A 276256-nucleotide genomic window follows, 5' to 3' on the forward strand; every position below is an offset into this window, starting at 1 on the left:
ATACACCTGTCTATATAAGGTCCCACAGTTGACAGTGCATGTCAGAGCAAAAATAAAGCCATGAAGTCGAAGGAATTGTCTGCAGAGCTCCGAGACAGGATTGTGTCGAGGCAAAGATCTGGGGAAGGGTACCAAAAGGGCCTTGGTCAGGGAGGTGACCAAGAACCCGATGGTCACTCTGACAGAGCTCTAGAGTTCCTCTGTGGAGATGGGAGAACCTTCCAGAAGGACAACCATCTCTGCAGCACTCCACCAATCAGGCCTTTATGGTAGAGTGGCCAGACGGAAGCCACTCCTCAGTAAAAGGCACATGACAGCCTGCTTGGAATTTCCAAAAGGCACCTAAAGACTCACAGACCAAGAAAAACAAGATTCTCTGGTCTGATGAAACCAAGATTGAACTCTTTTGCCTGAATGCCAAGCGTCACGTCTGGAGGAAACCTGGCACCATCCCTGCGGTGAAGCATAGTGGTGGCAGCATCATGCTGTGGATATGTTTTCAGCGGCGGGGACTGGGAGAGTACTCAGGATCGAGGCAAAGATGAACAGAGCAAAGTACAGAGAGATCCTTGATGAAAACCTGCTTGAGAGTGCTCAGCACCTCAGACTGGGACGAAGGTTCACCTTCCAACAGGACAACGACCCTAAGCACACAGCCAAGACATCGCAGGAGTAGCTTCGGTACAAGTCTCTGAATGTCCTTGAGTGGCCCAGCCAGAGCCTGGACTTGAACCCGATCTAACATCTCTGGAGAGACCTGAAAATATCTGTGCAGCAACGTTCCCCATCCAAGCTGTCAGGGCTTGAAAGGATCTGTAGAGAAGAATGGGAGAAACTCCCCAAATAAAGGTGTGCTAAGCTTGTAGCGTCATACCCAAGAAGACTCGAGGCTGTAATCGCTGCCAAAGGTGCTTCAACAAAGTACTGAGTAAAAGGTCTGGATACTTCTAAAAACCTGTTTTTGCTTTGTCATTATGGGGTATTGTGTGTAGATTCATGAGAGAAAAAAACAATTTAAGACATTTTAGAATAAGGCAGTAACTTACCAAAATGTGCAACAATTCAAGGGGTCTGAATACAATCTGAATGCACTGTACATGAGGGTGGTTGGGTGGTGGTTGGTGAATTTGGCATTTTTCAAACACCTGAAACAGCCTTTTCCTGCAATCTAGAACCATAATCATTATGCTTTATTAAATGTCAAAAGATATGTATTTTTTCTGCATCTCTAAGCATACCTCTTGATCTGTCTGTATCCTCCTGACTGGTGGTTCTTATTATAAAGAAACTAAATATGTTTCTCTGCATCCCTGCTAAAATCTGGGTAAAAGATGGAAAGGAATGTGATTCTTATTCAGCACATTTAGTAATTGCTTGCTTTTCTAAAGTCTACCAACCTTGCCAGAAAGCATGCCATCTAAGATAGCTAGACAAGCTAGCTACTCTAACTTGATTGCTAGGTGATTGACTGCTAGGTGGCTAGTAGTATTACAAAGAAACAACATCAAATAAAAATGAAACAGGACACATCTGAGGGCGCCCATGTGCTCCCTATGATCTTGACGCCTCTGTGCGCAGTCAATGCTGCGCTCATTGAGCATGAGGAGGCATCGTTCTGGGGTAGGTTAAGTCGTTTTAACCAGCTGCTAAACAAATCTCATATCACTGAGAGGGCTGTGCAGTTCAGCACGTACGGTCAAATGGCTAAACTCTTTTTAATCCTCCTCTGCAGAGGTGTGTTTTGAAGACGATCAACCAGCAGCTTTACCTTCTTTTTGACTTTCTCCCCCAGTGTTCTTGCTCAGGCGTCGTGTGCGCTCTCCATGGTGCTGAAAGGCATCAACGTAATCCGCTCAAACAAACGGCCTTGGCTACATTTCACAAGTAATGCAAATCAAGTTTAGGCACATGCAGAGCACAAACAATGCAACCATGATAGGACATATATCATTTGTATAGTATACACTATAATTATCACGCAGTTTGCAACTCTGCATACAGTCAGTGTATAACATCACCGTCGGTTTTGTTCGTCAAAAAGCAAGACAAGTACGCAGGGGATTTCACCGGCAAGAAATATTCTAAGAAATTCTGCATTGTGCACCGCCCCCCTCTAACTATCCCGCTCTCTCTCTCTCTCTCTCTGTCTCTCACATACACGCTCTCCTCCCTCGCCACTTTCTCCAGCCAGCTTTGCCTCCCCAGCTTTACTCTACAAGCATGTCCTCAGACGTGCAGCCGTGTGATGAAGCGGAGCGACTAACTTCCAGAGAGCACCGGACGAAGGAAACCCGCTGCACGAGTAGCAGAAAAGCTTGAGAGCAGGTAATTAACTCAACAACATAGGTCACGCAAATCTTAAGAATGTTTGGTTAGAGAATGGAGAGAATTGGGCACGATAAAAATTCGCTCAGTCAGTGTACAGGCGCATAACATCCGTGTGTAATGTAATCGTGCAATCTTTATAGTAGCTTATACATTTGATTGTTTTATATCAATTTACTTGGGATACGTGTATAATGTAACAACATCAGACGTGGCAGGATACTGACAGAACTTTGTGCGCAACAAGCAAGGTTCGACATGACCTATGGTATATGAATGTCTTTCTTGGGCATTCACTACATTATACTGAATCAACCGATGCTATACAATAGAACATATCGTATAGGAGTCATATTTCCTATCGGAGGATGTCATAAACATGTTTATCAGTGACATGGGAGTGGAGATGGTTTGCGCTTTAGACATAGATATCTGTATATTGTGCCATGCCATGATACGGAATTGAATTGTGACATTGCGCAATGAAATTCAGCTTAGCAAATAAATAAATTATCATAGTGCTATGGAGATTGCTATCTATGACCTGCTGTTGTCGTCAATATTGGAATGATTTTATTTTATTTTGGAAAAGTAAAAAGTATTTAATTCTCATATGATCCATATCTTCTTTTCAGTGGATTGTTTCTGCATCCAACATAAATGAAACGATATATACAAGGCACTAGCGGTTCTGGTGGTGGGGGGGGGGGGGTGCCCCTGTGACAACAATTTTGGACCCCCTTGTGGCCCCCCTAAATGTGGAGTATGAAATACTTTTTACATAACTAATTGTTGCTATCATTCTTTTTTTACATCCGTTATTAGACAGTGGCAACGTGGAATACTAATTTAACCCACACATTTTCGAGAGGGACGGCTTTAGGCGGAACACAACAGTATCGTACCACATGCAAAACGATATGACAACAATAACGTCTAACGTAACTGGCCCCTCTAACAGTACAACTGGCCACAGCTTGGCACCCCCAGTTGAAATGGTCTAGAACCGCCACTGATTCAAGGGTGGTATACAATGTTACGATAATATTCTTTAATTCGTTGTCTTAATAATTACAATGATCATAAAGGGAATATTACATTTCCCACCATTTGCATGTCTGTTGCCGATCCATCCATGGAACGGTTCCTTTCTCTATAGGAATGGTATTGCGCATCCCCGTGCCAAGCACCTCTCCAGCATAACAGAAAGCATTTCGTGAGAGTTGGCTAATTGTTTTTCAAAGTAAGTTCAACAGAACCGAATTTTCCGCTTGGGCTATGGGCTACTACAACTGTATTGCGTTAAGATGTTATTCTATTGTGCGACACAAAGAGGGTATACCATTTAAATATGCCATTGATTTGTGTTTTGTATATGTTAATGTTTTTAAATATTTAAAATAAAAATATAGCATAATCGTAGTCATTTTGCTGTGAAGTATGAAGCATCCGGAAGTTGACGCATGATTTGGACTCGATGTCCTTGATTTGGAGACCTTCATACCTCGTGCAAACACGACTCTGTCCATCCAGTGGGGACAGAATGCTATTGCTGTGTCCCCTACCCCACAAAGGAAGACAGGGAATGGTTTGTCGATTTCGTCGTCAGCCTCCATTAATGTATGCACCCCACCATCATAACGATAAATGGACAGCACGCTGCATGAACATACGTGCTGGAATATGTTAAAGAGAGGAACTTCAATTATTTCACCCAATGCGCAATGAGTTTACTCGTGGTTGTTTTGCAGTGGTGGTGAGAGAAGGGGATCGATTTAGTGACAAACAGGGTTTGTTCGACTGTGATGAAGCTGCATGTCTCACTGAATGTGCGCGTAAAAGCGCGCTTGGCACTGCGCGAGCAACCCCGAAGGATGAGTTTGGATATGGCTGGCGCATGTTGACACAGATTAGCAGATTGTATGATTGTATAACGGACAGCATTAACAAGATTGTGAGCGATTCCAGATTTCTCAACAGATCAAATAAGAGGGCTTGCCTCATTATCTAGGTTGCATGACGTGTTTCAGAAATTGCGTCAAAATCACGTTTTGAAATGACCCACTGCTTTTGTGTTTTGAGGTCGCTGGAAGCTGGTGCAATTCCTCACGAAAACGTCACAGTCGTGTCAAGCCTCTTGAGGTTGGAAAAGAAAAATGTGCTTTGCATCGATTACCATCCCCATGTGATGTATGGGTCTCTGTGATCTCCAATATAAAACACTGGTCACACTGCAGGAGAATAAATGTGCCTGGCTTTTCATAAATAGCCCCATAGACTCACATAAGGATAAGGATATGCATTTATCAGACCGGGATAAAGACACACTGTCTCGACTGTCCCATCTGTAAACTGTTAAATATGATTGTTTTTGATCGAGTTGATAGGTGATGAAAAAAAAAACAATGATTATTTTATAGATGAAGAATCTGTGCTCCCAAGTCTAAATGACGTTGGCCATTTAACAGATTGGAGAGGGGGCGAATCCTTTGAAGACGGATGCAAATGTACCTCTTGCTAATGTGTCTGGTGTGTTTGACTAATTAGTGCACTTGATGCATTTGAGGTCCAGGTGCAGGTTGAAAAACGTGGTCATCATTTATAACAAAAAGGCACGGACTCTGCACTCTCTCTTTTACGTGCGTAAGTGCACTGGTAATTATTAGGAACAATGTGACCCTGAATTCATTGTTGAAATGAATTGGTTTTGTGAGATAAAGACTGGGCAGACTCAACACTAGACCAATTGAATACTGAATAATTGTTGGTAGTGGTTTGGTTCTTGCAAAGTGTATTTGGTACTGGTACAGCTTGGCTGACAGGGTGCATTCTGGTGCTCACAACTAAGAGCCTTTAACAGAATGGTTATTGGTATTGCCTTTGCGATATCTTCGCAAAATAACATGCACGGGTAACCTAGTTCCATTTCCAGAGGAAAATATAATTGTTTTTTGTACAGCACTGTCATGTACAGTACAGACCCGGAATACATTTGGTGTATTTCGTTTTTCCATATTACGTGCTTGCCATCAGCTATGGTGCAGATCAGACACACACCATTGCATCAGATTATTTGTATCCTACATTATTATGTGAGCGAGCTTTTGAGAGGGTATTTTGTACCTCATATTCCCTGTCACAAACATCACATTTCTGAAAATATACAAAGGCCCTTATATAATTGCTGAAAAGCTTACTCGACTGATTTTTCCTGATTCCCTCCTCCACGGTAGGTGGGGTGAGCAGCAGTACACTTGTATAATATTTGGCCGTTTAAGATGTATTAAGCTGCATGGTCAAGGGGTCACGCAGCACAGTCCTAGCAATTTTGGTGAAAAAGTTGCACAATTCTTTAAGCTGTCAGTAAAATCCATACAATGCGTTGTCGACTTATCCACAGGTCTAGCTATTTCCGTATTGGTTATCATACTTTATGCAAGCTGTACCGAGCGAGGTTGTTTTGGAAAGGACCCGTTTATTTACCACTTATGGTAGCATTTGCTGGTATTTGCATGTACTTCTTCAGTAAAGATTTACTGAGGTTACACATCGAGGACACAGTCAATACATTACTGTCAATATATTATCGATATCACATTAGAGTCGCAACCACTAAAGAGTAAGCATCATTTCCCTGTGCCGTTGTGGTTTATGACCATGATTATCTCATACTGTACTGTACAGGCATATACTAAACCTTAGTGTAACATGCTGTATAGGGCTCATAACCTATATTCTATAAACGTGGAGATCTGTATCAATGTGAATATGTTACGCTGCATATTGCCTGCTGTGCATGACATGCTGGCTTACTAACAATGTGAGTAAAGAGGAAGAATGGGATTTGTGTTTGTGTGTAGGGAGAAGCTATGGATTTATTCATTTATTACCTATCGGGTCATTTTTTATCAGTGTTAATTTTTGTTTTACACTCATTCTCCAATGTATCTACACCAACCATGAGATAGATGTTGAGTTTGTTCAATGTCATCCCACTAAAGGTGGGACAAATTGACAGGCTATATTGATTTGGCAGAGAGAGTTACCATTTAGTGAGATGCTATTTGTGTGTTTTCTCTATAGGGGCATCCCAAGCTGACCCCATCCGGAGACTTCTTCCTGGGCTGAACACAATGGAGACTGTTTGACAGTGAAAGTGGAGGTTTACTGTACAGTAGCTCAGCTGGATTTCCTCACCCCTTCATGACATGCAGTGAGCTGATGCCACTAACAGGTATGGTGGACAATTGTAATTAAGATCAATGACATATTGTCATTTTTAAGTTGTTGCTGCTCCAGAACATATTAGTTACTTACACTTTTCAAAATGGATTTCATGTTTTGCATATAAGCCATCTATAGAGTTGTGGTCTGTTAGGAGAGCAGCAAGTGTCTGCTTGAGAGGGGCCACTTGAATGGCTCTAGAAGTCACACTGGTTCCCTGCCTCACTTGAAAGAGCAGCTGTTTAGGAGCAAAGTAACTTAAGGTAGCAGGCGTAAAATAAACACCTGAGCTGGGTCCCCACATCCGGTTTTCAAGAGGAAAGGAAGCTAGGTTGAAAATACTGTATCCCTGAAAACAAGATGTTTCCCCACTGAGGGTGGGAGCAGAACAGGCATGATAATTACTCACTTGTTTAATACAATTGCAAAGTTAACACTTAACACATAATGCACTTCTAGCTTTGCCTATACATTCCCACCATGTGCGCATCATGTATGCTCACTTTTAAATGAACCCAGGCTCTAATGGAAAGTTCGAGAGGCTGGCACCAGGGCTGCATTTGATATAGCAGTGAGGAGCGAAGGTGTCTTTTTAAAAGTTTACATTTAGTCGGTTATGTGTTTGATTCAACGGACTAAGGCCTTTAGAGCAGTAACCCAGCGGTGGTGCGGCTAACCCAGCGGTGGTGCGGCTAACCCAGCGGTGGTGCGGCTAACCCAGCGGTGGTGCGGCTAACCCAGCGGTGGTGCGGCTAACCCAGCGGTGGTGCGGCTAACCCAGCGGTGGTGCGGCTAATCGAGCGGTGGTGCGGTGCACATCAGTGGAGCTGAGAGATGGCACCAGTTGAAAGGAATGCCTGATTATCACGCTTTCAACCACAGCAGGCTGCCACATTTACACTGAGCTGCTGGTGTTAAATCACACTTTTTAATTTGATTCTTATGCAATTAAAATGTTATTTTTGCTTTGTATGGATAAGCTGAGGCACCAGCGATGGCGACTTGTTAAGGAAGACGATGTAATTAAGCTAAAATGGGAGAATGGAATAAGAGCATGTGCAAATCTTCCACTCTAACGTGTTGAGCACAATGGAGCAGTAAGGATGTTTAGCAAGTCCTCTCTAGACGGTTTCTTGAGCAGCTACATTGACCATGCTAGTCACCACCACTCAGAACACGGAGATGTGTCGAGATACAGTACAGCATGCCCATCTCCGGTCCAAATAAGTACTTACGCTGCACGTTGCATGATTTCCTGATACAACTCTGTAGCCTATATACTGTAACAATAGGGTTCTCGCAAGCCTGCGATTCAGCTCAAGGAACATCGAAAAAATCGGACAATCAAACCAGTCACGGCGCATAAAATCCAGCTGTCATAACAGCAGTCATTACACCTGGAGCAGATGATGTATTATTTATCTGACGTCGAAGGATTCAGAACTTCTACAGACTGTACCGTAGGAACTCCACAGCACTGAGTGATGCTCCTCCAGATCTTTATCTAGCACTGTGAAGTATGGATCAAATAAAATAGTGTCATTGCATTTCCTACAAAGACTATTGGAGGTCGTTGAACTAAGCGGTATGTCGTGTGTTTTTTTTTCTTCTTCTGTGCATTGTGTCAGCATATTTCATCAAAAATGCTGAAGAGATGTAGTGGTTGTAAAACCCAAGCTTGCCGTTTAGTATTTCAGGGCTCTCTAGTCTATATGGTGGTGAATTACACTACCTTAGATGAACCCAGTGATGATTGTAGTGTAAAAGTTTAATAGAATACATCAGAAGCCATTACTCTAGGTGATCTGTTTAGTGTCCCACAGGGGGAGACCTGAATACATTAAATCATGCAGGTTGGCATTTATTGGGATGACTTATGTAAAAGCTTATGTACTGGAGGAAGCTCTGCAGGGAAGTCACTAGCTGGCACGGCCACAAAGTCATACAATCGGATTTTAAACGTAACCCTCCAGGACAAGATTCATCCCAATTAACATCAACATGCTTTAATCATGGCCGGAGAAAATTGAAGATCTGTTGATATCGTTGTAATGAATCATCCACGCTGTATCTCTCTCTAACTCCCTTTCCTGGTCTCCTCCCTCTGAATTAGCCAGGCATCCAAAAGGTTGCAGTGTCTTTGTGGTGCACCGTGACACTGTTCCATTCTAATCAAGAGCGTTCACTGCATCACCCTTGGGCTAGCAGCTAGCCTATCAGCTATTGTTGGGACACAACTTAAAGATGGAAGAAAGACCTTCCCCACTGCTGTCTGTAAACAGTGCCGAATCCTTTGTTGTACCATCACAGAGACCCAAGACTGCTTAGTAATAGTAGTACTACTAAGTAGTAGTACCATCGATATCACAAGATATTTCTCTGCCTGTTTTCAGTTCTCAGACACAGCTGAGGAAGCCTCAGGTGTTCATAAGTCCTGCCACTCATCCAGTAATAATTCCGGCTGCCATTCCCGGTGCTTAATTGCACTAAGCCTCGGCACCGGAAAAATCCGGCACTGCGCTTCTAGCTCCATTATTATTGGCTCCATAAAACATTCAGCACTCCCCGCTCCCGTTGGAACCATGGTGGAGCAGTGACATTGTAATTTTGCAGCCAGATCTAACTCCTCCATGATGTGGGATTGGAAGATTGGAAGACAGAAGACATGGAGAGATGGTAGAGAATGATACAGCCAGCCTGGCTCATCTGGCTGTTAATGTTACCAACTCTGCCGAGACAGAATATACTGGACTCTAGAGGGATGTTTTCCTCTACAGTGCTACTGCTGTTTCTGCTGCTGACTGTGTGAATGTTTGTGAGGGAGCCTTGTGTCAATTTCTCCCCTTTCGGGTCATGAACACTAACGAGCAATTAGACAGGAAGAGGAACGATGATACGAGGCTGAAAAAATGTCTCCCACAGTGCTGGTGAGTTTGAGCTCTTTCAGGCAGAATCTGACAGGACTGGGCCTTTAATCATTCACAGCCACTAACAGGACCAGTGAGACTGTCTGAATGGGTTTGTGTTATGTCTAAAAGAAAGATAGCATCTCAAACATTTGACATTCACACTCCAGGAAGCATGTACAGACACACACACACACACACACACACACACACACACACACACACACACACACACACACACACACACACACACACACACACACACACACACACACACAAACTCCTATGCCCATCCTTTTCTCTTCATTCACCATTCCCTGGATCACCATCATCATCTCTCTTTCCTGTTTCTCATCTACACACTTAGAAAAAACGGTGCTATCTAGAACCTAAAAGAGTTCTGCGGCTGTCCCCATAGGAGAACCCTTTGAAGAACCCTTTTTGGTTCCAGGTAGAACCCTTTTGGGTTCCATGTAACACTTTTTCCACAGAGGGTTCTACATGGAACCCAAAAGAGTTCTACCTGGAACCAAAAAGGGTTCTACCTGGAACCAAAAAAGTTCTACCTGGAACCAAAAAGGGTTCTCCTATCGGGACAACTGAAGAACCCTTTTGGAACCCTTTTTTTCTAAGAATGTACCTTACAATTATGCCCTCTTTCTCCTGGATACTGGGCTCCCCCCAAAGGTTGACATGTCTACCAAGGTGATAGGTTAATCATGTGTATTTCTTTAATTAATTCAGAATTTCCCCTGTCCTAGTGGATCTGTTGTTTTCCCATCCTCAGCCATTCACTTTCAAGAACTAAGTGTTTTGAGCCCCTATGTAAAGGGCTAACATGGTTTTAAAGGTCATTCTCACACTTTAAATTCGATTGTACTCTTAAAAGGCCTTAACATCTTAATTACTAATCCTATCATTGTAAACGTCTGTGATTCTACGTCACCTTTGCCCTGGTCCTGTCCTCCGTACATTAAGGAACCCTAAATGCCCCCACTCTCGTCAAACTAGAACGCTATATTTAATTCTCTGTTCAGTAGATACTGACAAAATGTAAAATTGAAAGGAATTGGCACGAAATTACAGCATCAATCCATTTTTCCATTTAGTCCTGTTGCGAGCCTCTTGCAACATAAATACTATCATTTTTGTGTGATTGTTCAGAACTGCAGAATGTGCCAAAGAAGCAAGTCTGTAAATTGCCTATGCAATTTTACAAAGCAATTGTGCTTCTCCCATCCCAGTGTCAGTGGAGAAAAAAAGGCAATCTGCGAAAATTAAACTTCAATTAGAGTGGTGGAGAGACTACTGCTTCACACAAAAGCTCCATTTTGTACAGGCCTACACGCTCTCACCAGCTAAACACAGGCCCTGAACTGAAGATAATGACGAAATCATAGCAGAGAAAAATGCTCCTGTCCAAGACGCTGGCTAATTTAAGGAGCAGAAAGGGAAAGGGAAAGGGGGATACCTAATCAGTTGTACAATTGAATGCATTCAATTGAAATGTGTCTTTCCGCATTTCTTTCTTTTGTCAGCTCTGGGATTCAATCCAGCGACCTTTCGGATACTGGCCCAACGCTCCTACCCCAATGGTGGTGGATCATGTTGAATACGTGTTAAAACCGAGCAATACTAATGCAGGCAATGATCATTTGAGGTTACAGATTCAATGGTGCCTCAGTTAATTCTTGTGCATTTGCGAGTGCAGACCTGTTTATACTGTAGCTTCAGGTATAACTCATCTCACTTTTTGTTTCTTTTTCCACTATGTTGTTTCGTAAAGCCCAGTTCTTTTATGTGCTCAGCTGGTCAGATTTACTGCGGCTGTCCATTCTGTCTAACTATACATAAACGCGAGACAAAGGCCAGATAACGGTTGTAAAAACCACTGCCTTGTTAGTCTTGGATGGCATTTCTGTTATTTTCTTGTTATTTCTCAGAAAGAGCAAAGATGTGTGTCTAGCTGTGCCCGGGGGGACAGTGGAGGGAAATCACTAGAGATGTAGATATATCCTAAGGAGGAAGAGCGACTGGGACAAAGAGGAAACAGGGTCATGAGATACTTCCACTATCAAAACAAGACCAGGACGACTCCAGACATATGAGATTTCAGAGACATTTCCATAAGCCATAAGCACAACATGTCTGAATCATCCAATACCTAGATATCTAGCTAACCTTCTCAACCTCAGGCTGTCAGTGAGAGAAACTACCAGCCATTTGGCCTATAGACCTGCTGCACACAGGTCCATGGCTAGACCTGACATTTATGAAGATACCCTTGTGGACAAAACTCTTTCCAGGTGGCTGAATTGACATTTGGAATAAATGCCATGGAGAAAGAGTGTTTTTAAGTTATTTGTGTGTGTTTTAGGAACTGTTCATGCCTTCCCCCCGCTGATTCGATGTGGTATTTATATTCGAGTTCTGTGGGTTTATGAAAGGATTTATTATTTCCGTTATTATCTTTAGACTCCCCGTTGAGTCAGCTAGCCGTGTCAAACTGAACGGCCCGTCTGATATGCTGTTACTTGAGTTGACAGAGACAGGGTTGCCGAGGGAGCCCAGAGAATACAGTGTGTCAGTGTAACACAAACACACTTGGGGGATAGATTCTCAGAGTAGTTCCGCACCTCTGAATTTACACCCTCTGATAGACCTCTCCAGAAACCATCCAAGAAAGGAGTTAGGACGCTAAAGAAAAAGAACAAGCAGCACAACCAGAGAAAAACTCTGGGCTTCTCAGACCAGGTAGAACAAAGACGAGTAGAGAACAATGAACAGGCAAGCGAGCAATAAAAAAAAGAATTCCAGGACAAAATCAGAGGGGCTTCAGCTCAGAGACAAGTGATAATTGGGAGCTGTTAGAAAGCAGGAGACAATTTTCTCTCTGCTTCAACGTGTTCCGTGAACGTGGAGGTGGAAGGTATTTGGGTATTGTCCTACTGGTCTATCTCATCAGTCAGGATGGTGGCCACCTGGCCATAGATATATCAGACCAGATGTCGTGTGATGAGTGTGTCTGTGACATAATGGCCTACGTACTGAGGTGGCGGTAGGTACAGACAAAATCCAATGCTCTTTTTTTAAATCCTTTTTTTGCTGTTTTTACTAGTCAGTCCCCATCTTTAAATACCCCTGGCTTTCATTAGAGAACAGTCTGCAGCTCGTTTCAACAAGCAAGTCCTGTTGTGAGTATAAACAGCAGGCTGCAATGCTGTCTTTGCTGCAGTTAAACAGAACTACAGGGAAAAGGGAGGGATTGGTTGCCAAAGAGTAACTACTTTCTTCTGTAAATAACAGAATGCCTTTGGATATATAACAATAGGCTTGTATAAAGATGTATACATGCCGAAAAAAGTTGAATGAGAAATCTGCTCTGCTTTATTCCATCAGACAAACACTGTGTTGATGTAGTAGGCTAAACGTACGTGCATTCAATGTAAATATCCTCTTTACTCCACAGACGTTGGTTCTGAATTGGCTGGTGTTGGCTGAGTGGTGCTGTCGACCCAACTGCCTCATTTTGCCTTTAAGGTCACTCAGATCCTTCTCATTATTATGTGCATGGTGAGAGAACATTTCTTCCAGTCAGTGGGGACTCACCATGGTCTTGCCTATTGACTAAAGTCTGGAGGCGTGACAGCTTTCACAGTTATGAGCAGTGGAATGATGAACCGCACTCAAACTCCCTAGCAGCGATAATGTCAGGAGAGAGCATTAAGCCTAGGTGACATGAATGAGAAAAAAAAAACATGTAAACAATGACTAACATTTTAATCTGTGTGAACAGGATGACAGTGGCTTAGACTTGGAGGATCAAACTCAACCACTTATTGGCTATGATGGAAAGGTCTCCAGAGTAGTACCACTACTTCAGCCTTCCTAGTTGATTTATACCTGATTCATTTGGAATACGCCTCCATAGATCCTAACCAACATGGCCTCCTGTCTCCCAGTGTGTTGAAAGTGACTCCCCGGTGGGCGGTACCAACCTGTAAGCAAAAATATGTTAAACAGGCTGGATATAATCATTATGTCTGCCATCACATCAGGCATCACATACCTTGGAATGAATCCAGAAGGAACCGGATTCTTATACTGAGTTAATTGAGAATTAAGCTGTGTAGTTTCGTGGCTCTGGAAAGAGATCCCAAGGGGGCGTCTTTCCAATTATCTATTAACTTGTGATTTATTGGTTCAGTTGTTCTCCTTTCCATCCCAACCTGACCTCCTTCCTCCTCTGTTTCTGTTCATTATTCTCCCTCTCCTCTCCCCACAGTCGCCTCATATTTCCTGTCTGTCTCCATCTCCCTCCCTCCCCTCGTGTGTTCTCTCTAGCTCTGCTTCTCGCCTTAGAGCAGTGATGGGCTTTTCCCATGCAGCTGGTTCTTAATGGAGGCCCTGCTCCAGAAAGATGATGTTAATGTTGACTGGGATCACCGACTCTCCTCCGAGGCACAGAGTGGTGAGAAATGACTGTGCTATCTCCAGCCGGCCTGGCCCAATAACTTGTCATATATGGATCCAGAGGCCTGAACGGGGGGAAAAAGTGTACTGTTTGGGTTTAGAGGAGGGGGGAGGGGGAGGAGTAGAGTGTTTATGTTAGGATGTGTATGAGTGTATACTGATGTCTTAAGAAATGAAGGTGGATGATAGCAGGTCATGAAGGATGATGAAGGAGGGTTAGTATGCATTTGGGAGACATCCATGCCTGACAGGACAGTGTGTTAATAAAACAGGGAACGTGGGCCTGTTGCTCCCTCAAGTATTTGTTCGTCCGTCTTGCTGTCAACAGAATTGACAGTCAGCCTGCTCTGCTCCTGCTCTGCTGCGCGAACCTCCCTTAACCTCACAACCCTGTCTGACAGCCCAGGAGATGTGCTCTGTTCTGAGAAAGAGAGGTGTGTGTGTGTGTGTGTGTGTGTGTGTGTGTGTGTGTGTGTGTGTGTGTGTGTGTGTGTGTGTGTGTGTCTCCAGACGGTGCGGTTAGCCTCATTTACATCAGAGGATTGGTCATGACAGTGACCCTCGCTGACGAACGTAAGCAGACAGAGATCCCCCCCCCCCCGTCTGTTTTCTTCACGTTCTGCTATCAGTCCCTGGCTCGGAGTCTAAAGCAGCCATCCATGCCACAGCCTCGGTGACAGCACAGGGAAAATCACGTCATCACTCCACACACCGTCCGCTCACATTCCCAGGGATGCGTATCCTGCCAGCCTTGCTATGATCTCCACAAACCAGACCAGGCATCCATTCTACATTGAACGGGGGTGGGGGCTGGTTCCATCCTGATTGGGTGACGTTCTAGTCTCTGTGTTATTTGTGACTGTTGGAAGGCCATGGTGTGCGAGACCCAGATATGCATAGCGACTCATTCCCCAGTGCTTAGAGCCAGGAAAGCCCCATCCGTCATGCAAAGATCACCGTTGTCCTGTCTCTTTGAAGTGATGGTTGGATTTGGTGAGGCAGGACACAGTGCCTCCGGTGTGAAAAGGTTCTACTACCGTGGGGCGACTCGTTGAAAAACACAGTAACGTTCCATATGTATGTATGAGACCAGGTGTGTAGCCAGGAGCCCAGCCAAGTCAATCCACTTCCAATTCATCCGTGGTTGGGAGTAATCCAGTATGTAAGTGGCTTTTTAATCTTTTCTTCGGAAGGTGTGGTAACCCTTGCTCTCATATAAACCCACAGGGGAGCAACATTAATCAAAATAACACAGAATGGGTTTGATGGATAGGGTTGAAGATTTGAATTTCCCCTTAAAAATTATGTTTTTATTCGTCTCATCTATGGGTTTAAATCAGTGGAATGTCCGTTCCAACGGTGCCCAGCCCTCTAAATTGCATGCAGGACTCAAAAACTGGAGATTTATCGACTTCCTCCACTGGCCTGCATGAATTATTTATTAGTCAATGTCTCTCACACAAACCCCAGCAGGTCTTTAATCCACACTGATATTAGCCTGCCTGACTGTATATTGGTGGACTGAGAGACGTATAAAAACCAAACTGCTGCGACAACACATCTCTCGCTCTCTTTTTGTCTTCAGTTTATCATGCAACTTTGAAAAACTTGGATTACTTTTGATCTCAATGCTTTGCCCGGTTGACCCAATGAGGCGTTGTGCAGGCAGTGTCTGCCAGAATGATGAGGTACATGGTCTTAGATTATCCTTTGAATTACCTGTTTCTGTGCATGTAAGATGGGGAAGGAGAGGAAGAAGCTGGCAGACTGGGGGGATTAGGAGGGGCTGATTCCCAGAGTAAAGGCTGTCAATTTGTTCACTGTGAGGAGATGTGATTGAGCATGTCTGCTGGCTACTTGGACCACAGCCCCGCGTCTCCCCAGTGCAGGGATTGATTGAGTCGTACCTGCCTAGGGTTCCGTTGGCCTTGCGCCCGTCCACGGGCCACGTTCCCACTCCCTGCCCAGTCTGTCAGCCCCTGAAGTTATGACATCATGAGCCAACTCATAAGGCACCTCCATTGTTTTGAAATGAAGGGACATCAATTTCCCAGGCTCCACTGCCCAGCGGATGATTTGTGAGTGCTATTATCCTCAGAAATCGCTCCGGAAAATGGCTGCGGAATGGAGAGAGTTTGGGAGGGGTGATGAAATGGTGTCTAAGCTGCCTGTTTTGGCCAGTTCCAATAGTGGTATTTCACACTTCTGGGGTCAAAACCCCACGTACACATACATGTAGATCTACTCAGATTACAGAGTTCATGATTATTAAGCTACTATTTTTGCCCTGAAAGTGGCATTTGGAGAAAAATATGACTTTGTAGATAGGACTGCCAGCTAAGAGAGTGAGAGATGGAAATAAATAGCGAGACCAAAATGACCAATCACCTGGATGTCAATGGAGCATTTCCAGAACTTTCTCTCTTGCCATTTGTAGAAGCAGCAGACCTAGGCGAAATCCAGTTGACAGCCAAGGTTTTCATGTCGAGGCTTGACTAATTCATTAGAAAGCCATCATTAGAAAGTCCCAGAACGTTCCATTGTTAGAACCTGAGTCTGAGAAATAAACTGCTGACTATTCGAAACATACCTTCCAAACTTGATCACAATGGACAGGTAATGCATTATGCATTCCGATTTCATTATGAATAAAACATTTTTTGTACGGAAAGCGTGTGTGAAATTGTTTTTATTTCCTTGAAGAGTACCAAAACAGGGCAACAAAATATGAAAATGTAAAGATAAAGTCGCATTCATATTTCAAGTCTGCCCTAATTCAATCTCCTCTATTTCCTTTTCAAAACATTTGTACGCATTTCAACTCTAAACTTTAACGGAAGTAAGAGTGTGAATCCATTTAGCATCCTTTCGGGAAGAAGCAACTTACAGTACTTTTGCTTTCAGGAGCCACTCAGCTCGACACAATACATGGTCAAATGCAGGAAGTTATCAGTGAGGTGCAGGAACGTAAAGTCCTCTTCACCACTCACTGAAGAATTCAATTCTCCCGCATGAATCTGACAGCAGAGGGCTATTCTGCACGGGCAAGATAAACATTACAGTGGAAAACAGTGAAATAATAAATGCTGAAGCTATATGTTGGGATATTTATCTGAAGGGCCTGAAGATAGGGCCGAGGTGGGGAGAGGACTGAGGACAAATTTGTTTTTGCCATTGGCAGATTGTAACCAGACCTTCTGAATACTAAACATACTAGTTCCTTTTGTTTTCTGATAATCCATCCCAGTGCATTGTTGACTGTAGATGACAACACAATGTCCTGGTCTTAGCCCGTGTGACTGTCACTGATGTTGGGGACAGGATTTACTAGGTTCGGTAGTTATTCCCATCTTTTCTCTCGTACACAACAGCATTTGCGTTTACTATGGCCATTGTTATGGCAGGAAATTAGAAAACAAAAAGTCAATTGTAAAATAAGCGTTCTATCCATTAAACACAAACCAATTCTTGATGGAAACGGAACCAAACAACGCAAAATAGCAATATCTGATAAGAGCCAATGAGATGCCATCGGTATTGCAGCAATTGCAAAGTCAAACATGCAAACTGTACAAGTTCTCACAGAGTTCAAATCGACAGCATACACAATGCATTCATTCACACAAAAAAGCTGCATATTCCTATATGTTCCTGCCAGGAGTTCACAGTTAAGCTATGAGAATTGCATCGTGTAAACTACAAAAGGAACAGAATAGCCTAAATCTCTGTAACTGTAGTAACCTCTGACAGCAGATAGTATTACATCAGAGTTGAGAGAGAAGACGTCCTCTCTATCCTGTAACCTTTGTTTAACCCAGATATCCTCACCTGCTTTTCCAGGAATATCCCCTGCTATTCCTCTTGCAGAGGGAAATGTGAATGTAATTATATTATCTCAGAGAAAACCCCTCCTCCGTTCTTTTCCCATCAGCTACCTAACCTCTGGGAGAGCCACCGTTGATTCACTCTACTGCCTGATGATGAGTTCATACAATGCTCCACACACGCACCGTTCCTATTTCTCACAGCCTTCAGATGTTTAGGTCTGATTTACATAGATTTAATACTGGTAGGTTTGAAAGGAAAGTCCAGCATTGCCATTCAATCAAATCTCACTGTGCTGGATGGTGAAAGACAGTAGTTGGCCATAATGTGTGAGCTAACCTTTATGACACGGATTGAATATATATTCACTTCTTATCAGCCCTCCTGTGGCTGGCTAACCCTCGCACCATTCTTTCCCAGGCTCTCCCCTGAACTTTAGGCAGAAATCTTTTTATCCCAGTGTAAAGTCAGAGCTCAGCAGAATAGACTGCTTTCCTCCGAAGGATGATGAACACTGTAAAAGCCCTACTTTTCAATAGCAGGGATTTCTAGGGGGATGGGATGAGGTTGAATAAATATGCAGAGGCTGCATGGTTTTGTCCGAGAGCACAGAGTGAACAGACCTGCTTATCAGGTTTTAGATAATATGTGGAAAAAACGAATCCTCTGACCTCCGAATGTCATTATCGGGCCGGTTTACTAGCCTGTAGTATTCACTGCCTGCTTCCTTTAGCCATTCAAATGGGGGGTCCATTCTCCAACTGGCCGTTTTTTAAATCAGACAGCAGCCAGGAGGGTGGCAACACAATCTCTTTGATATTCATCTCACATTGAGCTAATTGTGCAGTTGTTGGGCTGTTTACGCACAAATCTGAAATTGCCTAATAAACAGATTAAATGGGAAATGTACAAGAGGGAAGCGTTTGATTGAAAAGTTGCAATAGAAGACTGGTTGAGTGGAGGTTTCATGACTGTGTACAATTATATACACTAGTTCCAGGGAAAGATTTAATAAGCAATCACCCCTCTTGTCAATGTCTTCCACTATAATCATAAATTAATACTTCAGTCCATTTTGCTAGTTTCTGTATGGATGTCATGCTTGATGATTGCCAGTCATCTCCAGTGTTATGTACCGAGCCAAATTCATTGTTGTTCAGCTGATGAGAGAAGAACCTCTAAATCATATCAAGAATATTAGAAGTCCAAAATAGAACACAATGCATTTTCCAAAGAGCACTATGCAAGATCAACAGCTGTTTCAACATAATCTTCCTCCCGCATGCTAAATTAATCACACAAAAAAAAGAGTTGGGGTAGTCAGTCAGGAAAACATGGAATACCATAATTCATGGTATCAGTGTAGGGACTGCTCACTTGGCCAGCTTCATCTGAACCTGTATTGGTCATAGGTATGACAACTCTATGAGTGACAAGGTCTAGGACAATAAGTGCCAGCCGCGGGCTCTACCTGCGCCAGGGTCAACTACTATAATGTTTGCATTGTCATTCTCTAAATGACCTCGCTGGCATTGTGACGGGAAATGCCTTCCGCCTCCTCGTTCTCCTCATTCTCCTTAATGAGCGCAGTTAACACAAAGCAGGCATATACTGGGACATACTGAGTGGGAGAGAAAAACAGAAAGCAATGCTAATAGCTAAGTAAACAAACTAATAACTGGAGCGCACGGCCCTGGGGTTAAACAACAGACCCCTCTAATCACTCTCTTTGATTCAGTTGCATTGGTATTCATACAGGGAGCAGCCGAGAAGATGTGTTGTCTGAACACGGTCAACTCCAGCCCCCGGTGTCTGAGACTCATGCCAGTACGTCGGAATGAACAAGCTGCTGCAGACATATACACCCATGGAGAAAAACACAAAAACACATGTGTACGGTATGTGCCTGTAAAATAGCATGCGCCACTTTCTTAGACAACTGCAACCAACTCATCTGTGACTGATGAAAGGTTGCTGAGAGCATTTGAGGTTGATCAGTATCTAGGGAAGGCAGTCTGAGAATAACAATTCAAGTAAATACAAAGATATCCATCATTTTAACAAATATACAGAGATATGGAATAGAGAGTAGTGAGAGCTCTGCATTGCAGAGATGTAGCCTATTGTCACACACCAGCAGAGGTTGATTGATGAGCATCTTTCCAAAATGGTATAATCAAGACGTTATAGAAGGCAGCGAGCAGAGACACGCTGGTAGGAAGGCACAAAGTAGACAACAGGGAGAGCTGGTTAAGACGTCAGCTAAGAGGTGATTCTCATTGACGAACATTTTAGAACAGACCCTAAGATCTATAACAGCCCCAGAACCCTGAGAGGCAAGCCTCGTCACACTCCTGAACCGTGATAGAGCAGCAGCCCATACATGGAGCCCGGGCCCTGGCAATTGGCGCGGAGGGACACCGAATACTAGAACATTGCATTATGGGCGCTCCCTCCTGAGTATTTCAAAATGGAAACACTGGCAGGCCTGTTTAATGGGTTATTCTTGCTATGAGGTATTTTCAAAGCACTTAACAGTTCATAGCGGTGCAAATATGTTTTTCTGTAAAAGGAGAATTATACTAGTCTCTAAGGGGTATCAAATGGAAATGCTAGAGTCTTTGGACATAAAACATACATTTCACCAGGGATTGCGTGAGGGGAAATTGCAATGACTCTAAAACCATAATATAAATGATCAGGATGAAGGTAAGACCCAGAAGCAGACCGCGTCGAAGTAACAATGTTTATTACAGCAACAGGGGCAAAGGTACAGGTCAGGCAGAGGTCGGTAATCCAGAGTTGGGGCAAAGGTACAGGATTGCAGGCAGGCTCAGGGTCAGGGGCAGGCAGAGTGGTCAGGTGGGCGGGCTCAGGGTCAGGACAGGCAAGGGTCAAAACCAGGAGGACGAGAAAAGAGAGACTGGGGAAAAGCAGGAGCAGATACAAAAACCGCTGGTTGACATGACAAACAAGACGAACTGGCCACAGACAAACAGAGAACACAGGTATAAATACACAGGGGATAATGGGGAAAATGGACGACACCAGGAGGGGGGTGGAGACAATCACAAAGACAGGTGAAACAGATCAGGGAGTGACAATAAATGGATTCAATCCCCCATAGTTCATGATGCAAACTATTCTACCCAGGGGGTGTCCAATGCACCCCCTCGGTAGAATAGCGATGAAACCACTTGCTTGGCTATACCAGAGATAATTTGAAGTATAACTTCATGTCTACTATTTGCCGCATATAAACATCTCTCTTGAGTTTATCGTTTTCTGCACAATGTCATAGCAAGCTGTTGCGCAACGTTAACTCACAGTAAGCCAGTGCATATGGAAACATCATATTTAGACACCCATGGAGTTCTGCTATACTGTGTGAACATGCTCCGCACCTATCTGCAGTCTGCCCCCCTCTCTTCAGGGAGGGCTGAGCTGAGAGACTTCCCAGATAAATGGTTCTGTCACCCAGTCAGGACGCCGTAGAGGCATGTCAGAGAGACAGAGGGCCTCATTAAGACGTCTTATAGCCAGCGCAGCACCGCAGCTCCCCTGGCCCTTCTGGAGCTGTACTGACCCAGGAGGGGGGGTGATGGCAGGCATCCTCTCAGTATAGAGAGCCCTCTGGGCCTTCCTGCCTCACCACCTGTACTCTACCCACCGGCAGGGGAGAGAGAGGAGCAGCTGCCATATTTATAAGGGTGATTCTGAGAGAGTAAAGGGGTAGGGTGTAGTTTCTCCATTATATCTTCTACTTGAAGCAGCTTTTTTACAAGGTTGAATGGGGTAACTTAAACTAACAGCATAAATTGACACACATAATTTCAGGCATTGATGGTAGAGATAGCATATGCTTACTTTTATGTAATATCTTAAATCTGCCTAATCAGAAACAATTGAATTTACTGTTTATCTCGAAGGCTTCTGTTTACCACTGAAATCACAGGGGGGTAAAGTCTAGATTGTAATTAGTTTCAGATGTTCTGTAGCTAAACCCTAGTAGATTCAGTTCAGTCTGGAGTTGCGTATTCTCAGCTACAAAGTGTAATAGAGTATGTACAAGTGATAGGCTACAATCTAAACCTTGCCTCAACCACCAGATGACCTCTAACCTACTATTGTAGTTCAGATCATTATGTTCAACACCCAACACAAGGCCACCAGCTCTGTCCTCACAAACCCACTTTTTACACATCACCCTCCTGCGCACACACACACACACACACACACACACACACACACACACACACACACACACACACACACACACACACACACACACACACACAGCGATGCACCAGCCAGGCCTAGAGTAAATCAGCGATGACAGTCTGTTGGGACAGTCAGGCAGCTTTATTAAATCAAAGCCCCCTCCCCAGAGGGCAGGGTAATTTATGAGGGAAGATTAAGGTGATGGAGTATGGACAAAGACATCAGCCACAGCCAGACAGGATCCATGGAGAACCACAGACCACACTTTACAGCCCTGATGGGCATTCTCACTGACACACAGATAACTCTCCAACCAGGACAGATGCAGCTTGCGCCACAGACAGAGAAGAACTCAACTTTACTGGAACTCAGCAGAAGCTGCCTCTTTATGTCTTTCATCACCATATTGCTACTTTACAAGCTGCCTCACTTGTATGTTTAGTCAGCTAGCAATCTGCATCAGGAAGTAACCAGATGTTGAGAAATATAGCTTATGTTCAAAATAGCGAGGATGTGCAAAACACTGACGTAAGACCTTGAATGGTTTCTAATATTAACATCAGCAAAATGGGCGCCGGCAATGTCATGTAATCTTTCTGAATTTCCAGTATCGTCATCATGTGACTGTCACTGTCAGGATGGGGTGTACCCTGAAGAGCCAGAAATACCTTAAACAACGGAATAAGAACTTCTCACAGTGATGCAAAATCCTCCAACACATTCCACATGATCAGCTCACACCAGAGTGTATCTTCCTTTATGTGTGTCTGATCAAACTAGCGACTTCTCCTATTAGCCTAATGAATGAATTATAGCCACAGAAACAAAGATCATTAAGCACATTTTCACCAGGGGACAATCATTTGGACAAAGTGACGTTGGACAATGTGAAGTGAAACGATCTGGTAGCCCACCAGTTCTACATATGGACTCTACGTTATCTGCATTGAAGAGAAAATGACCTCCCTCACTCCTGTCACGCCTCAAGGGTGCCATTTCATCTCTGAGGGGCTTCGTGAGTTCTTCTTGTTTCAGTGTGATTACTCATAACAGGCGCAGTAGGGTATTGCCCGGCAGAATGCGTTGTAATGCACACACCCGCGTCTCATAAACAGAACACAATATCATATCTGAATCTGCTCTGGGATGACAGTGTACAAAACACGACCGTAGCCACAGGGCTTATGTCTCATCTAATAACTGTTGTCTTTTTTATTCCTTATTTTAATACCTCGTGTTCTTTAGCAGCCTGCGGTTCGGTTCATAAGCAGGTGTTACATTCATTCTCCACTTAAGGTAGAGTCCCGGGAGTGTTTTTATGTAGCGACTGGTAAAGAGCTGTCAAACTCTGTGTTGTTGTTTTTGTCGCACTGCTTTGCTTTATCTTGGCCAGGTCGCAGTTGTAAATGAGAACATGTTCTAAACTGGCCTCCCTGGTTAAATAAAGGTGAAATAAAAAAGTATTTTGATTTCTGCAAGGTGCTGTGACACAAAATTTGCATTTAAACATCAAGTTGCCTGTTAGCGCCACATAGGGAACTATGGGTAACTGCTCAGGGACATTTTTCTCAAAGTGGCATGGGTTTTATAGATGTGGCATGTGAGGTTGAACTTAGACCATGCTCATCTACATGTGAGGCGGCCAAAGCCACTTTTGCGTATCATAATTAGCTTAGTCTAGTGGAGTGTGTGTATTATGTAAATCGTGGTTTACAGGTGCTTTAGGGTTGGACAAGGAGACTATAATTCAAGCAGTAGGGCTGAGAGAGCAAATCCAATGGCGGTTACATGTTCCACCCTTGAACAAAGTCACTGGCCTTCGTACACAACCGTAATTATCAGTTCTACTCATGAAAGTATTCAATCAACAAACACCTCCCTTTCACCACTCCTCTCTTAAAATATCTTGAAACTCTTCACAACTAATGTTTAGTATGTGAAGGTGGCTCTAATGTTAGCATTGGCCCCTGCTCCATTAATCTCACTAGTGCTATATCTAACAAGGACACCCAGAATGTAACGACTAACAGAGTGCTGGATCATGACTGCACGCTAATGGCTCCTCACTCCAAATGGACTCTCACATCTGAGCCAAGGAAACCTGTTCCATGTTGTCTTCGCATGTGAAAGATGTTTGGTCAAATATATTGGAAATGGAGCTTCAAAGGTGTACATGCTCGCGTTTGAAGTTCGCAAATAGAGAAGATTATCTGTTGGCCAAAGCTCACACCCTCAAGCTTGGTCCATTAACATCCGTCCTGTATCTGAGCTAAGTAGGTATTTAATGCATGAGCTCTGTGTATTTTCATGTGTGAAACTTCGCAGCCTTAGGTTGGCTTAAAAATGTGCACAGTCCACGGCCCGTGTGTAAATCTCAACCAATGAGTTACAGCAAAATAAGGGAGACCCTAAATCCTAAATCCTTTATTTGGCTACACAGAACTAGTTCACTTCTAACTGACAGTGAAGCATACACCCTGCTGTGTCGTTATGGATTTAAAATGTACATACCTTAATGTTTATTTGAAAAGTCGTATGTCTGCCCTGGTATAAACGCGTGTCGTTTGCTTCGATCGTCTTTATGAATTTTTATCTGAAATAAAATCTTATAGACTTCATGGTCAGTAGATCATTATGGTCCTCTTCAACATGCTGGCAGGTTGTATTTCATTATCTGAAATATGTGTGTGATGTGTGGGAAATGATTTATTCACTCATCCTCCTCACTTCTACACATAACCTCCTGGGAACGTAAAGACAACTTGAGGGCAGCTAGAGGTTGGTCCATTTATTTAGAGTACAGAGGTATAGGACTGGCCTATTTTGCTAGATATTCTTGTAAAATAAATGGCTAATCTCCAATGAGACTAACCTGGTAAAGTAAAGGTAAAATAAATATGAATCATTCCACATCCAATCTTCTGCCATTCCTCTGTATAATTCCTCGAGGTTAAACTTCATAAGTGCCTGAGGCATGGGCCAGTCAGTCACTGCAGTATAGTTGTGAGGTGTGTGTGTGACATTCTGAAGGTTGATGTGGAGATTATCTCTGTTCATCTTGTCACTGCTCATTAGAGTGGTAATGTGGAATTTCAACAGCTTGTTCAAGCTCTCAGGAGACTGAGAAAAGCATCTCATATGGGAGGAAAACTGACTCGTCGCTGAACTCTTATCAATGGCTGTCTAAATGAATTTGTCTAGCAAAGCGTAGTAAACGTGTTTACCATTTAAATGGCTATTTCCCCAGTTCCCACAACATTCCTACACACTGATATTGCTGATATCGCCTGGTGTGACTTAAATGGATGCTCTCCAATTGTTCTAATAACACTGTAAAAATTTACCTTTGAAACAAAAGAGTGAATGTGTGAAGCATTTCGTTAGGCTAGTGCTTCATATCAACAATACCAATGTGTTAGCGTAGTGCTCCATATAAACAATACCAATGTGTTAGCATAGTGCTCCATATAAACAATACTAATGTGTTAGCATATTGCTTCATATCAACAACAGCATTGTGTTAGCATATTGCTTCATATCAACAACAGCAATGTGTTAGCATAGTGCTTCATATCAACAACAGCAATGTTGTTCCAAGATGGCGTAGCAGTCAACTTCAAAATACTCTCCTGCAACCCGCCTCACCCAATGTGGTGTGGATCTGTTTTTTCGAAAGTATTTTTATTTACCTCGGAACTGGAATCCCCCAACAGAAGCTAGCCAGCTCACTAGCGGTCATCAGCTAACCTTTAGCTCGGAAAGCTCTCGCCAGTTTGTACAACGCGACTCAAACCAGAGCATACCGGACCTATTTTCTCTCCATATCCCCAGATTCCTACCACAAGCTCTGGACCTTTTCACCTGGATCATCGCAACTAGCTAGCTGCTACCCGAGTGACTACTCTTGGCTAACGTCTGTTCCGAAGCAAGCACCAATTAGCCTGGAGCTAGCCCATGCTAGGCCCATTCTCCCGGCTAGCTGAAGAGGCCCATCAGCCACTCCTGGGCTACAATACCCGGACGCCTTCTACTGCCAGTACGGAGCACGGAACCCCGCCGATCCTTCACGACTGGATTACGACGTAATCTGCTCGAGGGGGTACTCAACTGGCCCCTACATCGCGACATCCCCTGAATGCCCATCTGCTAGCCTGCTAGCTACAGCCCACTAGCTGTCTAGAGCATATTGGACTGTTAGCTGAATAGATACATTGGTCAATTTCTTGGGTCACTATACCTATTTTGCCAATTGGACTTGGACCCCTCTGCTACTCGGAACCCTACTAATCCATCATGACTGGTCTATCGACGTCACCGCACACGGAGGCTAAAACAGACTTTCCTCCATCGAGTCGTCCCTCTAAGGCCCTTCTGCTATCTTGCTAGCCCAGGCCTGCTTGCTGTCTGAATCGCTGTGTCTCCAGCCAGCCCAACCCCTCACTGGACCCCTATGATCACCCGGCTACGTATGCCTCTCCCTAATATCAATATGCCTTGTCCATTACTGTCCTGGTTAGTGATTACTGTCTTATTTCACTGTAGAGTCTCAAGCCCTGCTCAATATGCCTTAACCAACCATTTAGTTCCACCTCCCACATATGCGGTGACATCACCTGGTTAAACGTCTCTAGAGACAATATCTCTCTCATCATTACTCAATGCCTAGATTTACCTCCAATGTACTCACATCCTACCATACCTTTGTCTGTACATTATGCCTTGAATCTATTCTATCGCGCCCAGAAACCTGCTCCTTTAACACTCTGTTCTGAATGTACTAGACGACCAGTTCTGATAGCCTTTAGTCGTATCCTTATCCTACTCCTCCTCTGTTCCTCTGGTGATGTAGAGGTTAATCCAGGCACTGCAGTGCCTAGCTCCACTCCTACTCCCCAAGTGCTCTCATTTGTTGACTTCTGTAACCATAAAAGCCTTGCTTTCATACATGTTAACATTAGAAGCCTCCTCCCTAAGTTGTTTTTATTCACTGATTTAGCACACTCTGCCAACCCGGATGTCCTAGCCGTGTCTGAATCCTGGTTTAGGAAGACCACCAGAAACCCTGAATTTTCCATCCCTAACTATAACATTTTCCGACAAGATAGAACTGCCAAAGGGGGCGGTGTTGCAATCTACTGCAGAAATAGCCTGCAGAGTTCTGTCTTACTATCCAGGTCTGTACCCAAACAATTCGAGCTTCTACTTTTAAAAATCCACCTTTCCAGAAACAAGTCTCTCAACGTTGTCGCTTGCTATCGATCACCCTCTGCCCCCAGCTGTGCCCTGGACACCATATGTGAATTGATTGCCCCCATCTATATTCAGAACTCGTGCTGCTAGGTGACCTAAACTGGGACATGCTTAACACCACGGCCATCCTACCATCTAAGCAGGATGCCCTCAATCTCACACAAATGATCAATGAACCCACCAGGTACAACCCCAAATCCGTAAACACGGGCACCCTCATAGATATCATCCTAACCAACTTGCCCTCCAAATACACCTCAGCTGTTTTCAACCAAGATCTCAGCGATCACTGCCTCATTGCCTGCATCCATAATGGGTCTGCGGTCAAACGACCACCCCTCATCAATGTCAAACGCTCCCTAAAACACTTCAGTGAGCAGGTCTTTCTAATCGACCTGGCCCGGGTATCCTGGAAGGATATTGACCTCATCCCGTCAGTAGAGGATGTGTGGGTATTCTTTAAAAGTGCCTTCCTCACCATCTTAAATAAGCATGCCCCATTCAAAAAATTTGGATCCAGATATAGCCCTTGGTTCTCTCCAGACCTGACTGCCCTTGACCAGCACAAAACATCCTGTGGCATTCTGCATTAGCAGTGAATAGCCCCCGTGATATGCAACTTTTCAGGGAAGTTAGGAACCAATATACACAGGCAGTTAGGAAAGCTAAAACTAGCTTTTTCAAGAAGAAATTTGCATCCTGCAGCACAAACTCAAAAAAGTTCTGGGACACTGTACAGTCCACGGAGAATAAGAGCACCTCCTCCCAACTGCCCACTGCACTGAGGCTAGGAAACACTGTCACCACCGATAAATTCACTATAATTGAGAATTTCAATAAGCATTTTTCTACGGCTGGCCATGCTTTCCACCTGGCTACCCCTACCCCGAACACAGCCTTCCACTCCCCACAGCAACTCGCCCAAGCCTCCCCCATTTCTCCTTCACCCAATTCCAGATAGCTGATGTTCTGAAAGAGCTGCAAAATCTCGACCCCTACAAATCAGTCGGGCTAGAATATCTGGACCCTCTCTTTCTAAAATTATCTGACGAAATTGTTGCAAACCCTATCAGTAGCCTGTTTCAACCTCTCTTTCGTATCATCTGAGATTCCCAAAGATTGGAAAGCTGCCGCGGTCATCCCCCTCTTCAAAGGGGGAGACACTCTAGACCCAAACTGCTACAGATCTATATCTATCCTACCCTGCCTTTCTAAGGTCTTCGAAAGCCAAGTTAACAAACAGATTACCGAGCATTTTGAATCCCACCATACCTTCTCCGCTATGCAATCTGGTTTCAGAGCTGGTCATGGGTGCACCTCAGCCACGCTCAAGGTCCTAAACAATATCATAACCGCCATCGATAAGAGACATTACTGTGCAGCCGTATTCATCGACCTGGCCAAGGCTTTCGACTCTATCAATCACCACATTCTTATCGGCCCGACTCAACAGCATTGGTTTCTCAAATAATTGCCTCGCCTGGTTCACCAACTACTTCTCTGATAGAGTTCAGTGTGTCAAATAGGAGGGCCTATTGTCTGGACCTCTGGCAGTCTCTATGGGGGTGCCACAGGGTTCAATTCTCAGGCTGACTCTCTTCTCTGTATACATCAATGATGTCGCTCTTGCTGCTGGTGATTCTCTGATCCACCTCGATGCAGACAACACCATTCTGTATACCTCTGGCCCTTCTTTGGACACTCTGTTAACTATCCTCCAGACGAGCTTCAATGCCATGCAACTCTCCTTCCGTGGCCTCCAACTGCTCTTAAATGCAAGTAAAACTAAATGCATGCTCTTCAACCAATCGCTGCCCGCACCTGCCCGCCCGTCCAGCATCACTTCTCTGGACGGTTCTGACTTAGAATATGTGGACAACTACAAATACCTAGATGTCTGGTTAGATTGTAAACTCTCCTTCCAGACTCACATTAAGCATCTCCAATCCAAAATTAAATCTAGAATTGGCTTCCTATTTTGCAACAAAGCATCCTTCACTCATGCTGCCAAACATACCCTTGTAAAACTGACCATCCTACCGATTCTCGACTTTGGCGATGTCATTTACAAAATAGCCTCCAACACTCTGCTCAACAAATTGGATGCAGTCTATCACAGTGCCATCCGTTTTGTCACCAAAGCCCCATATACTACCCACCACTGCAACCTGTACGCTCTCGTTGGCTGGCCCTCGCTTCATACTCGTTGCCAAACCCACTGGCTCCAGGTCATCTACAAGTCTCTGCTAGGTAAAGCCCCGCCTTATCTCAGCTCACTGGTCACCATAGCAGCACCCACCCGTAGCACGCGCTCCAGCAGGTATATCTCACTGGTCACCCCCAAAGCCAATTCTTCCTTTGGCCGCCTTTCCTTCCAGTTCTCTGCTGCCAATGACTGGAACGAACAAAAATCACTGAAGCTGGAGACTCATATCTCCCTCACTAGCTTTAAGCACCAGCTGTCAGAGCAGCTCACAGATCACTGCACCTGTACATAGCCCATCTGAAAATTGCCCATCCAACTACCTCATCCCCATACTGTATTTATTTATTTATTCTTGCTCCTTTGCACCCCAATATCTCTACTTGCACATTCATATACACATATATATAGACATTCCAGTGTTTAATTGCTATATTGTAATCACTTCGCCACCATGGCCTATTTAATGCCTTACCTCCCTTGCCCTACCTCATTTGCACATACTGTATATAGACTTTTCTACTGTATTATTGACTGTATGTTTGTTTATTCCATGTGTAACTCTGTGTTGTTGTATGTGTCGAACTGCTTTGCTTTATCTTGGCCAGGTTGCAGTTGTAAATGAGAACTTGTTCTCAACTGGCCTACCTGGTTAAATAAAGGTGAAATAAAAAAAATCATAATAATACATTTAAAAAAATAGTGCTCCATATAAACAACAGCAATGTGATAGCCTTGTGCTCCATATCAACAGCCTCACTGATAATGCTGAGATAATGGAGGACACGGTATCAGTCCACCCTGCCAGCCACACATTCCCTCTCAGTTCAAAGCTCTTCTGCATCTCTGATGGAGATAGAGTTCTGTGTGTAAATGGTGCTGCAGTGCTGCAGTGGCAGTGTCTGCCTCTCAACAGTAGTGTTGTTGGTGGAGCTGCAGCATCAAAGCGGTGGTTTGTTTGCCGTGTGAGAGGGAGCACTTCCCAGAGGACTGTCAGGTCAGTGTGGTGCCGTGCTCGTCGGCTCCCTGGCAGGTATTGACAGGAGAGGGCAGTGCCAGTGCTGACTGAGAGCTCAGTGGGAGTGCCCTTCCAATTAGCAACCAGTAACCTTCCAACCCTGCCCTGCTTTCAGCCCGGGTTCCAAGGCCAGACAGGGATGCACACGTAGACCTGAGCACACACACACAGATCTATTCACATTGTTGAGGAAAACTCATTCCAAGGATCAGGCAGAGCTCATGATCATGTTAATAAGAGTTTATTCAAGCAATTGCAAAGGAGATCACACTCAGGATAAACCAGAGATTCATTGAAAAGTTACAGAATCACACAGTCATGATATACTTCTTCTTCACAAAGAGCTGCTAAGTTGAGAGATGAGGGGGACTTGGCTCCACTTCCTTAATGCAGTGAACAAACAAGAACATGTTCTAACCAGTTCTCACAGCCTGCGTCTTAGAGAGGGGAGTGATGAGTTCTGTAAAGCCTATTCAGATAGAAGAAGAATTTGGCCTTGTACTGGGCCTCTAGTACCCGAAGCGATAAGGAGCCAGCAGCAATTCACTCCTTTGTGCGGTGTGTGAAGAGGGTACTGGACAGTTATGGAAAATTACCAGTTGATACAGTACATATAGGACTATTCAACTCAAGTGTTTACATAGCATTAGGCTGTAGCAGAACCATTTTCCCCAAACAACATCCACACACGCACAATGTTCAACGGAATCCTTAAGGCAAACAACTAACAATCAGTAGGGCCAAACACCAGGCACTTAAACCTCTCCCAACCAACAGGAGGCTGAACTGTTCATGTAGATTCATCTCCATTGCTGAGGCCTGTGGTCCACGACTCACTTTATTCCATCTCATTGGAGTGGAGCACTCTGCAACCCACTGACAACTCATTGATCATCACCATGAACACGTGTCATATGACAATTCACCTAAGGAAGAGGGGTGACCCATAAAACTAATTGTTCAAATTTTGTTTCCCCCCCAAGAAAAACACTGTGATGTCCCCCCCCCCCCCCCCCACAAAAAAAAGTAGTAGTTTCCCACTCTATATAAAACTCTATAGCCATTTTGTGTTTTTCTTAAGGCAGTGTTTTGTAGCATTATGTGAATTATGCAAAATGCGACGCTTTTTAAATGTTCACTCATGTATGTCATTTCTATGAGCAAATATACATATATTTTTACAAAAAGGCTTTGACAATGAAAAATATAACCTTTTCAAGACTAGACTTGCAAATATGCTATTTATAGTTATTTACTGAATGAATTTCATTACATTCTAATGCTGAAGAGGAACCTCTGCGGTGTCCAAAGGCTTGTTGATAAACGGCAGCATTTTATTTTTATCCAGCTCAACCTTCATGAAGCATTTAATTCAGCCTAGGCATTCTTAGTTGTTTTTTTTGTTGTTGCTGTGTTTCTCCCTCAGCAGATTGTATTGATCGTTATGTTGAATCCACTGTGAGAGAAGCAGAGGAAGGCTGGTATCCAATTGCATTCAGTCGGAGGGAAAGTCGCATTGATCGTGCTTAAAGTGACAAGATTGAGGAGGCCCATATTGATGCGCTATTGTCCCTGTAAAAATAGAGCGTTGGACAAAGGGACACAGTGCGGATGGTTCCCCGAATGTGAATGGGTTGAAAGCAATGAATCAATCCTGGTGTGACTTATAATAGATCTAATAGTTCATCACACCTTCATACTGCTGGACCAGTGTATCCAATGACAGGCAGGCATGGTGATTTAAAGAGACAAGAAAACACCATGGAAATAAATAAGGCCTGTGCACATGCAGGGTGAGAGGTCCTCAGTGCTGCTTGTAATAACATACTGTTGAGCACATGCACTGACTGAAAGGGTCTTTCTTCTCAAAAGCAGGTGTTGGAGAGGCTGGATTTTCATGGGATTTGCTCCGCATAATTCAACACAGGAATTTGGGTGATTCAGCCTCTTCTCCTCCTATGAGGAGAAAACACACATCACAACAAGAGAGACAACAAAACACTACATAAAGAGAGACCTAAGACAACAGCATAGCAAGGCAGCAGCACATGACAACACAGCATGGTCCATCGCTGGAATCTTAATGACATATTGAGAACATTCTCAACTGGCTAATTGTGCCATGATGTATAGAAGTTGAGTATGGGGTCTGGAATCTGAGACAGATGGGGGCAGATGTGGACATATCTCAAGAAGGATATTATATGAAATAGACTGACGGAGGGGCAGAATTAAGATGTGAGGTTAGAGGAAGATGGAGAGTTGAGAGTGTTTAGAGGTAGAAAAAACAGGTAGAAGGAAAAGAGAGCGGCACATTTAAATAACTGTCTGCCAGGAGCCGGAGATCCTTGCTTCAGTGACTCCTGTTTAGTTTAATCCTGCTTTAGCCTCTCATCTACAGTGTCCACGGGTTTCTGCTTCTGTCAACGTGTACGCCGGATAACCAATTAGGCATGGAAATGGGAGAATTAAAGCAGGTTGCATACTTAAAAGCTGATGTGATTAACACCTAGTGAGCAGATTTGGCATATTTCAATGTGCTAGGTTAGAATGCTGTGGAATTGTACGCCACCATATAGCTCAACAGCCTGAGATAACAATGGCTGGAATTCAGTTTGGATTCTGGACCTGGCAACGTCTGTACATCACCACCAGTTCTGTCAATGGAAAATAGCGAAGGCCTTCAGAAATGGCTGCTTTTCAATATGAGGACACCAGAAGCATGCTAGCTGAGCTCATTTCTGCAAGTGGTTATCGATTAATTTATAGTTACAGCCACTTTTGACTTATCCATTGTCTGTCTACTACTTTGTGACGTACACTGCTCAAAAAAAAAGGGAACACTTAAACAACACAATGTAACTGCAAGTCAATCACACTTCTGTGAAATCAAACTGTCCACTTAGGAAGCAACACTGATTAACAATAAATTTCACATGCTGTTGTGCAAATGGAATAGACAACAGGTGGAAATTATAGGCAATTAGCAAGACACCCCCAATAAAGGAGTGGTTCTGCAGGTGGGGACCACAGACCACTTCTCAGTTCCTATGCTTCCTGGCTGATGTTTTGGTCACTTTTGAATGCTGGCGGTGCTTTCACTCTAGTGGTAGCATGAGACGGAGTCTACAACCCACACAAGTGGCTCAGGTAGTGCAGCTCATCCAGGATGGCACATCAATGCGAGCTGTGGCAAGAAGGTTTGCTGTGTCTGTCAGCATAGTGTCCAGAGCATGGAGGCGCTACCAGGAGACAGGCCAGTACATCAGGAGACGTGGAGGAGGCCGTAGGAGGGCAACAACCCAGCAGCAGGACCGCTACCTCCGCCTTTGTGCAAGGAGGAGCAGGAGAAGCACTGCCAGAGCCCTGCAAAATGACCTCCAGCAGGCCACAAATGTGCATGTGTCTGCTCAAACGGTCAGAAACAGACTCCATGAGGGTGGTATGAGGGCCCGACGTCCACAGGTGGGGGTTGTGCTTACAGCCCAACACCGTGCAGGACGTTTGGCATTTGCCAGAGAACACCAAGATTGGCAAATTCGCCACTGGCGCCCTGTGCTCTTCACAGATGAAAGCAGGTTCACACTGAGCACATGTGACAGACGTGACAGAGTCTGGAGACGCCGTGGAGAACGTTCTGCTGCCTGCAACATCCTCCAGCATGACCGGTTTGGCGGTGGGTCAGTCATGGTGTGGGGTGGCATTTCTTTGGGGGGCCGCACAGCCCTCCATGTGCTTGCCAGAGGTAGCCTGACTGCCATTAGGTACCGAGATGAGATCCTCAGACCCCTTGTGAGACCATATGCTGGTGTGGTTTGCCCTGGGTTCCTCCTAATGCAAGACAATGCTAGACCTCATGTGGCTGGAGTGTGTCAGCAGTTCCTGCAAGAGGAAGGCATTGATGCTATGGACTGGCCCGCCCATTCCCCAGACCTGAATCCAATTGAGCACATTTGGGACATCATGTCTCGCTCCATCCACCAACGCCACGTTGCACCACAGACTGTCCAGGAGTTGGCGGATGCTTTAGTCCAGGTCTGGGAGGAGATCCCTCAGGAGACCATCCGCCACCTCATCAGGAGCATGCCCAGGCGTTGTAGGGAGGTCATACAGGCACGTGGAGGCCACACACACTACTGAGCCTCATTTTGACTTGTTTTAAGGACATTACATCAAAGTTGGATCAGCCTGTAGTGTGGTTTTCCACTTTAATTTTGAGTGTGACTCCAAATCCAGACCTCCATGGGTTGATAAATTGGATTTCCATTGATTATTTTTGTGTGATTTTGTTGTCAGCACATTCAACTATGTAAAGAAAAAAGTATTTAATAAGATTATTTCTTTCATTCAGATCTAGGATGTGTTGTTTAAGTGTTCCCTTTATTTTTTTGAGCAGTATATTTCAGCTGTATCTTCCTGAAGAAAATGTCTTCAAACCAGCTCCCTTTTCTAAATAGAGATGGTGCAGTAATATTTATGGGGGAAATATTCTACTGAACCCTGGCTTTTGTTATGCTTGATGTACTGTGTATCGAAAATGTCTCAACAGTAGTCTCTACATGCACAAATATGACATGGCGGTGTATCATTAGAGGAGTGTGGGGGCGGCAAACGGAAATGTCTGCTGCTGTCCTCAATCTTGTTCTTTTTTAGGAGCACTGTACTTACAGAGAACATTTTAGTGAATAAAGCACATAAAAGAAACAGCATTGGCAGTCACTATGGGATGACGAACAATGTTTCTCATGTCATCTTATTTGATAGGCCTTGAATGGAATGCCATAACACACAGCACCCTGAGAATATTCGGAGAAACAGGGGGTGGGATGCGTGTTAGGGTAGTGGAGATTATTGAATGGTAACAATTTCCTGATTATACTGTAAATCTCTACTCCAGGCCACAGAGCATTAGGACTTGTTTCCATAGTTTATTTATACCCTCTCATACCAATATCAGCTTACAGAGTTCTATACAGAACACCCTACCATGACAAAATGGAAATCAATATCAAACTATTATTTCTATACAACTAGCTCTATGTGGCCTTATCAGGTCTGTTGCATAAAGGGCCAGCCACCACTCGGCCGATGGGTTTATGTCCAGTGAAGCCTGCTTATTTGTGATTGAAACAAGTGGCCATGAGGCATTCTCTCACTAGATAAATCAGATGTGACAACCGAATCTCTGTTGTCCTAGCGTGCTTGTGTGTGTCTGTGCGTGCCTGTGTGTGTGTGCCTGTGTGTGCGTGCTTGTGTGTGTGTGTGTGTGTGTGTGTGTGTGTGTGTGTGTGTGTGTGTGTGTGTGTGTGTGTGTGTGTGTGTGTGTGTGTGCCTGTGTGTATGTGTGTGTGTGTGTGTGTGTGTGCGTGCGTGTGCGTGTGCGTGTGCGTGTGTGTGTGTAATAAGTGGTTGACCGTGCTTGGGTCATTTCCCTCCTCGCTTTTAATTAGGTTCTGAATATAAAGATATGAATCGCTCTGCACTGCTGTTTGAACCGCTATGTGTGAGCAATTTGCTGTGGCTCAGTCTTCCAAAGAACTGTTGTTCATCTTTTGTTTCTGGTCGACCCGGTGGACAATTACAAAGAGATTCTAAATGGACACAAAGGCAAAGAGAGAAGAGAGAGGACGGATGTGTGGGAGGGTGATTGAAAAGCTTCTGCCTTAGGCAGCTTTGATCTCTGACCTCTATTCCTTCAGTGTACAATACCACCGTTGCAGGATATATGTGCCATGGCAACTACCCAATTAAGGTCACATTTCCGCCACATGAAGACTATTGTATGGTTTAATTAAAGTTGGGAGAATAATGAGCGAAGGTAAACAGTAATTACAGGAACCAAGTCATTGATTACAGTCAGGTATGCGAGTGGTCCGATGGGGATTTCTTCACAGGGGAATGTCTCAGAATATCTGCTTGATTGGGCTATGCCGCTAAACACATTTACAGGCTTACATGAATGCTGGAAATAGGCCTAATTTGTCATGCGGGATTCACTATCACCATAATAGGGAATAGTGTATCAACACATAATATGGGTTAATATTATACTATTCTTTTATTTTTTTTTATTTTGTATTTTACCCCCTTTTCCTCCCCAATTCCGTGATATCCAATTGCGATCCAATTGCAATCTTGTCTCATCGCTGCAACTCCCTTACAGGGTCGGGAGAAGCGAAGGTTGAGTCATCCGTCCTCCGAAACATGACCCGCCAAACCGCGCTTCTTAACACCCGCCCGCTTAACCCGGAAGCCGGCCGCACCAATGTGTCGAAGGAAACAACGCTCAACTGACGATCGAAGTCAGCCTGCAGGCATCCGGCCCGCCACTAGGAGCTGCTAGAGCACAATGAGCCAAGTAAAGCCCCCCCGGCCAAACCCTCCCTTAACACGGATGACGCTGGGCCAATTGTGCGCCGCCTCATGGGACTCCTGGTCATGGCCGGTTGTGACAGAACCTGGGATCGAACCCAGTTCTGCTGCACTCGGCAGAATATTATACTATTCTACATAACATTAATATACAGTATATTAAATGAATGTCTCCCACCTCCATTGAACTGTTATTGAGGCATAGAATTTTTGGGAGTTCCTATCCACTCAACATGTGACCAATCAAACATTGCCATTTGTGGTGATGAATCTATTCCCAGAGTTCAGATACACTCAGTGAATTATGCATGTCCTATAGATTTGGCCTCCAAACAGTGAGGAGGTGAAGCCATGATTGGACCAGCCTCTAACACATTAAGGAGGATTCCATATGGGAATATACACTGCTCAAAAAAATAAAGGGAACACTTAAACAGCACAATGTAACTCCAAGTTACACTTCTGTGAAATCAAACTGTCCACTTAGGAAGCAACACTGATTGACAATACATTTCACATGCTGTTGTGCAAATGGAATAGACAACAGGTGGAAATTATAGGCAATTAGCAAGACACCCCCAATAAAGGAGTGGTTCTGCAGGTGGTGACCACAGACCACTTCTCAGTTCCTATGCTTCCTGGCTGATGTTTTGGTCACTTTTGAATGCTGGCGGTGCTTTCACTCTAGTGGTAGCATGAGACGGAGTCTACAACCCACACAAGTGGCTCAGGTAGTGCAGCTCATCCAGGATGGCACATCAATGCGAGCTGTGGCAAGAAGGTTTGCTGTGTCTGTCAGCGTAGTGTCCAGAGCATGGAGGCGCTACCAGGAGACAGGCCAGTACATCAGGAGACGTGGAGGAGGCCGTAGGAGGGCAACAACCCAGCAGCAGGACCGCTACCTCCGCCTTTGTGCAAGGAGGAGCAGGAGAAGCACTGCCAGAGCCCTGCAAAATGACCTCCAGCAGGCCACAAATGTGCATGTGTCTGCTCAAACGGTCAGAAACAGACTCCATGAGGGTGGTATGAGGGCCCGACGTCCACAGGTGGGGGTTGTGCTTACAGCCCAACACCGTGCAGGACTTTTGGCATTTGCCAGAGAACACCAAGATTGGCAAATTCGCCACTGGCGCCCTGTGCTCTTCACAGATGAAAGCAGGTTCACACTGAGCACATGTGACAGACGTGACAGAGTCTGGAGACGCCGTGGAGAACGTTCTGCTGCCTGCAACATCCTCCAGCATGACCGGTTTGGCGGTGGGTCAGTCATGGTGTGGGGTGGCATTTCTTTGGGGGGCCGCACAGCCCTCCATGTGCTCGGCAGGGGTAGCCTGACTGCCATTAGGTACCGAGATGAGATCCTCAGACCCCTTGTGAGACCATATGCTGGTGCGGTTGGCCCTGGGTTCCTCCTAATGCAAGACAATGCTAGACCTCATGTGGCTGGAGTGTGTCAGCAGTTCCTGCAAGAGGAAGGCATTGATGCTATGGACTGGCCCGCCCGTTCCCCAGACCTGAATCCAATTGAGCACATCTGGGACATCATGTCTCGCTCCATCCACCAACGCCACGTTGCACCACAGACTGTCCAGGAGATGGCGGATGCTTTAGTCCAGGTCTGGGAGGAGATCCCTCAGGAGACCATTCGCCACCTCATCAGGAGCATGCCCAAGCGTTGTAGAGAGGTCATACAGCCACGTGGAGGCCACACACACTACTGCACCTCATTTTGACTTGTTTTAAGGACATTACATCAAAGTTGGATCAGCCTGTAGTGTGGTTTTCCACTTTAATTTTGAGTGTGACTCCAAATCCAGACCTCCATGGGTTGATAAATTGGATTTCCATAGATTATTTTTGTGTGATTTTGTTGTCAGCACATTCAACTATGTAAAGAAAAAAGTATTTAATAAGATTATTTCATTCATTCAACTCTAGGATGTGTTATTTTAGTGTTCCCTTTATTCTTTTGAGCAGTGTAAATAGCCAACAGCCCAATAGTGACACTTAAAAAAGCCCACTTGTATTAATAAAAAAGGTTATTGTCTCGACTTCCGCCGAAGTCAGTCCCTCTTCTTGTTCGGCCGGCGTTCGGCGGTCGACGTCACCGGCCTTCTAGCCATCGCCGATCCACTTTTCATTTTCCATTTGTTTTGTCTTTGTTTTACACACCTGGTTTCAATTCCCCAATTACATGTTCCTTATTTAACCCTCTGTTTTCCCCATCGTTTTTGTGAGTGATTGTTTTATTGTAAGTTCAGTCCGATGTTTGTGGGCTTGGTATTACTTCATGTATTTGGAAATTTTTAGTAAAGTTCATTGTGTTACTCATCTCTGCTGTCCTGCGCCTGACTCCTCTGCACCAGCTACACCCAGAACCTTAGAGTTATTGCATCATCAGTGGATTGATCAGGGTCACTGATGGGTAATGAGAGGCTAGTTGCTGTGGAAACAGTGATAGCAGTCCAATAAAAGTTGGATCAGGTATGAGATTGGCTCATCCCAGCAACACCTGAGGTGTACAGTCACACAGCAGACATCAGGTTCAGAGTGCTCCACATCACTGGTACAGAGTAGCCCAACAGGACTTTCCCAAAATATGCATCTGTAACACCCAAAGAGAGTGACTGGATGTGCTACGACCTGTAACACCCAAAGAGAGTGACTGGATGTGCTACGACCTGTAACACCCAAAGAGAGTGACTGGATGTGCTACGACCTGTAACACCCAAAGAGAGTGACTGGATATGCTACGACCTGTAACACCCAAAGAGAGTGACTGGATGTGCTACGACCTGTAACACCCAAAGAGAGTGACTGGATGTGCTACGACCTGTAACACCCAAAGAGAGTGACTGGATATGCTATGACCTGTAACACCCAAAGAGAGTGACTGGATGTGCTACGATCTGTAACACCCAAAGAGAGTGACTGGATATGCGATGTCTACTCTTCCTCTAGCTATTTCTTAGGCAAGTTTACTGAAGTGTAGAAAAGAAGTCCAAAATCCGCCTTGGAAAGACATTAGCTTTGCGTCAATCTAAATGGGCCCCTAGCTGTACATTAACAAGAAAACGTATTGAATTATCTATCCAGGCTGTTTGTCTTCTGAGACAGGAGTGTGCATCCATAAAGCGACTCCAACAAGAGTCTGTTAGCAATAGCATTAGCAGGGGGACCACGATAAGGCCATACACTTGTGGGTCATTACCATTCATCACCACTATTATAATTACAATGCCACACTCATAATGGTCCAAGACCAAATATTGCGTCTGTGTTCAACACCAATTGTATGTATACATAATCTTCCATTACAAGCCTTTAGCTTTCCTTCCGAGTGAGTTAAGAAATGTAAAGGAGTCACGCACACTACAATTTGCATGTGACAGCCAGTGAGTGTGTAACTTGTAAAAATGTAATTTTCTGGGTGACTTCAGAGATGTCGAAGCCAACGCTGGAAGATCAGCCAGGAGGTTTATTGAGACACTTGGCCCTTGGGGGGGGGTTCTCATGTCTGATCTCGGTAGAGTCTGATCTTGGCAAAGTGCAACGCAGACATTTTGGGTTATAGTGAAAATGTACATGGTGAACCCGAGTGACATGCAGCCTTGGAGGCCCTGCAGCGCTACAATGGATTCACCCACTCTCTCTGTACTTTCATAATAGAGAGACTTTCAGTTAAACAAATGGGGCATCCAAAACATCCACTCTCTGATGCTGATAGACAGTCTGACTGAGAGAGAAAAGAAGAGAGAGAAAGAAAGAAAGACAGACAGACAGACAGACAGACAGACAGACAGACAGACAGACAGACAGACAGACAGACAGACAGACAGACAGACAGACAGACAGACAGACAGACAGACAGACAGACAGACAGACAGACAGACAGACAGACAGACAGACAGACAGACAGACAGAGATAGAGAGAGATAGAGAGATAGAGAGAAAACAGAGAAATGTGTGGCTGGGTGGGTCACAGCTGGCTCCCAGGCTTGCATTCCCAGAGATCTCTCCATTTTAAATAATTCACTTCCTCCATTAGTAAAGGGAACCAGAAGAATGTGAGTTCAAATAACTATCTAAGCCAGATCCTCTTTACTTGTGTGCTTTGCTCATTTACAAAGAGCTACAAAAAGGTACAACACTGGGTTGATGCTAAATGAATTACAACCTCTCCTGTCATGAACAATCTAGTTAATCATATCAATGGGACAACTGTCGTGGTAATTTATAGATGGCAGAAAGTGAGTGATCAGCAGGGAGTCTAAAAATAAGAGACAGAACCCTACCCTTCCTGCGAAACGCTCATCTCCTCGTTCCACTGCATTCTGAATGAAAGTGGATTATTCCAGGCAGGGTATAGTGCATGCAGCAGTCCTTTAGATGTGCAGGTTGTTATGGTGAAGGAGGAAGGAGGAAGAACAACAACAAGCTTTTTTTCCAGCTCATTCATAATCACTGATAACAACTAGAAATCAAAGGGAAGCTATGCACTCTGATATTTCAGGAGAAAAACATGGACATTTTGGTGACTTCTAGTTTTTACTAATGAATTGGGGATTTGAAATGTTTACCTTCAATACAGGATTAACACTACAGAGTTCAGTAGGAATCAGAAGAAACTGAGTGGTGAGAGTACCTCAACTTTTGTATCATTATTTAATCCAAGGTTAAATTAAGGTAATCAAATTGTATTTACATTAATAAAAAACGACTGCCAATGCAATTATTACTACATACAGTGACCTCTCTAGTGACAGAACCCAAGTCACAACTCACAAGACTACATGTCCATCAACATGCTCCATAATGCTCCAACATGCTTCAACATTTTTCAACATGCTCCAACATTCTTCCATTTCCTTCAACATCCTTTAACATGCTTTAACATGCCCTAATATGCTCCAACATGCTTCAACATGCTCCAACATGCTTCAACATGCTCCAACATGCTTCAACATTTTTCAACATGCTCAGAAATTCTTCCCTATTCTTCATCATCCTTTAACATGCTTCAACATGCTCTAATATTCTTCAACATTCTTCAACATGCTCCGACATGCTCCGATATGTTCCAACATGCTTCAACATGCTCCAACATGCTTCAACATGCTTCAACATGCTTCAACATGCTCCAACATGCTTCAACATGCTCCAACATGCTTCAACATGCTTCAACATGCTCCAAAATTCTCCAACATGCGAGGTCCTCAGATTCATAGAGGTTAAAGTGGTCGTCAGAGACACCGCAGGGACAGCGGCCAGCTCTGGGAATGGAGAAAGGGCACCCGTCTAAGTCCTGAATGTGAGGTGTCATCATTTGATTCATGCTTGACATCATCCTGTGTGTTTCGACTTGAGCAGCCTGATAAACTGACATCATCGTGTGTCTTTCGACTTGGACAGCCTGATAAACTGACATCATAGTGTGCGTTTCGACTTGGGCAGCCTGATAAACTTACATCCTTGTGTATGTTTCGACTTGGGCAGCCTGATAAACTGAGAGAAATTGCTGATGGATGGCCGACTGCTTCGGCGATATGCCTCATTTCTCTCCTTGGTATAGGTGATATATAGAAAGACAGGATTCCTCTTCTTGTTTGTAAATCAGAGACCTTGTGGGTGTTACTTTGGACACGATTTCCTGTTACTCCCTTATACTCTCATTGGCTGCCTTCCTTCTCACCCTCCCCCAAGAAATTATGATTGGCAGCGGTTGGATGAGGGTAAGATGTAGGCTACAGTCACATAGAGATAGATACATAATTCATTTCTTGCAGGTAAGCCAGATGATATAGTACCAGATGACATAGTACCAGATGATATAGTACCAGATGATATAGTACCAGATGATATAGTACCAGATGATATAGTACCAGATGACACGGTGGCATACTCTTCTGAGAGCCCCGACCAGCATTGTGAACCACTGTCGCTGTGGTGTCATATGCAGACATAAACGTTTAATTAACTCAGACGAACCCGAATATAATATGTGAGAACAATGTGGCCTTGTATACAAGCACATTGGTGTGACTGTTAGTCCCCCTGGGATGGGTTTGAGACAGTTCAAATCTACTGTCCTTTACAACAAAACAGATTAGGCCAATAGGATACAAACAAAATGTTATTTCAACCTCGACTGATAAATTGATGTTTAATTTAAAACTAAAACATGACCTTTTTCTCTGTTATTCTCATAACTTCCAATGTAAGCAACAAGCATAGCATGCCACCAACACACAATTTCCAACTCAAGACTACTAAGGCATTCACAGCCTCCTCTGTCCTTAACCAAAGAAAACAACTACTAAAGCTGCCTGGACATTAAGCTTCTTTATTGCAAAGTGAAGTAACTGAAGCAATGCTACTTCACACAAATTGCAAGTGATGTCTCCCAATTCAAATGAGCTGCCAACCGCTTGACACAACATAAAGCTTAAAGGCACACTTGAAGAAAAATGTCTAACTGGGAAAGTAATTACGTGCTCTGAATGATGTGCTAAAGGGAGGAAAGACCAAACTAAATGACAAGGTGTTGAATGTTTCTCTACATCTACCAGCCATGTACGTACTAAACATACACGTGCGTCACATAGAGTCCCTGTAGTGTTACGCTAATGGCACCTTAAGGGTCGTGACCTCTCCATTTTACTGTCAACACATTACACCTTAACAGGTGGTCACCAGTGCTTATTTAGAAAAACAATAGAGTATTGATATCCTGCTCAATACTTTAACGGAGGGTGCAGAGCGGTTTAGCTGCTGGCCTTATGATAGATTGCTTAGATATGTAGTTAAAATGGTTAAACAATCTCAGAGACAGGCAAGCACCTAATTACTTCTCACATCCAATCCATTTAGTGGAGAAGCAACATGATAGCGCTCATATCGCCGAGCAAGTTCATCTGCGTAATTACAAACCAAATGTTCATCCATGTATCATTAAGAAGGTCTCAATCTCCCAGAGTTCATCTTCAGAAATGAAACTCAAGACATGTAACTGTATCCACAGGAGGGCCTTCGCTAGCAAATGAAATGTCAATGCCAATATGATGGGAGAGACTGAATACCATTCCTCATATGAAAGACATCTAGCCAGGGAGTAACAAGGTGAATGGGGTGGTTGACTAACTGTCATGGTTTGTCAAGGCCTAACTCATTGATGATGCAAACCTACTGTCATACTTCCCTTCAGGTAAACTAGTCTGGTCATGTCAGATCTGGGTCAAACCAGCTATAGCCTACTATGATTACCATCATCAATCATTTCAGCATTATGTTGAAGAATGTAGACTACCAATGGTACTTAAACATTCCAGAGCAGCATAGGACACATTGTGACCTTCATAAGGAGACAAAACGTCTACCTGTCGAGAAGCTCTTTGTTTCTATAAACGCACTCTTCCTGAACTTTTAGTGAAAGTGTTTCGTATAAAAGTATTGTGTCCCTATCGGACACTGCAGTCCACCTTTCCTAATCTCTGTCAAACACCTTCCTCATCTCGCGGCTGTAATTACGTGGCTCTTTTCACCACGGCTGATTTGGCGGCCCTGGTAATCGCATTAAGTAATCCCTGCCTCTGAATGGATGCAACAGGATGGACATTGTCAAGGAACTTTTCCCCAACGCTTAGAGGGTGGAAGAGTGCCAGAGATGACTCTATTCCCCCTCTCTAATTGTCTCGTTCTGTTGTTATATTGGAGCTGGTTAACCTTCAGCTGACAGGGTTTGTTATCCTGCGTTGGCCATCTTACTTTGCCCTGTACTGTGCAGTGAGATGGAGTAGTGGTTCATTCCACTGGCACTGGATTTTGTAACGGAATATAGTAGAAAGGATGGATCTTTATAGTCTTGGTGCCTCTGGGGAGACTTCAGGAGTTGATCATCTTTCTGTGTATTTAATGAATAAACAAACCTGTCATGAATAACAAATTGACAGAATGACTAAATTAATGAATGTGTGGACAGATGAGTGACATTGAGGTAGAGGGAAAGAGAGGCGTAGGCTTGATGAGATTAAGATGAGCTGGGTAGCTTCCGAGGCCTCTGTTTATGCAGGGCAGGCAGGCCAGGCAGGCAGTCTATCATGGGGGAGTGGAGAGGCTGACTTAATTGGATGTGATCAATGTTTCACATGTGTGGTCATTTCTCAGATGCCCTCTCTTTGACTTAGGCATAATGGAAAATCGCTATCCTCTCACTAGCCATTACACTGGGCCCCCATTCATCTCAGCCAATCAGCGGGTCTGATGAGAGAAAACCACACTATCCAGTCAATCCATTAAGAGAAGTGCAATTAAGAATATAATATATAGGCCTTAGTCGTCTGGATATTTTTGCACAATATTGCGGAGGACTTCGTCTTTGAAGTCTAGGCACATTTGATTTCACTGAAATGGTTGACGGCTGTGAAACCATATAAGATTTGAGTTTATCAAAAGATATTATAGGCTATATTGAAATGACAATGGGCGAGGCACATCGAACCATTTAGGGATTCAATATCAGTGGCAAAATGTTGCTGCATTTCTTTGAGTATTCCTCAACCCCATTAGCTTCACAACACCTAGTCACATTCAGGCTAATAAACTGTGTTAGTGTTCTGACACAACGTCAACGAGAGGGACAGTTTGTATTTTATCTATCCACGTCTACGATAGTTCAAGAACAATACTCTCTGATGTCATCCAATAGGGCTGTCTGAATAGACAAGCAGGCCTTTAAATCTCCTTCTTTGTGGCTTTGGCATAGCTATCTGCTCTGAGTGTCATTCAAAAAACATGCTTGATAGTCTGATGAATCGTTCTTTGAGCTCACTGGCTGACCAACAGAGGGCTGTAGGCACAGACTGAATCATAACATGGTAATCCATCAGATAATTAACACATTGCAGTATGGAATGTGATCTTGTTGATGCCTTCTCTCTGTGACCAAATAGGCGCCAAAGGAAAAAGGCACTATTTCCCAATTTTAAATGTGTTTTTGACAGGTAGGTAGAAATGGAACGCGCTTTGGTCAGCGCTGGGAACATTGAGTGCTCATGAATCTGATGTATACTCCCGCTGCCCCGCTCCGGCACTCAATGTCGCCGGTTTACTAACCCCCGGTCCTGGCAACCCATCATTACGTACACCTGGCAACCCATCATTACACAAACCTGACAACCCTCATTATGCACACCTGCGCCTCATCATGAGGCGCACACCTGGACTCCGTCACTACCCTGATTACTCCCCCTTTATCTGGCACTTCGTAGCATCACTCTTCAGGCAGTATTAATTATGTGTATATGTCCAGACGTGGCGCTTGTTTTGTATCACTCTATGTTCATCATCATTATTATTATTATTATTATTAATAATAATAATAAACTCACCACTTGCTTCCTGACCAGCAGTGCCATCGTTACAATTACAGCTGTCTTATATGCAAAAGATACGCTGGAGGCGCTTCGATCTGGTCACCAGCTTTCATTCGTACATTAATACAAATAACAAAATGTTTGGAACATCAATCTATCATCTGTACGGCAAGAGATCTGCTGAATGCATCTAGATTCATGTGTGACCTATACATACAGCACTTCCATCCCTCTACGCTAACAGAGAACTTGGTTAGACAACCTATCTCAGGTATCAATGTTAAACTGGTATCTTATCAGTACGGGGCAGGCCAGTACCAGGAGCCAACTGTCAATCAGATTATCTGCAACATCTGCTGAGTGCAGAGTCTCCCATCTACACAAGCATGAAGAATACACTATCATATATCCACACGGATTCCAGATGTCAGCATTCATGGAATCATGGAAACCACCACCATGCACCTCATTGTTACACACGAACACTCACACCCACACTCACACACACACGTCACCATTTTCTGATTGCTTGGATTATTAGGCTGAGAGATAAATACTTTATAGTATTTCTAAAATATAACCCTAGGGCCTATGCCATCCATCAATAGGCATTTCTAAAGCTTTTTAAAAATGCCATCACCCAACCTAAATAGTTTTTCCCCCAAAAGAAATAAACAAGTTACAATTCAAACCCACCGAATAAGAAATATAAATGACCCTGCAACCTGCTCTTCTCAACACTTGTTGTAACTTGACAGATTTTCACTTTGAAACTTTTTGTAATTACCCCAGTGAAAATTGCGGTGAGAGAAAACTGTCCCCGTGTGAAGGCAGCGGGAGGGGAAAAAAGATTTGAAAAGCACTGTGCTAAGAGCTTGCAGTGACCCATCACTGAAGCCTGGCCTCTTTGCCTGTTCACTGCAGCCTCCTCATGCACAAAGCCAGTGCTTTTATTACTTCAGGGGTCACTGATAATGATCCTTTCATGACTCTGTCTCAGAATAGAGAGGGCTGCCCACTAACCCTGCTACTCAGCTATACACAGACAGACATTACATAGAAGAGAGAGAGAGAGAGAGAGAGAGAGAGAGAGAGAGAGAGAGAGAGAGAGAGAGAGAGAGAGAGAGAGAGAGAGAGAGATTTCACGTTTCGTTTCCTGTACACTGCAGATTTAGGCCTGTGACCCGAGACAATACTGCAATCTAAATGTAAAACACACACATTGAAAACGTGGGTAATACGTTTCACCTTTTCCTTTTAGATAACACAACTGTTGCTCAAGAGGGATGGTTGTAAAATGCAACACCCCCCCTAAGGAGTCTGCGAAACCAAAACGATCATAGTTTCATGTAAAACTTGTATACATGCTTGATGTCCATTATTTTTCCCTTTCCAACCCAGTCACATATGATAAGGAAGCAGTGTACCAATGCCAAACTTGGGGCAGGGAACTGTCCAGCTGGACGGTTGCCTGGTAGTGGCCAACTCCCTCTCTCCCTTTTTCCCACGCATAGCACTGAGCGCTTAGCACCAGTTTATCAAACCCACCACAGCATGAAAGTGTGACGGCGGGACGCTGGCAGATTAAAAGCACACTCCGCTCCATCACTGCCAGAATAAATGCATATCTGAGTATAATAATATATATGATAATCTTCATAACGCCGGGTCACAGCCAGATGGAATAATTTCATTTCCTTACCTCACCCAAACAAACAATATTTCTTCCTCCGACACTGCCCTTCTAAATGTCCTGCATTTTGTCCCAGTCTAGGTGCGCCCAGTGTGTTAGGCCATGATATTATCCATTTGTAACACTAACATTATGCCAGATCTGAAAGACTGCACTCACCCTGATTACTGACACTTGATAAGCATTTGTATTGGCTGGCTCCTGTAACCAATTTACTATTGAACGTTTCTCATCCCTCTGTCATCTACGCCTGATGAGCCTAAACGCACCTTCCTTCACGGCCAAAACACCCCCCGCAATTACTGTTTGCTGTCAAGCCAATACAGCATTTGCTTTCATCCTGAGATAAGAGGGGAACGTGTTAATCAACAGCAGCCAAGACGAAACCCCACCTTTAACCTACGCTTTGTTGGCTTTCTCCGGTTAGCCGTCTTCATTTGGAGCCGTCTCCGGTTAGCCGTCTTCATGATCAGATCAATAGGACCACCTAAAAGTTGGCTGCTCAGCCCTCCACATCACATCTGCACTGAGCAGATTCAACACAGTCAGTCTCTACACTAGGCCCAACCATACAGCTACAGCCTGATGCTGATCTCCTAACGGGGACGAAGGCTCAGAGAGAGAGAGCCCTTATTAGGCTGATTAATCAGACCTCAAATGGGATCTCCTAATCAGATTATGAGAAAGCACAGCTAGCTAACCGGGGAGACGGAATGACTAAGAGAGAGGGAGAGTGAAAAAAAAGTGCAGGGTTTTTAATCGGGGTTTATCATATATTTATTTATTTTGTATTTTTTACCTTTATTTAACTATGAAAGTCAGTTAAGAACAAATTCTTACTCACGATGATGACGGCCTACCAAGAGGTAAAAGGCCTCCTGCGGGGACGGGAGATAAAAAAAAAACTCAAGACAACAACACAGCATGGTAGCAACACAACATGGCAGCAGCACAACATGGTAGTAGAACAAAACATGGTACAAACATTATTGAGCACAAACAACAGCACAAAGGGCAAGAAGGTAGATAAAACAATACATCACACGAAGCAGCCACAACTGTCAGTAAAAGTGTCCATGATTGAGTCTTAGAATGAAGAGGTGGAGATAAAACTGTCCAGTTTGAGTGTTTTTTGTAGCTCGTTCCGGTCACTAGGTGCAATGAACTGAAAAGACGAGCGACCCAGGGATGTCAAATCAAAAGCACATTACATACATTAGGGTTTTTACCAGGACTTATCATACATAGGAGAGGTTAGGGTTTTTATCAGGACTTATCATACATAGGAGAGGTTAGGGTTTTTATCAGGACTTATCATACATAGGAGAGGTTATGGTTTTTATCAGGACTTATCATACATAGGAGAGGTTAGGGTTTTTATCAGGACTTATCATACATAGGAGAGGTTAGGGTTTTTATCAGGACTTATCATACATAGGAGAGGTTAGGGTTTTTTCCAGGACTTATCATACATAAGAGATGTTTAATTGCTGAGGAGAAGCACTGTGCTCATGAGCAGGATCTCTCTGGCTGGAGAACCTCCTCATATGTATATCCAGTACATGCGGAAATCAGGACATTTTTCACAGGCAATGCTGACAGTGGCCATGCATAACTGGGCTTAATTCTACTGTCAGCATGTTTTTACACCTCACAGTCCCTCAGGGGGCTAGGATGGCTTGGGGACGGACCGGAGTCATACATGAGCATATACATGACATTCAACACCATACACTTTATATGTACATAGTTAACCTTACCTCATTGCTTCACATTGAGTAGAACACATTACAAGAGAGTAGTTTGAGGCCTGACTCTTAAAATGTTGCAACTGCCAACGCATAAACATATTGAGTAAAACCGTATTGAGTAAAACCCAAACTTCCAGGATGTAGCTGGTGGCAGCCTCTGGGAGAGAAGCTACACTTCATTTGGCACAGCTAAACGGGGGACAAGGAGAAATCACGCTGAGACATGATGAGAGAATAAACAAATAACCACTAAAGCAAACCAACACAACCTAGGGAGCATTTTAAAGAACGCTAAATATCCATTATTCACCTCAAATGAAATATCTATACTTGGTTAATCTGCTCTTTTTTATTGGGGAGACATTTAATTCTCAAGCACCGGTTGTTGTAGTGGGATAAACAGGGAAACCTGGAGTGCTGTGGTTGAAACTGGTGAATCTAAAAGTTTAAGGATTTCAACAGATGCCTTAGTTTAGCATTTAGGTAAACACGAAGCAGTGCATCTCATTATTGCCCAGAATAGAGCACAGTGTGTTTCACCTTTGGCCCATTGAGGTTCTCAGCAGGAGCCGTCCCTAGTGTAATGTGTGACCTTTAGCTTAAAGATGAACACACAGAGCCTAGAGTATCCCTCCACATTGTTAAAATGGTACTGGAACTGACCCTGTGTATACTATGCTTACTTATTTTATTGTGTTCTTGTTATTTCTTATTTTTATATCTTGTGTGTCTTTGTTCTATCTTGTTATTTTTGGTATTACATTGTTACTGATTACTGCATTGTTGGGTTTAGAGATGTGTTCATCAACCTTTTCTGAGTGAAGATCACTTTCTGAATCAAAATGCAAGCGTATGCAACATTAACTAATTAAAAACAGTTCTGTAGCAATGAGGTTTGTGCAATAGGCTATAGACCCAATACATTATCACTGCATATTGGCTACGCTTGATTAGCCCTGCCAATGTTGTTCTTCTCAGACCATTTTGAAACTATATTTCAAAATTGTAGGTACATGATCACTGGTAATAGATGATGTGTTGTATTACTTGTGAGGCACAGCTAAGTGAGTATAATAATGTGCTTCTCTTTTTACTGGACTGATGGCCTGCATCGGATGGTCAGTCTGAGGGATGGAGGGAGCAGCAGTGAGGCTGCCTCTCACACGACTTACCATCCTGTAACGGCTGTCGTGTTCGTCAGACGAAACAGAGAAGTCATCATCCGAGAAAGTGGACCAATACGCAGCGGAGTTAGTGTTCATCTTTCAATTTAATTAATCAAGAACACTATACAAACAAAACAAGGAAACCGACAGCCTAACAGTCCTGTCAGGTGCAAAACACTAAACAGAAACAATCCCCCACAAAACCCAAAGAAAACACATGCTCCTTATGTGTGACTCCCAATCAACAACAACGAACTTCAGCTGTGCCTGATTGGGAGCCACACACGGTCCAAAACAAAGAAATACAAAACCTAGAAAAAGAACATAGAACGCCCACCCAATGTAACACCCTGGCCTAACCAAAATAAAGAACAAAAAAAAACCTCTCTATGGCCACGGCGTTACAGTCCCCCCCCCCCAAGGTGCGGACTCCGGCCGCAAAACCTGACACTGAAGGGGAGGGTCCGGGTGGGCCTTCTTACGGCGGCGGCTCAGGTGCGGGACGTGGCCTCTGCCGCACCCTTGGCGTCGCCCTCTTAGGTGGCGCACCTGGCCGCGCCGAAGGTCTGGTGGGCGACCCTGACTTCGCCCGGCTGGCGGGCGACCCTTGTTGCGCCCGGCTGGCGGACGACCCATGCTGCGCCCGGCTGGCAGGCGGCGATGGCTGCGCCCGGCTGGCGGGTGTCCCTTGCTGCGCCTGGCTGGCGGGCTGCGATGGCTGCGCCCGGCTGGCGGGCGACCCTTGCTGCGCCTGACTGGCGGATGACCCTGGCTGCGCCCGGCTGGCGGGCGGCGATGGCTGCGCCGGACAGGCGGGCCACTTTGGCAGATCCGGACCGGCGGGCTATTCTGGCAGATTCGGATAGGTGGGCCACTCTGGCAGATCCGGACAGGCGGGCCACTCTGGCAGATCCGGACCGGCGGCAACTCTGGCAGCTCCGAACAGGCGGGCCACTCTGGCAGCTCCGAACAGGCGGTGCACTCTGGCAGCTCCGAACAGGCGGGCCACTCTGGCAGCTCCGAACAGGCGGGCCACTCTGGCAGCTCCGAACAGGCGGGCCACTCTGGCAGCTCCGAACAGGCGGGCCACTCTGGCTGCTCCGAACAGGCGGGGCACTCTGGCTGCTCCGAACAGGCGGGGCACTCTGGCAGCTCCGAACAGGCGGGGCACTCTGGCAGCTCCGAACAGGCGGGCCACTCTGGCAGCTCCGAACAGGCGGGCCACTCTGGCAGCTCCGGACAGGCGGGGCACTCTGGCAGCTCCGGACAGGCGGGCCACTCTGGCAGCTCCGGAACAGGCGGGCCACTCTGGCAGCTCCTGACTGGCGGGCGGCTCTGGCAGCTCCTGACTGGCGGGCGGCTCTGGCGGCTCCTGACTGGCGGGCGGCTCTGGCGGCTCCTGACTGGCGGGCGGCTCTGGCGGCTCCGGACTGGCGAGACCCACTGGAGGCCTAGTCCTGGGAGGTGGGACAGGACGGACCAGGATGGGGAGAGCCACTGGAGGCCTGGTCCGTGGAGCAGGCACAGAACAGACCAGGATGGGGAGACCCACTGGAGGCCTGGTCCGAGGAGGAGGCACAGGCTTAACCAGGATGGGGAGACCCACTGGAGGCCTGGTCCGTGGAGCAGGCACAGGACAGACCAGGATGGGGAGACCCACTGGAGGCCTAGTCCTGGGCATAGGCACAGGATAGACCAGGTCCAGAAGACGCACTGGAGGTCTAGAGCGCACGGCCTGCACAACCCGTCCTGGCTCGATGCCCAACCTCCCGCGGCAGATGTTAGGAGCTGGGATGTAGCACACCGGGCTCTCCACGCGTACTGGGGACACCGTGCGCTTTACCGCATAACACGGTGTCTGACCAGTACTGTGCTGCCTCCTGTAAGCACGGGGAGCTGGCTCAGGTCTCCAACCTGACTCTGCCACACTCCCCGTGTGCCCCCCCAAAAAAATGTTTTGGGGGCTGCCTCTCGGGCTTCCTACCCAGCCGTGTTCCCTCATACCGTTGCCGTTGGTCCTTCTGTCCTGCTGCCTCCGCTCTTCTGAGTGCCTCTACCTGTTCCCATGGGAGGCGATCCCTTCCGACCAGGATCTCTTCCCAAGTGTAGGATCCCTTGCCGTCCAGGATGTCCTCCCATGTCCAGTCCTTTCTCTCCCTGGTCCAGGATTCTTGCTCCTCCTGGCGCTGCTCCTTTCTCCGCTGCTTGGTCCGTTGTTGGTGGGGGATTCTGTAACGGCTGTCGTCTTCGTCAGACGAAACAGAGAAGTCATCGTCCGAGAAAGTGGACCAATACGCAGCGGAGTTAGTGTTCATCTTTCAATTTAAATAATCAAGAACACTATACAAACAAAACAAGGAAACCAACAGCCAAACAGTCCTGTCAGGTGCAAAACACTAAACAGAAACAATCCCCCACAAAACCCAAAGAAAACACATGCTCCTTATGTGTGACTCCCAATCAACAACAACGAACTTCAGCTGTGCCTGATTGGGAGCCACACACGGTCCAAAACAAAGAAATACAAAACCTAGAAAAAGAACATAGAACACCCACCCAATGTAACACCCTGGCCTAACCAAAATAAAGAACAAAAAAAAACCTCTCTATGGCCAGGGCGTTACACGTCCCTCCTCTCTCCCGCCCTCCGCTGAGAAAAGGGGATAGTCTTCCAGCTGATGACGAAACTTAAGTCGCACTGCATTATTTCTGCTTCATGCACCAATTCATGTTGTTACTCCTATGACCAGAGAAAGGGAAATATTCCTCGATATTAAAAAAGACACAAGGCGTTTGTCACGCCCTGACCTGAGAGAGATGGTTTATTTCTCTAGGTTGTTAGGTCAGGGTGTGGGGTGGGCATTCTATGGTTTATATTTCCTTGTGTTGAGCCGAGTATGGTTCCTAATCAGAGGCAGCTGTCTATCGTTGTCTCCGATTAGGAATCATACTTAGGCAGCCCTTTTTTCCATCTTTAGTTGTGGGATCTTGTTTTTGTGTTGTGCCTGTGAGCACACCATTACTTCACGTTTCGTTTGCTTCTGTATTTGTTTTGGAGAGTTTCATTTATTAAAACATGTGGAACTCTACGCACGCTGCGCCTTGGTCTACTCATTTTGACGATCGTGACAGAAGATCCCACCACCAAAGGACCAAGCAGCGTGCCCAGGAGGAGCAGGGATCCTGGGCTAGGGAGAAGAGAGAGTGGAGGATGTCCTGGACCTGGGAGGAGGTAATGGCAAGGGACAAGACCCTGCCATGGAAGCAGGTGGAGACGGCGCAAGCGGAACGGCGATGCTATGAGGAGCTAGCCCAACAACGGAAGCCCGAGAGGAAGCGCCCCAAAACATTTTTTGGGGGGGGGCACACGGGGAGACTGGCTAAGTCGGGGTTGAGACCTGAGCCAACTCCCCGTGCTTGCAGTGGAGTGACCGAGCAAGCACCGTGTTATGCGGTGCACTCGGTGCAAGCTCCTCACCGTTGCCGTGCTAGAGTTGGCCGTCAGCTAGGAAGAAGTGTGCCGGCTCAGCGTTCCTGGTCTCCAGTGCGTCTCTTCGGCCAAGGTTATCCTGCGCCAGCTCTACGCACGGTACTCCCTGTTCACCAGCACAGCCCAGTTCGTCCTGTGCCAGCGCTCCACCCTTGCTGGGCTAAAATAACCATCCAGCCAGGACGGGGTGTGCCAGCCCTACGCTCCAGACCTCCAGTGCGCCTCCACGGCCCAGTATACCCTGTGCCTGCTTTGGGCACCCAGTCTCCCGTGAGTCTCCCCAGTCCGGTGAGACCGGTTCCAGCTCCACCTAGGAAGCCTCCAGTGATGATCTGTGGTCCGAAGCCTCCAGTGATGATCCATGGCACGAAGCCTGTAGGTATGATCCATGGCACGAAGCCTCCAGTGATGATCCATGGCCCGGAGCCTGTAGGGATGATCCATGGCACGAAGCATACAGTGATAATCCATGGCCCAGAGCCTGTAGGGATAATCCATGGCAAGAAGCCTGTAGGGATGATCCATGGCCCGGAGCCTGTAGAGATGATCCATGGCACGAAGCCTCCAGTGATAATCCATGGCCCGGAGCCTCCAGTGATGATCCATGGCACAAAGCCTCCAGTGATGATCCATGGCGCGGAACCTGTAGTGATGATCCATGGCACGGAGCCTGCAGCGACGGTCCCCGGTCCGGAGCCTTCAGCAACGCTCCCCAGTCCGGAGCCTCCAGCGACGCTCCCCAGTCCAGAGCCTCCAGCGACGCTCCCCAGTCCGGAGCATCCAGCGATGCTCCCCAGTCCGGAGCATCTAGCGACGGTCTGCAGCCCGGAGTCTTCAGCAACGGTCTGCAACCCCGAGTCTTCAGCGACGGTCTGCAGCCCCGAGTCTTCAGCGACGGTCTGCAGCCCAGAGTCTTCAGCGACGGCCTGCAGCCCAGAGTCTTCAGCGACGGCCTGCAGCCCAGAGTCTTCAGCGACGGCCTGCAGCCCAGAGTCTTCTGCGACGGCCTGCAGCCCAGAGTCTTCAGCGGCGGTCGGCAGTTCAGAGCCTCCGGCGATGATGCACGGTCTGGTTCCTCCGGCGACACAGAAGCGGGGGGATCAGCGGGCGATGTGGGGGCTATTTCATTTATTAAAACATGTGGAACTCTACGCACGCTACGCCTTGGTCTACTCATTTTGACGTTCATGACAGCGTTAATAATAACAATGCGAGCTTATCGAAACACATTTATGGCTCATAAAAGTGCTGAACGAAGTGTTGACAGTGCTGAATAACAATTTAAATATGAACTTACTCATAAAAACAGCCACTCTTCGCTGTATTTGTTGAGTTTCTCTCTAGTCATGGTTTTAAAGGTTTTGAAGTCTCACATTATCAACTTTGCTGGCTTCCAGGCTTCTCTTTACAGTCTATGGCATGAGGGAACTGTACAGACACGGTGATCTGAGCTATCTGATTGGCCAACGGTAGGCCTATAGGTGCACTTGATTTGCTCTCTGGGCCTGCTGGGTATGCAGAGTTGAACCTTCAGACACATAAAATGGGAACACTTTGCCTTCCCGGCACTAGGGCTGCTGAATCAAGTGCACCTACCGTCAACACTGTGAAAAGAATAAAAACAATAGGAATGCAAGGCTTCATCATTGGGTTTTTTACAGAAATGTTTGGTGATCGACTAGGAATGCCTTGGAGATTTACCAATCGACTGGTTGGTGACCACTGGGTACTTTCAAGAAAGGCATTTTACTGTACTTGTGCATGTGTCATTAAAACTTGAAACTTGAATGATGCATGGGATTTCTGACGTGTGACGCCTGTGTCGTTACCAGAGCTATACAGTGTACAGTATATATGTTGCTTCGCCTCAGAACACACAGCTATACCATATCAAATCACCTACACTAAAATGTTCAACTCATTTACCTGCACATGCACATGGTTCCAGTCTTTTTTGCTCCTTCCCTTTTCAAACTAACCTGGTGAATGGTGATGCCCTATAGCAGCATTGCAGAACTATCTTTAGGTATACTAGCAAACACAGCTACTTCTGTTAGGATGACATTTCAACTTGATAGAAGTGAAAAGGTTACTTTCTTGGAAATAAAGGTTGCAGACTTATTTCAGGCAAATAGCAGAGTTGGAACATTTTCTTTACTCCGTTGATGGTCTAAGAAAGAGAGAACTATTAGCTGGGATATATTACAAGCACAAAAGCGCAAAATTGTGCTCCAAGAAGTACAGTGAGTAGGCGAGCAGTTCGAAATGCTTACAAAGTGCCTTTGAATTGCCCAATACATGTATTGCATTGCTTTGTTCCTTTTGAAGCTTTCCCAGTAAACAGTGGAACATATTGCATTGCTTTGTTCCTTTTGAAGCTTTCCCGGTAAACATTGGAACATATTGCATTGCTTTGTTCCATTTCAAGCTTTCCCGTTAAACACTGGAACATCTAACAGCTAGAGTTCCTGGGAAGAGTGCATGTTATTAAAATAAAGGATACAAGATTGACTCATTTTTAAAAGGGTCATTTTCATATTTTCTGCGGGTGAAGGAAGTGCTGCTATACTGTAAACACTTATATACATTACCAAATGTAATGTACAATAACAGATCATGTACCATCACACTATGTGAGACAACGACTAAAATCATGTTTTTTCGAACAGAAATATTAGGGATGTTAGACTACAGATAAATTGGGCTTCTGTTAATCCACAGTGTTGCAGTTCAAGGCTCCTCATAGTTCAGCTTGTCAACTTTTCTCTGTGTTTGACTGATTCACTATCGTTACACTGGTAGGTTGGCCTTGCCACCGAGGGCTGAGACAGAAGTGAATTTAATCTCAAGAGACATGGACTTTTTCATTCTGGTCAATTATCATTTTTCAGTTACCCTCATCTGAATCGCATGACAAAGAGGGGGATCAAAATCACAGTCATTTCTCTGTGAATGATGGATCCTCGTCTGGCTTTTGAAGAAAGAGCTGCATGCATTTTAATTAATCCGAATCTATCAACTCCCCCACTGGAGTAATAGGTCAATTGTGCTCAAAGCTTAAAAGTTTGTAGAGAAAGAGAATTCTGCCTCTTTCATTTTTCATCACTTGAGTTACCATGTTCAAAAGGAGCTACTGGCCTTTGTGAGGCTATAAGGTTCTTCCATTGTCACATAAAACAGCTCTTAACGCCTATCATTTATAGGTCTTTGCCGATCACGTACTGTAGCCGCTGATGGGGCTGTGTCACGACTCCTACCGTAGGTAGCTCCCCCTCCTGTTCGGGTGGCGCTCGGCAGTCGTCGTCGCCGGCCTACTAGCTGCCACTGATTCTCTTTTCCCCCTTTCCGTTTATTGTGTGCACCTGTTTTTGGTTTGGGCTGATTAGCCGGGCTATTTTAGCCAGGAGGCCCGCCTGCTCTGTGTGCAGGATTATTTGATCGTTGTATAGCTTGTGAATGCACGCTCATTGTGTTTTGAGGTGCGAGTGCATATTTTGCGCCGACCTGTTTTGTCCCATGTGTTTGGGCACTTTGGTTTTTGTGTGCGCTCTAGTTCACTGTTGGGGCGGCTTGTGTTTTGCCGTTGTGTGTTTAATAAATAACACTACCCTGCATTCTCTGCTTCCTGCTCCTGACTCTGCACCCTCGATGGAGGAACGTGTTCTCCATCACACATCAGTTCTCCATCGGATCGGATCGGCGATGGAGCAGATGATGGAGAGGATGGACCGTTGGGAGAGGAGTGGCCTCCTCTCTCCAACTCTGGCTCCTCCGACTAATCCGCCTCCTCCCCCCCTTCATCCGGCTCCGGCATGCTTCGTCTTGCGCTCCCGAGGGAGTATGATGGAGCGGCGGCTGGGTGACAGGGATTTCTGCTCCAGCTCAAGCTGTACCTGGCCACTGTGAGACCTACTCCCTCAGGGGAGGAGAGTGTGAGTGCCCTCGTTTCCTGCCTGACGGGCCGAGCTCTGGAGTGGGCCAACGCAGTCTGGAATGGTCCGGACTCGGCGAGGGATCACTACCCAGAGTTCACCTGTCGCTTTAGGGCTGTATTCGACCACCCTCCGGAGGGAAGAGCGGCGGGTGAGCGGCTATTCCACCTCAGGCAGGAGACGAGGAGCGTGCAGGACTTCGCGCTGGAGTTCCGGACCTTGGCTGCTGGGGCGGGGTGGAACGACAGGGCCCTGATTGACCATTACCGGTGGAGTCTTCGGGAGGACGTCCGCAGGGAGCTAGCGTGTCGGGACACCGCTCTCTCTCTCGACGAGCTCATCGACATGTCGATTCGACTGGACAATCTGCTGGCTGCCCGCGGGTGTTCTGAAAGGGTCCTGTCTGTTCCACCTCCGTGCACTCCCGTCCCTATTCCTATAGGGAGTTAGGGGGGGCTGTGCCGAGGGGTACCGGAGGAGGTGGCTCCTCCTGCACCAGCTGTGGTCGGAGAGGACACACGGCCGACCGGTGCTGGAGGAGCCAGTCTGGGAGTCGAGAGGGCAGGCAGAACACTTCTCGGTCACCCCAGGTGAGTCAGCACCAAACTCACCCAGAACCCCCTGTCGGTCACATGTTCGTTGAAATTGTTTTTTCCGATTTTTTTCCCTCTTCCCAGCATAGGGCGCTAGTCGTTTCAGGCGCAGCTGGGAACTTTATGGATCGCGGACTCGCCATTAAGCTGGGTATTCCGCTAGTGCCGATAGATCCCCCCTTCCCCGTGCACTCCCTAGATAGCCGACCATTAGGGTCAGGGTTGGTCAGGGAGGCCACGGTTCCACTGGACATGGTAACGCAGGGGAATCATAAGGAACGGATTAGTCTCTTCCTTATCGACTCACCTGGGTTTCCGGTGGTGCTGGGGGTTCCCTGGCTGGCTAGTCACAATCCCCGGTTTTCGTGGAGACAGGGGGTTCTCCAGGGGTGGTCAGAGGAGTGTTCAGGAAGGTGTATAGGAGTGTCCATCGGTGCTACATCGGTGGAGAGTCCAAACCAGGTTTCCACCGTGCGCATTCCCCTGAATACGCCGATTTGGCTATCGCTTTCTGTAAGAAGAGGGCGACCAAATTACCACCTCATCGACACGGGGATTGTGCGATAGATCTCCAGGTAAACGCTGTGCTTCCCAAGAGTCACGTGTACCCTTTGTCACAGGAGGAGACGTTGGCTATGGAGACATATGTCACGGAATCTCTGGGACAGGGGTACATTCGGCCCTCCATTTCACCCGTCTCCTCGAGTTTCTTTTTTGTGAAGAAAAAGGAGGGAGGTCTGCGTCCGTGCATTGATTACAGAGGTCTAAATGCTATTACGGTGGGGTTTAGTTACCCACTACCTCTCATCGCTACGGCGGTGGAATCATTTCACGGAGCAAGGTTCTTCACAAAACTGGACCTCAGGAGCGCGTATCAAGGATGGAGACGAGTGGAAAACCGCATTTAGTACCACATCGGGCCATTATGAGTACCTCGTCATGCCGTATGGGTTAAAGAATGCTCAGCCGTCTTTCAATCCTTTGTAGACGAGATTCTCAGGGACCTGCACGGGCAGGGCGTGGTTGTCTATATCGATGATATTCTGATATATTCCACCACCCGCGCCACGCATGTGTCTCTAGGGCGCAAGGTGCTTGGGAGACTGCTGGAGCATGACCTATACGTCAAGGCTGAGAAGTGTGTGTTCTCCAAACGAGCCGTCTCCTTCCTGGGTTATCGCATTTCCACCATGGGGGTGGTGATGGAGTGTGACCGCGTTAATGCCGTGCGTAATTGGTCGACTCCAACCACGGTGAAGGAGGTGCAGCGGTTCTTAGGGTTTGCCAATTACTACCGGAGGTTTATCCGGGGTTTTGGCCAGGTAGCGGCTCCCATTACCTCACTGCTGAAGGGGGGGCCGGTGCGTTTGCGGTGGTCGACTGAGGCGGACAGAGCCTTCAAGAGGTTGAAGGCGCTGTTCACCAATGCACCCGTGTTGGTGCACCTGGACCCCTCTCTAGCTTTCATAGTGGAGGTGGACGCATCCGAGGCTGGGGTGGGGGCCGTGCTGTCACAGAGCTCGGGTACGCCACCTAAACTCCGCCCCTGCGCTTTCTTTTTGAAGAAGCTCAGTCCGGCGGAGCGTAACTATGATGTGGGGGACCGGGAGTTCTTAGCGGTGGTAAGAGCCCTGAAGGTGTGGAGACATTGGCTTGAGGGGGCTAAGCACCCCTTTCTCATCTGGACTGACCATCGGAACCTGGAGTATGTCCGGGCAGCTAGGAGTCTGAATCCGCGTCAGGCAAGGTGGGCCATGTTCTTCACCCGTTTCAGGTTTACTATTTCCTACAGACCGGGCTCCCTGAACATGAAGGCCGTCGCGTTGTCCCATCTCTTTGACACAGAGGACCAGCCCATCGATCCGACTCCCATCATCCCAGTGTCTAGGCTGGTGGCACGGGTGGTATGGGAGGTGGACTCGGACATCGAGCGGGCGTTAAGGGTGGAACCTGCACCTTCACAGTGTCCCACGGGTCGCTTGTACGTGCCGCTTGGTGTTCGGGATCAATTGATTCGGTGGGCCCACACTCTACCCTCTTCGGGTCATCCAGGTGGGGCGAGGACAGTGCGGGGTCTCAGGGGGAAGTACTGGTGGCCCACCTTGGCTAAGGACGTTAGGGTCTACGTCTCTTCCTGTTCGGTATGCGCCCAGAGTAAGGCTCCTAGGCACCTTCCGAGAGGGAAGTTACAGCCCCTCCCCGTTCCACAACGGCCATGGTCTCACCTGTCAGTGGACTTCCTGACCGACCTCCCCCCGTCTCAGGGGAACACTACGGTCCTGGTTGTTGTGGATCGGTTTTCTAAGTCCTGCAGTCTCCTCCCGTTGCCCGGTCTCCCTACGGCCCTACAGACTGTGGAGGCCCTATTTACCCACGTCTTCCGGCACTACGGGGTGCCGGAGGACATTGTCTCTGATCGAGGGTCCCAGTTCACGTCCAGGGTATGGAAGGCGTTTATGGAACGTCTGGGGGTCTCGGTCAGCTTGACCTCCGGTTATCACCCTGAGAGTAATGGGCAAGCAGAGAGGGTGAACCAGGAGGTGGGCAGGTTTCTGCGGTCGTATTGCCAGGACCGGCCAGGGGAGTGGGCTAGGTACATCCCATGGGCAGAGTTGGCCCAGAACTCACTCCGTCACTCCTCTACTAACCTATCACCCTTTCAGTGTGTTTTGGGTTACCAACCGGTCCTGGCACCATAGCACCAGAGTCAGACCAAGGCTCCTGCGGTGGAGGAGTGGGTGCAGCGCTCCAAGGAGACCTGGAGAGCTGTCCAGGAATCCCTGAAACAAGCCAGTGGACGGCAGAAGAGGAGCGCTGACCGCCACCGCAGTGAGGCCCCCGTGTTCGTACCGGGGGACAGGGTCTGGCTCTCGACCCAGAACCTGCCTCTCCGCTTGCCCTGTCGGAAGCTGGGGCCGCAGTGTGTAGGGCCCTTCAAAGTCCTGAGGAGGATAAACAAGGTGTGTTATAGGTTACAACTCCCTTCCTATTACCGTATTAACCCCTCGTTTCATGTGTCTCTCCTCAGGCCGGTGGTAGCTGGTCCCCTGCAGGAAGGTGAGGTGCCAGAGGTCCCTCCACCCCCTCTGGACATCGGGGGTCCCCGGCATACACCATACGGGCCATTCTGGACTCGAGACGCCGGGTGAGGGGCCTGCAGTACCTTGTGGACTGGGAGGGGTACGGCCCGGAGGAGAGGTGCTGGGTACCGGTGGGGGACGTCTTGGACCCATCCCTGTTGAGGGATTTCCATCGCCTCCACCTGGATCGCCCTGCGCCTCGCCCTCCGGGTCGCCCTCGAGGCCGGTGTCGGCGCGCTGCGGGAGCCGCGCGTCAAGGGGGGTACTGTCACGACTCCTACCGTAGGTAGCTCCCCCTCCTGTTCGGGTGGCGCTCGGCGGTCGTCATCGCCGGCCTACTAGCTGCCACTGATTCCCTTTTCCCCCTTTTCGTTTATTGTGTGCACCTGTTTTTGGTTTGGGCTGATTAGCCGGGCTATTTTAGCCAGGAGGCCCGCCTGCTCTGTGTGCAGGATTATTTGATCGTTGTATAGCTTGTGAATGCGCGCTCATTGTGTTTTGAGGTGCGAGTGCGTATTTTGCGCCGACCTGTTTTGTCCCATGTGTTTGGGCACTTTGGTTTTTGTGTGCGCTCTAGTTCGCTGTTGGGGCGGCTTGCTCCTGACCCTGCACCCACTACGCCCAAGCGTTACAGGCTGACTAATACTACAATGCAGCGTCCATTTTCCTCATAGCTCAGACAGCTTGGAAAATCATTTACACAGTCCCATCTCAGAAAACAAGATAGGCTACCGATAGGCTACTGATCTGAAGTTTTTCCATCCAGCTCTTCTGCCTCCGTGGATCGACCACTTCTCTTAATGTCCAGCCTTTTGCTTGCACTGTCTCGTTTCTTAGACCAGTATCAGTTTGTTATGTTTGTTGTTTACCCTATCTTGACTGGATGTTTGCCAATGAACCCCCCCCCCCCCCTTTTCTGCTCATCCTATCTTTCTCTCAAAACTCTTACAAAGGAAAATTGCCAGTAGCATTACAGACTAACAGTGAAAGATAGGCTACTCCATCGAAAAACCTCTACTCTAAATGTTAATGTAAAAAGATTCCACCATTGGAACCTCACAGCTAATGTAACGGCATTGATATAAATGCCGACACTGTCATGAGAGGAAGCAATTACACTGTGTTCCGATCAGAGTTTCTGAAGTTATAGATTTTAAACTGCAACTATTGCTATTAACCAAATGTATCAGAAAACAACCCTTAGACCTTGTCTTTCTAGTCTTTCAGGCGGCTTCCTCAGACACTCTTAGAACCTCTTGACTTCGGCAGTGATTGTGAATAACATCATTGATATGTTTGACAATGAAATCAGTCAATGATCTCCATTAGTAAAGATATCAGATTTCCACCGAGGAGTCTGCTGATGTTTGTTTAGACTTGCAGCAAGAAAGCTCTTCCAGCAGGCTCTGATAGATTTGAGAAACCAGTCATGCAAAAACATGCTTTGTCACAATGTAGAAGAGAGACATTCCATGCCGGCATTTCCTGAGGCCCCCTAAAACGTAATGTCTGATTGCTGCTCTATGCTCTTTCTTAGTTAATTTGACATAACATACAAGTCCTAGTAGGACTCTAATCAGCATTCGATTTCTGCTGTTGCAGTGTATGCTTTGTTCTACATAAACTCAAAAAGCAAGACTAGTAATTCACACAGCATTCATTAGCTCAGAGTAAGGTAAAACGTTTTTTAAAACATATCAATTATCAATGCACAAATAGGATACCTTCAATCAGTCGGCAATTCGCTTTTTGTAACTGTTAATGAACCATGAATAAAGTTCAGTATCCTGCTTAGCAACAGCTATGCTCTGCATTTGTCATCATCAAATGGGTTAAGTCATGTCTCTCCAAAACCATATTTAGCACAAACCAATACTCTATACTGTATCTCAACGTGCTAAATGTCAAGCATGTTGACTGGGGATGGAAAGCCCAGAACAATGGAACTACCGGTAGCTGGTACATACATCTACACATTAATAAATGTGGACAAGTTGACATGATGTTTAGCGACAAGACATGTGTTTCCTCACTGAAGTGTCACCTGTATGTCTTAGCTTAGTCTCTAACCCTCCTGGTGAAACCTCAGGCTGTTGGCATAGTTGGTAGTGAAAAGATCACACGTGTGAATTCTCATGAAGATTTCATGCCGTGCCTGCTGTACACACACAAGGCTGTCAGGGCATTCAGGAAAGGTGCTGCTAGTACAGCCCAAAGCAAGATGCAAACCAGGCCAAAGTTTGTACGAATCAACTGAAGTAGAGCAAACAGCTAGGAGCTGAATAAGTCTGTTCAAAAGGAGAAACAGTCATGTTTAGCTAATTTTGGTTCTGTTGAATAACTCACTAGGTTTGCAAGTGGTAATCCTGTTGCCTGCTGTGTGCAAATTGGAAGTTAGATGTGCTCTTTCAGAGCAGGGTTCTTCTCTATTCTGAAGAAATGGTGTCGATGAAACAGAGTTGCAGTCAGAAGTGCAGAACTATCCAGGTCAAAGAATTGGCCTTTTCAAGGCATTTCTGACCAGAGGTCACATTAACTCAGACCTGACATCACCAATTAACAGAATCAGATTTGACAGCAAGTTTCCTTCAGGCCGGGTCCCCTGACAAAGTCAGCACATTGACAAACAAAAATAACCTTCATCTGTAATGAATGCTTTTGCTGCTGGGCCTTGATTTTTGATTGGCTCTGGGCTCGAGTTTTGATGAGATTCTGTGTTGGGCGCACAAGTCTTTGCTCCTACCAATCCGCAAACCCAATTAGCCGTGTCTCGAGGGGCATGAGAGTGGGGATTTATGTGCCAATGTCCGTCAGCCTGGTGTCTCTGGAGATTCTGAGTTGTGGTGTCCATCAGAACACTGGGGAATGCAATTCTGCAGGCGAGGAGAGAGAGAGCAAGAGAGCTGAGGGGGGCTAACTGTGCAGCTGAGACCTTGTGTCTTCAAATTGCCAAAGCGCTGCATCATAAGTTCTTCTTGCGTCCACATTCCTAAATAATTAATGAGGCTGATTTTGTTCTGGCTTCACGGCTTATTGGTTTGTCCGTCCCTGTTGAAGAACTGTATGAATACTGAGGCTGATCTTCCTCAGTGGAAAGTCCCTTGATTGTACTGCGTACCTGGCTCAATTATAGAATTTGCTCATACATCTTTGTTGCACTTCTTCCCCTGTGGCCGTTCATGTTTGAAAAGTAAACTATGTGATCATTGTCTAAGAAATCAGGCACTATTAGTAAACTCTGTGAACATCATTTAATGAAGCAGTAACCGTTTTGGACAGCTATTCCTGCCGGGACGGCCCCTCACTGTAATGCAAATGAGTTGAGAGAAAAGTGGGAAACTGAAGTGTTTAATATACAGCATGATTAATTTATGACAGTGCCTGTGAAATATATAGCTGGGCTTTCGAGACTGAGAGCTAATTGGAGGAGTTTGTTTTTTAGCAATTTTAAGAGGCTTGTTCTGACAATGTCAATGGGTAGAGTATTAGGACATTCATACGCGTATTTTTGAGAGGACTTGATCAAGAATACCTGGTATTGGTGAAAATATGTAACCATTGTCTAAAGTATCATAATGTTGGGTCCAACACAGCAAAAGTAATAAACAATAAGCAATGTTGAGTGACTGATGGAAGCTGATTAACACACTATGGAAGCGTGTTTAAGGTCAGGAGAGCAGACAATGTGAGAAATCCCATTAACGGGCTCTGAGGTACGGTGTGAATTCCATCTTCTTTTTGACTCTGTGCTAATAGCAGCATGCGTGGTTGGGTTATATACAACCTGTCATGTATTAATCTATACTGAGGCTTTTACATTGGGAGGGGAATGAGAGGTAATGACAGTAAAATGAAGCAGAGATAAGACCTACCTAAGTGATTTCTGTCACGATCACCCTCTCTGTTCCCACCTGTCCTGACATGACATCACCTCTCAAAGTCTTAGTGTCTGTGATTGCTGTGCATTGTGAATCTGATGCTTGGATCAAGGTTGTATTTCATGGATTAGCATCCGTCAGCCTGTTTCATTTCCAGTCACACATCACACCCCACAGGGCTTTGGGCTGGAGATTACTGCAAAATGTTGTCGCCCACTTGTCTGGCATGTGGCACATTTTGTTCCTCCCTTATCTGACACAGTTGAAGTTGTCTCTTTACAAGTGTTAGACAGATTATACTGCAGGTGAATGACCACAGAGAACCTTCATACATTAATGATTCTTGAACCGCAATTCCCACAACCCACTGTGAGGAAGCTAGACGGGTTGCAAGTGTGTCCTGGATTGTACCTGGCGGTAAGAAAATGAGTCAAGCTACAGTTCAAAAGGTGCGGTTCAGAGACAACTTAACCCTGTTGAAAAACTGCCAAGTAATGTGAACAGGGCAGTATGGTTATAGGTATTCCCTTTAACTATAGCACATTTTTCCTAGACCTATTCCTATGTGTTATACATCTATTCTATCTGACCTGTGCAAACAGGAGCAGCCAGGAAAGCAAGCAAGAACATACCGGTGAATGGAGCAACCTGCTCAAGGACGATGTAGCTTGGCTTTGTCGTCAAGCTCTGCGTCAAAGGAGAAAGGGAGAGGAAGAGGCTGAAAATACGAAAACAATGAAGTGGAACAAATCCAACAGGCCCATGTTTTATCTCCTTCCTTTCTTCTGCCTTTCCTTCCACCCCTGCTATCTTCCTCCATCTTAATGAGCAGCAGAACTTTCCATCTACGGAGAGTGCAGGGGCAATACATCACAAGCAGGACACAGAAGGGGGACGGGGAGAGGACAGGAGCGTGGTGACGGCGATGCTGGCAGAACACTATACAGGGCAATTAAGATTGAGTAGACAGCCACGCTGATTCACACAGAAGGAGAGAGAGTGACATTATGGCAAGGAGAACGACACAGGTGTCCTGTGTTCTCTTTAAAGAGGGAGCCTATATTTGGAAAAAAGTATTAATGCTTTATTATATCTATGGTGTGAATTTAAATGATTGCTGTTACTCTATTCAGTTTATAAGGTTAAGATTCAATTTGTGATTGAAGGTAGGATAAACTCCATTATACTGATTAGGTACAGTACATTCAGAAAGTATTCAGACCCCTTGACTTTTACACATTTTGTTATGTTACAGCCTTATTCTAAAATGTATTAAATAGTTTTTTTTCCTCATCAATCTACATACAATACCCCACAATAAGAGTTTTTAGAAATTTTTGCAAATGTATTAAACATAAAAACTGAAATATCACATTTACATAAATATTCAGACCCTTTGCTCAGTACTTTGTTGAAGCACCTTTGGCAGTGATTACAGCCTCGAGTCTTCTTGGGTATGATGCTACAAGCTTGGCACAACTGTATTTGGGGAGTTTCTCCCATTCTTCTCTGCAGAATTCTCAAGCTCTGTCAGGTTGGATGGGGAGCATCGCTGCACAGCTATTTTCAGGTCTCTCCAGAGATGTTAGATTGGACTCAAGTTCGGGGCCTGGCTAGGCCACTCAAGGACATTCAGAGACTTGTCCCGAAGCCACTCCTGAATTTTCTTGGCTGTGGGCTTAGGGTCGTTGTTCTGTTGGATGGTGAACTTTCGCCCAAGTCTGAGGTCCTGAGCGCTCTCAAGCAGGTTTTCATCAAGGATCTCTCTGTACTTTGCGCCGTTTATCTTTCCCTCAATCCTGACTAGTCTTCCAGTCCCTGCCACTGAAAAACATCCCCACAACATGATGTTGACACCACCATGCTTCACCGTAGAGATGGTGCCAGGTTTCCTCCAGATGTGACGCTTGGCATTCAGGTCAAAGAGTTCAATCTTGGTTCATCAGACCAGAGAATCTTGTTTCTCATGGTCTGAGAGTCCTTTAGGTGCCTTTTGGCAAACTCCAAGCGGGCTGTCATGTGTCTTTAACTGAGGAGTGGCTTCCGTCTGGCCACTCTACCATTAAGGCCTGATTGGTGGAGTGCTGCAGAGATGGTTGTCCTTCTGGAAGGTTCTCCCATCTCCACAGAGGAACTCTGGAGCTCTGTCAGAGTGACCATCGGGTTCTTGGTCACCTCCCCGAACGAGGCCCTTCTCCCCCGATAGCTCAGTTTGGCTGGGCGGCCAGCACTAGGAAGAGTCTTGGTGGTTCCAAACTTCTTCCATTTAAGAAAGAAAAGGAAAGGGGGATATCTAGTCAGTTGTACAACTGAATGCCTTCAACTGAATGCCTTTAAACTAACCCCTCTGAATCAGGGAGGTGCGGGGTGAGGCCTCTGTGTTCTTGGGGACCTTCAATGCTGCAGAAATGTGAAGCTTGACACAATCCGGTCTCTGAGCTCTACGGACAATTCCTTCAACCTCATGGCTTGTTTTTTGCTCTGACATGCACCGTCAACTGTGGGACCTTATATAGACAGGTGTGTGTGCCTTTCCAAGTCATGTCCAATCAATTGAATTTACCACAGGTGGACTACAATCAAGTTGTAGAAACATTTCAAGGATGATCAATGGAAACAGGATGCACCTGAGCTCAATTTCTAGTCTCATAGCAAAGGGTCTGAATACTTATGTAAATAAGGTATTTCTGTTTTTAAAAACCTGTTTTCACTTTACCATTATGGGGTATTGTGTGCAGATTGATGAAGAAAAACATTTATTTAATCCATTTTGGAATAAGGCTGTATCGTAATTTTTTGGGGGAAAAAGTCAAGGACTCTGAATACTTTCCGAATGCACTGTATGCGTGAGAGGACTCAGCTTGTGCTGTATGACAGTTAAAACATAGTACCTACCAGCAAGTTATCATCTAATAACACATTCTAGGAAAGACTGTCCCCTGAGTACCATGCTGAATCCGGTGTGCAATTCACTGTGCATTCTCAAATAACACTTGACTCATCCAATCACCGAGATGTCCTGGCTGTTCATACTGGCATAAAACCTAAAGTACTCCATGAGTCATGACTTTGGTATTTTGGTGCTGAGAGTAAAACCACTCAGACGAGTTGTTTCGAATGGCCTTAATCTACTAAAGAAAACATTTCATCTTGACCTGAATACATATCTCTTGTCCTTGTCTCTCCCATAAAGTGGGTAGTGCATTGAGTCCTCCACATCCCACACATTATGAGACTGAACCATGCACTGTACAACAACTCACTGCACTTGTGCAATAAGGGCTCATTACCCAAAGTCAATTGATGTCCTCAATGTAATACATTCAGAGAGAGAGAGAAAGAGATGAACTCTGTTAATGCAGTGAAAAGGCAATGCACAGAATGAAGCTAGTCGTTATTAATCCTCAAAACCACCATACTAACCATATCATACTAGTATTATCAACATTTAGCGACCAATATAAATAATGTTTTTGTTCACACTTCCATTTCGCCAAATCATCCCATTCCAATGTCCTTACATACACTACGATGTTGACACCTGCTTGTTGAACATCTCATTCCAAAATCATGGCCATTAATATGTAGCTGGTCCCCCCCTTTGCTGTTATAACAGCCTCCATTCTTCTGGGAAGGCTTTCCACATTGCTGCGGGGACTTGCTTCCATTCAGTCACAAGAGCACTGATGTTGGACGATTAGGCCTGGCTCGCAGTCAGCGTTCCAATTCATCCCAAATGTGTTCGATGGAGTTAAGGTCAGGGCTCTGTGCAGGCCAGTTAAGTTCTTCCACACCAATCTCAACAAACAATTTCTGTATGGACGTCGCTTTGTGTACGGGGGCATTGTCATGTTAAAACAAGAAAGGGCCTTGCCCAAACTGTTGCCACAAAGTTGAAAGCACAGAATCATCTAGAATGTCATTGTATGTTGTAGCTTTAAGATTTCCCTTCACTGGAACAGGGCAGAAATTTGACAAAGTGACTTGTTGGAAAGGTGACGGAGCCATGTTGAGTCACTGAGCTCTTCAGTAAGGCCATTCTACTGCCAATGTTTGTCTATGGAGATTACATGGCTGTGTGCTCGATGTTATACACCTGTCAGCAAAGGGTGTGGCTGAAATAGCCAAATCCCCTCATTTGAAGGGGTGTCCACATACATTTGTATATGTAGTGTACTGTAGATTGCTCTATTCATAATCACTGAAGACTCATCAGATTGGAGGATGTACTCCTTCACACCAGGTGTGATTCATTTCCATAATCTAATTACTGGACCAAATTGTTTCCATTAATTCCCTAATTCCATGTTGCTCCAAGTTTGTTCCCAGCATCTGTAAAAGATCCAGACACCTGTTCCTCTCCCTGTACCCGTGAGACAGCTGGCTCTGGACCTTCACTGTAGAACAGGGCGTAATGGAACCAAGCTTTATAGAGGAGGCCTCAGCGCAGGGCAGGGCCAATGGGTTATTTCTGCAACGTGATATGACTACTGAGCCAATGAGCCAGCAGCAGGCCCGCTCATTGCCATGCACAGTATGGATGGCTGTGGACAACAGGAGAGTCCCCCAGCAGTATAAAAAAAGGAAACAGGATATATTGTCATTCTCTACTGGAGCGTATTACCTGGGAGATACGCTCAGCTGATGACAGTGGCCATGTAGAGTGTCACATTACCAAGTGTAATAAGTTTCATGAATGTAGCCTCAGCCAAGCACAACACTGAAGTGATTCTACTTTCCAGGAAACCTCGGTCTTCTCCAATGATGCTGAACCCAGCACTATATCTTGCTACATGCCACAGCAGGATTTACTTATCTTTCGATTCAAAAAATAATATTTGTATATTTGCCAGTCATTAGCGCCGCCGGGAAGAATACTACAAATATAGTGACAAGCTGATGGGAAGTGTATGTTTTTAGAGTGTTAGCCCATCAAGGTGTACCACTGACAGTTACCATTGTGCACATTCTTTCCGTGCCATTACCCCCTCCCAAACATGATGTCTGTTCCGGCAGTTGTCGCCGACGGCACTCCGCCAGAGTGATGACCTGGCTGCCAGATGTTGCCGTTAATATGTCTGCCTGTCGATAATGAGCTATTTCAGGGGTGCCGCTACTGTCCTTGTAGCCCAGTGGAAAACATGGCACATCCGTCTGCCAACAATGACACCTGGGACACTTTCCACAGAGGATGAGCCAAAACAAGATTTCACTAGAGATAATAACTCTAACTTTCTGCCGTGTCAGAAGTCTTGCTGTGTTATAAAGTCTAATTTGACTTAATTATCCCTGTTTGTACAGGAGCTCTGCATTCTTTCAGTGCGTAAACAATGGTTGTCCTAACTCCAAAAACATGGTATCTAGTTTAGATTTCATATGATCGCAAGATTACTGAAAATGCACCGAACTTCACCAATACACAAAGACTGCTAATTACCGCTCATCTAACACAGGAAACATAGGTCCAGTGTTTTTCAGTCGCAGGTCAATTATGAACGCAGTAATGTGTAGTGAAAGGCAATATTGGTAGTATTTGGGTAAGCAGCGTGATTGTGTTTGTCAAGTGGCGGCAGCCACGCGGGGACACTCAATGTGACAGGAGGAAATTGACTCGTCTGCTTGAGAACTTGTCATTAGAATTTGGGCTGTGTGTATCTTTGTTTTCCATAGCAATTTTGCCAAATCACTGTGTGATATTTGACCTGCCCATATGGCTCAGAAACTGTTACCAATTGAAAGCAGGCTAAGTGAATAGGTTATATTTCTCTTGCTCTTCATCTGACAAAAACAACTTTGCATGTTCATACTGTCATACTGTGGTATTTGCATAACTGGGTTAGGAGGGACTACATTTTTTAGATAAACTTTGTGGAGCACACCAGTTAGTCCTATAGTTGGCTAATGCTTCATCTTCAGGAATGACCTATGAGCTGAACCTTTGCATTACATTGTCCAAGGTCTATTTTGTGGCATTTGCTAAGTTGTTCCTGTATAATAAGCACAGCCCTATTGGTGGTGTGGTCTGACAGGACGCTAGAGGTCGTACATGACACTATCCTTTTTCACAGATGGCGTTGGAGACTGCTGTAGTAAACTAGCCACATCTATGTCCACTCTCAGAAAGCTGTGCAGACAGGGGAGAGGAATAGAGGGCACTTTAAACTGACAGACCTTGTATATGGGAAGTATCATTTGTGGTAAATCAGGATGAATGTAATTTCTAGGAAGTGGCATGTAAAGGTCAGGTTGTGGGCTCTTCATCTTCTAAGGAGTAGAGGGGGTTCATCTAAAGCAGAGGTGTCAAACTCAACCCATGGAGAGCCTAGTGTCTGCTGGTTTTTGTTCTTTCCTTTCAATGAAGACCTAGACAACCAGGTGAGGGGGGTTCCTTACTAATAGGTGACCTTAATTCATAAATCAAGTTCAAGGGAGGAGCGAAAACCCACAGACACTCGGCCCTCTGTGGAATGAGTTTGACATGTGATCTAAAGCAATGGAAGCAATGGAGGAAGAGCAGAGGTGTTTTTATGATTCGGTTAACCCTCACAGTGGGGACCGACCCAAGCTGATGAGGAGGTGTCACATTCTATCTGGGAGGATTAAGGTTACTCTGCTCTTCATGCACAACACACACACACACACACTCACTCACTCACTCACAGACACACACACATGCGCACACACACACACACACACACACACACACACACACACACACACACACACACACACACACACACACACACACACACACACACACACACACACACACACATACACACACACACATACACACGCACACATACACACGCACTCACACACACACACACACTTCCATCTTCTACACACATACAGTGCCACATGGCCCATCAGTGTTCTCTGGAGAGGACAGCAGACAGTGTTTGCACACCCCAGAGTGTTTTTCCACAGGCTTGAATGTCATTTACTGCTTGTCAAGTCTCCATTAACCCCTCGCTCTTTGTGTCCACTCTGCCACTTCAGCGGCGCATGTGAACTGTATGCTTTGTCACACCTGCTCAGACATTTCCATGCTGAGGAAACATGGCGCCGGAGGGGATGGCTGCCGTTTTATGGGCTCCTAAATAACTGTGCTATTTTGTTTGTTTTTTTGTATTGTTTGTAACTAATTTTGTACATAATGTTGCTGATACCGTCTCTTATGACCGAAAAGAGCTTCTGGGCATCAGAACATTGATTACTCACCTCGAACTGGATGAAGATGTTTTTATTTTAAGCGAAGGAAGCGAAGGATATAGTGCTTTGTCAAGACAAGGCCCAAATCTCAGTCATCAGCTTGAAGAAAAGATGGAGGAAAAGGGGGAGGAGGGCACATTGTAAGAATTTGTAAGAATTTGTGATTGCACGTTGGCCAATAATACGGAGGGAAGTGGTGGTTTACCTACTCATCGGCAAATTCTTACAAGGCACCTCGCCCTCCTCCCCCTTTTCCTCCAGCCAACGTGCAATCATTGGAAAACAAACTGGATGATCTACGATTAAAACTGTCCTACCAACGGGACATTAAAAACTGTAATATCTTATGTTTCACAGAGACGTGGCTGAACGACGCCACGGATAATATAGACCTGGCTGGCTTCTCTGTGCGTCGGCAGGACAGAGCAGCTACGTCTGGTAAGACGAGGGGCGAGGGTGTGTGTTTATTTGTCGATAACTGCTGGTGCGCAATGTTTATTTTTTAAGAAGTCTCAAGGTATTGCTCGCCTGAGGTAGAATACCTCATGATAAGCTGTAGACCACACTATCGACGAAGAGAATTCTCAACTATATTATTCGTAGCCGTCTATTTACCACCACAAACCGATACTGGTACTAAGACCACACTCAACGAGCTGTATAAGGCCATAAGCAAACAAGAAAATGCTCATCCAGAAGTGGCGCTCCTAGTGGCCGGGGACTTTAATGCAGACAAACTTAAATCTGTTTTACCTCTTTTCTACCAGCATGTCACATGTGCAACCAGAGGGAAAAAAAACTCTGGACCACCTTTACTGCACACACAGAGATGCATACAAAGCTCTCCCTCACCCTCCATTTGGCAAATCTGACCATCATTTTATCCTCCTGATTACGGCTTACAAGCAAAAACTAAAGCAGGAAGTACCAGTGACTCGCTCAATACGGAAGTGGTCAGATGACGAGGATGCTATGCTACAGGACTGTTTTGATAGCACACACCGTAGCCGATGTGAGCAAGACCTTTAAACAGGTCAACATTCACAAAGTCGCAGGGCCAGATGGATTACCAGGACATGTACTCAAAGCATGCACGGACCAACTGGCAAGTGTCTTCACTGACATTTTCAACCTCTCCCTGACCGAGTCTGTAATACCTACATGTTTCAAACAGACCACCATAGTCCCTGTGCCCAAGAAAGCGAAGGTAACCTGCCTAAATGAATACCTCCCCGTAGCACTCACGTCGGTAGCCATGAAGTGCTTTGAAAGGCTGGTCATGGCTCACATCAACACCATCATGCCGGAAACCCACTCCAATTCACATACCGCCCCAACAGATCCACAGATGACGCAATCTCAATCACACTCCACACTGCCCTTTCCCACCTGGACCAAAGGAACAACTATGTGAGAATGCTGTTCATTGACTACAGCTCAGCGTTCAACACCTTAGTGCACACAAAGCTCATCGCTGGGACTAAACCCTGGGACTAAACACCTCCCTCTGCAACTGGAGCCTGGACTTCCTGACAGGCCGCCCCCAGGTGGTAAGGGTAGGCAACAACACATCTGCCACGCTGATACTCAACAGGGAGGCCCCTCAGGGGTGTGTGCTTAGTCCCCTCCTGTACTCCCTGTTCACCTATGACTGTGTGGCCAAGCACGACTCCAACACCATCATTAAGTTTGCTGACGACACAACAGTGGTAAGCCTGATCACTGACAATGATGAGACAGCCTATAGGGAGGAGGTCAGAGACCTGGCAGTGTGGTGCCAGGACAACAACCTCTCCCTCAATGTGAGCAAGACAAAGGAGCAGATTGTGGACTATATGAAAAGGAGGGCCGGACAGACCCCCATTAACATCAACGGGGCTGAAGTGGAGCTGGTCGAGAGTTTCAAGTTCATTGGTATCAACATCACCAATTAACTATCATGGTCCAAACACACCACGACAGTTGTAAAGAGGGTACGACAACACCTTTTCCCCCTCAGGAGACTGAAAAGATTTGGCATGGGTCCCCAGATCCTCAAAAAGATCTTCAACTACACCATCGAGAGCATCCTGAGCAGTTGCATCACCGCCTGGTATGGCAACTGCTCAACATCTGACCGTAAGGCACTACAGAGGGTAGCGCGTATTGCCCAGTACATCACTGGGGCCAAGCTTCCTGATATCAAGGACCTATACACTAGGTGGTGTCAGAGGATGGCATAAAAAATGGTCAAATACTCCAGTCACCCAAGTCATAGACTGTTCTCTCTGCTACCGCACGGCAAGCGGTACCAGAGTGCTAAGGCTAGGACCAAAAGGCTTCTACCCCAAAGCCATAAGTGTCACGGGCTGGCTCGAGGAACAACAGGAGAGGTAGAGTCAGGCGCAGGAGACAGAGAGAGTTCGTGACCACACTTCTTTATTGGAAGCACTGTACGTGGTCGACAAAGTATAGGGGCGCAGCCCTGAAAGATTCTGCGGTGGTGTACACAAACAAAATAAACCACTGGCAGAAGGAAAGAAACTCAGTACACGTTCTTTTCGAACACAAAAAACCCGGACAAGCAACACAATCACGTACAACCACATACATCCTACGCTAACCTAAATAACCCCCCCTTACTAATGACTAACCCAAAACAGGTGCGTGCCTACCTAGACCTAACCAAACGAAAGTGAAACAAAAAGGGATCGATGGTAGCTAGTAGGCCGGCGACGACGATCGCCGAGCTCCGCCCGGCCGAGGAGGGGCGCCACCATCCGTCACTGTCGTGACAATAAGACTGCTGAATAATTCATTAAATGGCCACCCAGACTATATACATTGACCCTTTGTTTTTACACTGCTGCTACTCGCTGTTTATTATCTGTGCATAGTCACATTACAAATTACCTCGACTAACCTGTACCCCCGCACATTGACTCAGTACCGGTACCCCTTGTATATAGCCTTGTTATTGTTATGTCATTTTCTTGTGTTACTTTGAGATTTTTTTTCTCACTTAATTTATTTAGTAAATCTTTTTTTAACTCTATTTCTTGAACTACATTGTTGGTTAAGGGCTTGTAGGTATGCATTTCACCTGTTGTATTCAGCGCATGTGAAAATCACATTTGATTTGATTTGATGACTGCTTGTCTGCCTCCCAAGCTGTTTGCAATATCAGAGAGGCATCTTTCCATGGGAGGTATATAAAGGCCAAAACATCCCATGAGAAGTGGATCACGCTCTGGGTTCAAATGTATAGGTTTCTCCAGGCTGCTGTCAAGGGAAAGGTCCTGTGGCTCACATTCTGATCCCACTGGGTTTGATGCTCCAAGGAAATGAACGCAAACTGTATTGAGTAAACTACATACACTATACATAATCCAGTGACTGAAGATTACAGTCTTCATGAACGCATTCACCACCATATAGCCTAATGAGAATAGATCGTGGAAATTGCCTTTTTCATTTTTTTATGACATTTTCTAAGATGGCATCCACCAACTCGACAAGATCACAACCATTAAACTTCCAATGACTAACACTACAATGCTCCAGTAGCCTATAGGAATCACAAATATAACATACTGGCAGTTTATTGATGTGTGGGTGTGTGGGTGTATTCAATACCATCTCCCATTTTGCATGCACTTAACACACACTTGTGATGAAACAAGCCAATATTTACCTAACCGGGTTGTCAACCTCACAGCGGCAGTTGAAAATCCACAGGAGCTCAGCTGAGATGAAAGATCAACATTTCATTTGTAAACAATTCCAAAACACTTTCATTCAAATGGGTTTGTACAGACGATAGGGCACGGACACAACAACTAGTACAGTCTAAATGCCGTTCTGACTGATTTTCACATAATAACATTTTCAGGTGTGGTGTACACATTGGTGACTTGAGCAACATGTAGTCTGAGACAACCTCTTTAAATAGAACTGCAGACATTCAATATAAGCATTTATTTCCCCATGAGTAACTGCACTGGAATCAGCCTGCCCTTAAGCTCAGCAGCATTAGTAACTAACCTGATATGTTCTGCCTGGAACAGACCCATGTAATACCACTGAGAGGAGTGTTGAACGTTATTGAGCATGGGGGGGAGGGGGCGTGACCAATGGTGATGTCTCTGACCGAACATTTTTGAGGCCATCCTCTTGGCCGCAGAGACTTGTTTTGAAGCTTATTTCCTGCAATTCTATACAATTTGCCACGGCTTCTGTCAAGTTCTTATGCTATCTGAGTGACTCAAACATTATAACAAAATGAATGGGGTTCTCCCCGACTTTAATTTAGGAGATTGTTAGTTCTCATTATCTGTTTTTCTACATACTTTATGTCTGATTTTAGTCATTTAATTGTACACTGAAAACGTTTTACTATCCCGAAAATAATTTCCTGCTGTGGTGCAGTGAGGAAGGCTTGTGTATTCCAGGGATGCCTCGCCACAAACAGCGCAGTAAACAAAGGCCTTAACCCTGTGTATTCCCATGGAGGGCAGGCAATAAAAACGCATCTAATCATCTGAAACAGGGGGTAACTGCCCTGGGCTTTACCTTCAATCAGTGCTCGGAGATGGGAATGAGAATCTGTACCCTGGGGAGTCAGCATAATGCATCACTTTAAGTGCAGCTAAATAACCCGTTCCCCTGTAATCACATTCCCTTGCATGTTTTATACAGAATCAAGATCAATTATGTTTGTGTCTCCCAGGACATAGGTGAAGTCAGAATATCGCTTGTGAATCTAACAAATATGACCTGGAAAGATCACCTAAAAAAAACATTTGGGTCAAACTATCAGTTTGTTTTATTAGATTTCGGAAGAAAACTTTTCTTTACGTTTTGCATACCGGTGATCTGACTTGTCTGGCATTAGACGGTACAGAGAAAGTGAAGGATACCCACACAAATGCAGAAAAAGGGAGAAGTTGGCCCTCCTTGCCTCCCAAAGGGCACAGGCAATTTTCAGCTCTAGTGATCCAGCTCCAGGACCAGCAAAGTCCAAATGTGGAACAATACTCAACTTATTTATTCACACATTCACCCCACAGCAGCAACTGACTCTCCTTGCCATTTTTTTTAAACTTACTAAACATGGGGAAATGGGGACAGTGGAAATCAATGACATGGGAGATGGGACTACACCGCAAATCACAGGATGGCAATACAAATATAGATATATTCATAAGATAATCTAACATTCAAAAATATGTTTTAGCCAAGGAGGAAACCGTGTACATGACAGGGCAATAGAAAAGAAACATATAAAATCGCCATCTTTAGGAGCCTGAGATGTGTGCTTTTGTGTATGAGTGCAGTCTATGGTGTAGATCACCCAGGTGCACTGGATCTCAGTGATGACTGATGACTGATGAGAGGCAGCCGCAATGATTGATGGCCATGCTTGAGCCTCCAGGCCTCGCCTCAGGTGATTTGAACTGTACACACGCACAGCGGGGCCGCTGTACAGCTGGAAGCCTACACCTGTAAGTCAACGACTGCAGGGGAGATGTCATTATTCACCTCACAGGCTGTAATGGCACCATTATCTCCCTGTCACGTTTTGTGTCTCAGCACCAATCACTGGGGGATATAGAGTGAGTTCAGAAATGATTGACACCCTTGATAAAGATGAGCAATAAAGACTGTATAAAATAAAGAATTCAAATACTGAGCTACGTTGTATGCTGAAAACAATGGAGAAATGAATCATGAATACTGATGAGTGAGAAAGTTACACAGGGTCAAAGATCATACCCCCCAAGACATACTAACCTCCCCTGTTATTGGTAATGGTGAGAGGTGAGCATGTGTCGTGACTCGGGGGTTGGATGTAACTCTCACTCCTGCTGAGCTACAGCTAATTCTGGGTCGGAGGGAGCAGGAGGCCATAAAGGCGGGAATTCATCGTGAAAATCTGAAAAACAGGAAGGAGAGGGCCGAGCAGCTCAGCTCGAGGTCAGCCAGGGATTGCAGCATCAGCAGGCTTACTTCCATCGTCAGCACCTTCACCCTCACCCAAAAGTGGAGTCGAGGGAATTACCAGAACGGAGGGGATGTGCAGTGAAACGTGAACATCCACTAACCCCCTTTTTTGACATCCTTCTGGAAGAAGACAATAACAACGGGGACTGGGGGTTTGGGGAGGGGCAGTCCATTATGGACCAGATGTAACCAGTTTTAAGGGAGTGATTGAATAAGGGGAAATGACTATTATATGAATTTGATGTAACCGGTTTGTGGGGAGAAGTGTGTAAGGGAGGCTTGAATATATAAGTCTTTGCAGGTTAGAAGGGGTCTGCTTTCTTTGTTTCAGAGCCTATTTTTTGGACCTCTCTCTTTTTGAGGATTTATTTTGCCAAATTTTATTGTTGTTTTTTTGTTTCACTCTTCAGAACACTGTTGTTGGGGGCGGAGCCTTTTTCTGAATTTTTCTAAGACATAATTTAGAGGTAAGCCTTCGTTCTTTTACCCACATGGGCAAGGTCATATAATTAGTATTTTTCTTTAGGAGGAACAGGATCGGGTTGTATACCCTAGGATTGGCTAGGGTATCCATAGGACAAGTAGACTGATAGTAAAGGGCTTTGCTTAAATAAAAACAGGGAGTGGATTTCCTCTTGCTAGATTGACCGAAATAAAACAGAGGGCTTCCTCTCTTTGTTACCATGTGGGTCCATGCTTGGGGTGTGTATAGCAATGTCTTAGGATGTTAGGCTAAGGCATGACACGGTGACTATACCATTTAGTCTCGTGGGACTAAGGCATGACACGGTGACTATACCATTTAGTCTCGTAGGACTAAGGAATGACACCGTGACAATACAATTTAGTCTCGTGGGACTAAGGCATGACACAGTGACTATACCATTTAATGTCGTGGGACACTAGGTCCCATTACGGTGAGTAACTCCAGGTCCACAGGTGAAGGGTATGTGACGCGCACCCGAAGGTGTAAAACTAAATATTTATTTAATAATAACAGTTGCCAAGCGGAGAAATTATAGCCATCATTCTAGTTTCCCTGGTCTTATAGTTTCCCTGGTCTTATAGTTTCCCTGGTCTGATAGTTCCCCTGGTATTATAGTTCCCCTGGTCTTATAGTTTCCCTGGTCTTATAGTTTCCCTGGTCTTATAGTTTCGCTGATCTTATAGTTTCCCTGGTCTTATAGTTCCCCTGGTCTTATAGTTTCCCTGGTCTTACAGTTTCCCTGGTCTTATAGTTCCCCTGGTCTTATAGTTTCCCTGGTCTTATAGTTCCCCTGGTCTTATAGTTTCCCTGGTCTTATAGTTCCCCTGGTCTTATAGTTTCCCTGGTCTTATAGTTTCCCTGGTCTTATAGTTTCCCTGGTCTTATAGTTTCCCTGGTCTTATAGTTCCCCTGGTCTTATAGTTCCCCTGGTCTTATAGTTCCCCTGGTCTTATAGTTTCCCTGGTCTTATAGTTCCCCTGGTCTTATAGTTTCGCTGATCTTATAGTTTCCCTGGTCTTATAGTTTCCCTGGTCTTATAGTTTCCCTGGTCTTATAGTTCCCCTGGTCTTATAGTTCCCCTGGTCTTATAGTTTCGCTGGTCTTATAGTTTCCCTGGTCTTATAGTTCCCCTGGTCTTATAGTTCCCCTGGTCTTATAGTTTCGCTGGTCTTATAGTTTCCCTGGTCTTATAGTTTCCCTGGTCTTATAGTTTCCCTGGTCTTATAGTTCCCCTGGTCTTATAGTTTCCCTGGTCTTATAGTTTCGCTGGTCTTATAGTTTCCCTGGTCTTATAGTTCCCCTGGTCTTATAGTTCCCCTGGTCTTATAGTTTCCCTGGTCTTATAGTTTCCCTGGTCTTATAGTTTCGCTGATCTTATAGTTTCCCTGGTCTTATAGTTTCCCTGGTCTTATAGTTTCGCTGGTCTTATAGTTCCCCTGGTCTTATAGTTTCGCTGGTCTTATAGTTTCCCTGGTCTTATAGTTTCGCTGGTCTTATAGTTCCCCTGGTCTTATAGTTCCCCTGGTCTTATAGTTTCGCTGGTCTTATAGTTTCCCTGGTCTTATAGTTTCGCTGGTCTTATAGTTTCCCTGGTCTTATAGTTTCCCTGGTCTTATAGTTTCGCTGGTCTTATAGTTTCCCTGGTCTTATAGTTCCACTGGTCTTATAGTTTCCCTGGTCTTATAGTTTCGCTGGTCTTATAGTTTCGCTGGTCTTATAGTTTCCCTGGTCTTATAGTCCTGGGAGAGTCTGATGAACTACGGGTCGCCCTACCCCTGAGCTGGACACCCCACTGAGTGGTTTTTAATAAAAAGGTTTCTTCCACTCCAGCTGTCGGCCGCCGAGCTCTACGCCACTGGTATCAGTGGGTTGCTGGGATCGGGACTGGGCTGGAAGGGCAATGCCTGTGGGTAATAGGCTTGAAGCAGGGATAACCTAGGCCAGCTCATTAAGCTCAAGGGGGAGGCGTGAGTTGGGCAAGACGCAAGTCTTGGGGGTATGATCTTTGACCCTCTGTAACTTTCTCACTCATCATTATTCACAGGATTATCCATAATCATGGTAGCATCCACATTCATGTAGCAGTGTTTAGAAACATATTCTATTCTTATTTACAATAAAAGTGACTCCAAAATGACACAATACATTATTTACCATTAATATCTATTGGACACAAAATAATCTGAAACAACCAAATCAAACTGCAAAGGCATCCAACAAGTTTGTAGTCGCAAGCTTGATGTAGTCATTACGCGCTATGAACATGGGACAAAATACTCAACTTTTGACTACTTTATTTATAAGAATCTTTAGCGGTGTCAATGATTTTGACCCCTACCTTTTAGAGAGAAAATAAATAGTACTTGTTGAACACCATCTAGGTCACATTTGATTTGGATAGTCCGGATACTTTACAAATGGTCATACTATCAACAAATTATCTGTTGATAAGCAACTGCTTGCTAAGGTTAGGGTTAGGGTTAAGGTTAAGGTTAGGTTTAAAATAAGGGTTAAGGTAAGGCTTAAGTTTAGGGTTAGGATAAGGGTTACGGTTAGGGTTAGGGCTAGGGTTGGGGTTAGTAGATTGTTAGTTGAAATGTTACTGATAGTCCGTAGAGCATCTACAAATAAAGTGTTACCCATTTAGTCAAATGAGTAAGCAGACTGCAGCCCCGGATCGGGCATGAGGCATCTGTGTCCCATCCTCTCAAGGGAAATGTCAAATACTGACTGGCTGGGCTCCCTAGAGGGTGAATGCAATGTCTTCAGCAGGGTGATGTCACCATGACAAGGTGAGGAGACATTTAGAAGAAGACTTTCTCTAGAGGCCCTTAAGCAACATTTATGTGCCATGGTTCTACAGAGAGGGGATTTGTGACTGTCTCTGTTTGATTCCGGAAGGGCAAAGCGTTGGCTGTTATGGCAGAGATTTCAGGTGTAGGACGAGGCTTATGTTAGCTGGAGGTGGACAAAGATGTGCCGAGGGACCTTCTGACTCCCCCATCCTCAGTCTCTCCTCACTGAATCATCCACTTCCTTTCTCTAATCCATTTCTCTCTAGTGAGCCACAAGTGTGTCCTGTTTGTATTGTTGGATGTTTTAACATATAAATTGGTGGACTTAAACATTTGATGGGGATTAGTCCAGCTTAGCTCTGTACCTAATGCTTAGATTAGGGATTTCTGTCAGAGCAGATAAGTAAATTACTGTATCGCTAGTTATTCAGAGGCTGTGTTCAACTGTTAAGGGGCATAAGCCTAAAAGCAGGACCTAAGATAGAAGGAGTTGTTCAGTGTCAGTTAGTGAGCTGACAGCCAATACCTCCTCATTAAGTCCCATTCACATCAACCAATTGTGCATGGTGACAGTCAAACAGGTCCCTGAACCATCCAGTATCACAAAACAACTACTCAAAGTGACAAATTACTCAGAGACAAGATGCTGTACACCAAATGAGATCGCCATTATTAAACCATTATTAAACTGTCAGAGATGTAGGAAACGTGCAGAGCCTCCCTCTGAGAGCATGTTCCCTCCAAACACTTCACCGTGAGACTGGTAGCTTGGTCTGAGGCAGGCTAAAAGGATAGACTACAGGCCACGAAACAAGGTAAAATACTAGGGGCCTGAAAACACATGGATCAATGTGTCTTTTCTTTGAGCTGCAGAGCCATTCCCCAAACAGCTGGATATAATACTACCAGCTCCTACCTGCCTGAAACACACGTGGCTCATCAGGTACAGGGTGAAAACATCAAGTGAAATGGTGGAAGGAACAGCATAGTGAGAGAGTGTATTGCTGCTGTAGATGTGGGGAGCTCCTGCTAGGTCCGCATGGCCCTGTTAGGCCTACACTGAATCACCGCCTACCAGTAATAGATGTTGTTGCATGTAGGATAACCTAACACAACACAAGAGAGAAATGTTTTGGTCTGTCAATTCAATTGCTTTTTTGTAAACAACAGGAGGAAATACATCTCATTTGCGGTGTTGTTTTCTTTTGTTGAGACAAAAAGGGTCTTCTCTTGTAACTGTTGTCAGTATGTGGCTTCCTCTCCAACTTCTGGTTGTCTCGTTGTCCTGTTGAAAGTATCTCCTCCCATGTCGGCTACAATAGTTTTTGTTTACCAGGCCTGTTTTCAACAGCAGTATACCACCAGCAAGTTGTCAACTGTCTTGTTTTAACTTGACAGGCCTAGTCCTCGTCGTTTGTTTTCTTAGCACATCTCCGCTAATCACCTTGTCGCACACATTCATTATTGTTAAATAAAGATACATGATAATGATGTTATATGTGTGGAAGTAGCCCTACTTTTCAGAAGTTTCAGTAGTTTCCCCAAATTCGAATTTTGATGGATGAGTGTAGGCTACTTAATTATCTAATCCATTGTTTTCCTCTGTTTCCCTCCATAGGTGCAAAGGCGATTCAAAGCCTGAACTCCAACTGAATAAAAGAACATCCCCAAGACCAGATGCAATGGAGATGTTCAATTTCACCAGCTTCACCTACTGGAATGCCTCAGAAGGCACTGACGCAGGGCCTGTCATTGAACCCGAAAGCCCATACAAGACTGTGGAGGTGGTGTTCATCGTATTGGTGGCTGGGTCCCTCAGCCTGGTCACTGTTATTGGAAATATCCTGGTCATGCTTTCCATTAAGGTCAATAGGAACCTACAGACTGTCAACAACTACTTTTTATTCAGCCTTGCATGTGCTGACCTAATCATCGGGCTGTGTTCCATGAACTTGTACACAGTATACATAGTGATTGGCTACTGGCCCTTAGGACCTGTGGTGTGTGATCTGTGGCTAGCCTTGGACTATGTCGTGAGTAACGCATCTGTCATGAACCTACTCATCATCAGTTTTGACAGATACTTCTGTGTCACAAAGCCTCTCAGCTACCCTGTCAAAAGGACCACCAAGATGGCAGGGATGATGATTGCTGCTGCCTGGGTCCTGTCCTTCATTCTGTGGGCCCCGGCCATCCTTTTCTGGCAGTTCATCGTGGGCGGGCGGACAGTGCCTGAGAGGGAGTGTTACATTCAGTTCTTCTCTAATGCAGCAGTCACCTTCGGCACGGCCATCGCAGCCTTCTACCTGCCCGTTATCATTATGGTCATTCTCTACATACAGATCTCTATAGCCAGTAAAAGCCGGGTGAAGAAGGAGACCAGGAAGCCGTCAGGGCCCAACCCAGAGGCCCTGTCCCACGAGCAGGCAAGGTGCAGTAATTCTGCCAAGCCCATCAACAACAACGTGACAGCAGAGGACACAGAGCAGGGCAGGATCGAAGCCACAGATGACGTGGCCAACCAGCACGACGGTAAACTGCAGAACGGCAAGGGCCCGTCCACCACGGGTGGAGATGGGGAGATGGAGGGCGTGGATAGGGGTAGGGAGAACTGTGCCCACGGAGAGGAGAAAGAGAGCTCCAACGACTCGACATCTGGCAGTGCAGCTGCATCCAACCACAAAGAAGAAGAGGCGGTGCCATCCAGAGCAAACTGCAACGCCGAGCTCGTTCAGCAGCCAACCCGCCACCGGGCCAAGGCAGGCGGCTCCAAACTCACCTGCATCAAGATTAAGACCAAGTCTCCCAAGGGGGACTGCTACACACCCTCCAACGCCACGGTGGAGATCGTCCCCGCCACGGAAAAGCAGAACCACGTGGCACGGAAAATTGTGAAGATGACCAAGCAGCCGCCCAAGAAGAAGAAAGCACCACCGTCTCGGGAGAAGAAGGTGACCCGTACCATCATGGCCATCCTGGTGGCCTTTGTGGCCACCTGGACCCCTTACAATGTCATGGTGCTCATCAACACCTTCTGCTCCAGCTGCATCCCCAGCACGGTCTGGACTATCGGCTACTGGCTGTGCTACATCAACAGCACCATCAACCCCGCCTGCTATGCCCTCTGCAATGTCACTTTCAAAAAGACATTCAAACATCTCCTCCTCTGCCAATACAAAAACATTAGGTCAGCTAGATGAATATGGATGCGAGTGTGCGTGTGTGTGTGTGTGTGTGTGTGTGTGTGTGTGTGTGTGTGTGTGTGTGTGTGTGTGTGTGTGTGTGTGTGTGTGTGTGTGTGTGTGTGTGTGTGTGTGTGTGTGTGTGTGTGTGTGTGAGAGAGAGAGAGAGAGAGAGAGAGATAGAGAAAGAGAGAGAGAGAGAGAGAGAGAGAGAGAGAGAGGTTTATGATGTGGTCCCTTTCCTTTGTTTTTACTCTACGGCTCATAAGAGAACATGTATCCTGCAGCCATGTTGGGTTTGGCTCTGATGAATGAGATTTGTGATGCAACTGTTGAGACATAAGACTTACAAAGAAGCGCACAGCCAGGAGAACAAATAGACCGAACATGAAAAGGACAGTTGGATAGAGAGCTCTGCACTGCACAAGACGAATTCTAAGGGAAAATAGGGCTGACTGAATTCACATACTTCCCGTTTGAAATTCAGTGTAAAAAAAAACGAAACCTGTATATATCAATGTATACGCAAAATATGTGTGTGTGTGTGTGTGTGTGTGTGTGTGTGTGTGTGTGTGTGTGTGTGTGTGTGTGTGTGTGTGTGTGTGTGTGTGTGTGTGTGTGTGTGTGTGTGTGTGTGTGTGTGTGTGTGTGTGTGTGTGTGTGTGTGTGTGTGTGTGTGTGTGTGCATCTGTCTGAGCGTGACAGAATGATCCATCACACAGTTTCAGTGGAGATGTCCGCCAGTAAAGACAGCACAAGGACATACAGTACATACTACAAACTGTTATCTGTATGCCGGTGGCACTCTGTGTTGGCGGCACACAAAGCAGAGCAGCTTGTCTAAACTGCCTCTCTGACATGTTCATATACGACTGAGTAACATGGCTGGGAGCCCTCCTATCTCCAGGGATGGACCATAAGTGGCCCCTGAAGGGCATAGCAGGACAGAGACCAGGCCTGGCCAGGGTCACCTCTCACCACAACGTAGGACTGAGGTTAGGAAACTTGTTTTGAAAAAAGGTCATGAGTAAACAAATAAATAGATAAGGCATTGTCTAAAAAGGCATTGTTCAGTTACATTATTTAGCTTGCTATTCGTTTTCCACATCATTTTAGATGATCGGCGATTTGATCTCTTACAATTAATTACATGAAGAGTTTGACGTTTATTTGATTGTATATTAAGATATTTTTTTGGGCAGATAGTCTACACTCTTAGAAAAAAAGGTGCTATCTAGAACCAAAAAGGGTTATTTGGCTGTCACCGTAGGAGAACCCTTTGAAGAAACCCTTTTGGTTCCAGGTAGAACCCTTTTGGATCCAGTAGAACTCTTTTGCCTTCCATGTAGAACCCTTTCCACAGAGAGATCTACATGGAACCCAAAAGAGTTCTACCTGTAAACAAAAAGGGTTCTACCTGGATCCAAAAAATGGTTCTCCTATGGGGACAGCTTCAGAACCCTTTTGGAGCCTGTTTTCTAAAAGTGTATTGATGCTTGGAGCTTGTAAATACATTCAGAGTGTAGCAGTTGGCAGGGGCTTGGAGCCAAAGCCTATTCAATTATACAGGAAGGGATCTTGTGCTTTTCCAGGGGTGAGTTGGATATTCCTCTGAGATTGGATTTTCAACATAATTTGATCCCGCTATGTTGCAGATGTTACAGCCTGTAACAAGAGCCACCCACCTGTTGTATGTCAGTCCTGACTGATAATGAAGAGAAAGATTGAAAATGATTGTATTTTTGTCTTGCTGTCATCAGAGGTGGTTGAGTAGGGGTTACCAAGGTTGTAGAGTGATTGAAAGAGTGTCATATCATGGAGATTTAGAGGTTATTTCAGTGCATGTTTCTGTTGTTACTCCGGAATGGGGTTAAATACCAATAATCACAGGCCATGGCCTTGTGAATTATAAGGGCTACTCGATGTTAGATGTACTAATTCATCTACATCTGTGTGTGTGTGTGTGTGTGTGTGTGTGTGTGTGTGTGTGTGTGTGTGTGTGTGTGTGTGTGTGTGTGTGTGTGTGTGTGTGTGTGTGTGTGTGCGTGTGTGCGTGTGTGCGTGTGTGTGTGTGTTTAACCATTAGTAAACAAACAAAAATTTGAACAACTGGGGACATTTTGTTAGTCCCCACGAGGTCAAATGCTATTTCTAGGGGGTTTAGGGTTAAGGTTAGAATTAGTGTTAGGGTTAGAATGATGTTAAGGGTTAGGGTTAGTAGCCAGGGTTACACCATACCCTAACCGGCCGCACGAGTGCGCCATCGTGCGCAAAATGATTTTGTGCCCCCAAGCGCGATCACGACACGCAGGTTAAAATATCAAAATAAACTCTGAACCAATTATTTTTATTTGGTGACAGGTCAAATAGTATTAATAATTTATGGCAATTTAGCTAGCTAGCTTGCAGTTGCTAGCTAATTTGCCCTATTTAGCTAGCTTGCTGTTGCTAGCTAATTTGTCCTGGGATATAAACGTTGAGTTGTTATTTTACCTGAAATGCACAAGATCCTCTACTTCGACAATTAATCCACACATAAAATGGTCAACTGAATCGTTTCTAGTCATCTCTCCTCCTTCCAGGCTTTGTCTTCTTTGGACTTTATGTAGTTTATATAGTTACCACGACGACCGACCGAACTCAGTTCATCTTTCAATCACCCACGTGGGTATAACCAATGAGGAGATGGCACATGGGTATCTGCTTCTATAAAACAATGAGGAGATGGGAGAGGAAGGACTTGCACCGCGTTCAGCATCACAAATAGAACTGACTTCTATTTTAGCACTTGGCAACGCAGACGCTCGTTAGCGCGTGCGAGCAGTGCGGTGTGCAATAATTCAATAACATGTATGTTTAAATGTATTTTGCAACGAGCGCATGCAACGCGAGCGGTGTGGTCAGCATGTTAGGGTTAGGAGCTAGGGTTAGAGTTAAGGCTAGGTTTTTGTGTTAAGGTTAGGGTTAGGGTTAGGATAAGAGTATGGGTTAGGGTTAGTTTTAGGTTTAGGGTTAGGGGTTAGGGAAAATAAGATTTTGAATGGGACTGAATTGTGTGTCCCCACAAGGTTAGCTGTACAATACTGTGTGAGTGTGTGTGTGTGTGTGTGTGTGTGTGTGTGTGTGTGTGTGTGTGTGTGTGTGTGTGTGTGTGTGTGTGTGTGTGTGTGTGTGTGTGTGTGTGTGTGTTTCATCACATGAATATAGATGAAGTCATATGTATTGTTTATGTCCGTGTGTTTTAATGAGATCACAGTCTAAGGACGTTAGAAATAATACGACACTAGAATTCCCATGTTTTTGTGCCATACTGTTTGTGTCCATACATTTCGTCCACACCGTATGCTGATCTTCAACACAGTCCATTTATCTCTGACATGCTAATGTATTCCAATTTAAGTAATGAACATAAAGCAGCCATGGGATGGTCGCCACGTTGGTTGCTAGGGGGCTTAACAGAAAATGACACCAGCATTGAGCAGCCCCTTAAGGCAGTCTCCTTAAAGAGAGATATGGGACAGGCCTTTAATGGAAACTCACCATGAGCCTGATCAGATTATAAAATGATGTGGAACACCTACTGGAGATTAAAGATTGGCCGTTACGCGCTCGGTTTACACAGCCCCTCCCCTCCCGTCCCACTTAGTGTACCACTTGCTCCTGATCCCGTTATGTGTGACTGTGACGTCCCCTATATCAGGGCATTGTTTAAAGGCCCGTGAAACATAAGGAACATCATATTTACATCTATCTATCTATCTATCTATCTATCTATCTGTCTGTCTGTCTGTCTGTCTGTCTGTCTGTCTGTCTGTCTGTCTGTCTGTCTGTCTGTCTGTCTGTCTGTCTGTCTGTCTGTCTGTCTGTCTGTCTGTCTGTCTGTCTGTCTGTCTGTCTGTCTGTCTGTCTGTCTATCTATCTATCTATCTCTCTCGCTCTCTTTCCCTCTCTCTCTCGCTCTCTCTCTGTCTCTCGCTCTCTCTCGCTCTCTCTCTCGCTCTCTCTCTCGCTCTCTCTCTCGCTCTCTCTCTCGCTCTCTCTCTCGCTCTCTCTCGCTCTCTCTCGCTCTCTCTCTCTCTGACATTGTCCCCCAGTGTCTCCTCCCCCTTAATGACATTGTTATGACTAACATCGCCCCCAATATTATAAAGATAAAAGACAACGCAACCTACTGAAAAATTCACTAGAGGCGTCAAAATAACACAACATTTAGGTCATGAGTAATTATTAACAAATTCTGCTTTTAATGGAAATGTGATGGCAAAGTAAGTGGAAGAGGATGAAGATCCTCTGAATCCTTGAAATCTTCCTTATTTAAATGCAGGTTATCCTCTGGAAGCCTGGCACCTATAATTCAGTCGATCTGTTCGACTGCCCGAGCCCAGCTGTGTGCGCGAGCCCAGCAGTGTGCGCGAGCCCAGCAGTGTGCGCGAGCCCAGCAGTGTGCGCGAGCCCAGCAGTGTGCGCGAGCCCAGCAGTGTGCCCGAGCCCAGCAGTGTGCGCGAGGCATCCATCCAAGTTTACAATCCAGCCATCCGTCAGGTTGATAAGTGGACCCATGTCTGGGTGTCATCTGTCACACGTCTCAGTGGTTGGTGTTGCTAAGAGCCTCCTAGCTTCCCAGAACGGAACGTCTGATTCAGCTCAGGCTAAGCTGCTGTTTGAGTGATACCAGCAGGATAGTAAGTGCTCTCCAACACAACTGGTGGTCTGGGTCTTTTTTGAGAACAGTTATCCGGGTGTTTGATGGAAAGTGACAGCCATTTATCACCAATCGAGGGACAGGGTCCCCAGACAAGATGGCTGTCACTCACTGAGTCTCAGTGGAATGCTCTTTCAGCTGCTTTCAGACACAGTGGAAAGCTCACACCCCTTTAGCACTCCTCACCCGTCAACAGCATATTGTTTGACTAACAGAAATCCTGCGCTGTCCACTTTGTACGGTCCGATAAGCCCACATTTGTAGTCACAGTTGCAGAGAGGCGGCCTGTCATCCACAGGATACACAACAGGCTCTCACATCTTAGGTACCATGTTTGGATACTGTCAGCCATTTCAGACAGGGTCAGCCAAAGGTTTCCACAAAATAAATAATGCGTCCTTCAGGAATCACACGTTACTGTATAGTCTAGAGAATGATGGAAACAAAGGGATGGAGTACAGTAACTCTCAGATGGATTTTGGCTAGACTTTTTATTACCATACTGTAACAACAGGACATAGCTCTCTGTCCATGTGGGGGGGTGTATTTCTCATTGAGTGGATTCACCTGTCGACGTACAAAGAGCCTCATTCCACTGGTATATTTCCCCTTCATCACATAAAAATTGTCTCCATGGCGTCAACAGATCATCATGTGCCGTCTGAGCTAGCTGGGCTCCTCTTCACACGGCTTGTTTCAAAGGGCTAAACCTTTTTAGGGAGATGTATTTTTCCCTAAATGTTTGATTGTGATTGATTAAATGTTGGGGGATTTTTTGGTTTAGTAGTTAGTTAGCTAGAATTGTGATGTTTTGATAGTGTACTTGAGAAATGTGTGAAAGCGTATTTATTCAGATTGTTACTGTGTTGTTTGGTCTGTTCTTGAGCAGAGGGTTAGTACCCATTGGGATGGGAACATCCTGAGTCTCTGTTTCTAGTTGAGATAGTTGGGCTACTTCTGCCACTTATAGCCGTGTTTCCAAGGCGATGTGGTATGTGTAGTGTATCTGAACAGAGAAATATATCGCCACATTGTATACTGAGCAATTTGAAGTGCCTTATTACTTATTACCCATTCTTATAATTGCTCATTGATATTTAAATGGATGTTTTATATTTTCAGGTGATGAAATCTTTGTTAGATGGTGGTGCAATTTAAGGTGACAGTCATAGATGTAGAAAAGCACAAGATCATCTAAAGTCTGAAATATTTTCTCCTTCTTCCTTGTGGTTGTGGAAGGCATAGGTTTTGTAAAAGGGGGAAAACATGTATCTAATTCATCCCTGGAGGTTTAGAGGGTACTTTAACACGTGTGTGTGTGTGTGTGTGTGTGTGTGTGTGTGTGTGTGTGTGTGTGTGTGTGTGTGTGTGTGTGTGTGTGTGTGTGTGTGTGTGTGTGTGTGTGTGTGTGTGTGTGTGTGTGTGTGTGTGTCTGTGTGTGTGCGCGCAGGGATGTCATGCACCCCAAATATGTATGTGAAGATGGCTGGGGGGTGGTCCTGAGGGGGGCTAATTTGGCATTTTTCAAACACCTGAAACAGCTTTTTTCTGCAAATTAGAGACATAATCATTATGCTTAATTATATGTGAAAATGTGTCTATTTTTCGGCATCTCTAAGCATACCTCTTGATCTGTCTGTATCCTCCTGACTGGTGGTTCTTATTATAAAGAAACTAAATATGTTTCTCTGCATCTCTGCTAAAATCTGGGTAAAAGATTGAAAGGAATGTGAGTCTTATTCAGTACATTTAGTTAATGCTTGCTTTTCTAAAGCCTACCAACCTTGCCAGCAGGCATGCCAGCTAACATAGTTAGACAAGCTAGCTACTCTAACTTGATAGCCTGAAATGGCTTCATGTTAGTTACTTATGCGGTCGGGAGATTGGGAACCTATCTGGGCTAGGTAAAACCAACTTTATAAAATTGCTAAGTGGCTAGTTGTATTACAGAGAAAACAACGACAACAACACACACACACATATATACTATATATTAATTAAACAGGACAAATCTGAGGGGGGCACCTGCCTCTATGGGCATGATGCCTCTGTCTGTCTGTCTGTCTGTCTGTCTGTCTGTCTGTCTGTCTGTCTGTCTGTCTGTCTGTCTGTCTGTCTGTCTGTCTGTCTGTCTGTCTGTCTGTCTCTGTGTGTGTGTGTGTGTGTGTGTGTGTGTGTGTGTGTGTGTGTGTGTGTGTGTGTGTTTGCTTTGCTTTGCTTTGCTCTGCTCTATAAGAGACCCTTAGCATGTCAAAGCACCAAGTGGCATCTGTAAATAAAGACAACCCCATAGAAACACAAGCCACACATTGCATTCAGGGGGGCAAGAAACACTAAAGGATTCAACAAACAATGTTGTTTCTGTCCTCACCTCACAGTCCCTGTTTGAAAAGTGTCTCAAAAGCAAGTGGCTTCCAAAGACACACTGAAAGATAAAAATACAAGACAAACATTTATTTTTGCCTAAACACATATGATCATCATAGTGTACATTTTGTATCACGTTTTATAAAGCTATATCTATTATATTGTTGTACAAAATCTAGAATTGAACAGTGTATCAGTATGTGTTAGATGAGTACTACATCCAGATGGAACATGTGTTTATTGGAGTGACAATATTATGGTGGGAAAGAAAGAATCATCGTTAAGTGAATGAGAAAACAAATGCAATTCTGAGAGAACGGACCACTGCCGTGTGACATTTAAAACTGAACTAAAGTACACTCAACTGTCCCACTTTTCTTTTTTTTTTACTCTGTCCCATGTTTGGGCTTTGTGAGATTGACGATCAGTCGAAGAGGAGAATCAAGTGGTAACCTGTTGAATCTGCAGAGGAAAAAAATCCATTACTTACAAACAATGAAGTGCTGATGATCAGCCAAGAGGGATGTGTGTTCGGCATCCATTTTGTCTCAACTTGTAAGTGAGTGATGAGCAAAAAGGGACACAGACTGACCGTAGGGAGAAACTATGAGGCCAGCTGCTACAACATGCAGTGTAGTATTGGAAACATCTGGACTTCTTCCAGATATCGGGGGAATTGTTATTGAAACAAAGTCTTGTCTTGTCTTGAGGGAATGAACCATGTTGAACCATTGTAGGTGTGACTTCACTGAAATATCTCTTCAAATGGACAAACGGAATACAAATGATAAAAACTTATATTGTGGAAAATGTATATACAGCAGTGTACACTCTTCCAAAAGGGTTCTTCAGCTGTCCCCATAGGAGAACCCTTTTTGGTTCCAGGGAGGACCCTTTTTGGTTCCACATAGAACCCTCTGCGGAAAGGGTCCTACATGAAACCCAAAAGGGCTCTATCTGGAACCAAAAGGGTTCTACTTGGAACCAAAACGAGTTCTTAAAAGGGTTATCCTATGGGGACAGCCGAAGAACCCTTTAAGGTTCTAGATAGCTCCTTTTTTTTCTTACGAGTGTACAGGGTGTTCATTTTTCAGTTGCGTCAGTATGTAAATCGAATCATTGTGCTCTCATCCACTGTGGCTCACGGCTCCTAATACGGTCGATATATTGTCTGTTAAAAACGTATTATTTGAATTGTATATATCTCTATAGTATACATTATATGTCATTTGGATGAGATACAGTTGAAATATACATAGGTCTACACATGTTTAATAGCTATCTGAATGTTCCCTTCCCTTCCCTTCTCACCCTCCCTTATCCTAATATGATACTCCCTCACCCCTAATGTACAGTAATAATGTTCATGATTTCTTTTGCGCCATTAGTTGATTGTTTAATAGTTCTGGACAATGAAGCTGAGTGTTAATATCATTGGCCACTCACTTATGAAGCTGTAAAATATTAACCATATTCAGTGGATTTATGGTGGCATATTCATTTTTTAAATCAATTCAAATAAAATGTACGAAAAATGTTTCATGGCATTTTGTGTCCAGATTATTGAAATGATAGTGGTGTGGAGAAATGTATCACTTGTTTGGTCGGAATTGGAAATTACGCACATTAGGTTTTTATTTAGCTTTCATATTACGCCTCCATAATTTCATATGGACATGCAATTACTTCAATCAGGGTGAGTAAACATCACACATATTTGGACATCATTTCAAACTTTGTTTTTTTTAATGTAGTCGATAATTAGGACAGGTCAACTCCAGTTGTAAACTACAATAACAGTTTTACTCAGAGTTCAACTGGAGAGCGGGGGAACTACAAAGTGAGGTATAATAGCAGGAGGACCAGAACTAATACTGGACACAACCTCTTACACACTAACAACTGTACAGTACAGTAGCTAATTTATACAGTCATCTGACAATAGTTTACATCTTTCACTGTAGATAACATTAGAAAAGGAATTTCCTTCACATCAATGAGTACTTATGTTTCTTATTAATGTATGCCCTCAAAAATTGTTCGAATTTTTTTTACCAGCAAAATAACCTTTAAAACCACAGTAAAGACATGAGGTTTTAACTTTAAGCTGCTTTAAATCAAGACATGCAAGAAAGGATTTTTTATTTGAGTGAGAATAATTGTGTCACCTCAAACAAAATGGATGTTATGTAATATGAACAAAAATCAAATTTATTTAGATTTTCCAAAAATGACCCTGAAAAATGTTACGGTAAGCATTTTAGTAAGAAATGCTTAATTTGTATTATTTACGCAGAGTATTAAATCCCCTACAAGAAATTCATATGAGAAATTTGGAAAGAAATACATTTTATCACTTCTATCCAACTCTTTGTTGTGTAGCTGCTACAGGCCCCTATAAACCTACAGGACAAACAAATAGGAACCATGTTGAGATAGGGCAGTATAAGCATCAACTTCCACTTCCTGATTCCCATGATGCACCACTAGTCCATCGGAGTGCGCTCCCTCTTCTTCCCATCCCGTTTCGGCTTCTTGGCATCTGCAGGAACAGGTGGGCATCAGGTTAGAATCGACATCCACACTGTTACTTACCCTGCAGTCAGAATGTTTTTGAAGATCATAACCTGCCTTTCGGACAGTCTTCCATGAAAAGTGAATTTGCCAGTTTTTCAGATATAATCAACCATTTGGGTTTTAGTGGAACTTGTTATTGGTCTTCAAACAGTGAATATCTTTTGATATTTTTATTTGAGCCTTAACTGGCACTCCACTTCAAGCTCCTGTCTCACTCACTCACTGGGTGTGTTGTTAATCCTACCGCTGGCCTGAGGATTGCAGGTTTACTGTGCATGTGGACAAACATGAAAGTGCTTAATCATCGTCCCACAAGAGTGGCTTTAGTACCTGACAGCCATGGCAGGAACCACAGTCCATACCCCTGTCTCTGGTCTGATGAACAGGAGCAACATACCTCACTCGCCATACATATATTCTGCTATCTATCTATCTATCTATCTATCTATCTATCTATCTATCTATCTATCTATCTATCTATCTATCTATCTATCTATCTATCTATCTATCTATCTATCTATCTATCTATCTATCTATCTATCTATCTATCTATCTATCTATCTATCTATCTATCTATCTATCTATCTATCTATCTATCCGTCCATCCGTCTATCTGGCTGCTTGTCTATCTGCCTTCCTGTCTGCTTGTCTGACTGTCTGTTTATCTGTCTGTCTAATCTGTCTGTCTGTCTGCTTGTTTGCCTGCCTGTCTGTCCGCCTGCCTGTCTATCTGTCTGTGTGTCTGTCTGCTAGTCTGTCCGCCTGCCTATCTGTCTATCTATCTATCTGTCTGCTTGCCTGTCTGCCTGTTCGCGTGTCTGCATGTCTGCATGTCTGTCTGCGTTTAGAAGCGCGTGAGGGGGAAAGTAAACAACAAGGAAAAGGCAGGACTCATCTAAAGTCTGTTTCCCCCAGGAGCTCCTATCATTGTAGATTACAGGGTGGGATGTTGTTGGTGGGCGGTAACAGACGAGAATGTCAACTGGCTAATCAACACCTGTTTGTTTTGTACCTGATCTAAAGCAAGTTCCCACCTGCCACTAATTTAAGGTCCTCCCACGTCAGTTTGTTGATGAAAGCCACCCTCTCCAGCTAATCTGCGAAAAAAACGTCCTCAACATAAAACATTTAAACACTCCATCAATACTACTGTACGTTGCCGCTCCACTACAACATATTAGAACGATTCAAACTGGATTTAAATTTACAGCACATGAATCGATCTATTCACCACCGATGCAGCATTAGCCAATATACAGTACCAAGCCAAGTCATATACAGTACAATAAGACATCAGCATTAAACATGAACAAAGTCATGCAAACATTGAGGAATCATTTGCTTATCCTTCACATGCCCTTTAATAATCTATGTGAAACGTCCTATCAGCATTGGAGCATTAATGTGAAGAATGTGATGATAATCAGCATATAAAGTATTGTAAATCATCCCGATGCTAATCTTTTATCCCTGATAAACAAACAATGCTATCCATCGGTAAATACAGAAGTAATGATTCCTTGCTTGTATAGAATTGCCAAATCATTAATAAGTGGGTATAAATGAACCCGTTGTAAGGGTCGATATGCCTCAGGCCAATGCACAGACCTAGAGATGACTCATGAATCGCAAGTGTCTAACTGATTGGTGATAGCCTACCAGATGTTGCCTGTGCTACCAAAATGCATAATGTTTGTCACTCGAATCCTCCTAAAATATAATGTTGACATCAATGCCCCAGGGACCTGCTATACATTTCTCATAAGCACATGTATTGCAATCATATTGTGGACAAGCCAAGAGCGTTCTGTGAGTTTGGAGATTGGGATGTGGGTGTTCATACAAAACACAGAAAATTGCTCCTCGCTCCATTTGTTTGGCCAGTTTTAATTTGTTTAACTGTGTTTTTGCCTGTGCCTTTGTCAGCACATTTGGCTCCCTAGGGAGACAGAGAGAATCACATTACCTCTGCGAGCCCCGTCTGTGAGATTGGAGCTCTCACCATGCCGGAGTGCTTTCTGCTGCATAGGCACATTACTGTGTACTCTCTCCGCTCTCATTTCTGCCACCGCACTTTTGACACAGACTCATAATAATCAGAGCGGCTTGGAGAGAATAGGTTTTGAACCGGGATGCCGTGAAACAGGCTGAGTGCAATAAAACTGAATTCAGTGTCTGAATGGGCTGTCTCGTACACAGAAACACAACGACACAGCCCTTCTCAGGGGAATGATAAACCATCGCCAGCCCCAAAACAACTCCTCGACGGCAGCACCCAGGGATTTCATCTCTATAAATCCTTTTGTTTCCCCGCAAATCATCTCTGACATTCTCCGCTCCCCACTGTGGCTCCCCTGCTCCTTCTTCTGAGTAAGGAGGGAGGAGAGTAGGAGAATTCTACAGGTATTCATAACGTTTCATTTCTGCTTCATTTCGGTCACTCTCTGTTTTCCGGCCTTTCCATTTCATTCGTGGGGCCCATCTCTACCTGAGGTTAGACAAGGGAGAAGCTGACACTGAATCTCAGATCGCTCCCTCGCTGCCTCGCAGCATTGTCTCCTCAAGACTATGGGCCTGGCAGATGTTTTCTCCATTGCTCCTGGCACCAGCAGACAAGGTGGCTGTTTAGAATTGTAAATATGACTGGGCGGATATGGTGGCCCCAGCCGGAAGTGAGATAGTCCCTCGCTCTGTAGCCGGGGTTCATTACAAGTCCTCTGATCCCTCCTCTGTGACTCTGACTGGCCTGGAATCCCCTTCCAACACACACACACACACACAAACACACACAGGGGCAAGTGCATACACACACACGCACACACAAACATCGTCAGCCTCTCTGTTTCCCAGTAACCCCTTAGCTTACCAGGGCTTATCTGTCAAATGGCAGACATGGGAAATCATATTCTCAGATAGCAGGTCTTTCTTTTCAACTCTCTCCATTCTTCTTCTCCACCGTCATCCCTCCCTCCTCCTTTCACACTGTGGTTCTCACCTTCCCTAGGACAGTAGGCCCGACTTAAAACAGGACTGGCCTCCATCACACAGGATTCATTTGGGAGTATATGATCATTTATATAGGTACAGTGCTATACAATCCTGTACAGGTGCTTGCACGCACACACACACACACACACACACACACACTGTATAGAGATTACCATTACATTTTAATCACTGCAGAAATAAAGTTATTTCTGTATGTCACCTTGCTATTTCTGTCACTGAAATGCATGTGCACCGAAGAAATACACCAACACAAATATGATTTTAATTTGGATCAGATTCCTTTCATGTGACATCCTAAATAGGCTTTGCTCGGCTTATGTGAAAGATATTGTTGTTTTTTCGAGAACCATTACCCAAGCCAGGGGTTCCACTCCACTGTCAATCTGACATGTTTTTTTTCCGTCACAGAGAGATTTGTCTTAGCAGCTTTTTACCCTTTTGATTTCCCTAACTCCCAGGTTATTAGGATGCGAGGGAAACTTGAATTGAACCCAAAATCCCAATCAGATTGACAGGAGTGCGTGTTTTTCTCTGTCCTCGAGCAGGAAACTGTCTTAACTGTTAGCCGCCTGCCTGAAAAACAATGAGACTCTGGTCCAGTCGCTCCTGGAGAGTCTGTTCTGTTCTGGCACACCCTCTCATACAGTAGATTACTGTCAGGGCTGCTGCCAAATCTACCCTGATTCCAGTTTCACACTCTCAACAAATCGCCACAGTAGCCTACTTCTCAAAACGCAGTCAGGTTGGACATAATGTACACACTAGCCCCATGAGTCCTTTACTGGCAACATCATGCAGCAGCATTCATTATATTTTTAAACAACTTCTGCTCTCACTTGATTGGTTTTAGTGGGAGTTGTTAATAAAGCCTTTATGTGGGGAAAATAGATGAACATCTGTGTGTTGGCCTCTATATGTTGGTAACATTCTGTCACTGTATTAATGATGGAGCACTGAACTAAAGAATTAATCTGCTTTACTTTTGGAACATTTTGTAAAGTTTGGACATGAGGTATACATCTTATAACAAACTGAATGGCAAAAAATGTCTTATGTTAAACACGGTTTGATGAATGATGAAAGGCAATGTTCATCAGCGCATTGAATGAAGCAGTTAGACAAACAGGGCTAACTGTGACTGACCTAAATATTGAATATGCAATTTCATTCTATTAAGATACTCATCTAGTTTATTGTATCAGACAGATGAAATTAACCAAAACGAAATACATTAGAAATCTATAATGTCTGTTCGGCGAATTGCCAACTAAAACCACAATCTGAAATCCTCAATGTCATGTTCGGTGACCATCTCAGTCTCACTGCTCTACATAATTGAAAGAGAAAAATCGATGTTTCTTGACGTCTCCTATTGTCTTCTTTAAATGGGTGAGTCTAGATGTCTACTGGCAGTTACTGAGAGAATGCAGCATTACATTTTCATACTTGACTGCTCAATACTTGTATTTACCTTAGTTCACCCTAGTTGAAGACTTATAGAAATCACTCCCACTGAACCTTTTAGGCTCAGTGAAGAGGCTAATTCCACCATCGTGGAGCTGGATTAAACATGAATCTCTGACAAGTTTAACACTATCGCAGAATGAATCATTCAGCAGGATGTCATCGGTGTGAGCTGTGAAAGTACTGCCAAATAATATGCTAATAAATATACGTTAGCAAGGTTAAAGGATGAAAAAAAGTTGACTGAAAGTGGCAACGTGCTTTAAATATGAAGCATAAAGGGAGCGGGTGAAAATGGTCCTTTTCTGACGGTTTAATTAACCAAAACTAATATCATCTTCCAACGCTTCCACACATTTATGGAGATTCACTCTCCAATGTATTGACTATTGTGTTTAAAATGGATCCTATAACTTTGCGTTTTGTCCTCTCCAACCATGTACAGTACCAGTCAAAAGTTTGGACACACCTACTCATTCAAGGGTTTTTCTTTATTTTGAATATTTTCTACATTGTAGAATAATAACGAAGACATCAAAACGATGAAATAACACATATGGAGTCATGTAATAACCAAAAAAGTGTTAAACAAATCAAAATATATTTTATATTTGTGATTCTTCAAAGTAGCCACCCTTTGCCTTGATGACAGCTTTGCATTCTCTCAACCAGCTTCATGAGGTACTCACCTGGAATGCATTTCAAGGTAAGGGTGGTATACAGAAGATAGCACTATTTGGTAAAAGACCAAGTCCATATTATGGCAAGAACAGCTTAAATAAGCAAAGAGAAACGACAGTCCATCATTACTTCAAGGTCAGTCAATTAGGAACATTTCAAGAACTTTGAAAGTTTCTTCAAGTGCAGTCTCAAAAACCATCAAGCGCTATGATAAAACTGGCTCTCATGAGGGCTGCCACAGGAAAGGAAGACCCAGAGTTACCTCTGCTGCAGAGGATAGGGGCTCCCGAGTGGCACAGAGTCTAAGGCACTGCATCTCAGTGCTAGAGGCGTCACTACATACCCTGGTTTGATCCCGAGCTGTATCACATCCAGCCATGATCGGGAGTCCCATAGGGCGGCGCCCAGCATTATCCAGGTTAGGGGAGGGTTTGGACGGGGTAGGCCATCATTGTAAAATAACACTTCCAGGCTGTGTAAGGGCTATTTGACCAAGAAGGAGAGTGATGGAGTGCTGCATCAGATGACCTGGCCTCCACAATCACCCGACCTCAACCCAATTGAGATGGTTTGGGATGAGTTGGACCGCAGAGTGAAGGAAAAGAAGCCAACAAGTGCTCAGCATATGTGGGAACTGCTTCAAGACTGTTGGAGAAGCATTCCAAGTGAAGCTGGTTGAGAGAATACCAAGAGTGTGCAAAGCTATCATCAAGGCAAAGACTGGCTACTTTGAAGAATCTAAAATAAAACATATATTTTCATTTGTTTAACACTTTTATGGTTACTACATGATTCCATATGTGTTATTTCATAGTGCTGATGTCTTCACTATTATTGTACAATTTAGAACATGTAAAAATAAAGAAAAACCCTTGAATGAGTAGGTGTGTCCAAACTTTTGACTGGTACTGTATACATTTTTAGACTAGTAATATATTGACTGGTACCTACACTATTTCCTGGTATTGTAAGTTAATCATTCACTAAACATGTGTTCCCTTTGCAGTGGTTTAGCTTCCCATTCAAATCCCTCAGGATATACACTAGTGGTAAAGACATATATGTACTATATATGCAAATCTATGGCTTTGCTGATATGCTCTCTGACATTCCCCCTCAGCCTACCTTGCAGCTTGGTCTTGGGGATCTTGCCGCAGGGCTTGGTGGCGCTCACTGTGTTAGGACAGGTAGCATCCATGAGAGCGCGTTTCAGCACCCCTGTCCGGTTCTTCTTCCCCGTCACCAAGTCACACTCTCCCCAGGCCTGGAAGTCATACTTGCATTCACCTACAGAGACATGGTTACAACAGAGATACATATTCAATACAAAACACACATTTTACAGGATTGTTACAGCCACAAACATACCTATTGTATATACACTACCGTTCAAATTTTTGGGGTCAATTAAAAATGTCCTTGTTTTTAAAAGAAAAGCACATTTTTTTGTCCATTAAAATAACAGCAAATTGATCAGAAATACAGTATAGACATTGTTAATGTTGTAAATGACTATTGCAGCTGGAAACAGCAGATTTTTATGGAATATCTACATTTGCGTACAGAGGTCCATTGTCAGCAACCATCACTCCTGTGTTCCAACGGCAGGTTGTGTTAGCGAATCCAAGTTTATCATTTTAAAAGGCTAATTGATCATTAGAAAACCCTTTTGCAATTATGTTAGCACAGCTGAAAACGGTTGTGCTGATTAAAGAAGCAATAAAACTGGCCTTCTTTAGACTAGTTCAGTATCTGGAGTACCAGCATTTGTGGGTTCGATTACAGGCTCAAAATGGCCAGAAAAATGGCCAGTCTATTCTTGTTCTGAGAAATGAAGGCTATTCCATGCGAGAAACTGCCAAGAAACTGACGATCTCGTACAACGCTGTATACTACTCCCTTCACAGAACAGCGCAAACTGGCTCCAAGCAAAATAGAAAAAGGAGTGGGAGGCCCTGGTGCACAACTGAGCAAGAGGACAAGTACATTAGAGTGTCTAGTTTGAGAAACAGACACCTCATAAGTCCTCAACTGGCATCTTCATTAAATAGTACCCGTATAACACCAGTCTCAACGTCAATAGTGAAGAGGAGACTCCGGTATGCTGGTATACTAGGTGGAGTTGCAAAGAAAAAAGCCATATCTCAGACTGGCCAATAAAAAGAAAAGATTAAGATGGGTAAAAGAACACAGACACTGGACAGAGGAACTCTGCCTAGAAGGCCAGCATCCCGAAGTCACCTCTTCACTGTTGACGTTGAGACTGGTGTTTTGCGGGTACTATTTAATGAAGATGCCAGTTGAGGACTTGTGAGGCGTCTGTTTCTCAAACTAGACACTCTAATGTACTTGTCCTCTTGCTCAGTTGTGCACCGGGGGCCTCCCACTCCTCTTTCTATTCTGGTTAGAGCCAGTTTGCGCTGTTCGTTGAAGGAATTAGTTTACAGCATTGTACCAGATCTTCAGTTTCTTGGCAATTTCTCGAATGGAATAGCCTTCATTTCTCAGAACAAGAATAGACTGATGAGTTTCAGAAGAAAGTTCTTTGTTTCTGGCAATTTTGAGCCTGTAATCGAACCCACAAATGCTGATGCTCCAGATACTCAACTAGTCTAAAGAAGGCCAGTTTTATTGCTTCTTTAATCAGAACAACCGTTTTCAGCAGTGCTAACATAATTGCAAAAGGGTTTTCTAATGATCAGTTAACCTTTTAAAATGATAAACTTGGATTAGCTAACACAACGTGTCATTGGAACACAGGAATGATGGTTTCTGATAATGGGCCTCTGTACACATATGTAGATATTCCATTCAAAATCACCCGTTTCCAGCTATAATGGTCATTTACAACATTGACAGTACCAGTCAAAAGTTTGGACACACCTACTCATTCAAGGGTTTTTCTTTATTTTGAATATTTTCTACATTGTAGAATAATAACGAAGACATCAAAACGATGAAATAACACATATGGAGTCATGTAATAACCAAAAAGTGTTAAACAAATCAAAATATATTTTATATTTGTGATTCTTCAAAGTAGCCACCCTTTGCCTTGATGACAGCTTTGCATTCTCTCAACCAGCTTCATGAGGTACTCACCTGGAATGCATTTCACAGGTAAGGGTGGTATACAGAAGATAGCACTATTTGGTAAAAGACCAAGTCCATATTATGGCAAGAACAGCTTAAATAAGCAAAGAGAAACGACAGTCCATCATTACTCATCAAGGTCAGTCAATTAGGAACATTTCAAGAACTTTGAAAGTTTCTTCAAGTGCAGTCAAACTCAACTTAAAAACTGGCTCTCTGAGGGCTGCCACAGGAAGAACCCAAAGTACCCTGCCAGAGGATAGGGGCTCCCAAGTGGCACAGAGTCTACGGCACTGCATCTCATGCTAGAGGCGTCACTACATACCCTGGTTTGACCCCCCCCCGCAGGGGGGCCCCGGGGGGCCCCAGCATTATCCAGGTTAGGTGAGGGGAGGGGCCCCCTTATTAAACCACCTCCCCAGCTGTGTAAGGGCTATTTGACCAAGAAGGAGAGTGATGGAGTGCTGCATCAGATGACTTTATCAGCTCATCCTTTGAACGACCTCAACCCAATTGAGATGGTTTGGTGAGTTGGACCCAGAGTGAAGAAAAAAACCACAAAGAGCCCCGCATATGTGGGAACTGCTTCAAGACGTTGAAAAAGCATTCCAAGTGAAGCTGGTTGAGAGAATACCAAGAGTGTGCAAAGCTATCATCAAGGCAAAGACTGGCTACTTTGAAGAATCTAAAATAAAACATATATTTTCATTTGTTTAACACTTTTATGGTTACTACATGATTCCATATGTGTTATTTCATAGTGCTGATGTCTTCACTATTATTGTACAATTTAGAACATGTAAAAATAAAGAAAAACCCTTGAATGAGTAGGTGTGTCCAAACTTTTGACTGGTACTGTATACATTTTTAGACTAGTAATATATTGACTGGTACCTACACTATTTCCTGGTATTATAAGTTAATCATTCACTAAACATGTGTTCCCTTTGCAGTGGTTTAGCTTCCCATTCAAATCCCTCAGGATATACACTAGTGGTAAAGACATATATGTACTATATATGCAAATCTATGGCTTTGCTGATATGCTCTCTGACATTCCCCCTCAGCCTACCTTGCAGCTTGGTCTTGGGGATCTTGCCGCAGGGCTTGGTGGCGCTCACTGTGTTAGGACAGGTAGCATCCATGAGAGCGCGTTTCAGCACCCCTGTCCGGTTCTTCTTCCCCGTCACCAAGTCACACTCTCCCCAGGCCTGGAAGTCATACTTGCATTCACCTACAGAGACATGGTTACAACAGAGATACATATTCAATACAAAACACACATTTTACAGGATTGTTACAGCCACAAACATACCTATTGTATATACACTACCGTTCAAATTTTTGGGGTCAATTAAAAATGTCCTTGTTTTTAAAAGAAAAGCACATTTTTTTGTCCATTAAAATAACAGCAAATTGATCAGAAATACAGTATAGACATTGTTAATGTTGTAAATGACTATTGCAGCTGGAAACAGCAGATTTTTATGGAATATCTACATTTGCGTACAGAGGTCCATTGTCAGCAACCATCACTCCTGTGTTCCAACGGCAGGTTGTGTTAGCGAATCCAAGTTTATCATTTTAAAAGGCTAATTGATCATTAGAAAACCCTTTTGCAATTATGTTAGCACAGCTGAAAACGGTTGTGCTGATTAAAGAAGCAATAAAACTGGCCTTCTTTAGACTAGTTCAGTATCTGGAGTACCAGCATTTGTGGGTTCGATTACAGGCTCAAAATGGCCAGAAAAATGGCCAGTCTATTCTTGTTCTGAGAAATGAAGGCTATTCCATGCGAGAAACTGCCAAGAAACTGACGATCTCGTACAACGCTGTATACTACTCCCTTCACAGAACAGCGCAAACTGGCTCCAAGCAAAATAGAAAAAGGAGTGGGAGGCCCTGGTGCACAACTGAGCAAGAGGACAAGTACATTAGAGTGTCTAGTTTGAGAAACAGACACCTCATAAGTCCTCAACTGGCATCTTCATTAAATAGTACCCGTATAACACCAGTCTCAACGTCAATAGTGAAGAGGAGACTCCGGTATGCTGGTATACTAGGTGGAGTTGCAAAGAAAAAGCCATATCTCAGACTGGCCAATAAAAATAAAAGATTAAGATGGGTAAAAGAACACAGACACTGGACAGAGGAACTCTGCCTAGAAGGCCAGCATCCCGAAGTCACCTCTTCACTGTTGACGTTGAGACTGGTGTTTTGCGGGTACTATTTAATGAAGATGCCAGTTGAGGACTTGTGAGGCGTCTGTTTCTCAAACTAGACACTCTAATGTACTTGTCCTCTTGCTCAGTTGTGCACCGGGGCCTCCCACTCCTCTTTCTATTCTGGTTAGAGCCAGTTTGCGCTGTTCGTTGAAGGAATTAGTTTACAGCATTGTACCAGATCTTCAGTTTCTTGGCAATTTCTCGAATGGAATAGCCTTCATTTCTCAGAACAAGAATAGACTGATGAGTTTCAGAAGAAAGTTCTTTGTTTCTGGCAATTTTGAGCCTGTAATCGAACCCACAAATGCTGATGCTCCAGATACTCAACTAGTCTAAAGAAGGCCAGTTTTATTGCTTCTTTAATCAGAACAACCGTTTTCAGCAGTGCTAACATAATTGCAAAAGGGTTTTCTAATGATCAGTTAACCTTTTAAAATGATAAACTTGGATTAGCTAACACAACGTGTCATTGGAACACAGGAATGATGGTTTCTGATAATGGGCCTCTGTACACATATGTAGATATTCCATTCAAAATCACCCGTTTCCAGCTATAATGGTCATTTACAACATTGACAATGTCCACACTGTATTTCTGATCAATTTAATGTTATTTTAATGGACAAAAATGTCATTTTCTTTCAAACACAAGGACATTTCTAAGTGACCCCAAACTTTTGAATGGCAGTGTAGGTTAAGATACAAAAACTCAAAGCTTTTGTCGGCCATTAGTGGTAACGCACGCTCCCCTTTAGCGGGCTGGTCTCATAGACTAACCGTAACATAGTATATGTTTGGTATTGTTACATAAGACAGAAGGTTATTTTAGGCAAAAATGAATGGTGGATGGTTGGTCGGGGTGGATGGGTATGCGTATAACACAAACATCTAAGATCCCAAAGGTTGCAGGTTCAAATCTCATCATAGACAATTTTAGCTAATTAGCAGCTTTGCAACTACTTAATACTTTGTATCTACTTTACAACTACTTCAAGTTAGAAAATCCTTCCCTTAACCCTGACCTTAACCCTTTCACCTAACTCCTAACTCTATCCTTAACCCTAACCCTAAACCCTAGCCTCGCTAACGTTAGCCACCTAGCTAATGTTAGCGTTAGCCACTTAGCCACCTAGCTAACATTCACAACAAATTGGAATTCGTAACATATCATGCGTATTGCAGATTTGTAATATATTATATGAATTTCAATTGGTAACATATCATACGAATTGTAATTAGTAACATATCATACAAAATGGATGATGGTCATCCACAAATGAATACATACCATATCATACTAATTTGACTGTCCCAGATTTGTATTTACTATGTTACGTCTACCCCTAAGTCCAGGTTGCTTGTATTATGGTGATTGTAGCACCCAGAAGACATCCCATTGGTTGAATATAACTGATCAAGTAGAAAATGAAATGTAATTACATTTTTCGGCCTAGAATCATCAATTAAGACCTGGACCCTCAAGCTCAGAGAGCTGCTGTTGTGGAACATCCTTTCTTTTACTGGAAAAGGGATTTTTTCCATAAAATGTCTGATTTATTTTAATTTTATCCATTAAGTAACCTGATCATCTACTCAAAAACACCAGAACCGGTAATATTTGCAAAAAGATTTACATTCCAACAGTTCTCTGCCCCAGGACTTTCTTTATCAACCACCAACTGGTGCACCGTGTTATTAGCAAGTGTATGGCTTTCCCTGCCAAGGCCGGATTGTCTCCTTTATGCTCCATTTTGCCCAGTTTCTCCACTCTGAAGATTCCATCTGTCTTTCCCATACACAGACTGTCTGGTGTTCTCTGCCTTTCAAAGAGGGCCTCCACTCTTTCACTTTATCTTTTATTCTCTTTATGGAAAGAAAACATTTAAGCAGTCTACAGACTGGATTTCATTAAGGATCTTATTTTACATTACATTCAGAGTCCTCTTTAAACTCCTCCCCCAAGGATGCAGGGCTGTTCCAGGAAAGGATAGCCATGCCCCGTTCTTGTGTGTAAGAATGTGTGTCCGCATGCGTGTGTGTGTGCGTGTTTGTGTGTGTCATCCCTCCATCCATCTCTCCCTTCCTTTTGTTGGACTCTGGCGTAGCTCCCTCTTGGCTGTGACACTCGTTTCCCTATTTCTCTCAGAGAAAAGCTTGGGTCACTGTCACCTGGCTCTGAAATCCCAGGGCACTCGGCTGAGGGGAGCGGAGGGGGGGATGAGGAGGGGTTGACAGGACCATTGTTCTGGGAGTTCTACAGGGATCTTCAAAACAGAGTGCTCTAAAAGCGTGTGCCTCTGTACCTATAATTTGGCAGTGAACACGTGTAGCATATGGGCATGTGTGAAACTTACTCCTCAGCCTGAAGTGTCCCCACTTGCGCCAGAGAATAGCTAGCTTTTCATGTGGCGCTGACTGGTAAGATGCTTCAGGTAGGCAGTCACGTGTGCTAGCAAAGCAGAGATCTTGGGTTCAAGCCTGGGTGTGAGCTGAATCAGGAGGAAGCTAGTAGGGAAAGTGGCAGGTAGCCCATGCTCTGTTTGGAGATGAATCACATCTCTGCTGTGTATATACCCAGTCTGTAATTTCCTGAACCAGGCAATCATTCTCTGGGAATGTCCATACATGAAGACTGATTTGGAAACACAACTGAAATCCTACTCCATTGAGTGGCAGAATGTTTTCCCCTTCAATGGACATGGATACACAACAAAAAATATGACCAAAACAAAAAGACATAAAATCCCTAGACCAGTCATGTTCGTGCTGAATTGTAAATGTGTTTTGAGTCCGCTCCCCATGACCACACTCACACACCTCCAAACTGCTTCTTCCAGTTACAGGGGATCTTGCAGCGCTGGGTCTTGATGGTCTGCTTGCAGTCGGTGCCAGTGCGTGTGCCCTCCCTGGTGCCCAGGCCGCAGTCACCCTCGTTGGCCACGCACACACTCCACTGCCACTCCCCACAGTCCGACTTACGATCCTTCTTCCCTGCAGGATCGCACACACACACCAACCTTATACTGCAGTTATGTCTGGAACATAATTATGTGGGCTGTAATTAGGCCAGGCTAGAGGTACACTACCACCGTGAAAGGTCAAAGTATTCAAATATATAAAGAACCGAGATATGCATCTGTCATTGTGAGTCTGCAGTGAGCCCCCCTGCTTAAAGTGTATTTATGCACAAATCTGACCTGATTTGAGCTTTACATCAAATTACCATTCATACCTTGTAGCAGGTACTGTAATAGGAGATCCCCCTCCATCCACATATCATCTGTCTGTCTGACTGCTACCAATCTGCCAGTGTTTCTCACCTTGTTTCTCAGCTTTCCCCCCCTCGCCTGCTGTCACTGTGAGGACCAGGAGGGCCATGACGGCCAGAAGTGTCCACTGCTGCTGTCCTGACATGCTAGGATAGAGGGAGAACAAGCATTGAGGAATAGCAAGTACAGAAACCTATGTAACTCTGTGGGAGACATTCCATCACCACCCTCTTATTTCTTCAGATGAAGGGGCAGACCTGACAAAGAACCACAGCATGCCCCTACTTACATGTATGGTTCACAGTTACAGGTGAAGGCAAGCTCAGGCTATTTGTGGAATAAATGGTTGTTATTTGCTACAATGGCCTGCTGTGTGCTGCACTGTGCTCGGGTCTACAGATGTGTATGATGACATGGGGAAATTATCGGCTGTCAGACAGTGATATAGACGATTTGGAAATAGAAAAAACTTTTTTTGCATGTTCTTTATGAATAGACTAATTGTTTCCCCTCCAGGCGCTCTCCGACCTCCCTGCGGCCCAATGAAGAGAAGCACCGTTCTAATCGCGGGTGCTGCTGTGATAGGGAACTCTGGGTGGTGGAATTGGCGCACCATCCCCGTTTCTCATTCATTCCTTCTTTCACTTTCCCCTTGTTTATTTTGGAGATACCCTAAAACCCACAGAAGGGGAATCAGCGTGAGATTTAAGCAATTACCGAGCGTCTTGGAAGCCAAAATGCTCCACTGTGTCCAAATTACTGCAAAAGGTACAGCCTGGCGGGGAAATCATTTACATTCGGCAATTTTAATGAATCATGAGCTGACATGGCTCTTACCGCCGCCCTGGTGCACTTGGCCCTGTATTTTTTGTCCTCTCCAGTTTGAGACTTTGCAGAAGTTGATGCACCCCACGTCTATTAGCGATGTAGGCAGCGTGATAATCCATTTAAAAAGATGCCATTCAAAACTCTCTCCTTTATTTTATTATTAGCCATTGTTAATAGAGCGTTCACTGGTTGAATTCACTTCTGCTCTCAGTGCATCTAAATATAATGAGTCTACTCTGAGTTTAACTCATCTGAACCTTTACAATACAGGGCTTGAACCCTCAACAGTGGAAGCATACAACATACCCACTTTAACTGAGAGGCAGAATAACATTTCATTTGATTTGAGAACCCCTTTAGACAGACTGTTTTCTTGCCAGAAGCAGTTTTGTGTCAGTCAAACTGCTCAGTCAATGTTCCATTCCTCTCTCTATTCCAAGAAAAATCTTGTTAGTCCAACACCTTTGATCGTTTCTAAAAATAGACAACCTGCAAAGTCTAAAGTGTTTTCTGAGAAATTCCCCAATCGTACTTCTGGATTGCAACCAGGAGTTTGGAAGCTACGGCATTGTGACATCTCAAAGGAGAAGTCTTTCCCCTTAATGATTCATAAGCAGTCTGCAGATGAGTTACAGTCCAGGTCCAGGTGTAGTTGAGGAGGGCTACAGGTTAAAGGGGGATATCAACATCCTGCAGTATTCAGTACAGTATGTTCAGACAGAATAGTATGCAGAGGGGTAGACAGCAGAGTTTCCCTCATTGCAATGGAATCAAGTGTTCCTACTTTCACTCACTGGTGCTGTGCATCAAATATTTACACCAAATCTCTTTCTGTCTCTCAGAGCATGACAACACTTTCCATAATGGATGAATGGATTGATTCAGTACACTTGACTTTTAGATGCTACATGTGCATCTCCATTGTTACCTGGATTTCCATTTAAAAAATAAAAATGGTTTTATTGTCACATACACCAGATAGGTGCAGGGAAATGTGTTGTTTTAAAGGGTCAGCCATAGTAGTACAGTGCCCCTGGACCAAATTAGGCTTAAGTGCCTTGCTCAAGGGCACATAGATTTTACACCTTGTTGGCTCGGGTATTCAAACCAGCGACCTTTAGGTTACTGGCCCAACGCTCTAGCTGGTACGCTACCTGCCGCCCTACTACTACAGAGTCGAGTTCTCAGATATTGTACACACCATGCATACTGTACCATACCCAGGTTATCGTATGATATTTCACTGTATTTGGGAATAAAGTAACCATTTTTTCCCCACTATCCCTCCCACCACCCATAGATAATTTCAAATGTATATTTTCTCATATCACAACCAGACACAAGTCACCCTATGACAGTGGGATTCAAAGTTGTGGTCGTGAACCTCCAGTTGGGTTGCCAAAATTGTACATTTTTATAGCTATTTTTTTTTTACCATAAAATAAGAGTACAGATTATTGTATGGGACAATATACAAAAGTTTTTGAGAAAGATTATTTGAAAAATAGAATTTTATTGAGTGAATGTATTCGTGACTATTGTCCAATGTCCTCTGTCACATAAGCAAAAGTCTTATGTGATTATGTATGTCCAGACATCGATTAACACCTCTTTATTATGAAAGCACTGACTGTCATTGACTGTTATTGATGTGGGGATATTTATCATGTGGAATATATTGTCTCAATGTGTTTGTACCTTTTTCAAACCTTTATTGAAGTTAATTGTCAATTAGGTAATTGGTAGGGTTTGTGATGCATTCTGGGTAATAGGTATTGCTACAAGAAGCTTATAATTTCTTTGGTTGTTAGACAAGACATCCAGGTAACAGGTTGGCTTGCTGCCGGTTAGTGCTGAGCGGTTAGCCAACATCAGTTCTATTTCATTCAGTTTTTTTTTCTGTGAGCTCAATAGTCAAATTGCACAGTATCTCTATAGATTAATCAGATCCAGCCTGAACTGTGCGATGTAGTAGGGAGTTGTAGTTTCCAGCAGGCCAATATTCTACATAGTTTAGTGCATAAAACATGGTAATTAACTACAATGACCATAATCTAATTGTCCGGTCTGTGTTTCCAAAGACAGTACGGTATGAAACTATGCATGTTTCTTTACACCTGCTACAGAGGAGACAAGAATGCGGTATTGCGAGGTCAGCTGTTGCTTGACCAGGTATCGCTACCTGAAAATACATGATCAAAGTAATTGATAGTTGGTATTCGGCAGCCATAAAAGCATGCGTTATTTACTTTGAAGAACTACATAATTGTGATTTTTGTCAGACAGCAGCTCTATAGAGATGAAATGATGACTTGGAATGAATTAAGAAAGTAATCAAATAAAACAAATGTAATATACACAACAATTTAAATATTTTATTAAAGTAATGTGAATAAATGATGGTTAATAAGTGATAAGTAGTAATGGGCAGTCACTACCATCATGGGACTTTATTAATTGTTTTATTCTGTGTTGTTACAGCATTCAACACAAATAATCCAAATCGAAAACCTTTTAATTTTTTAATAATCTAACCGAAACCAAACCAACCTCAAAGCACTAATTGTTCAGCACTACTGCCAGGTTTACAGGCATGATTGAAGCCTGTGTTCTCTTTGGTTAGAGATTTATTTGATTCCAGTCTGTAGATCTGTGTTATTGCAAAAGCTAAATCCAAATGCATGGTCAACTTCACAGTATTTATTGGTTACTTTTCATTTCAATAAGAATTGAAGGTTATATGTTGATGTAAAAAAAAAAAGTACATTTACCGCTTCAAAGGTTGTCATTAGATTTGGGATGGGTGGGGTTGCGAGAAATTATTGTGAAAAAAAGTAGGGTCCCCAGAAATTCTGGTGGAAAAGAAATGGGGTCCAAGCTGAAAAAGTTTGAATACCACTGGAAGCCAAATGAGAAGGCCTAATACGATGAGTCATCATTCCTATCTGTCACAATGAAGTGGGATTCTTTCCTGCGGATCAGCGGGGAAGATCAGTGTGGAGTGCTGGGTGGGCATGTGAGGCCCAGCCCCAATCACTCCGTTAGAGGAGGATGACATGGCTTATGGACCACAGGAGAACATGCGTTCACCAGCTGCCAAGCAGGCAGGTGTACCTCAGTCCTCCTCAGCCCTCGACAGAAACACTGTGGCAGACACAGTCCATGAGCCAGGCAGAATTAGTCCTATCAAACACTCCATTTCCCCATTGATCTGTGAACAGCGGTGGCAGCGCTCAGCGAGTTTGTGGAACTCACCACAAACTCCTTCCCCTCCATTCTCACTCCACTCCCTCTCTCATTGATACTGCTTCAATAGTTAAAGCCTCTATTCATATTATCTATTCATATTATCTGATCCTTTCAGTGGCATTTGAACAAAAGGAACGGAGGCAATAAAGTTTTTAGCCGTGGAAGAAAAGCGCCGTTAAAATGAAAAGACAGTAGAAAGAGAATCGACTGGGTGGTATTAGCTTTCTAAAGTTACATGCAAAATATTGGTCATCCTCCACGGTCATCCTCCAAAGAATGAAAATGTACATTTGATATTTTTTTCATGTTTTAATATTTTGAACGGAATAGATGATATGGTAATCCAACCATTACAACTCTACTGGTATGATAGAGGGAAATATCCTAACAAATTAGGGGGATTTATGCACTAGCATGCTGTGGTAAGTAGCCATACATAAATAAAACATGCATTGAATATTATCCTCCTGAAGGCTCAGAGGCAAATCCCCATTTTCTTAAACCAGCAAGAATTAAATTATACATAGATCTTATTTGGAGATAAGTGTAGCCTTTCAAAGCAGGTTAGGTTCAAATAAACTTTACGCTGTTCATCCAACCTCAGCCGCTCACAGATTACGAAAACAAATAGGCCTAAACAAACTTGTGAACAGGGAGAAGTAACTCCTTCCCTATGCTATGCCTAGTATTGTTGTTGCAAAATGTAATGCGTACATGACAATATTCTGTTATCTTAGTGAGAAGGTGACCTACAGTAATGGTGTAACAGTGTTTATGTAGGCTAGAGAGATGGCTACCAATGCCACTAAACCAGGGTGCTAAACCTAGTTCTGGAAATGACAGATTACTCAGATTACAGAGTCCTATAACTGCCTGGTGACCTGGCGGGTTTATATACTCCTTAAGACGTCATTGTGATATCTTATTACTTAGCCATATAAAAGCTGCAGTAGGTACAACAACCTCTAATGCCTGGTACAGGGCTATGAGAGGGCCAGGAGTCTTTCCTGACTTTGTGAGAAACTCCAGGCCTTAGTAAGATCAGGTCATCACATCACTCTCGATGGTGGCCCCTAGTTTAAAACGTGATGCCAGACTATCTCAAAATAACACAATTCACTTGTTGGTTTAGCTATTACTTTCTGTTAACTCTTATTGAAAGGGAAAATGAAGTTTGAGTATTTTTCTATTTGTCCTTGGGGAAAGTAGCATCGATATACACCTTTGAGATGTTTTAGTTATATTTTAGAGAAGCAGAAAAATGCTTCATCCAGACACACAGTACATTAAAAGGATGTATTTCTTGTTGTTTGCCTGTTTGTGTTTCATCATCACACCTTAAGATACATTTCTAAACAGATGAAAACATCTTGACTACGGAGTGCAGTGAAAGACTGGTTGCAAACACAGCCACGAGGTATACAGTATGACCTGAACAACAGTATGACCGGAACAACAGTATGACCTGAACAACAGTATGACCGGAACAACAGTATGACCTGAACAACAGTATGACCTGAACAACAGTATGACCGGAACAACAGTATGACCTGAACAACAGTATGACCTGAACAACAGTATGACCTGGACAACAGTATGACCGGAACAACAGTATGACCTGAACAACAGTATGACCTGAACAACAGTATGACCTGAACAACAGTATGACCGGAACAACAGTATGACCGGAACAACAGTATGACCTGAACAACATAAAAGTTCACTAAACCCCAGAAAAACAGATATTACTGTATTTCTAGATATTTCAGCACTGTTGGAGCAAGAAACACAAGCCTTTCGCTGCATCCGCGATAACATCTGCAAAACTGTGTACGTGACCAATAAACTTTGATTTGATTTGATAGAAAAAACCTCCTGCCCCAAACCTCCACCAGCTAGAGGAAGATAGTCAAGGTCATGGTTAACAAACCTCCACCAGCCAGAGGAAGATAGTCAAAGTCATGGTTAACAAACCTCCACCAGCCAGAGGAAGATAGTCAAGGTCATGGTTAACAAACCTCCACCAGCCAGAGGAAGATAGTCAAGGTCATGGTTAACAAACCTCCACCAGCCAGAGGAAGATAGTCAAGGTCATGGTTAACAAACCTCCACCAGCCAGAGGAAGATAGTCAAAGTCATGGTTAACAAACCTCCACCAGCCAGAGGAAGATAGTCAAAGTCATGGTTAACAAACCTCCACCAGCCAGAAGAAGATAGTCAAGGTCATGGTTAACAAACCTCCACCAGCCAGAGGAAGATAGTCAAGGTCATGGTTAACAAACCTCCACCAGCCAGAGGAAGATAGTCAAGGTCATGGTTAACAAACCTCCACCAGCCAGAGGAAGATAGTCAAGGTCATGGTTAACAAACCTCCACCAGCCAGAGGAAGATAGTCAAAGTCATGGTTAACAAACCTCCACCAGCCAGAGGAAGATAGTCAAGGTCATGGTTAACAAACCTCCACCAGCCAGAGGAAGATAGTCAAGGTCATGGTTAACAAACCTCCACCAGCCAGAGGAAGATAGTCAAGGTCATGGTTAACAAACCTCCACCAGCCAGAGGAAGATAGTCAAAGTCATGGTTAACAAACCTCCACCAGCCAGAGGAAGATAGTCAAGGTCATGGTTAACAAACCTCCACCAGCCAGAGGAAGATAGTCAAAGTCATGGTTAACAAACCTCCACCAGCCAGAGGAAGATAGTCAAGGTCATGGTTAACAAACCTCCACCAGCCAGAGGAAGATAGTCAAGGTCATGGTTAACAAACCTCCACCAGCCAGAGGAAGATAGTCAAAGTCATGGTTAACAAACCTCCACCAGCCAGAGGAAGATAGTCAAGGTCATGGTTAACAAACCTCCACCAGCCAGAGGAAGATAGTCAAAGTCATGGATAAAAAACCTCCACCAGCCAGAGGAAGATAGTCAAAGTCATGGTTAACAAACCTCCACCAGCCAGAGGAAGATAGTCAAAGTCATGGTTAACAAACCTCCACCAGCCAGAAGAAGATAGTCAAGGTCATGGTTAACAAACCTCCACCAGCCAGAGGAAGATAGTCAAGGTCATGGTTAACAAACCTCCACCAGCCAGAGGAAGATAGTCAAGGTCATGGTTAACAAACCTCCACCAGCCAGAGGAAGATAGTCAAGGTCATGGTTAACAAACCTCCACCAGCCAGAGGAAGATAGTCAAAGTCATGGTTAACAAACCTCCACCAGCCAGAGGAAGATAGTCAAGGTCATGGTTAACAAACCTCCACCAGCCAGAGGAAGATAGTCAAAGTCATGGTTAACAAACCTCCACCAGCCAGAGGAAGATAGTCAAGGTCATGGTTAACAAACCTCCACCAGCCAGAGGAAGATAGTCAAGGTCATGGTTAACAAACCTCCACCAGCCAGAGGAAGATAGTCAAGGTCATGGTTAACAAACCTCCACCAGCCAGAGGAAGACAGTCAAAGTCATGGTTAACAAACCTCCACCAGCCAGAGGAAGATAGTCAAGGTCATGGTTAACAAACCTCCACCAGCCAGAGGAAGATAGTCAAAGTCATGGTTAACAAACCTCCACCAGCCAGAGGAAGATAGTCAAAGTCATGGTTAACAAACCTCCACCAGCCAGAGGAAGATAGTCAAAGTCATGGTTAACAAACCTCCACCAGCCAGAGGAAGATAGTCAAGGTCATGGTTAACAAACCTCCACCAGCCAGAGGAAGATAGTCAAAGTCATGGTTAACAAACCTCCACCAGCCAGAGGAAGATAGTCAAAGTCATGGTTAACAAACCTCCACCAGCCAGAGGAAGATAGTCAAAGTCATGGTTAACAAACCTCCACCAGCCAGAGGAAGATAGTCAAAGTCATGGTTAACAAACCTCCACCAGCCAGAGAAAGATAGTCAAGGTCATGGTTAACAAACCTCCACCAGCCAGAGGAAGATAGTCAAGGTCATGGTTAACAAACCTCCACCAGCCAGAGGAAGACAGTCAAAGTCATGGTTAACAAACCTCCACCAGCCAGAGGAAGATAGTCAAGGTCATGGTTAACAAACCTCCACCAGCCAGAGGAAGACAGTCAAAGTCATGGTTAACAAACCTCCACCAGCCAGAGGAAGATAGTCAAGGTCATGGTTAACAAACCTCCACCAGTCATGGTTAACAATGGCTGTGGGTAAATGTTGTCTCCGTACATCAACCTTGGAGCTATCAAGCTGAGGGGGAGCAAGTCTTTACTTATGATCCTCCATCCTTCATTGAGGCTTGTCGCCATTTTTCAGTGTTCAGGTGTGTATGTTGTGTGTATGGTGTGTGTATTCAGATTTCTCAGTTGGAAAGGTCAGGCAGTGACTGAGTGACTGTATGACTGTATTATTTTGTGACTGTGTGACTGTATGACTATTATTTTGTGACTGTATTATTGTGTGACTATTATTTTGTGAGTGTATTATTGTGTGACTGTATTATTGTGTGACTGTATTATTTTGTGACTGTATTATTGTGTGACTGTATTATTGTGTGACAGTATTATTTTGTGACTATTATTGTGTGACTGTATTATTGTGTGACTATTATTTTGTGACTGTATTATTGTGTGACTGTATTATTGTGTGACTGTATTATTTTGTGACTGTATTATTATGTGACTGTATTATTGTGTGACAGTATTATTTTGTGACTATTATTGTGTGACTGTATTATTGTGTGACTATTATTTTGTGACTGTATTATTGTGTGACTGTATTATTGTGTGACTGTATTATTGTGTGACTGTATTATTTTGTGAGTGTATTATTGTGTGACTGTATTATTGTGTGACTGTATTATTTTGTGAGTGTATTATTGTGTGACTGTATTATTGTGTGACAGTATTATTTTGTGACTGTATTATTGTGTGACTGTATTATTGTGTGACTATTATTTTGTGACTGTATTATTGTGTGACTGTATTATTGTGTGACTGTATTATTTTGTGACTGTATTATTGTGTGACTGTATTATTGTGTGACAGTGTGGCTGTATTATTGTGAGACTGTGTGCAGACCGTCCTCATTATCTCTACTAACAGCCACGCACTACCAATCTCCAGAGATATCCTCTTATCTCTGTGTGTGTGTGTGTGTGTGTGTGTGTGTGTGTGTGTGTGTGTGTGTGTGTGTGTGTGTGTGTGTGTGTGTGTGTGTGTGTGTGTTGCAAGGTGCCGAATAGAGCAGGAATCTACATAGCCGAGGCAACAGGCTTGTTTAATGATAAAACACATTAGTAATGATGACAAGCAGTGGCTCAGTGAGTGCATCAGAGCTGAAAAGACTAAAATGGAAGACATCAAATTATGCGTGAATGCCTCCATTACATTCAACAAATTACATTTAGCATCTAGACACCCACTCTCTGTATCCCACACCCTAAATCATCCATTTTCTCTTCAGCAATCACTCTCTTACACTTTCAAACATACACACGCACTATGCAAAGATCCTAGGATCTCTTCCATGCTGAAAGCATACAGTTCATTAACCACCACCAGAGTATAAACTCTCCAAACAAACAGCCCCTCTTGATGATAAACAGTCTCAATGCAAATATCTCTTATTTAGATCTTTTTCCACTTGACTGCCAATATATCTGTTGAGCTGTGAGCTGTTTGAAGTAAGACAGATGGGAATCCCATGTCTGTTTTAGAAAAGTCAACTCTACCTAAATGTCTCTCAAAAAATGAGCAGCTTTGTGCTCATGTAGATCGTCACAACTCTCCAGATAAAATCGAAGTAAAAAGATTTCCTTTAAGCGTCTCCGTGCACCCCTGCAGGTTAGCGTGCAGCTCGAGCTGCGTTGCCTCAGCAGTTTAGCATGTTAAACACTGTAACGGTGCATTACCATTAGTCCTCCTGTCTTCTGCATTCAAAGGCTTTACTCAGCAAGATGCCCATGTTTGTTTGTGTTTTGTTTCTGGCTCATACAAATTAGCATATTTTATGAATATTCATTTTCAACAGGGACTTGAGGACTTGAGATGGCGGCACTAGGGCGGAGCTGAAATATTACCATTTTCCGGAAGCGCTTTTACCCCCTCTTCGTTTTGATCAGAATTCATCATAGTGAGACGGGTGGAAGTCACACTTGAATTAGCTGTGGGAAGCCTCTGGCTATTGGAGAGATGTGTTACCTCTCTCTCTGAGGGGTTGGGGTAAATGCGGAGGACACATTTCGGTTGAATGCATTCAGTTGTGCAACTGACTAGGTATCCCCTTCCCCTTTCCTATCCGTCTTTCATTTCGTCTTGTTTTGGTTCCTTCTTGTTTGCTGGAAGTAGCAGCTTTTTTTGTTCACTTTAGATCCTGTCTCTCTTGCCAGTTGTGTTCCTCTGATCCCCTCTCACATGCAGGCCTGACTGGCAGCCAAGTGACAGCAGCCTGTCCCTCTAGCCTCACACTGTTAACACCTCAGTCATCTCCATATCTCTCTCTCCTCATCTTCCTCATCTCCCTCTCTCCCTCTCTCTCTCTCTCTCTCTCTGTACCTTTATCAGCTCTCTCTCCAAAGCTTCCAATTTAGATCAGTCCTCCTAATTGAAGAGACGTTGGTGAAAGCACCTTGAGACACTAGTTCATTAAATCAGGTCTGAAAGACAGCGTTTGCGTACGCCTTGGGGAGTTTGGTCTGGCTTTTGATTAAAGCGCTGTCGCTCCTCTCGTACGTGCTCTCTGGTTTTCTCTCTCTATCACTCATTCACTGTACATAGGCAGTGTGTTCATATGGTTATGCTACTTTCTTTCAGCTATGGAGCATTGTTTTGTTGTCAGTCATAGGAAACTAAGTGGACGCCGGAGGTTATCAAAAAGGAAGGATAGTTTTCAACGTGAATGTCAGTGCCAAGGACAGTGAGGCTAAATAATGAATAATACTTTGACAATAAACTATTCGCATTAACATCATAGATGCAGGAATAGTGTCGAAGGGCTCCAAGGATTTAATTAACTGCAGTGCGATGTCAATATGTTAAACCCACGATGTTATGCAAACACCAGCTCCAATGTGCTCTTTGGCTCTGACGGTGGAAGCTTGACTGTGCCTTGACTTCACTACTATAGGTGCAAAACACTCTACTGCAGAACTTTAAAAGCCACAGGCTTACTTTTAATATCACTCAATACTTTTTGGAATCAAACTTTGACTCTATACTTCTGATTTACCAACCATGAATTTGCAATCAATCAGCAACTGAAAATGTTTCACTTGTCCTGAAAGTAGAAAAAGTATTGAACTGAAAGAACAGACCAACCCTAAGAGGACTGATTTAAAATGATAGCACTGTTAACACTCAATCGATTTTAGAAGCTTTGTTTTGAGCAGTGAAGACCCATCTACAATACAGTATGTTCATTCAAACCGACACATTCACAGAGCATGGGAGGCTGCTGAGGGGAGGACGGCTTATAATAATGTCTGGAACGGAGCAATGGAATGACATCAAGCACATATAATTCATGTATTTGATATCATTCCACTTATTCCGCTCCAGTCATTACCACGACCACATCCTCCCCAATTAAGGTGCCACCAACCTCCTGTGTCACAGAGACAGCACTTCCACAATCATCCCCACCCCCTCCTCAACGACAGCTTGGCATTACAATGCGAAGGGTTTCAAAGCACGAGACAAGATGGAACCAGTCTGGCTAAAGCTGCTAGAGGACAAGATGTAACCAGCCTGGCTAAAGCTGCTACAGGACAAGATGGAACCAGCCTGGCTAAAGCTGCTAGAGGACAAGATGTAACCAGCCTGGCTAAAGCTGCTACAGGACAAGATGGAACCAGCCTGGCTAAAGCTGCTAGAGGACAAGATGGAACCAGCCTGGCTAAAGCTGCTAGAGGACAAGATGGAACCAGCCTGGCTAAAGCTGCTAGAGAACAAGATGGAACCAGCCTGGCTAAAGCTGCTAGAGGACAAGATGTAATCAGCCTGGCTAAAACTGCTAGAGGACCAGATGGAACCAGCCTGGCTAAAGCTGCTAGAGGACAAGATGTAATCAGCCTGGCTAAAGCTGCTAGAGGACCAGATGGAACCAGCCTGGCTAAAGCTGCTAGAGGACCAGATGGAACCAGCCTGGCTAAAGCTGCTAGAGGACAAGATGGAACCAGCCTGGCTAAAGCTGCTAGAGGACAAGATGGAACCAGCCTGGCTAAAGCTGCTAGAGGACAAGATGTAACCAGCCTGGCTAAAGCTGCTAGAGGACAAGATGTAACCAGCCTGGCTAAAGCTGCTAGAGGACAAGATGTAACCAGCCTGGCTAAAGCTGCTAGAGGACAAGATGGAACCAGCCTGGCTAAAGCTGCTAGAGGACAAGATGGAACCAGCCTGGCTAAAGCTGCTTGAGGACAAGATGGAACCAGCCTGGCTAAAGCTGCTTGAGGGACAAGATGTATCCAGTCTGGCTAAAGCTGCTTGAGGACAATATTTAACCAGCCTGGCTAAAGCTGCTAGAGAACAAGATGGAACCAGCCTGGCTAAAGCTGCTACAGGACAAGATGGAACCAACCTTGCTAAAGCTGCTAGAGGACAAGATGTAACCAGCCTGGCTAAAGCTGCTTGAGGACAAGATGGAACCAGCCTGGCTAAAGCTGCTAGAGGACAAGATGGAACCAGCCTGGCTAAAGCTGCTAGAGGACAAGATGTAACCAGCCTGGCTAAAGCTGCTAGAGGACAAGATGGAACCAGCCTGGCTAAAGCTTCTAGGGGACAAGATGGAACCAGCCTGGCTAAAGCAGCTAGAGGACAAGATGGAACCAGCCTGGCTAAAGCTGCTAGAGGACAAGATGTAACCAGCCTGGCTAAAGCTGCTTGAGGACAAGATGGAACCAGCCTGGCTAAAGCTGCTAGAGGACAAGATGTAACCAGCCTGGCTAAAGCTGCTAGAGGACAAGATGGAACCAGCCTGGCTAAAGCTGTTAGAGGAGATATAAAGCTGTCAGTCACCTCTAATCCTATACTACTTTCATACCCATTTAAACCACCATCCCAGGCCTACCACTCAGGGCACAACAAAGAACAGCTCCCACAAATGGGATAACCCATGGTTCGCGCAAGGGAATAGAATTTGGAAACCAGCATCCCAAATGGACTTGACATTCCAAGCATAACCATGTCTATGCAGTGTCTCTACCTTTTCCTTATTAGAGTCAGGGGTACCTAGGTGTCTTTACTCAATGCACCAAGGTCCTCTAGAAACGAGCCTGTAAAAGACAGAGACAAGACAGTAAGCTGGGCGAGGGAACGAGGCTTAGGTGAAGATTACGACATACACAAAAGCCAACAGTAGTAAATTCCCTTCGCTTAGTGTCTCACCTCAGCTTACCCTGACAAGAGATTGCTACTGTGTGTGGGATATATAAGACCAATGCAGTGGAGGCTGGTGGGAGGAGTTATAGGAGGTTGGGATGATTGTAATGGCTGGAATGGAATTAATGGAACAGAGTCAAACATGTGATTTCCATATATTTGATACAGTTCCATATATTCCATTCCAGGTATTACAATTACCCTGTCCTCCTATAGCTCCTCCTGAGGTGGTCCAAAAGCATATTGGTTTGTGTTCCCTTAAACAAAGTAAATGCCTGTCCTGTGTCGCATTGATTTCAGTCCTCCACACAACCTATATTTTTCAGTTTCTTTTCAGATAATTAAAACTTTGCATTTTAGTTTGTAATCGCTAACCTGTTCGCTTTTGTACAAGTGAATTGCGGCTGGTTATTTTCAGTCGTTTTCTCTTGAGACCCTTGTCACTGACGTCCTAATTGACTCCAGATGTACCCACATGCTAGTAGCAGGTGTGTGGAGTGAACAAATTAGTGCTTGTGCCAAACATTCAAACACCTTTTCCAAGTTGTTTTTATTAATATATTCCACAAGCACCTGTCTTAGGTTAGATATCAATAAGGGAGGATTTTAATTCAATATGAAAGCATTCCTCTATTGTACTTGTGTGTGGATGTGCAATATATTCTGTTCAGTTGTTTCTGTTTGTTAGATGGAAATGTCCAGATTGGAGTTAATATTGAAGTGTAGATAAACAGCCGGGGATGATGTCGTGTCTGTGGTGATCTGTCTGGGTGGATAGTAGTCTAGACTAAACAGGATTGAAGATGTTCTTTGAGCTCTCGATCAATAACTGAATTTTAATAGCCCTCAAAGGTTAATCAAGTTCATGTGATTTGATTGTAAGCAAGTTGTTGGAGCAGGTCCTTAGCTTGGAGTGTGAAGATGAGGAAATGAAGGCAACCTTAATATCGGCATCGGGAATAAGTTACTACATTTTGACGACATACAGTAAATGTCTACATGCTGATGGTATATAGTGGGTGTGCTGAATTATATCTCTTACCATCCTTCCTATGATTAAAACCTAATCTTCCTCTCCCTCCAAGTGTTAGAGTGCTCATGTATCGTAACCCTTACTATTATAACGGGACATTTTCATTTATAAAGCCTTTATCATATAGGCCTACAGAAGCTTTTGTGCTTTTGTGTTAAATACATCTCAATACTCCACCATGAACAAAATGCTCTTACGGTTCCAGAACAGATTTAGTTCATTTTGATGGGGCTGGGATCTTCCAACTGTATGATGTAGAGATCCAATTGCTTTTAAATACTTTGGGCACCGATTGGAGTCAACTGACAGACAGCAGAAGGCTCTCATGATCTGTAGTAGTTGCAGACAGACAGCAACCTCTCTCCCCCTCCATCATGTTGTGTAATCCTAAACGAGCACCAGGGCTTTGTTCAATAGGCGACCCTTATGGAACGCTGCAAGTAGAAAGTCAAGAATAGAGCGGACGTTATTCCTTCTTCTACAGAGGCGTGTTTGTTCTACAGTTTATATTTCTATCAGTTTCTATTTCTTCCAAAACGTTGTGACTTGCTGAATGCAGCCCACATCCCTTCTCTCATGAAATACTGAAAAGGCTCTACTGTCTTCCTCTGCTAATACAGGCAGCAATGGCCTTGTGCTTCATCATGCTTACAGCTCTCTGCCTTGCTTGGCTTCAACACATCTTGGAGTCTCTTTTTTGTCTTAGTATAGCGGGTGTTTCCATTGATTTCTCTTCATAATATTTCCCGTTCTAGCGGCTTAAATTATATCTATGGTCACAACTTCACTGAGACCTCCATGTGTAGGTGTTTTTTGTCTCTTGAGAGAACGGCTTTTGTTGCATTCAAAGTCATGGAAACGCTTGAGTTCTGGTCCTTCTCGTTAACTACACACTGCCCTCTTCTGGGCTGTCCTAGGTACTGCCTGGAGAAATGAGGACCAGTGTTATAACATTTATGAGAGTTACTGTAAAATGTAAAATCCTCCTATTGATAAAGGGCTACTGTATGATTTCACATATAGGATGTTTCCAGTCATTTATAAACAGGCAGGCTCAGTACTATGGCTGAATAACATGTTTGTGACGATCAGATCATATATTCCCTTATACGTGGACTATGAAGGAGTTGTTGTGTCTGGCATGTTAAGGGTGTTCTGTGCCCTGAGGCGAAAACTATTCATCTATGATAACAAATCATTTTGTCAGGCTTTGATTTTACACCAAGTCTCCACTGAGCCTGAATCATTCAAATATCAGTCCTATGAGACGCTGATCTAATGCGAGTAGTGGCGGAACAGGAATTTAACACTGGTGCTTCTCCTGAGTGCCCACCATTTTGGATTAGACACTAAACAACAAAGACAGACAACACAGTCTGAATGGAGAAATACATTTGGCCATAGTGCCCAATCAATCAAAATTCAGCAAGTATGCAGCAGTAGTCAAAGCAGAATGATCATCCTCCGTGGTACAAGCACCAGATTGTCATGAGAGAGAGAGGCTCACGTCTGCCATGTACATTTAAATGTCTAATTTCTCTTCCAGAGAGTCTTATTCTAGTGTCTGTCGGCAAACAAACACTGCATTCCCTCTGAGCACAGATGTCTGTTCAACGTCTAGTTTTGATTGACATTTGGTTGAGTTGTCAACTAACGTAAATTCAACGTGAAATCAACAAAATAGTTCACCATGTCATTGGATTTAGCATAAAAGTTGGCTGAAAAAATGACGGAATTTCCTAACATTGATTACTTTTCTTCTAATCCAATCAGTTTTCCACATTGATTCAACATCATCACATTGAATTATTTGGTTGAAATGAAGTGGAAACATTATTGATTCAACCAATTTTTGCCGAGTGGGTGTGTGTGTTCTGAATATGGAGCCAGAAACCCATTCCATTCAAGATATTTACAGGCACGTGGATGGAGCGCTGTCTCTATTTAACTACTTGCACTTCTATTTCTGACTTTCTGCTAATTTAAATGAATTACACCATCTGTCATTATGGGCTAGATGCACTATATCCCTGGTTTCAGAGACATTCTTATTTTCAGCTCCCCGGGATGAAGAGAGGGAGGTTATTTATTGAAAATGGTGGGTGTGAACAGATTGGACAACCCTGTTACGTCAAGGAAATGACTCCACGCCAAAACAAGTCAATGTTATTGCATTGTCTTCAGGGCTTTTTGGATGGAGGGCCATGGGATGGGCCATGCCTCCAGTATACAAGTATATTCCTCAAATCCTGTGTTTCTCCAACATTTTCTGTAAGCTATGGCACTTCCTACTTAAGGGTCTGATTACAATATACTGTAACTAACTTTAGAACTGACAAAAACATTCATATCAGCGAACCATCTGAGGTACCGGTCAGCATCATTCCTGGGACCAATGCTTGTCCCAGAACCGGAGGTTGAGAAACATTGCTCAAATGTTTCTTGCCCAGGGACCCCCTCCAAGGCCAACCAGCGACCCACAGACCCCATCATGTGTTAGCAAAAAATAAATATGTGTGTCTTGTGAGGTGAATGATAATGGCAAGTAGAAGTAATCAACATTTTAAAATGAATAGATTTGGTAGACAGGTTAATTATTTTGACCTCCCCACAGTTCACTGGAAGAGGAAGTGGAAACTCTAGGACAGCTTCGAAGCTAATTTCCAACAATTCTACACAGTTTGACATGGAGCTGAGACAATTTTGCAGTTTTCAATTTCTTGCAATTCTATGCATTTTGCAATGGATAATGCTGTGTTCTTCTTATCAAACATTATAACAAAGTCAATGGGCAGGTGCTCTGAATGGCCTTTAACTTTTTTTATTCTCGCTGACTGTCTAGCTTTTATTTGATGGTTAGTTCTAAATTCTCAAAGATAATTAAAAATATATACAGTACCAGTCAAAAGTTGGACACACCTACTCATTCAAGGGTTTTTCTTTATTTTTGACTATTTTCTACATTGTAGAATAATAGTGATGACATCAGCACTATGAAATAGTGGGTCCTGGACCTCCTGACAGGCCGCCCCCAGGTGGTGAAGGTAGGAAACAACATCTCCACTTTGCTGATCCTCAACACTGGGGCCCCACAAGGGTGCGTGCTCAGCCCCCTCCTGTACTCCCTGTTCACCCATGACTGCTTGTCCATGCATGCCTCCAACTCAATCATCAAGTTTGCAGATGACACAACAGTAGTAGGCTTGATTACCAACAATGACGAGACAGCCTGCAGGGAGGAGGTGAGGGCTCCTGGAGTGTGGTGTCAGGAAAATAACCTTTCACTCAACATCAACAAAACAAAGGAGATGATCATGGACTTCAGGAAACAGGGAGCACCCCCCTATAGGGAGCACCCCCATCCACGAGACAGCAGTTGCGAAGGTGGAAAGTTTTAAGTTTCTCGGCGTACATATCACTGGCAAACTGAAATGGTCCACCCACACAGACAGTGTGATGAAGAAGGCTCAACAGTGCCTATTCAACCCCAGGAGGCTGAAGAAATGTGTCTTGTCACCTAAAACCCTCACAAACTTTTACAAATGCACAATTGAGAGCATGCTGTCTGGCTGTATCATCACCTGGTATGGCAACTGCACTGCCCACAACCGCAGGGCTCTCCAGCGGGTGGTGCGGTCTGCAGAACGCATCACCGGGGGCAAACTACCAACCCTCCAGGACACCTACAGCACCCGATGTCACAGGAAGGCCAAAAAGATCATCAAGGACAAGAACTACCCGAGCCACTGCCTGTTCACTCCGCTATTTCTTAGAAGGCGAGGTCAATACAGGTGCACTAAAGCTAGGACCGAGAGACTGAAAAACAGCTTCTATCTCAAGGCCATCAGACTGTTAAATAGCCATCACTAGAACGGAGAGGCTGCTGCCAACATACACAGACTTGAAATCATTGGCCACTTTAATAAATAGAACACTAGTCACTTTAATAATGTCACTTTAATAATGTTTACATATGTTGCATTACTCATCTCATATGTATATACTGTATTCTATACTATCTATTGTATCTTAGCCTATGCCGCTCTGATATTGCTCATCCATATATTTATATATTCTTAATTCCATTCCTTTACTTAGATTTGTGTGTATTAGTTATTTGTTGTGAAATTGTTAGATATTACTTGTTAGATATTGCTGCACTGTCGGAACTAGAAGCACAAGCATTTCGCTACACCCACAATAACATCTGCTAAACACGTGTATGTGACCAATAAAATTGTATTTATTTGATTTGATTTAGAGATATAGGGATGCCTGACCTGTTGCATGATCTGCTAGTGTGTAGATATAGGGATACTAGAACTTTTGGATGATCTGCTGGTGTACAGATATAGGGATACTAGAGCTGTTGGATGATCTGCTGGTGTGGAGATATAGGGCTAATAGAGCTGTTTGATAAAGAGCATGCTGCCAGCCAGCCAGCCACTGTTGACAACATGTGCAGCAGAGCCATGAGAGATCCAACGCCTGGGGCCCTGTGACGTCAGTCAGCAGAGAGGGCTGATGGGAATTCGATACACAGCAACGCTGCCTAATTTATTCCACAATAAAACCGACAGAGGCTTGTTTGTCTGTTTCTGTGTGCACTGGCTGTGGAATGTACTACAGTATATGCACACACTATTTACTGATGCTAAAAGATTAATCTGAGAAAAATTATTTGTCGTTGCATTGATTTGTCGTTAAAGAGATTCGTATTTGTATGCACTGTATGAAGTCAAGTCCATCCTTTATTATGAAAATGTTCCAGCAGCCTAAAAGTGTTATTAGTTAGCTGGCAGTGGAAGCTGCTGAGGGGAGGACGGCTCATAATAACGGCTGGAATGGAGTCAATGGAATCAACCAATGATATGGAATGATGTCATTCCATTGACTCCATTCCAGACATTATTATGAGTCACCCTCCCCTCAGTCTCCACTGTTAGCTAGGTATTTTGAATGTTATCGTCTCAAGCCATACTAACCAGAACTATTCTGTCATGAAACAATTAGTGTCTCCTTGGCATATTTGAATCAGAGTACCACACATAAAATACAACATCAACTCCACAATGTCTTAGTCAGCTTTATCTACTCCCATTGCCAAAACCAAAGGTCCCAAACACACACACACACACACACAGTAAAAGCATTTGCATGTGAAATTCCCACCTCAGTTTGTTTTCAGAGGCTATTTCATTTATTCTCCTTACTGAGGATCTGCCAACCAACTTCATCTGTTCACATCACTGGCCTCTTCAACACATGCTATTCCCATCCATCACACATGTATTGCTATCCTGGTTCCCAAATGGCACCCTATTCCTATATAGTGCACTACTTTTGACCAGGGCCCCTAGGGATAGGGTGCCATTTGGGATGCACACCCTGTTAACCCAAAAACATGAGTATCTGTAACGTATACGCAGGGAGTCAGGAAGCAGGTGCAGAAGGTGAGTTTAATAATAAACATGCCAATAATACAAACCAGAGGCTGCATACTGAACGTAACCAAAACCAATACTGCCTGATGAATGAGGCAACTGAGGGCTATATAAACGGAGAGTTATCAGGGTGGTGATGAAGTCCAGGTGTGCTTAATGATGGGGAGCAGGTGTGCGCAATGATGGTTGCCAGGTGAACGCAATGATGGTTGCCAGGTGAACGCAATGATGGTTGCCAGGTGAACGCAGTGTGGGTTGCCAGGACCGGTGGTTAGTAGACCCTCAATACATGCTTCTTTCCAAAGGACAACTTGCAAGTACATTGAGGAGCTTTTTTTGCTATAGAGTGATTATAGCTTTCCACTTTCATCCTCCTCAAAGGGAATAACAACACTCCTGGGAGCCAGCATACATGACAACCTCCACTCAATCCCTATGTTTTTTCTCAGAAAAACAAAATGTTTCTGGCAGTGTTCCATCACTGTCTCTGGTCATGGTGGGATTCAAGATAGTTTCTGGCAACCTGCTCACAGACACAGCACAGCCCAGAGCATTGACCAGTCCCTTTCAGCATGCCACAGAACATTACGGCAGACTGGACAGAAACACACTCCTTTTCCATGAGTTGAAGTGTGGTTGATTGTGCTACATGCCATGCCTTCTCTGACCACCTCTGTCACATTGAACTGGGTCACACAGACAAACAGGTTATGGCATATGTGGTTTCCCCCTCAGAGAATACATCACAACAGATCGGCACGTGAAAACTGAAGAACTCATTTCAAATCACACTTTTTTTTATGATCCTGACCTGTCTGTCTGGGTGTGTGTTTGTATAGTTATCTAATACCGTTTTCACAATACTGAGTCAAACCAAGCTGAGCTGTACTGGGTTAGCCTGGTTACACATCCACCATAGTTGCATAAATTGGTTGTTCACTGGGTTGGGGAATAAGTGATTACATGTAATCCGATTACAAAAACTACTACAACTAATCCGTTACCAGCTAAAATATTGTAATCAGATTACAGATACTTTCAAAAAAGTGGACGATTACTAATTGGATTACATTTAAATTCAGAAAGGATGTTTGCAAAAAAAGACATGACAACTTTCTGTTTTCTCAATGACATTCAATTCAGCATTGAAAACAGGCACAATTTTAAGTTTGTTCCACCTGAGCGAATCAGAGACCACTATGACGTCACACCAAATGCGTTTGAGGGATCCTTTTCATCTTCTAATGCCTCTTAAGGGGAAAGTAATCCAAAAGTAATCAGATTACGTTACTCTGTTTGGGTAATCCAAAAGTTACGTTACTGATCATTTTGGACAGGCACTGTAACTAGTAACTGTAACGCCTTATATTTAAAAAGTAACCTACCCAACCCTGGTTGTTGATGCCAGTTTAGCTGCTGGGCCCCTTCTCACAACAGTCTAACAGTGTCCACAGTGCAGCATCAGTGTTCAGCTCACGGTGCACTGGTCCATTTAGCCCCCAGGGGTCTCTCCGAGCAGCTCCAGGGGTGTCTGGCCTGGATGACCGGCACAGGGAGAGAACAAAAAAGCCCCCTCAACCAGCAGACTCAAATCACCAGGGGCATTACCCAGTTACATGTATGGGGCAAACCGTTAGTGTTCATCCGAGGGGTACGAGAAACAAGCTTGCTTCAACAGTTTCCTCAACCTGCCCGACTACCTTTCTCTCTGGACCTTGGTTTCTCCCCCCTTTCCTGGAGACATAAAATTACTGAGGAGAATATGGAAGTTTGTTCGCTAACACAAGTAGTACACCCCTGAACTTCGTTGGAATTGATGTTTCTCTGCCTTTTGAAACATGGATGTGTTTCTCTGCCTTCTGAAACATGGTGTTTCTCTGCCTTTTGAAACATGGATGTGTTTCTCTGCCTTCTGAAACATGGAGGTGTTTCTCTGCCTTCTGAAACATGGAGGTGTTTCTCTGCCTTTTGAAACATGGATGTGTTTCTCTGCCTTCTGAAACATGGAGGTGTTTCTCTGCCTTCTGAAACATGGATGTGTTTCTCTGCCTTCTGAAACATGGAGGTGTTTCTCTGCCTTTTGAAACATGGATGTGTTTCTCTGCCTTTTGAAACATGGATGTGTTTCTCTGCCTTCTGAAACATGGATGTGTTTCTCTGCCTTCTGAAACATGGATGTGTTTCTCTGCCTTCTGAAACATGGAGGTGTTTCTCTGCCTTCTGAAACATGGAGGTGTTTCTCTGCCTTCTGAAACATGGATGTGTTTCTCTGCCTTCTGAAACATGGATGTGTTTCTCTGCCTTTTGAAACATGGATGTGTTTCTCTGCCTTCTGAAACATGGATGTGTTTCTCTGCCTTCTGAAACATGGAGGTGTTTCTCTGCCTTCTGAAACATGGATGTGTTTCTCTGCCTTCTGAAACATGGATGTGTTTCTCTGCCTTCTGAAACATGGAGGTGTTTCTCTGTTTTTTGAAACATGGATGTGTTTCTTTTGTATAGGGTCAGGAGAATTTAAGCTATTGGTAAAAAAAGAGTAGAAAGTTGTAATGAGCCATTCCCTTCTCTGGTGTTAGTGTAGATCGGCTGTCTCTCACTATGAGCTGTGGACAGAATACTAATGTATGACTAATGGGGTGTCTGTCTCTCGCTCTCTCCCTCTCCATCCTGCTTCCTCTCTCTTTCTCAATCTTTCTTCCTCCCTCTCCATTGTTCTCCTCTCTCCATCTTTCTTCCTCCCTCTCCATCGTTCTCCTCTCTCTGCTCTCTCTCCTTCTTTCTCTCACTTACTTTCTCTCTCCTTCTTTCTCTCTCCTTCTTTCTCTCTTTTCCTTTCTCTCTCCTTTCTCTCTCCTTCTTTCTCTCTCTTCCTCTCTCCTCTCTCTCTCCTGTCTCTCTTTCCTCTCTCTCCTTTCTCTTCATCCCTCTCTCTTCCCCTCTCTCTCCTTCTTTCTCTCTCCCTCTCTTCCTCTCTCTCCCTGTTTCTCTCTTCTTCTCTCCCTCTCTGTCTCTCCTTCTTTCTCTCTATCCCTCTCTCCCTCTCTCCACAACAATCACAGTATGTGTGAGAGCCATAATCCACCACATTGAAGACGCAACTTCAAGCACATTGAAGATTGTTTCCTTAGTGAGGGATTTGCAAAGGGATTTCTGAGCCACACAAGTCAGTCTGGGGGAATTTAGTGGGAGGTTTAATGAGAACAGGGATAAAAAGCGTTCTTGAACGTCCCCCTGAGGCGCTGCTGAAGGCAACCCTCCTCATAATTGTTGTGATCCTGAAGCTCTGATCACCTATTGGTGGGTACAAGCACCGCTTTGGTCTTAGCTCCATAGAGTGGGCTTACCTAATCCCCCCCCTAGCCATTCTATGTGGTAAGTTATCAAATCATTCTCTCACTCCTGAATGCAGCCCTCAAAGAAATAAAAACATCCCAGAACGCTATCAGCTTGTGAACGTCTCCACAGAGTCCGATTAAAACCTGGTGAGATTTAAATGGAGTAGGATTAAGCTCCATCTTTAACGTACAAAGTCTGATTACATTTTACTTTAACAAAGACTTTGAAATATAGCTTTTTGCAACATCTCCAATTCAGGCTTTAAAAACAGCCGTCATCCATAACTGATGCAGATAAAAAAAAAGAAAAACACGTGCAGAACTAAGCAAAGATAAGAGGATATCTGTCATTGATTGCAGGCTTATTCATGGACTTGCAACTTATCCTCCTGTTTTTAACAAGAATTGATCAAGTCAGACCAATCCAAACAGATTATTGACAAAAGGATTGGCATCGAATGTCATTTGTGATGATGGTCTGTTGGCAACATCCTTACATTCATAAACATTCATCAATCAGCTAGCTACACAGAAGTGTAGAGTTTCGAAATCATCTACGCATCACAGTATATCTAATATAGGCTGTCTAACTTAATTCCATCAGAACTTTCCAATTGAGCCGTGCAATGCCTTGTCATTAGGCTATTATCCCCATTCCATTGCATCTCTCATTTGCATTAGCCATCCTATTAGCAGTGAGAATGGAATAAGAAAACAAAGTGGTAGAATGCTGCAGGTTACTGCTCGCGCTCAGTTAATCTTTCCATTCACCTTGAGTGGACTGGCCACATCAGTGGAAATGGCTCTCAGTTTTGTCTGTCTGTACAGACTACCTGTCAAGGGCAGAGAGACTGACAGTCCCCTAAGGACGGACTATGGTTCATCAAACTAATATGGGGAGTATTCTTGGTGGGTGTCTCTAATTTTCTGTATTTCCTTTTTAGCCCTCCACTGTTTATGCCTGACGACAGTCTCCTTTCTGATTAACAGTGGCCATAATATTGAATAAAATCCTCTACGGTGGATCGAAGTAACTCAGCCACAGTGCTAAAAGGTCAGGTAAAATAAAATGAGATTAGCAGTGATTGCCTTTATAGATTTTAACATTTAGATTTTTGCATTGGAGGTGGCACATACATTGTATGTCATGTTATTGTGCCCCCAAGGAGTGCTAAATGTTATATAGGCGCCTCTATTGCCAGGAAAGGTTGCTGAAAGGGACATGGATCGTTTTATTTTAAGGACACATTTAATGTTGTATGTAATGGATTGTTGCATTTATATAGTGCATTTAAATGCATCAGTAAGCATGTTTAGTACTTGGAGAGTTTCCCTAATACCATATGGAGAAAAGGTTACTACTGGCCCTCCAGCACCACCTCCAACAACAGCAACCACACTTTCCTATGTGGTCTCCCATCCAGGGATTAACCCAGCCCTACCCTGCTTAGCTTATGTAAACCAGTCGATTTTAACAATGCAATGTACTGTAAGGATGGATTTTATCATGCCATCCTTTCATAAAATGTCACCATGTAGAATTTCCTTTATGATTGATGAATGGCTCTGAATCACACTTCACATGACACAGATATGAAAGCATAGATCCCTACATCTATTATTCCACTGACTCGCCCCCTTTCTTTCTTTTTCTTACTCTCTCCCTCTCTCTCTCTCTCTCCTCTTTCTTCCCCTCCTCCCTTTCTCTCTCTCTTTCTCCTCCTCTCTCTCTCCCCCTCCCTCTCTTTCATTGTTCTCTCTCTATCTCCTCTCTCTCTCTCTCTTGCTCTCTCTCTTTTCTCTCTCTCTGTCCTCTCCCTCCCTCTATCTACTCTCTCTCTCCATCGCCCTATCTTCTCCCTCTTGTGTTCTCTCAGTTCATTAGGCAAACACATGACCTATGACCTCACCAGCAGTGTGGGCCAATCAGAGGCCAAAGGACGATGCCAGGAGTATGCCGGCCAAGCTGTGACTGTGGGAGACTAATTAAGTAATTGATCATGGTGGTAGGCCTCTGGCCGTCACTATTCCTCAGAGGATCATACAGCCAATGAGGCCAATACAACGGCCAAACCACAGGCGCTCCACAGTACGTCACAGTCAGATCTTTATATGACCACAGACAAATTAGCTCTCCACAATAAAGATAGTCTCCAGACAGTTTATATTCATAAAATTCCTAAGAATATATTATTTGGCCTTTAGTGGAAAGGTGGTCTGAATCTGAAGTTCGATGTACGTGGTTATGTGATTCGAAGTCTGTCCCATCACACACAGACACACACACACACACACACACACACACACACACACACTGTAAGATAGACAAAAACACGGACAGACACACGAACAGATGGGCACAGACATGATTCACACAAAAATGCACCCATCAGATTCCCCACAACAAAAGTCATTGCCAGCTCCATCAATGATGTTCCTCCCTACAGAGACTCTGTCATGTCAAGCAATGGGCCACTGGCTTTAAGGATGTTCAGTAAGCCAGAGATTGTTACGGTTTTGTTGTAATGAAATATCCGTCTAGTTGACGTCTCAATTAGAATATGTGCATTTCCTCAATTGACAATTGAACCATTTAAACGACACAGGCCCTGAGCTCAGACTAAATCCCATGCCATGATTACCTATGGACTTTCTGAGAAGATTTGATGAAATAGAGAGCTAGTCATCTCTTAGTATCATAGTATCTTAGTAGCCTCTTCTAGCTCTGTGATAGTGGATACTGTTGAACCTTACCTCTCTTATTGCAGGGTCCCAGCTGACGGCTCTAGTCTAGCTACAGTACCAAACAGCATACAGCCCATGAACTTCCGAGCTCAGCCTGGTCCCAGAACTGTTTGTGCTGTACTGCCAACTTCCTAGGTCGTCATTGGCATGACGACAGCCATAGAGGGCTATTTGGTGCAAACAGGGGAATGGGCTGCTCTGGTTTGGGTCTGGCAGCCCTCTCCCTCCCTCCCCAGACCCCATCAACAGCCTCTCTGTTCAGCCTACAGGTAAATGTGTACACCACAGGAATGAACCAACCACTCAATGTGGGGATCTTTGTGCATTTTCCTTATCCCTCCCACCCTCTCTCTCTCAGCCACTTGCTCCCTATAGTCCTGACCTGGCTCCTTTGACAGTGCTTCCCTTCCCCACAGTGAAGCAGCCTTCTTAGGCATCTCACAGACCATTCTATACCTTATTGCTACAGGTCTTCCATGGAGAGCGGTCATGTGACACAGCATTTGTATAAATGGGTGAAATGCATTGGCTTTGTGTTCCATGCTGAATAGCATCTCTCAGTGTCACACATGGAAAGATCAAGTGTTTGAAATGTGAGGGGCAAATTAACATTGAGGGAAAGGAGGATTCGTAAAATGTGCCTTGCCTTATCTTCCTCAAATGGCAGCCCTTACATAAATGCCAGTGCACATTTACAAATGGGACTGGTTATGTGAGAGTTAGCTCACCCTCCTGGCTTCCATCCAGGCAGCTCAGCTCCACCTCGGGTCTCTCAATGAGCTTGACTTCCCACTGACCAAAGCTGGTTTCTCAAGCTCATCTCTCCACCTATTGCCTCATGTTTAATCTCCCAGCTCTTTCATTAGGAACACACCATGTGTTACTTCTAAAGCAATGAACTGGCCAAAGCTCATTTAAATCTAGATCGAGACCAGGGCTCTTTTGTACACAGTAGGAATGCCAGAGATGTTGGTTGAAGTTTGGGTTCCTATACCAGGGGTGAACATAACTATGGCAACACAGGCGCAAGGTCTGCTCAACCATAGGAGTTCTACAATACCGATGCCCTCGGTTTCTCATTCCAGTCAGGCCTGACCCAAATTACAATATCCTGGGAAAAACAATGTCCCCAACAACACGCATGCGCACGCACATGCACGGCCACGCACAAATAATCTCTGTCAAACACACTCGCATACACTGCAAGCATAGGTCTTTATAAGAGGACACCAAACGGAGCCAATAAAATGACTAGTCTAATGATATGCTTGGAGAATGAAGGGTTATGTTCTGGTTGGCGTGCACCTCCGTAGAATTGTGAAACTTGACTGATGGAGGGATTCAAGCAGTTGTGCTACAATATGAAGAAAAACGAAATATCGTTTTAGACTAGAGGAAACAGATGTTCTTAGAAGTCTTGAAGTTTGCAACGATTCCTACAGGATACTGAGTATTTGGATAAATGCTACTTTTGGAGTTAATCCCTTACTGTAATGCAAACACTAAATATTACAGGGAGACGGTAAACACAAAGCCCTGCAGCTCTGTCTACTATTATTTTCATTTCCTCATGAGCTTGTTTTGAGCTTCTTGTTCTTTACTGTTTTATTTGTCTCTCATACGAAGCCTGAAAGGGAAATATATCCAGTTTAAATTATAAATCCTTTGTTAATGAAAAAACAAGAGCTTTTATGTTCATATACCTGAGCCTTCCATGTTCAGAACTGAATAAACCATAGAAAACACATGGACAATCAACATGGTTTACAGCAACAGTGTGCTGAAAGGGATACAAAGACAACACCCATAGCTTGTGGTGATTAGTATCTGCAACCATAAATTATAATCGAGAAAAAAAACTTCACAAAAAGGCTCTCGAGCTATACTTTGGTTTGTCGCAGTGTTTAGTGAATTATTAGCATGGGACGTGGCACGACATCCAAAACAAAGCAAGCAAGAGAACACTTACTACACAGAGAGTTAATAATGATGCTGCCAACTCAAAGACACCAGTTCCACTATCCCACAACACAAACATTCCCCCTACGCTCCTTCTGCTATCCCTAATTGTCCATATCTGTCTAGGCTACAGTTGGACTCATCTGATTGAGTCTCGGCCCATTCATACTCCCCAGACTCCCAGCATTGCTAGTCCCTGTCTGCCTCTCACAGTTCTGAAATCTCCCTCCTCATCTCAGCCCCAATAGCTTCACACGCCACATCTCTCCTGGTCACCCAACTACCACCACACATCCAAGTGTGCACCTTGCTCCGGTTAGAAGTACTTACTTTGAACTGGAGGTCTGGTGGTTGTTCCAACACTTTGCAATAGTTTGTGAACTCTCCTCTCATCTGCTCCTCACCCCTGCTGTCAGTCACTCTCTCTCTAATTCTCTCTCTACCTCCCTCTCTTTCTTTCACTTACTCTCTCAGTCTTGTCTCTCCACAAGTCTGGGCAAACGATAGCTGTTTTTTTTTCTCTCTCTCTCTCTCTCTCTCTCTCTCTCTCTCTCTCTCTCTCTCTCTCTCTCACCCTCACCCTCACCCTCTCATTTCTGTTGCTGAGAGAGGAGGGCGTTCTGAAAAGCTTGGTTTCCTGACTCGTGATCAGGATCTCATTGCCACAAGGTCACTCTAGGGACAGCCCGCTTGGCAGGGGAGCAGCACTCAAAGAGAGAGAAGAGAGAAAGAGGGGGTAGAGAGGGAGACAGGAGGGAGGAGAGGGAGCACTTAGAGACAGAACTGGAGCTATGTAGTCACACTGGGGACAGAGAAAGAGAGCGAGAGAGCGAGAGGTTGGGTTGAGTTGGGTTGGGGTGGGGTAGGGTTAGCTACAGATGGGCTCTGACAGGATAGCCCCAGTCATCTAATATACAGAAGTTATATAAACAACATGAAGAACAACATGGACAACAGCATGGAGAACAGTATCCACAGAGGAAAAAAGAAATGTCAATCTATTTAACGTCACATAAAATGTATTTCAAGTACACTAACGGTGAAAAGTTTTAGAACTTCTACTCATTCAAGGGTTTTTCTTTATTTTTACTATTTTCTACATTGTAGAATAATGGTGAAGACCTCACAACTATGAAATAACACATATGGAATCATGTAGTAACCAAAAAAGTATTAAACAAAATATATTTTACTTTGAAGACAGCCTTGATGACAGCTTTGCACACTCTTGGCATTTTCTCAACCAGCTTCATGAGGCAGTCACCTGGAATGAATTTCAATTAACAGGTGTGCATTCTTAAAAGTTAATTTGTGGAATTTCTTTCCTTCTTAATGCATTTGAGCCAATCAGTTGTGTTGTGACAAGGTAGGGAGGTATACATAAGAAAGCCCTATTTGGTAAAAGACCAAGTCCATATTCTGGTAAGAACAGCTCAAATAAGCAAAGGGAAATGACAGTCCATCATTACTTTAAGACATGAAGGTCAGTCAATACAGAATATTTCAAGAACTTTGAAAGTTTCTTCAAGTGCAGTCGCAAAAATCGCGTTATGATGAAACTGGCTCTCATGAGGACCACCACAGGAATGGAAGACACAAAGTTACCTCTGCTGCAGAGGATAAGTTTATTAGAGTTACCAGCCTCAGAAATTGCAGCCCACATAAATGTTTCACAGAGTTCAAGTAACAGACCGCAGAGTGAAGGAAAAGGAGCCAACAAGTACTCAGCATATGTGGGAACTCCTTCAAGACTGTCGGAAAAGCTGGAAGTTGGTTGAGAGAATGCCAAGAGTGTGCAAAGCTGTCATCAAGGCAAAGGGTGGCTATTTGAAGAATCTCAAATGTAAAATATATTTTTGGGTTACTATATGATTCCATATGTGTTACTTTATAGTTGTGATGTCTTCACTATTATTCTCCAATTTAGAAAATAGTCAAAATAAAGAAAAACTCTTGAATGAGTGGGTGTTCTAAAACTTTGGACGGTAGTGTACATGTACATACATTTGCATCTTTGCTCAAGTGCATGAATGGCAGTGACATCTAGTCTACAGGCTGGTCAAAGTGGTTCCTATGTGTCATCGCCTTGTGTGTAGGTGGCAGGGAAGTCAGGCGCAGGAGAAACCAACTTGGTATCACTGGAGTTGTTTTAATAAAATAATAAACAAACAACGAACTCCAAAACCAAAATGTACATAAAATAACATGGGCAACAATACCCGTAGCTCACTACTACAAAATACAAAATAACATTCAAATAATCTCAGACAAGGACATGAGGGGAAACAGAGGGTTAAATACACAACAGGTAATGAATGGGATTGGAACCAGGTGTGTGTGAAAACAAGACAAAACCAATGGATAATGAAAAATGGATCAATGATGACTAGAAGAGCGGTGACGTCGACCGCCGAGCACCACTCGGACAAGGAGGGGCATCGACTTCGGTAGAAGTCATGACACTATGTCAGCTTCTTAAATTACTGATTACGTATTGATCAATGGCGATAATAATTTTTTGGTCCACCAAGCCCAAAATTGTTATGGTGAGTAAAAAATGTACTTTTGATTTCACCTAAATTTAACATTCTTTCATAAAGAGAATGTTCAACTTTATAAAAAAAAAATTCCCATCTCAAAATAAAAAATAAATTACTGTAGTAAGAGCCTCTCTTCAGCTTAATTAAATAATGACAAGAAAGCTAAGCTATTTAAAAAAAAAAATGTATTTGAGTTATCGGTTTAAATAAAAACTATACTTCGAACAACACTCCACAATATGTCAAAATGTAGGTGTAGGTCTTGTGCTTCCAATGAGTGGTATTATATGGATCTACAGTGGATGGTTAGCTGTGTTATGGTGTGTTCATATCCAAGTGTGGAGTGGGAATTTACCTCATCTGGGGAAAATCCACTTGAACGGCCCTCAAACTGGTAATTACTAGTTAAATCAGCCATGAAGCCCCTTGTGACAGGGGGAAAGGAAGCTTGTTGACTGCAGCAGGGAGGGGCAATTGAATGCCCCCCCCCCCCCAAAAAAAATACATATTTTTTTATACATTTCTAGCCTGTCTATCTATGGGTAACAGGGTTGACAAATTATGCTCAATCCGTCCAGTTTTTCACCACAAAGCACCAGAAAATGGCCAAAAAGAGTGGAACTAGCTCACCTGCTTTTACACTACGATTTGACTATTAGATGTTCAATTTTTCTTTTGAAATACATTTTTAAAAAGGAATAGTTTCTTAAAACAAGAGTTCAGTTCATGTCACAGGGTTGACCTTAAAATGAGGGACAGATGTAAATGAATCACTAATCACTTGAAATAAATACAAATCTTCAGAAATAACTGTCAAAGCAACGAAATAACTATGGCTTTACAATAATGGTGAAAACTTGAAGTATTTTGGGGGGTTTGTGGATTAAAATCTTCCTAGAAGTCTCAGAGGGTCCACATGTCAAAATACTGAATTTTGTCACTTTAGCCTTTATTGAAAATCTAATTTATTGAATTCTCCATGTGGTCTATATTAAAGGGCACTTCCCTTTGAGCATGGTGAAGTTATAAATTACACTTTGGATGGTGTATCAATACATCCAGTCACTACAAAGATACAGGCCTCATTCCTAACTCTGTTGCCGGAGAGGAAGGAAACAGCTCAGGGATTTCAACATGACTTTAAAACAGTTACAGAGTTGAATGGCTGTGATAGGAGAAAACTGAGGCTGGACCAACAACATTGTAGTTACTCCACAATACTAACCTAATTGACAGAGTGAAAAGAAGGAAGCCTGTACAGAATAAAATATTCCAAAACATGCATCCTGTTTGCAAGGCACTAAAGTAACACTGCAAAAAATTTGGCAAAGCAATTAACTTTTTGTCCTGTTCTGTTATAATATCCACCCTGCACAGCCAGAAGAGGACTGGCCACCCCTCATAGCCTGGTTCCTCTCTAGGTTTCTTCCTAGGTTTTTGGCCTTTCTAGGGAGTTTTTCCTAGGGAGTTTTTCCTAGCCACCGTGCTTCTTTCACATGCTTTGCTTGCTGTTTGGGGTTTTAGGCTGGGTTTCTGTACAGCACTTTGAGAATATCAGCTGATGTACGAAGGGCTATATAAAAATAAATTTGATTTGAAATTTGATTTGATTTGAATACAAAGTGTTATGTTTGGGGCAAATCCAATACAACACATTACTAAGTACCACTCTCCATATTTTCAAGCATAGTGGTGGCTGCATCATCTTATGGGTATGCTTGTCATCGTTAAGGACTGGAGAGTTTTTCAGGATAAAAAAATACGGAAATGAGCTAAGCACAGGCAAAATCCTAGAGGAAAACTTGGTTCAGTCTGCTTTCCACCAGACACTGGGAGATGAATTCACCTTTCAGAGGGATAATAACATAAAACACAAGGCCAAATCTACACTGGAATTACTTACCAAGAAGACTGAATGATACTGAGTGGCCGAGTAACAGTTTTGACTTAAATCTACTTGAAAATCTATGGCAAGACCTGAAAATGGTTGTCTAGCAATGGTCAACAACCTATTTGACAGAGCTTGAAGAATTTTGAAAATAATAATGGGCAAATGTTGCACAATCTGTGTGGAAAGCTCTTAGAGACTCCCAGCTGTAATCACTGCTAGGTAAGTGTTTCCAATCATCTACTAATTGGTTGATGTCATTGGAAACACATTTTACTCTATGTTTGTTACTACAAAACATAGAAATGCGCCATCTTCACATATGTTGCTGTTGGTGTGGTGCTGGAGATGATTTTTTTATTTATTTCACCTTTATTTAAAGGTAGGCCAGCTGAGAACAAGTTCTCATTTACAACTGCGACTTGGCCAAGATAAAGCAAAGCAGTGCGACACAAACAGCAATACAGAGTTACACACGGAATAAACAAACGTACAGTCAATAAAACAATAGAAAAAAGTCTATATACAGTGTGTGCAAATGGCGTGAGGAAGTAAGGCAATAAATAGGCCATAGTAGTGAAGTAATTACAATTTCGCAAATTAACACTGGAGTGATAGATGTGCAGATGATGATGTGCAAGTAGAAATACTGGTGTGGTAGGTGAGGTAGGTAGATTGGATGGGCTATTTACAGATGGGCTGTGTACAGCTGCAGCGATCGGTTAGCTGCTCAGATAGCTGATGTTTAAAGTTAGTGAGGGAGATATAAGTCTCCAACTTCAGTGATTTTTGCAATTCGTTCCAGTCATTGGCAGCAGAGAACTGGAAGGAAAGGCGGCCAAAGTAGGTGTTGGCTTTGGGGATGACAGTGAGATATACTTGCTGGAGCGCGTGCTATGGGTGGGAGTTGTTATCGTGACCAGTGAGCTGAGATAAGGCGGAGCTTTACCTAGCAAAGACTTACAGATCACCTAGAGCCAGTGTGTCTGGCGACGAATATGTAGCGAGAGCATACAGGTCGCTGTGGTGGGCGGTATATGGGGCTTTGGTAACAAAACGGATGGCACTGGGATAGACTGCATCCAATTTGTTGAGTGATGATGAATATGAAGTTGAAACATTTAGAAATTTCCCTTTAAAGGTTATGCTTGGACACTGCCAGTTCTGCAGTCTTCACGAGACTGATATAAGTGCATGTGATACCAAAGAGCCTACTATGACAGTTTCATTGTTAAGACAGTCACCATTTTGTTACAGTATGATTTGGCCAATTTTTTTGTATTTGCCATACATTCTAATCTAAAAATATATTTCTTACAAATATATGTAAATGAATGTTGGAATATATTTTACTAAACATTTCCAAATACATTTTAAAATATATTTGCCAAATATATCGACAAATACATTTGAAAATAGATTCTAAAATAGATTCTTTAATGTATTTCAGAATGTATTTTGAAATATAGTAAATACATTTCCCGACGCATTTAACATATATTGTGATATAGACTTGCCATACATTTATATATACATTTTCAAGACATTCTGTAATATATTTATGTATCCTAAAAAGGTATCTAAAAATATATTTGAAAAGTTTTTTTATATGAGTATAGTCAAAATACTATTGAGTGATAGGAGTTTGGATCAGTTAGACTTTTAACTGGTATCATTCTCAATTGACAGCACTGTACTTCTGTCGACTACAACTGCGTTCGACAAAGAAAGTAACTTTCTGAAAACTCTCCCTCTTCTCAATTCATTTCAGTTGTAATTTGCTGTGGGATCCTCTTAATAGTGGCACTTTAACAAGTGGTAGGAGGATAATCACGTCCGCTGCGGAGCAGATGGCTGCAGATGACCTTATAGGAAGCGTCGCCCCCTGTTGCAGCTGGTTTCGACCGGTTTCGACAGATTACAGCAAACTGAATCAATAACCCGTGCCATTAACGCTGGATATTCCACAGCCCATGTACAATATGGACGTCAGACTAACACTGCCTATACAGACAGGCATGCGGGCACAAACACACACAGACACAGCCTTGTGTTTCATAACAGGAGCTTTAGCCTAGACGTACTATTAGACAGGCCTTTGATGCTGGTTTCGAAGTATTTATCAGAATGTTTGTTGAATGTCTGTTTTATCAATCCAATTTGAAATCAAATATCTGTTTGAAAAGATCTAATCTCTTTATGGAATGTATTTAGATTGCTGGAAAGTGCCTTTCTCTACCGCATTAGACAAAGTGAAAGGACTGAGTATTGTCCAATCTATAGAGGAGGACCCACTCTGTGTTGTTGGTAGAGGAAGAGGAAGCTGTGCACCGCATTATATGCTTAAAATGCCAATTTGAACCATCAGCTCTTCTATCGGTATCACACTACAGTTAAAGTAACTCATTCATTTGAGACATTCATCAGGAAAACATCATCAATGGTCATTCGTCAGTATGAGTCATGGTCCCAGGTGGTGATAAGCCACTCCACCATCCCCTTCCTTCCTTCTCATATTCTTCTCATCAATAATGAACTAACACCATTTGCTCCCCTCCCCTAAGTGTGTTATATGTCCCAGTATGTCCCTCTTGAGCTCTTTCAATGATGCCATTTTCATCAACTTATTGAATGAGAAATGAGACGCGATGAATTTTAGACGTGATGAAAAAGGTCTCGGTCAACACCAGCCGTTTTATTCTATTCATTCAACCCGGAACAACTGTGGATTCGCCATTATCTCAGGGCACCGCTCTCAAAAACACAATTCACAAGCAGAGGACGTTGAAAACTGCTCTCTCCGGCAGGTCCAGTACCTACCTCATTATTTTTCATCAGTTTAAACTGGTTGTTGGCCCTATGAACCTGGCAGAGTATAAGGGCTTTTTCTACCATTAGGTTAGCCCCATCCCACCCCATCCCTCGTATGGCATGGGGGCAGTCCCTAAGGACTGTGTGTGTGTGTGTGTGTGTGTGTGTGTGTGTGTGTGTGTGTGTGTGTGTGTGTGTGTGTGTGTGTGTGTGTGTGTGTGTGTGTGTGTGTGTGTGTGTGTGTGTGTGTGTGTGTGTGTCTGCGTCTATCTGATGAAACCAAATGAAATCCCCCGTTAACGCCGTCGTGCCGCTGCCTCTATGACATAAGAAACACCTACCTACCCGAGGCCCAGAGACCCGGCTGTCGTTCGCTCTGTCATCTCCCAGACACAAATACGTTGGCTGGGAGAAAATTGCCGAGCAGAGAGCAATATTGTTGGGGAAACATCGCTAAAAGGGAGCATACGGCGGAAAGGGAGAATTACTTGGGGGTTTTTTCATTCTTGCAAATGTTCCATTTCTGCTCCATTTCTGAGTGAAAATTGAGATTGAACTTATTGCTGGGTCGAAAGGAGTCTAAACTCCTCTACCTTGATGGAAGCGAGAGTCCATTCCGAGTGGATGAGTGGAAATGACATTAATCAGCCACGCAAACAGAGCCAGGCTGACAGCTAACACTCTGGCCATTGAGGACAGGTAACTCCATGCATCTCGATCAGACTAGCACAGAGACAGGCTGGGCTGCCACTGTCTGGCAAGCTAGTCCTCTCCAGTGTCACACAGCACCGCAGAACAGCAACACACTGTGTTGAGATAGTACTATAACACATGCAAGACTCCATCTCTTCTGTCTGGATCCATACTACACAGTGGTCCTTATCCAATTCATCTTATCAACTTTGGGTCCAACAGAGACAGCAAGAGAACAAATGGAGACAATGTCTAGACCAGTCTCTGACCATCTGTGTGATTGAAAGTTTTGACCTAAAATGTATGGTCCAACTTCAGCATGTGGAGTTCATGCCCCCACCCCTTCTAATTTCTCTTACACACACAAACAGACTGACTTCATACAAACACATTTGGAGCACCTCTGGGGCACTGGAAGAGACTGAGATCGAACAAACCCAAGAGGGGGAGGGGCCTAAGGAATGGAACCCATCAATACAGGTGAAAGTGATGGCAATCTGCTGACCCAATCATTGAGGAGTTCTCAGGGGTAACTCTGTTCTTCACTGCATGTCACCGTGGAGCGTCTAAAATCTATCAGCCTGGTGATTACATGTCAGTGTCCTTCGGTGCTCTTTAGATCCATTTATTTATTATCTGTTAAGACGCTCAGAATCCGATGACATCTGCTCTTCACTTCATAATTGCCTCCAGGACTCTCCAGGCTGAGATGATGACCAAATGAGTATCTGGCTGACTACGTTAATCGCCAGCTACAGTGAGCTCCAAAAGTATTGGGACAGTGACACATTTTTGTTGTTGTGGCCCTGTACTCCAGCACTTTGGATTTGAAATGATACAATGACTATGATGTTAAAGTGCAGACTGTCAGCTTTAATTTGAGGGCATTTTCATCCATATCCGATACACCGTTTAGAAATTACAACTTTTTGTACATAGTTCTCCCATTTTAGCACACTGCATGTGATTTGAGGGTCTGTTGGCTAGCAACCAGGCTGGATGTGTCACAGGACCCACTCCAATCCTGAAAAACCTCACACAGTCTGACAGGTTGGCAAACATGTCAAAGACGAGGCCACTCAGTTCCATGTTGTTGGATGTTTCACTGGCTGGAAAACAAATAGGTGCACAATACAGTCTTTTCTTATCGGGATCAAGTCCTCTTCAACGTAGTTTAAACTCCCACATTTTTTTATGGCCTTCATTTATTCAAAATGAAGTAATGAAAGAAATTCTATTATGCCGATTTAATTTCAAAAGATTCTCAGTTGCATAAAGAAATCATGAGCTCTCGGCTGAGTATTAATATTTATGCGTCTGTGCCACTGCTTATAAAAGTAAAGAGGTTTTTTTTCTAAACCACCCAAGACAACCCTTATCAGCATGATGTTTCCCTATAACGAAAGCCTTCGCAATGCACTTTCTGAGGAACATTTCATTGTTCTATATTATGCAAAAGTCTTTCAGGTCGACGTGTACTCTTTCTTGAATATACTACAATGACTATCACAACTACTACTACTGCTGCCTCATTGTATCATATGAATAGGATGCACAGTTCAAAGTGAATTTCTCCCTGTGTCAAGGGATTTTACTACACAATTTATTACAGTTTGAACTAAATATTTCTAACTGAATGTACCTCTGATACTGATCCAACTGAAGCCTTCTCTCTTGTACCCACTCAGACAGCAGCCACCATGAATCCTGGTCTAGTGCTCCCAGTGAACTGATTCCTGATGCTTCTGTGGACTTGTGTGGGATCTGACAGCTCCTGATGTGCTGCCCTTCTCCCCTGTCTCGAGAACCCAGTGCCTCGAAAGCCAAGGCTGTTTTAGGTTGCAATTGGATGGAAGGAAAGTTCATTTAGCCCTGACAATTAATCTGCAAGAGCCAAACACCCTGTCTGGCTGTTGAAGCGTGACAGCGCTGGCGAAGCAGCAGCAACAGCCAGCCTGGATGGGTGCGATCTGTCTCTCAACTCGACACTCTCACCCAGTCGCCATGCGCTTATCCACCTACAGACACTCCACCTCAGAAACTCATGCATTTTTAATGGCTTATTTCAATGTGCAAGGATGCCACGTGTTTGTTCTTATTAATGGGTTTTCAATCACATGCGGCAGAACTATAATTCTAAATGTTTTATTTGAGGGTCAATTTTGCACACAAAAATGAATTTTGCGGTCAAACAAAGCTAAACAATCGCTTCCTGCAAGAAAAGAGGTTGTATTAATTAAATCCTCCAGTTCTTCTTTGTTTTTTGGCATTCGAATACAAGTTCTACTTCAGTCTTCTGGGATCGGGAGGATGATGTACCTGCACTAAAATAATGACTAGAGCTGCAAGCACCGCAGGACTGGGTGTCAAAGAGAGAGAGGGAGAGGGGAGAGAGGCAGAGAGAGAGAGAGTGTGTGTGAGAGATAGACGAATAGAGAGAGGGGCAGAAAGTGAGAGAGAAAGGTCGGGGGAGTCTTGCAGTATTGTGTCACTGCTTATAATTGAAATCTATACCCTGAGGTGACGAAAACCTCTGTTAAATATGTGATTTATATGTGTTCTATCTTCCAGACTTTTATTGATCAATCTCGAAAATTCCTCAAAAAAATGTCTCTAAATAATCTGGTGAAATATTGAACTCATGTTTTGTTTGTGTGCTCTGATTATGAATCCTCTGTTTAGAACAAACTTCAGACATGTTTGTGCATTATTCTCTACTATCACAATATCACATCTCACTCTTTCTCTCCTTTCAAAGTACATTGTAAACATGACAAATCTAGTGAAAAATTATAATTTTCCTTTTCACATGTATCTGCCTAATATGCAGTGTTGTGTCCTCGGTTTAAAACTAGGTTAAAATACATACATCTAATTACTGTGGAAGTCTGAACTGGAGCCATGTGGTAGAAATCTATGAGAAATGCTTCTCTCGGTCATTCTAATAAGAAGATAATGGTTACACCACCTACAGTATGCATTGTAACTAATGTACAGTATGCACCCTACACATCCCTATGTCATCTAGGAATGCCCTTGATTGGCCATGTGACTACACCAGTCCCTTCATAGCAACAGAGGAAGTGAGCCATCCATAAAGAATAGGGTTAAAAGTGCTCCCAGTTGTCTGCTGCACGTCACACGGACACAGACAGACAGTAGCATTAAACCGTGGAGGAGGAAAACCTCTATGTTTCTCTGAGCGAACTGTCAGTGATCTTGGCAGCAGACTGAACACTGAGATTAGTGGGAGTGAACACTGAACAGAGAGTTAAGCTGAATCAAGCCTGACTTGGGCTGCTACAGATGATGGAACCTTGGGTCCTCAGGGGAGCATTCCACAAGCTCTGTGTTTGGTTTGGTCAGTTTGCTCTTTCTTTGTCTGTTGCCACTGGGTTTGGCTGTTTGCTCTCAGGTCTAGCCTTTTATCTTGCCTGTGTAAAGCGCTGGAGTGCGAGACAGAGATGGGGCTGTGACCAGGAAATGAACCCCTCTATTCAGTATCACCTGAGGACATTGAGGAACTGTCTCTCTCCGAAACATTCATGTTGATAGATGTTACGTGGCAGAGGAGTGGGAGGCCCCGGTGCACAACTGAGCAAGAGGACAAGTACATTGGAGTGTCTAGTTTGAGAAACAGACGTCTCACAAGTCCTCAACTGGCAGCTTCATTAAATATTACCCAGAAAACACCAGTCTCAACGTCAACAGTGAAAAGGCGACTCCGGGATGCTGGCCTTCAAGGCAAAGTTTCAAAGAAAAGCCATATCTCAGACTGGCCAATAAACAGAAAAGATTAAGATGGGCAAAAGAACTCAGACACTGGACAGAGGAACTCTGCCTAGAAGGCCAGCATCCCGGAGTCGCCTCTTCACTGTTGATGTTGAGACTGGTGTTTTGCGGGTACTATTTAATGAAGATGCCAGTTGAGGACTTGTGAGGCGTCTGTTTCTCAAACTAGACACTCTAATGTACTTCTCCTCTTGCTCAGTTGTGCACTGGGGCCTCCCACTCCTCTTTCTATTCTAGATAGAGCCAGTTTGCGCTGTTCTATGAAGGGAGTAGTACACAGCGTTGTACGAGATCTTCAGTTTCTTGGCAATTTCAATCATGGAATAGCCAACATTTCTCAGAACAAGAATAGACTGATGAGTTTCAGAAGAAATGTTGTCGTTTCTGGACATTTTGAGCCTGTAATCGAACCCACAAATGTTGATGCTCCAGATACTCAACTAGTCTAAAGAAGGCCAGTTTTACTGCTTCTTTAATCAGAACAACCGTTTTCAGCTGTGCTAACATAATTGCAAAAGGGTTTTCTAATGATCAGTTAGCCTTTTAAAATGATAAACTTGAATTAGCTAACACAACCTGCCATTGGAACACAGGAGTGATGGTTGCTGATAATGGGCCTCTGTACACCTATGTAGATATTCCATAAAAAATCATCCGTTTCCAGCGACAATAGTCATTTACAACATTAACAATGTCTATACTGTATTTCTGATCAATTTGATGTTATTTTAAGGGACAAAAAATTTGATTTTCTTTCAAAAACAAGGGAATTTCTAAGTGACCCCAAACTTTTGGACAGTGGTGTAAATTGTCACAGCAAAATATTCCTTCAGCAACAGGATTGTAAAGTTTAGTCAATATTGTTGCTTGATCGGTGGTTAGGCTATTAGCTGGACAAAAAAGTAGGATACAGGAAAAGCACAATACTGTTAATATAACTGTGTGTTAGTGTGAGTTTTCAGTGAATTAATGGAAATCACAGAAGCTTATCTGCATATCCGGCGGTGGAGGAAAATTTTCAGCAACAAAAGAGTGATCAAATTAAGATCCTATATCTGTAGTTGTGTTATCTATAGGTACATGTATGGGTGTGGATTTTAGCTATAGCATCCGGTGAGTGATGTCATCACTGAGAACACTTCTGGTAGGACGAAGAAAAACGAAGGTTATGAAACAACCTGGGACGTTAGAGCAAGTGACATAATCTCTAATCTAATGGCACTGCTTCCCAACTAATCCCACATAATCCACTGTAATTACGGACAATAAAAAGGGAACTCTTTAAACACAGATTTTAACTTTGATCACAATATTCAGAGCTGATTTCGATTATTAATGAAAATCTATTCACAACTCAAATTTGAATGCTTTGAAGTGCGCTGGGTGTGCATTAATTTCCATGGCAATAAGGAGCATGACATTCCAACTGATGAAGAGACATAACCTGTAAAGATCACACATTATTGTACTAGAGAACAAAATAAAGGCAGATTTAACTTTAATCCCCAGTTTGATGAGAATGAAGTACCACAGAGTTGCTTTATTTAATTTCATTTGAAACTTCTCTCAGGGCTGAAATATACTGTAACTACTGTTAATAATATATCTAGTGTTATTACTAGAGTTTATATCTGTGCAGGATACTGGAACTTGACGTGTTCCAATCAAATTTCAGTGGGGTCACCCGTGGTCAAAGAAGGTGGCCATTTTGATTTCACTACGCCTTTCCTCATCTGGTTTTCAATCTGCAGGTGTTAGAATGATACACAGTTTGTGTTCAATAACAGCTTTATTACGTGATTATTGCATACTGGGGGTCAAACAGGGCAGCATTCCAGACACATTGACATGTTTATTAGTATGTTAGCATACAGATGAGGTTGTCTGGTGCTGGCAGTTCTGTGCTCTTCTCTAATCAGGTTGAGAGGAGGTCTGCTCTGGGCAGGGGAGTTCCACACCGCATTGACCTTTACACCCCACACAAAAATCCATCATAAGGGTCTGTGTCTGACTGCAAACAACCATCACACCATCCACCCAGCGGACGCCATACGTCAATCACCCTGTACTGGAAAGTGACAAGACTATCAGAGAGGGAGGTCACTATGAAGCTGTAGGGCTGAGAGTGTGTCAGAGACTAGCCTGGTGGCCACATCTGTTTGTGCTGTGTAGCCTACTATGGTGGTTGTTATGCCTGCTACGCCTGACATATCAACAACCTTAGGAGTTGGCTATACAGCACAAACAGATCTGGGACCAGGGCTAGGCAGAGACAGAGAGAGCGGTTGCAGCAGTACTCTCTCTACAGGCACTGATAACCCAAAGAGATTGCACCACTGTTGTCATGATGATCATGTCACCTCCCTCTCTGCTCCACTGTCTGAGCAGCAGTCAACTGCATCATTCAGTGCTGCCTCACAGCAATGAAACATCAGCCTCTGATGTCCATAACTACAAATGGAATGCCACTTCCCTGACACCCATAGGGCCTACTACCGTTCCTGTAAACCATTGCATATGTATATTTTACTCCCCCTCAATGGCATTGCATTAGAAATATAACAGCTTCCAATTCCTCTTGGCTAATGGACAGCTTTTTTTGTCACCTCGAATGGAGAAATTCATTTTGCATCTTTATGGGCCGCGTTGAAGGCTCGTAAAATATATACGATTCCAGCGATCGCTAGAATCAATAGTGCTATTATCCATAGTTTCGTGTTTCAAATATGGTTATGGGTAAAAACGCTGTCAAACACTCAATAAAGCATGACCTTCACTGGGCACCATGGACGAGGGAGCGAACACCAACAAAACAATTATCTCACTTCGTTTCCCCCGTCTCTCCGCATCGGCTCATACATCATTGCTTATCAAAATGTAAACCCTAGCATTAATTTGAGCCGCTGCAGGGCCGGCTCCCTCTTCCACCTCTTGTCCCCCAGATCAATGGTTGATTACACTGCTACTATTTTAAACAACCCGCCTCTCCTATCTCTTCTCCTCAGGGCCAGTCCACTCCTCCAGTCCACTCCTCCAGTCCAGTCCTCCAGTCCACTCCTCCAGTCCACTCCTCCAGTCCACTCCTCCAGTCCTCCAGTCCACTCCTCCAGTCCACTCCTCCAGTCCACTCCTCCAGTCCCAGCCCCAGTCCACTCCTCCAGTACACTCCTCCAGTCCCAGCCCCAGTCCACTCCTCCAGTCCACTCCTCCAGTCCACTCCTCCAGTCCCAGCCCCAGTCTCAGCCCCAGTCCCAGCCCCAGTCCACTCCTCCAGTCCCAGCCCTAGTCTCAGCCCCAGTCCCAGCCCCAGTCCACTCCTCCAATCCCAGCCCTAGTCTCAGCCCCAGTCTCAGCCCCAGTCCCAGCCCCAGTCTCAGCCCCAGTCTCAGCTCCAGTCCCAGCCCCAGTCTCAGCCCCAGTCTCAGCCCCAGTCCCAGCCCCAGTCCCAGCCCCAGTCTCAGCCCCAGTCTCAGCCCCAGTCCACTCCTCCAGTCCACTCCTCCAGTCCCAGCCCCAGTCTCAGCCCCAGTCCCAGTCCCAGCCCCAGTCCACTCCTCCAGTCCCAGCCCCAGTCTCAGCCCCAGTCCCAGCCCCAGTCCACTCCTCCAGTCCCAGCCCTAGTCTCAGCCCCAGTATTAGCCCCAGTCCCAGCCCCAGTCTCAGCCCCAGTCTCAGCTCCAGTCCCAGCCCCAGCCTCAGCCCCAGTCTCAGCACCAGTCCCAGCCCCAGTCTCAGCCCCAGTCTCAGCCCCAGTCCAGCCCCAGTCCCAGCCCCAGTCTCAGCCCCAGTCTCAGCCCCAGTCTCAGCCCCAGTCCCAGCCCCAGTCCCAGCCCCAGTCTCAGCCCCTGTCTCAGCCCCAGTCCCAGCCCCAGTGAATACAGGTGGCAGTCAGATTATGGCCGTCCTTTATCACGTTGCAGAGGGTAAAATAGGAGACTATCTTTAATAACCAGCTTTTAGAATGATGAAAGGGGACTTTGTTGTTTTATGAACAGTGCAGACACACTAATACACGCCTGATGTGTAGGTACTTCGGCATCATCCATCTGTGACAGTCACGGACTGGAGCCGTCACATGCTGGATGGTCGATGGTCTGCTATGAGTAAGAGAATGAAGGACTATAAACCAGGATTTAAGACTATAGCCCCAATTCTATTTCCTTGTCATTTTCCCCAAATACAATTATTACGAAGCCTTCTAACTTCATCAAAAACTCACATTATGTCACTCTGAAAGGCACTGGGCGATAGAAAATAGACCTTATCAGTTTCTCTCCACTCTCTGCCATCTTCTCTTTAATGGACTGGTTTCGCTCTATTTTAATGGACACATTAAAACATGTCAACGACTAAAACTCATTAGGCCTTAGAGTTGACATTTACTGTCAGCAGTTCTGCAAGTCAGTCAGGGACACATCCCCGGTCCCCCTCGGTAGAAATGTCAGACAAATAAGGTACAAAACTAGTGACATCATCCGCACGGTTGTTAAATGACACAACGAAGCGGCACATTCCTCTGCCGTAGCCTGGCAACGGGACCATGTCTGTCCAGCGTCCACCCACAGAGGAGGAGTAAGGGGACAGGCATCCCGTTTCATTCATCGGCTCCACTTTGGCTCCTTGCATGACAAAGAGGATGTAGGCTACTGTACACTGATGACTGAAACACTGAATGGGCTTGAGCTATGAGTAGCTGTCGGTTAAACCAGGGCACCACAGTGATGCACCTGTTATGTCACCTGCATGCCTACTCCTCGTTATCTGTAGGTTAAAACAACCCTGATGACTCACTCAAACCTTCTACTTCCTCATTGTTTACTGAATGGTACTTTCTCTGCCCTCAGCAGTTCAAAGTATCCCGGGATTTCCTACGCTAACACACTAGTATGATGGGTCAGTGCTTAAAGACTGGGCTGATGCACTTTGGGAAGCTAATTTACTGAATGTTACTTTCTCTGCCATCTCCCCTCAGTAGGAGGCCAGCGAACCAAACCTCTAAGAAATGACTAATAAAAAGCATTAGAACCCCACAATGGCTACGAGCCTGAAGCATTTGACATGGGACAAAGGGTTGCTAGGACCAATGTGAGTTGTGTGAGTTGTAATGTGATGAGGGATGCAGGAGGGCGGCTGTGAGGCTGTGACCGACTGCTAAAATTAAAGGATTATTCGCATTCTCGGTCCCATGGAAACTGTCGAATTTGAGACGGTAACAATCGTTTCCTGCAAGCCAAGAGGTTTTATTAATTAAATCTCCCCCATGATCAGGATGGAAAAACGACATATGCAGAGGCCTCACGTCATCTCTTACTCTCAATGTAATCACATATAACAGTGATGTCTCAGAGGAAGATACATGTATTGTTACTGTACGGCACCATCTACTATCCACTGTCTCCAAGGACCCCATCATGTCATGAATCAACCCCACACAAGTCATGCTACTTCCAGCCAGCGGCAGCGGATGTGTCCCTGAACTCCACCTCCGCTCTGAGACGGATGCAGGTGGCTGGTAGAGGTCAATGGAGGATTATATAGCAACTTATAACCATTCCCATCTTTTATATGCCCCGCTAGCACACAGTTAATGAGGACAGAATTCTTTCTCCCAGGACAGCGCTTAATATCCCCTATCATGGGGACAGAGGCCCTGTTGTGCCATGATGGAGCATCACAACCATCCATCTTGGCTCTAAAAAAGACTCCCAGTTTCCTCTAGCTACTACCTCCTTATCTGCCTGTGATGTAAAGCTAGTCCTCTTCTCTTCCCTGTGCGGCCCAGAGCTTAGAGCCTATCCCAGCATACCACAGTGGATTAGGCCCTTCACCAGTGACAGTGACCATTTCTGCACTGTAGGCCATGTGACCTACTTGGAGACGGTCAATCTGTCACATTGGTTTGGCACCAACCTTTTTGATCAGCCCTTATAAAATGGTCGCTACCCTGAACACTGTAGTCTGGAGATGTCTACAAGATGTAGTGCATGCGTCTGTGATCTGAATCACATTGTAACGTTTCTTATCTCTCCAGAGTGGGTGTTTCCATAATTGTCCCCAGTCACCGTTTCAGGACATTGAAGAAAGAAAAATCCATAACATGAAACACAATTTCAGGAAGGTGATTGTGAAAACCTTCCTTACACCAGGAGCGCTTTCCTCGCTCGTACCATCACGAAGCCAGAGAAAAAACTAATAACGATTTGAGTCATTGCAGAGCACAAATTCATCTCCCAGAAACAACCTTGTAAACACTCTCTCCCTCAGCTAGAGTTTAAAGGAAAGCTTGGGAATAAAAAATAAAAAGAAGAATTAGATTGGGGAGGGGAGAGTGGGTGTGCTATATTGACCTGTCCTGTCAGGTGTGGGCTATTGAATTGATGTTGCTCCTTTAAACTCTATTTGCAGCGGTGGAGGTATGCAGGGCTGCACACCCAATAACAGCTGGGCTCCCAGTGAATCCTGGAGATCTGGAATGTGAGGCCTGGTGACCTTCCAGAGCCCCAAGGAGGATGGAGTCTGAGTCCCAGGCTTCTCACCATTCTCTCCAAATAAGATTGACCTCACCTCTCATTTGTCCCCATGCAAGCTGTGTGTGTGTGTGTGTGTGTGTGTGTGTGTGTGTGTGTGTGTGTGTGTGTGTGTGTGTGTGTGTGTGTGTGTGTGTGTGTGTGTGTGTGTGTGTGTGTGTGTGTGTGTGTGTGTGTGTGTGTGTGTGTGTTTATTCCAGTGATCAACACACATTTGGCCTCTGAGTAAGAATCCATAAATAAAATGGCTTCTGGGGAAACTTTCTGCCATTGGTTTCATGTCTGTCTGAGATTGTTGTCAAGAGTTCCTCCACCCATACAGAGAAGGGATAAAAAAAATCAATATGACCGAAAAGGTAACTGGTACTTGGTAAGCAGCCAGCCTGGCCAGTCTTGGTGATATTGTGCATTTAATCCAATTTATATAGAGGCCTCAATTCATGTGTGAAAAGCAGAAATGAAATTCTCCTCTGATTAAATGGATGTGCTTGAGGTTTATTTCCTTTGACGCTGGTGGTCCTCTACTACTCAGAACGTGAAGGGAATGGAAATGATTGGTCGACACGTCACACAACAATTTTTTTCTGAATAGGAAATATTGATAAAGCATGACATACAGTCCAAGCACCATGGCCTTCTTCCATCTCTGGGCTGTAACAATTACAGTTGTGTTTAAACTTGAGGATATTCATCTGCTAATGTCTTCCACTATTTTGTCACGACTTCTACCGAAGTCGATGCCCCTCCTTGTTCGGGCGGTGCTCGGCGGTCGACGTCACCGGTCTTCTAGCCATCATTGATCAGTTTTTCATTTTCCATTGGTTTTGTCTTGTCTTCCTACACACCTGATTCCAATTCCATTCATTACATGTTGTGTATTTAACCCTCTGTTTCCCCTCATGTCCTTGTCAGGGATTGATTGTATGTTATGTACTCGTGTATTTTTGTATCGGTGTGCGACGGGTTATTTTACCCATGTTATTTTTGTACATTGGTTTTGGAGTTCGTTTTTTGTTTAATAAAACTACTCCAGTTTAACCAAGTTGGTTTCTCCTGCGCCTGACTCCCCTGCCCCCTACACACACGCCTATGACAGAATCACTGACCAAAATATTGAAGTCAGCAGGAAAAGATGCCCCGGACAGGGAGGTGGAGGAGCGCATCCAGGAGAATGAGGAGAAGCTACACCATCTGTGTGCCGCCATGGATCGCGTTGTCCAGAATATGGACCGCTGGGAGAGACAGGGAGTTATTCCAGTGCCTCCACCAGCCCAACCCGGGTCTATCCAGAGCACCCGTATTCAACCCGAACCCGGTGGCATCCGTCTAGCCATGCCTCAGGGGTACGACAGAAGTGCTTCGAACTGCCAGGGTTTCCTACTCCAATTGGGCCTTCATCTGGCCAAGGTCCACCCAGTTCCAACTGACAGTGAGAAGAGTTTCGCCCTCATCTTATGCCTCACCGGGGGAGAGCCCTGGAGTGGGCCAGCGCTGTGTGTGGAGAGGGAGATGCGGCGTTGGACCATTATGAGGAGTTCACCCGCCACTTTCGGGCAGCCTTCGACCACCCACCCGAGGGCAGAGCGGTGGGTGAGCGCCTCTACCATCTGAGGCAGGAGACGAGGAGCGTCCAGGATTTTTCACTGGAGTTTAGGACCCTGGCAGCCGGTGCGGGATGGAATCACAGGGCCCTGATCGACCATTACCGCTGCAGTCTGCGTGAGGACATCCGTCAGGAGCTGGCCTGCAGAGACACCACCCTCACCTTCGACCAGCTGGTGGATATGTCCATCCGGCTGGACAACCTGCTGGCTGCTCGCGGACGTCCAGATCGGGGTCTGGTGGTTCCATCCTCCTTTACCCATGGAACTGGGAGAGAGAGTGCACAGGGAGACTGGAGGGGGTTCCAGCTCGTGCACCATCTGTGGCCGCAGAGGTCACACTGCCGGTCGGTGCCGGGTAGGTTCCTCTGGGAATCGAGGTAGCAGGCAGGGCACTCTGGCGCCACCCCAGGTGAGTAGGCAACATTCTCATCCAGAGCCCTCTGTTGATCATATATTTGTGTCTGTTACTTTTCCTGATTTGTTTTCCCAGCATAAGGCGCTAGTAGATTCAGACGCGGCTGGGAATTTCATTGATCAAGCTTTTGCTCATAGTGTAGGGATCCCCATTGTACCCGTGGATGTGCCTTTCCCCGTCCACACCTTAGATAGTCGACCATTAGGGTCAGGGTTGATCAGGAAGGCGAGAGCTCCTTTGAGTATGGTGACGCAGGGGGGTCACAAGGAAAAAATTATTTTTTTCCTTATTGACACTCCTGCGTATCCCGTGGTACTGGGTCTACCTTGGCTAATTAGTCATAACCCCACTTTCTAGTCCACAGAGGGCTCTCACGGGGTGGTCGCGACAGTGCTCAGGTAGGTGTGTAGGGGTTTCCATTGGTGCTACTACGGTGGAAAGTCCAGACCAGGTCTCCACCGTGCACATTCCCCCCGAATATGCCAATTTGGCTCTCGCCTTCTGTAAAAGGAAGGTGACTCAATTACCACCCCATCGACAGGGGGATTGTGCGATAAATCTCATGGTAGACGCTGCACTTCCCAAGAGTCACGTGTATCCCCTGTCGCAAGCGGAGATGGTGGCTAGGGAGACATATATCTCCGAATCCCTGCGTCAGGGGTACATTAGGTCCTCCATTTCACCCATCTCCTTGTTTCTTTTTTGTGAAGAACAAGGATGGAGGTCTGCGCCCGTGCATTGATTATCGAGGTCTTAATAAAATCACGGTGGGGTACAGTTACCCACTACCTCTGATCGCCACGGCGATTGAGTTAATGCACGGGGCGCGCTTCTTCACTAAATTGGATCTCAGGAGTGCGTACAACCTGGTGCGTATCCGAAAGGGAGACGAGTGGAAGACAGCATTTAGTACCACCTCAGGGCATTATGAGTACCTCGTCATGCCGTACAGGTTGGAGAATGCTCCATCAGTCTTCCAATCTTTTGTAGACGAGATTTTCAGGGACCTGCACGGTCAGGGTGTAGTGGTATATATCGATGACATTCTGATATATTCTGCTACATGCGCCGAGCATGTGTCCCTGGTGCGCAGAGTACTTGGTCGCCTGTTGGAGCATGACCTGTATGTCAAGGCTGAGAAATGCCTGTTCTTTCAACAGTCCATCTCCTTCTTGGGGTATCGCCTATCCATGTCAGGAGTGGAGATGGAGAGTGACCGCATTGATGCTGTGCGTAATTGGCCGACTCCAATCGCGGTGAAGGAGGTGCAGTGATTTTTAGGGTTTGCCAATTACTACCGGAGGTTTATCCGGGGTTTTGGTCAGGTAGCTGCTCCCATTACCTCACTGCTGAAGCGGGGTCCGGTGCGTTTGCAGTGATCGGCTGGGGCGAACAGGGCTTTTAGGAAACTGAAGGCTCTGTTTACCTCGGTTCCTGTGTTGGCTCATCCGGATCCGTCTTTGCAATCCATAGTGGAGGTGGACGCGTCTGAGGCTGGGATAGGAGCTGTGCTCTCTCAGCGCTCGGGTACGCCACCTAAGCTCCGCCCCTGTGCCTTCTGTTCTAAGAAGCTCAGCTCGGCGGTGCGAAACTGTGATGTGGGGGACCGAGAGCTGTTGGCTGTCATCAGGGCTTTGAAGGTGTGGAGACATTGGCTTGAGGGGGCTAAACACCCTTTTTTCATCTGGACTGACCACCACAATCTGGAGTACATCCAGGAGGCGAGGAGACTGAATCCTCGCCAGGCGAGGTGTGCCATGTTTTTCACCCGTTTTGTGTTTACCCTCTCTTACAGACCAGGTTCCCAGAACGTGAAGGCAGGCGCATTGTCCCGGCTGTATGACACAGAGGAGCGGTCCAAGGATCCCACTCCCATAATCCCAGCCTCTTGTTTGGTGGCACCGGTAGTGTGGGAGCTGGGAGCGGGCATCACGTACAGAGCCCGTTCCCCCTCAGTGTCCAGCTGGGCGTCTGTACGTTCCGTCTGCGGTCCGCAACCGATTGATATACTGGGCTCACACGTCACCCTCCTCTGGTCATCCTGGGATTGGTCGGACAATGCGCTGTCTTAGTGGGAGGTACTGGTGGCCCACTTTAGCTAAGGACGTGAGGGTTTATATTTCCTCCTGCTCAGTGTGCGCCCAGTGCAAGGCTCCTAGACACCTACCCAGAGGTAAGTTACAACCCTTACCTGTTCCACAACGGCCGTGGTCGCACTTGTCGGTGGCTTTCATAACCGATCTTCCACCTTCACAAGTTAACACCACGATCCTGGTCGTTGTGGATCGTTTTTCTAAGTCCTGTCGTCTCCTCCCTTTGCCCGGTCTCCCTACGGCCCTACAAACTGCGGAGGCTCTGTTTACACACGTCTTCCGGCACTACGGGGTACCTGAGGATATAGTGTCTGATCGGGGTCCCCAGTTCACATCTGGAAGGTGTTCATGGAACGTCTGAGTGTCTCTGTCAGCCTTACCTCGGGTTTTCACCCTGAGAGTAACGGGCAGGTGGAGAGAGTTAACCAGGATGTGAGTAGGTTTCTGAGGTCATTTTGCCAGGACCGGCCGGGGGAGTGGGCGGCGTTCGTGCCCTGGGCAGAGATGGCTCAGAACTCGCTCCGCCACTCCTCCACTAACCTCTCTTCCTTTCAGTGTGTGTTGGGGTATCAGCCGGTTCTGGCCCCTTGGCATCAGAGTCAGACCGAGGCTCCTGCGGTGGACAACTGGTTCCGGCACGCGGAGGAAACCTGGGACGCCACTCACGTCCGCCTTCAGCGCGCCGTACGGCGCCAGAAAGTTGGCACAGACTGTCACCGCAGTGAGGCCCTGGTGTTCGCACTGGGGGACAGGGTCTGGCTCTCTGCCAGAAACCTGCCCCTCCGCCTGCCCTGCCAGAAGCTGGGTCCGCGGTTTTGGGGCCATTTAAAGTCCTGAGGACCGTGAACGAGGTATGTTATAGGTTAAAGCTTCCCCCCATTACTGCATTAACCCCTTGTTCCATGTGTCTCTCCTCAGGCCGGTGGTGGCTGGCCCGCTCCAGGAGGCTGAGGTGCGGGAGGTTCCCGCCCCCTCTGGACATTGAGGGGCCCCGGCATACTCCGTTCAATCCTGGATTCGAGACGTCGGGCGAGGGGCCTTCAGTACCTCGTGGACTGGGAGGGGTACGGTCCGGAGGAGAGATGCTGGGTTCCGGTGGAGGATGTGTTAGATCCTTCCCTGCTGCGAGAGTTCCATCGTCTCCATCCAGGTCGCCCTGCGCCTCATCCTCCGGGTCGTCCCCGAGGCCGGTGTCGACGCGCGGGGGGGGTACTGTCACGAATTCTGCCGACTTCATTTTCCATTGGTTTTGGTTTTGTCTTCCTACACACCTGATTCCAATTCCATTCATTACATGTTGTGTATTTAACCCTCTATTTCCCCTCATGTCCTTGTCAGTGATTGATTGTATGTTATGTACTCGTGTATTTTTGTATCGGTGTGCGACAGGTTATTTTACCCATGTTATTTTTGTACGTTGGTTTTGGAGTTCATTTTTTGTTTAATAAAACTACTCCAGTTTAACCAAGTTGGTTTCTCCTGCGCCTGACTTCCCTGCCACCTACACACACGCCTATGACATATTTACCCAAGGACTACTCTACAGACCTGTTCCATTGGTAGTTATTCACACTGTGATCATTTGAGTCTCTCTGTCTCTGTCTCTGTCTCTGTCTCTGTCTGTCTGTCTGTCTGTCTGTCTGTCTGTCTGTCTGTCTGTCTGTCTGTCTGTCTGTCTGTCTGTCTGTCTGTCTGTCTGTCTGTCTGTCTGTCTGTCTGTCTGTCTGTCTGTCTGTCTGTCTGTCTCTCTCTCTCTCTCTGTCTCTGTTTCTGTCCCTCTGTCTCTGTTTCTGTCTCTCTCTCTCTCTGTCTCTGTCTCTGTGTCTGTCTCTCTCTGTCTGTCTCTCTGTCTCTCTGTCTCTGTCTGTCTCTCTCTCTCTGTCTGTCTCTCTGTCTCTGTCGCTGTCTGTCTCTGTCTGTCTCTCTGTCTCTCTGTCTCTCGCTGTCTCTGTCTGTCTCTCTGTCTCTGTCTGTCTCTCTGTCTCTGTCTGTCTCTGTCTCTGTCTGTCTCTGTCTGTCTCTGTCTCTGTCTGTCTCTGTGTCTCTGTCTGTCTGTCTGTCTGTCTGTCTGTCTGTCTGTCTGTCTGTCTGTCTGTCTGTCTGTCTGTCTGTCTGTCTGTCTGTCTGTCTGTCTGTCTGTCTGTCTGTCTGTCTGTCTGTCTGTCTGTGAGTTTCTCTCTCTCTGTGTCTGTGAGTCTCTCTCTCTGTGTCTGTGAGTCTCTCTCTCTGTCTGTCTGTCTCTCTCTGTGTTTGTTTATATGAGGCTGCAATAAATGTGACACCGTTATACTCTATTGATAATAACATTATCAATAAAGTGGGCACCAGCACACTGTTCTGTTACAGGACACTTGGGAGCAGTGCCAGTGTTGTACTACTCAAGTCCAGGTTAGGGACATGACTACAACGCTGGGCAGTGCTCAGCACACTGTCATACTGTGCTGTCAATTTTTTGGGGCAAGGAAGATATCGGTATCAAAAATGCTGTCCTAACCTGCTACGGAAATCTCTTCGTATTTGTCTATCCCATGTACTATCAGCTCTGTAACACCCTGATAGGGGTGTGAGACTGGTGGAGGGGTCCTGATACTCTCCAGAAGGCATCCGTCACTGAGACGAGTCCCAGGGAGGATAGTAAGAGAGAACACTGCATGTCAAACTGCCCAAGCTCATTAGAACCTAGAGGGATTGACAGCCATTCTCAGACCCAATGAGGTTCCTAGTTGCCTGGCTGCCTGTGAGAACATTGAACGGTATGAGAGAAATAATGAATCACTAAGCCTGCGTCCGTCGCATTGCCTCCCTGCCACTCTCCATCTTAGAGAGAGAGAGAGCGAGAGAAAGAGAGCGAGAGAGTCAGAGACTGGAGACAATACATAGTTGAGGCTGTTGGAATTGCTTGCTAATAAAATGACAATAACCCTTGGTGTCTGACATATTTTAAACAAATTGGATTTACTTTAGGATAATTTTTCATCTAGATTTAAAAGTAAGCAACATATAATAACAGTATATCTCATTGGATGACCATGTTTGTATACTCATACACTATTAAGCAATACTACCATGTCTTCACCAGCAGTAACACTCTACAATGTAGATTTGCAATGTGTTTTACAGTAATAACTGTTTCTCTTTGCAATGTCTGGACACTTACTGACATCTAGTGGTAAAGTAGTGTTCTCACAACACAGGTACAGTAGGTACATCACTATTTTAATGAGATGTTTTATTATTATTGTTGTTTTTGTTGTTTTATGTCACTCTAGTCTGTACAGTATATTTCCTAATAGATATTGCAAAGGTGACAGCTGCATATTCACATATTCGCTCTCGTTGGCTGGCCCTCGCTTCATACTCGTCGCTAAACCCACTGGCTCCAGGTCATCTACAAGTCTCTGCTAGGTAAAGCCCCGCTTTATCTCAGCTCACTGGTCACCATAGCAGCACCAACCCGTAGCACGCGCTCCAGCAGGTATATCTCACTGGTCACCCCCAAAGCCAAATCCTCCTTTGGCCGCCATTCCTTCCAGTTCTCTGCTGCCACTGACTGGAACGAACTGCAAAAATCAATGAAGCTGGAGACCCATATCTCCCTCACTAGCTTTAAGCACCAGGTGTCAGAGCAGCTCACAGATCACTGCCCCTGTACATAGCCCATCTGTAAGCAGCCCATCCAACTACCTTATCCCCATACTGTATTTATTTATTTATCTTGCTCCTTTGCACCCCAGTATCTATACTTGCACATTCATCTTCTGCACATCTACCATTCCAGTGTCTAATTGCTATATTGTAATTACTTCGCCACCATGGCCTATTTATTGCCTTACCTCCCTTATCTCATTTGCACTCACTGTATATAGATTTTTATTTTTCTACTGTATTATTGACTGTATGTTTGTTTATTCCATGTGTAACTTTGTGTTGTTGTATGTGTCGAACTGCTTTGCTTTATCTTGGCCAGGTCGCAGTTGCAAATGAGAATTTGTTCTCAACTAGCCTACCTGGTTAAATAAAGGTGAAATAAATAAAAAATAAAAAAAAATATACGGATACCAGTTGGTTTGACAAGACAATACTTATTGTCTGACTGTTAGATTGCCATAATGTGGGTTGGTAGCACAGGAGGTTGGTGGCACCTTAATTGGGGAGGATGGGCTCGTGGTAATGGCTGGAGCGGAATTGGTGGAATGGTATCAAATACATCAACACATGGTTTGATGCCATTACAACCGCTCCATTCCAGCCATTATTAAGAGCCATCCTCCCCTCAGCAGCCTCCACTGGTTGGTAGTATTGTGCATACACTCCTGAGCCTGAGCCTTAGTTACTGTCTGGAGCAGGCAGAGTGAAATGTGACTGTAAGTTTCGGTTTTGTTGCCTGGTAACTCTCCATAATAGGAATGACATATAGAAACTGCTGTTCATTGTGGGTGGAGACCATTTCAACACTATCAAGCTGTCCTTTGATCCAGCAAGCCACCACAACTTACATCGCCACGTTGATCAATTCTAACATCGAACCAAGAGGAGGAGGGCATTTAGGGACAGACACTGGGCCCCAGCACTCTGTTCTCTCACAGGACACTTGGGAGCAGTGCCAGTGTTGTACTACTCAAGTCCAGGTTAGGGACATGACTACAACGCTGGGCAGTGCTCAGCACACTGTCATACTGTGCTGTCAATTTTTTGGGGCAAGGAAGATATCGGTATCAAAAATGCTGTCCTAACCTGCTACGGAAATCTCTTCGTATTTGTCTATCCCATGTACTATCAGCTCTGTAACACCCTGATAGGGGTGTGAGACTGGTGGAGGGGTCCTGATACTCTCCAGAAGGCATCCGTCACTGAGACGAGTCCCAGGGAGGATAGTAAGAGAGAACACTGCATGTCAAACTGCCCAAGCTCATTAGAACCTAGAGGGATTGACAGCCATTCTCAGACCCAATGAGGTTCCTAGTTGCCTGGCTGCCTGTGAGAACATTGAACGGTATGAGAGAAATAATGAATCACTAAGCCTGCGTCCGTCGCATTGCCTCCCTGCCACTCTCCATCTTAGAGAGAGAGAGAGCGAGAGAAAGAGAGCGAGAGAGTCAGAGACTGGAGACAATACATAGTTGAGGCTGTTGGAATTGCTTGCTAATAAAATGACAATAACCCTTGGTGTCTGACATATTTTAAACAAATTGGATTTACTTTAGGATAATTTTTCATCTAGATTTAAAAGTAAGCAACATATAATAACAGTATATCTCATTGGATGACCATGTTTGTATACTCATACACTATTAAGCAATACTACCATGTCTTCACCAGCAGTAACACTCTACAATGTAGATTTGCAATGTGTTTTACAGTAATAACTGTTTCTCTTTGCAATGTCTGGACACTTACTGACATCTAGTGGTAAAGTAGTGTTCTCACAACACAGGTACAGTAGGTACATCACTATTTTAATGAGATGTTTTATTATTATTGTTGTTTTTGTTGTTTTATGTCACTCTAGTCTGTACAGTATATTTCCTAATAGATATTGCAAAGGTGACAGCTGCATATTCACATATTCGCTCTCGTTGGCTGGCCCTCGCTTCATACTCGTCGCTAAACCCACTGGCTCCAGGTCATCTACAAGTCTCTGCTAGGTAAAGCCCCGCTTTATCTCAGCTCACTGGTCACCATAGCAGCACCAACCCGTAGCACGCGCTCCAGCAGGTATATCTCACTGGTCACCCCCAAAGCCAAATCCTCCTTTGGCCGCCATTCCTTCCAGTTCTCTGCTGCCACTGACTGGAACGAACTGCAAAAATCAATGAAGCTGGAGACCCATATCTCCCTCACTAGCTTTAAGCACCAGGTGTCAGAGCAGCTCACAGATCACTGCCCCTGTACATAGCCCATCTGTAAGCAGCCCATCCAACTACCTTATCCCCATACTGTATTTATTTATTTATCTTGCTCCTTTGCACCCCAGTATCTATACTTGCACATTCATCTTCTGCACATCTACCATTCCAGTGTCTAATTGCTATATTGTAATTACTTCGCCACCATGGCCTATTTATTGCCTTACCTCCCTTATCTCATTTGCACTCACTGTATATAGATTTTTATTTTTCTACTGTATTATTGACTGTATGTTTGTTTATTCCATGTGTAACTTTGTGTTGTTGTATGTGTCGAACTGCTTTGCTTTATCTTGGCCAGGTCGCAGTTGCAAATGAGAATTTGTTCTCAACTAGCCTACCTGGTTAAATAAAGGTGAAATAAATAAAAAAAAATAAAAAATATACGGATACCAGTTGGTTTGACAAGACAATACTTATTGTCTGACTGTTAGATTGCCATAATGTGGGTTGGTAGCACAGGAGGTTGGTGGCACCTTAATTGGGGAGGATGGGCTCGTGGTAATGGCTGGAGCGGAATTGGTGGAATGGTATCAAATACATCAACACATGGTTTGATGCCATTACAACCGCTCCATTCCAGCCATTATTAAGAGCCATCCTCCCCTCAGCAGCCTCCACTGGTTGGTAGTATTGTGCATACACTCCTGAGCCTGAGCCTTAGTTTCTGTCTGGAGCAGGCAGAGTGAAATGTGACTGTAAGTTTCGGTTTTGTTGCCTGGTAACTCTCCATAATAGGAATGACATATAGAAACTGCTGTTCATTGTGGGTGGAGACCATTTCAACACTATCAAGCTGTCCTTTGATCCAGCAAGCCACCACAACTTACATCGCCACGTTGATCAATTCTAACATCGAACCAAGAGGAGGAGGGCATTTAGGGACAGACACTGGGCCCCAGCACTCTGTTCTCTCACAGGACACTTGGGAGCAGTGACAGTGTTGTACTACTCAAGTCCAGGTTAGGGACTTGACTACAACGCTGGGCAGTGCTCAGCAAACTGTCATACTGTGCTGTCAGCTTAAGAGGAAGAGGACATTTTGGGACAGGCACAGGGAACCAGGACCCTCTCCTCTCCCCAGGACCCTTGGGGAAGTGCACCGCACACTCACTTTGTACTGTGGGAAAACACTCTTTTCACCACTTCGATCAGGAAGTGATTTTTACGCTGTAGGTTAGGAGAACTTACGCAGCAGGTTAGGATAATTAATGTAGCAGGTTAGGAGACAAAAATGATGTCCTAACCTGCTACGAAAATCACTTCGTATCGAAGTGGCGTGAAAAGAGTCTGTCCCCTGTACTGTCAACTTGGAGCCCCAATGAGGCCCCAAGTTGCCTGGCTAACTGAGAGAATGTTGGACAGTATGGGAGAAATAATCACTAAGCTTGCATCTGTCGCACTGCCTGCCTGCCACTCTCCATCTTAGAGAGACAGAGACAGAGACAGAGACAGAGACAGAGACAGAGACAGAGAGACAAAGAGAGAGGCTGGAGACAATAACATTTAGATGAGGCTGTTGGAATTGCTTGCTAGTAAAATGACAGTAACCCTTTGTGTCTGACATATTTAGGATAATTATTCATCTAGATTTAAAAGTAATAACATTATAACATAATAATAATAACTGCATATCTCATTGGATGACTATGTTTGTATATCTATACCCTATTAAGTAATACTACCATGCAGTACTACAATGTAGTTTTGCAATGTGTTTCACAGTAATAACTGTTCCTCGTTGCAATGTCTGGATACTTACTGATATCTAGTGGTAAAGTACTGTTCTCACAACACAGGTATTAGTAGGTACTTCACTAGATGGAATAGATTTTTTTGTTACTACTATTGTTGTCGTTTTATGTCACGCTAGTCTGTACCATATATTTCCTAAGCGATATTGGAAAGGTGACAGCTGCATACAGTGCATTTGGAAAGTATTCAGACCCCTTGACTTTTTCCACATTTTGTTAACGGTACAGCCTTAAATTGTTTTCTTCCCTCATCAACCTACACACAAGACCCCATAATGACAAAGGAAAAACAGGTTTTTAGAAATGTTTGCAAATGTATTACAAATTAAAAACTGATATATAACATTTACATAAGTATTCAGACCCTTTACTCAGTCCTTTGTTGAAGCACCTTTGGCAGTGATTACAGCCTTGTATCTTCTTGGGTATGACACTACAAGCTTGGCGCACCTGTATTTGGGGAGTTTCTCCCATTCTTCCCTGCAGATCCTCAAGCTCTGTCAGGTTGGATTGGGAGAGTCGCTGCAAAGCTATTTTCAGGTCTTTCCAGAGATGTTCGATCAGGTTCAAGTCTGGGCTCTGGCTGGGCCACTCAAGGACATTCAGAGACTTGTCCCGAAGCCACTCCTACATTGTCTTGGCTGTGTGCTTAGGGTCGTTGTCCTGTAGGAAGGTGAACCTTCACCCCAGTCTGAGGTCCTGAGTGCTCTGGAGCAGATTTTCATCTCTCTATACTTTGCTCTGTTCATCTTTCCCTCAATCCTCAGTCTCCCAGTCCCTGAAAAACATCCCCACAACATGATGCTGCCACCACCATGTTTCACTGTAGGGATGGTGCCAGGTTTCCTCCAGACGTGATGCTTGGCATTCAGGCCAAAGAGTTTAATCTTAGTTTCATCAGACCAGAGAATCTTGTTTCTCATAGTCTGACAGTCATTTAGGTGCCCTTTGGGAAACTCCAAGCGTGCTCTCATGTGCTTTTTACTGAGGAGTGACTTCCGTCTGGCCCATTCTACCATAAAGGCCTGATTGGTGGAGTGCTGCAGAGATGGTTGTCCTTCTGGAAGGTTCTCCCATGTCTACAGAGGAACTCTAGAGCTCTTTCAGAGTGACCATCGGGTTCTTGGTCACCTCCCTGACCAAGGCCCTTATCCCCCGATTGCTCAGTTGGGTCGGGCGGCCAGCTCTAGGAAGTCTTTCTGACATGGACTGTCAACTGTGGGACCTTATACAGACAGATGTGTGCTTTTCCAAATCATGTCCAATCAATTGAATTTACCACAGGTGGGCTCCAATCAAGTTGTAGAAACATCTCAAGGATGATTAATGGAAACAGGATGCACCTGAGCTCAATTTCGAGTCCCATAGGAAAGGGTCGTAATTTAATCAATTTTAGAATAAGGCTGTAATGTAACAAAATGTGGAAAAGGTCAAGAGGTCGGAATACTTTCCGAATGCACTGTATGTGTGTGTGAGTGTATCAGAGGGGTTGTGTAAAAAATCAGAAGACACATTTTCATCTCATATGGACTAATAAAGTATATATTATCTTATTCAATCATTACTATACATAATATTATGAATTGATACAGAATCATTGTTATGTCTGGTCAACAGATTCTGTATAATACAGTTTATTATGTTAGTGTATTCAGTATGTGCATTCTTAATAATAAAAATGAATACATCAAATTCCATGTTGTGCTGTCCATATGAATTGAATATTGTTTTTCCAATGTCCTTTCAACTTGGTCAATTGAATTGAACTCCCTTAAATGTGGTTGATTGACAGATTATCAATTTTTTGCATCTACTGCCATTCATGTTCTCACAACTAGATGAGGATATCAATCTACACAGAGAATATAGTTCACAGTAGTTTATACAGAAGATCTATACAGAGAGCCATTCTAACCCAAATGGACTTAAACTGAACACTTGCAAACTGGAAATTACATAATTTGATCTGAGACACCAGAGTCCAGATTGAAGAATTCACTTCAACACATAATTCCTTATTGATGTTTCAAAGAGACAACATATTGTGAAATCCAACCATTACAATCATTTAAAGGATATACTGATGGATGGGGAAAATGGTCACGATAAGAATGAAAAATACATGTGAACAACACTAAGCCTGCATTCATCACTCTGCCTGCCTGCCACTCCATTTTAGAGAGAGAGAGAGACAGAGAGAGAGAGAGAGACAGAGACAGAGAAAGAGAGAGAGCGACTGCAATAGCGTTTAGTCGAGGAATTGTTTGTTAGTAGGATGTACCTTGGTGTGTTGAAGGACAGGTTCAAAGTAAATTGACTATTTTCCAACTAGATTTGAAAGTACATTACATATAATAACAGCATATCTCATTGGGTGACCATGTCTGTATACTTATACACTATTAAGCAATACTGCCATGTCTTTACCAGCAGTCTATAATGTCGTTTTGCAATGCTTTTCACAGTAACAACCGTTACTCTTTGCAATGGCTGGATACCTACTGACATCTAGTGGTAAAGTCATTACTTGTTTGATTTAACATATTTTGTATTGTTGTTTTATATCCCTCTAGTGCGTGTTAGATCATTCATTATTGTTGGTTGGTACACTACACACATCTGCATTCCTGCCAGGATGCAGAGGGAAATGTGATAGTTCTGGTTTTGGTTTCATTTCCTGGAATATGAAAACATAACTGTGGGTGGAGTTTTTGTCTGTGTCATGCCTTTATAACCAGTAAAACCTGCCCCTTGAGCCACAACCCTGTTAACTTGCTTTATGTATTCTAACCTTGACCAAGACAGAATAGCACACTGAGTGATACATTATAATGGAAGCCAGCTTGTCTCTCCTGGAGGAACACCTCTCTTGCCCCATGTGTTGTGACATATTCAGCAACCCTGTCGTCCTCAAGTGCAGCCACAGCTTCTGTGAGGAGTGTCTACAGAAATACTGGAAGGATATGGACAATCTGCTGTGTCCTGTATGCAGGAAAGAGTGTTCTATTGAGCAACCGAGCCGAAGTTTGGCCTTAAAGAGTCTCTGTGAATCGTTCCAGAGAGGGAGTGAAAAGGAGAAAGGATCTCAGGATATCTGCTACCTACACAGAGAGAAACTCAAACTCTTCTGTTTTGATGACAAGCAGCCCATCTGTGTTGTCTGTCACATATCAAAGAAACATAAAGGCCATGACTGCTGTCCCATTGAGGAGGCTCTGCCTGATTTGAAGGTCAGTTTGTGAAAGTATCTGTTCCCATTGCTTTTATTTTAACTGGTCATTTCAATGTGATTATGTAACTGAGTAGAGAGTGACTGGCTGGATTAAAGACTGGTCTTGTTTTACCAGGTTTACAATAATCCCTTTTCATTTATCTTTAGAGTGAAATGCAGCGTGTGAGTTCCACTTTGAAGAAGGAATTAGAAAACATGAACACAGCCAGGATGTGCCAATCAACCTGGGAGGAGCATATACAGGTATCTGTCATTAAAAAAAATGTGTTTGTAAATATGGAAACATTTGAGCGGTGTCCAAGTTTAATCTTGTCTATTAGGGTCAAGCCCAGTGTGGAGAGGAGCAGATAAGGGGGGAGTTTAAGAAACTCCACCAGTTCCTGAAAGATGAAGAGACAGCCAGGATCGCTGCCCTGAGAATGGAAGAGCAACAGAAATGTCAAGTGATGCGAGAAAGAGCTGAGCCTTTGACCAAGCAGATTTCAACCCTAATAGAGACTATTCAGATGATCAAGGACATGGATGTTGACACTATCACATTCCTTCAGGTAAGGGTAAAGATTTTTTAAATTACAAAGATGTAAATTCCCAACAATGAGCTCATGAACTCACTGCAAAAACTGATGTTCGCCCAAAAGACGCAAGCGTCACACTGCTAGGATGCAGTCAAATGTCGTATAACGCCTTGAAATTCTCAACCAGGTCGGAAATTGCTGGTGAATAATTTTACAACTGTTTTTTTTCTCAATTATCTCAGTGTCATCTGATATAACATAGTGACATATGTCCTTCTTTTTGTAGAATTACAAGGCCATACTTAATAGGTATGTTGTAAATTAAGTCCCATTTCATCCCTACTAAATACATGTTACGCTCCATTTCCAACAGCACTGATGTTTATTATTCCCATAGAGCCGAATCCACAGCAACAGACACTGCAGATGCTGAGACAGTGTCAGGGGCATTCATTGACATAGCCAAGCATGTGGGATCTCTGAAATTCAAGGTCTGGAAGAAGATGCTTGGGATTGTTTACTGTAGTAAGTCCAAGTTTTTCACAAATGTTGTTTTTTAATATCTTGACTATCTTACTGTAGCAAATAAGGCCACAATAATTTGGAAATAAATGTATTTTTTCAATAGTTATTTGAAATGGTTTTATCTCCCAACACACCCACACACTTCAGTATTAAAGTACAATATTAAAGTACAATGAACTTTCCCCTTAAGCTTCAGTGACCATGGATCCAAACACAGTGTCTGCAAGGCTCATACTGACTCATGACCTGACCACTGTGACATACAGTGAGGAGAGGCAGAACCTTCCAGAAAATCCTGAGAGGCTTAAAATGGGAGTGTTGGGTTCTGAAGGTTACAGTAAAGGCAGACATTTTTGGGATGTAGAGGTAGGAGAAAGTGATAACTGGACCCTGGGAGTAGCCAAAGAGTCAATTGTGCGCAACAAGCCATTCAAAATGGAGCCTCAGAGCGGATTGTGGAGCATCAGATATATTAGTGGGAAATACAGAGTATGTGTAAAACCACGCATCCAGATCAAGCTGGATGAGAGCCCACGAGTGATCAGAGTACATCTGGACTGTGACCAGGGGGAGCTGACGTTCTGTGATCCCACTAAGAGCACTATTCTGTACACCTTCAATGATACATTCACTGAAAAAGTGTTCCCATACTTTTACAGTACCAATCAGTTTGTCCCACTGCGCCTTTTGTCAGTTAGCCCCAACTTTGGGCAGAATATAAACACGAGTGGAGACAGGTTGCCAGGTTTATAATATGTGGGGACAAATATCTACTAACATGTATCAACTGGTGGGACCCCATTGTGTGAACTTTAGTTGAATCCAGCTCCATGTAAATAGCTGTAAGACTTGCCTCAACACAAAGCATACTATGGGTTTAAGTAGTGTAATCTAATTGATGCCAATATAATGCATGTATACCTTCTATATGGCAACAACTTTCTATCTCATAATGCTTGTACAAGTGTTTAAAACAGTTGTTACATTATGTAAAATACGTAAAGTACAGTCAATTATCTAAATAAATATTAAAAGTTTCTATTGCATTTCATGTTGTGCTTTTCTATTTAACTGAATGGACCTTCCTAATTATTTAAGTGGGTTTAGCTCATTTAATTCATTTACAAATTATAAAATAATGTTTCAATTTGCTACCATTGCAAATATTCACCACTAAACGGGGATCTCCAACTACTAAAATGTAAATATCAATGGAGTAAATATATCCCACGGTTATGACATTAACATTCAAATAGTAGTTGATTGATGATGTATTTGTAGTGCTCATGGCATGACAACTCATTAGTGAAACATTACTTTTAATATGAATAAATAATTTGTTTTTCAAAGTCAACAATAACAAGAAACACAAACAATGGAGTAACAGTCAAGTACCACCAAATAATGAAACCAATGTAAGCACGAAGTGGAACTGGTGGTAAAGAGTTAAAGAATGGCATGCCTGGCTCCACCCCCATAACGATGTGTCACACCATAACAGGAAGAAGGAAGTCAAAACAGGTCTTGGCGTCGCAGATAATACAAGGAGCTAGTTACGTGTGTTTGGTGGCTGTCCCCTGTAGACGTGTCTTGGATATCAGGTGAGTGTCACTGTAACTTGTTCTATTAAAGCACTCCCAAACTAAACATCGACTTGTCCTAGGACGTAGGCAGTAAGTATGGCTATTTTGAAGTTCAGACAGTATGTTGTTGAGCCCAAATATTTAGCTGGGTAAAGTTAAAGTAAATACTGTACCTTACAGAGGCCACATAGCTAACTATAACACAAACAAGGGCTTACTCTGGCTTTGCCTAATGCCTTCAGCTCTGTGCGTCCCTTTGCCCTAAATTCCCTTCCAGAGGAGGAGTCACTTTCGTGTGAATAAGGCATGGCTGCCCGATTCTCTCTCCCAGAGGAGGACCTCTGTTGCCCTGTGTGCTGTGACATCTTCAGGGATCCCGTGGTCCTCAAGTGCAGCCACAGTTTCTGTGCAGCCTGCTTACAGCAGTACTGGTCTGCGAAGGGGTCGGCCCGGGACTGCCCTCTCTGTAGGAGGGAGTTTGTGGACGAGCCGGTGGCCAGCCTCACCCTAAAGAACCTGTGTGACTCCATCATCCAGGAGAGTGGAGCGCTTGGTCCTACAGGGGAGCTGTGTGAACCGGGTGAGCTGTGCTCCCTGCACGGGGAGAGGCTGAAGCTGTTCTGTCTGCAGGACAAGGAGCCCATCTGTGTGGTCTGTCACACCTCCAGGAAGCATAAAAACCATGAGTGCTGCCCGGTGGGAGAGGCTATAGGTGACATGAAGGTAATCTGGTGTTGTGATAGGCAGCCCTATAAATATAAATTGAGTTCTCTAGATAGCATTTTATGAGTTCAGAGGTGAACATGAAGGTAAAGGGGAAAATGCTGGGAGTGTGAGCTAATCTGTTTTATGCCTTCTGCAACTGTTTGCCTTTGTAGAACTGATGTGTTTTGTTTATTCTTAGTCCAATTGTCTTTTTAATGTTCTTTGTAGGAGGAGATGAGGTCTGTGCTTACTTGTTTGCAAGAGAAGAGGGAGGCTTTTGACAAAATGAAGCAAAACTATGAAAGTACAGTGACACACATTCAGGTAATGTTGGTGGTTGGCCATAGTATGAAATCAAAATCTCTCATATGTTAACACACAATCCTAACAAAGGTTTCATTTCAGATCCAGGCCCGGTTTGTGGCAAAGAGGATTCATGAGGAGTTTGAGACGCTCCACCATTTCCTCCAAGCGGAAGAGGCTGCTAGGCTTGCAGCTCTGAAAGAGGAGGAGGAGAGTAAGAGTGAGATGTTGAGGCAGAGTATGAGGGAGATGGACAGGACCCTGGCCTCCCTCTCTGACACAATCAGAGCTGTGGAGGAGGAGATGGCTTTGGAGGATACTTTTTTTCTCCAGAAATGCAAGCAGACAGTGAGAAGGTGAGTACATTACAACCTCTGGCGGTTTCACTGTCTACAGACCATTACATGATGAGTACTAACTCCTACTTTTTCTGGCTGTATAGTGCTCAGTCTAGCACACTGCAGCACCCAGTTATGGTCCCGGGAGCACTCATCGATGTGGCCAAGTACCTGGGCTCACTTCAATACAAAGTGTGGGAGAAGATGCAAGGGATTGTTAAATACAGTGAGTATTAACTGCAGAGTGTGTTGAACATCACTCGGTGTCAAGACTAGTCTATTTTGTTACATGATAGACTGAAACGTTAACTTTTTAGGCACTTAAAGTGCTTCTTAATGTGTATTGACACAGCAATTACAGTGGTGAGAACCACTGCATCATGGTAACTGGATATACTTTCTCCTCAGGGCCAGTGACTCTGGACCCCAACACGGCTGCCCCCTGGCTCCTGCTGTCTGACGACCTCACCAGTGTGAGGGACAGCGACGACAAACAGAAGCTTCCAGACAACCCCGAGAGGTTTGACCCTGACACAGGTGTACTGGGCTCTGAGGGCTTCAGCTCAGGAAAGCATGTCTGGGACGTGGAGGTTGGAGAGAACAGCGCCTGGGTCCTTGGCGTAGCCAAAGAGTCCATCCAGAGGAAAGACAAGGTCTCCTCCGTGCTGAAGAATGGATACCTGTCCGTGTACTTTTACCACAAGATGTACTTTGCCGGGACCTCACCCCTGACACGACTCAATCTGAAGAAGAGCCCTCGGAGGATCAGAGTGCAGCTAGACTGGGAGAAGGGGAGAGTGTGCTTCTCTGACCCAGCTGACAACACGCAGATCTACACTTTCAAACACACCTTTTCTGAGAGGGTCTTCCCCTATTTCTGGGTTGGCTGTAAGCAGTGTCCGCTGAGGATTGAGCCATTGGAGGTCTCAGTGAAAGCTGTAGATCACACCTGAGAATGTGTTATGGAATTTTCTGTCTCTAAAAAGTGTCTTTCTTGATGAGTTTCTGTCATAAGAAAAATCAAATGGATAAATAATATTTAAATATCTGCCACTCGTTGCCTTTAAATAAACACTGACATTTGATTTTCTAATGGACAAGTGTTGACATTGATTTTATTTTCTGTGTGGAATGAAACTAAATAAAAATGGAATATATTAGACTTGCTGTGGTGATCTTTCTTTTATTAGAAAATACAAAGATAACTTAGTGTTTGTGTGCGGTTGTCATCAATTTCAAATAGTTGGGCTAAACCATTCCTGTAATAACAGCTTCAAATGGTATCCCCTGAAATCTACAAATGATCCTGTAAGAATATTGTTTGAAGATGACTTCCAGATCTGTTTTAGGCTTAACTATAAATGCCTTATTTAGTTACTCACCAATCAATACTTTTTTTGAGTAAAACAAAACGTGGACAGATTCATTAAGCCTGAAACACTGCACGTTAACAGGTAAAAAGTAAGTTCATGCTCTGTTTATGCATCATGCGATGCAAGTCATTTAGCTAGGTAGTCGGGGCAAATTCGAGGACAGGAGAAACGTGACCAAAGCATAAGCAAAGTCTAAAGCATTGGTATTAATTAGTACCTTTTCATTAAATGTCTATAGAATATCTCTATAAGCGTTTTTAGGATTCCAGCAAATTGGATTTTGGTTATGTGATGAGTGTTGCTTTTGTTAAAATTATCAGGCTGTTGTTTTGTCAAAGACTTGGGATAGGATTGGGACATTTATTTAGTCCTTCATGTAGCATGCTATGCCAACATAAACTATTTACCCTCAAAAGATATTGAAGATGACTGACCTTTCATCAATCAAAGGGAAGAAGAGGGGACTTACAACTGTGATCACAGGCCTGTCCAAAGTCTCCCAAGGTCAGCTTCCTCACTCCTTCTCTACTGCTCATGGAGGTCCCTTCTGACACCAACACCAGTCTGCCAGTGTGGGACGCCATGCACTCCCAACAGGTGGACATCGTCTGGACTGTGACACCATACAGTATCAATGTCCGCTTCACTCCTCTCCCATCCAAGTCAGGGCAGACTACTAGTGCCAGCAATACTCCTATCTGCTCTCCTGGCAAAAGCAGCAGCACCACCAGGATCATCCAGATGTCGTCAGGTCCATCCTCAGCCTTAAGCCAGACCCAAATGATCATCTAACCTCTACCACAGCAAATGACCCGAACCAAAATCACCCCCAGTGTGCTCCTCACCTTTCCTCAAAGCACCCTCTTTCCTCAACCTGGAGCAGTCACCATCTCACCTCACAAGACCCAGAACATGACACCGGGCCCAGTCAAAACCACCTCTCTCATTCTCCCCCTGCCTGTCATCATCACCCAGCCACAGCCTGTCCACCAGCCTACCACCCCAACCCAAACCCAAGCCATTAGCACTAATCAGCCCCCTGGTCCATCCAAGACAGCAGTCAGTCTGACCTTCCACACAAACACCTCCGGCAACATCCAGATCTGCGACCACTTTCTCACTTTCTTCTGCAGGACGGGGAGCAAGTGCAAGCAGCACCACACGCCATACCCGTTCCACTGGCAGCTGTGGTGCGTCAACAGTCACCCGTGGGTAGACTTCACCCTGCGCGCCCAGGTTAATCTAGAGAGGGCCTACTGCAATGTCAACCGGGAGGAGATTGGAGTCAAGGAAGGGTGAGTAGTATAGGTAGTAGATGTTAATCATAAAACACTGTCCATCAGTCCTCAAAATCTGAGATTTCCATGCTTGTTGTTCCTCATAGCTCCATAAGTACTGCTGAATTTTAATTACACAATAGTTTATCAATGTATAAAATATTGTGCATTTACAGAGTATATGAAGAAGAAAAATACAGGAACTGAGACTCACCTACACACACACACGGGAAGTGCCAGAGATGTCATCAAGGATTTGATGCCTATCTTTTTTAACGTGGCGCTACTTGCTACCACACCATAAGTCTTAATGTTTTTTTTCTATGTTTGTGTCAGTACTGATTAGAGCTGGGAATTAGCAGGTACCTCACTATATGATACTTAGGTGCCAATACGATACTGGTATTGCGTTCCAATACTGTGATTCCAAACATATTGCTCACGATGTGTGCTGTAGAGGGACAAGAGAAAGCCATGAGAGAACAAGTTTTGATCAGTCACGAAAAGAAAAGTGTAAAAAAAAAAAATGTCTCCCTATTTAAAAGAAGATGGAGAACTATGAAGGAAAAATATTGAAATGTTGGTGCAGACACAGTGCCTTCAAAAAGTATTCATTGACTTATTCCACATTTTGTTGTGTTACAGCCTGATTTCAAAATGGATTCAATTGATTTTTTTTCTCACCCATCTACACACAATACCCCATAATGACAAAGTGCAAACATGTTTTGAGACATTTTTGCACATTTATTGAAAATTAAATACAGAAATATCTAATTTACATACAGTTGAAGTAGGAAGTTTACATACTCCTTAGCCAAATACATTTAAACTCCGTTTTTCACAATTCCTGACATTTAATCCTAGTAAAATTTCCCTGTCTTAGGTCAGTTAGGATCACCACTTTATTTTAAGAATGTGAAATGTTAGAATAATAGTTGAGAGAATGATTTATTTCAGTTTTATTTTTTTCATCACACTCCCAGTGGGTCGGAAGTTTACATACACTCAATTAGTATTTGGTAGCATTGCCTTTAAATTGCTTAACTTGGGTCAAACATTTCGGGTAGCCTTCCACAAGCTTCCCACAAAAAGTTGGGTGAATTTTGGCCCATTCCGCATGACAGAGCTGGTGTAACTGAGTCAGGTCTGTAGGCCTCCTCCAATTTTCTATGGGATTGAGGTCAGGGCTTTGTGATGGCAACTCCAATATCTTGACTTTGTTGTCCTTGAGCCATTTTGCCACAACTTTGGAAGTATGCTTGTGGTCATTGTCCATTTGGAAGACCCATTTGTGACTAAGCTTTAACTTCCTGACTGATGTCTTGAGATGTTGCTTCAATATAGCCACATCATTTTCCTCCCTCATGATGCCATATATTTTGTGAAGTGCACCAGTCCCTCCTGCAGCACCCCCACAACATGATGCTGCCACCCCCGTGCTTCACGGTTGGGATGGTGTTCTTCGGCTTGCAAGACTCCCCATTTTTCCTCCAAACATAACAATAGTCATTATGGCCAAACAGTTCTATTTTTGTTTCATCAGACCAGAGGACATTTCTCCAAAAAGTACGATCTTTGTCCCCATGTGCAGTTGCAATCTGTAGTCTGGCTTTCTTTATGGCGGTTTTGGAGCAGTGGCATCTTCCTTGCTGAGCGGCCTTTCAGGTTATGTCGATATAGGACTCGTTTTACTGTGGATATAGATACTTTTGTACCTGTTTCCTCCAGCATCTTCACAAGGTCCTTTGCTGTTGTTCTGGGATTGATTTGCACTTTTCGCACCAAAGTGCGTTCATCTCTAGGAGACAGAACACGTCTCCTTCCTGAGTGGTATGATGGCTGCATGGTCCCATGGTGTTTATACTTGCGTACTATTGTTTGTACAGATTAACGTGGTACCTTTTGGAAATTGCTCCCAAGGATGAACTAGACTTGTGGAGGTCTACAATGTGTCTGATTTCTTTTGATTTTCCCATGATGTCAAGCAAAGAGGCACTGAGTTTGAAGGTAGGCCTTGAAATACATCCACAGGTACACCTCCAATTGACTCAAATGATGTCAATAAGCCTATCAGAAGCTTCAAAAGCCATGACATAATTTTCTGGAATTTTACAAGCTGTTTAAAGGCACAGGCAATTTAGTGTATGTAAACTTCTGACCACTGGAATTGTGATACAGTGAATTACAAGTGAAATAATCTGTCTGTAAACAATTGTTAGAAAAATTCCTTGTGTCATGCACAAAGTAGATGACCTAACCGACTTGCCAAAACTATAGTTTGTTAACAAGAAATTTGTGGAGTGGTTAAAAAACAAGTTTTAATGACTCCAACCTAAGTGTACATAATCTTCCGACTTCAACTGTAAGTATTCACAAAAGAGTCAATTCATGTTAGAATCATCTTTGGCAGCAAATTACAGCTGTGAGTCTTTCTGGACAAGTCTTTAAGAGCTTTGCCCACCTGGATTGTACAATATTTGCACATTATTATTAAAAAAATTCTTCAAGCTCTGTCAAGTTGGTTGTTGATCATTGCTGGACAGCCATTTTCAAGTCTTGCCATAGATTTCCAAGCCGATTTAAGTCAAAACTGTAACTATGCCACTCAGGAACATTCAATGACGCCTTGGTAAGCAACTCCAGTGTATATTTGGCCTTGTGTTTTAGGTTATTGTCCTGCTGAACGGTGAATTTGTCTCCCAGTGTCTGTTGGAAAGCAGACTGAACCAGGTGTTCTTCTAGGATTTTGCCTGTGCTTAGCTCTATTCTGTTTCTTTTTATCCCCAAAAACTCCCTTGCTGATCCTTGCTGATGACAATCATACCCATAACATGATGTAACCACCACCATGCTTGAACATTTGTAGAGTGATGTGTTGTGTTGGATTTGCCTGAAACATAACCCTTTGTATTCAGGACATAAAGTTAATTTCTTTGCAACATTTTTTGCAAAATTACTTTAGTGCCTTATTGCAAACAGGATGCATGTTTTGGAATATTTTTATTCTGTATCAATCAATCAATCAATCAATCAATCAATCATTCAAATGTATTTATAAAACCCTTCTAACATCAGCTGATGTTACAAAGTGCTGTACAGAAACCCAGCCTAAAACCACAAACAGCAAGCAATGCAGGTGTAGAAGCACGGTGGCTAGGAAAAACTCCCTAGAAAGGTCAGAACCTAGGAAGAAACCTAGAGAGGAACCAGGCTATGAGGGGTGGGCAGTCCTCTTCTGGCTGTGCCAGGTGGAGATTATAACAGAACATGGCCAAGTTGTTCAAATGTTCATAGATGACCAGCAGGGTCAAATAATAATAATCACAGTGGTTGTCGAGGGTGCAACAGGTCAGCACCTCAGGAGTAAATGTCAGTTGGCTTTTCATAGCTGATCATTCAGAGTATCTCTACCACTCCTGCTGTCTCTAGAGATTTGAAAACAGCAGGTCTGGGACAGGTAGCACGTCTGGTGAACAGGTCAGGGTTCCATAGACTCAGGCAGAACAGTTGAAACTGGAGCAGCAGCACAGCCAGGTGGACTGGGGACAGCAAGGAGTCATCAGGCCAGGTAGTCCTGAGGCATGGTCCTAGGGCTCAGGTCCTCAGAAAGAAAGAAAGAAAGAAAGAAAGAAAGAAAGAAAGAAAGAAAGAAAGAAAGAAAGAAAGAAAGAAAGAAAGAAAGAAAGAAAGAAAGAAAGAAAGAAAGAAAGAAAGAAAGAAAGAAAGAAAGAGAGAATTAGAGAGAGCATACTTAAATTCACACAGGACACCAGATAAAACAGGAGAAATACTCCAGATATAACAGACTGACCCTAGCTCCCCGATACATAAACTACTGCAGCATTAATACTGGAGGCTGAGACAGAAGGGGTCGGGAGACACTGTGGACCCATCTGACGATACCCACGGACAGGGCCAAACAGGCAGGACATAACCCCACCCACTTTGCCAAAGCACACCCCCCACACCACTAGAGGAATATCTTCAACCACCAACTTACCATCCTGAGACAAGGCCGAGTATAGCCCACAAAGATCTCCGCCACAGCACAACCCAAGATGGGGTTGTGAAGGAAACCTGTTGACGTTGCTTCCAGAGGCAGTTTGGAACTTGGTAGTAAGTGCTGCAACCGTGGATAGACAAGTTTTACGTGCTTCAGCACCCGGTGGTCCCGTTCTGTGATCTTGTGTGGCCCATCACTTCCCTGAGCCGTTGCTGCACCTAGAAGTTTTCACTTCACAAAAACAGCAGTTACAGTTGACCGGGGCAGCTCTAGCAGGGCAGAAATAGCAGAGTCCACTAATTTGAAGGGGTGTCCACATACTTTTGGTCATATAGTGTTACTCATAATTGGCGCCAGGAGAAATTCTCCACTATTTTTAAAACCAGTCATTCTGTCCTACAGCACCAAAAGGTTGATAGTGTCATCTCAAGCCACCTGCTGGCATTTAGACCCTACAGGGGACACACCTGTGTGGGAGGGGCTAGAAAGATACTCCTGACCTGTAAAATGACTAACCACGACTAACCATGTGTTCATTATGATGAAATGTGTTTGAAAGAGGCTGTAGTGTCACCAGTAAAATGATTGATTGAACTGCAGGTTAATGTCATAGGTCAGGTGGTAGAGCATTTCTCAGTGTCCTACTCATAATCGTGGAATCACACCATATTAGTTCTAGTTCATCAATAATAACAACTACATTCACTAAAACAACCATCTACTTGTCTTGTATAGGACAGGTATCCTGCTGGATGGTCTGGCCGGCACATTCACTGAGCCGTCCTCGGCCAACTTCAGTATAGACCCCCTGGGGGAGTTCAGCACCTGGTACCCCCCAGTGTAGACCCCTAGCTCCGCCCCAGATCAGGACTACAGCATGGTGGATGTGCCGGCCAGCACCCAGGCCTTCCAGAAGGTCCACAGCCTGTTCCACAAGAGCCTGTCAGAGACCCGGGTGGAGATAGTCAGCCTCCACCAGATCCAGAATGTCCTCCACTGTGACAAGTTCCAAAGGTGTGGATGTGGACTCCCTCTGGCCCTCTTTGATATGTATTCTTGTGAGAATAGCCATTCATTTTCCTCATCTACTGTATATGACCGTCATGTGGGAATATGATAAAGGACAGGGAAAAGATAGATAACATGGTGCAACATTACATCACACAACAGATCAATATAATTGTATTGATAAGGGTTAAGGCTTTTGTATTGATAAGGCTTTTTATTTTCCTGCTCCATTTGACAATGAATAAATGTAATACTGATAAAAACAGATTGAATTCAATTTAAGATGAATACATACATTAGGTAGCATTGTTTGTATTGTAGGTACAAGGAGCACACACGGAAGCGCGGCGACACCAAGGAAGACGGGGCTCTGGAGAGGCACCTGTTCCACGGGACCGTCAGGGACTTCATTGAGGACATCTGCCACAACTTTGACCCGCGCGTCTCGGGAGTCAACGGGGTCGTGTACGGCTACGGCTCCTACTTCGCCCGCGACGCCTCCTACTCCAACACATTCGCTGCGGTGTCACCTGACGCTGGGGTGCGTCACATGTTCCTGGCCAAGGTGCTGGTGGGAAAGGTGAGCGTGGGTAAGTGCAAATACCGCCGGCCGCCACCCGTCAGATCCACGAAGGAGGACGACACGACACCTGTATGGACCAGCTGGTCAACCCCACCATCTTTGTAGTTTTTGACCGGTGCCAGTGCTACCCCTACTACCTGATCAAATACAAAGAACTGCTAGTGGTGGACGTCAATGAGTAGGTTTGCCCTGGGAGAGCTAGTGTTGCTGCCTGTGATGGTAACTGTTGTTGTTCACTGGATGTTCATTCCACACCAGACCGTACTGCAGCACCTTGCATTAAGAATAGATCAGTCAAAGCTGTATCAAACAAAATGTTTGTGTATCCAGTCCAAAGAATAATGTTCAAAGCCTTCCAAAGACTTGGAATGTTTTTAGAATAGATGTGTTTTATGAAGTTTTACAATTACCGTTTTTACAGTAAGTTTCTACAATGTCCCATTTTAAAATGGAATTGTAAATGTAACACTAAAACAAGTTTGATGTATGTTCTAAATGTTTTAATAATCGAAGCAATTGTAACACTTGGTAATGTAGAAAGAAGAAATTATAAGTTCTAGATGTTGCTTTCAAAAAGGTTCTTAATCAACTGTAAAGTCGTTATGTTATTGAAAATAAATGGGTTTACTGAATACATCAGGGGCAGTCGGTTCCGTTTATGATTAGGGAGGACAATTTTTTTTTAATGGGCATGGCCTTATTTCTATTACAGAATATTGGATGACTGTCATTCATATTCCATTCATCCAGTTTAATTTAACATTGATAGGTTTAGGCTACTACATGATACTCACATTTTCCCTATACCCATCATGAGGTTGCTACAACCTAGCCTATGAATGAAAGTTTATACAGTACAGTGCTGTGAAAAAGTTTTTGCCGCCTTTCTATTTTTGATACTGAATGTTATCAGATCTTCAACCAAAACCCAATATTAGATAAAAAGCTAAAATACATTTCTAAAAGGCAACAAATTTGAAGTTTTGGAATGGCCTAGTCAAAGTCCTGACCTAATCTCAATTGTCAGAGTTAAGGCAGTTCTGCATGGAAGAGTGGGCCAAAATTCCTCCACAGTGACGTGAGAGACTGATCAACAACTACAGGAAGCGTTTGGTTGGAGTCATTGCAGCTAACTGGCACAACCAGTAATTGAGCTTAAGGGGGCACTTACTTTTTCCCACAGGGGCATTGGGTGTTGCATAACTTTGTTTATTAAATAAATTAGATAAGTATGTAATTGTGTTATTTGTTCACTCAGGTTCCCTTTATCTAATATTAGGTTTTGGTTGAAGAACATTTAGTATCAAAAATATGCAAAAGTAGAGAATTAGAAAGGGGGCAAATAAATGTTTTTTACTGAATACATTCATTACTTAAACTTACAAGGGGAGTCTTGTTCACTTTACAATATCTTCATTTATTCTATTTACAGTGATATTTCTGAAATTCAATTCCCAAAAAAATTTCAGAAAGTTAAGTTATGAATGGAATGCAATTCCCCATAAGTATCTTGTAGTAAAACTGTATATTTCTCTCTTTTATATATTTTGTACAAACAAAACCTTTCCCTCTTTCTAACAGTACATCGTGTGAATTAACTTTGTTTCCCAACACTGTCACACATAATCAGTGTCTTGTTTGTCTTGTTTGGACAGGAATCAAATGCATCCTGCAGGTTACCCAGGAATGTTCCTAATCCTCCAAGAACAAGAATCACACTACTGGACAGAATCATCTCTATAGCACATCCATCCAGCTGAAACTTTAATCAAGGGTGACTTTTCACGGTGCAAAATAGTTCAAACCTGTGCAAAAAAATACCGTAAAAGTAATAATTTGGCATTGTGATGTAATTTTAAACTTTTCTTCAGCAACGAGCGTTGTAAAAAAGGCCACTATTTATGCATTTTTCAGTGTACTAAAAACTCTACTTAAATAACTTTTTATGGTCACCTTTTTATATATTTTTGCACAGATTTTAACTATTTTGCACCTTAAATGTCGCCCCAAAAGTAATTTCCCACTGGGCACAGACGTCAGTTCAACATCTAGTTTTGATTTACATTTGGTTGAGTTGTGAATTCAACGTGAAATCAACCAAACATTTGACCCAGTCATTGGATTTAAAAGTTGGGTTAAAAAAAAGACGCAATTCCTTTTTGCAAATCCAATCAGTGTTCTACGTTGATTCAAAGTCATCGCCTCAAATTTTGGGGTTGAAATGACGTAGAAACATCGTGGATTCAACCAGTTCTTGCCCAGTGGGTTCTCAATGACTTCATGGTACAGTACAAGTGTAGTCTACTGAACAGAGTAACACTTCCAGTTACAGTACATATAAAATGTAGTGTTATTATTCAATCTGGTGTCATTTTAAACGGGTAGATAAGTTTGGCATATAATGTAGACTGAGTACAGGGCGACCGTTGTCACTTGGAATCAAAACGGAATATTCCTCTATTGTTTGGATTCCAGGCTAACTTTTGTATTCCACACATTGAAATAACATTTATGCTGACATTTCATGATATTTTAAAATGAGCAGTATGTCCAAACATTAAGACATATCTTATATAGCAAGCACCTTTAATCGTGCTTGCTGGGCAACTCTATTGACTTTCCATTGAGGTTTTAACTTGACATGGGGCTAAGACATCACAAAATGACATGTACAAATAAATTGCAGTAAGAAATGTTCTGTTCCAAACTCCTCAGAATGCTACTGAGATACGTTAGTAAAAGTGTGTTTTTAAAACAAGAAAACAGATGAGGACACATTGGATGGACATGCATGACTTCAAGACTTTCTGATATGCAGGCAAATAAATGTGATGAGAAATTCATCTTCAAGAGGAAGAAAATAAAAAAGGGTTGAAATAGTTTAACGTTAGAATTATTGAACATCTTGATGCTGCAAAATGGCTGGAAACCAAAGCCACGTGATCATTTGAAGACAGTGAGGTGAATTTTAGGATATAGACCATAACGTTTCCAGAGTTGGTCAAAAGAATCGCACAACAGTGATTGTGGAAGGCAACAGAATGTAAAATGGAGTAAAATGACACTTGGAATCAACATTAAAGGCAACTTTAAAAACATCTGCTAAAAATGAACAAACTCATAAGTTCATCAGACATGTTTTTGAGGCCTATAAAACAATGAAATCTGATATAAATCAAAGACACCATCTCCTGTGACCTGGTCTAGTCTGTGTTAGAAGTCCTGTCCCTAACAGGGAGTGCCCACGACAGTTTGGTCTATGATGCTTGGTGTCCTTTTTCCCTTTCAATCAATTTCAATACACATAAAATCACCAATATACAACAGCTAAAGCAACAAAAAGCAATACAAACTCAATGAAACAGAACTACAGATAAATACAAATAAAAACAAAGGCGCCTTGATGATTTGACAAGTTTCCCTTTGTGGACGGTAATTTCATTTTTCTGCCGATAAGGAAAATCCTATATCCTCCACCCAAATCTACTTGCTTTTGTCCTCTTTCACACACCCACTCTCTTCATCCGCTCTCCAGGTCAGCGTGATTTGTGTGCCATGATTGGATGTACCACATAGGGGTGAGAGGTCATAGTTCATGATTATTTTCATAGTGGCAGACTGCTGGTGAGCTGACTGCTGACTGTACAAGGAAGGCGCTGAATCCTGTGAGGGGGAGGTGGAGGGGCGGTTTTGTGGAGTTGGCGTTGTCCTGGAGGGGGAGGGAGTGGGTTGAAAAGGTCATGGAGGGAATGCTGAGTTAGGAGTCGTGATGGGGTTGGTCACTCGCAGGCCAGTTTGCTGTCGAAACTGGACAGGCCAATGGCGAAGGCTTGCAGGGCACACATGGGGTAGTTGTAGTCTAAGGTGAATACGTCCTCGGCCACTCTGCCAAACTGCATTACGATGTAGTCCGCTGAGGGAAGAGAGAAGAGATGACTCAATAATGTGAAATCATTATTCCATTCTACCCAAGTAGAGGGAGTGAGAGAGTGGGAAATAGAGAAAGTGAAAAAGAACGAGAGAGAAAGAAAGAGAGGAAAGAGTCAAGAGAAGCACTGACGGATCGACTCACGATCGTTGTCGTGGACGATCTGAAAGTTCTTGACGGAGGCCTGTGTGACGCGGCCGTGGAAATTGAGCACGTAGGACTGGGTGTCGTCGTTCCACACGGGGGCCTTGTTGTGCAGCTCGATCAGGTTCTCCAGTGAATGGTTCTGCCACTTACTTAGAAGGCTGTCCTGCTCCTGGAAAAACACAAACAGGGTTGTATTCATTAGGCACTAAACAGAAGAAATAGGACAGAAACAGGGAGTGACAACCTTGAATTATCCAATAAGAACGCTCAATTTAGTTTTCCGTTGCGCGCCCTAATGAATACGACCCAGACATCCAAACCATCTGATCTGACGTCACTCCCCAGTGACCACATCTCACAGCCCTTAGTGGGTTAGCCTCAGTTTCCATTACATGATGTTGACTTCAATACTCACTCCATTATTCAGATTGTGCTAAATTATTTTCTATTTCAAGATGTAAGAATGCCAGAGTCTTAAACCTTTTAGGGCTAGGCGTCCCGCTAGTCCAACTTCCGGTGAAACTGAAAAGCGCGCAATTCAAAGAAATAATCAGAAAAATTATGGACATTAAACATTTAGGTACATATAAGTGTCATATCAGTTGAAGGCTTAAATTCTTGTTAATCTAACTGCACTGTCCGATTTACAGTAGCTATTACAGCGAAAACATACCATGCGATTGTTTGAGGATGGCGCCCCACATCAAAATATTTTTCCACCGGCACAGGTTTCATAAATTCACCGGCTATAACATGTAGTGTCGTTTTGTTAGATAAAATCCTTCTCTATATCCCCAAAAAGTCTGTTTAGTTGGCGCCATCGATTTGAGTAATCCACTCGTTCAACATGCAGAGAAAGGAATCCGAAAATCTACCCCTAAACTTTGTTTCAACAAATCAAAATATGTTTCTATTTACTCCTCAGATACCCTAAAATGTAATCAAACTATAAAATTTCTTACGGAAAGAAGTATGTTCAATAGGAAACTGATTTTAGCAGGTGCGTCCTGTCTTCATGGCGCGCGCAAACACGAATTTCCAAGACTGTGCCCCTGTACGAAAACTGATATTTCTTATTCGTTTTTGGAATTACAAGCCTGAAACCTTGAACACAGACTGCTGACACCCTGTGGAAGCCATTGGAATTGCATCCAGGAAGACCATTTTCAGTATGACCTTGTACTTGCCATTCTAAGAGGATGGTCTCTCCAACAAACAAAGAAATTACGGTTGGTTTCTCTTTGGATTTTCTCCTACCCTATTTATTGTGTTATATTCTCCTACATTATTTTAACATTTCTACAAACTTCAAAGTGTTTTATTTCCAATGGTACCAATTATATGCATATCCTGGCTTCAGGGCCTGAGCAACAGGCAGTTTACTTTGGGCACGTCATTCAGGCGGAAATTTTGAAAAAAGGTGCCTAGCCCCTCAATCATGCCCTCTGACACGCCCCTCTCCCTTACTGTGCATAACAAGTACAGTGACTACAAATGTTAGGAGAAGTGATTGGAGTTGTACAGCCCATGGGGCTGATACATACACTGTTTGGACGGACGGGGACCCTCTCAAAGTTCATGTTCATGCCTGGGATGATGACGGTCATCTTGCGGGGACCTTTGAACCCCAGAACATTGGTCTCCTGCAGAGAGAACACAGGAGATCAGAATGTCACAGAATGTCACACAACCTTACACGTTCAATTATATTAGTGTGTGTGTGTGTGTGTGTGTGTGTGTGTGTGTGTGTGTGTGTGTGTGTGTGTGTGTGTATATGTGTGCACTCACATAGCAGATGGCTGCGAGTTCCTGTCGTGTGTTGCTCTCCTCCAGCAGAGCTCCAGGGTTCTTACAGGGGTTGGTGCCTTGGTCATACACCGTGAACTTGGTCCCCATCAGGTTAGACCTGCAGGATGACCAGACCAATCCCATTAGAGTCTACAATGACCCTCCAGCACTCACAATCCCACCCAATAGGGTTATCAGATGCAGCCGAGGGCTCAAAGCAATATGGAAATTGTTCATAAGCAAGGATTTAGAATTATATTTAGCAGAGTTGTGAGTAAGACGAGTGAGATATGGTCCTACCTCAGTTTCCCCATGAAGCTCTCTCCCTCGCGTGACAGGTCCGTGGCGTCCACTGAGATCAGGTAGTTGGACGTCTTGCTCTTTTTCCTCTTCCTCCCAGCCAGAAGAAACAGCTGGGTGAAATAAAGAGAGTAAACTCAGGGTGAGAGGGAAACTCACAAACCATCATTTTAATCACTGCAATCAAAACAGGTGTTACTTTTACTTTATATTCTCATACCATTTCAAATGTAGCTATTGAAGAAAAGAAAATGAAACACGCCCGTGAAATACGATTAAAAAGAAATCTATCTTGACTGTAAATCTATCTAGGTCTTGTCTCCATGTTAATCCACCATGACAGGATGTGAGGTCAAATGTACCTTCCTGCCGTCCTCTCTCTCCATGTGCATAAAGTAGGTGGGGTACAGGCCGCGGTCCATTCCCTTCTTGTCCCGGGATATGCGGCACTTGACGGTGACGCCGCGGAGGGCAGGACGCACCACAAACTCCTCCAGGTTGTCCACTTCGATCAGAGCGCTCTCCGTCGTGGGCGACCCCGGTGTCACGCACTCCTGTGAGGGGGGGAAAAAAACACACAATGCTACGTCAAAAAAACATACTGGCCAATCACTGTTATAAAGGAGATACAGTCCAGGAGTAGAGGGGACAACATTCATCTGCCATCTTGTTGTTTCAGTGTCTTCATGCTTTTCTATACATCTTCAAGTGACAAGTTGATTTGCCATGTGTAATGAATACAATAGAAATCTCACAAGCCATAGCCACATAGCTATGTATGTGCTCCTAATGATATGACAGGACAGAGACAACTATATGGTTGGACTCACTGTGTTGGACTTTGTGCTGGAGGCAGACGCAGGCCGGGTTGACTCTGGGTTGGGGGACAGCGAGCGTGGCCGTTCTTCATCACCGTGTTCTTCATCCTCACTGGCCTCTTCGTAGTTCATACTGCCTGACAGACCTGGTCATGGGAAAAAGAGTGCACTATGGGAGATGTGGCCTACAGCTTACACTCCATTGGTTGGGATCAGGAGGACCCAGGGTTCTATGCAGACAGGAGAGATCATCTCAGATGCCCAGCCAAGCTGAAAACTCCTCCATATCTCCTCAGTAATCCCATAGGTTCTTATTGCCATGACTCAAGAAGGAGAGATTTATTTCTCCTGGGACCCATTGTGATTAGCCTGCATGTAATGGATATGGGCAATGTATTTCTTCAAATGTATGCAGATTTTGCTTTTGATCACATAGCCTTTGATTTGTTCCAACTAAGTCATCATACTACCCCAGTTGAAAATATGAACTGATGCAATATTTCCTGTATCAGAAAAGGCCACATATTACAATATGCAGCTAAAACGCCTCTCTAAAACATTTAGTAGTCCCCCTAACATTTGAGGAGACAACCTAACCTTAAAACAGCTGGCAGAGGATGGGAAGGAAAGCGGAAGCGAAATAGTGCTGAGTAACTGTTGAGACCCATTGAGGAAAAACGTTTCTGTATAGAACAGACGAGACTACCCAGTAACCAGGTTACGATAGAAGAGACCTGTTATGAACCTCTTGCCATCCCAGCAGCCTTCATTATCCCCAGACACCACTGTTAGTCCACTTCAGAGCCCTATACATTTCCACATTGGAAAGAATACAAGACAATAGATTCTCCATCTTCATTGTGTTTTATCCATCACTGAGAGCTGGTTTCCTGGACCCAAATTAAGCCTTGTACTAAATGCACGTTAAGCATGCTTTTCAGTCCAGGAGTAATCTGTGTCTGCGAAACCGTCCCTGATAGTCCAATGTAAAGGGGTTAGTTAGGAACGAGGGAAAGCAGAAATCCTATTGAGAGATACCAGCCAGACAGACCCAGCACGGTGTGGTCAGACAGGCCTCTGTGGGAGCTGCTCTGGACAGGTGTCAGTAATGCTGCTAATTGGATTTACCAGCCGTGACGCTGGCTGGTGCTGTGGAATATTTGAATGAGAAAGCATTTTTTAGATGCGATAGCAGAATTCAAAGTGAGCAGGGGAAAAATGTCCGCTCGCAATGTGTTCCATTGTTGATGATACAAGAAATATAAACCGGTTCTCTTCGGTGTGTCTTGAAGCCAGAGTATGATATCTAGCACTTTACATCCAATGACTAGGTTATTATCAGGAACTATAGAATTCACTGTTGTTGTATGCTCCCTCAGTTTCACCTCTGCTCCATAGAGTTAGTGCTGCAGAGAGAGAGGAAAGGAGGGAGGGAGAGAGACAGAAACCCAGCAACCTTCACTTCAGCCCTGTCACCATGGGAACGGCAGGCTGCTCTCTACTACCTGACTGGAGTAGTTTCTCCCTGGCAGACAGTGGGCGCTCTGGCCCCTCCTCTGGGCCCTCCTCCACTGCACCAACCAACTGGACCACCCTGTCGTTGGCGGGGTCAATCAGAGAGGGGGAGGGGCTGAGAGAGATGTCCCACGCCTCTGCAGACAGACACATATGTATTGGCCAACGTGGCTAGAAACAATATGTGCACAGTGGTGTTCACTCCATCTAGCCCCAGAGATGTGTCTAAATGTCAGGGTACTGCCAAACATTAAATACAGACCGCAAATGTCAGCTACATTCTAATAGTGACTCAAAGGCATCAATTAAAACAACAAAGTTTTGTAGATTCACTTTTTTTTACTAAATCAGCCAAATGGAAATGTCAATACGTTCTGATAATACAACTTTTGTAAAAAGAAAAGGGCTCGATGCTCAGGTTGTAAAACCAAAACTTGCAACGTGATCATTTCAACCACTTTCTCGGTCTAGCAGCACATGGAGAACTTTACCTTGGGAACTCGCTGACCAGTTTTGACTGAATAGCGTCCCCAAGTCAAATCCAAATGGAGGCAGTAGGCTATTACTAATCCTTTGCCGTTTCCATTTCAATTAGTTTACACTGGGAAATAAAAATGATTGGGCAGCCAGGCACTATCTAAGGCACCTGAGGACAGGCTGGATCTCAGTAGCACTAAGCAGACCAGACATTCATTCATGATGAAGGTTTGCATTATTGAAAGGGGAGTGTCACCTGCCCTCTTGTTGCTGTCCAGAAGAAGATCCTTAAAAACCGAGGCTAATGCAGTAATATGCTGCCCTTAATCTGGGTCTCAGGTTTAACTAGGTAATACATCTCTCTCCCAGATATAGACCTGGCTATCTTGATTTAGCTTGTCATTTAGCACAGTAACAGCACAGAATGATATTGAATTAGTCTCAGGAAATGAAAGAGACTTCAACACTCTTCGTGGACCTGCCAGAAGGAGGGGAGGTGAGGTGGCATAAATAAGTACTGTGGTAGGTGGATACTACTCTTGCCCCTTACAAAATGATCAATTTCTCACTGTCACCATCAACCTCGCCCTCCGCCGGCTCTCTAACTGCACACTGCAGCACCACAGCCCTGGGAAGAGGTAGTATCCCAGAGCAGGGTTTTAGCACTGTGCAATGGCTTTTAATGAGACCAACTGAAAGGACAGCAGCAACAATAAACCACAACCTTCAAAGTTCTTGAGACTGTCCCTGAACAACGATGTTGACCAGATATGCTCCCATTTCTCATCTGTCCTCCTTTGCTTTCTTTATCTTCTCATGCCATCCTGCATTCTTTCTCTCTCTCTCAGTTCAGCCTGGCCTCTCACTAGACTACAAAGTGCCTCTACCAGCCCAGAGGTGTGAAAGAGACACTTATATTGAGTGCCCTGTCGGTGTAGCCGTGAGGCCCGCCAGAGCAGCAGATCTCTGAAGCGGCTTGGTATTCGACCCAGAGGATTTATCAGGGTAGATGATGATGAGGGATATAACTGACTGACTCGCATGTGTACACACTCTCCTAGGTCTTCTGTCTATAGCACTACTGCGTATGAGACATTGTCTGTGCTGTGTAGGCCATAGGGATAGGACTATTTCCTGGTCACATGGTCTGACCATAACTAGGCCCCAGAGTATTTCCTGGTCAGGTAAGGTGTTCAAGAAACCCCCCAGCCTTACCTACTGACAGAACTCTTTATAACCCTCTACTTAAACACTCCTACCTTCTGTCCAAACTGGCTGTCCTGACTCCCTATCTGACCCCCTTCTCAAGCCCCCCCCGGCTCACCTCGTTTCTGCAGCAGCTCGTGGATGTCTGTCTTGGGCTCCAGCAGAGTCTCCGTGTCCCCGTCCCGGTCAGGCTCCTCGGCGAGGGGAGACTGGTGCAGCGGCTGGGACAGGGACAGGGGCTGGGACTTGCTCACCGACAGAATCTGGATCTTGGTACCCAGGTCTGGAGCCTCAGAGCCCATGAAGGCAGCAGGGCCGTCGATACCTGCAGGGTGGGGCGCATTCACAGAATTTTTTTTTATGTCTTGAATTACGTTAATAACTTTGTCCTGCTTGTCTGTGTGTTTGAGCATCCAGCCGTTAACTTCTCCAAGAGCTGTTCTGTATTCCTATGCTTCCATCTGTGCTTCCCTGAGGTGATTTGATTTGTACCTACTCCTTATTACTTAGCCGTCTGCTTGCAGCTGCGTTTCTCTGTAGTACCTCTACTCTATGTTCATGTCAGAGCTTAGCCTTGTGCTATGGAGTGATATGCTGCATTGAGCAGGTGGCCCTTTTCTTGCCTGAGAGTCTGAACGCTGCTCTGCCTCTCTGAATGTGACTCTCTCCCGCCCAACTGAAGGCCCCTCTGGGCATCAGAGAGAACAGCTTCCTGGGTGTCTCCTCCACTACCTTGAACAGTCGCTTCTCCACACGTCCCAAGACTGAGGGATGCGTAATTAGACACACGCACGCACGCACCACACACGCACCACACACACACACCTCAATATATTAGTTTCCTGATTGTTTGGAGGAACATTTTATAACATTGTATCCCAGTATGTGAGACTAACATACGTCGCATGCCAATGTACATGTGATTGGTATCAGAAGTGGGATGCACCTATGTTTATAATCCTATTCTATATAAGCACTTTTCTCTAGTCTTGTATTTCCTGACTGGTCTCCTCTACCTCGATCTGGAAGGCCACTCTGCTCCTCCAGAGTGAGCTCCATGACTGGCCCTCTCCCTGCTTTCCTGGGCAACATGGGGCCTGGCCCCACCTTCTCCCACCACTCCCTCTCACTGTCCTCACCTGACGTACTGCCCTCACTCTGGACTGGAAAGCAAATGGATCATTAAAGTATTCTTCTTCATAGCCAACAACTGTCTATCTCTGACTGTGGACTCAGCACTGATCCTGCTTCCTCAGACCCATTACTTTATCCCGATCGTGTGATCTGACCCCGGAAAAACTAGCTAGTACAGTAGCTAACCCCAAGAACCAAGGCTCACCGTCCATGATGACATCGCTGGTGATGCTGAGGCGTGACTCCACCAGCGGGGCCTGCTCCTCACTACGCCGGGGTCTGGAGCGCCTGGGCCGGGCCTCTGGGTTGGGCTGCACCATCAGAGGCTCCTGCCGCTTCCGCCGCTGCTTCTGCTCCAACAGCAGCCTCTGTGGATGGGGGGGGGGGGGGGGGGGAATTACGACAGTGAGAGTATACCATGCAAATATTGTCTGTCCGTCCGTCCGTCCCTGCCCCAGACTGACAGCTGGACTGACAGCTGGTGATAAGGCTCTAGTGATCCTCTCTCTATGGACCATACCTGTATCTGTCCAGGTATACCTGGCCTCGCTTCCCCACAGTCCATGAGAACACCATCCCTTTCCCTCATTAAAACACTCTTTAATCATAGAGGTCTGGCTGCTATGTAATGCATACCTGTAGACTGTGTACTTCCAGTCATTGCTTGAACACTAGTTAGCATTGGCTGGCAAAACTACCGCTAACTTCCTTCCTACTGGATGCGGAGAGATACAACTGGTTCATCTGACTCTGGGGAAGAATTACTTTAAACCCCCCCATGACTTCCTCATCATCAAGCCAGACACTAATCTATATTCAACCTTATACAGACAGCCTTAGTTAGACCTTTTCCAGATCACTCAAAATGCTGAGAACCAGACAATCAGTAAGGACTCTGTCCTCATCAGACACTTGGGACACTTTGATCGAAAAACCACCAGTGTTGGTGTTTTGAAAAACAGAGTTATCTTAAGCAATACGACAAAACAAATGAGCAAAAAACACGTGGCTTGCCAGCTTCGTTTCAGGGGTGTCAAACAAGATGCATGTTCCTATGGCAACCGTGTCAGAGTGTCCTCGATAGACTCCACATTCTTTGTTGTCGTCGTCTCACCACTTCCACTGTTGTTGGGGGAGAGGACAGAACATGATGGCCATTCAATGTGAATCTCAAAATGGAACCCCAGATGGCTTTGGAAACAACACACACAAGTGTCATGACCCGACCTTGCAAATCATTCAGCCACAGTAAAATGTCCTGTTTTCTTCCTTCAGTATCTTTGACACTAAATTGGAAGGCAGAATATGCAACTCGCATAGAAACAGAACAGGTGAAGTAAGGTTGTCTAGGCTATATTTAGCTCATAGTAAAGGTCACAGAATAATGGACCTTTGTATCCTAGCAATAGCACTAGAGGAAATGGGACATAAGAGAGTTAGCTACTCAGTGAAGGAACCTTCAGCGACAAATCCATTGAAATCAATTTAGAAAAACCTGTTACATGGGTCCTGGACAAGTAAGCCTAGACTGTTGTAAAAGATGCTATGAGACAAAGTAACAGAGTGCTTAAAATACAGTGGAAACTATTCAAACGACTTTAGTAAACCTAGAGTTGGAAATGCTGCTTCCTGTGGAACCCTATAACTCTGTGCGGTGCTGGCTGAGGCTCTTTTCAGTACGGGGACAGAGAGACTGGGGACAGGGGACAGTGACAAGGCAGTGGGATCATTAGAGCTGACATTGTCACAGCCATCACAAACGCTCTGGGAAACTAGGGACAACAGCGATGAGGGTTGGCCCCCTTTAGATTTCTGGCTAGACAATACACAGCACAATGTCTCTATGAATATAAAAAAGCTTCACACTAGAGAAATGGTCAATTTCCATGAATTATGGTGACATTCATCAGTTGGCCCTGCAGTCCTGGTCTCTGGTCAAAGCAGGCGATGGGTTACGTAACTGCCTCAATTAGTGGGGAGCATCAAAACAACAAGTGGTGTTTAGTGACGAACTGGGCTGGAAAGAGACGTGAGGTCCTTGTCTCTCTGAAGCCTCATTGTGCTGATTATCCACCACTACAGAAAGGTTTTATTACTCTGGGCTAACGCAACACACACATTCAGGGTCAATGCAACACAGGCGCACACACACAAAAGCACAGACACGCACGCTCGTACCTACACACACACGCACACACACACACACACTACCATGGCCTGCTTCTATTTGACACCTGAAAAATAATATTCATTAAATACCAAGACTTTGTCTTTGATTCAAATGCAAATAAGACCAGATGAAAGGCCTCTGGGAGTTTAATGGTTTCAGCTTGGAGTCTGATGGTTTACATTTCAAACAGGCTTTGTTTTAAAGGGACATTTCGGGCTTTTGGCAATGAAGCCCTTTATTTACTTCCCCAGAGTCAGATGAACTCATAAATAGCATTTTTATGTCTCTGCATCCAGTATGAAGGAAGTAAGAGGTAGTTTTGCGAGCCAATGCTAACTAGCGTTAGCCCAATGACTGGATGTCTATGGCATCTACTAGCATGCTAGCAATTACAAGAGACTTCCAGTCATTGCGTTAACACTAGTTATCAATTGCGATAACGCTAGTTAGAAACTTCCTTCAAACTGCACACAGAGACATACAAATTGTATCTACGAGTTCATCTGACTCTGGGAAAGTAGATACAATCCCGAAGTATCCCTTTAAGAGGGGAACAGGGCTCGCCTCTTCGTTTTCTTCTAAGGCTAAAAATAGCGGACAAATGAATAAAACATCTGAATGGATTATCATAATGAAACAGACTGTTAATTTGGACACAGGATACAGATTCCATGTAAACAAGAAACACAAGCCCCACAATGCTTCACGATGAGATCCTACTTAAAAATGTTATCAAGAGCCACACATCTGACCCAGGATCTGATTCAACTTTGAAGCCCTTTTGTCTAGTTTTTTTTCCTGTCTTCCCTCTTTGCTCTGGGCAGCAGTAGTCTTCCTGTGTAAACTGGCCAGCAGTAGTCGTCCTGTGTAAACTGGCTAGCAGTAGACTTCCTGTGTAAACTGGCCAGCAGTAGTCGTCCTGTGTAAACTGGCCAGCAGTAGTCGTCCTGTGTAAACTGGCCAGCAGTAGTCGTCCTGTGTAAACTGGCCAGCAGTAGTCGTCCTGTGTAAACTGGCCAGCAGTAGTCGTCCTGTGTAAACTGTCCAGCAGTAGTCGTCCTGTGTAAACTGGCCAGCAGTAGTCGTCCTGTGTAAACTGGCCAGCAGTAGACTTCCTATGTAAACTGGCCAGCAGTAGACTTCCTGTGTAAACTGGTCAGCAGTAGTCGTCCTGTGTAAACTGTCCAGCAGTAGTCGTCCTGTGTAAACTGGCCAGCAGTAGACGTCCTGTGTAAACTGGCCAGCAGTAGACTTCCTGTGTAAACTGGCTAGCAGTAGTCGTCCTGTGTAAACTGGTCAGCAGTAGACTTCCTATGTAAACTGGCCAGCAGTTGACTTCCTGTGTAAACTGGCTAGCAGTAGTCGTCCTGTGTAAACTGGCTAGCAGTAGTCGTCCTGTGTAAACTGGCTAGCAGTAGTCGTCCTGTGTAAACTGGCTAGCAGTAGTCGTCCTGTGTAAACTGGTCAGCAGTAGACTTCCTGTGTAAACTGGCTAGCAGTAGTCGTCCTGTGTAAACTGGTCAGCAGTAGACTTCCTGTGTAAACTGGCTAGCAGTAGACTTCCTGTGTAAACTGGTCAGCAGTAGACTTCCTGTGTAAACTGGCTAGCAGTAGACTTCCTGTGTAAACTGGTCAGCAGTAGACTTCCTGTGTAAACTGGCTAGCAGTAGACTTCCTGTGTAAACTGGCTAGCAGTAGTCGTCCTGTGTAAACTGGTCAGCAGTAGACTTCCTGTGTAAACTGGCTAGCAGTAGTCGTCCTGTGTAAACTGGTCAGCAGTAGACTTCCTGTGTAAACTGGCTAGCAGTAGACTTCCTGTGTAAACTGGTCAGCAGTAGACTTCCTGTGTAAACTGGCTAGCAGTAGACTTCCTGTGTAAACTGGTCAGCAGTAGACTTCCTGTGTAAACTGGCTAGCAGTAGACTTCCTGTGTAAACTGGCTAGCAGTAGACTTCCTGTGTAAACTGGCTAGCAGTAGACTTCCTGTGTAAACTGGCTAGCAGTAGTCGTCCTGTGTAAACTGGCCAGCAGTAGACTTCCTATGTAAACTGGTCAGCAGTAGACTTCCTGTGTAAACTGGCTAGCAGTAGAATTCCTATGTAAACTGGTCAGCAGTAGTCGTCCTGTGTAAACTGGTCAGCAGTAGACTTCCTATGTAAACTGGCTAGCAGTAGTCTTCCTGTGTAAACTGGTCAGCAGTAGACTTCCTGTGTAAACTGGCTAGCAGTAGACTTCCTGTGTAAACTGGCTAGCAGTAGACTTCCTGTGTAAACTGGCTAGCAGTAGTCTTCCTGTGTAAACTGGCTAGCAGTAGACTTCCTGTGTAAACTGGCTAGCAGTAGTCTTCCTGTGTAAACTGGCTAGCAGTAGTCTTCCTGTGTAAACTGTCTGGGAAATGCTAGCCATATTCGTGTAAGCTGTTTTTCTCTCACTGGTGTTATATTGATCTGTAACTAAGATGCTATTGCTGCTGGAATCTTAGCAATGGCCACTCCTGGATTTCACTAATAATAACGTTTTTACAGAACGGTTACCTCACAAGAACTGACAGCAGTAGAGCAGACACTGAACTGTCTCACTCGCTGACAGAACTCATCAGTGGCAATGACACTTCACTTCACTGAATTAACCCTATCCAAACTGAACAGAACTCAAACCTAGTTCCTAGTTTGCTTGGACTACACTCTTAGCACCTTTTTTTCTATCTAGAACGTTGAACAGTTATATGGCTGTCCCCATAGGAGAACCTTTAAATAACCCTTTTTGGTTCCAGGTAGAACTCCTTTGGTTCCAGGTATAGAAGGAACCCTTCTGGGTTCCTTGTAGAACCCTTTCTACAGAGGATTCTACATGGAACCCAAAAGGGTTCTACCTGTAACCAAAAAAAGGGTTCTCCTATGGGGACAGTCGAAGAACCCTTTTGGAACCCTTTTTCTAAGAGTGTATAACCAGAACATAGAGTATGGCTAGAAAATGAGGAATATTTAGGCTCATTGTTCAACTATTTGCATTTTCAAACAGTAACATAAAGAGTTTAAATAATCTGTTGAATTGGCTATTAGTTCCCAGTACACCACCATTCCACAGATCATACCTCTAAATGATTAAATATCAGAATATTTTTGGAAAAACTGGAGAAAAGAACGTAGGCTACTAGAAACAAAACTGCCCTACAATTAAAACAATCCATTGTATTATTGTCCATTTAAACAAAAGACTTAAGATAGGATATGAGAAAAGGATATGACTCAATATACTGTTTCATTCACCGTCCTGAGGCTGTGGGAGAAAGACAATGTACAGACCTAAAACAAGACACAGGAGGCTAATGAAAACAGCAGACTAGGAGATTTCCCACATCCACGGAAGTGTGTCCCACCAGAGACAGGCTATAACGATATCACCAGGATGAGCTGAAATCAAATGCTCACACACATGCACAGTACACACACGCAAGCACGTACATACGCAAACACAAACACACACACACACACACACACACACACACACACACACACACACACACACACACACACACACAACACAGAGAAATATACACACCAAAATACACACGCGCAAGCATGTACCTGTGCACACACAACTTCCCATGTTACTCTCAGATCAAAATAGTCAACCCTGAATGACATAAACAGAACAGAGAATAAGAGGTGCTGACTCACCCTGTCCATTAGTGTCCGGAGTGAGACAGAGAGTAACAGTGAAGTGCAGAAGTTTCTCTGTGGAGCTCAGGGTTCCATGCTCTGTGAGACCCCGTCACATCTAAACTCTCCCCCACCGAGCAGCACTCTTGCCGGGCATGCCTCGGTCTCCCTGCCCTCCACTACCCCTGGATCCTGGATCAGGCTTTCAGATCAGACAACTAACACAAGGATAACCACGCAACACCAGCTTCCCTCTCACTCTGAGTCCGTGTCTCCTCCCCAGCGTGTGTGTGAGAGAGTGTGTGTGAGAGAGAACTAGAGTGTATGTGCGTGTGTCTGGGTGGCCACTGTCACTAACTGAATCAGCGGTTGTAAGCACCTCGGGGCAGAGTGAGGAAGAGAGAGAGAATGAGTGAGATGGAGAAAGGGAGGGAGGGGGATAGAGGTGCTGCGAGTGTCAGACAGCGATAGAATAAGAGCTATTTTGGGGGGGGGGGGTCTGTGTTTGTGTGTGTGGGTTGGTTGGTTTTTCTATCCTTGTGGGGACCTAAAATCCCCACAAGGATAGTAAAACAAGGAAAATACTCCCTTGTGGGGACATTTCTCATGTCCTCATAAGGACAAAGGCCTTAAAACTTTAGAAGCCTTTTTAAAACTCAAATGCACTACAAATTCTCAGCAACAAATGTGATCAAATTCAGATCCTACATCTGCAGGCATACAGCGCACTACACAGACTCGGTCTACTGAAACCTTCCTACGGTTATTCCCTACATAGTGCACTACTTTGTTAGGCTCTGGTCAAAAGTAGTGCACTATGTTGGGAACAGGGTGCCATTTGGGACGCAGGCATCGAGTCAGTCTGTGCCTACCAATCATCTCATCAATCTTTTACTCCATTGTGTGACTGTTGCTGTTTCACTTTAAAGCAGCGTGGGTGGTGATAAGGATACTGCAGGCAGGAGGGATTGTAACGGACAATCATCAGACACGCAGACCAGGAAGAGCTGTTCGCTGAGAAAGGAGCAGATTGGTGCTTTATCTCTACAATGAGTGCTAAAACAATTAACTTCCGGACAAATACTTTTCTTTCTACTAATTGGACAAATTGTACTTCCTTCGAAAATAAAAGAGTTCAAAGACACCCTGTTTTCCCTCGGTTTCATGACAATTAGCCTTACTGTGCTGATGGTCGGAAATTCATAGCCTGAGTGACACCGGAGGCAGAAAACCAGGTCATTTATACACTCACTGCCAGTCAAATGTTCAAGCTTGACAGGCTCACAGCAATAAGCATAGACTGAGACCTCAAAAACTATTCTGACAGAAAACATGAAAAGACACCAGAAACAACCAAAACATCAAACGCAAAATGCCTCTAGATATATAAGATATGGACTAGTCTGGTCATTTCTGCATCATAAATAGAATACTCATGACATATACCCTGAACAAGTCTATTGGAGCAGTAGTGTCTATATGGGAGCCGTAGTGTCTATAGGGTTGCAATGATGCTGAACAGGTGCTGTATGTGGCGTAACTAGTTTCATGTGTTTGATAAGGTTAGTCATTACCTGCTTTTCCAGCTTCTGCTGCCTGAGGCTGGTGCTGTCATCATCAAGGGCACTGAGAAGAGACGAAAGACAAAATGGTTACTATCCACTCATAACTCTTATCTGACTGAGACATAATACAATTGGTTCTGTGGTTAATATGAATCCATTATCTGGGTCTCATCTGTTATCTGTTATTTTTCCAATAAGAAACAATTTGCTACAGTGGTCACTAATGAATGCAACCCCGGTCGAGTTTGGGTGGTATGCAGATTTTCATACCGTTTCTGTGCCATACCGGGGTATTTGTAATTACCGGAAGCGCAAACAAGGGGCCTTATTTCTTTTTAAAAAAGGTATTGAAAATCATACCATCGGTATATACCCAGGTATATGGTATATCACCCAAGCCTACCCTGTTGTCACTTACAATGACACCAATGATTTTCAATGGAATTCCACCAGGGGGCATCGCTGCTGTGAATAATAACTGCGGACGCCCCACTGAAATCTCCTGGCAGAGCTAGAATTGAACGTTACCAAGGTGTTCGCTTGAAAAAGCAGTTACACTGCTGCGCATAACTAAGACTGTCATACAGGATTACTGTCATACCTTAGGCTATAACTGTTTGAGCTTAGCCTGACTGCATGATCTGTAAAAAAACTAAAACATGTAGTTGTTAATAGATATCATTTTGTCCAGGAGTTGTTCATGACCACGTAGGCTAACTTGACCGAGAAAAGCTTAGGGCTCTAGCTACAAAACTCCTCACTTTCCTGGTGAAGTCCAAAATGATACTGTATCAGGACTGTATAATGCAATAGAATGCATCAGACAGCAGCACCACTGTGCTACAAAGCAACAGCAAGTCTAGATCTAAAACACAGTTCTCCACAGAGTCCTGTCTCTGGCCGTCAGAGTGGTGGCTGTTGTTTGGGACTACTTTTCCTGGACTCCTGTGAAAAGGCCTGCTGGGTACATGTTGCTAAGCTATAGTGGAGAAGGAGAAGAAGGTGGGAGTAGCAGTGGGAGTCTATTCAGAGGCACAGAGCAAGTTAGAGGAACCCACCGCTACTCTACCCAGCCACAGACATAACCTACAAGACACTCTCACTGACAGACATGACCTACAAGACACTCTCACTGACAGACATAACCTACAAGACACTCTCACTGACAGACATAACCTACAAGACACTCTCACTGCAAGAGCACAGCCTTGGGGGGGTGATGGAGGGAGTCTGTGATGGAGGATGGGGGGAGGGTGTGATGGAGGATGGGGAAGTGTGTGATGGAGGATGGGGGAGTGCGTGATGGAGGGAGTGCGTGATGGAGGATGAGGGAGTGTGTGATGGAGGATTGGGGGAGTGCGTGATGGAGGATGAGGGAGTGTGTGATGGAGGATTGGGGGAGTGCGTGATGGAGGATGGGGGGAGTGCGTGATGGAGGATGAGGGAGTGTGTGATGGAGAATGAGGGAGTGTGTGATGGAGGATGGGGGAGTGTGTGATGGAGGATGGGGGAGTGTGTGATGGAGGATGGGGGAGTGTGTGATGGAGGATGGGGGAGTGTGTGATGGAGGATGGGGGAGTGTGTGATGGAGGATGGGGGAGTGTGTGATGGAGGATGGGGGAGTGTGTGATGGAGGATGAGGGAGTGTATGATGGAGGATGGGGGAGTGTGTGATGGAGGATGGGGGAGTGTGTGATGGAGGATGGGGGAGTGTGTGATGGAGGATGGGGGGAGTGTATGATGGAGGATGGGGGAGTGTGTGATGGAGGATGGGGGGAGTGTGTGATGGAGGATGGGGGAGTGTGTGATGGAGGATGGGGAGTGTGTGATGGAGGATGAGGGAGTGTGTGATGGAGGATGGGGGAGTGTGTGATGGAGGATGGGGGAGTGTGTGATGGAGGATGGGGGAGTGTGTGATGGAGGATGGGGGAGTGTGTGATGGAGGATGGGGGAGTGTGTGATGGAGGATGGGGGAGTGTATGATGGAGGATGGGGGGAGTGTATGATGGAGGATGGGGGAGTGTGTGATGGAGGATGGGGGAGTGTGTGATGGAGGATGGGGGAGTGTGTGACGGAGGATGGGGGAGTGTGTGACGGAGGATAGGGGAGTGTGTGATGGAGGATGGGGGAGTGTGTGATGGAGGATGGGGGAGTGTGTGATGGAGGATGGGGGAGTGTGTGATGGAGGATGGGGGAGTGTGTGATGGAGGATGAGGGAGTGTGTGATGGAGGATGAGGGAGTGTGTGATGGAGGATGGGGGGAGTGTGTGATGGAGGATGGGGGAGTGTGTGATGGAGGATGGGGGAGTGTGTGATGGAGGATGGGGGAGTGTGTGATGGAGGATGGGGGAGTGTGTGATGGAGGATGGGGAGTGTGTGATGGAGGATGGGGGAGTGTGTGATGGAGGATGGGGGAGTGTGTGATGGAGGATGGGGGAGTGTGTGATGGAGGATGGGGGAGTGTGTGATGGAGGATGGGGGAGTGTGTGATGGAGGATGGGGGAGTGTGTGATGGAGGATGGGGGAGTGTGTGATGGAGGATGGGGGAGTGTGTGATGGAGGATGGGGGAGTGTGTGATGGAGGATGGGGGAGTGTGTGATGGAGGATGGGGGAGTGTGTGATGGAGGATGGGGGAGTGTGTGATGGAGGATGGGGAGTGTGTGATGGAGGATGGGGGAGTGTGTGATGGAGGATGGGGGAGAGTGTGATGGAGGATGGGGAGTGTGTGATGGAGGATGGGGGAGTGTGTGATGGAGGATGGGGGAGTGTGTGATGGAGGATGGGGGAGTGTGTGATGGAGGATGGGGGAGTGTGTGATGGAGGATGGGGGAGTGTGTGATGGAGGATGGGGAGTGTGTGATGGAGGATGGGGGAGTGTGTGATGGAGGATGGGGGAGTGTGTGATGGAGGATGGGGGAGTGTGTGATGGAGGATGGGGGAGTGTGTGATGGAGGATGGGGGAGTGTGTGATGGAGGATGGGGGAGTGTGTGATGGAGGATGGGGGAGTGTGTGATGGAGGATCGGGGAGTGTGTGATGGAGGATGGGGGAGTGTGTGATGGAGGATGGGGGAGTGTGTGATGGAGGATGGGGGAGTGTGTGATGGAGGATGGGGAGTGTGTGATGGAGGATGGGGGAGTGTGTGATGGAGGATGGGGGAGTGTGTGATGGAGGATGGGGGAGTGTGTGATGGAGGATGGGGGAGTGTGTGATGGAGGATGGTTGAAGATTGGGAGAACAAAAAAAAACAAGGTTCTGCAACATGCTGCTGAAATCTCTCAGAACAATTTAACATCTCTGGGCTTCACTAATTTCTCTGTCAGTCCACATGCTCATAATATCTGTTGCTGTCAAACAGCCTGGGCTGTACTATACCCTTTACATCTCCCATTCAGACAGAACGTGTTACAGGAGTAGGACAAGAAGAACTTCATTAAGCACAACTATCTACAGTAAATAACAATCTCTCCATACCACTGACTTACTCTCGCTCTCCCTCTGAGCAGTAAATCTCATACTTCTGGTGTCTGGGATACAGTCCGTGACACATCACTCTGCTGGAGGATATAAGGGCCTCATTACGTCATCAGCACCGCTTCTGAAGGACAGTCACCAAATGCCAAGAGGAATAGAAAGCAGAACGATCATCTGCTGAGAGGCATACATCATCCGTCTATTACGTGAACTCAGATTATTACAGACAACAACACCGATGACTTGGCCACGTCCTCTGAAATCCTCAGAATGATGAAATAAAATCAATAAGCTAAGTAAGTCAACTATTACAGATTCAAATTCCACATTCTGTGGCAATAACAATTGTTGCCAATGTCATCAAACCAATGAGTTTTGGACCGGACTTTGCAAGTTGCTTGTCTATTCATTCAACAACAACCCCTGTTTGGTCAGCTTAACATGAATGATCAGTGATCTCAGAGGCTGCAGAGCACTCCGTTTCAGTGTACTGATTGTTACAGCCCTCTTCAAGTCTAATGAGCCCAGTGCAGCGCTATCCATACAGGCGTGCAGATCTGTCCACAGGGAATCCATTACATGGCCCTGAGGTGTTAGTGACAGTAGTGACGAGTGAAGGATGATGGGAGGTGTTAATTACACATCCGGGATGGTCATTACACTCGTAGACAAAAAAGGTGCTATCTAGAACCTTAAAGGGTTCTTCGGCTGTCCCCATAGGAGAACCCTTTTTGGTTCCATGTACAACCCTTTCTACAGACGGTTCTACATGGAACCAAAAAGGGTGCTACCTGGAACCAAAACAGGTTCTACCTAGAACCACAAAAGGTTCTCCTATGGGGACAGCCGAAGAACCCTTTTAGAACATTTTTTTCTAAGAGTGTAGGGTGGCCAGAGGAGGGCCAGGGGGAGGAGCGGAAGAGAAGCAGGGGACTATTTCTTTTCAACAGCTGTCCAGCGTCGGACCTGGGTGGAGTGAATACTCTCCACTGGGGAAAGGCTGGAGACTTGGTGTTTATGGTTACTTCCAAAGGGTGTTTGACCTCTTTTGGACAACTGACCTATTGGAGCTTACTATGAATACAAAAATTATACTTTGACCATGAAATGGCTAGTTGATGGAAGCTGTGGGTGCCTGGGTGGATGGTTAATTATAGGTATTCTAATGGATGGGTGCTAAAGATGTAGGATTTTAATTTGAGCCAGTTTGCTACAGCAGGAGAATAATGTGGAAGCAACAGGAAATGTGAATTATTATGTAGATTATAATTAATGGACAAGTTTCAAAGTGAAAATTACAAACTTCAGAAGGCTTTATAAACCTCAAATACACTCCAAGTTTTACATTTCCTGCATTGCAGGAAAGTTCTCCTGCAACAGGGTGATCAAATGAAGATCCAACATCTGTGCTACTTACCTCGCTGTTGAGGTAGAGGAGAAACTGGCGGAGCTGGAGGGTCTTCAGGGCCATGGGGTTTTCGAACAGGAACACAGAACACAGAGAAGAATAGAGTTAGCAAGAGATCAGTGATAACAAAAAGAACGATGCTAAAGCGGGATGCTTTGGTACTGTTCTAATACTCTGTGTCAACGCTGGTGTAGTCCTTCAGTTTGATAAGCACATGATCTTTCAAGCTTTCAGGGAAATGTAAATTGATCCTCAGTCCATAACACATATCAAACAATCTATTTTTCATTAATCTAAAATAGGCCTATCTGAGCTAACAGACATAGGACAGTACAGTAGTACTACGAATGAACACCTATATGACCGTGGCGTGGTCACAGTCCCCCAGACAGTGAATGAACATTGGTCAGGTGCTGTGTATTTGCTTGATCAGCCACAGGGTATCATATTTCTATACTTTAATCTGGGAATATACGGAGTGTCCTCCACCTCTATCAAACTTGGAGGACACGGCTTTCTGTCCACTTCACAGGCATCTACGCGGTAATCAATGTTTCATGCCTATGTCCCGAAGAAAGCACCAGTTAGCCTTGAGCTAGGCCCATATACAAGCTAATTCTAGGGCTATAATACCTCTTTTGCTAATTGGCCTGGACCCTTTACTGTCGACACGGAGCCCCGCCGATCCATCACGACTGGTCTGCCGACTTAATCGCCCGATGTAGTCTCAACAGGCTATTCCGTTATAATGTCGCGAAGAACCATTTGCTAGCCCTGGCTCGCTAGCTTTCTGAATGCCATGTCTCCCGCTCGCCTAGCGTAGTAGTGTCTACCCAAACGGCTCCCTGACTCACCTATTGCTGCTCATTGGACCCTATGATCACTCGGCAACATAGCTGATGCCCCCTGGACTGTTTCAATAACAAGGTACCTCATTTTGTTTATCTGTCGGCCCCAGCCTCAAACTCCTGTCCTGTATGTACCGAACTGACCCGCTCTGCCCATTCATCGCCATTTACCCGTTGTTGTCTTAGCTCTCCCGATCAACACCTGTGATTGCTTTATGCCTCTCTCTAATGTCAATATGCCTTGTCTGCTGCTGTCTCGGCTAGTTCTTCTTATCTATTCTACCACGCCCAGAAATCTGCTCCTTTTATTCTCTGTTCCCAACGCACTAGATGACCAAATCTTATAGCCTTTAGCCATAACCTTATCCTACTCCTCTGGTGATGTAGAGGTTAAACCAGGCCCTGTAGCCCCCAGTTCCACACCTATTCACCATGCGCTGTCATTTGTTTACTTCTGTAACCGTAAAAGCCTTGGTTTCATGGATGTTAACATCAGAAGCCTCCTCCCTAAGTTTGTTTTATTCACTGCATTAGCACAGTGCGCCAACACGGATGTCCTAGCCGTGTCTGAATCCTGGCTTGGGAAGGCCAGAAAAATTCTGAAATTTCCTTCCCCAACTACAACATTTTCCGCCAAGATAGAACTGCCAAAGGGGGCGGAGTTGCAATCTACTGCAGAGTTCTGTCATGCTATCCAGTTTGAGCTTCTACTTTAAAACTCCACCTTTCCAGAAATAAGTCTCTCAACGTTGCCGCTTGTTATAGACCCCCCTCAGCCCCCAGCTGTGCCCTGGACACCATATGTGAATTGATTGCTCCCCATTTATCTTCAGAGTTCGTACTGTTAGGTGACCTAAAATGGGATATGCTTAACACCCCGGCCGTCCTACAATCTAAGCTAAATGCCCTCAATTTCACACAAATTATCAAGGAACCTACCAGGTACAACCCTAAATCTGTAAACACGGCACCCTCATAGATATCATCCTGACCAGCACACCTCTGCTGTCTTCAACCAGGATCTCAGCGATCACTGCCTCATTGCCTGCGTCCGTAATGGGTCCGCGGTCAAACGACCACTCCTCATCACTGTCAAACGCTCCCTAAAACACTTCAGCGAGCAGGCCTTTCTAATCGACCTGGCCCGGGTATCCTGGAGGGATATTGACCTCATCCCGTCAGTAGAGGATGCCTATTTATTCTTTAAAAGTGCATTCCTCACCATCTTAACTAAGCATGCCCTATCAAAAACCATAGAACTAAGAACAGATATAGCCCTTGGTTCACTCCAGACTGCCAAGTTAACAAACAGATCACCGACCATTTAAAATCCCACCGTACCTTCTCCGCTATGCAATCTGGTTTCCGAGCTGGTCATGGATGCACCTCAGCCACGCTCAAGTTCCTAAACGATATCATCACCGTCATCGATAAAAGACAGTACTGTGCAGCCATCTTCATCGACCTGGCCAAGGCTTTCGACTCTGTCAATCAGCACATTCTTATTGGCAGACTCAACAGCCTTGGTTTCTCAAATGACTGCCTCGCCTGGTTCACCAACTACTCCTCAGACAGAGTTCAGTGTATCAAATCAGAGGGCCTGTTGTCCGGACCTCTGGCAGTCTCTATGGGGGTACCACAGGGTTCAATTCTCAGGCCGACTCTTTTGTCTGTATACATCAATGATGTCGCTCTTGCTGCTGGTGATTCTCTGATCCACCTCTACGCAGACGACACCATTCTGTATACTTCTGGCCCTTCTTTGGACAGGTAACAAACCTCCAGACGAGCTTCAATGCCATACAACACTCCTTCTGTGGCCTCCAACTGCTCTTAATTAAATGCTAGTAAAACTAAATGCATGCTCTTCAACCGATCGCTGCCCGCACCCGCCCGCCTGCCCGACTAGCATCACTACTCTGGACAGTTCTGACTTAGAATATGTGGACAACTACAAATAACTTGGTGTCTGGTTAGACTGTAAACTCTCCTTCCAGACTCACATTAAGCATCTCCAATCCAAATTTAATCTGGAATCGGCTTCCTATTTCGCAACAAAGCCTCCTTCACTTACGCTGCTAATCATACCCTCGTAAAACTGACTATCCTACCGATCCTTGACTTCGGCGATGTCATTTACGAAATAGCCTCCAACACTCTATTCAGCAAATTGGATGCAGTCTATCACAGTGCCATCCGTTTTGTCACCAAAGCCCCATATACTACCCACCACTGCGACCTGTATGCTCTCGTTGGCTGGGCCTCGCTTCATATTCGTCGCCAAACCCACTGGCTCCAGGTCATCTGTATGTCTTTGCTAGGTAAAGTCCCGCCTTATCTCAGCTCACTGATCACCATAGCAACACCCACCCATAGCACGCGCTCCAGCAGGTATATTTCCCTGGTCATCCCCAAAGCCAACACTTACTTTGGCCGCCTTTCCTTCCAGTTCTCTGCTGCCAATGACTGGAACGAATTGCAAAAATCACTGAAGCTGGAGTCTTATATTTCCCTCACTAACTTTAAACATCAGTTGTCAGAGCAGCTTACCGATCATTGCACCTGTACACAGCCATCTGTAAATAGCCCACCCAACTAGCTCATCCCCATATTGTTATTTAGTTTTTGCTCTTTTGCACCCCAGTAGCTCTACTTGCACATCATCATCTGCACATCTTTCACTCCAGTGTTAATGCTAAATTGTAATTATTTCGCCACTACTTGCCTTACCTCCCTAATCTTACTACATTTGCACACACTGTATATAGATTTTTCTATTGTGTTATTGACTGTGCGTTTGTTTATCCCATGTGTGACTCTGTGTTGTTGTTTTTGTCGCACTGCTTTGCTTTATCTTGGCCAGGTCGCAGTTGTAAATGAGAACTTGTTCTCAACTGGCCTACCTGGTTAAATAAAGGTGAAATAAATAACAAAGAGCTGTAAAAGACTTACTGAGTGACAAGCAAACAAAACGCAGCCCAATAATAGCCTATTACGTTGTCACAAACAAGTTTTAGGGTACCCTCCATGTCATCGTATTGTCCTCGGTCTGTTGGTGAAAAGGCTTGAGAATAGAATGAGACTACCGCATTCAGATGACAATATGATGCAGTTCCAAGCGTCTCTGGCATTTAGCATAAAATTAGAGACTTTATTATCAGACGAGAGACAACAGATAAGCGTATTAACAAACTGCAAAAAACGGATTCTCATTAATACACTTCACAGCTCTGGACTAATTTAAATCATGTTTTAAAGTTCATTGAATAAAGTAAATGTAATTTCCCCTTTGGCAAATTTCCGGGGTTAAAAAGAAAGACTGAACAAGACGAAGTCTAATTAAACTTCTATTTCCCCAGAGGTTGGACAGAATGGCTTCAGTTCCAGTTCAGCGAGTGAAATCACAAGAGATAGGGATTATTCAAAACAGGGTGATGACATGGGTGAGATTAGGCAGCTTTTGATTCCCTGGCAGTCAGATCAGCTCTGCGTCAAGTTAAAGCTAGAATATGGGATTCGTTTTTTGTGTGAAACGGCAGCTCTGCTATATACCAAGAATTGAAATGACCATTAAAACAGATTTCCAGATTGCAGATTGTGCCTTTAAGGAAGCTAGCTGAAAAGACACCAGCTGAATAAATGATCAACGCATGGTGAGGTATAGAGCCTGAACAACACTGTTTAACTAGGCCTAGGATATTATAGGACTCATACAAGCTAAACGACAGTCTTTTCAACACAAGCAACTTCAATCAAATTCTTTCATGTCAGCTTCTTGGTCAAATATTATTCTTAGCACATCCTTAGAACAAACAGCTGTCAAACAAAACCTCACAATATAACATGTTAAAAAGAAACTAGTTACAGTACAAGAGGTGGAGCGCTGAATAAGTAACGACGATGCAGCAGACGAAACGTGAGCGTGGGAGAGATACTTAAAGAGATCTTTCTTTTTTTTATTAGCCCGGTTGACACTGCATTTGGCCGGTGACACTTTGCTTCTTGGAATTCCAATATCTTTCAAACTTGACTGCTGACATAAAACATTTTGGGGCTGCATCAACAGCGGACTAATGAAAAAAGTGGTTTGCCTTTAACAGCAGGTAAGCCATTCAGCCCAAGGAGAACAGAGGTGTGGGTAAGAGGTAGGAGCAGTGGGAACAAGAGGAGGAGATGCTCCAAGCCTGTCTGTTACAGGCACAACTAACACCTGACTCACAGGACACAGACCCCTCTCAGTTCCTCTATCATATTACAGTACACATTTATCAGAAATCAAGCACACAGTGTGTGAGTGTGTGTGTGTGTGTGTGTGTGTGTGTGTGTGTGTGTGTGTGTGTGTGTGTGTGTGTGTGTGTGTGTGTGTGTGTGTGTGTGTGTATACAATATGATAATGTCTACACGCGAGCGTGTGCCTACGTAGGCCTGCTGAATACCTGTAGGACCAGCGGCTGTAGACAGGCTGAGAGACACCACTCTTTACACTGTCCATGATGCTGTATCAGCCAGTCTAGGTGTGTGATAGATAGTCAGTCCAGCAGCAGCTCTGGTAATGTATGGTACTCCCAACCCGGTCCAGTCAGTCTGAAGGTCTACCTGAAGCTCCAACTACAACCCTGCTACCCTGCAGCCTGGAGGGAGTCCCATCCCGGGGAGTGACAGCGCCACACAGCTGAGGGTGAGGTCTCTGAGTAGCAGCAGTTGCCATGACGCCACACTTGAGGCTAGCCTCTGAACACAACACAGTGAACGCACAGGGATTTGTTAGGGGAGTCTAAATGTGGCGTGAGTTCATGCCAAGACAACATACCGGGCAGAAAATCCCTAAACTTGGTCCTCTGACTTAGTTATATGTCTGTCTTTCTTCAGTTTATAAGATGTATCAGATATATAGACTGATATGTCCAGCTTTAGCACGTGGCCTGACTGTATCGGAATAGCTAAAAATGCTTTCAGCAGAACTCCACAGACGCCATTTCCTCTGACTCAGAGGGAGATATTTCACAGATCAAAACCGCAGACCATTGACAAAAAAACTGAATTTAACACCAATTGGGAAGGTTTACGTTCTGTGGGCTTTAGCCTAGGCCTAGTATCTTAAGTTAAAATTTTCCAACACTTTTATTTTGACGGAAAATGCCAGAACATGGAATTTGCTTAGTCATAGCAAAATGAACCAAACTCTTTCTTGTCAATGTGAAACCACATTGTTCTGGTTTTCTGCCTTTCTACATAGGCATTCCTTATATGCGCCTTGAATCCGTGTAATTCAAGCGGTTTCTGGATGATAACCACAGTTACTCCCAATTACCGGAAGTATAAACAAACAACCCTCTCATTCCTAAAACTGGCAAGAAGTGGGGGACCTTGATCCTGTTGCTAGGAGACCACAGGACCTTTAAGTCATATCGTCTTCTGTTAGTGTGCGTGTGTTTGCGTGCGCGTGACTGTGAAGGGAAAATGGCATTCTCCTCAGCTGAGGGCAATCTGGGGAATGATTCACCTGAGAGTAATTAGACACTGTCAAAACAAATGATGGAAACAAGAGTTAAGTGTCGACTGGTAAGCACTTGAAGCACCGCCTTACGTCCATGTAACAATGATGAAAACCCAAAGACCGGAACTACAGAAGCTCGTTATCTCATGCATCCCATTGAGTCACGGCAGGTTCTTTGGTCTACACGCAGAATCTGCCCACGGGAGATTAGGTAGGCTAAAATGGAGTAGCCTACATGATTCAGTTGAGAACCAGCCTACCTATTGCAAATACCCGATTTTTTTCCTGTCTGTCAGTCCCTGACTCAACTGGGTGGATTGTCCAAGCCACTGCGGACGCATGTGTTCGGAATGTGCTGGAAAACAACCCATTTTCTACCCTTCGACCCCCATTTTCTCACCCACAGGTCTTGTACAGTTAGATACTTGAGGTCCAGGTGGTTTGTTATAGGTCTGCTGAGCCATTGTGAAATAGGGATACAACAACCACACCTTTATGGAAAGGGAATTCCTGTAAAAGCTGATTTAAGCTGAAGATACATTGAATTAAACCAGGAACAATTTTCCTACAGCAGACGGAATGGTAACTGATTTTGAGTGAGACTGTGAGTGCATGATTATCTTTCGTCACTGACCATGATAATCGTGTGCATTATACCTTATAGACACCCTGATTTTCATTTGTCCATCCATGCACTTGTTCAGTACAGTTTCATGTGCTGCATTTGTCCCTCTACTCTCCGGTTTGTGGTATCAGCCTCAAATACTGCTGTGTTAAGGTCACTTTCCACCTCTGTTCAGCTCTTAAAACAGACACTCGCATCCTCTGCCAATTGAGTCACCCAAGCATGAAACCCACAGCAGAGAGAGAAGAGAGCCCTTACAGAGAGAGAGAGAGAGAGAGAGAGATAGAAGGATAGGATACTGGAAAGGGCTTGAGAGATAGGTTAGATGTTTTACATGCCAGGATTTAAAACTCCCATGTTTCCTCTCTGAACAGACCTTGCAGCTGTGCCATCTGTGTGCACGACAGCTGGACACAAACAAATAGTGTCTGGTGGTTGGGGGGCTTGGACATGGTGGCAAACCAGGCCTGGTGTGTTGTTTTTGCCTGCCAAACCCAGGCTCTAGGTTTCCGTTAGCCGGTAAATGACAGCTTCACTCCCAAAATAAAATAAAAAGACGCTAATTAAAATTGTGATCGGACAAATTGTCCTGAAAAAAAATCTATTGCAAAATAATGCTTTTTATTTATTGATGAAGATACCAGTCGATGTGCTCCAACTTCATAGGCAAATACACTTCATTAGGTTAATAAATCCTCAAGCTGCTTGGAAATTAGTTTCGGTGTGCGTTTCTATTTTTACTCATGCAAAAAGATGCGAGGTCCTCACAAGGGACTTCAGCTAAGTGTACCCTGACTGGGGAAAATTGGCGAAGATTATGTTGATGATCCCTGTTTCCAGTGTGCCTGTCGAGAGGGGATTCTTTCTCCAAATCAGAGTAAAGACGGCCTCAAGATCTGCTCCAAGGAGTTGGACAGTTTTGACTTCCCAACAGCAGCAGCAGCTCAAGTTGAGCAGGCCAAGGTCCGCCGCAAAGCAAGTAAATTAGAGGCACATTATTATATGTTTGACAAGCCCAGTCCTAGCAACTCTGCTGCCGCCCTAGGCAAGATCACCATGTATAGTAGGCCAGGCCAATATAGATTTGGAATGGATTGATAGACCAGAGTAGATTAATGATGTGTATCGTGTACTATTGGTGCATTTCTGTTGAGCTTATTCAGTGGCACTTAGAAACTAAACATTGAGCTTTGGAAACAAGTGCTTTTATAAATGCATGGCGCGGGACTCGTTTCACAGGAGCATTGTAAAATAAGCTTTCTATTATTGAACCAGCTATAACCATTTCTTTTAATTCACATATGAAATTTGATTGTCCAACATCAGTTTGATCATTTCTTCATTTTGTGGACGCCTAGAGTGGCCTCTTTCCACTGCTGTGGTGCTGAATCGCAGCTGGAATTGGGAGCGAGGCGGGCTGGCCCTGGAGTTCATAGACAGCCATGTTTTGTTATTTATTAGGCTTAACTAAAATCTTTATGCCTGGGCTAAATTAAATTAGAGAGGCCTAGATTGTATTTCAAACCAGCTGTGGTTTGTTATTTATTAATTCAAATGTTCATACAAATAGGCTATAGGACAGGTTGTTTGCAAATGATATTATACAAATATTACATTTTGAAGTTGTGTTTTATTACTGTGTAGGCGACTTGTTCTTCTAGGCTAAATGTTTTTTCTTTTTTTATGATATTCATTTACGATTTATAGCAGGGATGAAGACGCATTGGGCAATGTTTTGCTTTTCGATAAAACCTGTCATGTTGATATAAGAACATCATTGTACTTTATTTTATTAAAACTTTACAGGCCAATTCCTATTCTGTTAAGATGAATTACAATAATCTAAAATGTGCTTTTGAGCACCATGGGAGGACACCCTATGTCATGCACCCAATGCATATGGATGTCCGGTAAATTTGTCAAACATCCGGTAAATTAAAATCTTGCCGGTCACAGTGTCCGGCGCCAAATTTTCCAAACGGAAACCCTGCCCAGGCTACATGTCTGTTCTTTACACTAATCCTCTACACACATCCTCTGAAAGACTACACAAGCAGATTACATCAAATAATCACAGTCCACATTGCAGCATTTGAACAGGAAAGGGTGGGAACTGCCCTCTGATTATATTCTCCTCTCAGGGTAAAAATGAACCTATGGATTTCACACTTTTTCTGCAGAGCTTACAGTAACCTCCTACGCACACAGCACCATGCTCTGCTCTCAGGGCACCTCTGGTCAGCACAGTCCTAATGCACTGACATCAAACAGACATCAATAGGAGTGCTGGGGGACCATAGGGGGAGTTGATTTCCCTCAGACAAACCATTACATTAAGCACAGTGCCCTCAGTTCTGAACCTGATTGAGAAGCTAGTGTAAGACGAGGCAGGGAGAGGCATGCTCCAACATGTCAGTGTTTCCCCTGTATTCATAAAACATTTTCAGTGTAAACTTACACAACTAAAACCAGATATAAAGTATGCAGAAAAGATAATGAGGGTATATATTTTTAAATAAGATCATCTTTGAGAACTAGCTAACAACCACCAGAATAAAAACAGGCATGGGGCCCCTATTGATTTTGTTATGTTTGAGTCACTCAGATAGCATAAGAACACAGCATAAGCCATGGCAAAATGTGTAGAATTGCATGACATTTGCTTAGAAGTAGCTGTCCAGTGTTTACAGATATGGAATATGACCTATAACGAATTACAATATGAATAAAATAGCTTTCCTTCCCAAAAAAAAGCTTTTCTGTGTTGAAATGGTTTAGACGTACCCCAACAACAGAATGGTGTGGGCGTATACCGATCATTAAAAATATTAATACGAGTAGACCGCTGATTGGCCAGCTCAATCTCCTTAGGAGTATTACATCATACTCCATGAGGAAAAAGCAAGCATTTTTTATTAAACGGTCTGTTTGAGATGCAAGTTTGAAGTGTTTATTCTCCAATTTATGCTTCGGCCACAAATATTATTGGCTATTCCCTTTGTGACATCAATGCACTCTGTGGAAAATGGCTCAGGAAAATGAATAGGCAAACACGAGTCTATAACATTATTTGGATATGAGCTAACAGAATATTAACTTTAAAAGTGAGATTTTCACTGGACAGTTACTTTAAACTGCACATTTTCTCTCAGTCCCATGGCAAAATGTGTAGAATTGTAGGAAAGGATTAGCAAGTTACTAGAGTAACGTCAGCACAAATATGGAAAACATCAGATCATGATCTGATCCATATCCGATAGAAATTTAATTTGGTGTTAACAGGTTACCCTAGCTAGCTATAGCTACTTTAATTTGCTCATCAAAAGAACCTTCGATACTTTTTTAACTAACTGCTGTTGCATCGAAAGTCTTGCTTGCTTAGTTGTAGCTCATCAACTCGGGTAGAAAGTTGTCAGCACCTGATTCGTCATCAGCTCAACAGTATAACTGTCATTTAGCCATTATAGCTAACCATCTTTTTCTGCCCCAGGTGGGAAAATGTCGATGTGGCTGTAATTTACGCATTGGTCACAAATACAAGTATAGGACAAGTCAACAACATTATTTGGGAGTTAACAACATATAAACTTTTTAAAGTGAGATTTCCTCTGGCCAGTTACTTTAAAACTGCTAATGCTCTCTCATCCCCATGGCAAAATGTTTAGAATAGCATGAAACTAGCTGTAAAACTAAAATGTTCTCTCTGCCCCATGGCAAAATGTGTAGAATTGCAGGAAATTAGCTTAAAAACTGCAACATTTTGTCTCAGCGTCCAAGAGGGCCTCTAAAATGTTCGGTGGAAATCCTAGAGGAAACACTGCATTTCTTGTGTCAACATGTTTACCTATTAATTTTCCTGAGCCATTTTCCACAGAGTGCATTGATGTCACAAAGGGAATAGCCAATAATATTGTTTGTTGTGGGTCCAATGGTACTGCAACATTCGTGGGCATGCTTTAAAAACCAAAGACTGTGGAATTCTTTATTGCCTCCAGATAGTCACATAACATTCAGCCATCCTACATTCCAATCCACAATCATATGGGGGTGGAGTGTCATTATTTTGACCAGGAATGCACAGCATATGGAAAACGTTTGCTAGTGAAATAAGCAGTAAGAATCCCTAAATGAAACTCAACTTCACAGGGTAAAATGAGGTTGCAAAAGCAATGCAATGGATTTTATTTGTGGGTGCTAGTATAACACCTTAAGCTGCTCAAAAGAACAGTGTTTGTCATAATAGCAGGGTCATAAACAGTATAAAGTCAGTTGTCATTTTAATGACAAGCTGTCACGACTGTGTTTATGACAGCTGATTCTGTTATGCCGAAGGGTTCAGGTAGTGTTAAATAATAATCATACTCTGACTGACATATCATTTGTCTATTGCCTCCATGTAGCCTATCACATAACTATCACATCATTAACCACGAACTGAACCATCCAACACCCTAATCAACATCGGATTGTCCCCATGTTGGCCACAATTCCATACCATCATCATGCTATGACATTAGCTTGATTCACCTGCTTTTGTTGATGTTGTTCATCCTGTCACTTCTTCCGTTTCGGGAGACTTTGGTAGTGACCGTGCCGAGTGATGTTGCCAAGATTGCCCCCCTCATAGGTCCTAATACTGTATTTTTTAGCAAGCTACCCACATTTCTGCGGTGCCGTCTCCAAGGACAATGGCGCAAGCTCCTATGACAAAGCCACAGTAACTCGAGAAATCGAGTGTAATATATTCCCCATCTGATGGCTTTCGTGACGCAATAATGTAACGTTAGCAACCCAACATATTCAAGGCTTGAGCCTTTCCAGATGTTTATAACGTCGTTATAGCGTCGTTGTCAACATGCATGTTCATACAATTTTGACATTTTTCAGGTGGAACGTTATAGCTAGCTAGCAAGTTAAAATAAAAAGGATTGTCATTTTCAAACACATTCCTGTTACAAAAAAAATATCAAAAAGTTTACGAGCAATCCATGAAGAATTGTGTGCTTTCTGCTTTACCGTTAACAAGCACGCTAGCTAGCTAACAATCGATGGAGTTTTCTTAGCTACAATTCACTGACCACCGCACGCTTCCTTTTCGTGATAAAACGATGCCCAAATGGTTAATGATAAGCGTTTAACTCTGCTTGATTCCTGTATATAATAGTTAGCGACATTTCAAGTTATGGAAAATATGTATTTTAGTTTGTGCTTGGTATGATCTTCCATGATTGATTTACCACTCAGCGTGCTCGGCTATCTTCAGTCAATCAAGAAACGTTAGCTAGCTAGCCTAACATTATCCAAACTAGCATCAGTCTTCTCGAGCAACAGTGCCTTCTGAAAAAGTTAAGTGACAGACTAGTCTCGCGCAGCACCCACGCTTCGCCCATGCAATTTGGACACTGCATGTGTACATAATATCATGGGCAAAGAACTATATATATTTTACTTACCTTATGCTGTAGTAACTCATGTTTATCCACGGTTGCTATGGATCCCAGCTGGTGGTGGCCTCCCCGTGCAGCAGACAACTTTCCTTGACACGCTTGGAAAATTGTTCCCCACAGCCCTAGTTACCGCACATGACTACAACGGACTATCCTATTGGATGGCAGGTTATATAGACTTGAGTGATTGGACAGGTTTCTTTGCTTCTGCATTCCATGTTACCACAAATGTTGCTAGTAAATAGACCCCTCTATTTATACCAAAGTTACTAGCTAGTGTTGTAACACTCACACCACAAAAATTCGTTATGCATTTATGTTAAATTGAAAAACAACCAATTTTTTAAAAGATTTAATGTGGACCCAGAGTACAAAGAAAACAAGAACCTAGACAGAGCCACATCCATAATGGGCTGAACTACCAACTGCACATGGACAACATGCCAAGTTACCCCGAGCAGCAAAACAATTGAGTGGACTCAATAATATCCTGTGCAGCAAAACAATTGAGTGGACTCAATAATATTATAGTCATTGCAGCATATCACTTTCAATCAGTGGACTAATTTATTAATGTGGTGTAAACTACAATTCGGTGTTAATTGCAGAACATGATAGTAAAATGATGTCAACATTTACAGTTATGTTGATTAGATGCTAATTGGTGCCTCTGCACTTGAAAGATAACCTCGGTCCCTCAGCAACCTCATCAGCCCTTTCCTCCTCCTCCATGTAACCTTGACTCCATAGTCCCTCTCTGGGGTGTCTGTTGCTAAAATCTCTGAAGTCACAGTATGTGGCGGGGTCATCGGCTGTGACGCAGGCAACAGGAGGCGAAGAAAGGAGGAACTTCCATCATGATGTATCTCTGGAGTCTCTACATCAGGTGGGGAGAATAGATTGTCCGTGCCAGGGGTGTGGTGTGTTGCTGAGGCAGGAGTCCGAGCAGAGCATGACGCTGGGCTCTTGCCATGTCTGGCAACATTGGCAGCTGACGTTCTAAGGACCCCCACACATCTGCTGGTGGTTGATGCTGCATCTTCCAGTGTTACCTTTGACAACTGTCTCCTCTCAGCCGTTCCTTTCCTGAGAGAAGTTCTCTGTGTTGGTGTCTCCGTTTCATCTTGGTTACTTAGGTACTCTGTACTTAGAGAACCGACCTTATGCACTTGCAAGCCCTGCTGCTCCTCATGGGCCCCAAGAGCAGATTCTACAGCTTTCTTTCTACGTGCATGCTTTTGATTGAGAGGTTGGGCTGTTGACCTTCTCTGAAAGGATAAGGCTTGGAACTTGCAAACACTACCTTTTCTGGATAAGTGAGAACTCCTGTCAAGAATGCTTGTTGCAGAGAGGCACTTCTTCCTCCCTCGCCTTCCTCTGGGTGCAGGGGAGGGTAGCTGATCAAACTGTGGACTCACCTGAAATTGAGTGAGCGAGAGAGACAAGACATCTTTGAAAATGTTTATCATACATTATTTATAGTCTATGGTTTGAAAGGACAACATTCAGAAGATAGTAAATAATTACATTAAAAACATGATTATCATCATACACATTAACAGTTATCATAAACTGTGATTACCCAAGAACTACAGGCTGTACAGCTGTTCTGTTGCTGCTCCTCAACTAGAAATGACTTGGGATTGAGTGCGCCTCTCACTTGAGGCACGTTGTGGTATCTGGCGTCATCAAGTGGTGGCTCAAAAAACAACAGCGACGGCTTCTGTGATTTTGGCAAAGATTTCTTTCTTGTTTTACGGGGCATCAGAGATCATGGCTGAGGAACTGATGGGATCAAGAGAAGGTTAAACATATGGTGACGTATTAATGCAGTATGAAACAGATGTGGCAAATAAGAAACGTTATAACGCTATAGCTTGCTTTGGGTTAAGTAGCTAGTTAGCTACAACAACAAAAAATAACAACAGAGTGAAGTACCCTTCCATGAACACATGGAAGAGTACTTACGCCTTCGTATATCACACGACGTACCTGGGTGTAAACTGCATGTCAGAAGTAGCTAGCTATCAATGTTTTGAAGAAATAATGTCAGAATCAGAAAGGGCAAACATTTTGCATTTGCTTCGCTGTCCTCCTCAAGTCTTGCCGTTAACATAATGGTTAACGCGGATTGGTTTTCACATCAACTGGGTTCAGCTCATTGGATATGCAAAGACCACATGACCGGAATCGCAAATACTGCGCCAAAATTCAAAATCCCATTCCCTTTCACACTGAATGAAAGGAGATTGAGATCTACAAACTACCTGTCAACTTTCATTTTCGATTATTGTCATTGTTTAATTAAGGAGTCAAATAACCCAGAACAAAAGCGCATTGCATCACTATAATATGAAGGTTTGTTATTTTCAACTTGGTTAAAGTTGCTAGCTAGCTGGCTAATTAACTGGACTAACGTTAGCTGGCAAACTAAACGCGCTAACTATTACCGCTAGCTAACTAACTACAAGCTAGTTTGGGGAATATGTTTCTACCTTCTTTGTATGTTAGCTAGCTAACTATAAACCCGTGGATTAGCAACTAGCTAATTTAGCTAACACCATCATGTTCTAGAAGACTGCGTCATAACCATAGCTGATATTTGAAAGACTGGTATTTCTATTCTAAAATCGTTAGCTAGCTAGCTATAGTAACAATTATCTGGCTGCTTTATTTTTAATTGATACAATCAAATAGATTTTAGTATAGTTAGGTTAGCAAGCTACTAGAGTAACACCAGCGCAAATATGGAAAACATCGGTTCATGATGTGATCCATACCCGATATACATTTAATTCGGCGTTGTTACCAACGCTACTTTAATTTGCCCATCAAAAGAACCTTGGATAATTTTTGAACTAACAGCTTTTGCGTCGACAGTCTTGCTTGCTTAGTTGCAGCATATCAACTCAGGTAGAAAGTTGTCAGCACCTGATTCGTCATCAGATCAGTTTAGCTATCATTTAGCCATTTATAGTTATCTAGCTCAAACCTGACCAGCTTTTTCTGCCCCAGGGAAAATGTAGTTTTGGCTATAACGTTACATTCTAACTTTAACGTTACCTGTTATCTCTTCAGACATCAAGTGAAGTCAAAGGGCCAGCCTCTGTAATCTGAGCAGAATGAGACAGAGCCCAAGAAGGCCCCTGATCCTTAGGAGGAGGAAGCTTCCTTTTCAGCTAAATGAACCAGCAATTGATGAGCCTGATGGACTACGACACAAGGGAGCATCCACATCCAAACCCTCAGGTGGCCAGTGTTTTCCTGATGGCATCCGTATCATGGACCATCCCACTATGCCTGGCACACAAGTGGTTGTCATCCCCAAAACTGCAGACCTTCAGAGTGTAATTGGGGCCCTCACTGCCAAGGGGAAGGAGTGTGGCTCTCAAGGACCAAACAAATTCATCCTTCTAAGTGGTGGTGGCTGTATCGAGGATGTTGCAGATTCTTCCTGTCAACCTAGCTATATGAGCGGTCGCAGTTCTGGTAGGAGTAGCATTGCCCTTGTCACACAGCCAGAGAAGGCAACAACAATGGACTGCCTAAAGGATACTAAGACTTTGACTACAATTAAACCATGTATGTTTATTTGCTTTCATGATTTTGGGTTAAATGACCCTCTACTTTTCAGGTGTTGTTTAACTGTTTGATGATGAACATTGTTGATGCGCACAGTTTTTATTATTTCACAGTGAATAGGGACCTTGATTGCAGTCCTCTAGATGACAGCCTTACTAACATCCAGTGGCTTGGGAGGATGAATACAGACGGTCTTGAACCAGATCCTGCTAAGAAAGCTGCCAACAAAGAGAATCATGACGCTTGCCAACAGATTCTCCAGGTTTGGCTCCTCTTTTAGCATCTTGGTGTGATTGTCACCGGCAACGTGTTATACGTTTATCTAGAATGTTTCAAGTGTTGCACTCAAGTGTGATATTAGTTTTGCGTGCTTGCTGCATTTGTTGAGTCTTCAAAGAGTAGTATCTAAATAGGCCAAACAAAACCAACCTCTCTTTTGTTCTGTTTTGCACACAGTCACAAAGTGAGCGAATGGAAGCACACAGGGTTGTCAAAGACCCCTTGACAGAGAGACCACCCTACTCGTACATGGCAATGATTCAGTTTGCAATCAACAGTAAGAAGAGCAGGAGGATGACATTGAAAGAGATCTACACTTGGATTGAGGATCACTTTCCATATTTCAGAAAGGTGGCCAAGCCAGGCTGGAAGGTAAATATCCACAATAAGCCCTTGGTCACAGATAAAGATTTTATTGGTGCCACTGTAGTAGTTGAGGGCAAGATCATGTTACAATAGAAGCAGAAAAATACCCCTTAAGCACCCAACAAAAACTTGTATAATTGCCAATGGCATATGCCACATCCTCTTAGTTTGTTATTGTCTATGCTCCTCTGCCAGAATTCCATCCGCCACAATCTCTCCCTGCATGACATGTTCATCCGTGAGACAACACAAGATGGCAAGATCTCCTACTGGACCATCCGCCCAGAGGCCAATCGCTGCCTTACTCTTGACCAGGTTTACAAGGTTGGCATGTTACCCACTTTTCTGTTCTAAGTCGTATTTTGTCGCTGGCCAATTACAACTATGGGACTCCACAAAAGGACAAATGCCTGCAAATAACGGTCTTCACTCTGAAATCTACTTTTTGATTATTATCTCTATGATAACTCTGTCCCTTTTGACCAATTTTCCACCCCACTCCCACAGACTGAGTCTGATCCAACTTCCATCTCGTCTCGGACCATGCAGGTCTGTGACCAACATGTAAGATTGTTTTACCCTTCTTTTCATCTGTGGCAGTCAGTCAGGGAGGACAGGACAGTCGGAGAGAGGACAGGACATGCTTTCCATCTGCTCTTGTTTAGCTCATTAAGCTGACAATTAATTTCAGGGGAGATGCAAGGTGTAGGCAGAGAGAGGCAGACATCACAGGACCACCGTACATAGTCAGTAACTTCTCCTACACAGGTCTAACTCATGCCGTCTTCATATGTTGTCTTTGAGAAGAGAAAGGGACCATTTCAATTAGAATAGTTGTGTTGGGAATAAGAAGTTAACATCTCAATTGTTTCCCGCAGCAACAAAAGAGAATTGCTCCTGAAATCAAGAAAACATCTGCCGGTGTCCCTGGTGAGTGAGGGAAAGACCTGGGGGGAAACAAGCAGCTGGACAATTACCAAACCTTTGACAGTTGGAAATGATTGATGTGTAGCCGTTGCCTCATTACTTTTTTTTTTCTGCCATCCATATGTTCAGAGAGGAAGATGAAGCCCCTTCTTCCTCGTGCAGACTCCTACCTGGTCCCCATCCAGCTGCCTTTCACCCAGTCACTCTTCCTGTCCTCGTCCACACGGCTCCCCCTCTCTGCCCCCCAGCAGAAATCTAGCTCCTCAGGAGGGGGCAAGAGGGTCCGTATAGCTCCCAAGGTAAAGTCTCACCATATCTTTTTTTTATTAATGAAGTGGCGGGAGGTTACTTGATTCCCTATAATTATTAAATGAATACATGTGACTGTGTTTGGCAGGTTACGTACAGTGATGCCTCCACAGTGATGCTGTATGCTCCTCCAATTGAGGAGATGAAGGAGGAGCAGGTCTGTGTGCCCCTGACCTCCGTTACCCCTAGGGCCGTTCTGACCAACACTAGAAAGGAAGTCAGCAGTTCCCGTCGCAAGCAGCGCCTCGTCCTGCCTTCCAACGAGGAGCCCGTGCTCCTCTTGCCCGACAGCACCTTCTTCGACTCGGGCCTGGCCTCCGACGGCTCCGCCTTACAGGACGCTGAGCTCGACCCCCGGCCGGAGCCTGACAGCCCCTGCAGGGAGTTCTCTTTCAAGACCCCCATCAAGAGCAGTCACCCAGCCTCCTCCACACCCAGCAAGCCACCCACTGTGCTGTTAGAGCCCTGGAGGGTGACCCCGCTGGGCAAGGAGAGAGGCGGCATGCTGGACTTCAGCCCCATCCGCACCCCCGGCCCCAGCTTCACCCCGCACCGCCATGACCACACCCCCTTCAGCTTTAGTAGCACTCCCTTTAAGGACCTGCCCTTGTTCAACTCCCCTCGCGAGCTGCTCACCTCTGCACGCTCCACATCCGCGGCTGGCCCCACCGGCACCTGCTCCCCAGGGCCAGAGCGTCTGCAGGGCTGCTCCAGAGAGCTCCAGATCGGGGGTCCCTCCACAGCCAACCGCTCCCATACGGAGGGCTTGGTCCTGGACACCATGAACGACAGCCTGAGCAAGATCTTGGTGGACATCAGCTTCTCTGGCCTGGAGGATGATGATCTGGGTATGGGGAACATCAGCTGGTCTCAGCTCATCCCTGAACTCAAGTAGCCACTGCCGAGCAGAGAGCGCAACCCTTTCAAAGTTCTTTGCTAGATGAGGATGCCATAGTGTCATCATTACCCAAGCTGCTCACATTGTCTTCCAATCTGTAAATGTGGGAGTTTTCTTTCTAACTTAGATTTTTCCTTTGTCATTGGTTGCGTTTGTCACTACTAACCAGTCTTTTTCCTCTCCTTTTTTCTCTTGCTTGGTTGTTTCATGCCACAAGCTTAAGTGACCATATTTTGATTACAATTCACTGTCTCCCACGATAGTTTTGAAGGAACTTCTAGAGAACCGAAAAGTATGCCTGAGTTGTATGTTGATGTATGTAGCCTATGTAGAATATGTATGTTTAATTTGCACATTTTGTAATAAGTTTTTCTCTTTAAAATGTACATTTATACATAGATAAATCATCAAACTATCCAGTGAGACCGACACTACCATGCTAGAATATAAGATGTGGTGCCTCCTCTGAAAGTGAGCAAGTCTCCATTTGATTGGACCTCTGAAAGGACGTAACATGATGTGCAGATGATCAATCACCAATGAGAGAAAGTAATAAACAATGACTGTCTACACCCAAAGGAGATGCCATTTTTGATGAACCAAGTCAACACTTATTCTAGTGCACTTTTGTAACTTATTCTAGGTATGACACAATGTCCAATCTGCTTTGTGAACTTTTAAAGAGTGGTAGTAGTTTCTCACTCACTATGTAAAAGCATAAGTAGTATGGTGATGTCTTCTATTCTTGTCTTACTCCATCTGTAGAAGGGAAATATATTTGAATTTAAAAAATGTATGTTTGAATTGTCATTGGAAGTTTTTTGGCTAGAAGATTAAACATTTAATGCATGAGTTTATGGTTTTATTTTGATCAAAGGGTCATAGTTGTTACTTTATGGGAAAGGAAGACTGCATCATTTGCATATGACCAATTCTGAACGATGTATGGCTTTTTATAGTTATTCTCGGTTCGTTTGTTAGCTGTGCTTGTGGTGGACACAGTCAGGTTAAAGTTTGAGGAGCATCCTGTTTGCTAGTGTTTAATATCATGGCATGGGATTGCTGGTAATTTATTTGGCTTCATATTTTTACAGTATTGGTGTCTTGGAAACTAGTTAATGTTTAAAGTGCCTTTTTTCTTTTTGGGTGGGTGGGCTGACTACAGTGAAACCCGGTGACTTTGCTGCTCCTTTTCACATTGGTTGGGTTTAGATGTCTTAACTTGAACTAGATTCACACAGTCCTGGGTTTCTTGTCCCATATTGTAATTGAAGGTATGATAAACTGGAAGGGGCATGAACACCACATAATATGCAAGAACCTTTACATTCTGGCTCAGTATTTATTACATGACTGGTACAACAGACCCCAGAACAAGGTTTGGGAAAAATTGACATGGGTAACTTTTGGGATGTTTAAGAAAAGCATGTCTGTTTTATGAATCCTATGTAAATGGAATAAATGAATACGTCACAATTTCTCTTTTTGTTTTGAGTACCAACTACCAGTATGTCAACATTTGCTTATGATCGTCATTTTAAATGTAAATAATCAACACAAAACATCTATCTCGTATTCAAAGCGTAAAAAGTAAACTTCATTAATGCAAGTAAACAAAAACAGTCATTGGGTTTTTTTTTTCAGCAGAACTAACTTTCCAAGCAATGAATGCTGTGGAGTTAATGGCTCATTATTTTCCAAATCTAACAAACATGCCTTGGTATTCACATCCATATACACTATGGAGGGCACAGCAATGGGTGTCCGTCCGTCTGGTCAGTGTGTGTGAGTAAAGAGGCGTCTTTAGTACGTCTGGACTTCCTGCTGAGCCACCTCCAGCAGTATCTGAAGCTGCTTACTGAGGTAGTCTGGAGAATAAAGAGACAGTCCTGTCGGTGACTCACAACAGCCATAACTATCCCACAGAACACCACACTCACCTGACATTTCTGCTATCAGTATGGTTTATTTTATTTATTTATTTTACCTTTATTTAACCAGGTAGGCTAGTTGAGAACAAGTTCTCATTTGCAAATGCGACCTGGCCAAGATAAAGCATAGCAATTCAACACATACAATAACACAGAGTTACACATGGAATAAACAAAACATACAGTCAATAATACAGTAGAACAAAAGAAAACAAGTCTATATATAGTGAGTGCAAATGAGGTAAGTTAAGGCAATAAATGGGCCATGGTGGCGAAGTAATTACAATATAGCAATTAAACACTGGATGGTAGATGTGCAGAAGATGAATGTGCAAGTAGAGATACTGGGGTGCAAAGGAGCAAGATAAATAAATACAGCATGGGGATGAGGTAGGTAGATAGATAGATGGGCTGCTTACAGATGGGCTATGTACAGGTGCAGAGATCTGTGAGCTGCTCTGACAGCTGGTGCTTAAAGCTAGTGAGGGAGATATGAGTCTCCAGCTTCAGAGATTTTTGCTGTTCGTTCCAGTCATTGGCAGCAGAGAACTGGAAGGAAAGACGACCAAAGGAGGAATTGGCTTTGGGGGTGACCTGTGAGATATACCTGCTGGAGCGTGTGCAATGAGTGGGTGCTGCTATGGTGACCAGTGAGCTGAGATAAGGCGGGGCTTTACCTAGCAGAGACTTGTAGATAACCTGTAGCCAGTGGGTTTGGCGACGAGTATGACGCGAGGGCCAACCAACGAGAGCGTACAGGTCGCAATGGTGGGTAGTGTATGTGGCTTTGGTGACAAAACGGATGGCACTGTGATAGACTGCATCCAGTTTGTTGAGTAGAGTGTTGGAGGCTGTTTTATAGATGACATCACAGAAGTTGAGGATCGGTAGGATGGTCAGTTTTACGAGGGTATGTTTGGCAGCATGAGTGAATGATGCTTTGTTGCGATATAGGATGCCGATTCTAGATTTAATTTTGGATTGGAGATGCTTAATATGAGTCTGGAAGGAGAGTTTACAGTCTAACCAGACACCCAGGTATTTGTAGTCCACGTTTTCTAAGTCAGAGCTGCCCAGAGTAGTGATGCTGGACGGGCGATCAGGTGCGGGCAGTGATCGATTGAATAGCATGCATTTAGTTTTACTTGCATTTAGTTTTACTTGCAGTTGGAGGCCACGGAAGGAGAGTTGTATGGCATTGAAGCTCGTCTGGAGGTTAGTTAACACAGTGTCCAAAGAGGGGCCAGAAGTATACAGAATGGTGTCGTCTGTGTAGAGGTGGATCAGAGAATCACCAGCAGCAAGAGCAACATCATTGATGTATACAGAGTAGAGAGTCGGCTCGAGAATTGAACCCTGTGTGCACACCCATAGAGACTGCCAGAGGTCCGGACAACAGGCCCTCCGATTTGACACACTGAACTCTATCAGAGAAGTAGTTGGTAAACCAGGTGAGGCAATCATTTGAGAAACCAAGGCTGTCAAGTCTGCCAATAAGAATGTGGTGATTGACAGAGTCGAAAGCCTTGGCCAGGGCGATGAATACGGCTGCACAGTACTGTCTTTTATCGATGGCAGTTATGATGATGTTTAGGACCTTGAGCGTGGCTGAGGTGCACCCATGACCAGCTCTGAAACCAGATTGCATAGCGGAGAAGGTACGGTGGGATTCGAAATGGTTGGTAATCTGTTTGTTAACTTGGCTTTCGAAAGACCTTAGAAAGATAGGGTAGGATAGATAGATCTGTAGCAGTTTGGGTCTAGAGTGTCACCCCCTTTGAAGAGAGGGATGACCGCGGCAGCTTTCCAATCTTTTGGAATCTCAGACGATACGTAAGAGGTTGAACAGGCTAGTAATAGGGGTTGCAACAATTTTGGCAGATAATTTTAGAAAGAGAGGGTCCAGACTGTCTAGCCCGGCTGATTTGTATGGGTCCAGATTTTGCAGCTCTTTCAGAACATCAGCTATCTGGATTTGGGTGAAGGAGAAATGGTGGGGGCATTGGCGGGTTGCTGTGAAGGGTGCCGGGCAGTTGACCAGGGTAGGGGTAGCCAGGTGGAAAGCATGGCCAGCCGTAGAGAAATGCTTATTGAAATTCTCAATTATAGTGGATTTATCAGTGGTAACAGTGTTTCCTAGCCTCAGAGCAGTGGGCAGCTGGGAGGAGGTACTCTTATTCTCCATGGACTTTACAGTGTCCCAGAACTTTTTTAAGTTGGTACTACAGGATGCAAATTTCTGTTTGAAAAAGCTAGCCTTAGCTTTTCTAACTGCCTGTGTATATTTGTTCCTAACTTCTCTGAAAAGTGGCATATCACGGGGGCTATTCGATCCTAATGCAGAACGCCACAGCATGTTTTTGTGCTGGTCAAGTGCAGACAGGTCAGGAGTGAACCAAGGACTATATCTATTCCTAGTTCTACATTTTTTGAGTGGGGCATGCTTATTTAAGATGGTGAGGAAGGCACTTTTAAAGAATAGCCAGGCATCATCTACTGACAGGATGAGGTCAATGTCATTCCAGGATACCCCGATGACAACGACATTATAGTGGCATGATAAGGATGTGACTCACTGAAGCTCTTTCTCCATCGGGTGGGCAGGCGTGAGCGGTGCACGGTCAGGTAGTAGACAGGGACTCCAGACAGGGTGAGAGCACAGCTGCCCCCTGTGTTCCAGGGGTCTGAGTACAGAGACAGCCCAACGATGAAGAAGCACACCACTGTGAAGGTGACTGCAATGGCCAGCGGCACCTAGTAGACATAGAATAGAATTATGAGCTGATCATAGGAATAAAACTGCAGGTAAACAGTCAAGAAACAGCCAACTAGTAAGTACCAAACAAGTGACATTAGTTAATTATAGTAGTCATAGCAACCTTGAAGGGTCTTGGGTGGAGGGGGAAGCGGTAGCGATGGATGAGCATCCCCATGGTCGCCATGGCAATGAAGAGCCACCGGGAAAAGGAGGCAAAGTTGATCAGCTGGAAGATCTCTCCTCTGGCCACCATCACTACCACCATCGGATACTGCAGGAAGGACAACACAAACATCTCAACTGGACCATGAAAGCAAAGCATAGGCCTACCTCATCAACCCAATACAGATGTCTGTAAAGAGACTCTAATTGGGTTGGCAAGGTAGACTATGGGCGGTAGTAGTAGACTATACCAGCAGCAGAACAGCAGGCAGAGGCGTGTTTCTATGGATGTGGATCATTGAGAAGAGGACTGGCCAGTGTCCCTCCCTAGCCCCCACAAACAGCATCCTGCAACACGGACAGACAGACAGACGTCACGTGAATAGAACCAGCCAAGCGTACATCAAGGTGTACGTTTCTGAATTACGAGAGTGCAGCATTATTACCTGGGTGCTCCAAAGAAGCCACCGTTCAGCGCCCCAAGACAGGATACAGCTACCAGTACAGGAATCACAGAGGCCAAGCCGTGAAGCGCACGATTGGCAAACATCTGCGATAAACAGACAGCATATATGAGGCTGACATGCAGTTCATTTCACATGCAGTTATTTTCTTTCTCTTAGATTTGACCATCTGATGCCACAGTACTGACCACAGCCACAGCGTCAGACACAAGAAGCTCCTCTGCTGTCATCATGGTGTAATAGGCCACGTTGACAAGAACGTAGCACACAGTCACCGTCACCATGGAGAAGATGATTGCCAGTGGGATGTTTCTGACAAAATATAGCAGACAAACAAAGACTTGAGGTTACTTGATTTTTTTGTGTGGAAATAATTGGTCAATCACATTGTTTTTTTAATATAAAATACCTATTTGGGTTAATGACCTCCTCTGTGACAAAATTCAGATAAAACCTGCAAAGAAAGTAAAAGATGTCCATTTATCAGTTAACAGTTCTTTACGGACAACACAACAATGGTATGATATGGGATTTTCTTGTGCACTGCTTACCATCCACCATAGGCATATAGACCGGAATAAAAGGCCAATGGTAGCTTATCTAGTGTTAATGTATCAATCTCAAAGCCATTCTGAAAGTTCTCTGTCTGTCCTGGGGAGGGGAGAGAGGAAAACAAGTTAGCAGGGTTTGATTGAATAGGGTCCTGGGTATATTGTGTACATCGTGTATCATGTTACTCTACCAAAACCACTACCCCACCTCTGGCTAATGCCATGATGCCAGGAACGATGATTAGGACCAGGGCAAACATCTTGATGAATGTCAGTGTGACCTGGGTGCGAGAGGCCAGGGTCACACTCCAGCAGTTGATCGCCACCACAAATGCTACAGGGAGAGGGGGTAGATAAACCTTGTTGAAATAGTATTCCATAGTAATCAAACAATTCACACAGTCTTATCGATTGTATTTTATCACTCACTCACTCCAAGGATGCTGACCAGTTTAATCAGTGCTGTGGGAGGAGCACAAGGGCTGAAAAAGGGATCCACCATATAGCGTCCGAACGCCAGGGACACGTAGGATGCTACAGCTGGCCTTTACAGTCCACATGGAGTACAGTAAAGCTATTAGAAAAACTTGTAGTAAACTATACTGTCTCCTAAACTATTCTAAGAGTGTATGCAAAGAGACACAGAAATACAGGCTGCTGACCTGATGAATAAAAACTCTGCCCAGAGACGCAGGAACGCAGGCAAGGGTCCTAATGTCTCCAGCAGATAGGTGTAGTGCCCCCCAGACTTTGTAAATGTGGTTCCCAGCTCAGCATAACACAAGGCCCCTGGACAAAGGACAGAGACAGATGACACATCTCCCACAGGGCATAGATGTCAGTTCAACGTAAAGTTTTGATTTACATTGAGTGGTCAACTAACGTGAATTCAACATGAAATCACAAAAAACAATTCACCATGTCATTGGATTCAGGTGAAAAGTTGAGTGAAAAAAATACTAAATTCCCTTACGTTGATGACTTTTTTCAAATACAGTCAGTTTTCCACATTGACTCAACGTCATCACATTGAATTTGTTGGTTGAAATGATGTGGAAATAATGTGGACTCAACAAGTTTTTGCTCAGTGGGCTGGGATATTTTCTATTGTATAACTGTCTCTATACATTCAGGAAACATATTTTTTTTATTTTCATTGTTCAGTGCATATCACTAGTTATAGCTGTGCTTATAACTGTGGTATAATAAAGTTAAAAACTGGGGGAATACCTGGGAAAGGTCAGCCATACATCCACCCCATGCTTTCAGCCCATGCTACCCTTTTGATCTGTTTATTTGGTCAGCAACAAAATTCTAAGCAACAAGTGATCAAATTAAGATCTGTACTATTCATTAAGGCTGTTTATAGGGTAATAGCCTATTATTTGGTCAGCAACAAAATTCTAAGCAACAAGTGATCAAATTAAGATCTGTACTATTCATTAAGGCTGTTTATAGGATAATAGCCTATTACCCTATAAACAGCCTTAATGAATAGTACAGATCTTAATTTATCACTTGTTGCTTAGAATTTTGTTGCTTAGGATCTGTGCAGGAAATTCAAATTTGTAGTGTATTTGAGGTTTAAAAAGGCTTCTAAAGTTTGTAATTTCCACAGAAATTTCCATTTCAGACTTGATTTGCTCTAATAAAAAATGCATCAACCCCTACAAAAATGGCCATTAATTATAATCCACATAATAATTCACATTTCCTGTTGCAGGCTCATTTTCCTGCTGTAGCAAACTGGCTCAAATTAAGATCCTACATCTGTATATTAAACCATCAGTTTAATAGTAAACATTTGGACATCTATGCAAGGACTCATATACTTGAATGATAATACATTTTTAAAATTATGTTAATGGTACAAATAATAGTGGAGGCATGTATGACAATAACCTGTACAGGGAACTGTTAATACCTTAATTAATTAAGATATGTCAAAGTTACTTTATACAGTTGAAGTCGGAAGTTTACATACACTTTGGTTGGAGTCATTAAAACTCGTTTTTCAACCACTCCACAAATTTCTTGTTAACAAACTATAGTTTTGGCAAGTCGGTTAGGACATCTACTTTGTGTATGACACAAGTAATTCTTCCAACAATTGTTTACAGAGAGATTATTTCACTTATAATTCACTGTATCACAATTCCAGTGGGTCAGAAGTTTACATACACTAAGTTGACTGTGCCTTTAAACAGCTTGGAAAATTCCAGAAAATGATGTTATGGCTTTAGAAGCTTCTGATAGGCTAATTGACATCATTTGAGTCAATTGGAGGTGAACCTGTGGATATATTTCAAGGCATACCTTCCAACTCAGTGCCTCTTTGCTTGACATCATTGGAAAATCAAAAGAAATCGGCCAAGACGTCAGAAAAATAATTGTAGACCTCCACAAGTCTGGTTCATCCTTGGGAGCTATTTCCAAACACCTGAAGGTACCACATTCATCTGTACAAACAATAGTACGCAAGTATAAACACCATGGGACCACGCAGCCATCATACCGCTGTCACGACTTCCTCCAAAGTCAGTCCCTCACCTGGAATTGAAACCAGGTGTGTGGGAAGACAAGACAAAACAAATGGAAAATGAAAGGTGGATCGGCGATGGCTAGAAGACCGGTGACGTCGACCGCCGAACGTCGCCGAACGTCGCCCGCAAAGGACCATGTGAAGATGCTGGAGGAAACAGGTAGAAAAGTATCTATGTCCACAGTAAAACGAGTCCTATGTCGACATAACCTGAAAGGCCGCTCAGAAAGGAAGAAGCCACTGCTCCAAAACGTCCATAAAAAAGCCAGACTACGGGTTGCAACTGCACATGGGGACAAAGATTGTACTTTTTGAAGAAATGTCCTCTGGTCTGATGAAACAAAAATAGAACTGTTTGGCCATAATGACCATCGTTATGTTTGGAGGAAAAGGGGTGAGACTTGCAAGCCGAAGAACACCATCCCAACTGTGAAGCACAGGGGTGGCAGCATCATGTTGTGGGGGTGCTACAGGAGGGACTGGTGCACTTCACCAAATAGATGGCATCATGAGGGAGGAAAATTTTGTTGATATATTGAAACAACATCTCAAGACATCAGTCAGGAAGTTAAAGCTTGGTCGCAAATGGGTCTTCCAAATGGACAATGACACCAAGCATACTTCCAAAGTTGTAGCAAAATGGCTTAAGGACAACAAAGTCAAGGTATTGGAGTTGCCATCACAAAGCCCTGACCTCAATCCTATAGAAAATTTGTGAGCAGAACTGAAAAAGCGTGTGCGAGCAAGGAGGCCTACAAACCTGACTCAGTTACACCAGCTCTGTCAGGAGGAATGGGACAAAATTCACCCAACTTATTTTGGGAATCTTGTGGAAGGCTACCCGAAAGGTTTGACCCAAGTTAAACAATTTAAATGCAATTCTACCAAATACTAATTGAGTGTATGTAAACGTCTGACCCACTGGGAATGTGATGAAAGAAATAAAAGCTGAAATAAATCATTCTCTCTACTATTTTTCTGACATTTCACATTCTTAAAATAAATCGGTGATCCTAACTGATCTAAGACAGCGCATTTTTACTAGGATTTAATGTCAGCAATTGTGAAAAACTGACTTGAAATGTATTTGTACGTAAACTTCCAACTTCAACTGTATGTGCAAAGGTTGATCGCATGTGCAAATACCAGAGGATTGTGGACCTTGGCCAGATCATTCAGCTAAGTGAATACATCCAGCACAGTTTACTGCCAAATAACATACAACAAGTACTAGATTACACTTCTGAGGTAGCCTAAACTTCCATTAGGGAAGTGAATGTTGTGTGCTGTCTGTGAATTAAAGGGGTTGTGCTGTCAAATGCATGATTTACCTGTGTTTTATATATATTTCCACACTATGAGGTTGGAATAATACTGTGAAAATTATGATAATACCCTTTTAATGTAAGAGCTGTTTGAAAAGACTGCCTGAAATTTCAGCTTGTTTTGCCCTGCCTGGCTACATCACCAGGCAGTGTAAGTTAATAGACCAATAACAATAATATACCTCTCTGCCAATAACAGCAAGTTTTCAGGTTACATATCCCTCCCATTAGGCTCCTCCAATTAGGCTCCTCATTCAGACCATTCCCATACAGTCCTAGCAAAGTTGCTTAATTGTTACCCAGAAATGTTTTAATATTGAGATAAAAATGGCTGCATTGGACCTTTAACAATACTGAATCAGCCTGATGTGTGAATATCTAATAAAAATGTTTCAAGACAGATATTGTGTTAGCAACTGCCACTATCAAACATCACAATTATGCTCCTCTTGCTCTTATAGGTACCCACTACCTCTTTTAAAATGACAGTTGGTGCTTACCGAAGGTCGAGAGGACCCCACACAGTGCCCAAACCACCAGTGACAGCCCCACACTACCACTGTTCATCAGAACCCCTTTTGGTGCAATGAAGATGCCGCTGCCCACCACGGTACCGATGATGAAGGAGATAGCCGGAAGCAGACCTATGGTCCTCCTCAGGTGGATCACTTCATCTTCTTTCTTCTCCTTCACCTCATCCCTCTCTTCCTTTGACTGAATTCCATCTATGCCCATGCCTCAGCAGCCTTGAAGGTGTGAACACACACCTTGTTTAGATATCCAGCCTTACACCAACAAGTTCCAGTGAATAAATCAAATACCAAAAATTACTTTTAAGCAGCAAAAATCCTTTCACATTACAGTTTAAAGAAAACACAGAAGTAGTCCATTTAAGTGAACAAAAAAGTATTCTCTCTTTATGAACACAAAAGTATAGTCATTCCCTTTATGGATAAACTATAAAATTCATATATCTCTCTTCTTACACTGAAACTGCTTGTATTTATCCAATGAAGATTGCTGTATGTAGAGGATGAGCATAGAAGACGAGACAAGCTAAGAGACGAGACAAGCCGAGTGGAGCTGTATGAGCTGAACGGGTAGATAAGTATAACCCTCACACTTGCACAAGGCCCTCTCCCCTGAACTTGTTTTTTACCCCCTCATTGGCCCTTGCAAATCAGCACAGTCAGTAACCATAGAAACTCACCAATCCTGCACAAGCAGGAAACAAAGCCAGTAGTCTTCCCAAGCTTCAACAACATGAGTAATTAAGGCAGTTTAGATGGGTCAAAGCCATGGTGCATTCATTGTACTGAGTATGAGTGTGTATGTGTGTGTGTGTATGTGTGCATGCATGCGTGTGTGTGTGTGTGTGTGTGTGTGTGTGTGTGTGTGTGTGTGTGTGTGTGTGTGTGTGTGTGTGTGTGTGTGTGTGTGTGTGTGTGTGTGTGTGTGTGTGTGTGTGTGTGTGTGTGTGTGTGTGTGTGTGTGTGTGTGCGCATGCACTAAAGTTTTTGTTGGTCTTTGCGTGTGTGTGCCGGTGTGTGTAAAGTTTTGCTTGTGTGCACAGCTTTAAACACGGAATACCATGGGGAGAGAACCCAAACACCCCTTGTAGAGGCAGCTGTACAGACAACAGGAGGGTCACTTTCAACAACAACTTAACAACAGAGAAAGCATACGTGCTATAGGAGCAGATGGTCTTACTGATGTTCTCACTAATATCCACAAAATATCAGTAGAATTCATTCATAACCAAATCATAACCAAATAACATCCAATATGACACAAATTTCAACACTAAAATGGGGTTGAATACAACATCAAATAATTGTCATGTGAATTCTGTCTCTTTGCACACACGCCTGATGAATAAAAGAAAGGTCATGTAGTTTGTCCCTGTGTGTGAACTGTGAAGTATTTCTGTCATGAGCAAGGAAACTTCAGCGTGAGATCACATGTGAGGGATTCAAAAGAAAACTGTTAAAAAAATGTATCTGGCCTCTCTTTTCTTAATGCTTGGGAGACTGTGGCTGTCCATTTAAGTTAATCTGTCGCTTGTTAACAGCAGATAACAAAGGCGTTATAGCTGCTTTATTTTCATTTGACATGTTTAGTTGTAATTGCATGTCTTGACAATGGGTGTCGGCATTTCCGGGAAACTAAGGATCATATTCACAATAACTTATCTGACATTTCACCAGTCTACACCATCACATTATGTGGCTTGAATTATACAGAAAGGGAAAGTATTGCATTGATTTGTCTTATTTTCATGTTTATTCAGCTGAAAATTGTAAGGATGTTTTGGAGAGATCCCTACTGCTATGAAAAATAAGTATTTCAAATTGCTGCAGGTCCAACATCAAACATCACGACTAATATTTAGAACCTTCTAAATCGGTCTCTCAACAGAAAATGGAGTAAATGAAAGTCCCTTAACACCCAAACCTTACTTTGCACAGTATAATCAGCTCATGGCATAGAGTTATTTTGAGTTCTACAACTCAAAATAGTTCTATCACTTTCTGTCCTTATCTTACAAAAACAGTGATGCAAATGTATTTGCAAATGCTCTGTTGTTCCAGATATCCCACAAATCAATTATCATATTCTATGGTTATATTTATGAATTAATTAATACTTTAATGTTGCATAGAGAAATCTGCTTGGCAACATTCATTTTCTTTGAATTGCAAGCATATTTTTGGGAGATGTCAAAAGAGGTCCCAAACGATAAACTGGAACCCCACTCATCCGGCACGCCGGGCGAGCTAAAGCTAAATCGAGCGCACCTGAAGGGTTACGTATGAATAAGAACGCAAGTGATTGGCTGCCTTGTGTTCATGAGTAATCTCCGAATATGATTGGTGGCGAGTGCGGAAGCCAAATAAGCGAATGTAGATTGCCTCAGAATGTAAACAAATTTGTACAAGGCAGGTACCACCGTTTTTTTGCAATTAAACTTACCACCAGCACATAATTTACGGCACGTTTAACATATTGGTAAAAACATTACTAATGTTTGGTTGACAGTTGGTTATTCGTCTTACAATTTATCGGTACAAACAACTAAAATAGACATAACGTTAGCTATCTACAGTACAATGATGAGCAACTCGTCCACCTCAATGGCTCAAAATCTCAGTTTCGGATGTGTCGGTCAAAGCCCCCTGCTGAGTTCAAATTTTGCACTGACACATGGACTGTTGGACTCAGCTGCCGAGCAGTTAATGGTTCATAAGGATTTCCAAGCTGCTTTCGACACATGTGAGAGAGGTCTGGTGAGCCTTTTAAACGCGGAGCAAGCAGACAGCAGGTGGGTACTAGTTCTTAGAATTTGCTCTGCTTTTATGACATGGTCCTTGTTGCATTGCATTATTGGACTAAACCGTTGTCCATCTGACTTTCAGGTATGGGGAGCTGAAGGCTGCACTCTGCATTGTGGGGATTCAAGCATTGGCTGAACTCAATCAGTGGCCTGGTGTACTGGCATGGATTCTGCAGCATTATGAGTGCCCTGAGAAAATATCTGCAAAAATAATGCAGATGTGGTGAGGAAAATGTAACATGGTTAATTTGCAGGCTCTCATTTCTTCCATTATAACAGTTTTATACACTGCAGACACTGCACATTGTGATTTATGTTTTCAATTGTCATGTAAATATTTTCCCCAATTCACCCTGCAGTCATGTTTTTCTCCACGTTCCTCTTTTTTGTAGCATACTCCTCTACACCAAAGTGGGTGAGCAAGCTATGATGCAGGAGGCAGGCAATGTTTGGCTGTGCTGCCCATCCAATGGGAGATTGGCAGGATTTGGGACTGTAGCAGAGCTTTATTTACTACATATTCTAGTGCCTTTAGGTCATATGACAGAGGCACGGGAGTTGGTTTTTGGTGAGGTGGGAGGTATTGCATTCACAGAGGACCAGAAACAAACAGCACTGCATATCGTGGAGAATAAAGAGAACCTCAGCCAAGAACAACCTCCAAGCCCTAATCCCAACCCCAGTCCTGTGGTGGTGGTTGCTGGACTTAACACACCTCAAGGTGCATCTCACTTACAATTGCATTAACCATTTGTATTGACTTTAATGCTACCGGACAGTGTGACTGTGTGTTTGTGCTTTATAGGTGCTGTGATTCAGAAACTTGAGGCCTTGCTTAGGCTTTTGAACAGAGGACTATCAGTAGCCGGTGGTGGGTTATTCTGTCTTCGGAGAGTCTTTCTGTCTGCGGTCCTTCTCTACATGCTTTTTGTCCGAATGGATCCAGGTACAAAATAAATAACGTTGTAAGCCTATTATTCAATCATTGAAAGAAACTGTCAACATCCAAATAATGTGGTTGCTTAAGTTAATACTAGTCTAGCACTTAGCATACAGCGTTTGTCTAACTTTTGATTGCACCCAACTTACCTACAGTATTTAAACACATAAGCGACTTTAAGAGAAATGTTATGATGAATCTTGGATATGGTTTCTCCACAGCTCATCCCTCATCCTTCCCCTGGATCTCACAGATGCTGCAGATGCTGAAGCAGATGTGGGATGCCATGTTTGCTCCTTACTATCGAGCCAGAGCTCAAAGCTAACAACTGTAAAACCATACAGCCTGGTGCTGGGATATTATGGTTTAAATTTGACTGAGAACCATGAGCTCACCATTGACCCTCACCATGTAAATATGAATTAGTGACTGAGAGAGAAATTAGGGGGGCTTTTGTTGGCAACCACAACATTTATACCTGTGAAGGCAGAATGTGAACAGCATGGATACCTGTGAAGGCAGAATGTGATAGTAATAGTCCGAATTAATTTCCCTGGTGTTGCAGAATCAGTTGCTCCCATATAGGTGTGTGTGTGCGAGCGAGCCAGAAAGCGATTTGAGTGTGTGTGGTGACACATTGTGTTGATATGAATTGCCCAATCCAAAACAACCTGTAAGCAAGCTAATTGTAATCAGAGGCATGTCAGACAAATTATAACTTTTACATGACAGTGAAAGATTTTTAATTGGTAAAATGATAATTCTCTCATTACAAATTACTCCAGTATCTTTCAGTAGGGTCTGGCTCCAGCACATACCTTCTCAGGACAGAGACGCTGTGAGGTATACGGGCTCAGACTGGTTGAATGCTGCCAGAGAGGATGGCGCATGTATTAGTCTGGCGCATGTATTAGCAAGCTAGTGTGTATTAGCGAGCTAGTGTGCATTAGCGAACTAGTGTGTACTAGGTTTACTAGCTAGCTAGTGTGTACTAGGTATACTAGCTAGTAGTGTGTACTAGCTAGCTAGTGTATACTAGGTAGCAGTGGTGTAGTGGGAGCTATACGCAGGTTATACCCACTTTCTTTCAGTGGGCATTGCGTATTACTTCTTAATCCCCACTGATGCATATCCAAGCTATACGCCATATCAATTATGTAGTACAATAGCGACATGCACAAAGTAGCCTACATAATCACAAAGCATGTGAAATATATTCACATGCGCAGCACACACATAGCTCATTTCTGCAGAATATCAGGCAGCAATCACACTCACTTGGTTGTCGCATTGGAGCAGCTCACAGAATTGAACGACATCAGTAGCTGGTATTGTAGGAAAGATGTTTAAACTTTTATCTACCAGGAACTAAGAGTTTGGTCTGAAATCTTGGTTGAATCTTTGTAATGCACAGTTCAGTCATCAAGCGCTGTTTGAATGAACATTTCTATAGGCTTCACCAAAAAAACCTTGGTAAAGTGTTACCTGGCAGAATGAAATCATGAGGGCATTTGTTTTGTAAACTCTGCCATGTAGGCCTACATTGTACAGTACAAACACACGGCTAGCCAAATGGCCACTTGCTCAGTGAGCAATTCAATTAAAAGGCAACTACACCCTTGTCACGACTGGCGATGAAGAGAGAATAGGACCAAAGCGCAGCGGGTTTCGTGCTCAACATATTTATTTATCAAATAATGCAAACACCACGGAAGAAAACAATAAACAAACTAACGACATGAAACAGTGAAAGCAGGCTCAACAAAAAGCAGTGCTCTCAAACAACTACCCACGAAAAACAAAGACAAACACACCCTACTATATAGGACTCCCAATCAAAGGCAACTCAACACACCTGTCTTCAATTGAGAGTCCAACCCCAATCAACTAGACATAGAAACACAGACATAGACCAGTGACAAACCCCATAATACATACATCAACTACCCTCTGCCACGTCCTGACCAAACTACAATAACCAAATATACTCTAAATGGTCTCCTGATGTGTTTTAAGCATTGTTGTGGACTTAGTTGTTTCTCTATTAAAAAGTGTGATTTTGAGTGAAAACCTGAAAAAATATAGTAAAACAGAAGAAAAACAACTGTAGGAAAACAGTGTTTTTCACACAGGGTGCCTTTCCTTCACCGGCAAGCCTTTTTGGATTTTTGGGGGGCAAAATTACAGTATACCCAATTCTCCAAGCACCACTGCTAGACAGGGTTTCCAGTTAGCCTGTAATAGCTGTTTTTTATTATTATTTTTTTGCAGATTAAATAAAATTGCCACCTGACAACGGGAGAAGAAAAAAAATCCCATTGCGAAATAATGCTTTTTAGCCTATTCATTGATGGAAATACCAGTTGATGGAAATACATTTGACCAGTCATGCTTATTTGTCTATGTCTTAATTAGCATAATTTTGTGGAATTAAATTGGCATGTGTGTATTATATTCCTTATGTATCTTATTTGTCACATGCACAGCACACAGATACAGGGCCTTTTAGTGGAAAATGTGTCAGATAGCTCTTTTATTAGCCCAATCAATGAGCAACAATTCTAAATGCAATCCTTTGTTAATAATTTTTTGGGCCTCCCGAGTGGCGCAGCGGTTTAATGCATCACTACAGACCCGGGTTTGATCCCAGTCTGTGTCACAGCCAGCCGTGACTGGGAGACCCATGAGACAGCGCACAATTGGCCCAGCGTCTGGGTTAGGGGAGGGTTTGGCCGGCTGGTAGTTCCTTGTCCCATCGTGCTCTAGCGACTCTTTGTGGCGGGCCAGGCGCCTGTAAGCTGACTTCAGTTGCTAGCTGGACTGTGCTTCCTCAGACATATTGGTGCAGCTGGCTTCTGGGTTAAGCAAGCAGTGGGTCAAGAAGCAGTGCAGCTTGGCAGGGTCGTGTTTCGGAGGACACATGGCTCTCGACCTTCACCTCTCCCGAGTCTGTAGGGGTGCTGCAGAAATGGGAGAAGACTGTAACTACCAATTGGATGTAATTGGCCATGATAAAAAGAGAAAATATTTGTATTTCTCAACTGGTAATTGAAGCATGCTTCCCATTTGCACAGAAGGCAGGCTTCATCAGGGTGTCACACACCACTTTGCAGTGAGCTGGAGGAAGTATGCATTTTGAAAACATATTGCTACTTAATTGTTTGAAACCTGAAGGTTTTACTACATACAGTATTATCAGTACATGTCTTAGGCCGGAGCTGTCCGGAACCCACCCACTTGTGAGCCAGGCCCAGCCAATCAGAATGAGTTTTTCCCCACAAAAGGGTTTTATTACAGACAGAAATACACCTCGGTTTCATCATCTGTCCAGGTGGCTGGTCTCAGACGATCCCACAGGTGAAGAAGCCGGATGTGGAGGTCCTGGGCTGGTTTGGTTACATGTGGTCTGTGGTTGTGAGGCCAGTTGGACGTAATGCCAAATTCTCTAAAATGACTTTGGTCGAGAAATTAGCATTACATTCTCTGGCAAAAGCTCTGTTGGACATTCCCGCTTCCTCAAAACTTGAGACATCTGTGACGTGTTGTGTGACAAAACTGCACATTTTAGAGTAGCCTTTTATTTCCCCCAGCACAAGGTGCACCTTGTGCTGGGGGCATGCTGTTTAATTAGCTTCTTGACATACCACACCTGTCAGGTGGATGGATTATATTGGTAAAGGAGAAATGCTCACTAACAGGGATGTGAACAAATTTGTGCACAAAATCTGAGAGAAATAAGCTTTTGTGTGTATGGAAAATGTCAGGGATCTTTTATTTCAGCTCATGAAACATGGGACCAACACTTTACATGTTGTGTTTCTATTTGTGTTCAGTATACATATCAGTCATTAACAGAATGACCTTCAGTGCATGTCTGTGGTGCTGTGTGTGCCAGTGCGAGTGAGCCGTTGCTCGAGGAGAGAGAGCGCAACATTTCAGCAGCAGGTGTATAAAATAATAACAGACAGACTAACTAGATCAACAATTCAAAACATAACTTGTAGCAGTTATCTTGCGAGTTAACTATAGCTAACTATGCATAAGTTTCATTGTTCCTTTCCACCGGCACTGTAGAGCTTAAACAAATCTGCACTATTGGAAAGCTGGGATTCCCAAATTAAAATGAATTTCCCTCTATTAAACGGTAGCCATGTAATTGCAACAACGTAAAAAATATTCTAAGAATAGCCTGATTGGCAAATAATTTGCAGTGCATAGATCTCCCTCAAAACATTAATATTTGAGCCTTATATACACTGCTCAAAAAATAAAGGGAACACTTAAACAACACAATGTAACTCCAAGTCAATCACACTTCTGTGAAATCAAACTGTCCACTTCGGAAGCAACACTGATTGACAATAAATTTCACATGCTGTTGTGCAAATGGAATAGACAACAGGTGGAAATTATAGGCAATTAGCAAGACACCCCCAATAAAGGAGTGGTTCTGCAGGTGGTGACCACAGACCACTTCTCAGTTCCTATGCTTCCTGGCTGATGTTTTGGTCACTTTTGAATGCTGGCGGTGCTTTCACTCTAGTGGTAGCATGAGACGGAGTCTACAACCCACACAAGTGGCTCAGGTAGTGCAGCTCATCCAGGATGGCACAACAATGCGAGCTGTGGCAAGAAGGTTTGCTGTGTCTGTCAGCGTAGTGTCCAGAGCATGGAGGCGCTACCAGGAGACAGGCCAGTACTTCAGGAGACGTGGAGGAGGCCGTAGGAGGGCAACAACCTAGCAGCAGGACCGCTACCTCCGCCTTTGTGCAAGGAGGAGCAGGAGAAGCACTGCCAGAGCCCTGCAAAATGACCTCCAGCAGGCCACAAATGTGCATGTGTCTGCTCAAACGGTCAGAAACAGACTCCATGAGGGTGGTATGAGGGCCCGACGTCCACAGGTGGGGGTTGTGCTTACAGCCCAACACCGTGCAGGACGTTTGGCATTTGCCAGAGAACACCAAGATTGGCAAATTCGCCACTGGCGCCCTGTGCTCTTCACAGATGAAAGCAGGTTCACACTGAGCATGTGACAGACGTGACAGTCTGGAGACGCCGTGGAGAACGTTCTGCTGCCTGCAACATCCTCCAGCATGACCGGTTTGGCGGTGGGTCAGTCATGGTGTGGGGTGGCATTTCTTTGGGGGGCCGCACAGCCCTCCATGTGCTCGCCAGAGGTAGCCTGACTGCCATTAGGTACCGAGATGAGATCCTCAGACCCCTTGTGAGACCATATGCTGGTGCGGTTGGCCCTGGGTTCCTCCTAATGCAAGACAATGCTAGACCTCATGTGGCTGGAGTGTGTCATCAGTTCCTGCAAGAGGAAGGCATTGATGCTATGGACTGGCCCGCCCGTTCCCCAGACCTGAATCCAATTGAGCACATCTGGGACATCATGTCTCACTCCATCCACCAACGCCACGTTGCACCACAGACTGTCCAGGAGTTGGCGGATGCTTTAGTCCAGGTCTGGGAGGAGATCCCTCAGAAGACCATCCGCCACCTCATCAGGAGCATGCCCAGGCGTTGTAGGGAGGTCATACAGGCACGTGGAGGCCACACACACTACTGAGCCTCATTTTGACTTGTTTTAAGGACATTACATCAAAGTTGGATCAGCCTGTAGTGTGGTTTTCCACTTTAATTTTGAGTGTGACTCCAAATCCAGACCTCCATGGGTTGATAAATTGGATTTCCATTGATTATTTTTGTGTGATTTTGTTGTCAGCACATTCAACTATGTAAAGAAAAAAGTATTTAATAAGATTATTTCTTTCATTCAGATCTAGGATGTGTTGTTTAAGTGTTCCCTTTATTTTTTTGAGCAGTATATAAATATGTATAGTTAGATACCTTGCTTTTTAGGTAGCCAACCTTATCCATTTGATCCCTGATTCATTGAATGAGGGAATAATTTTATAAAGACAAAAGTATAAAAAAATGTGGGAGGGGGGGACCCCCGCGCCACCCCTGCCGACCCCTTGCCCCACAGTTTGGGAACCACTGGTATAATGGACAGACTCGGAAAAAGACAGGTCCTGCACTTAAGGCATAAGGCTATGGGAAGCAGCTTTCCCTAAGTAAATTGAAGTAAATTGTCAAAATGATATAGCGTACTCCTGTCTATACAGAATTTAAAAAATCATTCAAAATAGGCTACTAAAGCATGATTTGGCCACAGAGGATCATTACCTGCCCCTAGCCTTAAAAATAAATTGTGGATTGTTTTAAATCGCTCCAAATAACAAATAAATTATTTTTGAGTTGTGACTGTCAGTGAAAGGTAGAGGCCTAGCCAGGCATATTGCAATATTTCAAAATTAAATTGTGAGAAAACATATGGAAAGCAAATGGCTATTGCTGTAAAGAGAAGACAATGAAAATACTCTAATCTGTCTTTTAGTTGAGATTCTGCTAATGTCTCCATATCAAGTGCAGTATTGCATGAAATGTGTTTTTCCAATGCAAAGAAAGAGGAAACGTATCAGATATAGCCTATAGCGCAGGCCTCTACACTATATGCAGTCAGCCATGGTATTTCTTTGGGAACAGTGATTGAGTTGTTATTAGCAGGGGAGCAACTTTCACTGGGAATGGGAGTCACACGTCCCCACATTCTGAAATTAGATATTTTGCCCCCCCAGTTTTAGCATTGGAATGTGACACAAACAAGGCCACGGTGTGCTTTAGGACCATGCAGACGCCTCCGAGCGGCCGGGTAGGCTGTTTGGAGTGTTTATCCAAATGGGTTTAGGACCACACAGACACCACAGAGTGGGCTGACAGGCTGTGTGAAGGCAAAGCTTCTGGAAGGCTGGCTGGACTAGCACGGGAGAGTTGAGCATAGTTCAGTGTACACACTGTGCTCTTTCACTGAGTTGTAAAAGGAACAGAAATTGGTTACTCTTTAGTTGACTGATGTAGCTGGCAAGATAACTGCTGTTTAACTTAACATTAAAAAAAAACGAAACTAGTGTTTATTTGCAGCGCTGAGATGACATGTAACGTTAGCTAATGTTTCAACCCCTCTCGACTGAGGTGAATGAATAAGCTACGCTAGTGAGTAGCTACCACAGTTCAGCTCTAGCCTCTAGTTATCTGTCAGATGGTAATAATAGCCACCTCATATCGCTATCTAACGGCAGTTGTTTGTATAGACATGTTTTGTAGCCTTGTCACGTTTCAGAAGTAAATGAACTTGGCAAGCTTTCGCCAGTTGATGTACCTTTTAGAGAGACAACTGGCCAGAAGTTGGTTTACATTAGCTATTATTTTTGCCTCAAACAAACTAGTCCTTAATCAAAAGATGAAACCATCGGCCAAACGATTGAAGATTGCACTAAAAATACGTCAGAAAATCAATGTAACGCCATTGATCTGTCAGTTTCCCTAGCTAATTCACCACTTTTCACACTGACACAGTAATAAACAGCCTTAACTTTACAGGCTTCACTGTCATGGTGCACAGTAGAGGTCTGCACAGGACTGATTTCTTCATCCCGCTCCCACCCGCACATATTGCCCTATAGGTAATATAAAATGCCAGAAATAACTTAATAAATAGGTTAAATGACCAGAAATTCTCACATGGCCCTTACTTACATTACTGGGCTATATCAGCCAATATAATAGATGTAGTTTGAAGAGAGCAGAGTTGGAGAGACTTGCACTTTCACTTGAGATATTTTTATAGCCTACATTTTTAGGAGTGGGAAGAGTTTCAAACTGAGAAATATGGGTGATCAATATTTAGACCAATTTCTAGACAATGTAGTAAACTATAGCCTAATCATAGGCCTATTCAGGAAGTACCTTTCCTTGGGAAGATAACTGTCCCGTGCTTCTTGGTCCATGTATACATAAGCTATAGCCTACTCTATTTAATTGAGACCACACGTGCACCTGATCTCGCAGGTATGGCTACTGAACTGGAGGCAGCAAGAATGATGACAGCGACACTTGCTACGCTTTGCATAGGCCTATAATACATGGGTAATCCATACTCTTTCAAAATGAAAAGGCGCAATGCACACTCACCATAGTAGCCTGACCTAAGTGCGCATTTTGCCTTTTCGATCAAGATCACATTTTTTGATTGCACTTCCGACTCATGTTGGCTGAGCACCCTCCACTTCTTTTCATTATCAATATTCATTTACAGACACTGTAGTAAACTACAGTCTAATCATATTTAACTTAGTTTCATATTCAAATTAACTGCCACGTGATTCTCTGCCCATGTAGGCAGCTTAACTCTATTTCAATGAGACCACACGTACTAGGCGCACTTGAACACTCACGCCCAACTAGGAGAGGTAGGCTACTGAAGTTGAAGCAGCGAATTCTGAGTGTGTGAATAATGTGAAAGATATGTGCTTTTAATACAATACAGTAGGTAGGCTAACGCAGAAAGAGGATGTTGGGGTAGGTTCCTTCTTCCTTGTCAATCATTTGCTAATTGGTATAATCAGCAATCAAGTAAATCAATCAAAAACCTTTATTCATGCAATTGCCGACAGAAGTTGACAACGGAAACATAGCACGCATGTTTCCGAGTAAGTTCTGCAAAATAGGAAAGGGTCCAAGTTGCTTTATTACGCTTGCAGTCAACCCCTAGTGATGTAACTGCCCACATCAACACCCTTTACTCATGAGACACACAGCTATACAAACAATAGTTCCAGTGTTATCTAAAGGCTCAGCAGTAATTGTCCACTCCCCAAGTTGATTTATAGTGGTATGTCTGACTAGTCTCTTATCTCTTTCACTCCCCTGCAGGATTCTGTGTCTATGAATCTCTTTTAGCCTTGAGGCGCTTTCTCACAGACATCCTGTTTTGACTGCAATAACTCACACATCTCTCAGACCATTTCTTATAAGAAGCAGAGACTAGAAAATAACTGTGGGACAATATTAAACATTATAATATATATATATATATATATATATATATATATATATATATATAGCTAATCTGTAGTTCAGGATCCTATAAATGTAGTGGGGGAGGGGTCTTATTGCCCTTCCCCTTCTATTAATACAACATAAGCATAATCAATTATTATAATACATCAATCATTTTGTACAGCCCCTATCATGACCCCAAGGTGAACCCCATCAAGGACCCTTTCAAAATAATCTGCAGGACAACAAAAATATTTTCATCCCAAAGTTGTCTATCTGACCGCCCACTCCCGCCTGCAGTTTGAAAAATACAGACTGCGGGTACAACAGGCAACCCGCATGAATGCAGCCCTCTAGTGCACAACACTATGCACATCATGTCTTAACAGGATCAGATGGTGACAGGGGTCCCAGAAGGGTAAGACAGCCAGGGAAGACCAGTCTATGGAGCTCAGGTGAATCTTGCAGTATATTCAGTGACTGACACAAAGTTGCATCTTGAATTGCTGGGTAGATCTACAGTAGCTACAGGACAGCAGCTTAAGTTTAAAGCTACGATCTGGGAATAATGGTAATTTCAATTATTGAACTATTGATTCTATTCTTGGATAATATAATGTATAAATGTAAACAAAGGTAATTCTTTGTCCTGCCTCATTTTAGGAGGATCAGATGGTGACAGGGGTGTCAGCAGGGTCAGGCAGCCATGGAAGACCAGTCTGTGACGAAGGTAAGGTGAATTTTTGCAGATTCAAGACTTTATACTCTCTATCCAGCAAACACTGGACAAGCCAGATGCTATTTTAAGGCAGTCTGACAAACCTCCAAAGTTGATTTCCAAACTGTATCAAGGGTTGATAGAGGCTTTTCCCGATGACACAAAACATGTAAAACTAAAACGTGGGGGAGACGCTATTGATGATGATGAATGGATACAGATAAACTCTGCAAAAAAATAAATCTCCTCTCACTATTCAACTGCGTTTATTTTCAGCAACCTTAACGTGTAAATATTTGTATGAACATAACAAGATTCAACTGAGACATAAACTGAACAAGTTCCACAGACATGTGACTACCAAAAATGGAATAATGTGTCCCTAAACAAAGGGGGGGGGGGTCAAAATCAAAATTAACAGTCAGTATCTGTGTGGTCACCAGCTGAATTAAGTACTGTAGTGCATCTCCTCCTCATGGACTGCACCAGATTTGCCAGTTATTTCTGTGAGATGTTACCCCACTCTTCCACCAAGGCACCTGCAAGTTCCCAGACATTTCTGGGGGGAATGGCCCTAGCCCTCACACTACGATCCAATAGATCCCAGATGTGCTCAATGGGATTGAGATCCGGGCTCTTCGCTGGCCATAGCAGAACGCTGACCTTCCTGTCTTGCAGGAAATCCCGCACAGAACGAGCAGTATGGCTGGTGGCATTGTCATGCTGGAGGGTCATGTCAGGATGAGCCTGCAGGAAGGGTACCACATGAGGGAGGAGGATGTCTTCCCTGTAACGCACAGCGTTGAGATTGCCTGCAATGACAACAAGCTCAGTCCGATGATGCTGTGACACACCGCCCAGACCATGACAGACCCTCTACCTTCAAATCGATCCCGGTCCAGAGTACAGGACTCAGTATAACGCTCATTCCTTCAACAATAAACGCGAATCCGACTATCACCCCTGGTGAGACGAAACCGCGACTCATCAGTGAAGAGCACTTTTTGCCAGTCCTGTCTGGTCCAGCGACGGTGGGTTTGTGCCCATAGGCGACATTGTTGCCGGTGATGTCTGGTGAGGACCTGCCTTACAACAGGCCTACAAGCCCTCAGTCCAGCCTCTCTCAGCCTATTGCGGACAGTCTGAGCACTGATGGAGGGATTGTGCGTTCCTGGTGTAACTCGGGCAGTTGTTGTTGCCATCCTGTACCTGTCCCGCAGGTGTGATGTTTGGATGTACCAATTCTGTGCAGGTGTTACACGTGGTCTGCCACTGCGAGGACGATCAGCTGTCCATCCTGTCCCCCTGTAGCGCTGTCATAGGCGTCTCACAGTACAGACATTGCAATTTATTGCCCTGGCCACATCTGCAGTCCTCATGCCTCTTTGCAGCATGCCTAAGGCACGTTCACGCAGATGAGCAATGACCCTGGGCATCTTTCTTTTGGTGTTTTTCAGAGTCAGTAGAAAGGCCTCTTTAGTGTCCTTAAGTTTTCATAACTGTGACCTTCATTGCCTACCGTCTGTAAGCAGTTAGTGTCTTAACGACCGTTCCACAGTGCATGTTCATTAATAGTTTATGGTTCATTGAACAAGCATGGGAAACCATGTTTAAACCCTTTACAATGAAGATCTGTGGAGTTATTTTGAATTTTATGAATTATCTTTGAGAGACAGGGTCCTGAAAAAGGGGCGTTTCTTTTTGCTGAGTTTATGTTGGAATGCCCAGTCATGTTCATATAATCTCAGACATAAATAACTGCAGTTTAAGACCATCCATAGAATGTACTATATGCCAGTGAAACTGAATATCATGCACTCAGAAATTGTATTATTCTGCTGGAGGTGTAAAGCACAAAATGGGACATATTTGCATATGTTGTGGTCTTATGAAGGCTGGCTGAATTGTGGCAAAGAGTATGTTCTTTTATCTCAGCATGTCTACAGATTCTACTTCTCCCTGTTTTTGTTTGCTTGGAAATGTTGATACTGGAGACATGTGCAAGCAGAATAAAGGCTGAGCTCAGGTAAATGAACAGAGCTGGATCAACATAGAATTAACCATTAGACATGTAAAAACAGAACGTAAGAGGAAAATGTATGCCTGTGCTGTTATAGGCCTGAGGGAAGTCATTACCTGGTCCAGTGACTAGCATTGAGACATGCAATTGCATTATGTATGTAGGCCTGAGGGAAGTCATTGCCTGGTCCTGTGACTGGCTTTAGGGCGTGTAGTTGTTTTGTATATGTATCTCTGTGCCATTACAGGCTTGGGGAGAGCCATTGTGTAGTCCTATGAGTATCATTGGACAGACACCTGCATTATGTGTGTCTTATTTTTTGTATCGTTGCTATGGATACGCCACCAATAGAATCTGTAAACAAGCAAGAATTGAGACAGAACGATAATGGTGGCGAGAGGCCAAGGGGTGTTAATCATCTACATACAGGGGAGTGACCATGTGTGTTATCTGAAGGTGGAAACCTATAAGGCCTGAGGTCTGTGGCAAGAGAATTTAGTTGTTCCATGGAATTGCTCGACTTTGTTACTTTTTGTAATAAAGTCTATTTGAATTCACAAGCTCCGGTATCTGAGAAATATTTGATTCAATATTTCCACGACATTAGCAAACATGTTTATTTTTTTATTTACAATATGTAGAATCTATGAGAATAGAAAGGTTCAGAGCTTTTGTGAAACATCACAGCACAATTGAAAAATATACATCAAATAGAAATCAAAACTGGAGGGTGTTCAGAGATACATGGGAGGGGTTGAGTGGAGGTGAAGGATGGGACTAAAAACAAACAAAATATAACTATTGTAAAATATACTGTGTCCGTAAAATGTATATATTAGGTATAAGCTGGACGTGGACGCCTAATAAGTGTGCGGTAAGGACACACGTCATTTCATCCTCGATTTGCATGTTCTGTTAAGATGAATTGCCATAATTTAAATGTGATTCTGATCACTCTGTCATTCTGATCACCATTGGTGGAAGCCCTAATCAAGTTGCGCACCAGTAGTGGTCAGTGCCATTTAAGACGAGGGAGAACCATTTTTTTTTTTCATGTTCATGGCCTTATTTCTATTGCAGCATATTGGATGACTGTCATTCATATTCCATTCACCCAGTTCAATGTAACATCGATAGGTTTAGGCTACTACATGATACTCAAATTTTCCCTTTACTATACCCATCATGAGGTTGCTACAACTCAGCCTATGAATGAAAGTTTACAACGTAGGTGCACACAGGTCGAGATAAAATCTTGAGGTGACAGATAGTGACACTTGGACAAACAATGGCACATTCAATACCGCCTTGCACACTCTTGCCTGCCTCTAGCTGATCTAGAGTGTAATCGTTAGTCCAACAGTTGCAAACGAGAGTTTCTATTGGACAAATTCAGATATATTCGTCCCCGTTTCGTTCCATTTGCTTCCATTTAAGAAATGTTTTTCAACAGAATGTGCGAATGAATACACCCCTGATTACACGTAAACACAGTTTACTTTCATAGCAGTCACATTGTATTCCTTCTCGCATCTACGTGCTCTCCTCCTCTCACCTTTTCCCTTCGCTTGTGGACTAAAAACACTTTCCAAACCATATCATAACCACTACACAGCCTACATCGTTGTCACCATATTAGCTAAAGTAACGTACTAATCAACATAGCTAATAGAACTAACGTGTTAGTAAACCTGCCTCAATCATGCAGTACAGTGTATTGTCAGTAAGCAGTTTAGCAGTTACACCGGTGGGCCCCGGTGTCAATAAATTAGTAAAACCAAAAGCTTACCTTGACTTGGAAGAGTTCCAGTGTTGTGTTGGATAGTTATAGCCAGCTAGCTAACATTGCATCCCTCTGTTTGAGCCAGGTGTTTGAGTAGGCTAAACTAGCTAGCTGCATTTGCTAGCTTAGTAAGTGAGAATTAAAAAAATATATATAGCGCTCTCCCTCTCTTTGCTTCACCTTCATTTTTGAAGAAATGAATTTGCTCAAAACTGTTCAACTATTGTATTGTCAAGCCTGCTCCCGCTCTCCCTCCGCTCTCCCTCGCGCCAGGCTGCCCCTCATTATGCACACCTGTCACCATCATTACGCGCATCGATGCTCACTGGACTCAAATGGACTCCTTCACTTTGTTGATTGCCCCATCTATATCTGTCTGTTCCTCCGTTGGTTCCCCGTGTCAGAATTATTGTTGTTTACGTTTCCCCTGTCCAGACGCTGTCCGTGTTCTGTTTCATGTCCGTGTTTCATTAAATGTTCACTCCCTGTGCCTGCTTCTCATCTCCAGCGTCTGTCCTTACGTTTCTCTCTCTTTGAGTCAAATACTCAACACATGTTATGCACTGCAGTGCTAGCTAGTTGTAGCGTATGCCTTCAGTACTCTGATCCTTTGATTGGGTGGACAACATGTCAGTCCATGCTGCAAGAGCTCTGATAGGTTGGAGGACGTCCTCCAGAAGTTGTCATAATTACTGTGTAAGTCTATGGAAGGGGGTGATAATTATGAGCCTCCTAGGTTTTGTATTGAAGTCGATGTACCCAATGGAGGACTGAAGCTAGCTTTCCTCTGACTACACCATGGTGCTATCCTACAGAGTGATGTTGAGGGTACTGTAGACCTTCATTGTAAAACAGTGCATTTTAATACATTATTTGGTGACGTGAATATATTTAGTATAGTTTTATCTGAAAACCAGTGGACAGCCAGTGAAAAATGCACTCTTGCAACAGCTGCACAGTGCTTATCCCAGCCTATGGAAGAAAAGTGGGGCTTTTATTGCGCAATATAGTTCATGCTGATAAAAAAATTGACACATGTTCAAACTTGCACACTTTTGATAGACTTAAAGGGGCAATCTGTAGTTGATACATCCATTTTTGGACTTATAAATTATATATCATTATTCATTGATTCTTGAAGAATATAACTTAGAAATAAATGCCTCATGAGGTTAGTTCAAATCAAATCAAACTTTTGTCACGTGCCAAATACAACATGTGTAGACCTTACCGTGAAATGCCTACTTACAGTAAAAGGCCTTAACCAACAGTGCAGTTCAACTGTCACAATCCAAAATATAAGCTTGTTTTTCTTCAATGTTTGTAAACATTGTAAATGTAAACAAACACTCTATAGCCTCATAACATGGTTAAAACAATAATTTTGATATCATGGATGGTCAGTCCATGCATCCATAGATCTGTCTATTAATCTGAGAGTGGTTACATTTCTCCAGGCCCATCCCTCAGCTTTTTCCCTTTAAACAGCTGCATATTATCAAGATATCAAAGAGCCACCAACAAAAAGTTAAACAATAGGCCTATAGCAAATGCAGCATATGGCATTCCTTTTTCACATGTAAATAGCACTTTTCAGTAGTGCTCAAAGCATGCCATTCCATGAGCGCAGCATTTTTTTCTCAACTCAAATTAATGAGCAGAATCAGTCCTCCATGACAACAAAATCATAAACAACAGAGTAGGGCTGGCTAATAAGTCCGTAGTTTTGGGGTTATGCTCAGGTAAAACAATTTGGCTAATCTATACTTCCATATTTCCAAGTCCTATTCTTGAAGACCAAGGGGTATAACATTTATTGGAATGACTGGAATTCTGATAGACTTTGGTTTTTAATGTAAAGATATAATTTAATCATATTATATGTAGTAGAAAGTGATGGGTTAGAAGAAGCCTACATAACCAACCCATAAAGTAAAATTTAACATCCATATATGGCCAACTATGTCAACTTTAACATTGATTTATCCTGCAATAGATGTGGTTCAATTGATAACATACATTTTTGCCTCTTACGGGAAAGTAGTCTAAAAGTAACAATGTAATCATACATTACTGAGTTTGGGAAATTCAAAAGTTACGTTACTAATTACAATTTTGGACAGGTAACTGTAACGGATTGCATTTAGAAAGTAACATACCCAACCTTGTATAATAAAATAAAGTAAACATTACGTTCAAACCGTTTTCTTGGGTGCCAGTGGCACCTAATGTTAGTGGCCGGTATGATAAGAGAAGAGACGAGGTGAGATGTGTGGATAAATTAGCGAGATGGAACTCTCGATTGGTGATTTTGTGTTTCTTGCACGGACGACGAAGGGTGTTTCTTCTCATACCAGCCACCAGGTGACGTTTGCTACGGAAATAAAATAATTATAATTAGTTCACTATCTGTTGCCTTCAGAGCTCAGGGAGTGTTTACATGTAGGTCTAGTTTAAGGTTTGTAACACATGGAGTAATAGAGATCGTCTCTTACAATCAAGAATTGATTTGTGGGTGATAACCTCTAGTCTTGTGCCCAACACTGTAGAGGTGAAAATACTGCCTGCAGTCCTGACGGATCATAAAGTCATATGGTTGACTGTAAGAATATGCAGTAATGATGGTAAGAAATACTCTGGTGGTTACTGGAAACTAAATAACTCATTGTTATTGCATGATGATTTAAAAAATGTGATTAAGAATCTAATTTCTGTTTACTGGAGTTTAGCTACATCTAATGCAGAATATGGGAAATATTGGGAACTGCTGAAATTTAAAATCCGCTCAGCCTGTATTACTTATGGAAAACGGCTTGCTTTAAGAAGGAGATGTGAGGTAGCTGAACTCTCTAAGACAATTGCCGATATCACAGATATTGAGCATCTTGATCTTAATGAGAAAGCTAAATTGAATGATTTACAGAATCAACTAGATACATTGTATGAGGAAAAGGCTAGAGGAGCTTTCATAAGATCTAGAAAACAATGGCTTGAAAAAGGAGAAAAGAACAGTAGATACTTTTTTAATTTGGAGAAGAGGAGAGGGGAACTCAACACACTTCGGAAACTTAAAATTAATGGGGTTACCACTGAGGATAGAGAGTTGATATCAGAATTTACCACTAAATTTTATGAGAATCTTTAATCCTTAGATAACAATTTGAGTGACTCTAAGGATCTCCTTGATTCTATAGAGAATGTTAATTCGATTAGTGAAGAACTCAATCAGTCTTGTTGCCAAGATTTATCCATTATGGACATCCAGTACGGGGTTGCTCAGTTAAAAAAGAACAAATCTCCAGGTTGTGATGGATTAACCTCTGAATTTTACAAAACCTTCTTTGAAGAAATAGCACCTTTTTTACTTGAAACCTTTAAGGAGGCTATAAAGAAGGGAGAACTACCTGCCTCTCTGAAGCAAGGGGTTATTACTCTTATACCTAAACCACACAAGGATCTCCTAAGTATTGATAATTGGCGTCCAATCACACTCCTAAATAACGACTACAAAATTATAGCCTTAATCTTTGCAAAAAGGTTAAAGTCTTGCTTAAATGATCTGATTGATGAATGTCAATCAGGGTTTATGAAAGGGCGCCATATATCTAATAATCTGAGGCTGATATTAGACTTGGTTGAGTATCGTGATCTATTAGATGACTTCCCTGTTATCCTATTTCTGGATTTTCAGAAAGCATTTGATACAGTAAGTCACAATTTTATCTTTGATTGTCTTAAGCATTTGAAATTTGGTCGTTTCTTTGTTGATGCTATTAGAACTCTGTATAATGGTGGCAATAGCTGTATCAAACTCTGTCATGGAACATCCTCAAGATTTAACATTTACAAAGGAATACGACAAGGTTGTCCAATTTCACCTTTTTTATTTTTGTTAGTTTCTCAAATGTTATGCTCATTAGTTCATAAAAGTCCATTTGAAGGCATTACATTCCAGTCCAGAGAGATCAAGATATCCCAACTGGCGGATGACACCTCACTTTTTTTGAAAAATGTATCTCAAGCTAGATTAGCATTGGATATCGTGAAGCAGTTCTCCAAAATCTCAGGCTTGACTTTAAATCTTTCCAAATGTGAGTTGTTTGTTGTGAAAGGAGCTGTCAACCCAGCAGATTGTAACATCTCTGAAAAAGATACTGTAACCTACCTCGGTGTAAAGATCACCAAAAATCTTAAGGCTATGAATGATCTTAATTTGAACCCTGTAACTGAATCTGTCAAAAAAAAATTATCCTCATGGTTAGGGAGGGATTTAAGTCTTCAAGGAAGGGTGCTTTTATCCAAAGCTGAGGGGCTATCTCGTGCATCCTATCTTTTTTCATCTATTGACATTCCCAAATCCACTTGCTGTACCTTAGATAGGCTTTTGTACAACTTCATATGGAAAAACAAGCCACATAAGATAAAAAGAGATGTTATCACCAACAGGGTTTGTGATGGCGGTCTAAATGTCTTAGATTTCACTCTCTTCAATCAGATTTCAAAGGTCAACTGGATTAAAAGGTACATAAAAAATCCTCATAGCTTGTAGGAATATTATACCTCATTTTGTTTTTCAGAAGTTCGGCGGGCTTAATTTTTTACTACAATGTCCATATATTGTGGGTAAAATTCCTGTGAAACTGGCGGTTTTTCACAAGCAGGCTTTAATGTGCTGGGCTTTGTTGTATAAACACAACTTTTCACCTCATAAATGTTTTATTTGGAACAATGGGTCAATATTACATAGAAATAAGATGTTATTTAACCATAAATGGTTCTCGAAAAACATTGTTCTTGTCAGCCAATTGGTTAATAACAGTGGGAATCTATTTACACAGAGAGAATTTATGGAAATATACAACTTTGAGGTTTCAAGCAAGGAATATGACACTGTTATTAAAGCTATACCTAGTGGGATAAAATCTTTACTTCAGAATAATGCATATTTTGGAATATCTCCGATTGTAAGCGATATTCAGGTGAATGGCATTGGTCTACTAGATACGAAATTCAACAATCGTTTAATAAGGGATATTTTCTACAGGAAGTCTATTCCCTCTGCGATATTTTGTTGGGCTTCATCGTTTGATGTAAACTGGCGCCGTGCTTGGCTCACTCCACACAGATTTATGGTGACCAATAAAGTAAAGGAGATCTCATTTAAGATAATCCATAGATGCTATCCGTGTAATAGCTTGATTTCTAAATATATATTTGACGTTACCAGTGAATGCAGTTTTTGTGAACTAGAAACTGAATCTATTGAACACTTATTCTGTAATTGTTTATATAGTGAAGTGTTTTGGACTGATGTAAAACTATATCTTAGCCGCAAATTGCATACAACCATTGATATTACTAAGTTTGACATATTATTTTACTACACTGATTCCACAATTGAACGTGAGTATGTCATAAATCTCTTTATTTTATTAGGAAAATCTTTTATCCATAAATCAAAATTTATGAAGAAAAAGCCCCTTTTCTTAATTTTTTTATCTGATTTGGAACAGTACGTAGAATCTTTAAAACGTATACAAAACAATATGTCAAAAAAATGTATTCGATATATGTCTGTATTTGATTTGATATAATAGTTTTTTTTATTTTTCTCTAATTTCTTTGGATTCCCTCTGGCTGTTATGTTATGTTATGTTTATGTTTTGCATGTTACTGTTATTTACAGCAAGTTAAATAAAGATTTGTGCAAACTTAAAAACTTGTATCGTCAGATGTTGGTACCTATGTGAAGCTAGCCACAATAAGGATCAGCCACAATAGTGACATTTTGTAGTTCGCCTTCAAGAAGGAAAGTCCCTAATTGAAAGTGATGCAAATGCATACAAATAGTGCAGTCAAAGCATATTTTCATTAGAGAATGCTAAATTCAATCTGTTGAAATCGCACTGTGGATGTATTAGACTTCAGAATTGCATTTGGGGGCATACTTATATTTCACTGTACAGCCTATGGTTTGTGTATCAATGAAATTGGTTACCGGTCTACTCAGTGCCACCCACAGAACTAAACTGTGAAGAGTTTACACACATATTAGTGCCATAGCTCTTATTGTGGGACTTTGACTGTAGTAAATCATCAATACACATAGTAGGATGTCTGGTAAGCTTTATGTGGCTCATTTCACAGTGGTTTCAGAGTCTTGCAATATGAGCTATCACGCTAATATTTGTGTAATCTCATCGCAATTGTGTTTTGTGGGTGTCACTGAGTAGACTGATACCCCATTTCATTGAGCCACAATCCATAGGCTGTACAATGTAATATAAGTACAGTACCGGTCAAAGGTTTCGACACACCTACTAATTGAAGGGGTTCTTTAAATGTATCATTGTAGAATAATAGTGAAGACATCAAAACTATGGAATAACAGATATGGAATCATGTAGTGTTAAATATATTTTAGATTCTTCAAAGTAGCCACCCTTTGCCTTGATGACAGCCTTGCACAGTCTTGGCATTCTCTCAACCAGCTTCACCTGGAATGCTTTTCCAACAGTCTTGAAGGTTTTCCACATATGCTGAGCACTTGTTGGCTGCTTTTCCTTCACTCTGCAGTCCAACTCATCCCAAACTATCTCAATTGGGTTGAGGTCGGGTGGTTGTGGAAGCCAGATCATCTGATGCAGCACTCCATCACTCTCCTTCTTGGTCAGATAGCCCTTACACAGCCTGGAGGTGTGTTGGGTAATTGTTCTGTTGAAAAACAAATGATAGTCCCACTAAGCGCAAAACAGATGGGATGGCGTATCGCTTTAGACTGCTGTGGTAGCCATGCTGGTTACGTGTGCCGAGAATTCTAAATACATCACTGACAATGTCACCAGCAAAGCACCCCCACACCATCACACCTCCTCCTCCATGCTTCACGGTGGGAACCACACATGCAGAGATCATCCGTTCACCTACTCTGCGTCTCACAAAGACACGGCCGTTGGAACCAAACATCTCAAATTTGGACTCATCAGACCAAAGGACAGATTTGGTCTAATGGTCAATGGTCTAATGTCCATTGCTCATTTTTCTTGTCCCAAGCAAGTCTCTTCTTATTGGTGTCCTTTAGTAGTGGTTTCTGTGCAGCAATTTGACCATGAAGGCCTGATTCACGCAGTCTCCTCTGAACAGTTTATGTTGTGTGTGTTACTTGAACTCTGTGAAGCATTTATTTGGGCTGCAGTTTCTGAGGCTGGTAACTCTAATGAACTTATCCTCTGTAGCAGAGGTAACTGGGTCTTCCTTTCCTGTGGCGGTCTTCATGAGAGCCAGTTTCATCATAGCGCTTGATGGTTTTCGCGACTGCACTTGAAGAATCTTTTTAAGTTCTTGAAATGTTCCGCATTAACTGACCTTCATGTCTTAAAGTAATGATGGACTGTCGTTTCTCTTTGCTTATTTGAGCTGTTCTTGGCATAATATGGGCTTGGTCTTTTACCAAATAGGGCTATCTTCTGTATACAACCTACCTTTTCACAACACAACTGTTTGGCTCAATGAAGAAGGAAAGAAATTCCACAAATTAACTTTTAACAAGGCACACCTGTTAATTGAAACACATTCCAGGTGACTACCTCATGAAGGCGATTGAGAGAATGCCAAGAGTGTGCAAAGCTGTCATCAAGGTAAAGTGCGGCTACTTTTTTGGTTACTACATGCTTCCATATGCGTTATTTCATAGTTTTGATGTCTTCACTATTATTCTACAATGTAGAAAATAGTCAAAATAAAGAAAAACCCTTGAATTAGTAGGTGTGTCCAAGCTTTTGACTGGTACTGTATGTAATAACACACAATAGGCTGACTGCGGAGGTCATTTCTCACAGTCAAAGTCCCACAATAACAACTACAAGACTAATATTTGTGGAAATTCTTTACATTTGTGTTCTGTGGGTGACACTGAGTAGACTGATACACCATTTCATTGAACCACAATCCATAGGTAAGGCTGTACAGTGAAATATAAGTATGCCACAAATTATTTGTGAGTTTAATACATCCACAGTGCTGTTTCAACAGATTTTTTGCCAACTAGCTAATTATTGTCTTTTGTTGAATTTATATAACAACATTCCAAACTTGTTTAGCATTATCTAGTCCAAATATGACACGATTCCACAATTTGCAACCTTTTGCAACCTTTATCATTTTCAATGAGGAACTTTTATTTTGAAGGCGACCCGCAAATTCCACTAATGTGGCTAATCCTTATTGTGGCTAGCTTCACATAGGTAGAAGGGTGTTATCGCAGTGACCTGTTCTGAATACAGAGGAAAGTTCTACTTCAGTTTTGTCAGTATTTGCGGTCAATATGTGCAGTCATGCATTTGAACCGATTTGAACAGTCAATGCAGAAGATCTACGGTGACGGACATGGATACAACAGCTCTCATCTATAAGGTCCTCTGTGCCCATAATGGGTATTTTGAGATGGAAGAAATGCGTGCCAACATTAGCACGACAGAAGATGACCTGGAGAGTGTTTTAGGGAATCAGGATATGTTTACCAGTGCTGTCTTTGAGGGAAACAAACTAATAGTTGCCAAGACGAAGATGAGGTTATGCAGAGACAAGGAATGTAATGGCTGCAGCAATTTACATCTGTGTGTATTCTACCTTTATGGAACGTGTCGATTCAATGAGGGGTAAACCTTGTTATTCCTTTGGTCAAAATTCCTTGTCAGACTCCATAATATGCTGTATTTTAATCCATATTGTTGGGATGTCACGTATTAATTGCCTTGTTTTGAAATGTTCTATAGAAAAAATGGTGTTGTATTATGCAACATGTAGGCTAACTTAAATGGCAAGTTGTGAACAGTTGGTAGTAGTGGCAGTAGTCCGTTTAATATTGTTTGTAGATTTTCTTTCTATATAATGTGGTTCTAAATATTAAGATTTAGAGGTCGCAGTATGTATTTTGGAAACTGTAAAACGTTATTGAAATGTCATTAAGACAAACAAAATGGTGTCATGTTACACGGCCATAAAAGCTGGGGCCATTTCCCTTTTTCATTTGATATTATATGCTTTCGCCTACATTTTCCCGTTAGTATTATCAATCTCAAAATGCTGATTTAAAAAAAAGGGCAGTAGGCCTATTAGGAAACTATTGCTCTCTTTTGATAAGGACTCCATGAAAGTGCTAGCCACTGCCCTCATTCAATGCCATTTTGACTATGCTAGTACTTCCTGGTTTCAGGGCTTATCTACATTTATGAAGGGGATGCTCCAGATAGCCCAGAATAAACTGATCAGGGTAGTATTGAAGGTGAGTCTACGTACTCACATATGCAGGAGCTGCTTTCAGGAACTAAACTGCCTGTTGAGGCTAGGGTGTCCCAGATTAGACTAGGTTTGGTTTACAGGAGTATTTATGGTCCTCTACCCAGATATCTAAGTGATTACTTTCCTCGTGTTAGGGATGCACACAATCACAGCACCAGATCAGGTGTTGCTGATGTGTGCTTATACAAGTTCAGGAGTAATGCTGGGAAAGGTACTTTCTTGTATACTGGAGCCTCAGAATGGAATGAGTTGCCTCTGCCCATAAAAACAACATCCTCTCTGGGCAGCTTTAAACATTTAAGTAAAAATATATTTGATGTCTTCTGTGCCCATATGAATAACCCCTATGATGTAACTGCAATGATGAGATAGATGTTCTTCTTCTCTGTTTTTGTTTTATTATTTCACTGCCATACTGTGTTTAACTGTGTTCGATCTTGTCTCAAGGACCACAATGGAAATAAGTCCCAGACTGTATTGTGTGTTATCCTCAATGATCTTGCTCATGTGCATGTATGGCTTTTTCAAGTTTTATGTGTGCTTGTTTTTTTTAAATGGTCCAATTAATAAACTAAACTAAACTTTGATTTTCAGATGTCGTTTCTCTCATGAGCTGACGTCAGAATACAACATCAGAGTCCTGAGAGAGCATCATCTGGAGGAATTTGACAAGCGGGAGCTGTGTACGTTACTGCTGCAGAATGACAACACCCTCTTACCCCAAGTAAGCTCGTATTTTCAGGCTCCTTGCAACTTATTGGAAGCAATTTAAAAGCACACACACAAACATACTTTCAGAAGATAAATTATGTTTTATTTTTACTTGGAATAAAAAAATAAACATTTGTAAGTAAAATGGGTTCATACGAGAATTTATTAATGCATCATAAATGCATGACAAAACATATTTTTGAGCTGGACATGGGATGGGTTGGTAACCACCAGGCAACAAACAGTAGTGTTTTCTTTACTTCATTCTCTTGAGTCTTGTTCATCTTTACATCATAATACTGTATATCCTCTAAATTGAGCATGTAGATATCCAGAGTAAAGAAACTTAATTTCCATTTAATACATTTGATGTGCACTTACTAGGAGTGGTCTGTGTTTGTCTCCAGGTTTGCTTCACATACAACAAAGGTAGTGGAGAGTATGGCTACTGTCCTGACAAGGAGAGCTGCAGAAGACTCCACGTCTGTGAGCGCTACATCAGAGGAACCTGTGCTGCAGAGGTGGACTGTGACAGGTCTCACGACTTCTACGAACCCCACCCGCTCAACACCCTGCAGCAGAGGGGAGTACCTAATGAACTGGTGGCATCCATGTTGTCCACCTACCGCAACATCCAGGCCATTCAGTATGAGGAAGGCTCTAGACCTGTATGTCATCCTCCTCCACCACCACCTCCCCCACAAACATATCTCCCGGCCCCCAATGTTGTCCAAAGAGAGACCCACTACATCCACTTGCAGCCAATCACCACTGTAATGCTCTGCAACTTCAAGTTAAAATCACGTCCCTTTGTCCAGACCAAACCCAAGAGCCATACTAAGCCATCCTCATCAGCTTCACACCAATCAAAACCCTATAAACCACCTACACCAGCTCCACACAAATCAAAATCCTCTCAACCGACTCCACACCAATCGAAATCCACTAAACCAGATTCACCAGCTCCACAGCAATCAAAATCCTCTAAACCGCCTCCACTAGCTCCACACCAATCAAAATCCTCTAAACCGCCTCCACCAGCTCCACACCAATCAAAATCCTCTAAACCGCCTCCACCAACTCCACAGCAATCAAAATCCTCTAAACCGCCTCCACCAGCTCCACACCAATCAAAATCCTCTAAACCGCCTCCACCAACTCCACAGCAATCAAAATCCTCTAAACCGCCGCCACCAGCTCCACACCAATCAAAATCCTCTAAACCGCCGCCACCAGCTCCACAAAAATCAAAATCCTCTAAACCAGCTTCACATCAACCAAAAACAACCAAAGCTCCTCCATCAGCCAGGCGAAGATGAATTTTTGCAGAAACCAGAAATCATACAGTACCAGTCAAAAGTTTGGACACACCTACTCATTTCAGGGTTTTTCTTTATTTTTTACTATTTCCTACATTGTTGAATAATAGTGAAGACATCAACTTTGAAATAACACATATGGAATCATGTACTAACCAAAAAAGTGTTAAGCAAATCAAAATGTATTTATTATTTGAGATTCTTCAAAGTAGCCGCCCTTTGCCTTGATGACAGCTTTGCACACTCTTGGCATCCATCTCCATCCAGTCCATGCTCCTACAGAGTCACTCAGGCCCCGCAATTTACAGTAGTTTTTATTTTTTACCTTGACCTTCTGAAATTATTTAGTGATTAATCTATCAATAAAATATATAAAATGCATATAAAACAAGCCTCATTGTTTAAGTGCAACTTGCTATTTAGGATCTTAATTTGATCACAGCAGCAAATGCAAACTTGTAATGTAGTAGGCTTCTAAAGTTTGTAATTTCCACTTTAAAATGTCAGACTTGCCCTAACAAAAATGTTGTCAACCCCTACAAAATGTAATAATAATCCACAATTCCTGTTGCTTCAGGATTGTTTTCCTGCAGTGAGAAACTGGTCAAATTAAGATCCTACATCTGTATCATACTGACAAGATATACAGTACGTACATGGTTCAGGATTTGAACCCTTGGAGGTAGGAGAAAACTGAGACTGTTTGACAGGAGCATTATCTCTCTGCGCCACACCAAAGCTTTGCTTGTTAGAATTTCATGTTATCTTGATAGTTACACGTGCTTCCTAGACTATATCAGAAGAGAGCAGCCTTGGCTGGATTTTAACTCACAACATTTGCGCTTCTAATATGTCTTTATCAACTTTCTAATATAGAAATTAAGTGTTTATTGTGCAAAATCTTTATGTTTCGTGACTGACATACTGGAAGTCTCAAGGCTATACCCTGACAGAATTTCAAAAGAAACAAAGAGAAAAGTATTCTTTCTCTACAGTGCAGTGACCATTCCTCTCTGCCACCATAGCAGTTGAAATGGAGGTCATACATTTGGACACCACACTTTTTATATACAGTACAAATAGTATATGAAGTCAAACGCATATCACCTGATCAGGGGTTGCTGGGCACAAAGGATCACCTGACGAAGAGGATTAACGTGTGAGTCCTACTGTACAGATGTAGGATCTTAATTTGAGCCAGTTTTCTACAGCAGGAAAATAATCCTGCAGCAATAGGAAATGTGAATTATTATGTGGATTATAATTATGGACATTTTTGTAGGGTTTGATACATTTTTCGTTAGTGCAAATCAAGTTTGAATTTTCAAATTGGAAATTAAAAAGTTTATAAGCGTTTTATTAACTCAAATACTCTACAAGTTTGCATTTCTTGCCAACGTGGTCTCAGAGCATTTCATATTATTCTGTACGTAAATCCAAGACACTCCATTTAGGATATGTTATGTTTCATATGGTATGTATTCATTTTGTGGATGTCCATCATCCATTTCGTGTGATATGTTACGAATGACAATTCATATGATATGTTACGAACTGCAATTCGTACAATATGTTACAAATTGTAATACATACAATTTGTTATGAATTGCAATTCATACAATACGTTACACATTTTCCAAATATAATATATGTTACAAATTTGCAAACATATGATATGTTACGAATTCCAATTTGTTGTGGCTAAGGTTAGCTAGGTTGCTAGCGCTAACGTTAGCTAGCTGGGTTACATTAGTTAGGGTTAAGGTTAGGAGTTAGGTTAAAGGATTAGGGTTAGGGGAAAGGTTAGCTAACATGCTATGAAGTTACAAAGTAGCAAAACATTTGTATGTAGTTGCTAAAACTCTAAAGTTGTCCGTGATGAGATTCAAACACACAACTTTTGGGTTGCTAGACATTTGCGTTATACACCCATCCATCCATTCACCCGGACCAACCACCCTCCTTTCGATTTTGCCTTAATGTAACTTCTATCTTATGTTACATTTGGTATGGTTACATATCATACTAATTTCAGTGTCCTGGATTTACATTTACTATGTTACGTCTAGTCTATTAGACCAATTCTCAGCAACAAAAGAGTGATCAAATGAAGACGTCCTAAAATGGTAAATGTGAAGTAGTACAGTAGGGCTCACACACGTGCTCCAACACATACCTTTATTGGTAAACAAACAGTCAACTTCATTAATATTTCCACTGTATTCAACCTTAACAGCAACGATTCCAAATGCGTAATGGCCAACGAACAATGCTTGCTGAAAGCAAGGCCATTCTTGCACTCTTACATACTCTTATTAGGTGTGCTTGCTGAAATAAAAATCTTACTTGCCTTCCTCTGCCATCTGTAGTGCCAAAACCGTAAAAGCTACCAACACCAAAACAACTTTAAAACGTGCATGCTGACTGTCTTAATTTTGCTTGAAAACAACTTTTGGATGCTACTTATACTTTCCACACTACAACCATATTTGCATGAATTACAATGTGTTTCAATGGCCATTGGATTGAATTGGGAAAATTGTAGTCGATACTAGTTTTCAACCGTTTAACATAGAAATACCATTCAAACTTTAAAACGTGCAGACCGGTCTGGAATAGTTTGCTTGTGTACAGCTTTTTGATACCATTTATACTTTTTTAACTATAACCGTTTAAAATCTGCATAAACGCTCCAAAGGCTTAAATGTGAAGTATTTGGATTAGCCACTGCTCTTGAATCCTTGAAGATGCAAACACCAAACCAACATTGACATATACAGACTGACTCAACTTAGATTGTTGATGCTTTTTGTACTTTTTGAAATATAACCATATAAATTAGCATAAAACCTCCATAGACTTCAATGGTCAAATTTGGATTTGCCAATGTTCTTGAACCATTTAACTTTGATCACTTGTGGGGTTAATATGACCCACAATTCAGTGAAAACTGTAGTCACGTGTCAAAGTCCGGTGGCCGCGAAGTGTCCAACTTAATCAACATGGCTGCATTTTCGCCATTTGTGAGCTTGACAATAGCTTGCTAAAAAATATATATATATGACATTGATTTTAGCGTTGGCAAATAGGAATGATGCTCAAATTGGCTTAGTCTCATTGTGAGGAGCCTATAAAAAGTAGCTAGCTTCATATACATATTGTTGGGAATTCTGAAATGTATTGGAATAAATTACATAACTATAAAACTAGCTAGCCAGCTATGGGTAACTGATGAAGATGGCATGTCTGTCGAAACGTTGGATATTAGGTTATTAAATTATTGCATTTGAGATCCTAGAGTGTGCGGCTCTCCTTTTAATGTTTTAACTGTAGCTAGCTACCTGACAGGAGTGCTAGGTAGCTACGTTAGCTTGCTAGGTGCATTAGTAGCTTTAGGTTGGTTGTTTTTATGCTCAACTTCTCTCCCTACTTTGATACTATTTTATACTTTTCAACAATAAGCATTTCAAATTTGCATTAAAACTCCATAGATTAGAATAGTACGCTTATAATTTCAGATGAGCGGGGCCTCCTGAGTGGCACAATGGTCTAAGGCACTGCATCGTAGTGCTAGAGGCGTCACTACAGATCCGGGTTTGATCCCGGGCTGTGTCGCAGCTGGCCGCGACCAGGAGACCCATGAGGCGGCGCACATTTGGCCCTGCGTCGTCCGGATTAGGGGACGGTTTGGCTGGCTGGGATGTCCTTGTCCCATCACGCTCTAGCGACTCCTTGTGGTGGCCGGGCTCATGCACGCTGAGTTCGTTGCCAGCTGTACTGTGTTTCCTCTGACACATTGGTGCAGCTGGCTTCTGTGTTAAGCGAGCACGTGTCAAGAAGCAGTGATGCTTAGCGGGGTCGTGTTTCGGAGGACGCATGGCTCTCGGCCATGGCCTCTCCCGAGTCCGTACGGGAGTTGCAGCGATGGGACAAGACTGTAACTACCAACTGGGGAGAAAAAGGAATAAAAAGTACTATAAAATAAGACAGAATTTCAGATGAGCAGACTGACCCAACATAGATTGCTTCAATAAAGCGTTATGGTACTATTTAGTGCTAATATTACAACTATTGCAGTAAACTACTACTACTACTACTACCACCACCACTAGTGTTGCAGTCGCTACTAATACTACCAATACTACTAGCGCACTATAACCCACTATAATAACTCCGCACCTACAAATCACCCCAAAATAGATCACTATAACTAACCCATAGCCTATTGTCATGAATGAGCCTGGTCATTGTGACCTGATGACTCCTCCATCCCCAACCGGACTGTTAATACTGAAACAAAGAAGCAGAAAAAGAGGAACTAACAGCAAGCTGCTGAAGAGGCATGGAGGAAGTGGCGGGTGCAGGTAGACTACAGATGTTCCACTGCTGGATGGCGGAAGTTGATCTTATATAGCGTCACCCTTGTCGAACTCAAGCCCTGGGTTAGAGCCATAATTGGGGAGAACGGGCTGGTGGCAATGGCTGGAGCGGAATTGGTGGAATGTTATAAAATACATCAAACTCATGGTTTCCATGTGTTTGATGCCATTCCATTAGTTCGGTTCTGTCGATTATTATGAGCCGCTCAGCAGCCTCCTGTGGTTAGAGCTGGTGGAGCTGCCGAATGGCACGTGGGCGTTGAATTAGATGTCACCGTGGATCATCGTCACATGTGAAGAAGACAATGTGTTACCTAACTGTGTTTAGACATCACGTGTAAAGGAGACAACGTCTTTTATGCCTGTAATTAAGAGAGGCATGGGCAAAATGTATAAATAGCAATGTAAGAGATAGGGAAAGGACAGATGCTAGGGCAGACAGAGCAGAAGCAGATTGATTTGTCAGAAGCTTGAAGATTTTGGTTAAGCACAGAGCTTAGCCCTTTCCCGCAGTCGAATTACCTAGTGGCTTAATGAATCGAATGTTCATATTTTTCATAATTAATAAACATTTTAAAATGCTTGACGAAAATCTGGTGTTTCTATGTCTATGTTTCTACAGTGTTGTTTCAGTCTTCTGGGCTCTGCCCTACCTGCCCTAAATGACGGGTCACCACTGGGAAGGAGTAAGCTAACATCTGTGGGCAAGCAGGGATAGACCAAGATGGGTGACCTGGTTGTTTTGAGTGGAGCTTAGCGTTCTCTTTTTGAATACAACTAGTTGTCAGAAGACCCCTCACGAGAAATACATTTATACCATGGGATAATCCAGGCCTACAACGATTAGTGAGAGTTGACCCACCCTGTGTGGTCAGTTGAAGATCCACAGGCAATAATTGCCCACGTGGGAATGAACCCAGTAGGGATGTTTTGGAGACAGCCCATACTAGTCACCTCGGCACTATGAAAACGTTATTACTACCATTACTACTATTTTATAAATGTTTTATTTAACCTTTATTTAACTACCGTAATTTCCGGACTATAAGCCGCAACTTTTTTCCCACGCTTTGAACCTCGCGGCTTAAACAATGACGCGGCTAATATATGGATTTTTCCCGCTTTCAATTTTTTTGGAAAGGAGAGGACTTCAGTGGTTTCAGTGCACAGGAGGAGGAAGATAGTGACCAATTACTTTCTTGGTAGGCTACTGTTTACTGCATTTTTTTTAAAAATTGTTACAAGCCGTGTTTCGTTAAAGCCTGTGTAAAGTTCATTTGTTTCAATGTACCGGTAGGCACCTGCGGCTTATAGACATGTGCGGCTTATTTATGTTCAAAATAATACTTTTTTTTTAATTCAGTGGGTGCGGCTTATATTCAGGTGCGCTCAATAGTCCGGAAATTACAGTACTACTACCATTACTACTGCCGTCACTACCACTACTATTTCACCACCATAAATACTTCAAGACTAGCAAGCACACACATTTACTACAGGAAATGTAATTGTCTAGTTATTATTTGCCTTCTTCCATCTGCTCTTGTGCTTAAACTGCTTTGGCTATCAACACTAAACCAATTTAAGAATGTGCAGACAGACCGGTCTTCGGGTTGCTATTTAGACTTTTTTATATTAAAACCATATTTGCATAAAGCCCAGTGCATGTCAATGGCCATAGACTTGAATGTTAAAAAATATACAAATGGAGACAGTACTCCTCTTGGACTGTTTAAGCTATAAACTCTAAACGAATGTTGAATTCAATGTGCAAACTGACCCAACTTAGATTGATTGTCAAAGGTGTTTTAATACTATGTGTAGCTAGTTGTTGAACCATAACCATTTGAACTTTGCATAAATTGAGAAAAAAGAAGAAACCCGCACATTGCTCTTGCCAGTATCACTTAGGATAGGGGGCAGTATTTTCACGGCCGGATGAAAAACGTACCCGATTTAAACTGGTTACTACTCTTGCCCAGAAACGAAAATATGCATATTATTAGTAGATTTGGATAGAAAACACTCTGAAGTTTCTAAAACTGTTTGAATGGTGTCTGTGAGTATAACAGAACTCATATGGCAGGCAAAAACCTGAGAAAATTCCAAGCAGGAAGTGGAATGTCTGAGAATTGTAGTTCTTCTTTTGATTCTCTATCGAAACTACAGTATCTGAGGTTACGTTGCACTTTCTAAGGCTTCCATTGGCTGTCTAAAGCCTTCAGAAAGCGGATTGAGCCTTCTCCTGTCTCTGGGCAGAGTATAGTAGCTCAGTTTCTCAGTGGTCTGCCTGGGGACAAAGAGATTGGATATGCGCGTTCCTGCGAGCACGCTGTTTTTTCTTTTCCTCCTTGAATGAATACACTATTGTCCGTTTGGAATATTATTGCTATTTTACGAGAAAAATACCAAAAAAATTGATTTAAACAGCGTTTGACATGCTTCTAAGTACGGTAATGGAACATTTTGACTTTTTGTGTCTCGAAATGCGCTCGCGCGTTAGCCTTTGGATAGTGACCTGAACGCACGAACAAAACGGAGGTATTTGGACATAACTATGGATTATTTGGAACAAAAACAACATTTCTTGTGGAAGTAGCAGTCCTGGGAATGCATTCTGACGAAGATCAGCAAAGGTAATACAATATTTCTAATACTAATTCTGAGTTTAGTTTGCCCCGAACTTGGCGGGTGTCAAAATAGCTCGCCGTGATGTACTCAGAATATTGAAAAATGTGCTTTCGCCGAAAAGCTATTTTAAAATCTGACACAGCGATTGCATAAAGGAGTTCTGTATCTATAATTCTTTAAATAATTGTTATGTATTTTGTCAACGTTTATGATGAGTGTTTTTGTAAATTCACCGGAAGTTTTTGGTGGGAATACATGTTCTGAACATCACACGCCAATGTAAAAAGCTGTTTTTGGATATATGAACTTGATTGAACAAAACATACATGTATTGTATAACATAATGTCCTAGGAGTGTCATCTGATGAAGATCATCAAAGGTTAGTGCTTCATTTTGCTGTGTTTTGGGTTTTATTGACATATATGCTTGCTTGGAAAATGGCTGTGTGATTATTTTGGTCTATGTACTCTCCTAACATAATCTAATGTTTTGCTTTTGCTGTAAAGCCTTTTTGAAATCGGACAATGTGTTTAGATTAACGTGAGTCTTATCTTTAAAATGGTGTAAAATAGTTGATTGTTTGAGAAAATTGAATTGTGGTATTTTAGTTGTTTTTGTATTTCGCGCCATGCGATTCCATTGGCTGTTGGCTAGGGGTCCCGCTGGCGGAACGGCGTCCATAACAGGTTTAAGCTTCACATGTCGGCCTCAAGGCCTTCGTCAGAGCTTTTGTGAGTGTTTACAACTTGCACCCCTATATAGACACTGCTCCACCCACATCCATCCAATGCACTGCATGGGGTTGGAGTCTAGCGAAAACAAGCAAGTGTTACCAAATATAACAATGTGCAACTCACAAGTATTCCGATAAAGTGTGCACATAAAACGCACCAAACACGTCTCCAAAACCACTATGAGGACATCGACCAACCAAGCAAGCCTTCTCAAATCATTGGGCACACAGTGCAAGAAAGAATGCCAGAGCAGTCTGAAGTGGTGGCATTAATTCATGTTCACATTTACATCATAACATGCATGGGCATGTCATCATTAAGACCTTTTGGGACTAATGTCTGGAGGGTGAAAATAAAAAATAAAACATATTTTGTTCAGAGTATTATTTATATAACCTACCGTGTCTGATATCTTGACTTTCTCTATGCCACAAAATCTAAAGGTATAAATGTTTTTGGTCATAAAAAACGTACTGCGATTGAATAATCCTTGTTTGAGAGGATGAGAGGTTTTACCTACATAACACAGCCCACGTGGACATTTATGTAGGTAACATGGGTGGTGGAGCATGTAATAATGTCATTTATTTCTAAACGTTTTCCTGTATGTGAGTGGCAGAAATATTCACACTTCATCTTGTTGCACTGTGCTCAACCTTGTATTTATAGCTACCATTCGGAAGTGGGCGTAAAAGAGCCTGGCTCATTTTCTTTTGTGGCTGGCAGTTGGCATGAACCGTTCCTTGACAGCATCTCCCAATTTGCGTGAGTTCAAAGTATATGTGGTGGTTAACATTACAGAGCGTTCTTTAGCTCTAGTTTGTCTTTTTTTTGTAGAAATTAATCTCGTGTTTTCCCTAATGCCAAAATAAGAGCTTCATCCACACATTCTGTAGCCTCTTCTTAGAAATCTATTGCGCATCTCCGCTGCTTTTCGTAGATAGTCCTCTGTGGAGTGGCATGGTCATTCTTGGGCTCGGGTATTATTTTAGTCCCTCTGACTTTTTATATTATATTTCAAGTATTGGGTAACCAAAATGAAATGTTAAAATATTTTGTATATACATTTAAATGTTCAGTATAATGAATTGAAATAAATATAGCATTAAGTTCAACTTTATTAGTAAAAAATATACGATTTTTTTTCTGACACTAAGAATTGTGTCATGTCCCTCAGGCGTTTCACTTAATTTTTACTTGGGAAATTAATATTAAAATGTGCACATAATTAATAACTTTGGCCATTAATGCAAACATATATTTGTGTTCTTTTGTTGAGAAAGTATTTTTATCAAATAAATGCATGATTATTGATTAAAACCACACAATTTAGCTCTGTCCCTCAGTCTACACTCAATCCCGTCACGGCAAACAAACTCCGCTAATAAAAATGGTCAGTCCACCCTTATGTGCCATCAATAACAGGAAGTGACACTTTTCAACTGCATGGTACAGAAACAGGCAAGTAATCACATTATTTTATGTCTGTATTTTGTTGTTTTTTTAAAGTCAGGTGGGGATCGTCGATCTGACCAACTCAACCCTGTTACATGAAATAAAGATGGAAACGAGTACTTATCAAAAGTATACTTTAACCCATAAAAATATACAATCTATTTATTCCATGCACACCATGTGATCTCCTGTCCTTCACCACATGAGGAGCAGAAGCCAAAACTCAACCTGTCATACTCAACCCCATCACATATTTCATTGTAAAGGGTTGTAAACCTGTGACAGGGTTGAGTTATTGACTTTATTTATGAATGTTGCATCTAAACAAATGAATTCGTCATTATATTATACATTATATATTGTTTAAATTCACTTATGAAACATGCTGTAATGTGTTCCATGTGAACAAAAAGTATATTTTAAGGCAGGCAGCCTAGTGGTAGGAGAGTTGGGCAAGGCTCTTAACTTCAGGTGTTCCTTTTAGTCACTCTAGATCCTAAATTACTCAAGGATTATAGTGTATATATGTATATTAAATTTGAATAATCTTTGATTTAACGTTATCCATTGAAACATCTTGTTACACGGAGTGGAACAGGGGGACCCAAGAGCAGACTCAGACGAGGAGACTGGGATGAAGTAACCAAGGTATTTATTGAAACACGGGGAAGATGGAGTGCAGGTCAGGGAAAGCTCGGGCAGGTTGCAGGACACCAAGTGCGGAGGCTGAGGCTGGAGCGAGAGGGGTTGGGACAGGGTAAGCACGTCCGGAGGGGAATCCAAGGGAGTAGTAGAGTGGGGAATCCAGGACAGAGTAGCAGGATGACGAGACGTGGGACTGGAGACAGGAACCAGAGTCAGAGTGGGCAGAACTGTAGCATCAGGCAAGGAAAACAGGCACAACAGGATAACACGATCTAAATAGTAACAAACGGCTAGAACCGTAGATTGACTGAGCAAAGATTACGATGTGGCAGGGCTGAGTATTTGTAGAGGTCTTGATTATGGAACAGGTTGCAGCTGGTGGGGATCTGCTCTGACTCCAGCACACCTGTCTCTGCCCACACAATCACACACACACACACACACAGAGAGGGAGAGGGAGAGTACTGGGGGAGTGGTCAAGGAGACACAGGATGAGCAGTAGAGGCCGTGGCAAGAGCAGATGTGACACATCTAGGGAATGATGAATTACACAAACGTGGATTCAAAGCTGCTACATGGAACTTTTTTGAGTCAAGCCATGGAAAAAGGGTCTCCTGATGGTGTGGGAGGAATGTTGAAGAGAACGGCGGACAGGTTGGTGACTGAGGGCTGTGATATCAGTGATGCACAGGAGCTTTTACAAAGCCCTCCGTGAGACAGACACGTCAGTGAAGCTGTTCTTTGTGAAGAGTGCCGATGTTGAACGTATGATGGAGATGATGCCAAGCTCGATAAAAGCGGTGCCCTCCACCATGAGAATACACCAGGTCATCACTCTTGCTCCTGGTGAGCTGATGTATCGTGATGTGAGCTGACTTTGTCAAAGAAAAAAGAAGGACCTAAGCTGTACGTGCTTTAACACACAGCGCTTCAATTTCAGGTAGAAGGTCCTGGCTGCTCCAGAACAGCCAGCCAATGACGAAAATCCACAACCTGTGGATGAAATCCAGTGGGGAAATCCAGGTGTTCTTGGACAGTGGTGTGTAGTGGAATATGATGATGACCTTTATCCAGGCATCATCCTCTGCACGGATGAAATGAGTGTACAAGTGAAATGTATGCATCATGTAGGACCAAACAGATTTTTCTGGCCTCGACATGCCGCCATGTAGAGGTTGAGAGAGTTGTGTGGGCCAGAATCTCAGGAAGAAAACCATGAATGAATGAATATGGTGCTCCTGAGGAGAAGCATATTCATTCCGACACTAGTGCTGTAGTTACAGCTGTTCTAGCGTTCTAAATGCCCATGGAAAATGTTCATACAGTTTGATGACACGTTGATCTTTTCTGATGAAACCTGTTGAATGTTATTAATTACCCTAATGCATGAGGTGTTTTTATTTGTTTCGATATTTACTGCAGTTTGGTTAATAAAACCCAGATTATTCTAAATATATCTAATGTCCTTATTACATGCTTGCATACAATGAAATGCAATGTTTTGGGGTAAATCTTGGAGTGATTTTGATAGTAAACTAAACTAGTTTATATGGAAACCGATTGGTCTCTTCAACCCTGTTACAGTATTCAACCCTGTCACATGACAATATTTGTTAAATAAAATGGCAAAGATGAATAAATATTAATTTAATGTTTTCTGAGCTCAGTCTGAAATGTTCAGGACAATCCCAAGATTAGATTCATGTTCAAATTCTGAATTGAAAGCATTGTTTTATTTACATGATGAGCCTGCTGACACATAATGTGTATATTTCCGGGTTTAATATAGCAACATTCTGAGATATTTATAATAATTGAATTGGTTTGGGGGAACACGTGAGCATTAGGTAAATGTTGATTTTAGAACAAGTATCTTTTATGATCATATTCAGACAAATTCCATATTGTCTGTGACTGGGTTGAAGATAAAAACATTTTTTTTCACCTTTATCTAACCAGGTACAAGTTCTCATTTACAACTGCGACCTGGCCAAGATAAAGTAAAGCAGTGCGACACAAACAACAACACAGAGTTACACATGGAATAAACAAACATACAGTCAATAATACAATAGAAAAAGTTTATATACAGTGTGTGCAAATGAGGTAGGATAAGGGAGGTAAAGCAATAAATAGGCCATAGTGGCAAAATAATTACAATATAGCAATTAAACACTGGAGTGATAGATGTGCAGAAGATGAGTGTGCAAGTGGAGATACTGGGGTGCAAAGGAGCAAAATAAATAAAATAAATAACAGTATGGGGTGAGGTAGTTGGATGGGCTATTTACAGATGGGCTATGTACAGGTGCAGGGATCTGTGAGCTGCTCTGACAGCTGGTGCTTAAAGTTAGTAAGGGAGATATGAGTCTCCAGCTTCAGTGATTTTTGCAGTTCGTTCCAGTCATTGGCAGCAGAGAACTGGAAGGAAAGGCGGCCAAAGGAGGAATTGGCTTTGGGGGTGACCAGTGAACACGGGTGGGTGCTGCTATGGTGACCAGTGAGCTGAGATAAGGCGGGGCTTTACCTAGCAAAGACTTATAGATGACCTGGAGCCAGTGGGTTTGGCAACGAATATATGAAGCGAGGGCCAGCCAACGAGAGCGTACAGGTCGCAGTGGTGGATAGTATATGGGGCTTTGGTGACAAAACGGATGGCACTGTGATAGACTGCATCCAATTTGCTGAGTAGAGTGTTGGTGGCTATTTTGTAGATGACATCACCGAAGTCGACTATTAGTAGGATAGTAAGTTTTAGGAGAGTATGTTTGGCAGCATGAGTGAAGAATGCGGGTAATTTGGTGTCCATATAAGACAAAAATGGAGGGCTTTAATGCCTGAGGTGGGAAAATGTGTATTCTTGGACATTTAATATGTATTTAATGTTGAGGGGTGTTCAGAAAATGCATTTATTCTAGTAAAAAATAAGAAGTTTATTTGCAAAAAAATATTACCGCAGCGCAAGAATGACCCATATATGGCGCAGTCTGAAACTGGCTTCTTGGATGTCCTCTTTTTAATGGCTCAGGGTGGAAGCTGTCCCGCTGTAATAAGGGAAAGGGGGATACA

At 43.7% G+C, this 276256-nt stretch overlaps 10 protein-coding genes across 23 annotated transcripts; 6 read left to right on the top strand and 4 right to left on the bottom strand.

Annotated features, from left to right (window-relative positions):
* Positions 1 to 2149: 2149 nt before the first annotated feature.
* On the top strand, positions 2150 to 94040 carry LOC106609497 (muscarinic acetylcholine receptor M2-like). Of its 2 annotated transcripts, XM_014208372.2 has the most exons (3): positions 2150 to 2325; positions 6409 to 6559; positions 83869 to 94040. In XM_014208372.2, exon 3 carries the CDS (start codon positions 83933 to 83935, stop codon positions 85448 to 85450), a length of 1518 nt encoding a protein of 505 aa, XP_014063847.1. In that variant the 5' UTR covers positions 2150 to 2325; positions 6409 to 6559; positions 83869 to 83932; the 3' UTR covers positions 85451 to 94040. The 2 variants fall into 2 exon arrangements, with proteins under 2 accessions (XP_014063847.1, XP_014063850.1); XM_014208375.2 differs by lacking the exons at positions 2150 to 2325; positions 6409 to 6559 and adding an exon at positions 79132 to 79435.
* Positions 94041 to 94111: 71 nt separating this feature from the next.
* On the bottom strand, positions 94112 to 146552 carry LOC106609498 (pleiotrophin-A). Of its 4 annotated transcripts, none has more exons than XM_014208379.2 (6): positions 137070 to 137314; positions 122048 to 122117; positions 108871 to 108965; positions 108368 to 108541; positions 104398 to 104559; positions 94112 to 95043 (listed from the first exon to the last, which is right to left on the bottom strand). In XM_014208379.2, the coding sequence occupies exons 3-6, from the start codon at positions 108962 to 108964 to the stop codon at positions 94988 to 94990; spliced, it is 486 nt and encodes a 161-aa protein (XP_014063854.1). In that variant the 5' UTR covers position 108965; positions 122048 to 122117; positions 137070 to 137314; the 3' UTR covers positions 94112 to 94987. The 4 variants fall into 4 exon arrangements, with proteins under 4 accessions (XP_014063854.1, XP_014063853.1, XP_045578127.1 ...); XM_014208378.2 differs by lacking the exon at positions 122048 to 122117 and adding an exon at positions 130086 to 130236 and having other exon boundaries at positions 137070 to 137311; XM_045722171.1 differs by lacking the exons at positions 122048 to 122117; positions 137070 to 137314 and adding an exon at positions 146314 to 146552.
* A 22951-nt stretch (positions 146553 to 169503) lies between these two features.
* On the top strand, positions 169504 to 172080 carry LOC106609500 (nuclear factor 7, brain). The gene is made up of 6 exons (XM_014208380.2): positions 169504 to 169992; positions 170142 to 170237; positions 170315 to 170542; positions 170796 to 170818; positions 170907 to 171034; positions 171225 to 172080. Exons 1-6 carry the CDS (start codon positions 169594 to 169596, stop codon positions 171785 to 171787), a joined length of 1437 nt encoding a protein of 478 aa, XP_014063855.1. The 5' UTR covers positions 169504 to 169593; the 3' UTR covers positions 171788 to 172080.
* Positions 172081 to 172373: 293 nt separating this feature from the next.
* On the top strand, positions 172374 to 175125 carry LOC106609501 (E3 ubiquitin-protein ligase TRIM35). Its single transcript, XM_014208381.2, has 6 exons — positions 172374 to 172635; positions 172895 to 173340; positions 173551 to 173646; positions 173728 to 173981; positions 174068 to 174189; positions 174372 to 175125. The coding sequence occupies exons 2-6, from the start codon at positions 172924 to 172926 to the stop codon at positions 174914 to 174916; spliced, it is 1434 nt and encodes a 477-aa protein (XP_014063856.1). The 5' UTR covers positions 172374 to 172635; positions 172895 to 172923; the 3' UTR covers positions 174917 to 175125.
* A 7563-nt stretch (positions 175126 to 182688) lies between these two features.
* LOC106609502 (tubby-related protein 3) lies at positions 182689 to 218362 on the bottom strand. 5 transcript variants are annotated; one of them, XM_014208384.2, is made up of 14 exons: positions 217300 to 218035; positions 205812 to 205853; positions 204406 to 204518; positions 200930 to 200981; positions 193729 to 193891; positions 192508 to 192714; positions 190697 to 190843; positions 189204 to 189337; positions 188736 to 188927; positions 188374 to 188486; positions 188074 to 188191; positions 187830 to 187928; positions 186283 to 186454; positions 182689 to 186123 (listed from the first exon to the last, which is right to left on the bottom strand). In XM_014208384.2, exons 3-14 carry the CDS (start codon positions 204468 to 204470, stop codon positions 185990 to 185992), a joined length of 1596 nt encoding a protein of 531 aa, XP_014063859.1. In that variant the 5' UTR covers positions 204471 to 204518; positions 205812 to 205853; positions 217300 to 218035; the 3' UTR covers positions 182689 to 185989. The 5 variants fall into 5 exon arrangements, with proteins under 5 accessions (XP_014063859.1, XP_014063860.1, XP_014063858.1 ...); XM_014208385.2 differs by lacking the exons at positions 204406 to 204518; positions 217300 to 218035 and adding an exon at positions 218226 to 218362; XM_014208383.2 differs by lacking the exon at positions 204406 to 204518 and having other exon boundaries at positions 217300 to 218036.
* Positions 218363 to 218564: 202 nt separating this feature from the next.
* Positions 218565 to 220352, bottom strand: rhno1 (RAD9-HUS1-RAD1 interacting nuclear orphan 1). Its single transcript, NM_001141253.2, has 3 exons — positions 220212 to 220352; positions 219802 to 220004; positions 218565 to 219637 (listed from the first exon to the last, which is right to left on the bottom strand). The coding sequence occupies exons 2-3, from the start codon at positions 219982 to 219984 to the stop codon at positions 218870 to 218872; spliced, it is 951 nt and encodes a 316-aa protein (NP_001134725.1). The 5' UTR covers positions 219985 to 220004; positions 220212 to 220352; the 3' UTR covers positions 218565 to 218869.
* LOC106609503 (forkhead box protein M1-like) lies at positions 219928 to 226056 on the top strand. Of its 4 annotated transcripts, none has more exons than XM_014208389.2 (9): positions 219928 to 220035; positions 221298 to 221801; positions 221915 to 222063; positions 222258 to 222452; positions 222642 to 222770; positions 222954 to 223010; positions 223325 to 223376; positions 223503 to 223672; positions 223771 to 226056. In XM_014208389.2, exons 2-9 carry the CDS (start codon positions 221342 to 221344, stop codon positions 224575 to 224577), a joined length of 2019 nt encoding a protein of 672 aa, XP_014063864.2. In that variant the 5' UTR covers positions 219928 to 220035; positions 221298 to 221341; the 3' UTR covers positions 224578 to 226056. The 4 variants fall into 4 exon arrangements, with proteins under 4 accessions (XP_014063864.2, XP_014063863.2, XP_014063868.2 ...); XM_014208388.2 differs by lacking the exon at positions 219928 to 220035 and adding an exon at positions 220193 to 220577; XM_014208390.2 differs by lacking the exon at positions 219928 to 220035 and adding an exon at positions 220595 to 221132.
* Positions 225903 to 235465, bottom strand: si:ch73-352p4.8 (cystine/glutamate transporter). Of its 3 annotated transcripts, none has more exons than XM_014208395.2 (13): positions 235300 to 235465; positions 234814 to 235059; positions 231109 to 231235; positions 230876 to 230991; positions 230655 to 230780; positions 230447 to 230546; positions 230305 to 230349; positions 230084 to 230207; positions 229878 to 229981; positions 229683 to 229779; positions 229391 to 229540; positions 229088 to 229265; positions 225903 to 226448 (listed from the first exon to the last, which is right to left on the bottom strand). In XM_014208395.2, the coding sequence occupies exons 2-13, from the start codon at positions 235046 to 235048 to the stop codon at positions 226384 to 226386; spliced, it is 1467 nt and encodes a 488-aa protein (XP_014063870.1). In that variant the 5' UTR covers positions 235049 to 235059; positions 235300 to 235465; the 3' UTR covers positions 225903 to 226383. The 3 variants fall into 3 exon arrangements, with proteins under 3 accessions (XP_014063870.1, XP_014063871.1, XP_014063869.1); XM_014208396.2 differs by having other exon boundaries at positions 234814 to 235098; positions 235300 to 235436; XM_014208394.2 differs by having other exon boundaries at positions 234814 to 235449.
* Positions 235466 to 237195: 1730 nt separating this feature from the next.
* pex26 (peroxisomal biogenesis factor 26) lies at positions 237196 to 241041 on the top strand. Its single transcript, XM_014208398.2, has 5 exons — positions 237196 to 237635; positions 237730 to 237870; positions 238040 to 238368; positions 238453 to 238593; positions 238809 to 241041. Exons 1-5 carry the CDS (start codon positions 237424 to 237426, stop codon positions 238910 to 238912), a joined length of 927 nt encoding a protein of 308 aa, XP_014063873.1. The 5' UTR covers positions 237196 to 237423; the 3' UTR covers positions 238913 to 241041.
* Positions 241042 to 260245: 19204 nt separating this feature from the next.
* LOC106609508 (extensin) lies at positions 260246 to 268313 on the top strand. Its single transcript, XM_014208400.2, has 3 exons — positions 260246 to 260669; positions 261907 to 262036; positions 262431 to 268313. The coding sequence occupies exons 1-3, from the start codon at positions 260398 to 260400 to the stop codon at positions 263340 to 263342; spliced, it is 1314 nt and encodes a 437-aa protein (XP_014063875.1). The 5' UTR covers positions 260246 to 260397; the 3' UTR covers positions 263343 to 268313.
* Positions 268314 to 276256: the final 7943 nt, after the last annotated feature.

This window comes from Salmo salar, chromosome ssa07 (genome assembly GCF_905237065.1).
Source record: "Salmo salar chromosome ssa07, Ssal_v3.1, whole genome shotgun sequence".
Classification (NCBI taxonomy): Eukaryota; Metazoa; Chordata; class Actinopteri; order Salmoniformes; family Salmonidae; genus Salmo; species Salmo salar.

What these genes read in the sequence shown, in the direction of transcription:
- LOC106609501 (XM_014208381.2), top strand. Translation starts at nt 172,924, where the DNA reads ATGGCTGCCCGATTCTCTCTCCCAGAGGAGGACCTCTGTTGCCCTGTG. An exon ending in AGGCTATAGGTGACATGAAG is followed by an intron (nt 173,341 to 173,550) that starts GTAATCTGGTGT and finishes TGTTCTTTGTAG; the next exon opens with GAGGAGATGAGGTCTGTGCT. An exon ending in TGCAAGCAGACAGTGAGAAG is followed by an intron (nt 173,982 to 174,067) that starts GTGAGTACATTA and finishes CTGGCTGTATAG; the next exon opens with TGCTCAGTCTAGCACACTGC.
- si:ch73-352p4.8 (XM_014208395.2), bottom strand. Translation starts at nt 235,048, where the DNA reads ATGGGCATAGATGGAATTCAGTCAAAGGAAGAGAGGGATGAGGTGAAG. An exon ending in GCAGAGTTTTTATTCATCAG is followed by an intron (nt 230,992 to 231,108) that starts GTCAGCAGCCTG and finishes TGGACTGTAAAG; the next exon opens with GCCAGCTGTAGCATCCTACG. An exon ending in GGCTTCTTTGGAGCACCCAG is followed by an intron (nt 229,780 to 229,877) that starts GTAATAATGCTG and finishes TCCGTGTTGCAG; the next exon opens with GATGCTGTTTGTGGGGGCTA.
- LOC106609502 (XM_014208383.2), bottom strand. Translation starts at nt 217,397, where the DNA reads ATGAGGGGGGCAATCTTGGCAACATCACTCGGCACGGTCACTACCAAA. An exon ending in AACAACATCAACAAAAGCAG is followed by an intron (nt 205,854 to 217,299) that starts GTGAATCAAGCT and finishes ATGGCCCTGAAG; the next exon opens with ACCCTCCAGCTCCGCCAGTT. An exon ending in CCAGCACAAAGTCCAACACA is followed by an intron (nt 188,928 to 189,203) that starts GTGAGTCCAACC and finishes CCCCCCTCACAG; the next exon opens with GAGTGCGTGACACCGGGGTC.
- LOC106609503 (XM_014208389.2), top strand. Translation starts at nt 221,342, where the DNA reads ATGAGACAGAGCCCAAGAAGGCCCCTGATCCTTAGGAGGAGGAAGCTT. An exon ending in TGCAGGTCTGTGACCAACAT is followed by an intron (nt 223,011 to 223,324) that starts GTAAGATTGTTT and finishes TGTTTCCCGCAG; the next exon opens with CAACAAAAGAGAATTGCTCC. An exon ending in GGGTCCGTATAGCTCCCAAG is followed by an intron (nt 223,673 to 223,770) that starts GTAAAGTCTCAC and finishes TGTGTTTGGCAG; the next exon opens with GTTACGTACAGTGATGCCTC.
- pex26 (XM_014208398.2), top strand. Translation starts at nt 237,424, where the DNA reads ATGATGAGCAACTCGTCCACCTCAATGGCTCAAAATCTCAGTTTCGGA. An exon ending in GCGGAGCAAGCAGACAGCAG is followed by an intron (nt 237,636 to 237,729) that starts GTGGGTACTAGT and finishes TCTGACTTTCAG; the next exon opens with GTATGGGGAGCTGAAGGCTG. An exon ending in GCAAAAATAATGCAGATGTG is followed by an intron (nt 237,871 to 238,039) that starts GTGAGGAAAATG and finishes TCTTTTTTGTAG; the next exon opens with CATACTCCTCTACACCAAAG.
- rhno1 (NM_001141253.2), bottom strand. Translation starts at nt 219,984, where the DNA reads ATGCCCCGTAAAACAAGAAAGAAATCTTTGCCAAAATCACAGAAGCCG. An exon ending in GTACAGCCTGTAGTTCTTGG is followed by an intron (nt 219,638 to 219,801) that starts GTAATCACAGTT and finishes ACTCAATTTCAG; the next exon opens with GTGAGTCCACAGTTTGATCA.
- LOC106609500 (XM_014208380.2), top strand. Translation starts at nt 169,594, where the DNA reads ATGGAAGCCAGCTTGTCTCTCCTGGAGGAACACCTCTCTTGCCCCATG. An exon ending in ACACTATCACATTCCTTCAG is followed by an intron (nt 170,543 to 170,795) that starts GTAAGGGTAAAG and finishes TTCTTTTTGTAG; the next exon opens with AATTACAAGGCCATACTTAA. An exon ending in GCTTGGGATTGTTTACTGTA is followed by an intron (nt 171,035 to 171,224) that starts GTAAGTCCAAGT and finishes TTTCCCCTTAAG; the next exon opens with CTTCAGTGACCATGGATCCA.
- LOC106609498 (XM_045722171.1), bottom strand. Translation starts at nt 146,537, where the DNA reads ATGAACTTTCCTTCCATCCAATTGCAACCTAAAACAGCCTTGGCTTTC. An exon ending in CTGGAAGAAGCAGTTTGGAG is followed by an intron (nt 104,560 to 108,367) that starts GTGTGTGAGTGT and finishes ATGTCTCTGTAG; the next exon opens with GTGAATGCAAGTATGACTTC. An exon ending in CCCCAAGACCAAGCTGCAAG is followed by an intron (nt 95,044 to 104,397) that starts GTAGGCTGAGGG and finishes CTGTTCCTGCAG; the next exon opens with ATGCCAAGAAGCCGAAACGG.
- LOC106609508 (XM_014208400.2), top strand. Translation starts at nt 260,398, where the DNA reads ATGGATACAACAGCTCTCATCTATAAGGTCCTCTGTGCCCATAATGGG. An exon ending in ACGTGTCGATTCAATGAGGG is followed by an intron (nt 260,670 to 261,906) that starts GTAAACCTTGTT and finishes TTTGATTTTCAG; the next exon opens with ATGTCGTTTCTCTCATGAGC. An exon ending in ACAACACCCTCTTACCCCAA is followed by an intron (nt 262,037 to 262,430) that starts GTAAGCTCGTAT and finishes GTTTGTCTCCAG; the next exon opens with GTTTGCTTCACATACAACAA.
- LOC106609497 (XM_014208372.2), top strand. Translation starts at nt 83,933, where the DNA reads ATGGAGATGTTCAATTTCACCAGCTTCACCTACTGGAATGCCTCAGAA.